The sequence below is a fragment of the Misgurnus anguillicaudatus genome, chromosome 1 (genome assembly GCF_027580225.2).
Source record: "Misgurnus anguillicaudatus chromosome 1, ASM2758022v2, whole genome shotgun sequence".
Taxonomy (NCBI): Eukaryota; Metazoa; Chordata; class Actinopteri; order Cypriniformes; family Cobitidae; genus Misgurnus; species Misgurnus anguillicaudatus.
Genome location: NC_073337.2, coordinates 967913 through 1222108, shown reverse-complemented (window position 1 = coordinate 1222108; position 254196 = coordinate 967913). Strand labels below are relative to the sequence as shown.

General features: G+C 38.3%; 6 protein-coding genes and 2 long non-coding RNA genes across 17 annotated transcripts; 4 read left to right on the top strand and 4 right to left on the bottom strand.

Moving 5' to 3' along the window:
• Positions 1-2229: 2229 nt before the first annotated feature.
• On the bottom strand, positions 2230-48040 carry LOC129435503 (uncharacterized). 2 transcript variants are annotated; one of them, XR_012372070.1, is made up of 3 exons: positions 47937-48040; positions 43324-43382; positions 2230-3341 (listed from the first exon to the last, which is right to left on the bottom strand). It is a non-coding gene; the product is annotated as an uncharacterized lncRNA (long non-coding RNA). The 2 variants fall into 2 exon arrangements; XR_012372064.1 differs by having other exon boundaries at positions 2230-3188.
• LOC141368723 (uncharacterized) lies at positions 16298-18355 on the bottom strand. Its single transcript, XR_012371955.1, has 2 exons — positions 17188-18355; positions 16298-16778 (listed from the first exon to the last, which is right to left on the bottom strand). It is a non-coding gene; the product is annotated as an uncharacterized lncRNA (long non-coding RNA).
• A 15671-nt stretch (positions 48041-63711) lies between the features above and the next one.
• On the bottom strand, positions 63712-66971 carry LOC129422518 (uncharacterized). Its single transcript, XM_073867314.1, has 2 exons — positions 66748-66971; positions 63712-66517 (listed from the first exon to the last, which is right to left on the bottom strand). Exon 2 carries the CDS (start codon positions 65818-65820, stop codon positions 63712-63714), a length of 2109 nt encoding a protein of 702 aa, XP_073723415.1. The 5' UTR covers positions 65821-66517; positions 66748-66971.
• A 67162-nt stretch (positions 66972-134133) lies between these two features.
• srgap1b (SLIT-ROBO Rho GTPase activating protein 1b) lies at positions 134134-177831 on the top strand. 4 transcript variants are annotated; one of them, XM_073872774.1, is made up of 23 exons: positions 134134-134790; positions 144476-144672; positions 150992-151153; positions 153657-153719; positions 154428-154607; positions 158025-158153; positions 160427-160648; positions 162907-163008; positions 163872-164069; positions 168127-168211; positions 168792-168819; positions 168993-169023; positions 169117-169177; positions 169324-169401; positions 169577-169711; positions 169951-170056; positions 171131-171355; positions 172266-172345; positions 173536-173592; positions 174279-174453; positions 174639-174773; positions 174869-175229; positions 175584-177831. In XM_073872774.1, exons 1-23 carry the CDS (start codon positions 134730-134732, stop codon positions 175998-176000), a joined length of 3288 nt encoding a protein of 1095 aa, XP_073728875.1. In that variant the 5' UTR covers positions 134134-134729; the 3' UTR covers positions 176001-177831. The 4 variants fall into 4 exon arrangements, with proteins under 4 accessions (XP_073728875.1, XP_073728873.1, XP_073728881.1 ...); XM_073872772.1 differs by having other exon boundaries at positions 174276-174453; XM_073872780.1 differs by lacking the exon at positions 173536-173592 and having other exon boundaries at positions 134136-134790.
• Positions 177832-182569: 4738 nt separating this feature from the next.
• kics2 (KICSTOR subunit 2) lies at positions 182570-186613 on the bottom strand. Its single transcript, XM_055191211.2, has 3 exons — positions 186106-186613; positions 185279-185567; positions 182570-183888 (listed from the first exon to the last, which is right to left on the bottom strand). Exons 1-3 carry the CDS (start codon positions 186332-186334, stop codon positions 183069-183071), a joined length of 1338 nt encoding a protein of 445 aa, XP_055047186.2. The 5' UTR covers positions 186335-186613; the 3' UTR covers positions 182570-183068.
• Positions 186614-187024: 411 nt separating this feature from the next.
• ipo8 (importin 8) lies at positions 187025-206554 on the top strand. Of its 5 annotated transcripts, none has more exons than XM_055191189.2 (25): positions 187033-187463; positions 188353-188434; positions 188523-188679; positions 188757-188915; positions 189145-189301; positions 191207-191296; positions 191381-191475; positions 192091-192175; positions 192345-192479; positions 192573-192672; positions 194038-194114; positions 194694-194810; positions 194885-194974; positions 198079-198244; positions 198442-198602; positions 198692-198817; positions 202111-202186; positions 202377-202502; positions 202708-202805; positions 202883-202978; positions 203067-203287; positions 203543-203745; positions 205233-205457; positions 205660-205789; positions 205906-206554. In XM_055191189.2, coding segments are annotated over exons 1-25 (3057 nt in total). In that variant the 5' UTR covers positions 187033-187379; the 3' UTR covers positions 205907-206554. The 5 variants fall into 5 exon arrangements, with proteins under 5 accessions (XP_073728849.1, XP_073728851.1, XP_055047164.2 ...); XM_055191190.2 differs by having other exon boundaries at positions 187037-187463; positions 202111-202177; positions 205901-206554; XM_055191188.2 differs by having other exon boundaries at positions 187038-187463; positions 205901-206554.
• A 1101-nt stretch (positions 206555-207655) lies between these two features.
• Positions 207656-249306, top strand: tmtc1 (transmembrane O-mannosyltransferase targeting cadherins 1). The gene is made up of 20 exons (XM_055191194.2): positions 207656-208116; positions 215355-215532; positions 219840-219913; positions 220308-220484; positions 226060-226141; positions 227070-227173; positions 227395-227473; positions 227559-227669; positions 231599-231720; positions 234109-234276; positions 234824-234937; positions 238577-238720; positions 240292-240400; positions 240756-240858; positions 241181-241316; positions 241421-241565; positions 242329-242466; positions 242835-242957; positions 243863-243940; positions 248144-249306. The coding sequence occupies exons 1-20, from the start codon at positions 207806-207808 to the stop codon at positions 248264-248266; spliced, it is 2619 nt and encodes an 872-aa protein (XP_055047169.2). The 5' UTR covers positions 207656-207805; the 3' UTR covers positions 248267-249306.
• Positions 249307-250106: 800 nt separating this feature from the next.
• ovch1 (ovochymase 1) lies at positions 250107-253006 on the top strand. 2 transcript variants are annotated; one of them, XM_055191200.2, is made up of 13 exons: positions 250108-250262; positions 250394-250420; positions 250565-250751; positions 250856-250931; positions 251002-251191; positions 251275-251414; positions 251491-251644; positions 251713-251751; positions 251823-252042; positions 252130-252284; positions 252380-252484; positions 252558-252694; positions 252765-252963. In XM_055191200.2, exons 1-13 carry the CDS (start codon positions 250202-250204, stop codon positions 252924-252926), a joined length of 1653 nt encoding a protein of 550 aa, XP_055047175.2. In that variant the 5' UTR covers positions 250108-250201; the 3' UTR covers positions 252927-252963. The 2 variants fall into 2 exon arrangements, with proteins under 2 accessions (XP_073728845.1, XP_055047175.2); XM_073872744.1 differs by lacking the exon at positions 252558-252694 and having other exon boundaries at positions 250107-250262; positions 252765-253006.
• Positions 253007-254196: the final 1190 nt, after the last annotated feature.

Sequence of the window (254196 nt, the reverse complement as noted above, 5' to 3'; positions counted from 1 at the left end):
TCCTACTAATATAAATTAAACAGGTAGGATGACCTGAAAGTGCAAAATGCTTTCAGAATGTCCTACTATTTTCAATTAAACAGGCAGGATGACCTGAAAGTGCAAAATGCTGTCAGATTGTCCTACTAGTATAAATTAAACGGGTAGGATGTCCTGACTGTACAAAATGCTGTCGGGTTGTCCTACTAGTATAAATTAATTAGGTAGGATGACCTGACTGAACAAAATGCTGTCAGATTGTCCTACTAGTATAAATTAAACATGGAGGATGACCTGAAAGTGCAAAATGCTTTCGCTTGCCATACTAGTATAAATTAAACAAGTAGGATGACCTAAAAGTGCAAAATGCTTTCAGATTATCCTACTTTTTTTGGCCCGCCACCACCCCCCCTCTTCGGAGGACAACTTTATTTTTTTAATACTGCAAATTATCTACACAATATGTTACAATACAGACAATAGAATTATATACGCACTGCAATATTTGTCCTACTATAACCATTCACCCAGTTTAGTAAGACCCTAGGTATATAAGGAAAGAAGGGATTATAGTACCACCCACAGAGTGGGTAGGATTACCTGACTGTACAAAATGCTTTAGATTGTCCTAGTAGTAAAAATTAAACAGGTAGGATGACCTGAAGGTGCAAAAAGCTTCCAGACTGTCCTACTAGTTTAAATTAAACAGGTAGGATGCCCTGAAGGTGCAAAATGTTTTCAGGTTTTCCTACCAGTTTATATATAACAAGTAGGATGACCTGAAAGTGCAAAATGCTTTTAGATTGTCCTAGTAGTTTAAATTAAACAGGTAGGATGACCTGAAGGTGCAAAAAGCTTCCAGACTGTCCTACTAGTTTAAATTAAACAGGTAGGATGCCCTGAAGGTGCAAAATGTTTTCAGGTTTTCCTACCAGTTTATATATAACAGGTAGGATGACCTGAAGGTGCAAAATGCTTTCAGATTGTCCTACTAGTGTGAATTAAACAGGTAGGATGACCTGAAGTTGCAAAATGATTTTAGTCTGTGCTACTAGTTTAAATTAAACAAGTAGGATGACCTGAAGGTGCAAAATTCTTTCAGGTTGTGCTACAAGTTTAAATTAAACAGGTAGGATGACCTGAAGGTCCAAAATGCTTCCAGGTTGTGCTACTAGTTTAAATTAAACAGGTAGGATGACCTGAAGGTGCAAAATGCTGTCAGATTGTCCTACTAGTATAAATTTTAAATGTAGGATGACCTGAAGGTGCAAAATGCTGTTAGATTGTCCTACTAGTATAAATTAAACAAGTAGGATGACCTGAAAGTGCAAAATGCTTTCAGATTGTCCTACTAGTTTAAATTAAACATGGAGGATAACCCGACTGTACCAAATGCTGTCGGAATGTCCTACTATTATAAATTAAACAGCTAAGATGACCTGGCTGTACAATATGCTGTCAGGTTGTCCTACTAGTGTAAATTAAAGAGGTAGGATGACCTGGCTGTACAAAATGCTGTCAGATTGTCCTACTAGTATAAGGGTTTCCGTACCGGATTTTCTATTTGGGTTTACTCCCATAGCCTTTGACCACCCTACTGAAAAATCCAGTTTAAACCAGCATAAGCTGGTAGCTGGTTTTAGCTGGTTTAAGGTGGTTTACGCTGGTCCTCCCAGCCTGACAAAGCTGGTCATGCTGGTGGTCCAGCTGGTATTCCAGCATGACCAGCTAAGACCAGCTAGACCAGCTTAAAATGTGACCAAAACACAGCTAGACCAGCTTGCTACATCAGCAAAACCAGCTTCCTACACCAGCAAAACCAGCTAAAACCAAGCTGGGGACCAGCTAAAACCAGCTCACCAGCTTATGCTGGTCTTAGCTGGATTTTTCAGTAGGGCAGACAAGGCCAACCTGCAAGGCAGCAGGAAACTCGTGGAAGGCGGGGTCGTTCATTTCCCGTGCAGATGAGAGGCATCTGCCCACTGCCCACGATTGTGCTATTAGTATAAATTAAACAGGTAGGATGACCTGAAGGTGCAAAATGCTGTCAGGTTGTCCTACTAGTTTAAATTAAACAGGTATGATGACCTGAAGGTGCAAAATGCTTTCAGATTGCCCTACTAGTATAGATTAAAATGTATGATGACCTGAATATGCAAAATGCTTTCAGATTGCCCTACTAGTATAAATTAAACAGGTAGGATGACCTGAAGGTGCAAAATGCTTCCAGGTTGTCCTAATAGTTTAAATTAAACAGGTAGGATGACCTGAAAGTGCAAAATGCTGTCAGATTGTCCTAGTATAAATTAAACAGGTGGGATGACCTGAAGGTGCAAAATGCTTTCAGATTGTCCTACTAGTATAAATTAAACAGGTAGGATGACCTGAAAGTGCAAAATGCTGTCAGATTGTCCTACTAGTATAAATTAAATGGGTAGGATGTCCTGACTGTACAAAATGCTGTCGGGTTGTCCTACTAGTATAAATTAATAAGGTAGGATGACCTGACTGAACAAAATGCTGTCAGATTGTCCTACTAGCATAAATTAAACAGGTAGGATGACCTGAAAGTGCAAAATGCTTTCAGATTGTCCTACTAGTATACATTAAACAGGTAGGATGACCTGAAAGTGCAAAATGCTGTCAGATTGTCCTACTAGTATAAATTAAATGGGTAGGATGTCCTGACTGTACAAAATGCTGTCAGATTGTCCTACTAGTATAAATTAAACAGGGAAGATAACATGACTGTACCAAATGCTGTCAGATTGTCCAACTAGTATAAATTAAACATGGAGGACGACCTGAAAGTGCAAAATGCTTTCGCTTGCCGTACTAGTATAAATTAAACAAGTAGGATGACCTGAAAGTGCAAAATGCTTTCAGATTATCCTACTTTTTTGGGCCCGCCACCACCCCCCCTCTTCGGAGGACAACTTTATTTTTTTAATACGGCAAATTATCTACACAATATGTTACAATACAGACAATAGAATTATATACACACTGCAATATTTGTCCTACTATAACCATTCACCCAGTTTAGTAAGACCCTAGGTATATAAGGAAAGAAGGGATTATAGTACCACCCACAGAGTGGGTAGGATTACCTGACTGTACAAAATGCTTTAGATTGTCCTAGTAGTAAAAATTGAAGAGGTAGGATGACCTGAATGTGTGGTTATCTGTTGTCGTCTTCATCTGTTTACCTACAAGGAAAGTAAAGTTAATCGTCTTGTTATATCTGGGACATTAAAGAAGTATATGTGCGGAGATTACCTCTGTTCATCAACCAATCATCTTCTGCAGATCTATATCATCCGCTGCTTAACTGCTAGTTTAAATTAAACAAGTAGGATGACCTGAAAGTGCAAAATGCTTTTAGATTGTCCTAGTAGTTTAAATTAAACAGGTAGGATGCCCTGAAGGTGCAAAATGCTTTCAGGTTGTCGTACCAGTTTATATATAAACAGGTAGGATGACCTGAAGTTGCAAAATGATTTTAGTCTGTGCTACTAGTTTAAATTAAACAAGTAGGATGACCTGAAGGTGCAAAATGCTTTCAGGTTGTGCTACAAGTTTAAATTAAACAGGTAGGATGACCTGAAGGTCCAAAATGCTTTCAGGTTGTCCTACTAGTATAAATTAAACAGGTAGAATGCCCTGAAAGTGCAAAATGCTGTCAGATTGTCCTACTAGTATAAATTTTAAATGTAGGATGACCTGAAGGTGCAAAATGCTGTTAGATTGTCCTACTAGTATAAATTAAACAAGTAGGATGACCTGAAAGTGCAAAATGCTTTCAGATTGTCCTACTAGTTTAAATTAAACATGGAGGATAACCCGACTGTACCAAATGCTGTCGGAATGTCCTACTATTATAAATTAAACAGCTAAGATGACCTGGCTGTACAATATGCTGTCAGGTTGTCCTACTAGTGTAAATTAAAGAGGTATGATGACCTGGCTGTACAAAATGCTGTCAGATTGTCCTACTAGTATAAGGGTTTCCGTACCGGATTTTCTATTTGGGTTTACTCCCATAGCCTTTGACCAGACAAGGCCAACCTGCAAGGCAGCAGGAAACTTGTGGAAGGCGGGGTCGTTCATTTCCCGTGCAGATGAGAGGCATCTGCCCACTGCCCACGGTTGTGCTATTAGTATAAATTAAACAGGTAGGATGACCTGAAGGTGCAAAATGCTTTCAGATTGCCCTACTAGTATAGATTAAAATGTATGGTGACCTGAATGTGCAAAATGCTTTCAGATTGCCCTACTAGTATGAATTAAACAGGTAGGATGACCTGAAGGTGCAAAATGCTTCCAGGTTGTCCAAATAGTTTAAATTAAATAGGTAGGATGACCTGAAGGTGCAAACTGCTTTCAGATTGCCCTACTAGTATGAATTAAACAGGTAGGATGACCTGAAGGTGCAAAATGCTTTCAGATTGCCCTACTAGTATGAATTAAACAGGTAGAATGTCCTGACTGTACAAAATGCTGTCAGGTTGTCCTACTAGTATAAATTAAAAAGGAAGGATGACCTGAAGGTGCAAAATGCTTTCAGATTGTCCTACTAGTTTAAATTAAACATGGAGGATAACCCGACTGTACCAAATGCTGTCGGAATGTCCTACTATTATAAATTAAACAGCTAGGATGACCTGGCTGTACAATATGCTGTCAGGTTGTTCTACTAGTGTAAATTAAAGAGGTAGGATGACCTGGCTGTACAATATGCTGTCAGATTGTCCTACTAGTATAAGGGTTTCCGTACCGGATTTTCTATTTGGGTTTACTCCCATAGCCTTTGACCAGACAAGGCCAACCTGCAAGGCAGCAGGAAACTCGTGGAAGGCGGGGTCGTTCATTTCAGATCAGAGGCATCTGCCCACTTCCCACGATTGTGCTATTAGTATAAATTAAACAGGTAGGATGACCTGAAGGTGCAAAATGCTGTCAGGTTGTCCTACTAGTTTAAATTAAACAGGTACGATTACCTGAAGGTGCAAAATGCTTTCCGGTTGTCCTACTAGCATAAATTAAACTGGTAGGATGACCTGAAGGTGCAAAATGCTTTCAGATTGTCCTACTAGCATAAATTAAACAGGTAGGATGACCTGAAGGTGCAAAATGCTTTCAGATTGCCCTTCTAGTATGAATTAAACAGGTAGAATGTCCTGACTGTACAAAATGCTGTCAGGTAGTCATACTAGTATAAATTAAAAAGGAAGGATGACCTGAAGGTGCAAAATGCTTTCAGATTGTCCTACGAGCATAAATTAAACAGGTAGGATGACCTGAAAGTGCAAAATGATTTCAGATTGTCCTACTAGTATAAGTTAAACAGGTAGGATGACCTGAAGGTGCAAAATGCTTTCAGATTGTCCTACTTGTATAAATTAAACACGTAGGATAACCCGACTGTACCAAATGCTTTCGGAATGTCCTACTATTATAAATTAAACAGCTAGGATGACCTGGCTGTACAAAATGCTGTCAGATTGTCCTACTAGTGTAAATTAAAGAGGTAGGATGACCTGGCTGTACAATATGCTGTCAGATTGTCCTACTAGTATAAGGGTTTCCGTACCGGATTTTCTATTTGGGTTTACTCCCATAGCCTTTGACAAGACAAGGCCAACCTGCAAGGCAGCAGGAAACTCGTGGAAGGAGGGTCGTTCATTTCCCGTGCAGATGAGTGGCATTTGCCCACTTCCCAGGATTGTGCTATTAGTATAAATTAAACAGGTAGGATGACCTGAAGGTGCAAAATGCTTTCAGATTGTCCTACTTGTATAAATTAAACAGGTAGGATGACCTGAAGGTGCAAAATGCTTTCAGATTGCCCTACTAGTATGAATTAAACAGGTAGAATGTCCTGACTGTACAAAATGCTGTCAGGTTGTCCTACTAGTATAAATTAAAAAGGAAGGATGACCTGAAGGTGCAAAATGCTTTCAGATTGTCCTACGAGCATAAATTAAACAGGTAGGATGACCTGAAGGTGCAAAATGCTTTCAGATTGTCCTACTTGTATAAATTAAACACGTAGGATGACATGAAGGTGCAAAATGCTTTCAGATTGTCCTACTATTTTCAATTAAACAGGTAGGATGACCTGACTGTACAAAATGCTGTCAGGTTGTCCTACTAGTTTAAATTAAACAGGGAGGATAACATGACTGTACCAAATGCTGTCAGATTGTCCCACTAGTAAAAATTAAACAGGTAGAATGACCTGAAGGTGCAAAATGCTTTCAGATTGTCCTACTAGTTTAAATTAAAAATGGAGGATAACCCGACTGTACCAACAGCTGTCGGAATGTCCTACTATTATAAATTAAACAGCTAGGATGACCTGACTGTACAATATCCTGTCAGGTTGTCCTACTAGTGTAAATTAAAGAGGTAGGATGACCTGACTGTACAAAATGCTGTCAGATTGTCCTACTAGTATAAGGGTTTCTGTACCGGATTTTTATTTGGGTTTACTCCCATAGCCTTTGACAAGACAAGGCCAACCTGCAAGGCAGCAGGAAACTCGTGGAAGGCGGGGTCGTTCATTTCCCGTGCAGATGAGAGGCATCTGCCCACTTCCCACGATTGTGCTATTAGTATAAATTAAACAGGTAGGATGACCTGAAGGTGCAAAATGCTGTCAGATTGTCCTACTAGTATGAATTAAACAGGTAGAATGTCCTGACTGTACAAAATGCTGTCAGGTTGTCCTACTAGTATAAATTAAAAAGGAAGGATGACCTGAAGGTGCAAAATGCTTTCAGATTGTCCTACTAGTTTAAATTAAACAGGTAGGATGACCTGAAAGTGCAAAATGCTTTCAGATTGTCCTACTTGTATAAATTAAACACGTAGGATGACATGAAGGTGCAAAATGCTTTCAGATTGTCCTACTATTTTCAATTAAACAGGTAGGATGACCTGACTGTACAATATGCTGTCAGGTTGTCCTACTAGTATAAATTAAAAAGGAAGGATGACCTGAAGGTGCAAAATGCTTTCAGATTGTCCTACTAGTTTAAATTAAACAGGTAGGATGACCTGAAAGTGCAAAATGCTTTCAGATTGTCCTACTTGTATAAATTAAACACGTAGGATGACATGAAGGTGCAAAATGCTTTCAGATTGTCCTACTATTTTCAATTAAACAGGTAGGATGACCTGACTGTACAATATGCTGTCAGGTTGTCCTACTAGTGTAAATTAAAGAGGTAGGATGACCTGGCTGTACAAAATGCTGTCAGATTGTCCTACAAGTTTAAATTAAACATGGAGGATAACCCGACTGTACCAAATGTTGTCGGGATGTCCTACTATTATAAATTAAACAGCTAGGATGACCTGGCTGTACAATATGCTGTCAGGTTGTCCTACTAGTGTAAATTAAAGAGGTAGGATGACCTGGCTGTACAAAATGCTGTCAGATTGTCCTACTAGTATAAGGGTTTCCGTACCGGATTTTCTATTTGGGTTTACTCCCATAGCCTTTGACCAGACAAGGCCAACCTGCAAGGCAGCAGGAAACTCGTGAAAGGCGGGGTCGTTCATTTCCCGTGCAGATGAGAGGCATCTGCCCACTGCCCACGATTGTGCTATTAGTATAAATTAAACAGGAAGGATGACCTGAAGGTGCAAAATGCTTTCAGGTTGTCCTACTAGTATAGATTAAAATGTATGATGACCTGAATGTGCAAAATGCTTCCAGGTTGTCCTAATAGTTTAAATTAAACAGGTAGGATGACCTGAAAGTGCAAAATGCTGTCAGATTGTCCTACTAGTATAAATTAAACAGGTGGGATGACCTGAAGGTGCAAAATGCTTTCAGATTGTCCTACTAATATAAATTAAACAGGTAGGATGACCTGAAAGTGCAAAATGCTTTCAGAATGTCCTACTATTTTCAATTAAACAGGCAGGATGACCTGAAAGTGCAAAATGCTGTCAGATTGTCCTACTAGTATAAATTAAACGGGTAGGATGTCCTGACTGTACAAAATGCTGTCGGGTTGTCCTACTAGTATAAATTAATTAGGTAGGATGACCTGACTGAACAAAATGCTGTCAGATTGTCCTACTAGTATAAATTAAACATGGAGGATGACCTGAAAGTGCAAAATGCTTTCGCTTGCCATACTAGTATAAATTAAACAAGTAGGATGACCTAAAAGTGCAAAATGCTTTCAGATTATCCTACTTTTTTTGGCCCGCCACCACCCCCCCTCTTCGGAGGACAACTTTATTTTTTTAATACTGCAAATTATCTACACAATATGTTACAATACAGACAATAGAATTATATACGCACTGCAATATTTGTCCTACTATAACCATTCACCCAGTTTAGTAAGACCCTAGGTATATAAGGAAAGAAGGGATTATAGTACCACCCACAGAGTGGGTAGGATTACCTGACTGTACAAAATGCTTTAGATTGTCCTAGTAGTAAAAATTAAACAGGTAGGATGACCTGAAGGTGCAAAAAGCTTCCAGACTGTCCTACTAGTTTAAATTAAACAGGTAGGATGCCCTGAAGGTGCAAAATGTTTTCAGGTTTTCCTACCAGTTTATATATAACAAGTAGGATGACCTGAAAGTGCAAAATGCTTTTAGATTGTCCTAGTAGTTTAAATTAAACAGGTAGGATGACCTGAAGGTGCAAAAAGCTTCCAGACTGTCCTACTAGTTTAAATTAAACAGGTAGGATGCCCTGAAGGTGCAAAATGTTTTCAGGTTTTCCTACCAGTTTATATATAACAGGTAGGATGACCTGAAGGTGCAAAATGCTTTCAGATTGTCCTACTAGTGTGAATTAAACAGGTAGGATGACCTGAAGTTGCAAAATGATTTTAGTCTGTGCTACTAGTTTAAATTAAACAAGTAGGATGACCTGAAGGTGCAAAATGCTTTCAGGTTGTGCTACAAGTTTAAATTAAACAGGTAGGATGACCTGAAGGTCCAAAATGCTTTCAGGTTGTGCTACTAGTTTAAATTAAACAGGTAGGATGACCTGAAGGTGCAAAATGCTGTTAGATTGTCCTACTAGTATAAATTAAACAAGTAGGATGACCTGAAAGTGCAAAATGCTGTTAGATTGTCCTACTAGTATAAATTAAACAAGTAGGATGACCTGAAAGTGCAAAATGCTTTCAGATTGTCCTACTAGTTTAAATTAAACATGGAGGATAACCCGACTGTACCAAATGCTGTCGGAATGTCCTACTATTATAAATTAAACAGCTAAGATGACCTGGCTGTACAATATGCTGTCAGGTTGTCCTACTAGTGTAAATTAAAGAGGTAGGATGACCTGGCTGTACAAAATGCTGTCAGATTGTCCTACTAGTATAAGGGTTTCCGTACCGGATTTTCTATTTGGGTTTACTCCCATAGCCTTTGACCAGACAAGGCCAACCTGCAAGGCAGCAGAAAACTCGTGGAAGGCGGGGTCGTTCATTTCCCGTGCAGATGAGAGGCATCTGCCCACTGCCCACGATTGTGCTATTAGTATAAATTAAACAGGTAGGATGACCTGAAGGTGCAAAATGCTGTCTGGTTGTCCTACTAGTTTAAATTAAACAGGTATGATGACCTGAAGGTGCAAAATGCTTTCAGATTGCCCTACTAGTATAGATTAAAATGTATGATGACCTGAATGTGCAAAATGCTTTCAGATTGCCCTACTAGTATGAGTTAAACAGGTAGGATGACCTGAAGGTGCAAAATGCTTCCAGGTTGTCCTAATAGTTTAAATTACACAGGTAGGATGACCTGAAGGTGCAAAATGCTTTCAGATTGTCCTAGTATAAATTAAACAGGTAGGATGACCTGAAAGTGCAAAATGCTGTCAGATTGTCCTACTAGTATAAATTAAATGGGTAGGATGTCCTGACTGTACAAAATGCTGTCGGGTTGTCCTACTAGCATAAATTAAACAGGTAGGATGACCTGAAAGTGCAAAATGCTTTCAGATTGTCCTACTAGTATACATTAAACAGGTAGGATGACCTGAAAGTGCAAAATGCTGTCAGATTGTCCTACTAGTATAAATTAAATGGGTAGGATGTCCTGACTGTACAAAATGCTGTCAGGTTGTCCTACTAATAGAAATTAAAAAGGAAGGATGACCTGAAGGTGCAAAATGCTTTCAGATTGTCCTACGAGCATAAATTAAACAGATAGGATGACCTGAAAGTGCAAAATGCTTTCAGATTGTCCTACTAGTATAAGTTAAACAGGTAGGATGACCTGAAGGTGCAAAATGCTTTCAGATTGTCCTACTTGTATAAATTAAACACGTAGGATGACCTGAAGGTGCAAAATGCTTTTAGATTGTCCTAGTAGTTTAAATTAAACAGGTAGGATGACCTGAAGGTGCAAAAAGCTTCCAGACTGTCCTACTAGTTTAAATTAAACAGGTAGGATGCCCTGAAGGTGCAAAATGTTTTCAGGTTTTCCTACCAGTTTATATATAACAGGTAGGATGACCTGAAGGTGCAAAATGCTTTCAGATTGTCCTACTAGTGTGAATTAAACAGGTAGGATGACCTGAAGTTGCAAAATGATTTTAGTCTGTGCTACTAGTTTAAATTAAACAAGTAGGATGACCTGAAGGTGCAAAATGCTTTCAGGTTGTGCTACAAGTTTAAATTAAACAGGTAGGATGACCTGAAGGTCCAAAATGCTTTCAGGTTGTGCTACTAGTTTAAATTAAACAGGTAGGATGACCTGAAGGTGCAAAATGCTGTCAGATTGTCCTACTAGTATAAATTTTAAATGTAGGATGACCTGAAGGTGCAAAATGCTGTTAGATTGTCCTACTAGTATAAATTAAACAAGTAGGATGACCTGAAAGTGCAAAATGCTTTCAGATTGTCCTACTAGTTTAAATTAAACATGGAGGATAACCCGACTGTACCAAATGCTGTCGGAATGTCCTACTATTATAAATTAAACAGCTAAGATGACCTGGCTGTACAATATGCTGTCAGGTTGTCCTACTAGTGTAAATTAAAGAGGTAGGATGACCTGGCTGTACAAAATGCTGTCAGATTGTCCTACTAGTATAAGGGTTTCCGTACCGGATTTTCTATTTGGGTTTACTCCCATAGCCTTTGACCAGACAAGGCCAACCTGCAAGGCAGCAGGAAACTCGTGGAAGGCGGGGTCGTTCATTTCCCGTGCAGATGAGAGGCATCTGCCCACTGCCCACGATTGTGCTATTAGTATAAATTAAACAGGTAGGATGACCTGAAGGTGCAAAATGCTGTCTGGTTGTCCTACTAGTTTAAATTAAACAGGTATGATGACCTGAAGGTGCAAAATGCTTTCAGATTGCCCTACTAGTATAGATTAAAATGTATGATGACCTGAATGTGCAAAATGCTTTCAGATTGCCCTACTAGTATGAGTTAAACAGGTAGGATGACCTGAAGGTGCAAAATGCTTCCAGGTTGTCCTAATAGTTTAAATTAAACAGGTAGGATGACCTGAAGGTGCAAAATGCTTTCAGATTTTCCTAGTATAAATTAAACAGGTAGGATGACCTGAAAGTGCAAAATGCTGTCAGATTGTCCTACTAGTATAAATTAAATGGGTAGGATGTCCTGACTGTACAAAATGCTGTCGGGTTGTCCTACTAGTATAAATTAATAAGGTAGGATGACCTGACTGAACAAAATGCTGTCAGATTGTCCTACTAGCATAAATTAAACAGGTAGGATGACCTGAAAGTGCAAAATGCTTTCAGATTGTCCTACTAGTATACATTAAACAGGTAGGATGACCTGAAAGTGCAAAATGCTGTCAGATTGTCCTACTAGTATAAATTAAATGGGTAGGATGTCCTGACTGTACAAAATGCTGTCAGGTTGTCCTACTAATAGAAATTAAAAAGGAAGGATGACCTGAAGGTGCAAAATGCTTTCAGATTGTCCTACGAGCATAAATTAAACAGATAGGATGACCTGAAAGTGCAAAATGCTTTCAGATTGTCCTACTAGTATAAGTTAAACAGGTAGGATGACCTGAAGGTGCAAAATGCTTTCAGATTGTCCTACTAGTATAAATTAAACACGTAGGATGACCTGAAGGTGCAAAATGCTGTCAGGTTGTCCTACTAGTTTAAATTAAACAGGTAGGATGTCCTGACTGTACAAAATGCTGTCAGGTTGTCCTACTAGTATAAATAAAAAGGAAGGATGACCTGAAGGTGCAAAATGCTTTCAGATTGTCCTACTAGCATAAATTAAACAGGTAGGATGACCTGAAGGTGCAAAATGCTTTCAGATTGCCCTACTAGTATGAATTAAACAGGTAGAATGTCCTGACTGTACAACATGCTGTCAGGTTGTCCTACTAGTATAAATTAAAAAGGAAGGATGACCTGAAGGTGCAAAATGCTTTCAGATTGTCCTACCAGCATAAATTAAACAGGTAGGATGACCTGAAAGTGCAAAATGATTTCAGATTGTCCCACTAGTAAAAATTAAACAGGTAGGATGACCTGAAGGTGCAAAATGCTTTCAGATTGTCCTACTAGTTTAAATTAAACATGGAGGATAACCCGACTGTACCAAGTGCTGTCGGAATGTCCTACTATTATAAATTAAACAGCTAGGATGACCTGACTGTACAATATCCTGTCAGGTTGTCCTACTAGTGTAAATTAAAGAGGTAGGATGACCTGACTGTACAAAATGCTGTCAGATTGTCCTACTAGTATAAATTAAACAAGTAGGATGACCTGAATGTGTGGTTATCTGTTGTCGTCATCATCTGTTTACCTACAAGGAAAGTAAAGTGAATCGTCTTGTTATATCTGGGACATTAAAGAAGTGTATGTGCGGAGATTACCTGTGTTCATCAACCAATCATCTTCTGCAGATCTATATCATCCGCTGCTTAACTGCTAGTTTAAATTAAACAGGTAGGATGACCTGAAGGTGCAAAATGCTGTCAGGTTGTCCTACTAGTTTAAATTAAACAGGTACGATTACCTGAAGGTGCAAAATGCTTTCCGGTTGTCCTACTAGCATAAATTAAACAGGTAGGATGACCTGAAGGTGCAAAATGCTTTCAGATTGCCCTTCTAGTATGAATTAAACAGGTAGAATGTCCTGACTGTACAAAATGCTGTCAGGTAGTCATACTAGTATAAATTAAAAAGGAAGGATGACCTGAAGGTGCAAAATGCTTTCAGATTGTCCTACGAGCATAAATTAAACAGGTAGGATGACCTGAAAGTGCAAAATGATTTCAGATTGTCCTACTAGTATAAGTTAAACAGGTAGGATGACCTGAAGGTGCAAAATGCTTTCAGATTGTCCTACTTGTATAAATTAAACACGTAGGATAACCCGACTGTACCAAATGCTTTCGGAATGTCCTACTATTATAAATTAAACAGCTAGGATGACCTGGCTGTACAAAATGCTGTCAGATTGTCCTACTAGTGTAAATTAAAGAGGTAGGATGACCTGGCTGTACAATATGCTGTCAGATTGTCCTACTAGTATAAGGGTTTCCGTACCGGATTTTCTATTTGGGTTTACTCCCATAGCCTTTGACAAGACAAGGCCAACCTGCAAGGCAGCAGGAAACTCGTGGAAGGAGGGTCGTTCATTTCCCGTGCAGATGAGTGGCATTTGCCCACTTCCCAGGATTGTGCTATTAGTATAAATTAAACAGGTAGGATGACCTGAAGGTGCAAAATGCTTTCAGATTGTCCTACTAGTTTAAATTAAACAGGGAGGATAACATGACTGTACCAAATGCTGTCAGATTGTCCCACTAGTAAAAATTAAACAGGTAGAATGACCTGAAGGTGCAAAATGCTTTCAGATTGTTCTACTAGTTTAAATTAAAAATGGAGGATAACCCGACTGTACCAACAGCTGTCGGAATGTCCTACTATTATAAATTAAACAGCTAGGATGACCTTACTGTACAATATCCTGTCAGGTTGTCCTACTAGTGTAAATTAAAGAGGTAGGATGACCTGACTGTACAAAATGCTGTCAGGTTGTCCTACTAGTGTAAATTAAAGAGGTAGGATGACCTGGCTGTACAAAATGCTGTCAGATTGTCCTACTAGTATAAGGGTTTCCGTACCGGATTTTCTATTTGGGTTTACTCCCATAGCCTTTGACCAGACAAGGCCAACCTGCAAGGCAGCAGGAAACTCGTGGAAGGCGGGGTCGTTCATTTCCTGTGCAGATGAGAGGCATCTGCCCACTGCCCACGATTGTGCTATTAGTATAAATTAAACAGGTAGGATGACCTGAAGATGCAAAATGCTTTCAGGTTGTCCTAGTAGTATAAATTAAACAGGTAGGATGACCTGAAAGTGCAAAATGCTTTCAGATTGTCCTAATATTACAAATTAAACAAGTATGATGACCTGAAAGTGCAAAATGCTTTCAGATTGTCCTACTTGTTTAAATTAAACATGGAGGATAACTCAACTGTACCAAATGCTGCCGGGATGTCCTACTATTACAAATTAAACAGCTAGGATTACCTGACTGTACAATATGCTGTCATGTTGTCCTACTAGTGTAAATTAAAGAGGTAGGATGACCTGACTGTACAAAATGCTGTCAGATTGTCCTACTAGTTTAAATTAAACAGGTATCTAAACAATCGCTATCACTTTGTTTACGTAAATGAGGAAGAGTCATATCACTCACTGGTTAAATACGGTGTACCGCAGGGATCACTTTTAGGTCCTATACTGTCCTCTTTATAAATGTTACCCCTAGGTGACATTATCAGAAAACATAACAAAAGTTTTCACTGCTATGCGGATGATACCCAGCTTTACATCTCGTCACATCCCAGTGAAACACACACATTTTCTAAGCTAACAGACTGCATTAGCGATGTTAGTGACTAGATGGCACATAACTTTCTTAAGCTGAACTCCAATAAGACAGAGATACTTATTATTGAACCGAATTGCTACAAACATAATATGTCAGATTACAAGTTGTTCATAGATGGCTACACTGTGGTGCCATCTTCCACGGTTTGGAACTTAGGTGTGATGTTCGACAGCAACTTATCCTTTGATAGTCATATAGCCAACGTCTGCCGTATACTGTCTACATCTGACGCAGAGAAGCTTATCCATGCTTTTATGACCTCTAGAATAGACTATTGTAACTCGCTACTCGGGGGATGCCATGCAAATCAGGTAAACAAGCTTCAGCTAGTTCAAAACGCTTCTGCAAGAGTGCTTACTCGATCTAAGAAGTATGACCACATAATCCCAATTCTAGCATCTTTACACTGGCTACCAGTTAAATATCGCATACAATTTAAAATATCACTAATCACCTTCAAAGCTTTAAATGGCCTAGCACCCTCATATCTTAGAGAATTACTATCAGAATACAATCCATCACGCACACTACGGTCGCAAAATTCTGGTCTCTTGATTATCCCTAGACTATCAAAAGTGTCTAAAAGTGGAAGGTAATTTTCCTACTTAGCCCCTAAGCTCTGGAATGATTTACCAACCGATGTCCGAGAATCAGACACAGTCGATAACTTTAAATCTAGACTTAAAACTTTTCTCTTCAACAAAGCATTCGCATAATTTGTCTAGTAAAGGTACTTAACTCGCAATAGTTATTTTTACCGAACAAAGCACTCACTGTCATAACACAGACCAACCTAATAAATAAATATAAACCTTATCAGCATGAACACTTCAAAATGAATTGCATTAAATAGTTTGCCACCGTTTGCCACTGAACCCGCATTAACAACGACAGTGGGGCTTCCGGCCTTAGTCAAACGGTTTGGCACGTATGGTCGGGTTGCGATTTTGGCGCTTTCTTGTATCTTGCGTATAGTATGCCATACAGACCCGTTTGCCACTGAACCTGCATTAACGACAACAGTGGGGCCTCCAGCCTTAGTCAAACGGGTTGGCACATATGGTCAGGTTGCGATGTTGCCGTTTTCTCATGGTCTTGTGAATAGTATGCAATATAGACCTGTTTGCCACTGACCCCTGCATTAACGACGACAGTAGGGCTTAATTTTTAATTTTCTCTTAAAGATCGGACAGGTTTAATTTTCTCTTAAAGATCGGAAGGTGACCCTTAGTTACCATATATACCTTCGCATTGGGCCCCCAATTTGCTAAATCCTCATCTGTTGATAACATAATTATGCCGCAATAGTTAGCCTGTCTGGAACTAAGCTGATTTAAACCACATCACTGTGTGACACTTGCATTACATGTGAACGGCCCCTACGCTAATATGATTTTGTTTTTTCTCTCCCTGTCTCGACCCCGAGGACAATGAGACAAACAGACCCAGTTCCGGTAAATGTGAAAGTCGGCACACCTCTGATCTACTGGCCGTCCTTCAAGGTAATGCCCAGCTGATGCCTGACGAACGATCACCGGCAGAACCCGCTTAATCTCCTTATCTGTTCATATGTGTGTGTGTATATATATATATATATTAGGGCTGTCAATAGATTAAAAAAATTAATCTAGATTAATCGCATGATTTCATGAGTTAACTGCGATTAATCGCAAATTAATCGCACATTTTTATCCATTCTAAATTTACCCTAATTTAACACTTTTCAGGTTTTTAATATTCTAATCATATATACATATATAGATGCTTTATGCAAATGTATGTTAACAACAGCCTGTTTACATTTTAACAGAATCACCAGCCATTGTTTTGTATATGAATTTTCCTTTCAGAAAATTTTCTTTCTCCATTTTTGTTTGCTGCTGCATCATTTGTGACCTGTGCTGGCAAGTTGAGTCGGAATTAGCAAATTTAAAAAAAATAGTTGTTCATATTTTGACATTCTCTATTAAAACATAGAACAATGCATGATTTGTTGAAATATAACAAAATATGACAGAACTACACGTGTTTGAAGTTGAAAGAGTCAAATTACCACAAACATTTCCACATCCATACATTATATTACCACATCAATACCTTAAAATCACTGGTAAAACTAAAAGATTTAGCACACACAAAGCAAAAACATCATCAATGTATGTTCAACTTTTTTTCCTTTTGTTTGATTGACATTGAGACAGACTGCTTAAAATCTAAGTGATCTAATATAATGTTACACATCAGATAGTTTTACCCAACAGTTAACCAAACATTTACTTAAAACATAACAGATTATAGAGCCTACCTGCGTGAATTCTTATCAAAACAGATATTTGTAAAACTGTAATTTTGTGTAGATGTCTATATATCCGGGTCGCGCACTCGCGCGTCTGTGTGCACGCGCTTCAGATATCAGTCAGTCAGCGTGAGGGGATCGCTTTTGAGTCTTGTCGCTCTTAATAACTCTTTAACATTAATCAGGTACCGAACTTTATCTCTCTTAATGACTCTTTTAACATCAAGCAAGTCCTGCAGTCTATTTTCTAAGTCATGCATAAAAGCGAAACCAAAATGAATTGAGACGCATCTTTGTATTAGATTAAGCATTAGCCGGAGGACGGTAACGTTACACCTCTCAGACGTATAAATAAAGATCGTATCAGATGTCCAACGAGCATTTAGAGCATTGGATTTGGTAGACAATTTGCTTAATGTTCTTATTTCTATGAAAACCTTTTACTCATTTAGAGAGAGTCACATTTGTCTGCGTCTCTGTTCATTCAACTATGGGCTGGACCAGGGTCAAACAGAAATTGCGCGTTGCGTTAATCTCCGTTAATAAAATTAGTGGCGTTAAAATGAATTTGCGTTAACGCGTTATTAACGCGTTAATTTTGACAGCCCTAATATATATATATTATTCCCCGGCTAAAAAGCCTGGGGTTTTTTTCTCCTAGGGGGTTTTTTAACCCGGGGAGGCAGCCTTCTCGGGCTTAACTTAACTTCCTCTTCTAGACGTTACATAAGTAATACGCTCGCTTATAATGTTGAGTTATAGCCGCAGCAAATTTAACTGCTTATGCTTTCGTGTATTATGCAGTCGTTTTTCTGTGCTTTTCACTGCTTCTATTAATGTAAAGCTGCTTTGAAACAATTAACTATTGTAAAAAGCGCTATATAAATAAAATTAAATAAATAAAAATCTCTATTGTTTATATTTATTCTCAAACTGTAATCCGTTTAATTTGTGTAATTTAGGATGCTTCAATATTTGATTATAATAAAAACAGATACACAATCTGATTTTTGCACGGTCGCATCCAACCTGTTTATTTTATACTACATAATACAATCTGATTTTTGCACGGTCGCATCCTACCTGCTTATTTTATACTACATAATACAATCTGATTTTTGCACGGTCGCATCCTACCTGTTTATTTTATACTACATAAGACAATCTGATTTTTGCATGGTCGCATCCTACCTGTTTATTTCATACTACATAAAACAATCTGATTTTTAACCGTCGCATCCTACCTGTTTATTTTATAATACATAAGACAATCTGATTTTTAACTGTCACATCCTACCTGTTTATTTTATCCTACATAAGACAATCTGATTTTTGCACGGTCGCATCCTACCTGTTTATTTTATACTACATAAGACAATCTGATTTTTGCACGATCACATCCTACCTGTTTATTTTATACTACATAATACAATCTGATTTTTGCACGGTCGCATCCTACCTGTTTATTTTATATTACATAATACAATCTGATTTTTGCACGGTCGCATCCTACCTGTTTATTTTATATTACATAATACAATCTGATTTTTGCACGGTCGCATCCTACCTGTTTATTTTATACTACATAAGACAATCTGATTTTTGCATGGTCGCATCCTACCTGTTTATTTTATATTACATAATACAATCTGATTTTTGCACGGTCGCATCCTACCTGTTTATTTTATATTACATAATACAATCTGATTTTTGCACGGTCGCATCCTACCTGTTTATTTTATACTACATAATACAATCTGATTTTTGCACGGTCGCATCCTACCTGTTTATTTTATATTACATAATACAATCTGATTTTTGCACGGTCGCATCCTACCTGTTTATTTTATACTACATAATACAATCTGATTTTTGCACGGTCGCATCCTACCTGTTTATTTTATATTACATAATACAATCTGATTTTTGCACGGTCGCATCCTACCTGCTTATTTTATATTACATAATCCAATCAGATTTTTGCACGGTCGCATCCTACCTGTTTATTTTATACTACATAATCCAATCAGATTTTTGCACGGTCGCATCCTACCTGTTTATTTTATACTACATAAGACAATCTGATTTTTGCACGGTCGCATCCTACCTGTTTATTTCATACTACATAAAACAATCAGATTTTTAACTGTCACATCCTACCTGTTTATTTTATCCTACATAAGACAATCTGATTTTTGCACGGTCGCATCCTACCTGTTTATTTTATACTACATAATCCAATCAGATTTTTGCACGATCACATCCTACCTGTTTATTTTATACTACATAATACAATCTGATTTTTGCACGGTCGCATCCTACCTGTTTATTTTATATTACATAATACAATCTGATTTTTGCACGGTCGCATCCTACCTGTTTATTTTATACTACATAATACAATCTGATTTTTGCACGGTCGCATCCTACCTGTTTATTTTATACTACATAATCCAATCAGATTTTTGCACGGTCGCATCCTACCTGTTTATTTTATACTACATAATACAATCTGATTTTTGCACGGTCGCATCCTACCTGTTTATTTTATATTACATAATACAGTCTGATTTTTGCACGGTCGCATCCTACCTGCTTATTTTATACTACATAATCCAATCAGATTTTTGCACGGTCGCATCCTACCTGTTTATTTTATACTACATAATACAATCTGATTTTTGCACGGTCGCATCCTACCTGTTTATTTTATACTACATAAGACAATCTGATTTTTGCACGGTCGCATCCTACCTGTTTATTTTATACTACATAATACAATCTGATTTTTGCACGGTCGCATCCTACCTGTTTATTTTATATTACATAAGACAATCTGATTTTTGCACGGTCGCATCCTACCTGTTTATTTTATACTACATAAGACAATCTGATTTTTAACCGTCGCATCCTACCTGTTTATTTTATACTACATAATCCAATCAGATTTTTGCACGGTCGCATCCTACCTGTTTATTTTATACTACATAAGACAATCTGATTTTTAACCGTCGCATCCTACCTGTTTATTTTATACTACATAATACAATCTGATTTTTGCACGGTCGCATCCTACCTGTTTATTTTATACTACATAAGACAATCTGATTTTTGCACGGTCGCATCCTACCTGTTTATTTTATATTACATAAGACAATCTGATTTTTGCACGGTCGCATCCTACCTGTTTATTTTATATTACATAAGACAATCTGATTTTTGCACGGTCGCATCCTACCTGTTTATTTTATATTACATAAGACAATCTGATTTTTGCACGGTCGCATCCTACCTGTTTATTTTATACTACATAAGACAATCTGATTTTTAACCGTCGCATCCTACCTGTTTATTTTATACTACATAATACAATCTGATTTTTGCACGGTCGCATCCTACCTGTTTATTTTATATTACATAATACAGTCTGATTTTTGCACGGTCGCATCCTACCTGCTTATTTTATACTACATAATCCAATCAGATTTTTGCACGGTCGCATCCTACCTGTTTATTTTATACTACATAATACAATCTGATTTTTGCACGGTCGCATCCTACCTGTTTATTTTATACTACATAAGACAATCTGATTTTTGCACGGTCGCATCCTACCTGTTTATTTTATATTACATAAGACAATCAGATTTTTAACTGTCACATCCTACCTGTTTATTTTATCCTACATAAGACAATCTGATTTTTGCACGGTCGCATCCTACCTGTTTATTTTATACTACATAATCCAATCAGATTTTTGCACGATCACATCCTACCTGTTTATTTTATACTACATAATACAATCTGATTTTTGCACGGTCGCATCCTACCTGTTTATTTTATATTACATAATACAATCTGATTTTTGCACGGTCGCATCCTACCTGTTTATTTTATACTACATAATACAATCTGATTTTTGCACGGTCGCATCCTACCTGTTTATTTTATACTACATAATCCAATCAGATTTTTGCACGGTCGCATCCTACCTGTTTATTTTATACTACATAATACAATCTGATTTTTGCACGGTCGCATCCTACCTGTTTATTTTATATTACATAATACGATCTGATTTTTGCACGGTCGCATCCTACCTGTTTATTTTATATTACATAATACAATCTGATTTTTGCACGGTCGCATCCTACCTGTTTATTTTATATTACATAATACAGTCTGATTTTTGCACGGTCGCATCCTACCTGCTTATTTTATACTACATAATCCAATCAGATTTTTGCACGGTCGCATCCTACCTGTTTATTTTATACTACATAATACAATCTGATTTTTGCACGGTCGCATCCTACCTGTTTATTTTATACTACATAAGACAATCTGATTTTTGCACGGTCGCATCCTACCTGTTTATTTTATATTACATAAGACAATCTGATTTTTGCACGGTCGCATCCTACCTGTTTATTTTATACTACATAAGACAATCTGATTTTTAACCGTCGCATCCTACCTGTTTATTTTATACTACATAATCCAATCAGATTTTTGCACGGTCGCATCCTACCTGTTTATTTTATACTACATAAGACAATCTGATTTTTAACCGTCGCATCCTACCTGTTTATTTTATACTACATAATACAATCTGATTTTTGCACGGTCGCATCCTACCTGTTTATTTTATACTACATAAGACAATCTGATTTTTGCACGGTCGCATCCTACCTGTTTATTTTATATTACATAAGACAATCTGATTTTTGCACGGTCGCATCCTACCTGTTTATTTTATACTACATAATACAATCTGATTTTTGCACGGTCGCATCCTACCTGTTTATTTTATATTACATAATACAGTCTGATTTTTGCACGGTCGCATCCTACCTGCTTATTTTATACTACATAATCCAATCAGATTTTTGCACGGTCGCATCCTACCTGTTTATTTTATACTACATAATACAATCTGATTTTTGCACGGTCGCATCCTACCTGTTTATTTTATACTACATAAGACAATCTGATTTTTGCACGGTCGCATCCTACCTGTTTATTTTATATTACATAAGACAATCTGATTTTTGCACGGTCGCATCCTACCTGTTTATTTTATACTACATAAAACAATCTGATTTTTAACCGTCGCATCCTACCTGTTTATTTTATACTACATAATCCAATCAGATTTTTGCACGGTCGCATCCTACCTGTTTATTTTATACTACATAATCCAATCAGATTTTTGCACGGTCGCATCCTACCTGTTTATTTTATACTACATAAGACAATCTGATTTTTGCACGGTCGCATCCTACCTGTTTATTTCATACTACATAAAACAATCTGATTTTTAACCGTCGCATCCTACCTGTTTATTTTATCCTACATAAGACAATCTGATTTTTGCACGGTCGCATCCTACCTGTTTATTTTATACTACATAATCCAATCAGATTTTTGCACGGTCGCATCCTACCTGTTTATTTTATACTACATAAGACAATCTGATTTTTGCACGGTCGCATCCTACCTGTTTATTTCATACTACATAAAACAATCAGATTTTTAACTGTCACATCCTACCTGTTTATTTTATCCTACATAAGACAATCTGATTTTTGCACGGTCGCATCCTACCTGTTTATTTTATACTACATAATCCAATCAGATTTTTGCACGATCACATCCTACCTGTTTATTTTATACTACATAATACAATCTGATTTTTGCACGGTCGCATCCTACCTGTTTATTTTATATTACATAATACAATCTGATTTTTGCACGGTCGCATCCTACCTGTTTATTTTATACTACATAATACAATCTGATTTTTGCACGGTCGCATCCTACCTGTTTATTTTATACTACATAATCCAATCAGATTTTTGCACGGTCGCATCCTACCTGTTTATTTTATACTACATAATACAATCTGATTTTTGCACGGTCGCATCCTACCTGTTTATTTTATATTACATAATACGATCTGATTTTTGCACGGTCGCATCCTACCTGTTTATTTTATATTACATAATACAATCTGATTTTTGCACGGTCGCATCCTACCTGTTTATTTTATATTACATAATACAGTCTGATTTTTGCACGGTCGCATCCTACCTGCTTATTTTATACTACATAATCCAATCAGATTTTTGCACGGTCGCATCCTACCTGTTTATTTTATACTACATAATACAATCTGATTTTTGCACGGTCGCATCCTACCTGTTTATTTTATCCTACATAAGACAATCTGATTTTTGCACGGTCGCATCCTACCTGTTTATTTTATACTACATAATCCAATCAGATTTTTGCACGATCACATCCTACCTGTTTATTTTATATTACATAATACAATCTGATTTTTGCACGGTCGCATCCTACCTGTTTATTTTATATTACATAATACAATCTGATTTTTGCACGGTCGCATCCTACCTGTTTATTTTATACTACATAATACAATCTGATTTTTGCACGGTCGCATCCTACCTGTTTATTTTATACTACATAATCCAATCAGATTTTTGCACGGTCGCATCCTACCTGTTTATTTTATACTACATAATACAATCTGATTTTTGCACGGTCGCATCCTACCTGTTTATTTTATATTACATAATACGATCTGATTTTTGCACGGTCGCATCCTACCTGTTTATTTTATATTACATAATACAATCTGATTTTTGCACGGTCGCATCCTACCTGTTTATTTTATATTACATAATACAGTCTGATTTTTGCACGGTCGCATCCTACCTGCTTATTTTATACTACATAATCCAATCAGATTTTTGCACGGTCGCATCCTACCTGTTTATTTTATACTACATAATACAATCTGATTTTTGCACGGTCGCATCCTACCTGTTTATTTTATACTACATAATACAATCTGATTTTTGCACGGTCGCATCCTACCTGTTTATTTTATATTACATAAAACAATCTGATTTTTAACCGTCGCATCCTACCTGTTTATTTTATACTACATAATACAATCTGATTTTTGCACGGTCGCATCCTACCTGTTTATTTTATACTACATAATACAATCTGATTTTTGCACGGTCGCATCCTACCTGTTTATTTTATATTACATAAAACAATCTGATTTTTAACCGTCGCATCCTACCTGTTTATTTTATACTACATAAGACAATCTGATTTTTAACTGTCACATCCTACCTGTTTATTTTATCCTACATAAGACAATCTGATTTTTGCATGGTCGCATCCTACCTGTTTATTTTATACTACATAATACAATCTGATTTTTGCACAGTCACATCCTACCTGTTTATTTTATCCTACATAAGACAATCTGATTTTTGCACGGTCGCATCCTACCTGTTTATTTTATACTACATAATACAATCTGATTTTTGCACAGTCACATCCTACCTGTTTATTTTATCCTACATAAGACAATCTGATTTTTGCACGGTCGCATCCTACCTGTTTATTTTATACTACATAATCCAATCAGATTTTTGCACGGTCGCATCCTACCTGTTTATTTTATACTACATAATCCAATCAGATTTTTGCACTGTCGCATCCTACCTGTTTATTTTATCCTACATAAGACAATCTGATTTTTGCACGGTCGCATCCTACCTGTTTATTTTATATTACATAATCCAATCAGATTTTTGCACGATCACATCCTACCTGTTTATTTTATACTACATAATACAATCTGATTTTTGCACGGTCGCATCCTACCTGTTTATTTTATATTACATAATACAATCTGATTTTTGCACGGTCGCATCCTACCTGTTTATTTTATACTACATAATACGATCTGATTTTTGCACGGTCGCATCCTACCTGTTTATTTTATATTACATAATACAATCTGATTTTTGCACGGTCGCATCCTACCTGTTTATTTTATATTACATAATACAGTCTGATTTTTGCACGGTCGCATCCTACCTGCTTATTTTATACTACATAATCCAATCAGATTTTTGCACGGTCGCATCCTACCTGTTTATTTTATACTACATAATACAATCTGATTTTTGCACGGTCGCATCCTACCTGTTTATTTTATCCTACATAAGACAATCTGATTTTTGCACGGTCGCATCCTACCTGTTTATTTTATACTACATAATCCAATCAGATTTTTGCACGATCACATCCTACCTGTTTATTTTATACTACATAATACAATCTGATTTTTGCACGGTCGCATCCTACCTGTTTATTTTATATTACATAATACAATCTGATTTTTGCACGGTCGCATCCTACCTGTTTATTTTATACTACATAATACAATCTGATTTTTGCACGGTCGCATCCTACCTGTTTATTTTATACTACATAATCCAATCAGATTTTTGCACGGTCGCATCCTACCTGTTTATTTTATACTACATAATACAATCTGATTTTTGCACGGTCGCATCCTACCTGTTTATTTTATATTACATAATACGATCTGATTTTTGCACGGTCGCATCCTACCTGTTTATTTTATATTACATAATACAATCTGATTTTTGCACGGTCGCATCCTACCTGTTTATTTTATATTACATAATACAGTCTGATTTTTGCACGGTCGCATCCTACCTGCTTATTTTATACTACATAATCCAATCAGATTTTTGCACGGTCGCATCCTACCTGTTTATTTTATACTACATAATACAATCTGATTTTTGCACGGTCGCATCCTACCTGTTTATTTTATACTACATAATACAATCTGATTTTTGCACGGTCGCATCCTACCTGTTTATTTTATATTACATAAAACAATCTGATTTTTAACCGTCGCATCCTACCTGTTTATTTTATACTACATAATACAATCTGATTTTTGCACGGTCGCATCCTACCTGTTTATTTTATACTACATAATACAATCTGATTTTTGCACGGTCGCATCCTACCTGTTTATTTTATATTACATAAAACAATCTGATTTTTAACCGTCGCATCCTACCTGTTTATTTTATCCTACATAAGACAATCTGATTTTTGCACGGTCGCATCCTACCTGTTTATTTTATACTACATAATACAATCTGATTTTTGCACGGTCGCATCCTACCTGTTTATTTTATATTACATAAAACAATCTGATTTTTAACCGTCGCATCCTACCTGTTTATTTTATCCTACATAAGACAATCTGATCTTTGCATGGTCGCATCCTACCTGTTTATTTTATACTACATAATACAATCTGATTTTTGCACGGTCACATCCTACCTGTTTATTTTATCCTACATAAGACAATCTGATTTTTGCACGGTCGCATCCTACCTGTTTATTTTATACTACATAATCCAATCAGATTTTTGCACGGTCGCATCCTACCTGTTTATTTTATATTACATAATACAATCTGATTTTTGCACGGTCACATCCTACCTGCTTATTTTATACTACATAATCCAATCAGATTTTTGCACGGTCGCATCCTACCTGTTTATTTTATACTACATAATACAATCTGATTTTTGCACGGTCGCATCCTACCTGTTTATTTTATATTACATAATACAATCTGATTTTTGCACGGTCACATCCTACCTGTTTATTTTATACTACATAATACAATCTGATTTTTGCACGGTCGCATCCTACATGCTTATTTTATACTACATAATACAATCTGATTTTTTCACGGTCGCATCCTACCTGTTTATTTTATATTACATAATACAATCTGATTTTTGCACGGTCGCATCCTACCTGCTTATTTTATACTACATAATACAGTCTGATTTTTGCACGGTCGCATCCTACCTGTTTATTTTATACTACATAATACAATCTGATTTTTGCACGGTCGCATCCTACCTGTTTATTTTATACTACATAATACAATCTGATTTTTGCACGGTCGCATCCTACCTGTTTATTTTATATTACATAATACAATCTGATTTTTGCACGGTCGCATCCTACATGCTTATTTTATACTACATAATACAATCTGATTTTTGCACGGTCGCATCCTACCTGTTTATTTTATACTACATAATACAATCTGATTTTTGCACGGTCGCATCCTACCTGTTTATTTTATATTACATAATCCAATCAGATTTTTGCACGGTCGCATCCTACCTGTTTATTTTATACTACATAAGACAATCTGATTTTTGCATGGTCGCATCCTACCTGTTTATTTCATACCACATAAAACAATCTGATTTTTGCACGGTCACATCCTACCTGCTTATTTTATATTACATAATACAGTCTGATTTTTGCACGTTCGCATCCTACCTGCTTATTTTATACTACATAATACAATCTGATTTTTGCACGGTCGCATCCTACCTGCTTATTTTATACTACATAATCCAATCAGATTTTTGCACGGTCGCATCCTACCTGTTTATTTTATACTACATAAGACAATCTGATTTTTGCATGGTCGCATCCTACCTGTTTATTTCATACTACATAAAACAATCTGATTTTTGCACGGTCGCATCCTACCTGCTTATTTTATACTACATAATCCAATCAGATTTTTGCACGGTCGCATCCTACCTGTTTATTTTATATTACATAATACAATCTGATTTTTGCACGGTCGCATCCTACCTGTTTATTTCAAACTACATAAAACAATCTTATTTTTAACCGTCGCATCCTACCTGTTTATTTTATACTACATAATCCAATCAGATTTTTGCACGGTCGCATCCTACCTGTTTATTTTATACTACATAATACAATCTGATTTTTGCACGGTCGCATCCTACATGCTTATTTTATACTACATAATACAATCTGATTTTTGCACGGTCGCATCCTACCTGTTTATTTTATACTACATAATACAATCTGATTTTTGCACGGTCGCATCCTACCTGTTTATTTTATATTACATAATACAATCTGATTTTTGCACGGTCGCATCCTACCTGTTTATTTTATACTACATAATACAATCTGATTTTTGCACGGTCGCATCCTACCTGTTTATTTTATACTACATAATACAATCTGATTTTTGCACGGTCGCATCCTACCTGCTTATTTTATACTACATAATCCAATCAGATTTTTGCACGGTCGCATCCTACCTGTTTATTTTATACTACATAAGACAATCTGATTTTTGCATGGTCGCATCCTACCTGTTTATTTCATACTACATAAAACAATCTGATTTTTGCACGGTCCCATCCTACCTGCTTATTTTATATTACATAATACAGTCTGATTTTTGCACGTTCGCATCCTACCTGCTTATTTTATATTACATAATACAATCTGATTTTTGCACGGTCGCATCCTACCTGTTTATTTCAAACTACATAAAACAATCTTATTTTTAACCGTCGCATCCTACCTGTTTATTTTATACTACATAATCCAATCAGATTTTTGCACGGTCGCATCCTACCTGTTTATTTCAAACTACATAAAACAATCTGATTTTTAACCGTCGCATCCTACCTGTTTATTTTATACTACATAAGACAATCTGATTTTTAACCGTCGCATCCTACCTGTTTATTTTATACTACATAAGACAATCTGATTTTTAACCGTCGCATCCTACCTGTTTATTTTATAATACATAAGACAATCTGATTTTTAACCGTCGCATCCTACCTGTTTATTTTATACTACATAAGACAATCTGATTTTTAACCGTCGCATCCTACCTGTTTATTTTATAATACATAAGACAATCTGATTTTTAACCGTCGCATCCTACCTGTTTATTTTATACTGCATAAGACAATCTGATTTTTGCACGGTCGCATCCTACCTGTTTATTTTATACTACATAATACAATCAGATTTTTGCACGGTCGCATCCTACCTGTTTATTTTATATTACATAATACAATCTGATTTTTGCACGATCACATCCTACCTGTTTATTTTATACTACATAATACAATCTGATTTTTGCACGGTCGCATCCTACCTGCTTATTTTATACTACATAATACAATCTGATTTTTGCACGGTCGCATCCTACCTGTTTATTTTATATTACATAATACAATCTGATTTTTACACGGTCGCATCCTACCTGTTTATTTTATATTACATAATACAATCTGATTTTTGCACGGTCGCATCCTACCTGTTTATTTTATATTACATAATACAATCTGATTTTTGCACGGTCGCATCCTACCTGTTTATTTTATACTACATAATACAATCTGATTTTTGCACGGTCGCATCCTACCTGTTTATTTTATATTACATAATACAATCTGATTTTTGCATGGTCGCATCCTACCTGTTTATTTTATATTACATAATACAATCTGATTTTTGCACGGTCGCATCCTACCTGCTTATTTTATACTACATAATCCAATCAGATTTTTGCACGGTCGCATCCTACCTGTTTATTTTATACTACATAATACAATCTGATTTTTGCACGGTCGCATCCTACCTGCTTATTTTATACTACATAATCCAATCAGATTTTTGCACGGTCGCATCCTACCTGTTTATTTCATACTACATAAAACAATCTGATTTTTAACCGTCGCATCCTACCTGTTTATTTCATACTACATAAAACAATCTGATTTTTAACCGTCGCATCCTACCTGTTTATTTTATACTACATAAGACAATCTGATTTTTAACTGTCACATCCGACCTGTTTATTTTATCCTACATAAGACAATCAGATTTTTGCACGGTCGCATCCTACCTGTTTATTTTATACTACATAATACAATCTGATTTTTGCACGGTCGCATCCTACCTGTTTATTTTATATTACATAATACAATCTGATTTTTGCACGGTCGCATCCTACCTGTTTATTTTATACTACATAATACAATCTGATTTTTGCACGGTCGCATCCTACCTATTTATTTTATATTACATAATACAATCTGATTTTTGCATGGTCGCATCCTACCTGTTTATTTTATATTACATAATACAATCTGATTTTTGCACGGTCGCATCCTACCTGCTTATTTTATACTACATAATCCAATCAGATTTTTGCACGGTCGCATCCTACCTGTTTATTTTATACTACATAATACAATCTGATTTTTGCACGGTCGCATCCTACCTGCTTATTTTATACTACATAATCCAATCAGATTTTTGCACGGTCGCATCCTACCTGTTTATTTCATACTACATAAAACAATCTGATTTTTAACCGTCGCATCCTACCTGTTTATTTCATACTACATAAAACAATCTGATTTTTAACCGTCGCATCCTACCTGTTTATTTTATACTACATAATACAGTCTGATTTTTGCACGGTCGCATCCTACCTGTTTATTTTATATTACATAATACAATCTGATTTTTGCACGATCACATCCTACCTGTTTATTTTATACTACATAAGACAATCTGATTTTTGCACGGTCGCATCCTACCTGTTTATTTTATACTACATAATCCAATCAGATTTTTGCACGATCACATCCTACCTGTTTATTTTATACTACATAAGACAATCTGATTTTTGCACGGTCGCATCCTACCTGTTTATTTTATACTACATAATCCAATCAGATTTTTGCACGATCACATCCTACCTGTTTATTTTATACTACATAAGACAATCTGATTTTTGCACGGTCGCATCCTACCTGTTTATTTTATACTACATAATCCAATCAGATTTTTGCACGATCACATCCTACCTGTTTATTTTATACTACATAAGACAATCTGATTTTTGCACGGTCGCATCCTACCTGTTTATTTTATACTACATAATACAATCAGATTTTTGCACGGTCGCATCCTACCTGTTTATTTCATACTACATAAAACAATCTGATTTTTAACCGTCGCATCCTACCTGTTTATTTTATACTACATAATCCAATCAGATTTTTGCACGATCACATCCTACCTGTTTATTTTATACTACATAAGACAATCTGATTTTTGCACGGTCGCATCCTACCTGTTTATTTTATATTACATAATACAATCTGATTTTTGCACGGTCGCATCCTACCTGTTTATTTTATATTACATAATACAATCTGATTTTTGCACGGTCGCATCCTACCTGTTTATTTTATATTACATAATACAATCTGATTTTTGCACGGTCGCATCCTACCTGTTTATTTTATCCTACATAAGACAATCTGATTTTTGCACGGTCGCATCCTACCTGTTTATTTTATATTACATAATACAATCTGATTTTTGCACGGTCGCATCCTACCTGTTTATTTCAAACTACATAAAACAATCTGATTTTTAACCGTCGCATCCTACCTGTTTATTTTATACTACATAATCCAATCAGATTTTTGCACGGTCGCATCCTACCTGTTTATTTTATACTACATAAAACAATCTGATTTTTAACCGTCGCATCCTACCTGTTTATTTTATACTACATAAGACAATCTGATTTTTAACTGTCACATCCTACCTGTTTATTTTATCCTACATAAGACAATCTGATTTTTGCACGGTCGCATCCTACCTGTTTATTTTATACTACATAATACAATCTGATTTTTGCACGGTCGCATCCTACCTGTTTATTTCAAACTACATAAAACAATCTGATTTTTAACCGTCGCATCCTACCTGTTTATTTTATACTACATAAGACAATCTGATTTTTAACTGTCACATCCTACCTGTTTATTTTATCCTACATAAGACAATCTGATTTTTGCACGGTCGCATCCTACCTGTTTATTTTATACTACATAATACAATCTGATTTTTGCACGGTCGCATCCTACCTGTTTATTTTATATTACATAATACAATCTGATTTTTGCACGGTCGCATCCTACCTGTTTATTTTATACTACATAATACAATCTGATTTTTGCACGGTCGCATCCTACCTGTTTATTTTATATTACATAATACAATCTGATTTTTGCACGGTCGCATCCTACCTGTTTATTTTATACTACATAATACAATCTGATTTTTGCACGGTCGCATCCTACCTGTTTATTTTATATTACATAATACAATCTGATTTTTGCATGGTCGCATCCTACCTGTTTATTTTATATTACATAATACAATCTGATTTTTGCACGGTCGCATCCTACCTGCTTATTTTATACTACATAATCCAATCAGATTTTTGCACGGTCGCATCCTACCTGTTTATTTTATACTACATAATACAATCTGATTTTTGCACGGTCGCATCCTACCTGCTTATTTTATACTACATAATCCAATCAGATTTTTGCACGGTCGCATCCTACCTGTTTATTTTATACTACATAATCCAATCAGATTTTTGCACGGTCGCATCCTACCTGTTTATTTTATACTACATAATACAATCTGATTTTTGCACGGTCGCATCCTACCTGTTTATTTTATACTACATAATCCAATCAGATTTTTGCACGGTCGCATCCTACCTGTTTATTTTATACTACATAATACAATCTGATTTTTGCACGGTCGCATCCTACCTGTTTATTTTATACTACATAATACAATCTGATTTTTGCACGGTCGCATCCTACCTGTTTATTTTATACTACATAATCCAATCAGATTTTTGCACGGTCGCATCCTACCTGTTTATTTTATATTACATAATACAATCTGATTTTTGCACGGTCGCATCCTACCTGCTTATTTTATACTACATAATACAATCAGATTTTTGCACGGTCGCATCCTACCTGCTTATTTTATATTACATAATACAATCAGATTTTTGCATGGTCGCATCCTACCTGTTTATTTTATACTACATAAGACAATCTGATTTTTGCACGGTCGCATCCTACCTGTTTATTTTATACTACATAATACAATCTGATTTTTGCACGGTCGCATCCTACCTGTTTATTTTATATTACATAATACAATCTGATTTTTGCATGGTCGCATCCTACCTGTTTATTTTATATTACACAATACAATCTGATTTTTGCATGGTCGCATCCTACCTGTTTATTTTATATTACATAATACAATCTGATTTTTGCACGGTCGCATCCTACCTGCTTATTTTATACTACATAATACAATCTGATTTTTGCACGGTCGCATCCTACCTGTTTATTTTATACTACATAATACAATCTGATTTTTGCACGGTCGCATCCTACCTGTTTATTTTATACTACATAATACAATCTGATTTTTGCACGGTCGCATCCTACCTGTTTATTTTATACTACATAAGACAATCTGATTTTTAACTGTCACATCCTACCTGTTTATTTTATCCTACATAAGACAATCTGATTTTTGCACGGTCGCATCCTACCTGTTTATTTTATCCTACATAAGACAATCTGATTTTTGCACGGTCGCATCCTACCTGTTTATTTTATACTACATAATACAATCTGATTTTTGCATGGTCGCATCCTACCTGTTTATTTTATATTACATAATACAATCTGATTTTTGCATGGTCGCATCCTACCTGTTTATTTTATATTACATAATACAATCTGATTTTTGCACGGTCGCATCCTACCTGCTTATTTTATACTACATAATCCAATCAGATTTTTGCACGGTCGCATCCTACCTGTTTATTTTATACTACATAAGACAATCTGATTTTTGCACGGTCGCATCCTACCTGTTTATTTCATACTACATAAAACAATCTGATTTTTAACCGTCGCATCCTACCTGTTTATTTTATACTACATAAGACAATCTGATTTTTAACTGTCACATCCTACCTGTTTATTTTATCCTACATAAGACAATCTGATTTTTGCACGGTCGCATCCTACCTGCTTATTTTATACTACATAATCCAATCAGATTTTTGCACGGTCGCATCCTACCTGTTTATTTTATACTACATAATACAATCAGATTTTTGCATGGTCGCATCCTACCTGTTTATTTTATACTACATAAGACAATCTGATTTTTGCACGGTCGCATCCTACCTGTTTATTTTATACTACATAATACAATCTGATTTTTGCATGGTCGCATCCTACCTGTTTATTTTATATTACATAATACAATCTGATTTTTGCACGGTCGCATCCTACCTGCTTATTTTATATTACATAATACAATCTGATTTTTGCACGATCGCATCCTACCTGTTTATTTTATATTACATAATACAATCTGATTTTTGCACGGTCGCATCCTACCTGCTTATTTTATACTACATAATCCAATCAGATTTTTGCACGGTCGCATCCTACCTGTTTATTTTATACTACATAAGACAATCTGATTTTTAACTGTCACATCCTACCTGTTTATTTTATCCTACATAAGACAATCTGATTTTTGCACGGTCGCATCCTACCTGTTTATTTTATACTACATAATACAATCTGATTTTTGCACGGTCGCATCCTACCTGTTTATTTTATATTACATAATACAATCTGATTTTTGCACGGTCGCATCCTACCTGTTTATTTTATACTACATAATACAATCTGATTTTTGCACGGTCGCATCCTACCTGTTTATTTTATATTACATAATACAATCTGATTTTTGCACGGTCGCATCCTACCTGTTTATTTTATACTACATAATACAATCTGATTTTTGCACGGTCGCATCCTACCTGTTTATTTTATACTACATAATACATTCTGATTTTTGCACGGTCGCATCCTACATGCTTATTTTATACTACATAATACAATCTGATTTTTGCACGGTCGCATCCTACCTGTTTATTTTATATTACATAATACAATCTGATTTTTGCACGGTCGCATCCTACCTGTTTATTTTATATTACATAATACAATCTGATTTTTGCACGGTCGCATCCTACCTGTTTATTTTATATTACATAATACAATCTGATTTTTGCACGGTCGCATCCTACCTGCTTATTTTATACTACATAATCCAATCAGATTTTTGCACGGTCGCATCCTACCTGTTTATTTCATACTACATAAAACAATCTGATTTTTGCATGGTCGCATCCTACCTGTTTATTTTATATTACATAATACAATCTGATTTTTGCACGTTCGCATCCTACCTGCTTATTTTATACTACATAATACAATCTGATTTTTGCACGGTCGCATCCTACCTGTTTATTTTATATTACATAATACAATCTGATTTTTGCACGGTCGCATCCTACCTGTTTATTTTATACTACATAATACAATCTGATTTTTGCACGGTCGCATCCTACCTGTTTATTTTATATTACATAATACAATCTGATTTTTGCACGGTCGCATCCTACCTGTTTATTTTATACTACATAATACAATCTGATTTTTGCACGGTCGCATCCTACCTGTTTATTTTATATTACATAATACAATCTGATTTTTGCACAGTCGCATCCTACCTGTTTATTTTATATTACATAATACAATCTGATTTTTGCACGGTCGCATCCTACCTGCTTATTTTATACTACATAATCCAATCAGATTTTTGCACGGTCGCATCCTACCTGTTTATTTTATACTACATAAGACAATCTGATTTTTAACTGTCACATCCTACCTGTTTATTTTATCCTACATAAGACAATCTGATTTTTGCACGGTCGCATCCTACCTGTTTATTTTATACTACATAATACAATCTGATTTTTGCACGGTCGCATCCTACCTGTTTATTTTATATTACATAATACAATCTGATTTTTGCACGGTCGCATCCTACCTGTTTATTTTATATTACATAATACAATCTGATTTTTGCACGATCGCATCCTACCTGTTTATTTTATATTACATAATACAATCTGATTTTTGCACGGTCGCATCCTACCTGCTTATTTTATACTACATAATCCAATCAGATTTTTGCACGGTCGCATCCTACCTGTTTATTTTATACTACATAAGACAATCTGATTTTTAACTGTCACATCCTACCTGTTTATTTTATCCTACATAAGACAATCTGATTTTTGCACGGTCGCATCCTACCTGTTTATTTTATACTACATAATACAATCTGATTTTTGCACGGTCGCATCCTACCTGTTTATTTTATATTACATAATACAATCTGATTTTTGCACGGTCGCATCCTACCTGTTTATTTTATACTACATAATACAATCTGATTTTTGCACGGTCGCATCCTACCTGTTTATTTTATATTACATAATACAATCTGATTTTTGCACGGTCGCATCCTACCTGTTTATTTTATACTACATAATACAATCTGATTTTTGCACGGTCGCATCCTACCTGTTTATTTTATACTACATAATACATTCTGATTTTTGCACGGTCGCATCCTACATGCTTATTTTATACTACATAATACAATCTGATTTTTGCACGGTCGCATCCTACCTGTTTATTTTATATTACATAATACAATCTGATTTTTGCACGGTCGCATCCTACCTGTTTATTTTATATTACATAATACAATCTGATTTTTGCACGGTCGCATCCTACCTGCTTATTTTATACTACATAATCCAATCAGATTTTTGCACGGTCGCATCCTACCTGTTTATTTCATACTACATAAAACAATCTGATTTTTGCACGGTCGCATCCTACCTGTTTATTTTATATTACATAATACAATCTGATTTTTGCACGTTCGCATCCTACCTGCTTATTTTATACTACATAATACAATCTGATTTTTGCACGGTCGCATCCTACCTGTTTATTTTATATTACATAATACAATCTGATTTTTGCACGGTCGCATCCTACCTGTTTATTTTATACTACATAATACAATCTGATTTTTGCACGGTCGCATCCTACCTGTTTATTTTATATTACATAATACAATCTGATTTTTGCACGGTCGCATCCTACCTGTTTATTTTATACTACATAATACAATCTGATTTTTGCACGGTCGCATCCTACCTGTTTATTTTATATTACATAATACAATCTGATTTTTGCACAGTCGCATCCTACCTGTTTATTTTATATTACATAATACAATCTGATTTTTGCACGGTCGCATCCTACCTGTTTATTTTATACTACATAATCCAATCAGATTTTTGCACGGTCGCATCCTACCTGTTTATTTTATACTACATAATACAATCTGATTTTTGCACGGTCGCATCCTACCTGCTTATTTTATACTACATAATCCAATCAGATTTTTGCACGGTCGCATCCTACCTGTTTATTTTATACTACATAAGACAATCTGATTTTTAACTGTCACATCCTACCTGTTTATTTTATCCTACATAAGACAATCTGATTTTTGCACGGTCGCATCCTACCTGTTTATTTTATACTACATAATACAATCTGATTTTTGCACGGTCGCATCCTACCTGTTTATTTTATATTACATAATACAATCTGATTTTTGCACGGTCGCATCCTACCTGTTTATTTTATACTACATAATACAATCTGATTTTTGCACGGTCGCATCCTACCTGTTTATTTTATATTACATAATACAATCTGATTTTTGCACGGTCGCATCCTACCTGTTTATTTTATACTACATAATACAATCTGATTTTTGCACGGTCGCATCCTACCTGTTTATTTTATACTACATAAGACAATCTGATTTTTGCATGGTCGCATCCTACCTGTTTATTTTATACTACATAATACATTCTGATTTTTGCACGGTCGCATCCTACCTGTTTATTTTATATTACATAATACAATCTGATTTTTGCACGGTCGCATCCTACCTGTTTATTTTATACTACATAAGACAATCTGATTTTTGCATGGTCGCATCCTACCTGTTTATTTTATACTACATAATACATTCTGATTTTTGCACGGTCGCATCCTACCTGTTTATTTTATATTACATAATACAATCTGATTTTTGCACGGTCGCATCCTACCTGTTTATTTTATATTACATAATACAATCTGATTTTTGCACGGTCGCATCCTACCTGCTTATTTTATACTACATAATCCAATCAGATTTTTGCACGGTCGCATCCTACCTGTTTATTTTATACTACATAAGACAATCTGATTTTTGCATGGTCGCATCCTACCTGTTTATTTCATACTACATAAAACAATCTGATTTTTGCATGGTCGCATCCTACCTGTTTATTTTATATTACATAATACAATCTGATTTTTGCACGGTCGCATCCTACCTGTTTATTTTATATTACATAATACAATCTGATTTTTGCACGGTCGCATCCTACCTGTTTATTTTATATTACATAATACAATCTGATTTTTGCACGGTCGCATCCTACCTGTTTATTTTATATTACATAATACAATCTGATTTTTGCACGGTCGCATCCTACCTGTTTATTTCAAACTACATAAAACAATCTGATTTTTAACCGTCGCATCCTACCTGTTTATTTTATACTACATAATCCAATCAGATTTTTGCACGGTCGCATCCTACCTGTTTATTTTATACTACATAAGACAATCTGATTTTTGCACGGTCGCATCCTACCTGTTTATTTCAAACTACATAAAACAATCTGATTTTTAACCGTCGCATCCTACCTGTTTATTTTATACTACATAAGACAATCTGATTTTTAACTGTCACATCCTACCTGTTTATTTTATCCTACATAAGACAATCTGATTTTTGCACGGTCGCATCCTACCTGTTTATTTTATACTACATAATACAATCTGATTTTTGCACGGTCGCATCCTACCTGTTTATTTTATATTACATAATACAATCTGATTTTTGCACGGTCGCATCCTACCTGTTTATTTTATACTACATAATACAATCTGATTTTTGCACGGTCGCATCCTACCTGTTTATTTTATATTACATAATACAATCTGATTTTTGCATGGTCGCATCCTACCTGTTTATTTTATATTACATAATACAATCTGATTTTTGCATGGTCGCATCCTACCTGTTTATTTTATATTACATAATACAATCTGATTTTTGCACGGTCGCATCCTACCTGTTTATTTTATATTACATAATACAATCTGATTTTTGCACGGTCGCATCCTACCTGCTTATTTTATACTACATAATCCAATCAGATTTTTGCACGGTCGCATCCTACCTGTTTATTTTATACTACATAAGACAATCTGATTTTTGCACGGTCGCATCCTACCTGTTTATTTCATACTACATAAAACAATCTGATTTTTAACCGTCGCATCCTACCTGTTTATTTTATACTACATAAGACAATCTGATTTTTAACTGTCACATCCTACCTGTTTATTTTATCCTACATAAGACAATCTGATTTTTGCACGGTCGCATCCTACCTGTTTATTTTATACTACATAATACAATCTGATTTTTGCACAGTCGCATCCTACATGCTTATTTTATACTACATAATACAATCTGATTTTTGCACGGTCGCATCCTACCTGTTTATTTTATACTACATAATACAATCTGATTTTTGCACAGTCGCATCCTACATGCTTATTTTATACTACATAATACAATCTGATTTTTGCACGGTCGCATCCTACCTGTTTATTTCATACTACATAAAACAATCTGATTTTTAACCGTCGCATCCTACCTGTTTATTTTATACTACATAAGACAATCTGATTTTTAACTGTCACATCCTACCTGTTTATTTTATACTACATAAGACAATCTGATTTTTGCACGGTCGCATCCTACCTGTTTATTTTATACTACATAATACAATCAGATTTTTGCACGGTCGCATCCTACCTGTTTATTTTATACTACATAAGACAATCTGATTTTTGCATGGTCGCATCCTACCTGTTTATTTCATACTACATAAAACAATCTGATTTTTAACCGTCGCATCCTACCTGTTTATTTTATACTACATAAGACAATCTGATTTTTAACTGTCACATCCTACCTGTTTATTTTATCCTACATAAGACAATCTGATTTTTGCACGGTCGCATCCTACCTGTTTATTTTATCCTACATAATACAATCTGATTTTTGCACGGTCGCATCCTACATGCTTATTTTATACTACATAATACAATCTGATTTTTGCACGGTCGCATCCTACCTGTTTATTTTATACTACATAATACAATCTGATTTTTGCACGGTCGCATCCTACCTGTTTATTTTATACTACATAATACAATCTGATTTTTGCACGGTCGCATCCTACCTGTTTATTTCATACTACATAAAACAATCTGATTTTTAACCATCGCATCCTACCTGTTTATTTTATACTACATAAGACAATCTGATTTTTAACTGTCACATCCTACCTGTTTATTTTATATTACATAATCCAATCAGATTTTTGCACGGTCGCATCCTACCTGTTTATTTTATACTACATAAAACAATCTGATTTTTGCACGGTCGCATCCTACCTGTTTATTTTATACTACATAAGACAATCTGATTTTTGCACGGTCGCATCCTACCTGTTTATTTTATACTACATAATACAATCTGATTTTTGCACGGTCGCATCCTACCTGTTTATTTTATACTACATAATACAATCTGATTTTTGCACGGTCGCATCCTACATGCTTATTTTATACTACATAATACAATCTGATTTTTGCACGGTCGCATCCTACCTGTTTATTTTATACTACATAATACAATCTGATTTTTGCACGGTCGCATCCTACCTGTTTATTTTATACTACATAATACAATCTGATTTTTGCACGGTCGCATCCTACATGCTTATTTTATACTACATAATACAATCTGATTTTTGCACGGTCGCATCCTACCTGTTTATTTTATACTACATAATACAATCTGATTTTTGCATGGTCGCATCCTACCTGTTTATTTTATATTACATAATACAATCTGATTTTTGCACGGTCGCATCCTACCTGTTTATTTTATATTACATAATACAATCTGATTTTTGCACGGTCGCATCCTACCTGCTTATTTTATACTACATAATACAATCAGATTTTTGCACGGTCGCATCCTACCTGTTTATTTTATACTACATAATACAATCTGATTTTTGCATGGTCGCATCCTACCTGTTTATTTTATACTACATAATCCAATCAGATTTTTGCACGGTCGCATCCTACCTGTTTATTTTATACTACATAAGACAATCTGATTTTTGCATGGTCGCATCCTACCTGTTTATTTCATACTACATAAAACAATCTGATTTTTGCACGGTCGCATCCTACCTGTTTATTTTATATTACATAATACAATCTGATTTTTGCACGGTCGCATCCTACCTGCTTATTTTATATTACATAATACAATCTGATTTTTGCACGGTCGCATCCTACCTGCTTATTTTATACTACATAATCCAATCAGATTTTTGCACGATCGCATCCTACCTGTTTATTTTATATTACATAATACAATCTGATTTTTGCATGGTCGCATCCTACCTGTTTATTTTATATTACATAATACAATCTGATTTTTGCATGGTCGCATCCTACCTGTTTATTTTATATTACATAATACAATCTGATTTTTGCACGGTCGCATCCTACCTGCTTATTTTATACTACATAATACAATCAGATTTTTGCACGGTCGCATCCTACCTGTTTATTTTATAGTACAAAAGACAATCTGATTTTTGCGCGGTCACATCATACCTGTTTATTTAATACAATTATTTTATCCACTATAAAATCATTGTACCAGTACCTAATAAGAATCTAGGGCAAGGCTGCACTGAATTAATTAACGTAGTCACAAACGCAAAGTAGAAACCCAAATTAGGATTTTTTGTGTGGTAGTTTGGATTGAAAAAAATTGGTATAATTTTGCGCAGGAAAATCTGACAGTGTAGGTGGGACAAATGGACATACACCGGAGCTTACAGAGTTTACATCGCAGCAGCTTTTGCAGATCACTAGACATGATGCAAAGCAAACTTAATTTAAATCTAGAGGTGAGCTCCATCCAAATCAATTACAGTGATTCTCTGACGTTTACATCGTAGCTATCTTTACTAGTTAAAGATAGTCTAAAAACAGAGTTGGGTATAACGCATTACTGTGTAACGCATTACTGTACTCTAATTACTTTTCCTGATAACGCAGTAACGTATCGCTTTACATTTTAAATGTATGTAATTTGATTACAGTTACCAATGACAACAAAATGACGTTACTAGCGTTACAAATTAAGTGTTCAAAAATGTATTAAAATGTATTTTAAAATGACGTTTTGCCATTGCACGGCAACGTCTGTTAACGAGCATGCGCGCAGCGCCAGTTAACGAGCATGTGCTTTACTCACTCGTCGGAGACGCAAGCAAATGAATGCTATGTGAGCGGTGGTTGATCCTTCAAGTGGAATACAGACAATACATGTCCAAAACCTTGGCATTTCAGAGTGGGCTTTGCGCGATGACATCTGGTCTGCCAGAAGCGATCGTACAGGTGTGTTTTTAAATCACTAATGTACAATGAGGTTTTATTTGTTAACATCATTTAACTATGTTATTTTATCATGAGCTCAACGCGTGCACTGCATTAAGTAATCATATGTTTATTCAAACAATTACCAAAACAACTTTAATTGTTATATTTAACGAACTAACATGAATATTAACATTCTTTAACTTGACCAAAAAGCCCTCGCGAATGTGACGACGTGTTAAAACTCTAGTTTCTGTCTCTGCGACTGCGAATGAATGTAGATAGATAGATAGATAGATAGATAGATAGATAGATAGATAGATAGATAGATAGATAGATAGATAGATAGATAGATAGATAGATAGATAGATAGATAGATAGATAGATAGATAGATAGATAGATAGATAGATAGATAGATAGATAGATAGATAGATAGAAGAAACATTTTCACATTAGCACTGTGTTTGGGTTTATCCGTCATTGTTTCTGACAGTTTCACTTTGTAGTTTTTTACATTTGATGTTGTCAAAGTAACTTTAAAGTAAAGTAATTAGTAATAAGATTACTTTTTGCATGTAGTAATCATTAATGTAATCAAAATAAAATTTTATAGTAGTAATAAGTAATTTGTAGTGGATTACTTTTTTTGAGTAACTTACCCTGGTCTAAACACATTGCACCTGTCACTCCAAAAAATACCAAACTGATTTTAACGGATAAAATCAAATGTAAATATTAGGGCCTGAATGATTGGAGGCAAGTATGGCGTAGCCCAATTTGTATCATTCACGACATTCACGGTGCAAATTTGCATCTCTTTGTTTTAGTCTTTATATTTGAGTTTCTAACACCTTCAGAAAATCATGAGATACATTTATAGGCCAAAATATATTCAAAACAATGACTTACTGTGACGCAGATTCAGCATGTAGGGTGACCTGATGGCTGACAGTCAGTTTGGTGTGTCCCTGCAGATTAGAAAAACAGATTTTATAATTTTTTTATTTACTTATGTATTTGTCTGACCAGTGGCTTCCAGCAGAGACCAGCCAACCAGCTTAAACCGACTATCCAGCAACTAAAACCATTCAATTATAAAAATTACGTTATAACTTGCACATGCTTTTACACATTTAGAGAAAATATGTGTTACAATGGTGACACTTTTGGGGTGGGGCTTGCGGGGGCAGGCTAAAAGGTTTTTTTTTTTAATAAATTATATTCCCAAACAATATATTCTCAATTCATTAACGTTACGTACATTTAAAACGTTATGAACTTTTATGTATTTAAAGTGTGATGAACTTGATTAAAGTTTTAAGACTTTAGATGATTAAAAAATAAGATTGTATATTAGCACTACATGTAAATCAAATGAGTTTGTGCATCAATGCGATTGTAGTGGATTATTTCTCATTAAATTAGTACATTTAGGGGGTGTTAGTTGAAAACGGGTCTGGCTAACAGGCGTAGAATAACCTTAGCAACACATAACAAACCACAAACAGACATTTAATGGAAAATGTTGTTTTCTCAATGCAGATTCATCCATTATTTTGTAATTAGAGAGGCTATTAAATGTGATAGCTGTACATAGTGCATATTTATTCATAAAACGTATGGGTGTTTTTGGCACTGTGGTTCTGTCGGTTAATTAAATTAAATGGAATAAATGAATTTATTAATAAAAAGCATATATTCACACGTTCTAAGATTAATAATAATTAAAAGTGATAAAGATGACATCTCCCATCAGATGTTCATATTAACAACAAAAAGAAAGCGACACTGAGTCAGAATGCACTTTATCAAAATTTTGTGGGTTAAAATGATCCACAAAACAGATATCTGTTAACACAACGTATATCTAATAATGTATTTAACACAAGTTACATAATAATATATGAGCATTGTTTTTGACATGACTTACTCTCCCATTCATTAAACTTTTAAGCCGCCTATAGTTTCTGTATTTAGTTTTACCATGCAAACTAATGAATAAACCTGTCTGAGATAGATATCAGTTAGCTAAAACGATTTGGGAAATAAATCAAAGCTTCTGTAAAACCGGAATGTTTTTTTTTTTTTATTGAAATCTTACGAATACATGCATAATAATTTGGAACACAGTGTAGATAAGAATAGATAGATGAGATTAAATTAGTTTATATGAAAGGTTTTACTGGATGGATCGTGAATAAAGATCATGGGTGCACATGAGCCACATTCACATTCAGCTCTGTTGCGTTGATTAGTCAAATGTTTTGTAGAGATTTACTTTTGTACCAGCTATTATGGCAATCCAAATTATGGCGGATTTCCTTCTGGATTTCACAATAAACATTAACTAAGTTAGCCAGTCAAAACGACACACTCGTGTCACTCACAATAATACGACTTCCATTAGCTTTATGGCTTAACGTTACTACACGAGCACAAAGATGGCGGCGCCCACATTTACGTCAAAAAATAAACTGGATAACATGTCGATTATTTATATATATATAAATAATCGACATATATATATATATATATATATGTGACCAGCCACGGAAAGTAGGGACACAAGTCGGATCTGGGGCATTTTTAGTAGATTCTGAAAGTGCAGTTTCTACCTTTCAAACGATGTGTAACACATGGAAATCTGATAAGATTTGGAGAAGTTGTGGCCATTTGAATATAGGAACTCAGAAATACTCAAACCGAGAAAATCGAGACGAAAGGGACTCTTCTTTCCAAGACGGGAGACAATAGGGCTCATTTACATCTCATTTAGCTAAGCCATACCCCCTGTAAAGCCGTTTTGAGATACATGTTCTAGCATCATATGTAGTATTTTATGACAGAAGTCCAAATGACAACATGCAAAAATAAACATGACTTTTTACCTTTGTGTTGATCACAAGTCGAATCCAGTCTGTTTCAGATTATCCAATGACCATTTTGTCCACAAATGCGTATATCCGTGAAATATAGATTGTTTACATCAGATTTCGCATGAATGTCTGGTAATACAATATAATATACAATCTGAAGACTATTTACATCGTAACATGTAAGGGAATATGAGATTACACTCCGTTAACCACATGAACCCGCCTTCAAAGTTTGTATTTAAAATAGTGAGGCAGTATAATAGATCATCCAAACAGCGCCTTCGAAAACGTGACGTCCTTTAGAGATGTTACCAATCGCTCGCTCGTTCCTCCATCAGCCAATAACTTCATGGAAAATATTGATAGACAAAGCATGTAGCCAATTATATAAAGAATACAACGATCTCTGTGTAACTTCTGTGTGTTTGGACTCATGCTGCGCTGCAAGAACTGACGTAGAGATGACGTCAAAGTACCGCGAGAGCGAGTCGAAATTAAACTACTCCGTAAGATTTCTTGAAGAGCTCTCGCGGTACTTTGACGTCATCCGACTGCGGCGCCGCATAAATTCAGTGACGCGGCTGACGTACGATGCGGCTGACTGTTATTTGTTCCGCCCCAGCTTCTTTTATTTTTCTTTTGTTTTGTGCGCCCGAGCTTTACAGTCTGGGGAGATGCACGCTATAAGTTTGGAAAAAAAAAAACTTAGCAAACATATCTGAGGAACAGGGCAGCCGCGTCACTACAGTCACGTAACTTCACGCTCGAGCCGGAAGAGAAGACAATGCTGGATAAAGTCGTAATTCTGCTATTTTTGGACCAAACTGTATTTCCGAGGCTTCAACACAATCTTACTGACCCACTGATGTCACATAGACTACTTTGATGATGTTTTTATTACCATTCTGGACATGGAAACCATACATAGATTTTCAATGAAGGAGATAGAAAGCTCTCGGACTAAATCTAACGATAAAACATCTTAAACTGTGTTCCGAAGATGAATGGAGGTCTTCCGAGTTTAGAACGACATAAGGGTAAGTCATTAATTACATTACTTTCATTTTTGGGCGAACTATCCTTGTTTAGTAGTCACGCTGTTCCCTTTGGGGGCGGAGGCGAAAACACAAGCTTAAACAGTATGTAAATATACACAGACAATGACGCCCCCCCGCTGCACGCTAGAATCTCCGGAAAAACAAGCCTATTTTAACCGCAAAATGTACGCTTTTAAATATACAAAAACTGCTATCTCAAACATGGAGAGGCTTCTTCGTGATCTCAACTAACAGATTCTGCAATAAAACGAAAATCACAAATTTTGAAAAAAAAACTTTGTTTCTCATTTTCTCGAAACTTGTGCTGCCGACTTGTGTCCCTGGTTTCCGTGACGGGTCACATATATATATATATATATATATATATATATATATATATATATATATATATATATATATATATATAAAACACAAAGTGCTACCACAATGTCAATACGCATTGATTAAACAACTTATCTGGAAAATGTTTATATTTATAAGAAAAAACTTCCGCTTTTGCGCTTCCAACGCGCCCTCAAGTGCTCGTTTTAAGAACGACGCCTGGCCTGTTTATCCGCCTAAAAGAATATTTTGTGGAGTACGTGACCTTGAACCAAAATGATAAATGATTCACTTATGTACTGTTTATTGCATATTAATGTTCCATTATGTTTTACTTGTATTTTGAATTAGTCATTAAATTGTATTGTGTTTTAGAAGTGAAGAAAATGTGAAATTAACTAATCCCATATAGTAGGTATGTGAGTAAAAATTTCAACATGGTTAAATGCTAAAACTAGTTGTTCGTATAAAAAGAGCTTAGAAATCCTTTAAAATGGCACCAATACCACGTCTATGAGTTCAAGAATAACAAAATACTGGCCTTTTGAAACTCGAAAGTCATCACTTTATTTTGTCCTATTGTTTTCCATTTTGCGATTGGTAAAACTCCGGTGCGCGTTGTTCAAAATCATTGAAATTTCGTTCACTTGTAGTTTTGTAGTTTTAAACTAAATGTCTATAACAATTTCAAGTTTTTACTTTGCACTTCGCCTGAGGAAATCCGAAGTTGTGTTGGGCGGAACCAAACTGACAGCTGCGACTGCGGAGATACGTAACTTACCTAACTTACATATAATGGGTATATTAATGCATTAAATAGGACGCTTTAATATTGGATTGCAATATTTTTATTTAATTTAAATTAGCTTTAGTTTGCTGTTAAAATCGCAACACTTGTTCGGGTATAGATACAACAATAGCAAGCCCAGATTAATTTAATTGTGAAAAATATAAAGTGCCTAAATTGTAAATTCTTTAGTACGGATAAATTACCACAGACGTTTGTTATTACGGGTAATTTAATTAACGTTACTCAAACTGGAAAACACAACAGAAATAAAGAATAACTTACCTCATGAATTTAACGAAGCCTTAACTGGTACTCATTAACGGCTTATTTAAAAATTACATTATGCCAACAGTTGAATTTGTATAGCATATTAACGTTACATTAACCACAAAAAAATTACCTCTATTTACTATTTTCACGTAAAAATATAAACTAACCATCAGATACATAAGAAAAAAATATTTTTTTGTACAGTACCTGCAATTTTCGCGTAGATGCCGTCGAAACCATTCCGAGTTTATACCAGATTCATCCGGCGCGATCCAGCTGCTTCTTCGGTTGCCTAGACGACTAAAGTAAACTAAAACAATCCTGTGCGTGACGTCACGCGTTGTAAATTCCATTACATCAAAATTCAATAAAGGTGTTATTAGCATTCACAGTGTTGTGTAAAAACCTGACAGCATTTCTCTTAGGAAATTATTATAGCAATTTCTTTTAATTGCTATAATAAATGTGCTATTATTTTTAAATTCAGAACAAATAAACCATGTTTTTTTTAATTATTTTAATTACTATAATAAATGTGCTATTATTTTTAAATTCGGAACAAATAAACCATGTTTTTTTTTTTAATTACTATAATAAATATGCTATTATTTTTAAAGTGCATTAGTCTATAATAATTATATTTACCTAAAAATTGTCTTTTATCTCTCAGCTGAGCTTTTTTCTAAAAAGATTGGCTTAATTTCATTTCTAACTTTCTGAACAATATATTTCAACAATTTTTACTAACCCCACTGAAAAATCCAGCAAAGATCAGCACAAGCTCGTTTTAGCTGGTTTAAGGTGGCAGTAGCTGGTCTAAGCTGGTCCTCTCAGCCTGGCAAAGCTGGTCAAGCTGGTCTTCTAGCTAGACCATCTTAAAAAGTGACAAAAACACAGCTAGACCAGCTTGCTACACTAGCAAAAACCAAACTAAGAGACCAGCTAAAACCAGCTCACCAGCTTATGCTGGATTTTCCAGTAGGGAAGCCTTTTCGCATTTATGGATTTTATGACATAAAGTGTGTTATAAAGCCCTCAGAATGTAAGCAAAACCTGACCCAAATACTAGTATCCAGGGCAGCGTAATCTTACTTTAACCTTACAATGTTAAAGGTGCAGTGTGTAAATTTTAGCAACGTCTAGTGGTGAGGTTGCGAACTGCAACCAACGGCTCAGTCCACTGCTCACCCCTTGCTTTTAAAACGCATAGAGAAGCTACGGTAGCCGCCACCGGAAAAACATGTAATCGTCGGAGACAACATAGTAAAAAAGTTTGTCCGTTAAGGGGTTCCGTAGAAACATGGCGGCACAAAATGGCGACTTCCACTTAAGGGGACCCTCTGTGTTTGTAGATAAAACACCTCATTCTGAGGTAATTAAAACATATAACGGTTCATTATAAAAAGGTCTTTATACACCCCTGATAATATAGTTTTGTATATTATTTTGCATTTCTGTCAAGAGATCCTTCTAAAAATTACACACTGCACCTTTAAATCCAGAAGCTTCACAAAAATGAAGAGACATAAATCTGAGTCACTCCCTATGCTATATTTTCAGTAAATGAGAAAATAATTCATGAATTAAGTGCTAGAACAGAATCACAAATGCAGTGTTTTACAAACAGTTTTTTATTTACACACACACACACACACACACACACACACACACACACACACACACACACACACACACACACACACACACACACACACACACACACAGTTTATTTTCTTTATGACTAAAACAAGACAACTCTCATTTTTTCACCATAAGACAGACAAAAATTTTATTAAGAACAATGGCCAAAAGGCTTATCATCATAAGATCGGTCACTTTTAATATCCTCTGCTTGCACATTTCTGAAGATCTCAAGTTTAGTTTAGTTCAATTTAATGATGTTAACAGGGATGGTTGTGTTGTACATCATAGAAGACAATGTCCATGGCGTCCATGGGCTGCAGGTGTTTTTGTGGTAAAACAGTACAAATACCTTTGATGGTTTTCTCTGCAATGCTGTCAGGGCCAGACTTGCCCTGCCAGTACTAAGTAGTAGTCGAAATAAGATTTATCATCTCTTTCAATGCACTCAAATGTCTATACATTATCAAAACTGTACATAATTTTAGTGCATAGTATAAGTAGGCAAATTGAGATGCAGGCTTGGTTTGTCTGTGTGCGTCTGGTTTGTCTTCATATACGATTTTGCTTGAGAAATCTTTAAAGAGCACATATCCTCCGATTCATGATTTTACATTTCCTTTGTTGTGTAAGTGTGTATTAGTACATGTTAACGATATGCAAAAGGTACAAACCCCAAAGTAAACAATGAAATGAGTAATCGTCTCCAATGTAAATCTTTTTTCTTGGACTACAACAAACACACGAATTGTAGGCAACAGTTTACTTCCTGGGATTGGTGACGTAGACAACACTGACATTATCATAATTCCTCCCGCTTCAGACTCACAGCCTGTATGTATACTTCCGTTAGCATTGCGAACAAATCTTTCAAACATGGTAAGGAGTGTCACATTTCCGGCAGACGTCAGAGGTATTCAGGCAAATCAAAATGTACAGGTTAGCTGGCCAATCAGGGACACAGAGCTTTTCAGATTAATGAGTTTTGTACAAAATCAGTGCGTTTCAGGAAGACGGAGATATCTGGATAGGGATGGCCGATAATTTGCATGTGATTGTCATTGCGTATCTCGTCAGTGAAGCCGGTTCGGTGATTAGAAGTAAATCGCCATCAGCTGCTTTCATTTACTACACAAAGCCGTAGGCTACGTTTACACGTGGGCGGCAATTTTCATGAATGGACATTTCAACCTCTCCGGTTTTAAAAATAATATCGTGCACACATGTAAGTTTTCAGAAAAGTGTTTAGTTACACGTAGCCGTGCATATATGCCGTCGAGAGAAGCTCAAGCCCACGTAAGCTAATCGCCGGCAGCGCTGGTGGTGGCGCGGGCTGGTTCTTCGTGTTGGAGGGAGGAGTTGTTGCAGAATTTGTTCGAAGTACTGTGAGAGAGCGATTTGAAATTAGACCTATACGTGTGATTTCTCAACTCGCTCTCGCGGTACATTGACATCATCCGCCTGTCGGTTCTTGCAGCGCCGAATGAAGTCGAACACGCGTAAAATTGCTGGCCTTCGAGCGCTCGTCTCTGCTCCTCGACCTAATGGAGCAGCTGTATTTGCTTTACAAACACACAAAACGAGTTTGCACAAACATAAATGTGATCTTGGAAGCATTTAGAGTATCAGTCACATGTAAACATAGGTCGCACTTTTGACATAGGTGCGAGCTCTGGCGCATACTCTGTGACGTTGCCTGCTTAAACATCCGTTTGTCTCAGTTTACATGCAACCATAGATTTTCAAGACCCTGGCGGGAGTTTTTAGAAACAATTGGTTTCAGAGGCGAGTTCTCAGTTTGCATGTAAACGAAGGGCACAAACGAAGGTAAATCTCTCAGTTTTTAAAAATAACCATGTACGTGTTAACAGGGCCATAGTTCACTGACAATCGGGGCAATTTTCGCATTTTATTATTGCGGATGTATTACCTGCGATATGGCCCAGCTTGTCAGTGAACCACGGCTTTGTGTAGTAAAGTCCGCTCTATTTGAAAGCAGCTGATGGCAATTATAAACAAACTGTGATTTAACTGTGGATAAAACTACCAATTGCACGACTTTAAATACGTCACGTCTTTTTGGGATCTTTACAGCATGTATGTGATAGTGAGGTAGACTGGAGCTGAAACGGCCGGGTTTCATGACCCTTTAAAGGTTTTATTAACAAATCTTCTCCTTACCAAGTTAGTATTGATATTAAAAACAAACAAAATACTTAAACAATACAGAACAATACTTGAAAAGCGCCTGGGCATCTACTTCACATTTTCTAAAACCTTTCTGTCTTTTGAGGTGTACAGGGCACAAGTTTCAAAGTAAAATCTCAGCAACTGCTGGTCACATAGTTGTGTACTGTGTACTCCCACCAAATAAACACTTCAACCAGAATAATCTGCAAAATAAGAAAGAAAAGAAGAAAAAATTAAACAGTTGGAGAGCCTGAATATTATAGCTGCTACACTATTCTCCCTATGTAAGCTGGTAAAGAAGTGTGTTAGTAGTACAAAGATTTGTGGGTTCAATTCAAGCACGCATACTATTAATAGAGCATTAGAGTACCACGTGTCTCTGGTTTAATGCCGTCAGGTAACTTACATTTTAACATAACAGTAGTGTTTAAATATTTGGTTGTTTCAGTTTGAGATGAAAATAACAACGAAACACAATGTAATTGTTCTGACCAACAGTTAAAAAATAAAATAAAACTATATACTAAAAAGCTGTTTAGAAATCCTACCTGTATATTTAAAATGTGAACATGTCTTTTGATCAACGCACGTGCTTGTATCTTCCCCTTTGAGTCGAGTACAGTGTAGACTAAGTTACACAAAAACGGCTCAGAAGAAAATTCGCTTAAATCATATAAGTTTTTGGGAAATATCTTTTCTGCGCCATTATGTACTGTTTACATCACGTGACGCGAGTTTTTAACGCGGCTATGCTATCTGTCATCGCGCGCCATAAAGCATTCACGTGACAACGGAAGGATTTACGCACTTAACGTAAACATTAGGCTTGTTCGAGCTCATGCAGCGCCGCACGAACCAACAGGCGGATGACATCAAAGTACCGCGAGAGCGAATCCAGAAATCATACGAAGTCTGATTTCGCATCGCTCTCGCGGTATTGTGATGTCATCCTCCTATCGGTTTCTTGCGGCGCCGCATGAATTCAAACAAGCATTTTAACGATCACCTGTGTTTGCACTCGCTTCGCTGTCGACGCAGATGTAAGTTGTAATAAAACGTTTATGCTGCTGTTTTATTAAAAAAAAACCTTATTACATGTGGTTAGTTATGTTATTTTCGGTGTTTAGTAACAAATTTATAGTTTCACGCTGCACGCACTTGTTGATATCCTGTCAGCATGGACATAGAATGTCGCAGAGGATTTCGCCCTCAGAATCAGATTTGTTAAAATTATAAAAAGCCCGCTATATTACAAAATGATTCAGAAACGTAATGTAGATATCAAAACTACAGACACTTTGCAAGTCATTTAATGTGTGTTGACACTTTGTACGGTGTGCGTTTTGAACGATTTGAATAAAATGAATGATCCAACCTAAACACACCTTCATTACAAACAAGTTTCTTTTAGGAGCACTTCTGAGAAAAGTTACAACGCCTAAACACAAAATTTATATCCAAAATAGAGTCAGATGAGAACCCAAAACTAGTTTAACAATTAATAACTCATATAGCCTACAGTAATACTGAAATTAATTGTCATCTTTTTTTTACTTTCCCACAGTCATGTGATTTTCGTCAAAATGTGGAGAAAGGAAAACCAACAACCAAGTGCAGGTAGGCATTACTTTCACCGTGTAAAGGTTATATTATCTGAAAATATAAATATTGACTGAGTAAGGTCATGTTACAGTACAGATTAAAATTAATGTAAAATCACTAAATGGTGGTCCTAATCTTATTATTTGATTGATATGTCCAATGTAACACACTGTTGCAGTTAAACTGGTATTGAAATTGCTGGAGCCTAAAATCAAAGCAGAATTTTGTCTTTCTCATTTGTAGGCTCTTTCTCCATGTTTCCGGTCAATCAAAGGAAGAGGAGCCGTCTGCCCTTGACATCTAATCCCTCTGAGAATGAAAGTTTTTCTCCCAACTACTACAGTGAGATGGAAACATCCTCATTTTATGGTCCACCCAGTATGTATTTTCTTTAGTTCAATCAAAGTCCACGTGTTTTCTTTAGCAGTGCCTTTGATTTTAAACACCTACAGTTCAATACTGTCATACAGTACATTATGTAGTTGTCATTAACATTATGACTTTAGCTGACCTGTAAAATTTGGGTACAGTGCCACATAAAGGTCAAGAAATATATAACCTTAAACTAACCATTAACTTTTCAACTATTTATCCTTTTTTTAAACATTTGGGTACCTGGAGAGTTTGGAGACAGTGCCACCTAATGCTCAAAATAAAAGTAGATTATATACATTAGGTATGATGACAAATGTTTCAAAAACCCCAAAGCTCAAAATTTATCACATGCCTAGACAGAACACACATTCCCATTTACAAAGGTACCTGGATTGTAAAAATCCGTTGAGGATTGAGAAAGTTATGAAATTTTTAATATTAGAAATCAGGGGAAAAGTTATAGATGTCAATAGAAGGTGTGTGACCGAAAATGTTGCTTATTCACATGTTTTTTCTTGTAACTTTCTCATTTCATCAGATATTTGCATGAAATTTTAACAGACAGTAGAATTTAGTCAGTTTTTTTCAAATGAAATCATGAACATTTACTGTTTTAATTGGAATGGGCCATTTAGTTGGAATTAGTTTGTGATATTCAGACTCTGACCCATGGTTTTTAGAACGATGCCACAAATGTGACTACCAAATTTACCTGATTTATTTAAATACCTTGTCCTTCATAGGTTTCAATGAAATTTTGTCTGTACCAAGATAAAAGATATAAATTGTGTCACTCACACCTACCTTTCATAAGTGCCGAGAGTTTAGTGGAAGCACAAAGACCAGTTGAAAGTGACACAAATTTTCAAACAGTTGCTGTAAAATAAAAAAACCTCAGGACTGAAAGCTCAAAATATTAAATGCTTCCGGTGGTTCTTCTTCACATATTAATTGTAGTATTTAGTAAAAAAAATAAGAAATTAAGGTTGGTAATTTATAAATAAATAATACAAACGCTGCTTTGTAAATGTTAAAAATGTTTAGCATTAGTATGACCAAGCTGGTTTCTGTGGTTCATAAGCGTATGTTGTTGCCAGTTACAGGGCAATGTAATCTAATGTTTGTTTCCACACACTTTTATGCTGAAATAAAGCTTGTGTTTCATTTACATATATAATATTTAGAGGTGGACATCTTGTCACAGATTAACTGTGACCTATGACTTATATTTTAAAGGGGACAGAGTAGGGATGCAACGATTATAGATTTTGATGGTACGGTTATAGTCTGATAAATAATCACGGTTGTACGGTTATTACGGTTATTATGGACTCATTTATTTTACAACATTAATGTAAAAAATCACATGAATACATTTTTTAACAATTGCTAAATTCTTTTGTATTTTCAGTTTGTATATTTTTTCTGTAATTCTTGGACAAATGATAATAATAATAACCTAGCAGGCTTTGACTTAAACAGTATAGGTGCCTTTTGAAACCTGTAGGCTATTCATTTTAATGATCTTTTGAATAAATTTAATTTTATATTTGGACTGAATATATATTATAATATTATAATATATTATAAATATAATATAAAACTAAATGTATATTATTTTGATTTGTTTGAAGTATTAGTAAAAATGATAAGAGCCTCTCAAAACGAATAATAACACAGGGTCATCCTGGACTGGGTTCTGTGAGTCATTTTGGACTGGCAGCATTAACGTGTTAACTCATGCTATTAATTCATAAATCGTTAACGCGTTAAAATAATTCAACGTTATTAAATGCAGTCAGACCACCAGGAGCCCCGCCCGGATTTGATCCGCGAGGAGGAGGTTTTTAATGCTGCACAGTCCGATTGGAGTGTGGCTCTTTCACTCACCCGTGCAGGCAGGCACACACACACACACACACACACACACACACACACACACACCAGATTCACGAACAACCAAGAGACGTGTCACGGGCACATATTCTTTTGAACGCGGAGCTTTGTAATACAGTGCGCTAACGAGCATGTCGCATGCCGCACGCGCCTCTTGGTGGTTCGTGGATCTGGTTTGTGTGTGCGTGCGTGAAACAAAAAAACGCGGTGTAGCGGAGGCTTTACGGTTACTTAACCGTGACATTTTAAAGCGCGGTTAATAGTGAAACCGGTTAATCGCTGCATCCCTAGGACAGAGAATGAAAAACCATTTTTACCTTGTCTTTGTTGAATAATGGTAGTCTACCCGCATTCACGAACATACAAAAAGTGCTAGACATGCTAAACATCTCAGTCTCATAGAAATTTCTCTTTTAGAAATGTCAGCCAGAAAACGGCCCAATCTGAAAAACTGATGCTTATGACATCACAGGCATCTCACTGCCCCTCCACTTTAAAATAATTGGCTGCATTTTTGAGTGGCAGCAAAGTCAGCCAATCAGTAATGAGATTGCAAGTTAAGCCAGAAGGGGGAGCCAAAAAGGTGCAAAACCACTTGTCTAAAATCCCCCACCCTAATAGAGCTATCTGAGAGAGGTTTTTAGGAAGCTTCTAATAGGGCTGGGCGGTATGACGGTATATGTGACCCGTCACGGAAACCAGGGACACAAGTCGGCAGCACAAGTTTCGAGAAAATGAGAAACAAAGCTTTTTTCCCCAAAATTTGTGATTTTCATTTTATTGCAGAATCTGTTAGTTGAGATCACGAAGAAGCCTCTCCATGTTTGAGATAGCAGTTTATGTATATTTAAAAGCGTACATTTTGCGGTTAAAATAGGCTTGTTTTCCGGAGATTCTAGCGTGCAGCGGGGGGCGTCATTGTCTGTGTGTATATTTACATACTGGATAAGCTTGTGTTTTCGCCTCCGCCCCCAAAGGGAACAGCGTGACTACTGAATAAGGATAGTTCACCCAAAACTGAAAATAATGTCATTAATGACTTACCCTTATGTCGTTCTAAACTCGGAAGACCTCCGTTCATCTTCGGAACACAGTTTAAGATGTTTTAACATTAGATAGTCCGAGAGCTTTCTGTCTCCTCCATTGAAAATCTATGTACGGTTTCCATGTCCAGAAAGGTAATAAAAACATCATCAGAGTAGTCCATGTGACATCAGTGGGTCAGTAAGAATGTGTTGAAGCATCGAAAATACAGTTTGGTCCAAAAATAGCAAGAATTATGACTTTATTCAGCATTGTCTTCTCTTCCGGCTCGAGCGTGAAGTCATGTGACTGTAGTGACGTGGCTGCTCTGTCCCTTAGACATGTTTGCTTAGTTTTATTTATTTTTTTCAAACTTATAGCGTGCGTCTCCCCAGACTGTAAATGAAGCTCGGGCGCACAAAACAAAACAAATATAAAAAAAGCCGGGGCGGAACAAATAACAGTCAACCGCATCGTCCGTCAGCCGCGTCACTGACTTTATGGGGCGCCGCAGTCGGATGACGTCAAAGTACCGCGAGAGCTCTTTAAGAAATCTTACGGAGTAGTTTAATTTCGACTTGCTCTCGCGGTACTTCGACGTCTTGCAGCACAGCATGAGTCCAAACACACAGAAGTTACACAGAGATCGTTGTATTCTTTATATAATGTGTAGCTGCCCCCTGGTTTCCCGATAACAAGCAGAGAGTCTCTAACGGGTGTAACGTTAATCATTTATTTTCAATCTTCTTCATAAGCACCGTAAAAACTAAAAGTAAACACAAATAGCAGGTCACATAAACCTGATTATAACATTGTTTTTTATACTTATAAGCTTATCACAGTATTTTTCACATCAAATTACATTCAAGACATAGAAATAAAAAGGTACAAAATATAAACATTGTTAACACGTGATGCGTTCAGACCACGCGAACAGCTTGCAAAACAGACAATGATATAAATAAAGATAAAGTTTGATAAACATAACACAAACTACACACCTCATTCCGCTCACCAAGGGGTGCAACTGCAAATCCTCAATATAATGCTGCTTGCAACAATCGCTGACTTATAATCAAAAAGGCATATCCAAGTCCCCCAGACACAGGCAAGAAAACACAAGCAGAGAAACCATCTGTCGCTATTCAGATTCCGGGGTTGCAGTCTCAACCCGGTAATATGATTGACATTCAATGGAAGCATGAACTTAGTGACCTCTAGTGGCCACTTACACTCCCACCAAATCATGTTATACTGAATGAATTCAAAAGAAATAATTAACCAACAGTTATCCAGAACATGATTTCTAGACTATGGAAAAGCAGACTATAAAGGATATGAATATAAGTAGCAAGCAGATATAAACTTGTTTCACATTCCTTAACTGAACACGTCTGATGTAAGTGTTTTCCCTTAGTTAACAAGGCGTTAACTTACTGGTTTTATCTTCAATGAGAAGTACCAATTTTTGAATTGGCCGTTCAATAATTGAATGTTTGTAGCTATGACTTTGTTTCTGTTGTAGTCCTTTATCTCCAACTTGAACCTTTACTCTACGAACCAAACCATCTGATCCTTCTGTAGTCTCGACTACACAAGCTAATTGCCACTGATTCCTTGGAAGTGTATCCTCTTTGATGATGACTATATCGTCTATTTGCAAGTTGCGTCGAGGTACGTGCCATTTTTGCCTCGTAGACACATTCAAAAGGTATTCTTTCTTCCACCGGCTCCAGAATTGTTCAGTTAAGAACTGTACTCTGCGCCATCTCTTTGCAGCATACATATCTTCTTTGACGAACTTTCCTGGAGGTGGTAAGGCGACCTTAGACTTCATCAGTACAAGGTGGTTTGGAGTTAAAGGTTCCAAAGTCATTGGGTCATTAATTCCATCAACATTTAGTGGACGGCTGTTGACGATGGCCATAGCTTCGTAGAGTAGGGTTCTCAGGGAAGCATCGTCCAATCTACCTGGACATTGAGCAATTGTGATGTTCAGCACATTACGAATAGACCGAATTTGGCGTTCCCACACCCCGCCTGCATGACTCGCAGACGGGGCGTTGAAAATGAATTCACACTGTCTGTCCGCAAGAAAAGCTTTCAAAGCCTCTGCGTCACATTGCTTGAGCGCTTCCTTTAACTCGTTCTTCGCACCCACGAAGTTTGAGCCCTGATCGCAGTAAAGGTGACTAACAGCTCCTCTAAGGCTAATAAAGCACCTCAAGGCGTTGATAAAAGCGTCCGTGGTCATGTCTTCCAGCATTTCAAGATGAACTGCTCGAGAAGCTAAGCATGTGAAGATAAGTCCATATCTCTTACACTCCTTGCGGCCTCGTTTAGTGATGAATGGGCCGAAACAATCCAGTCCACAGAATGTGAAAGGAGCAGAGACTTCACAGCGCTCTCTGGGGAGTTTAGACATTCGTTGCTCTTAAGTCGGTCTTCTGAGCCTCCGGCATCTCACACATTCATGTATTAATTTGGCGACTGACTTATTCCCACCGAGAGGCCAGAATCCGTTTGCTCGCAGCTCATTCATAGTCTGATTTCGACCTTGATGACAGGTCTTTTCGTGGTAATGGGATAAAATCAGCTTGGTAATGTAGCTGTCCTTAGGGAGAATGATGGGGTGCTTTTGTTCTTGGCTGAGAGTGGAACCTTTAAGTCTTACTCCAACACGAATAAGTCCCTCCTCCAAAATGGGGTCGAGGTGACGAAGAGGACTTGAGTTTGGAATAGTGCTCCCACTGAGATTTCTTTGCAACGTCCTTTGATCTTGGGGAAAGGCTTGCAGCTGAACGAGCTGAAACACCACCTTAGCGGCTCTCGAGCGTTCCTCAACGGTCACAACTTCACCAGCTGAATGGCTCTGCCTAGACCCAAGTCTTTTAATTCTGGCTACCGCCTTAATCAGTGTCGTCCAGGTGGAAAATCGACTCAGTCGCTCCAAGATGTCGTTTTGTTCGCTAGATTGAGTAGCATGCACTTGAATTGACTTGATTTCAGGGTCACCTACAAGCAACTCGGTAGATGGTTTAAGCAAGGGCAGTGGCTTTTGGTCCCACAGAAACTTGGGTCCTGACAACCAGCTAGTGGAGGAGATGTCACGAACAAGAAGACCTCTAGACGCATAATCCGCTGGGTTATGGGCTGTGTCTACATAGTTCCATTGGCTTGGGTCTGTAATCTCTCTTATCAATTGTACACGGTTCGCCACGAACACGTGAAATCTTCACGCCTCGTTGTTAATATAGGCGAGTACTACTTGTGAGTCTGTCCAGAAGAATTCTTGCTCGATTTTCATGTCAACTCCGCCTTTAGCATGATGCTCATTCTGGCTGCAGTGACTGCAGCAGAGAGTTCCAATCGTGGAATGCTTGTGATCTTCAGGGGAGCTACCCTGGCTTTAGCCATAACGAAGCTGCAGTGTATCTCATTCCTGTCGTTGTATCTTAGGTAGGAGCAGGCCCCATAACCTATGGTACTAGCGTCTGAGAAGTGATGCAGTTCCACTCTGACGATCTTGACGAAGTTTCGAGGATGATAACAACGAGGTATGGTGACTTCTTTAAGATTCTGCAAGTCGTTTTTCCACTCCTCCCACCGTGAACGCAAGTACTCAGGAATAGGGTCATCCCATTCAATGCCTTTGCAACATAGTTCCTGTAGGATGCGTTTGCCACTCAGAATGAAGGGGGCTATAAACCCTAGAGGGTCGTACAGGGATGCCACAACTGACAGGAGACCACGGCGAGTTGGGGAGTGGTCCTTTACATTACCGTGGAAACTAGGGTGACCACCTGCTAATAAGCCCAAGGGGGGACAAGGGGTGTGTTTCTGAGGGACAATGTGGGACACTCCCTGACCCGGCGGTGCACCTGACCCACGGGCCGACTTATTGATAGTGGTTTACCCATTTCTAGCACATACCACCTTACACTCTAAAAAAACAAACGGTGCTATATAGCACCAAAACTGTTGATTTGAATCGTAACCATAGAAGAACCGTTTTTAGTGCCATATAGCACCGGTAAAGCACCGGTGAAGTACCTGTGTAGAACCATATAGGTGCCATATAGCACCACTATAGCACCACATTTGGTTCTACATAGCACTATATGGTTCTACACAGGTGCTTCACCGGTGCTATATGGCACTAAAAATGGTTCTTCTATGATTACGAGCAAAGAACCACTTTTGGTGCTATATAGCACCGTTTGTTTTTAGAGTGTACATTGCAAAAAACGTATTTTCTAGGGAAAAAAATATTGTATTTTTGTCTTGTTTTCAGTAAAAACATAAAAAAATTCTTAAATGAAGATGCTTTTTCTTGATGAGCAAAACGACCCAAGAAGGTAAGTCTGGTTTTTAGACCAAAAATATCAAATTTAAGTGATTTTGTGCACAAAACAAAAAAATCTGCCAATGGGGTAAGCAAAAAAATCTTGAACATTTTTCTAAAACACTACATTTAAGATTTTTCCTTGTTTTATGCACAAAATCACTTAAATTTGATATTTTTGGTCTAAAAACTAAAGTTATTTTCTTGGGTCGTTTTGCTCCTTAAGAAAAAGCATCTTAATTTAAGAATTTTTAGATACTCCCACCGAAAACAAGACAAAAATACCAAGACATTTTCTTCTTGAAAATCATTTTTTGCAGTGTACATGGCATATTAATAATGCCCTATTCCCCTAAACATGTGTCATTGCTCGTGTATGCTCATGAATAGGCCAACCAATGTGTATTTTTTTAAAATAAAGATTCATAATATTTTGAACATTCAATGAATTGACACATGCACTTCCACTTACGATTTACTTTAGCTATTTAATTTATTTTTCATTATAATTTATTCACTTTAAATAAATTATAATATAAAATTATAGAATTAACAGGAATTGAAGTTGCTCAACAACACAGAAACAGTTAAAAAAGTCTTAACTCACAACTCCAGGGGTTCACGGAACGAGAAGAGGTCGGAAGGATGGTGAACTTGCATGTAAAGGCAGGCGCAGGGGAAAAAAACTGGAGACATCTTTAGGACTTTCAGCCACAAATATTTATTTTCCCAGTCTTTCTTGTACCCACACCTTCTCTTTTTAATTGATGATGCGGTGCAGAGTCAGACTCAGTCTCTTTCTCCATTTTTCGAATTGGAAAGCGCGCATCTAAAAGGAATGCACGTGCGTGGCTGCGTGCGGACTGCGCTGTCATGACAACAACGAAAAGTTGACAACAACCTAGTCAGCAGTTCAGCTGAGGGGCAACAGTAGCGTGCGAGTGGCGAGCGAGCCTGAACTGTCTAGTAATGTTCGTTTGGCTGCGTGGGGCTCAAGGATATAGAGCGACCAACTTTTTTTAAGCAAGCATTGATTATGCGTGACACGGTCTCAATTTGCGGGACGCATGAATTGGGCTTCAAACGCTGTGCGTTCCCGCGCTACGTGGGACGGGTGGTCACCCTAGTGGAAACTGAATGTGTCGTTTTCTGCTGACCACTGGATACCAAGTATGAGTCCTTCTGAGGTTGCATCAGTTTGGAAGTTAAAAGTATCAGTGCTTATGGCTCTTTCTGAGGGAGCAATGCAGGAAAGAACTTCCTTAAGGTTGGAGTTGAACTTATGCAGCCGCAGGCCGGCACCTTGACACAATTCTTGAGCGCTGATGATTAACTCTTTGGCTTCTTTGGCTGTAGGGACGCTGGTTAATCCATCGTCCACGTAGAAGTTCTTTTCCACAAATTCAGAGGCTACAGGATGTTTTTCCTTGTTGTTTTGTGCCAGATATTTTAAGACAAAAGTTGGCACATCCTGGGGAGGATGCAGCTCCGAAAAGGTGGACCGACATTCTATACTCCTGTGGTTCTGTGTTGAGCAATCCGTCCTCCCACCACAGAAATCTCAAGTAGTTGCGGGCTTTGGGCGAAACGCTAAATTGGTGGAACATCTTTTCGATGTCGCAGATCACAGCCACAGCTTCTCTTCTAAAGCGACAAAGAACTCCTACTAAAGAGTTAATCAGATCGGGCCCCGTTAGCAGAGTGTCATTCAGGGAGATCCCTCGAAACTTTGCCGAGCAGTCGAACACGACCCTTAATTTCCCTGGCTTCTTAGGGTTGTACACTCCGTGGTGGGGAATATACCACACCGTTTCTCCTTCAGCAAATGGAGGGGCTGGCTCAGCATGACCTTTCTGTATAATTTCACCCATGAAAGCAATGTATTGCTCGAGGTACTGTTTGTTAGCCCTTAGCTTTTTCTCTAGGTGTTGCAGTCGGAGAGTAGCCAGCCTTTTGTTGTTCGGTAGAGTCGGGAAACAATTGTCCTTGAAGGGTAGAGGTATCTCGAGACGGCCGTCATCTTTCTGTTTAATGTTGTCATTAAGAAACTGTATGAAGTGAACGTCGTTCTGTGATACATACTTGTCCTCGTAACCTTTCTCATTAAAATCTGACTCCAGTACTTTCAACACATCAGTGGCCAATGGTACCTCCTTCACTGCGACGCGATGCACAAAGCTTTCATCTCCTCGTCTGTCCAAATAAGGATTGGTTGACCCGATTATGCTCCATCCAAGCAGAGTTTTTTGCGCGAATGGTTCGCTGTGTTCACCAGTGATCACTTCCAGAGGACCCAGAGCTGACGGACAATTGTAGCCGATTAAAGGGATACTTCACCGATTTAGCATTCAGCTTTGTATCTGTAGAAACCCGGCAGTATTACTGAATGACCATGTTTCCCTCCATCATTTCCCCCTGAGAGGAGAGATATCTGCATTTTGGTTCTGCAAAAAAGTCCTCCGATGATGCAAAAATCGTCATATTACATCATCGGAGGACTTTTTTGCAGAACCAAAATGCAGATATCTCTCCTCTCATGGGGAAATGAGGGAGGGAAACATGGTCATTCAGTAATACTGCCGGGTTTCTACAGATACAAAGCTGAATGCTAAATCGGTGAAGTATCCCTTTAACAAACCCACCTCGCAATCTTGAAGCGGGTGCAACTCTTTTGCCAGACTTTTCAGATGAGGCCAATGGAGGGCTGTATCTCTAGTAGGGATGTGAGACTTATCGACTAGAATAAACTCTCGTGCATACGCCTGATGTAGTTGGACGTAAATTTCAGAGTTGAGTCCCCGGACCTGTAGACCGCACACAGCCTTGCTTGCTATGACTGTATCGACAGCTGTCATTGTGCTGAGTTTAAGCTGCACAGGCTGTACACTTACATTAAGTTCAGCAACCAGATCATCCAAGATGAAGGTGGAGTCGCTCTGGGTGTCGAGCAAAGGCATAGGTGAGTGTTTCCTTCTTGGGTTCTTTGATTGACGACACGAGAACTGGAACAATGCTAGATGTAGCAGAGCTATGCTGGGTCAAAGCATGTGACATAACCCTTTGAATTTCCTTGCTTGTACGGTTCCCTGGAGCCGTAAACTCTCTGTCTGCAGGTTCAGTGGGATTCCTGTCTCTGTCTATGTGCAGACAGGTTGGATGACGTCGGCCACAAGTACCACAGGTGTGACGCCTCTTACATGCCTTGGTAATATGCCCCTTCCTTAGGCATCCGAAGCACAGGTGGTTTTCAAGGATGAAGGCTTTCTTTTCATCTGGAGTCTTTGCTGCGAAGGCTGGGCACTTCACGACGCCGTGGGTTTCATCCTTACAGACTAAGCAAGGTAGCCTCAAGTTTGGGTTTTCGATGGTTCCTGAGATGGGACTTTTCGTTTGTATGCTTGTGTTGAGTGCCTTAGCTCTTCTTGGGAATCTCTCGTCGCTAGGTTTAAGGTTCATCAAGAGAGGGGATGCAATGGGGTTGCAGGCGACGCGAGCTTCTTCTTGCATAAATCCTGTGAAGTGTGCAAAGCTTGGAAATTCTCCAGACCTGTCTAGCTCTTCTACAACTATACGGCTCCATCTGCGTATCATCCATTCAGGCAGCTTTTTAAGGAGTTTATGATTTTCTTCACAATCGTTTAGAATGCTCAGGCCCTTGACGTGAGGTATGGCCTCGGCGCAGCCTTGAAGGAAATCTGCGAACTCTCTTAATGCTATTGGATCGTTTGCCGCAATTTTTGGCCACTTTGTGAGCTTGTCCCTGAATGCTCTTTGGACAATGAATGGACTTCCATATCTGTCCTGTAAGACTGCCCAGGCGCCCTTGTATGCTTGCTCTGAGTTGTGGAAGAAAAATCCTTCTACGGCCTTACGTGCCTCCCCAGCGAGGTAGTTCTTTAAGTAAAACATTTTCTCACTAGCAGGAAGGGGTTTCTGATCGATGAGAGCCAAGAAAGATATCCTCCAGTCTATGAACTTTAGGGGGTCACGAGAGAACACAGTCAGTTCGGGAACAGGTAGGCGGCTTAAGGTAAGTGAGCTTGCAATTGCCTGAGCGAGACCTGTTTCCTCCTGAGTTACTTTCACGTTGGAGGGTATAAAGTGAGGCTGGAAAGGTGCTGCTTGCGGATTTAGCGAGATCTCAGGTCCCATGTCTTGTTGATCATGCTGAGTTTCCTGATCTGTGTCTTCCTTAAAACTTTCGAGACCATCAAAGTTGTTATAGGCTCTCACGCGAGCTGCTGCTACTCTTACTTCACTATTTACTTGTAGTTGTTGCAACTTTGTCTTTTCCGCTTCTAGCTTTTGTTTTATTTCAGCCTCCCTTTGCTTTATTTCTGCTAACATTTGAGTTTCCTTGAGTTTCCATTCACTTTCCAGTTTGTCGAGTTTCGCTTGTTGGGCTTGTATTTTTTGCATGGCTTTAGCCTCTTCTACTTTGGCTGCTAATTCTGCTTCGGCGTCTGCACGTTTGCTAGAGGATTTTGAGTTGACGCTTGAGTTAAGTTCTGATCTTTGTAATGATTCAGAAGTTACTGTTTCTGTTTTAGTATTCCCAAAAACTGACCCATAATCATCCTTATTTAGCGCTATTCTCACTCTCGCTTTCTCTAGTTGGTCATTGAAAGCCTCGTCTATGTTCTTTAGTCGTTTGCTGACAAGGTCGCAGATCTCAACTGTTAGAGTGTCACATGCATCCATTCTTTTGGTGATAACTGGAGTAGCGGTTTGATTGCGTCGAATGGGTTCATAATTTTGGTGTACTATAGCTTGTTTAGATTTGACTTCTGTTTGAATCCTATCAAGATCCTCAGCAGAGCAGAAAACTTTTAATTTGGTTCTAACCTCCTTTGCTACGTGTTTCCAGGCATCATAGGCTTTGTTGAATGTCCTTTCATTTTTCATTGCTTCCTGTTCACGTAACTCTTGACCCTTTGTTGTTAAACTACGCTCACGGGAGCTTGACCTAGTCTGGTGTGCTTCTGAAGGGTTTTCCATATTGTCGGCAGGAGATGACATTGTAAAGACTCAGTAGATCTGTTTGAACTATAAAGCTTTGGGGGGGGGGGGGGGGTTACGTCTAAACTCAATTTGAAGTAAATGACGGATTTGGCTTCTCAACTATGCTGCCACTTACATCAGACGTTTACACTTGTGCTGGACCCCAAAGAGTAAACAGATACAATACAAATGTCTTAACAAGATTACTGCTGACAATTTGCAAACAGACAATTTGTTTCTCAAAGTTGTGAAGTTAAAGGGTTAAAGTCTTTCAGGAGAAGTGAAACAATTGTGCCATTAGACTTTGTACTTTGTCTTACTGGTCTAGCATTTACAGTACCTTGTAGCACAGTCAGAATCCTCTTAAAGTAATTTGGATATTGCCTTTCTTTATTTTCTTAAAATGTGCAAAGTCCCATATGAATTAACTGAGCTTGTAATTCCGTTTGTGGCACTGACTTCTATATTGATGTCTCAAGTCGAGTTTACCAGCTTAGTCGATGAAGGCCTCTCGCTGCAGCCATGGAATCCACACACTCGCACGTGTAGCGTTGGCCGATCTCATATCAGCTGAACGAAGATGGCGTGGATGGATGGCTCAGCGGCTGAGTTTTCACTGTAGCTGCCCCCTGGTTTCCCGATAACAAGCAGAGAGTCTCTAACGGGTGTAACGTTAATCATTTATTTTCAATCTTCTTCATAAGCACCGTGAAAACTAAAAGTAAACACAAATAGCAGGTCACATAAACCTGATTATAACATTGTTTTTTATACTCATAAGCTTATCACAGTATTTTTCACATCAAATTACATTCAAAACATAGAAATAAAAAGGTACAAAATATAAACATTGTTAACACGTGATGCGTTCAGACCACGCGAACAGCTTGCAAAACAGACAATGATATAAATAAAAGTTTGATAAACATAACACAAACTACACACCTCATTCCGCTCACCAAGGGGTGCAACTGCAAATCCTCAATATAATGCTGCTTGCAACAATCGCTGACTTTATAATCAAAAAGGCATATCCAAGTCCCCCAGACACAGGCAAGAAAACACAAGCAGAGAAACCATCTGTCGCTATTCAGATTCTGGGGTTGCAGTCTCAACCCGGTAATATGATTGACATTCAATGGAAGCATGAACTTAGTGACCTCCAGTGGCCACTTACAATGGGCTACATGTTTTGTCTATCAATATTTTCCATGAAGTCATTAGGCTTGTTTGAGATGAGCAAATTCTGCGCAGAATCGATCACCGGTGATCCGCGCAAGATGCATGTCGGTTAGAAAAGTGTCCGACTTACGTCCGACTTGCTTTGATGTCACGCTGACGTGTGCAAATTAATAATTCTCGCGATGGAGAGGCGGGCTCGTCGGATTCTACAGCCGAGCGCAGTTGCTCTCCACCGACTGCGTTGACGAAAAGCACGATGGGAAAAGACTTGCTGACGACACAGCTTAATGCTCATTGGCCAGGTTATGTTAGCTGATGACTTGTTAATTCTAAAAACTCTCATTCCTGTAAGTTAGTAGTTTTTATATTAAAGCAACACTATGTAGTTTCAATGTAAAAATGACTTACAGCTCCCCCATGTGGTTGAAAAGCGCAACAGTGCCTGGTATCAGACACTCTTTTGCAAGCAGAGATAGGGGCGGGGCTGTGTTTCCTACCCTCCACCGCCACTTTCAGAGTGTCCTTGTAGCAGCTAGGAGGCTGCTCAGGTTGCAGCAACAGTACAATTTGTCCAGTTAAAAGTTGTTCTATCACTGAAATAATTTTAGAGACATTATTTAAAGGTCAAAAGACTACATAGTGTTGCTTTAATTCAGTTGTTCTTTACTATGACATTTATATTTTTTATGAATTCCTCTATTGGTGTTGATTTATTTGTACTGTGAGCTGTTTATTTTTCACACAACTGAAACGAATTTGTATTACCACTAGATTTATTCATCCCAACATTTACTAAGTAACATTTTCCAGTAACGAACAGTTCACCTTCGTTGATTCTCCTTATAAACATCTTTATGTAAATTAATTTATTGGTATTTAAGTTGCATCTATTTAATCCGTGATAAAATACGCGAACGTGATCTCTGCCTATGCTGACGTTTGTAGTCGACTGGACTGCGAGATTGGTGAAATGTCTGACTTAAAAGCTCTTTTTTCACTCCTCCCCTCACTGCAGCCGTCTGCTCTCGTCTGAATTTCAGGCAAGGCAAGCTGCATCTCAAACAAGCCTATTGGCTGATGGATAAACGAGCGAGCGATTGGTAACATCTCGTAAGGACTTCACGTTTTCGACGGTGTTGTTTTTGGATTATCTATTATTTTAAATACAAACTTTGAAGGCGGGTTCATGTGTTTAACGGAACGTAAATATCGGAGTGTAATCTGATATACCCTTACATGTTACGATGTAAATAGTCCTCAGATTGTATATTATATTGTATTACCAGAAGTTCATGCGAAATACACTATATATATCTATATTTCACAGATTATACGCATTTGTGGACAAAAATCATTGGATGATTCACACATCTGAAACAGACTGGATTCGACTTGTGATCCCCGCAAAGGTAACGTTAAAAGTCCTGTTTATTTTTGCATTTTGTCATTCGGACTTCTGTAATAAAATACTACATATGCTGCTAGAACAGCTGTATCTCAAAACGGCTTTACAGGGGGTATGGCTTAGCTAAATGAGATGTAAATGAGCCCTATTGTCTCTCCAGCCAGGGAAAAGGGAAAGTGTTAACTTTTTTCTTTCTCAAATTTCTCAGCATTCTCTTTCTTGAATGTGTTACATTCAAATGGCCACAACTTCTTCAAATCTTATCATATTTCCATGTGTTACACATCGTTGGAAAGCTTAGAAACTGCACTTTCAGGATCTACTCAAAATGCCCCAGATCCGACTTGTGTCCCTACTTTCCTGGTCACATATTCCGTTACCGCGGAATAAAATGTCAGACGTAACAGATTTTTCTATTCCGCGGAATGCAAATAAGTGGGCGTGGCTAACGCTGCCCTCACGCTTGTTAGACTTACCCCGGATTTCCACCGACTGCCAATAGTATATTCCTGCACAACCGGAGGCTGCAGTTTTATGACCGCAGGTTTATGACCGCAGTTCTATGACCCTACGTTTTTGTGACAGCGCCACCTACCGAACTTCCGCAGTTCTGGGCCCCTGTTGGTTTAGTTTGTAATAACGTTTGTACATAATTATATCAATATAGTAATCTCACTACTATTTCTAATATGATATGTGAGAGGAAAAGTTTTTTGTAGGTATATAGCTCATTAACGTGTAAACTCATTTTGTCTATTCTGAATGTGCTGCTGCTCAGCTTACTCAAACACATTTATTTTTGTACATTGATTTATTTTATTAAAAGACCATTTATTTATATCCCGCCATAAATGTAAGTCATCGCGGGATGGCAGCTCCGGCTTCCCGCATACAGGATTTTGCCGTCTGACCGCGAAGAGATAAACATAATCTCCTGCCCTGACTGCAGATGGGAGAGACTCTGCTCTGCTGCACGAGGCCGCCTGTGAGTGCTTTGGTATGGGGGTGGAGCCCACGGAAGGAGCGGTAGCTGCTCGTTGAATGATAAGTGCTTTCAAATAAAGTCTCCAAAAAGTCTCCAACAATGCCAGAAAAAGTAGCTAGATTTGTTGCTAATAAGTCGCTAAAGGGGTCTGAAAAGTCGCTAAATCTAGCGACAAAGTCGCCAAGTTCGCAACACTGCCAGTTCGATAGTTGGCGCTGTCACAAAAACGTAGGGTCATAGAACTGCGGTCATAAAACTGCGGTCATAAAACTGCAGCTTCCAGTTGTGCAGGAATACCCTTCTCCCGACTGCGGAGCGGCTGCAGATCAGCTCCGTTGCGTTACGGCGCCGCACTCCGCCGTCCGTCAATACCCACCAGATCTGTATTTGTTGCAGAGCGGCTGCGTGCTGAAGTGACGAGGACCCATGAGGTCTCGCAAATTCACGTGATGAACGCGCGATACCGAGTTCTGTCTCTGCCCAATATGCCGTTGAATTATGCCGTTTTTACAAACCAGCCCAGATCACAACACGAGATCTCGCGTAGACAGAGCAGTACATCAAATCCATCCAAAATTATAAAAATAAAAAGGCTGCTAAAACATTTACTTATGCTCTATCTTGAAACTCCCCCTGGCTCTGTTCTTGTCTATTGTTTGTTGTTTCTGTATTAATGACTTTATTTGTGTGTGTGTGTTTGTAATGTTTGTATTGCAAAGATTTAATAAAAAAAACACACGAGTTCTCGCGAATTCAGGTATGATCACGCGATAAAGTCATGGCTCCGCCCTGCGGAGCTGTCCGGCATCCGTCAAAAATAGAAGCTCTGCGTAATATTTGTGCCGGAGGGCTGCGGATGGCCGGAGCTGTGACGGATTCGGAGCGCAGTCAGTGGATATACACACATTGGCCCTCATTTATCATTCTTGCGTAGAAACGGGCGTATATGTTGGTGTAAGATTATGCGTACACTCCTCTCACCGCCTGATTTATGAAACTGTGCGTACCGTTGATTTTCAGGTGTACGCAATATCTGCCCTTCATGGATGCCGCGGCTGAAGACGATCGTCATTGGAGTGGCACGCCCATATTGATTCAGGTCTCCACCTCCCCCACGCCCTCATTTTACGACATTGACACATGGAAGACGGAAAAGAAGACAAACCGGGGAAATGGAAAGAAACAAAATTGTTTTATTTGGAAGTTTAAAGAGTGGGATTAAAGACATTAATAATTGCATGACATTTTGAAGTATTTGTATTATTATTTGTATTATTAATGACGCTTAATTGATATTTAGAAGAATAATTATTTATTATTATTATTATTATTATCATTATTATTTGAGTCATTCTCTGAGATGGGTGCCTTTTGGGTCATACTTTTTTTTAAATATATACCTTAAATAGTTATATTTTTGATCATTTCATGTGATAGTGGATTAGTCAAACCTTTAAGAAAATACATTTTCCCACCTCAGGCATGAAATTCTAATCAATATTGAGTGTTTTTTCCACTTGGACTTGGACCCTGTTTAAATATGATTTAAAAAGATTTTCAAGTAAATTCTTGTAGAAGCTTTTCAATGAGATGTCCCTTGTTTGATATCATTTATTGCATGTAGAATTTTTTTTTTTTTAATACTCACCATTTGAATACCAAATCAGGTCATGAAAACTGTATCTAACATTGGTCTTCATATCTTATCACAAAATATGCATTAACATTAGAATTTAATCAGGCTTTCATATTTTTTCAGACTGTCCTGTAAATTCTGCACACAGCAAAACAAACATTGACCTAATTTGTAGTTTTGTCACCAAAATATTAATAAAAACTATCAAATAACAGGGTTGAACTCAGCATAACGGGGTTGAAAATGAGAACAGGGTTGAAGTGATGATCATGATGATACCTGTAAAATTAATGATATCACATTCAATAAAATTGTATTTTATTAAAGTTGGCAAAAACAAACAAACATTTTAAAAAGTATTTAACATTAAATCAAAAGCATTAAGGATTAATTGATCAAAAACATAAATCGATCTTTCCATTTGGTTTTATTGAACATAAAATACCATAATCGATTATTTCTAACAGGTCACATAACAATATAACAAGTCTACAATTGAGTACTCTACTAAAAAGTGTCAAATTTTCAACCCCGTCACAACGATTCAACCCTGTTATAATAAAAATGTGACGGGGTTGAATGTGACGGGGTTGAAGTTTTTGCCTAACAGTAGCTGTAACTCCGTACTTAACTAAGACAGTAGCATCACATGGCATTTAGGAAATCATCAAGGAAATTTAGGAAAAAATCAAGTTTAATGTTTTGCAAAACTATTATTTAATTTTTCTTAAACCGTTGTTTACTATCATTTAGTAATACAACAGAGTTGAAATGTTGAGCCTGACAATCTTAATCTGACAGTGAAAAACATGAAATAAATGTAAGAAAAGATTCTGAGACTTGCCTTTCTTTGCAGCATGTTCTTCAAGAGACTTGTGTGATATCACTTTCTGGGTGTGATGCCACAGGGATTGATCCGTTATTTTTATAGGGGGGTAAATAGTATGGCGTGACGGGGTTGAAAACAAACTGGAGGACGTGTATAAATATTGCAATTTCAGATATAATTAATGCATTTTTATATACATATGTATATTTTAGTCAAAGTAAACCCATGTATGATTAAATTAGCAGTAACTATTTTGCATTAATTGCAGTTTTTATGTGTTTGATATTCAATGAAAATGTAATGATGGTTAGTGAGGACATGCAAGTATGCTTGTTGTCTACTACTTAGGCAACCCATATCTATAAATTAAAATAAAATAAAAGCATTTTTTGTTGCATTATAATGCAAAGGCACCTGGTTCTATTAACTGACAGCGTTAAAATGCATTTTGTGATTTCCTTTAATTAAAAATCTTTGAAGTAAGTTTGGGGGACTTAAAAGGCACCCAATTCAGAGAATCACCCATTTACTGTTGCCTACATCTAAATTCTATGTCTGCTTAATGGTTCGGTTAAGTTTTTATAAAAAATAATATTTTAAAATGATGTAGTAACTTTTGTAGTGTGTTTTTCTGTATTTACATACAGTTGTTTGTTAGCTAAGATCCAGTTTGATACGGAGCTCCGGATATAATTCAAATTAACAATTTGTTTCCAGACATCCACATGTTTTACTAGGCTAATTCATAATTTGAAGTAATAATAATTGTAATAGTAATTACAAAATATTATAATAATTAATTCCAAGGAACAAACTGTTGAATATTGGGAACGAATTTTATATTTATGACCATACTTTAGACTAAATAAGAAAAAAAAGTGTCCATAATGTAGCATAAAAGATAATTCGTGGCCATGATTTTGTCTGCATGTCAACATGATCGGATTTATGGCTCCATTCAACGCAAGCATTTTACCTTACCTATTCATGTGTAACTATTTATTTATCATCGAATGGTATGTAACTAGCTTACCTTTTGATGCATTCTTACCATGTTTTCGTAGCACATCCTTGTGCTTTCTAGCAATGTGCCGCTTCAGATTCCAGGATTGCTAAACCTTTACAGTCTCCCTGCAGTCCCTTTCAATGTTTTCTTCCTGCTCAATCTTAACTTTGATTTTTACTTTACATTTATGTATAAGGCTTGAATTCCATAAATTATTGCTAGACGTTTCTACAGATTCTCGAACTAGCAAATTATCAAAGGGCGTTCTGGGTTCAACGAGCGGTCCTGAGCGAGCGGAATTTTCGGAAAAAGGCGCTCTGATGGTATTACCGCACCGCTCAACGCTCCGATCCTCCGCTCACGTGCTCTGCCCTGAAACGGCTCGCCACTTAAGGAATACATATGCATACAAATCAAATGCTTTGGTAAAGTCACACAAATTAGACATTGAAGTTCATGTTGCATAAAAATAAACACTGAAGTTTATAATTACTATGTTTTAGTTTTTTTACAGTGGGTAATAATATATCATATATTTCAGTTTGTCAGTGCGTTTTGTTGTGGTAGGATTTTTTTCTGTGCATTTCTGCACTAACTCAAAACGTGCGTACACCACCTCCTGAGCAGGCGCAGGATTTGAGCGTGCCGTACGCCAACGTCCATATTAATAAATCTCAAAGTCACCATGGTTTTGGGTGTACGCCAGGTGTACGCTGGAAATTTGGTGTACGCACTTTTGATAAATGAGGGCCACTGACTTGAATGGAAACCGATTGACTCCGCCGCCGTTCCGCAGCAGATCCGCAGCCGTTTCGCAGTCGGTGGAAATCCGGGGTGAGTGTGACGGAGAAACAAGTAAAAAATTCACTCATAAAAAATGAACGAGTTATTTCTGTAATTTTTTGCAGCGAGACTCTCTCTCTCTCTCTCTCTGTCTGTGCTCATGCAGCAGCCGGCCGGTCTCTCGCGGGCAGAGGTCTCTAGGCACACGCAAGGAGCTGCGACTCCTAAAAGGGTTCTTCTCGAACATAATGCTAATAGTTGTATTGTTTTAACTTTAAGCAAGCTAAGACAAAACTCGCGTTTATATCAGTGACACGTGCGCTGCTGGAGCGATGTTGACGCGCCATTTGCTTATATAAACATATTTGATCGGAAAGACGAGAAAGAGACGCAAATGTTAAGGTCTAATAGAAAGTAAAGGGCGTCAAGACCTTAAAACAGACTTCATGATCATCACATCATAGCACCTGTCATATTTATAATATCTAAAGCTTCGTCTCTCATATAAGCTAGGTATTCATCCTGTCTGGGCATATATTTATATACCTGTTCATTTTACATATTGCCTATTTGTAATGTAATGTATGCATAAATACAAAATACAATGAAGGCATACTATAGCTTCAATAGTCTACAAAATTAAAAACTCAATTATAAACAAGATTCTGTCTTATCAAGACTTAATCTGTTGTTATCTTCTGTGCATTTTCACTTTTAACATTATTAACTTTAAATTGCTCATAATTTAAAACTGCGGTGAGCATTTAGTTAAAAAATAGAGTAAGTGGCAAATTTCTGTACATTTTTATAATAAAAACTGAAAAACATTTATACCGTGAAATATACCGTTCCGTGAAATAAAATGATTCATTCCGTGGAATAGATTTTTGGTCATTCCGCCCACCCCTAGCTTCTAAGGCATTACAGACCCAAACAAAAATATTATTGTCTACATGTCACATCACAGAACAAGGATAAATACCTCGTTCAATCATTCTATGTCACCTAAGACTGCTCAAATGCATGCACTCACATGAACAATTTCCACAATTATAGTTATACACACACAATTTAGATCCCGGCAAAATAACATAAGATATTATAGATTGTTAAGTGTGTTTACATTTGTTTATGTAGAGTCATATGCTATTGTAGGTCTTTGCTTTGTTTCAACTTTTTTTATAGGATGCAAAACACAAAGAAACAACAGTTTATTTCCCTGTGTAACAACTGCACATATACATTTAGAACGCTGTTGTACTTACATTGTGTGTGACTTCTCAATGACCAATCCCGTGTGCAGCTAAAGCTGCCATTTTTAAGGGCTTACATTTGCCCAGTAGGAAGGGCACTATTTATGGTGACATCACAGGGGGAAATTGGGAAAACTGGAATTTCCCATGGTTTTCTGTTTGCAATGTTTGCAATTTTCTTTAAGGTCAATAGTTTGGCGCATTTGCTACACATTAATACTGTTAATTTTGTGTATTTGTGTAGTTATATGATGCTTTATAAAATAGCACATGGTATGTTCCAGAAGTGGGAGGAGCCTAACTTTATAAAAGGCCTCTGGTAACTAGTGATGGGAGAAAAGAAGCTTTTCAAAGCTTTGAATCAATTAAACCAATTGCTTCGTAAATTGATTCAGTTTTTCAAAGCTTTACACGTCGCTATACACGTCTGGATCCGAACTTTACTTCCGTTTTCGTTTTTTTTTAATGGTCTGACTAGTTGCTAAACTGATCTCTTGAACAAATGCCTCGTCGAAAAAAACTAATGTTTTGGTTTCCTAGGTAATCTATGTGTTGTTGTTTTTGCTTGTTATATAAATAAACTGCGTATAAAGAACTTTGTTGTTATTTATTCTTAGCGGAGTTTACCGGAAGTTACGTGCTGATGCGACAGCTGCTTGTTTATGTTGTTACTGCTGAAACCGTCTATAAACAAAAAGTTGACAAAATGGTAGTGTTATTAGTCAGAAAGATGCATGTTTCATGAACTTGCATAATAAAAATGACCCAAGTTCACCTAACCATGTTAGACACTGGTCATGTGATCAACTCCCCCTAATGGTGAACCATCGGATTTTTGACACGTTTCGTAATGACGTAATGAAGCCTCGTTTGCTAAAATCTTGACTTGGCCAGTTTGAAACATATATATATATATATATATATATATATATATATATATATATATATATATATATATATATATATATATATATATATATATATATATATATATATATATATATATATATATATATATATATATATATATATTAGGGGTGGAACGGTACACAGAAGTCCCAGTTCGGTTCGTACCTCGGTTCAGGCGCCACGGTTCGATTCACTTTCGGTACAATGGAGGGAAAAGCAAAACAAAAATGAAGGCATTTTTTTAGTACTTAAGCTAATCTTAAAAACATAGGTGTCCTTATCAGTGTTATTTTCAGATGTCATGAATATGAACTGAAATGCATTTAACATACTATCTCGTATTTCAAAAATGTATACCTCTTTAAGTAATCTTGTACTCATCTTTCATACAAATATGGGTTCAAATGTATTACAAGTGTTACCTAAATACATTTTAAAATTACACTTTGGCCTTATTTCATATTAATGTACTAAAGAACAAAAAATAGGCTTGTAGGATGAATTAATAGGTGTGTACGACTTCACGAGGGGCTGCAAGAAACGACAAGTGGATGACGTCAGAGTAACGCGAGAGCGATTTGAAATCAGCCTCCTCCACAAGATTTCTCGCGGTACTCTGACGCTGATGGCGCTGCGTAAAAGTTTAGCACGCTTAAAAAACTGAAAGCAGCTGAACTCGACAGAACTGCCCTGCGTATGCCTGTTGTATATAGCAGGACAATTTATCTCCTACTTCTCAGCGTGAGAAATACAAAGTGTGGCGTTTGAACTGACTGAAATGCGTGTTTGTCAAGGTGAATGCGTGAGACTTGATAGCCCTGATTAGATGTATTTCCACTCACATACCTAACAACTGCTGAACAACGCAGACGCAAAGTCCTCATCTTTTCCACCACTCTCTCGCCTGTACTATTGTAACTGACTGGAAAACTGAAGGTTTGCCAAACTTGCGATCTTAAAGAGGCTGGCGGAACGTAACTCTTGTGGAACACCACTTGCCATACTCGCTGTCGGCTGCTTATTCACTGACTGGACCGGCGTCGACGTGACAAAAACATGCAGAGTGCCAGAGAATAGGTGTGTTCGACATCGGCTGTGGCTGGATGTAACCGATCGGCGAGATTAGCCGTGTGCAGGCGGGGAGGAGCTGAAAACGGAGACTTGAAGTCGGACGCGCTGTGGTTCCCGTAGCTTGCTGCATTTACGTCAGGCATGGCTGATCACGTGCCGTTTGCTTGCTTAATCACATTAAACATGATTTGTAAGATGTAAACTACATAAAAAGTGAATTATACTGTTTTGAATGTCCGTGTATGAGCATGAGTGGAACTGAAGAGGCTTACAGCAGTGTTTTACAAGAATAAAGAGTTCAACATAAGCATATATTATTTAAATACCAATGTAGTGGGGTCTACGTTTTTTATCCATTTTATTTTGATGAAGATGACACAATATAACATCGCGACTACATGAAAAGAGCTTTAACTGTTATAAAAATACAGATTTGTGAGCATTTGTGGAACTGAGGGCGTGAAAATAAACACGAAATACACGTGATTGTTGTCATGTGGTGAATCCGACCAATCGTGAAACAGCTGTGTCGTCATTACAGCCCGTGCAGCTCCTCTTCGCGAACTGCGCTGGCTTACTCAGGCGGCTGATCTCGAACCGCTCTCGCGGTACTTAAAAAACATATGACACAATCACGTGCCTGCAGCGCCAGCTGAAGTCAGACAAAAATACTAACCGGAATGCACTGCTTCAAGTCAGCCACCGATCGGTCTGCGCAGCGCCACATGAAGTCGAACACACCTAATGTAGACGGGCTCTGATAGAGCGCATACATAGGCGGAGCTCGGCTGCATTGGCGCCAATCAGAGCTTCAGAGCTAAAGCGGGGCAACAGATTAGCTGTCCATAAAGAACCCGCGTATCTAACAGGTGTTTCGCATTACATTAATTATTTTGCACGCAAGTTTTTTTATTTTCATACCGTGTATTCTCCGTTTAAATTCATGCACCGAACCGTGACCCCCGTACCGATTCGGTTCGAAACGAATACATGTATTGTTTCACCCCTAATATATATATATATTAGGGCTGTCAAAATTAACGCGTTAATAACGCGTTAACGCAAATTCATTTTAACGCCACTAATTTTATTAACGGAGATTAACGCAACGCGCAATTTCTGTTTGACCCTTGGTCCAGCCCATAGTTGAATGAACAGAGACGCAGACAAATGTGACTCTCTCTAAATGAGTAAAAGGTTTTCATAGAAATAAGAACATTAAGCAAATTGTCTACCAAATCCAATGCTCTAAATGCTCGTTGGACATCTGATACGATCTTTATTTATACGTCTGAGAGGTGTAACGTTACCGTCCTCCGGCTAATGCTTAATCTAATACAAAGATGCGTCTCAATTCATTTTGGTTTCGCTTTTATGCATGACTTAGAAAATAGACTGCAGGACTTGCTTGATGTTAAAAGAGTCATTAAGAGAGATAAAGTTCGGTACCTGATTAATGTTAAAGAGTTATTAAGAGCGACAAGACTCAAAAGCGATCCCCTCACGCTGACTGACTGATATCTGAAGCGCGTGCACACAGACGCGCGAGTGCGCGACCCGGATATATAGACATCTACACAAAATTACAGTTTTACAAATATCTGTTTTGATAAGAATTCACGCAGGTAGGCTCTATAATCTGTTATGTTTTAAGTAAATGTTTGGTTAACTGTTGGGTAAAACTATCTGATGTGTAACATTATATTAGATCACTTAGATTTTAAGCAGTCTGTCTTAATGTCAATCAAACAAAAGGAAAAAAAGTTGAACATACATTGATGATGTTTTTGCTTTGTGTGTGCTAAATCTATTAGTTTTACCAGTGATTTTAAGGTATTGATGTGGTAATATAATGTATGGATGTGGAAATGTTTGTGGTAATTTGACTCTTTCAACTTCAAACACGTGTAGTTCTGTCATATTTTGTTATATTTCAACAAATCATGCATTGTTCTATGTTTTAATAGAGAATGTCAAAATATGAACAACTATTTTTTAAAAATTTGCTAATTCCGACTCAACTTGCCAGCACAGGTCACAAATGATGCAGCAGCAAACAAAAATGGAGAAAGAAAAATCTTCTGACAGGAAAATTCATATACAAAACAATGGCTGGTGATTCTGTTAAAATGTAAACAGGCTGTTGTTAACATACATTTGCATAAAGCATCTATATATGTATATATGATTAGAATATTAAAAACCTGAAAAGTGTTAAATTAGGGTAAATTTAGAATGGATAAAAATGTGCGATTAATTTGCGATTAATCGCAGTTAACTCATGAAATCATGCGATTAATCTAGATTAATTTTTTTAATCTATTGACAGCCCTAATATATATATATATATATATATATATATATATATATATATATATATATATATATATATATATATATATATATATATATAGTGCCCGGTAAGGTTTGGATGACTTTTATTTGAAATTGTCACTTTTCGTTTGTTACGTCACTTGGTGTATTCACAGGTGCATATCATCTGTGTGTTTGCGTGTGGATTCAGGGTGGAAGAGGGTGAGTAGCTGGGACGCTCACTTTCTGTTGACCGTTTCTTTTAGCTACGTTTCTTTTTATACATTTACTTTGATTTACAGTTCTTTTCATTTAGTTCATTTACTGGGGATAAACTTATCTTGCCATCATTACATGTCTGCTGATCAACATTAATAAACCACCCTGTATGCAACTGAAACGCGTCATCTTTAACTCCCTCTACTCAGCCTCTTAGCGGCTACTGGTTGCTGCTATAACATAGTCAACAGAAAAGGCTTGCTGTTGGATTTGATCATTGGAATCGCGGATCATTGGGATCGTGGATCAACGGAAAGGACTTCTCTGTTCGCACAACACGAAAACACGGACGCACACAGCGAAAGCAAACAATGTCTACAGAAGAGGTATGTTAGCGGTTTTGCTGTGTGTGTGTGTTTGGCAACAGCGTTGCTGTGTGAAGACGCCGGTGTTGTTGCGTGAAGTTTGTGCACAGTTTTATTGAATGGATTGGATCGTGGTTGTGGAACAAGGTGTATAGTTGCTACACACTTGTTATGGCGTGGTGGTGCTGCGTCCATTCATGAAGTTGTTGGATCGATTAGTGCGCTCTGTGCACGGCGCTGTTTGAAGAAAGTGGATTGCGTTGTGGTCGTAATGAACGCAGATGAGAACGAGAACGCTGCTGAGAGCAGCAAGAGAGAGCCTAAGCCTACAGCAAAGGCATTGGCACTTAAAATTGAAGGATTGCAAAAGGAACGAAAGGCTATGGTGAATAAAATGAAGAGCATGATTTTAAATATGAAAGATCTCATGAAATGTGATGACAAAGCTCCACAGGTGTGTTCAATGTTGGCATCTTTGAAATGTTTAAAGGATGATGTATCTGTGTTGCACAAAAAGATACTTGTGTTTCTACCTCCTGATGAACTAAATAAACAAATGGAGTGGTTTGAATCAATATGTAAGCACAATGATGGATTTGTGGAAGATGTTGAAAAATGGTTGGATGAAGAGGAAAATCCCAGGCAAAATGCTCAAACTAAAGAATCATGTTCTACTCAAAGCCATGCAAATGTTTGCTCATCATCACTCCCTGTTCTACATTTTACAAGGCCAATGGATAATCCTGTTATACCTCTGTTGAGTTCTATCACTACATCTTTGGTTGAACCAGTTTCATCATCTCACAATATGCATGTTTCAAGTGAATATCAGAATCTTAATGCTGGCTTTGATGATGTACAAAATCAAATACAACCAACAGACAGTGTTTCTAATGTGAGCAGGAAAACATTGTCTAGTAACACAACTCATGGATCTCAAACCAGTCGTTCGTCTATTGCATCTGCTCGTCTCAAGACAGAGGCCGAGATGGCAGCCTTGTTGGCACGTCAGAAAATGTTACAACAAAAACATGCATTGCAGAAAGAAGAGGAAGATCTGAGAAGGAGAAAAGAACAAATGGAGCTTGACACTGAAATCTCTGTATCAATGGCCAAGATGAAAGTATATAGTGACTCAAAATCGAAATCAAGTGTATCTACTAAGCCTTCTGATACTAATGTTTTAAGGAAGAAACAGACTAGAGCTGAATCTCTTATTTTTCATGTGGAATCATTCTTACCTTCGAGTTCATGTGCGGTGTCACAACATCCACCTGCATCTTATGCACAGACTCAGATTCATGCTTCTCAAGAAGATTTAATGCATTTTCCAACTCAACCAGTTCAACAACTGCAATATACTGTACAATCTAATTCAAGGCCATCACAACCAGCCATACCCAGCACCAGTCATGATAATGGACATGGACCTAGAGTGCACGGAGCACATGGATCAAGTTCACACGATGGTTTGGAAGGAGGAAATATTTTTAAGCTGATTGATAAGCAAAATGAAATTGCTGCCCTATTAATTCAGCAGCGTAATTTATCTTCACTTCCTCCAAGGGAGGTCCCATGCTTTGATGGGGATCCATTACGTTACTATTATTTTATACAGACATTTGATGAGGTGGTGGAAAGGAAAGCAGTTGGTGAGGCAGATTGTTTACATTTCCTGGAGCAGTACACAAGAGGGCAACCTAAGGAACTTGTTAGGAGTTGTCGGCATATGATTCCTTCTCAAGGGTACATAAGGGCCAAAGCTTTGCTAAAGGAGCATTTTGGCAACGAGGTAAGGATAGCCTCAGCTTACATGGAGAAGGCACTCGTATGGAAAGTGATAAAGTCTGAGGATGCTAAAGCTCTGCAGGATTATGGTTTGTTTCTCAGAAGTTGTTGTAATGTTATGCAGAATATTCATTACATGAATGAGTTGAATCTTGCTACCAATATGCAAGTCATTCTTGCAAAGCTTCCTTATAAGATGAGAGAAAAATGGAGGATAGTGGCATATGATTTACAGGAAAGACGTAATCACCCAGCTTGTTTTTCTGACATTGTGAATTTCATAGAAAGACAGGTGAAAATACTCACGGATCCAGTATTTGGAAACATTCAAGATGTTCTGCCTAGTGGAGGAAGAAATCTGAATGTAAAATCATCTCATTCCAAATCTAGAAGCAGTTTTGCCACCACAGTCACTGCAACTGATGTGAAGGAATGTAGTGGGAAGAATGTGAAAAGTTTCTGTCTTTTCTGTGAAGGGGAACATGAACTGGACTTCTGTAAAAGGCTTGCTGAGAAATCTCATGGAGAAAAGATTAATTTCCTAAAGAAGAAGGGGATTTGTTTTGGTTGCTTATGTACAGGACATGTCAGCCGTGATTGCAAGGAGAGAAGCATATGTAAGATATGTCATCTCAAGCACCCAAGTCTTCTTCATATTTCTTCATCAGAGAAAAAGAACATTCAGTACAGTAGGAAAGAAGAATCAAAGCCTACACTGGGTAGTGCTTTGGTCTCGCTTCAATCCAGTGCCCTTACTGGGGCTGGTAAAGACAATTGTGCATTGTCTATTGTTCCTGTATGTGTGAAATCTAAGAAAGGAAGTAAACTGGTGATCACCTATGCATTTCTGGATTCTGGAAGTTCTGCAACTTTCTGCACAGAGAGTTTAATGTCAAAGCTCAATCTCTCTGCCAAGAAAATCAACATACTAATGAGAACCATGAATCAAGATAAATCCATCTTTTGTCATGTTCTTAAGGAGTTGGAAGTGTCAGGATTGAATCAAGAGCATTACTGTACTTTGCCAGAAGTATACACTCAGAAGAACATGCCTGTAAGTAAAGCTAACATCGCCACACAAAATGATCTTGCTTGTTGGCCTCATTTAAGTGACATCTGTTTACCATCAATTGATGCTGGTGTAGAGCTGTTGATTGGTGCTAATGTGCCAGAGGCATTGGAGCCATGGCAGATTATTCGTAGTCAGAATAATAGTCCATATGCTATTAAGACCATGTTTGGGTGGACAGTTAATGGACCAATGAATCGACTGGAGAAGCATGCTGTTGAGGAATATCCTCATATGACTGTTAATAGGATCACAGTTATGAAGCTGGATGAGTTGTGGGAGCGGCAGTTCAAGACAGACTTTCCTGAATGTGTTCAAGAGGAACAAGAAGGATTGTCAAAGCAAGATCATCAATTTATGAATTTTGTTTCTCGATCAGCAAGACTGATGGATGAACATTACTACATTGGCCTTCCACTCAAAAATGAAACCGTAGTCATGCCAAGAAATAGAGCAATAATGGAACAACGTGCTCTGAATCTTCAAAGAAAGCTTCGAAGAAACCCCTCATTTCATTCTGATTATGTTAATTTCATGGAGAACGTCATCTCGAAAGGACATGCTGAAAAGGTTCCCACAGCGGAATTGGAACGACATGATGGACGCTTATGGTATATACCTCACCATGGGGTATATCATCCCAAAAAGCAAAAGATCCGAGTGGTGTTTGATTGTGGAGCATCATACCAAGGAACATCATTGAATGAACATCTTCTGCAAGGTCCAGACCTAACAAGTCCGCTGGTCAAGGTACATCCTAATGATTGTGATCTGTTGAGATTTCTATGGTGGCCAGGAGGAAACATTGATGGTGATCTGGAAGAATACAGAATGGTTGTGCATTTGTTTGGAGCAACATCGTCTCCAAGTTGCTCTAGCTATGCATTGAGAAGGTGTGCAGAGGATCATAAAGATCTGTATGATGCCAAGACAGTAGATGTTGTCTTTAATAACTTCTATGTAGACGATTGTCTTGTATCTGTGCCTACAAATTCTGATGCAGTACAGCTGTACCAAAGACTCACTGAAATATGTGCCAGAGGTGGATTTCGATTAACGAAATGGATCAGTAACAGCCGTACTGTGTTGAACGCCATACCTGAGAAAGACAGAGACCAGAAAATAAAGAACTTGGATTTGGAACATGACACGCTACCATTGGAAAGGGCATTAGGTGTTCAATGGTGTGCTGAATCAGATGTTTTCAAGTTTAAGGTGACCATCAGAGACAGACCTCTAACCAGAAGAGGAATTCTTTCCATCATTAGTTCAATCTATGATCCTCTTGGTTTTCTGTCTCCCGTGATCTTACGTGGCAAAATTATACTTCAAGATCTGTGTCGAGAGAAAATCGGATGGGACTGCACTATACCAACAGTGTACATTCAGCGATGGACAAGTTGGTTGGATGAACTTCATGAATTGGATACATTTGAGGTTCGCAGGTGTTTTAAACCTGACAACTTTGGAGAAGTTGCATCTGCCCAATTACATTACTTCTCAGATGCCAGCGAGAAAGGTTATGGCACTGTATCATACTTGTTGCTTCATGATGATCAACAAATTGCCCATTCTACTCTGCTAATGAGTAAAGCAAGAGTAACACCTTTGAAAGTAATCACTATCCTTCGTCTTGAACTCACTGCTGCTACGCTTGCAAGTCGTATGGACAAGTTGTGGAAAAGAGAGCTGAAGATAAACCTTCAGGATTCTGTGTTCTGGACAGACAGCACATCTGTTCTTAAATACATCCAAAATGAGACTTCTAGGTTCAAATGCTTTGTAGCCAACAGAGTTGCAGAAATTCAAAGGGTTTCTGAAACTATACAATGGAGGTATGTTAACTCTTTCAACAACCCAGCTGATTTGGTTTCCAGAGGTTTAAAGGTCACCTCTTTCTTAAAAAACAAGACTTGGATTTCTGGCCCTTCATTTCTTCTTCAACCACAAGAGTCGTGGCCCATGGATCCTACTGATGTAGGTACAACGTCTTCTAATGACCCAGAAGTAAAAGGGAGTGTTCTGGTGAATACTGTACAAATTCAGCAAGAGTTTGATTTTCTGCCATACTTCAATCACTACTCTTCATGGATGCGTTTAAAAAAAGGCATAGCTTGGATACTTAGATTCAGGAACATTTTAATTGATCTAAGCAAGGAAAGGAAAAGATTGACAACTGATTACCATGACATGTCAATCATGGACAAGTCACAACTACAGACTCTTAAAGAGGCCCTTCCACATAAAACCGTTTTTACTTGTATTTTTTGATATGTGTTAGGTCCATGTGTGTTTGTGTTGTGTCGTGAATGTGAAAATTAACTTCCGCCTCCTCTGTCAGCTCTAGCCACTGAAAAGAAATAAGCAGAGAAATCAGGTCAGTTTGAAACTCTTATCAGTGTGACGTGGAACTGATCGAGGTCATTAATATTCATGAGCTCTTCAACTTGAGCCCGCGCCCACATATTACGTGTAGTTAGGGGTCAAGCCCAGAATGGGCGAGACCCCTATTGGGATTGTTAGTTTTCTTATTATTATTATTATTATTATTAGGGGTCAAGCCCAGAATGGGCGAGACCCCTATTGGGATTGTTAGTTTTCTTATTATTAGGGGTCAAGCCCAGAATGGGCGAAGACCCCTATTGTATTTGTTAGTTTTCTTATTATTATTAGTTATTCTTCTTCTTCCGCCATTGCGGTCTATGGCAGCCCATAGAACCGTACGTAGGAAAGTTATGAAATTTGGCACACTGATAAAGGACAATCCAATGTGTCCCCATAGAAAATTTGGAGTCTCTATGTCTAACCCGCTAGCGCCACCAACAGTCCAAAGTTGCACTTACGTTTTTGCTTATAACTTCTGACCCGTACGTCCTAGAAATTAAATTCTTGTTTCCTCTGATTCCTTGGCTCAAGACAATTCGACTGGACCCTATGACGTCATTTTCCGTCATGAAAATTTTTCCGCCATTTTGAGTTATTCGTAAAACCTACTTTTGCAAACTCGTCCTAGAGCTTTTGCCCGATTTCCACGAAAATCGGTATGTAGCATCTACAGACCCTCACGGCAAAAAGTTATGGAATTCATGTCAATTCGTCAATCCGTTTCCGTAAACCGCGTCAACGAATTTTATGTTGAGCGCAAAAAAACGGATTTGAGGCTGTATCTTCGGCAAACTTAAGCCTATTGACACTATACTTGGTACTTGTGATGCCAGTCAGGAACTACGGGTGCCTGCAGAGTTTCGTCACAGCGCCACCTAGTGGTCAGACTTATGCTTCACACGCCTATAACTTTGGCTCAGATTGACGTATTTTCACGGGACTTATTTCTTTGGAGTTCTGAATAGTTGCCGAGTCCAACGATACCAAACATGCCAGAATTCGCCTTACGGTTAACCCTGCGCAGCAAAATAGCGTTTCAAAAACACGCGTGAATATCTCCGCGAGCGTTTTTCCGATCGACTCGAAAACACCATAGGAAGAAACTAACCTTACCTTCTGAACAAAAAGTTCTATTGACGTTATATTAAAATTTTCATCAGAAATGGCCGAAAATTGCAAAAAACGAAAAATTACCTTCAAATTTTGTGTTTTTTACACATAAATGGTTGTAACTTTGTAACGAAAAGAGATTTTCTCACCAGATTTGATACGCTGATGTATGAGCACATTCTGAGGCCACACAAAAAAAATTGTATGCTTGCACCACTAGATGGCCTTATAATTGAACAAAACCTTTGATAACAAGCCAGCCTTATGGTCATACAACTGTTTCTTAACTAAACTAAAGTGTATAGTCATAAAACTAGCTAGATGTAACACAATCATGACCTGATGTTGCATGCACAATTTTGTCTTTGCGCCACCTACTGGTTTTGAGATAGAATATGGTATTTTTGCCTAAAACTACTGCAACAACACATCTAAAACCATGAGTCATCATGGATTATTCATTTCATGGCTTTGACTATAATCACTGGATGTTGCCAATTAACTCCCTAGCAACCATTGAGAATACCTTATCAACCGTTTTTGCAAAAGCAATATCTCTGCATCAGAACATCGTAGAGACACGGGGATGGTCTCTTTTGACTAATTAAACTTGTTATAACATGATGTGACCCATGTTTTGCCACTGCAAACACCACTCACATGTCCTTCAGTGCTCTAATGTTCCATGATTGTCAATAACAGAAGGACGATTGCAGTAGACAAGAACTTAGATTATTTTTGTTGATAACTTTTTTGTTTTTTCATCTAAAATTATTAGATTTACTTAGGTTCTTCAATCTGCTTATCCGATCTCAATTTACATCCTTCTGTGCCCTTTTCGGCTTGACCCCGGCATTGCTGCTTGCAGCTATATTTATTATTATTATTATTATCTATTATTCTTCTTCTTCCGCCATTGCGTCTATGGCAGCCCATAGAACCGTACGTAGGAAAGTTATGAAATTTGGCACACTCATAGAGGACATTCCAAATAGTCACCACACCAAATTTGGAGTGTCTATGTCAAACCCAATAGCGCCACCAACAGTCCAAATTTTCACTTACATTTTTGGTTATAACTGCTGACCCGTACGTCATAGAAACGCAATTCTTATTTCTTCTGATTCCTTGGCTCATGCCGATTCGATTGCACCATATGACGTCATTTCCGTTATGCTAATTATTTCGATATTTTGAATTGTTTGTAAAACCTACTTTTTCGAACTCGTCCTAGAGCTTTTGTCCAATTTGCGTAAAGAATGGGTGTGTAGCATCTAGAGACACTCATGGCAAAAAGTTATGGAATTCGTGTTGATTCACCATTCCGTTACCGTATAACGCGTCAACGAATTTTACGTAGAGCGCGAAAAAACGGATTTGAGGCTGTATCTTCACCAAAGTTAAGCGTATTCATACGAAACTTGGTAGTTTTGATGGCAGTCACGACCTGATGGTCCATGCCTAGTTTCGTCACAGCGCCACCTACTGTTCACGAGATTTGAAAAATGGCTATTTTTGCTTATAACTACTGCAAACTTGAGTCTAAAATTATAAAAGTGCTATTGTTAGATTCCTTGAGGCATGCCGAGTCAAACGATACCAAAAGGTTTTCGGTCGGCCATTTTGGGGGTCGGCCATTTTGAATTTTAACTTTTTTTGTAGGAAAGTTATGAAATTTGGCACACCCAAAGAGGACATTCCAAATAGTCCCCACACCAAATTTGGAGTGTCTATGTCAAACCCGATAGCGCCACCAACAGTCCAAATTTTCACTTACATTTTTGGTTATAACTGCTGACCCGTACGTCATAGAAACGCAATTCTTGTTTCTTCTGATTCCTTGGCTCATGCCAATTCGATTGCACCATATGACATCATTTCCGTCATGCTAATTATTTCCATATTTTGAATTGTTTGTAAAACCTACTTTTTCGAACTCGTCCTAGAGCTTTTGTCCAATTTGCGTAAAGAATGGGTGTGTAGCATCTAGAGACACTCATGGCAAAAAGTTATGGAATTCGTGTCGATTCGCCAATCCGTTTCCGTACACCGCGTCAACAAATTTTACGCAGAGTGGGAACAAACGGATTTGAGGCAGTATCTTCGCCAAAGTTAAACATATTCACATGAGATTTGGTAGTTTTGATGGCAGTCATGACCTGAGGGTGCGTGCACAGTTTCGGTACAGCGCCACCTAGTTTGAGCATGTTGATGAGCATGCCGCAATGGATTCGCGGCTATATCTTCGCAAAAGTTTTTGCACATTGGCAGTGGTTCAGTGGTTCAGGGGTTAGTGGGGGTTGTCTACAAATCGGAAGGTTGGTGGTTCAAACCCCAGCTCCACCTGACCAAGTGTCAAAATGTCCATGAACATATGTCATAACAGTCATTGAAAAGTGATTTTTTTTTGCTTATAACTACTGCAAAATTGAGTCTAAATTCATGAAAGTGCTATTGTTAGATTCCTTGAGGCATGCCGAGTCAAATGATATCAAAATGTTTTCTGTAACATTTTCAATAACAAAGCATACCAACTTTTTCAAAACTCCTCCTACAGCGTTCGTTTGATTGGCTTGGATATGGTACACACAATCTAGACTCTAGAGAAAAAGTTTTTGTCAGTTGTTGTATAGCACATCAACAAATATAATGGCGAGCATGAAAATGGATTTGAGGCTATATCTTCGCAAAGGTTTTGCACATTGATGTGTGTATTGGCAGTGGTTCAGTGGTTAGTGTAGGTTGTCCACAAATCGGAAGGTTGGTGGTTCAAACCCCAGCTCCACCTGACCAAGTGATGAGGTGTCCATGAGTGAGACATCTAAGCCCAAATGCTCCCGTTGAGCTGGATGGCTCTTGTGTGGCTGACACTGTATGAATAGGTGAATGTTTCACAACTTGTAAATGTCATGAACTGAGGGTGTATGGAATGTTTTGTTACAGCACCACCTAGTTCATCAGTGACATTTTTTGAAAGCCCTTGTAAACTTTTCAGTGCCCCTACTGGTTAAGAGTTTTAAGGCTTTATCTCCAGATCACTTTATCGTATGTACACCAAATTTGGATTTGTCATAACAATCATGACCTGAGGCACCATATTGTCTCGGTGCAGTGCCCCCAGTGGTCAAGTCATTTGAGGCTATATTTCAACATTGCTTAATCATATGTATATCAAATTTTGTGGGTGTCATCACAATCATGACCCAAGGCATCATCTATTGTTTCGGTGCAGTGCCACCTAGTGGTCAAGTCATTTGAGGCCATATCTCCACATTGCTTAATCATATGTAAATCCAAATGTGGAGGGTGTCATCACAATCATGAGCTGATGCACCATCTATTGTATCGGTGCAGTGACTCCTAGTGGTCAAGTCATTTGAGGCTATATATCAACATTGCTTAATTGTACGTATATCAAATTTGGTGGGTGTCATCACAATCATGACCTGAGGCACCATCTGTTGTTTCGGGGCAGTGCCCCCTCGTGGTCAAGTCATTTGAGGCTATATCTCAACATTGCTTAATCGTATGTACACCAAATTTGGTGGGTGTCTTCACAATCGTGACCTGAGGCACCATCTATTGTTTAAGTGCAGTGCCCCCTAGTGGTCAAGTCATTTGAGGCTATATCTCAACATTGCTTAATCATATGTATATAAAATTTGGTGGGTGTCATCACAAACATGACCTGAGGCAAAACCCATTGTTTCTACACAGCACTCAAGATTTGAAAAATTGCTATATTTGCCTTAATCTACTGAAAACTTCTTAAATCTTAAATCATGATGGTCATCAACCAATACTTCATTCTGTGCCCTTTTCGGCTTGACCCCGGCATCGCTGCTTGCAGCTATATTGTTATTGTTAGTTTTCTTATTATTATTCTGCTTCTTGTTCTTCCGCCATTGAAGTCAATGGCAGCCCATAGAACCGTACGTAGGAAAGTTATGAAATTTGGCACACATGTAGAGGACAGTCTCAGAAGTTACTATAGCAACTTTGGTGTGTCTGACTCAAACCCTCTAGCGCCACCAACAGTCCAAAAATCCACTTATGTTCATGCTCATAACTTCTGACCCGTGAGTCCTAGAAACTAAATTCTTGTTTCCTCTGAATCCTTGGCTCATGATGATTTAAATGCACACATTAATGTCATTTGTGTCATGCACATCTTTCCGCCATTTTGAATTTTCCATAAAACCTACTTTTTCGAACTCCTCCTAGAGCGTTTGTCCGATTTGCATGTCCTTTGGTATCTAGCATCTAGAGACACCCCTGACAAAAAGTTATCAAAAGCTTTTTGATAGACCAATGCGTTCTCGTATACCGTGACAACATATACGGCGGCGAGCACGCCAAAACGGACGTGAGGCCGTATCTTCGCAACACTTTGGTGTATCGACACGAAACTTGGTATATGTCATTACAGTCATGACCTGAGGGTGCCTGCAACGTTTCGTCACAGCGCCACCTAGTGGTCACGAGATTAAAAAAATGCCTATTTTTGCTTATAACTACTTCAAACTTGAGTCTAAAATCATGAAGTTGGTCTTGTTAGATTCCTTGAGGCATGCCGAGTCAAACGATATCAAACGGTTTTCGGTCGGCCATTTTGGGTGTCGGCCATTTTGAATTTTCCCATTAAGTTCAGTATTTCACAAACAGAATGGCGTATCGCTACGAAATTTGGCATGGTTCATCAGAGACATGTTCTGAGCGCACATATAAATCTTTAGGACGGCGCCACCTAATGGTCAGGATATGTAAAGAAATTGTTTAAAATCTTTATTTCATTTGATTAAATTGCCACACTGACATGAGACTTCACTCTATTGATTCCTTGGCTCGTGCTGAGTCCGACTGTACCAAATATGTCTGAGTCAAACCTACTTCCTGTCGGCCATTTTGAATTATATCGAACACCTACTTTTTCGAACTCCTCCTAGAGCGCTCGTTTGATTGGCTTGATTTTTGGTAGGCATCATCTAGAGACACTCCAGACAAAAAGTTATCAAAAGCTTTTCGGTAGACCTATCCGTTGTCGTATAACACATCAAAGAATGCGAGGGCGAGCACGCCAAAATGTGTTTGAGCCTGTATCTTCGCAAAACTTGTGTGTATTAATATGAAACTTGGTATATGTCATAACAGTGATGACCTGAGGGTGCATGCACCATTTCGTCACACTGCCCCCTACTGGTCACGAGATATAAAAAATGTCTATTTTTGCTTATAACTACTGCAAACTTGAATGTAAAATTATGAGACTGGTCTTGTTAGATTTCGTGAGGCATGCTGAGTCAAACGATACCAAATGGTTTTTGGTCGGCCATTTTGTGTGTCGGCCATTTTGAATTTTTCTTTAAGTTCAAGTATTTCAGAAACGCAATTACGTATTGTTATGAAACTTGGTATGGTTCATCAGCAACATGTTCTGGGAGGACTTGTAAACTTTCCGGTGCCCCCTAGTGGTCAAGAGATTTGAAGCTATATCTCTGCATCTCTTTATCGTATTTACACCAAATTTGGTGGGTGTCATCACAATCAAGACCTGAGTCACAATTTATTTTTTGGTCAGTGCCCCCTAGTGGTCAAGTTATTTAAGGCTATATCTCTGCATCTCTTTATTGTATTTACACCAAATTTGGTGGGTGTCATCACAATCAAGACCTGAGTCACAATTTATTTTTTGGTCAGTGCCCCCTAGTGGTCAAGTAATTTAAGGCTATATCTCTGCATCTCTTTATTGTATTTACACCAAATTTGGTGGGTGTCATCACAGTCATGACCTGAGGCACCATCTATTGTTTCGGCAAAGCGCCACCTAGTGGTCTCAAGATACAAAAAATTGCTATTTTTTCCCTAAAACTAATGCAAAGTTAGATCTTAAATCATGACAGTTATCACGTATGAATCATTTTTTGCCATGTTTGGCTTGACCCCGGTATCGCTGCTTGCAGCTATATTTAGGGGTCAAGCCCCGAAGGGGCGTAGAACCCTATTGTTATTGTTAGTTTTCTTATTAGGGGTCAAGCCACGAAGTGGCGTAGACACCTATTGTTATTGTTAGTTTTCTTATTATTATTTTTCTTCCTCGTTCTTCCGCCGAAATTCAATGGCAGCCCATAGAACCGTACATAGGAAAGTTATGAAATTTGGCACACATGTAGAGGACAGTCTCAGAAGTTACTATAGCAACTTTGGTGTGTCTGACTCAAACCCTCTAGCGCCACCAACAGTCCAAAAATCCACTTATGTTCATGCTCATAACTTCTGACCCATGAGTCCTAGAAACTAAATTCTTGTTTCCTCTGAATCCTTGGCTCATGATGATTCAATTGCACACATTGATGTCATTTGTGTCATGCACATCTGTCCGCCATTTTGAATTTTTCGTAAAACCTACTTTTTCGAACTCCTCCTAGACCGTTTGTCCGATTTGCATGTCCTTTGGTATATAGCACCTATAGACACCCCTGACAAAAAGTTATCAAAAGCTTTTTGATAGACCAATGCGTTCTTGTATACCGTGACAACATATACGGCGGCGAGCACGCCAAAACGGACGTGAGGCCGTATCTTCGCAGCACTTTGGTGTATCGACACGAAACTTGGTATATGTCATTACAGTCATGACCTGAGGGTGCCTGCAACGTTTCGTCACAGCGCCACCTAGTGGTCACGAGATTCGAAAAATGCCTATTTTCGCTTATAACTACTTCAAACTTGAGTCTAAAATCATGAAGGTGGTCTTGTTAGATTCCTTGAGGCATGCCGAGTCAAACGATATCAAACGGTTTTCGGTCGGCCCTTTTGGGTGTCGGCCATTTTGAATTTTCTCATTAAGTTCAGTATTTCACAAACAGAATGGCGTATCGCTACGAAATTTGGCATGGTTCATCAGTGACATGTTCTGAGCGCACCTATAAATCTTTAGGACGGCGCCACCTAGTGGTCAGGATATGTAAATAAATTGTTTAAAATCTTTGTATCATTTGATTAAATTGCCACTATGACATAAGACTTCACTCTATTGATTCCTTGGCTCATGCTGAGTCTGACTGTACCAAATATGTCTGAGTCAAACCTACTTCCTGTCGGCCATTTTGAATTATATTGAACACCTACTTTTTCGAACTCCTCCTAGAGCGCTCGTGTGATTGGCTTGATTTTTGGTATGCATCATCTAGAGACACTCTAGACAAAAAGTTATCAAAAGCTTTTCGGTAGACCTATCCGTTGTCGTATAACGCATCAAAGAATGCGAGGGCGAGCACGCCAAAATGTGTTTGAGCCTGTATCTTCGCAAAACTTTTGCGTATTAATATGAGACTTGGTATATGTCATAACAGTGATGACCTGAGGGTGCATGCACCATTTCGTCACACTGCCCCCTACTGGTCATGAGATATAAAATATGTCTATTTTTGCTTATAACTACTGCAAACTTGAATGTAAAATTATGAGACTAGTCTTTTTAGATTTCGTGAGGCATGCCGAGTCAAACGATACCAAATGGTTTTTGGTCGGCCATTTTGTGTGTCGGCCATTTTGAATTTTTTCTTTAAATTGAAGTATTTCAGAAACGCAATTGCGTATTGTTATGAAACTTGGTATGGTTCGTCAGCAACATGTTCTGGGAGGACTTGTAAACTTTTCGGCGCCCCCTAGTGGTCAAAAGATTTGAAGCTATATCTCTTCATCTCTTTATCGTATTAACACCAAATTTGGTGGGTGTCATCACAATCAAGACCTGAGTCACAATTTATTGTTTGGTCAGTGCCCCCTAGTGGTCAAGTCATTTAAGGCTATATCTCCATATCGCTTTATTGTATTTACATTAAATTTGGTATGTGTCATCACAGTCATGACCTGAGGTACCATCTATTGTTTCGGCACAGCGCCACCTAGTGGTCTCAAGATACGAAAAAATTGCTATTTTTTCATAAAACTAATGCAAACTTAGATCTTAAATCATGACAGTCATCACGTATGAATCATTTTTTGCCATGTTTGGCTTGACCCCGGTATCGCTGCTTGCAGCTATATTTAGGGGTCAAGCCCCGAAGGGGCGTAGAACCCTATTGTTATTGTTAGTTTTCTTATTATTAGGGGTCAAGCCACGAAGTGGCGTAGACACCTATTGTTATTGTTAGTTTTCTTATTATTATTTTTCTTCCTCGTTCTTCCGCCGAAATTCAATGGCAGCCCATAGAACCGTACGTAGGAAAGTTATGAAATTTGGCACACATGTAGAGGACAGTCTCAGAAGTTACTATAGCAACATTGGTGTGTCTGACTCAAACCCTCTAGCGCCACCAACAGTCCACAAATCCACTTATGTTCATGCTCACAACTTCTGCCCCGTGAGTCCTAGAAACTAAAGTCTTGTTTCCTCTGACTCCTTGGCTCATGATGATTCCATTGCACACATTGATGTCATTTGTGTCATGCACATCTTTCCGCCATTTTGAATTTTTCGTAAAACCTACTTTTTCGAACTCCTCCTAGACCGTTTGTCCGATTTGCATGTCCTTTGGTATGTAGCATCTAGAGACACCCCAGACAAAAAGTTATCAAAAGCTTTTTGATAGACCAATGCGTTCTCATATAAACTGACAACATATATGGCGGCGAGCACGCCAAAACGGACGTGAGGCTGTATCTTCGCAAAACTTTGGTGTATCGACACGAAACTTGGTTTATGTCATAACAGTCATGACCTGAGGGTGTCTGCAACGTTTCGTCACAGCGCCACCTAGTGGTCACGAGATTCGAAAAATGCATATTTTCGCTTATAACTACTTCAAACTTGAGTCTAAAATCATGAAGGTGGTCTTGTTAGATTCCTTGAGGCATGCCGAGTCAAACGATACCAAACAGTTTTCGAGCGGCCATTTTGGGTGTCGGCCATTTTGAATTTTCTCATTAAGTTCAGTATTTCACAAACAGAATGACGTATCGCTACGAAATTTGGCATGGTTCATCAGTGACATGTTCTGAGCGCACCTATAAATCTTTAGGACGGCGCCACCTAGTGGTCAGGATATGTAAAAAGAAATTTTTAAATCTTTATATCATTTGATTAAATTGCCACACTGACATAAGACTTCACTCTATTGATTCCTTGGCTCATGCTGAGTCCGACTGTACCAAATATGTCTGAGTCAAACCTACTTCCTGTCGGCCATTTTGAATTATATTGAACACCTACTTTTTCGAACTCCTCCTAGAGCGCTCGAGTGATTGGCTTGATTTTTGGTACGCATCATCTAGAGACACTCCAGACAAAAAGTTATCAAAAGCTTTTTGGTAGACCTATCCGTTGTCGTATAACGCATCAAAGAATGCGAGGGCGAGCACGCCAAAATGTATTTAAGCCTGTATCTTCGCAAAACTTTTGCGTATTGATATGAGACTTGGTATATTTCATAACAGTGATGAGCTGAGGGTGCATGCATCATTTCGTCACACTGCCCCCTACTGGTCACGAGATATAAAAAATGTCTATTTTTGCTTATAACTACTGCAAACTTGAATGTAAAATTATGAGAGTGGTCTTGTTAGATTTCGTGAGACATGCCGAGTCAAACGATACCACATGGTTTTTGGTCGGCCATTTTGTGTGTCGGCCATTTTGAATTTTTTCTTTAAGTTCAAGTATTTCATAAACGCAATTGCTTATTGTTATGAAACTTGATATGGTTTATCAGCAACATGTTCTGGGAGGACTTGTAAACTTTTCGGCGCCCCCTAGTGGTCAAGAGATTTGAAGCTATATCTCTGCATCTTTTTATCGTATATACACCAAATTTGGTGGGTGTCATCACAATCAAGACCTGAGTCACAATTTATTGTTTGGTCAGTGCCCCCTAGTGGTCAAGTCATTTAAGGCTGTATCTCTGTATCGCTTTATCGTATTTACATTAAATTTGGTATGTGTCATCACAGTCATGACCTGAGGCACCATCTATTGTTTCGGCACAGCGCCACCTAGTGGTCTCAAGATATGAAAAAATTGCTATTTTTTTCATAAAACTAATGCAAACTTAGATCTTAAATCATGACAGTCATCACGTATGAATCATTTTTTGCCATGTTTGGCTTGACCCCGGTATCGCTGCTTGCAGCTATATTTATTATTATTCTTCTTCCTCGTTCTTCCACCCAAAAGTCAATGGCAGCCCATAGAACCGTACATAGGAAAGTTATGAAATTTGGCACACATGTAAAGGACAGTCTCAGAAGTTACTATAGCAACATTGGTGTGTCTGACTCAAACCCTCTAGCGCCACCAACAGTCCAAAAATCCACTTATGTTCATGCTCATAACTTCTGACCCGTGAGTCCTAGAAACTAAATTCTTGTTTCCTCTGAATCCTTTGCTCATGATGATTCAATTGCACACATTGATGTCATTTGTGTCATGCACATCTTTCCGCCATTTTGAATTTTCCGTAAAACCTACTTTTTCGAACTCCTCCTAGACCGTTTGTCCGATTTTCATGTCCTTTGGTATGTAGCATCTAGAGGCACCCCAGACAAAAAGTTATCAAAAGCTTTTTGATAGACCAATGCGTTCTCGTACAAATTGCCAACATATATGGCGGCGAGCACGCCAAAACGGACGTGAGGCCGTATCTTCGCAAAACTTTATTGTATCGACACGAAACTTGGTATATGTCATTACAGTCATGACCTGAGGGTGCCTGCAACGTTTCGTCACAGCGCCACCTAGTGGTCACGAGATTCGAAAAATGCCTATTTTCGCTGATAACTACTTCAAAGTTGAGTCTAAAATCATGAAGTTGGTCTTGTTAGATTCCTTGAGGCATGCCGAGTCAAACGATACCAAACGGTTTTCGGTCGGCCATTTTGGGTGTCGGCCATTTTGAATTTTCTCATTAAGTTCAGTATTTCACAAACAGAATGGCGTATCGCTACAAAATTTGGCATGGTTCATCAGTGACATGTTCTGAGCGCACCTATAAATCTTTAGGACGGCGCCACCTAGTGGTCAGGATATGTAAATAAATTGTTTAAAATCTTTATATCATTTGATTAAATTGCCACTATGACATAAGACTTCACTCTATTGATTCCTTGGCTCATGCTGAGTCCGACTGTACCAAATATGTCTGAGTCAAACCTACTTCCTGTCGGCCATTTTGAATTATATTGAACACCTACTTTTTCGAACTCCTCCTAGAGCGCTCGTGTGATTGGCTAGATTTTTGGTATGCATCATCTAGGGACATTCTAGACAAAAAGTTATCAAAAGCTTTTCGGTAGACCTATCCGTTGTCGTATAACGCATAAAAGAATGCGAGGGCGAGCACGCCAAAATGTGTTTGAGCCTGTATCTTCGCAAAACTTTTGCGTATTAATATGAGACTTGGTATATGTCATAACAGTGATGACCTGAGGGTGCATGCACCATTTCGTCACACTGCCCCCTACTGGTCACGAGATATAAAAAATGTCTATTTTTGCTTATAACTACTGCAAACTTGAATGTAAAATTATGAGAGTGGTCTTGTTAGATTTCGTGAGGCATGCCGAGTCAAACGATACCAAATGGTTTTTGGTCGGCCATTTTGTGTGTCGGCCATTTTGAATTTTTCTTTAAGTTCAAGTATTTCAGAAACGCAATTACGTATTGTTATGAAACTTGGCAACATGTTCATCAGCAACATGTTCTGGGAGGACTTGTAAACTTTCCGGTGCCCCCTAGTGGTCAAGAGATTTGAAGCTATATCTCTGCATCTCTTTGTTGTATTAACACCAAATTTGGTGGGTGTCATCACAATCAAGACCTGAGTCACAATTTATTTTTTGGTCAGTGCCCCCTAGTGGTCAAGTCATTTAAGGCTATATCTCTGCATCTCTTTATTGTATTTACACCAAATTTGGTGGGTGTCATCACAGTCATGACCTGAGGCACCATCTATTGTTTCGGCACAGCGCCACCTAGTGGTCTCAAGATACGAAAAAATTCATAAAACTAATGCAAACTTAGATCTTAAATCATGACAGTCATCACGTATGAATCATTTTTTGCCATGTTTGGCTTGACCCCGGTATCGCTGCTTGCAGCTATATTTATTATTATTAGGGGTCAAGCCCCGAAGGGGCGTAGAACCCTATTGTTATTGTTAGTTTTCTTATTATTATTTATCTTCCTCGTTCTTCCACCCAAAAGTCAATGGCAGCCCATAGAACCGTACATAGGAAAGTTATGAAATTTGGCACACATGTAGAGGACAGTCTCAGAAGTTACTATAGCAACATTGGTGTGTCTGACTCAAACCCTCTAGCGCCACCAACAGTCCAAAAATCCACTAATGTTCATGCTCATAACTTCTGACTCGTGAGTCCTAGAAACTAAATTCTTGTTTCCTCTGAATCCTTGGCTGATGATGATTCAATTGCACACATTGATGTCATTTGTGTCATGCACATCTTTCCACCATTTTGAATTTTTCGTAAAACCTACTTTTTCGAACTCCTCCTAGACCGTTTGTCCGATTTGCATGTCCTTTGGTATGTAGCATCTAGAGACACCCCAGACAAAAAGTTATCAAAAGCTTTTTGATAGACCAATGCGTTCTCATATAAATTGACAACATATATGGCGGCGAGCACGCCAAAACGGACGTGAGGCCGTATCTTCGCAAAACTTTTGTGTATCGACACGAAACTTGGTATATGTCATAACAGTCATGACCTGAGGGTGCCTGCAACGTTTCGTCACAGCGCCACCTAGTGGTCACGAGATTCGAAAAATGCCTATGTTCGCTTATAACTACTTCAAACTTGAGTCTAAAATCACGAAGGTGGTCTTGTTAGATTCCTTGAGGCATGCCGAGTCAAACGATACCAAACCGTTTTCGGTCGGCCATTTTGGGTGTCGGCCATTTTGAATTTTTTTATTAAGTTCAGTATTTCACAAACCGAATGGCGTATCGCTACGAAATTTGGCATGGTTCATCGGTGACATGTTCTGAGCGCACCTATAAATCTTTAGGACGGCGCCACCTAGTGGTCAGGATATGTAAATAAATTGTTTAAAATCTTTATATCATTTGATTAAATTGCCACTATGACATAAGACTTCACTCTATTGATTCCTTGGCTCATGCTGAGTCCGACGGTATCAAATATGTCTGAGTCAAACCTACTTCCTGTCGGCCATTTTGAATTATATTGAACATCTACTTTTTCGAACTCCTCCTAGAGCGCTCGTGTGATTGGCTTGATTTTTGGTATGCATCATCTAGAGACACTCTAGACAAAAAGTTATCAAAAGCTTTTCGGTAGACCTATCCGTTGTCGTATAACGCATCAAAGAATGCGAGGGCGAGCACGCCAAAATGTGTTTGAGCCTGTATCTTCGCAAAACTTTTGCGTATTAATATGAGACTTGGTATATGTCATAACAGTGATGACCTGAGGGTGCATGCACCATTTCGTCACACTGCCCCCTACTGGTCACGAGATATAAAAAATGTCTATTTTTGCTTATAACTACTGCAAACTTGAATGTAAAATTATGAGACTGGTCTTGTTAGATTTCGTGAGGCATGCCGAGTCAAACGATACCAAATGGTTTTTGGTCGGCCATTTTGTGTGTCGGCCATTTTGAATTTTTTCTTGAAGTTCAAGTATTTCAGAAACGCAATTGCGTATTGTTATGAAACTTGGTATGGTTCATCAGCAACATGTTCTGAGAGGACTTGTAAACTTTTCGGCGCCCCCTAGTGGTCAAGAGATTTGAAGCTATATCTCTGCATCTCTTTATCGTATTTACACCAAATTTGGTGGGTGTCATCACAATCAAGGCCTGAGTTACAATTTATTGTTTGGTCAGTGCCCCCTAGTGGTCAAGTCATTTAAGGCTATATCTCCGTATCGGTTTATCGTATTTACACTAAATTTGGTATGTGTCATCACAGTCATGACCTGAGGCACCATCTATTGTTTCGGCACAGCGCCACCTAGTGGTCTCAAGATACGAAAAAATTGCTATTTTTTCATAAAACTAATGCAAACTTAGATCTTAAATCATGACAGTCATCACGTATGAATCATTTTTTGCCATGTTTGGCTTGACCCCGGTATCGCTGCTTGCAGCTATATTTAGGGGTCAAGCCACGAAGTGGCGTAGACACCTATTGTTTCTGTTAGTTTTCTTATTATTATTTATCTTCCTCGTTCTTCCACCCAAAAGTCAATGGCAGCCCATAGAACCGTACGTAGGAAAGTTATGAAATTTGGCACACATGTAGAGGACAGTCTCAGAAGTTACTATAGCAACAAAGGTGTGTCTGACTCAAACCCTCTAGCGCCACCAACAGTCCAAAAATCCACTTATGTTCATGCTCATAACTTCTGACCCGTGAGTCCTAGAAACTAAATTCTTGTTTCCACTGAATCCTTTGCTCATGATGATTCAATTGCACACATTGATGTCATTTGTGTCATGCAAATCTTTCCGCCATTTTGAATTTTCCGTAAAACCTACTTTTTCGAACTCCTCCTAGAGCGTTCGTCCGATTTGCATGTCCTTTGGTATGTAGCATCTAGAGACACCACAGACAAAAAGTTATCAAAAGCTTTTTGATAGACCAATGCATTCTCGTATAAATTGACAACATATATGGCGGCGAGCACGCCAAAACGGACGTGAGGCCGTATCTTCGCAAAACTTTATTGTATTGACACGAAACTTGGTATATGTCATTACAGTCATGACCTGAGGGTGCCTGCAACGTTTCGTCACAGCGCCACCTAGTGGTCACGAGATTCGAAAAATGCCTATTTTTGCTTATAACTACTTCAAACTTGAGTCTAAAATCATGAAGGTGGTTTTGTTAGGTTCCTTGAGGCATGCCGAGTCAAACGATACCAAACGGTTTTCGGTCGGCCATTTTGGGTGTCGGCCATTTTGAATTTTCTCATTAAGTTCAGTATTTCACAAACAGAATGGCGTATCGCTACGAAATTTGGCATGGTTCATCAGTGACATGTTCTGAGCGCACTTATAAATCTTTAGGACAGCGCCACCTAGTGGTCAGGATATGTAAATAAATTGTTTAAAATCTTTATATCATTTGATTAAATTGCCACTATGACATAAGACTTCACTCTATTGATTCCTTGGCTCATGCTGAGTCCGACTGTACCAAATATGTCTGAGTCAAACCTACTTCCTGTCGGCCATTTTGAATTATATTGAACACCTACTTTTTCGAACTCCTCCTAGAGCGCTCGTGTGATTGGCTTGATTTTTGGTATGCATCATCTAGAGACACTCCAGACAAAAAGTTATCAAAAGCTTTTCGGTAGACCTATCCGTTGTCGTATAACGCATCAAAGAATGAGAGGGCGAGCACGCCAAAATGTGTTTGAGCCTGTATCTTCGCAAAACTTTTGCGTATTAATATGAGACTTGGTATATGTCATAACAGTGATGACCTGAGGGTGCATGCAACATTTCATCACACTGCCCCCTACTGGTCACGAGATATAAAAAAATTCTTTTTTTGCTTATATCTACTGCAAACTTGAATGTAAAATTATGAGATTGGTCTTGTTAGATTTCGTGAGGCATGCCGAGTCAAACGATACCAAATGGTTTTTGGTCGGCCATTTTGTGTGTCGGCCATTTTGAATTTTTTCTTTAAGTTCAAGTATTTCAGAAACGCAATTGCGTATTGTTATGAAACTTGGTATGGTTCATCAGCAACATGTTCTGGGAGGACTTGTAAACTTTTTGGCGCCCCCTAGTGGTCAAGAGATTTGAAGCTATATCTCTGCATCTCTTTATCGTATTTACAACAAATTTGGTGGGTGTCATCACAATCAAGGCCTGAGTTACAATTTATTGTTTGGTCAGTGCCCCCTAGTGGTCAAGTCATTTAAGGCTATATCTCCGTATCGGTTTATCGTATTTACACTAAATTTGGTATGTGTCATCACAGTCATGACCTGAGGCACCATCTATTGTTTCGCCACAGCGCCACCTAGTGGTCTCAAGATACGAAAAAATTGCTTTTTTTTCATAAAACTAATGCAAACTTAGATCTTAAATCATGACAGTCATCACGTATGAATCATTTTTTGCCATGTTTGGCTTGACCCCGGTATCGCTGCTTGCAGCTATATTTAGGGGTCAAGCCCCGAAGGGGCGTAGAACCCTATTGTTATTGTTAGTTTTCTTATTATTATTATTATTAGTTATTCTTCTTCCGCCATTGCGGTCTATGGCAGCCCATAGAACCGTACGTAGGAAAGTTATGAAATTTGGCACACATGTAGAGGACAGTCCAATGTGTCCCCACAGCAAATTTGGAGTCTCTATGTCTAACCCGCTAGCGCCACCAACAGTCCAAAGTTGCACTTATGTTTTTGCTTATAACTTCTGGTCCGTATGTCCTAGAAACACAATTTTCATTTCCTCTGATTCCTTGGCTCAAGACGATTCGAAAGGACCCTATGACGTCATTTTCCGTCATGAAAATTTTTCCACTATTTTGAATTATTCGTAAAACCTACTTTTTCGAACTTGTCCTAGAGCTTTTGTCCGATTGCCACGAAAATCGGCACGTAGCATCTAGAGACACTCATGGCAAAAAGTTATCAAAAGAATTTCAATACACCAATCCGTTGTCGTATACCGCCTTAACAAATTTTACGTAGAGCGCAAAAAAACTGATTTTAGGCTGTATCTTCGTCAAACTTAGGCCTATTGACATGACACTTGGTACTTGTGATGCCAGTCAGGAACTGAGGGTGCATGCACAGTTTCGTCGCAGCGCCACCTAGTGGTCAGATTAATGTATTACACGCCTATAACTTTGGCTCCGATTGACGTATTTTCACAGGACTTGTTTCTTTGGAGTTCTGAATAGTTGCCGAGTCCAACGATACCAAACTTGCCAGAATTCGCCTTACGGTTAACCCTGCGCAGCAAAATAGCGCTTAAAAAACACGCGCGAATATCTCCGCGAGCGTAATTCTGATCGACTCAAAAACACCATAGGAAGAAACTAACCTTACCTTCTGAACAAAAAGTTCTATTGGCGTTATATTAAAATTTTCATCAGAAATGGCCGAAAAATGCAAAAAACGAAAAATTACCTTTAAATTTTGTATTTTTTACACATAAATGGTTATAACTTCGCAACGAAAAGAGATTTTTTCACCAGATTTGATACGCTGATGTACGACCACAGTCTGAGGCTACACAAAAAAAATTGCTTGCTTGCACCACTAGTTGGCGTTATAATTGAACAAAACCTGTGATATCAAGCCAGCCCTATGGTCATACAACTGTTTCTTCACTAAACTAAAGTGTATAGACATAAAACTAGCTCAATGTAACGTAATCATGACCTGAAGTTGCATGCACAATTTTGTCACAGCGCCACCTAGTGGTTTTGAGATAGAAAATGGTAATTTTTGCCTAAAACTACTGCAACAAACACATCTAAAACCATAAATCATCATGGATTATTCATTTCATGGCTTGGATTATAATCACTGGTGGATGTCAATTTACTGTCTAGCAACCAATGAGAATACCTTATCAACTGTTTTTGCAACAGCTTTTTCTCTGCATCAGAACAGCGTAGAGACATGGGGATGGTCTCTTTTGACTCATTTAACTTGCTGTAACATGTTGTGACCCATGTTTTGCCACTGCAAACATCACATACATGTCTTTCAGTGCTCTAATGTTCCATGATTGTCAATAACAGAAGGACGATTGCAGTAGACAAGAACATAGATTATTTTTGTTGATTACTTTTGCGTTTTTTTCATCTGAAATCATAAGGTTTCCCTAGGTTCTTTAGTCTGCTTATCCAAACGCAACTTTACATCCTTCTGTGCCCTTTTCGGCTTGACCCCGGCATTGCTGCTTGCAGCTATATTGGCAATTGTTTCTGTTAGTAAATTTTTTTTCTTCCGCCATTGCGGTCTATGGCAGCCCATTGAACCGTACGTAGGAAAGTTATGAAATTTGGCACACTGATAGAGGACAGTCCAATGTGTCCCCACAGCAAATTTGGAGTCTCTATCTCTAACCCACTAGCGCCACCAACAGTCCAAATTTGCACTTATGTTTTTGCTTATAACTTCTGATCCTTAAGTCCTAGAAATGAAATTCTTGTTTCCTCTGATTCCTTGGCTCAAGCCGATTCGACTGGACCCTATGACGTCATTTTCCGTCATGAAAATTTTTCCGCCATTTTGAATTATTCGTAAAACCTACTTTTGCGAACTCATCCTAGAGTTTTTACCCGATTGCCGCGAAAATTGGTTTTTAGCATCTAGAGACCTTCACGGCAAAAAGTTATTAAAAGAATTTCGATAAACCAATCCGTTGTCGTATAGCTCGTCAACGAATTTTACGTAGAGCGCAAAAAAACGGATTTGAGGCTGTATTTTCGTCAAACTTAGGCCTATTGACACGATACTTGGCACTTGTGATGCCAGTCAGTAACTACGGGTGCTTGCAGAGTTTCGTCACAGCGCCCCCTAGTGGTCAGACTTATGCTTTACACGCCTATAACTTTGGCTCCGATTGACGTATTTTCACGGGACTTGTTTCTTTGGAGTTCTGAATAGTTGCCGAGTCCAATGGTACCAAACATGCCAGAATTCGCCTTATGGTTAACCCTGCGCAGCAAAATAGCGCTTAAAAAACACGCGTGAATATCTCCGCGAGCGTTTTTCCGATCAACTCGAAAACACCATAGGGAGAAACTAACCTTACCTTCTGAACAAAAAGTTCTATTGGCGTTATATTAAAATTTTCATCAGAAATGGCTGAAATTTGCCAAAAACGAAAAATTACCTTCAAAGTTTGTGTTTTTTACACATAAATGGTTGTAACTTCGTAACAAAAATATATTTTTTCACCAGATTTGATACGCTGATGTATGAGCACAATCTGAGGCTACACAAAAAAATGTTTATGCTTACACCACTAGATGGCCTTATAATTTAACAAAACCTTTGATAACAAGCCAGCCCTATGGTCATACAACTGTTTCTTCACTAAACTAAAGTGTATAGTCATAAAACTAGCTAGATGTAACACAATCATGACCTGATGTTGCATGCACAATTTTTTCATTGCGCCACCTACTGGTTTTTGAGATAGAATATGGTATTTTGGCCTAAAACTACTGCAACAACACATCTAAAACCCTGAGTCATCATGGATTATTCCTTTCATGGGTTTGACTATAATCACTGGTGGTTGCCAATTCACTCTCTAGCAACCAATGAAAATACCATATCAACTTTTTTGCAAGAGCTTTTTCTCTGCATCAGAACATCGTAAAGACATGGGGATGGTCTCTTTTGACTCATTTAACTTGTTGTAACATGTTGTGAACCATGTTTTGTCACTGCAAACATCACTCACGTGTCTTTCAGTGCTCTAATGTTCCATGATTGTCAATAACAGAAGGACAATTGCAGTAGACAATAACTTAGATTATTTTTGTTGCTTACTTTTGCGTTCTTCATCTGAAATCATCGGGTTTACCTTGGTTCTTAAGTCTGCTTATCCAAACTCACCTTTACATCCTTCTGTGCCCTTTTCGGCTTGACCCCGGTATTGCTGCTTGCAGCTATATTTATTGTTATTCTTGTTCCTCGTTCTTCCACCCAAAAGTCAATGGCAGCCCATAGAACCGTACGTAGGAAAGTTATGAAATTTGGCACACATGTAGAGGACAGTCTCAGAAGTTACTATAGCAACTTTGGTGTGTCTGACTCAAACCCTCTAGCGCCACCAACAGTCCAAAAATCCACTTATGTTCATGCTCATAACTTCTGACCCGTGAGTCCTAGAAACTAAATTCTTGTTTCCTCTGAATCCTTTGCTCATGATGATTCAATTGCACACATTGATGTCATTTGTGTCATGCACATCTTTCCGCCATTTTGAATTTTCCGTAAAACCTACTTTTTCGAACTCCTCCTAGAGCGTTTGTCCGATTTGCATGTCCTTTGGTATCTAGCATCTAGAGACACCCCTGACAAAAAGTTATCAAAAGCTTTTTGATAGACTAATGCGTTCTCGTATACCATGACAACATATACGGTGGCGAGCACGCCAAAACGGACGTGAGGCCGTATCTTCGCAACACTTTGGTGTATCGACACGAAACTTGGTATATGTCATTACAGTCTTGACCTGAGGGTGCCTGCAACGTTTCGTCACAGCGCCACCTAGTGGTCACGAGATTCAAAAAATGCTTATTTTCGCTTATAACTACTTCAAACTTGAGTCTAAAATCATGAAGGTGGTCTTGTTAGATTCCTTGAGGCATGCCGAGTCAAACGATACCAAACGGTTTTCGGTCGGCCATTTTGGGTGTCGGCCATTTTGAATTTTCTCATTAAGTTCAGTATTTCACAAACAGAATGGCGTATCGCTACGAAATTTGCCATGGTTCATCAGTGACATGTTCTGAGCGCACCTATAAATCTTTAGGACGGCGCCACCTAGTGGTCAGGATATGTAAATAAATTGTTTAAAATCTTTATATAATTTGATTTATTTGCCACACTGACATGAGACTTCACTCTATTGATTTCTTGGCTCGTGCCGAGTCCGACTGCACCAAATATGTTAGAGTCAAACCTACTTCCTGTCGGCCATTTTTAATTATATTGAACACTTACTTTTTCGAACTCCTCCTAGAGCGCTTGTTTGACTGGCTTGATTTTTGGTACGCATCATCTAGAGACACTCTAGACAAAAAGTTATCAAAAGCTTTTCGGTAGACCTATCCGTTGTCGTATCACGCATCAAAGAATGCGAGGGCGAGCACGCCAAAATGTGTTTGAGCCTGTATCTTCGCAAAACTTTTGCGTATTAATATGAGACTTGGTATATGTCATAACAGTGATGACCTGAGGGTGCATGCACCATTTCGTCACACTGCCCCCTACTGGTCACGAGATATAAAAAATGTCTTTTTTTGCTTATAACTACTGCAAATTTGAATGTAAAATTATGAGACTGGTCTTGTTAGATTTCGTGAGGCATGCCGAGTCAAACGATACCAAATGGTTTTTGGTCGGCCATTTTGTGTGTCGGCCATTTTGAATTTTTTCTTTAAGTTCAAGTATTTCAGAAACGCAATTGCGTATTGTTATGAAACTTGGTATGATTCATCAGCAACATGTTCTGGGAGGACTTGTAAACTTTTCGGTGCCCCCTAGTGGTCAAGAGATTTGAAGCTATATCTCTGCCTCTCTTTATCGTATTTACACCAAATTTGGTGGGTGTCATCACAATCAAGACCTGAGTCACAATTAATTTTTTGGTCAGTGCCCCCTAGTGGTCAAGTTATTTAAGGCTATATCTCTGCATCTCTTTATTGTATTTACACCAAATTTGGTGGGTGTCATCACAATCAAGACCTGAGTCACAATTTATTTTTTGGTCAGTGCCCCCTAGTGGTCAAGTCATTTAAGGATATATCTCCGTATCGCTTTATTGTATTTACACTAAATTTGGTATGTGTCATCACAGTCATGACCTGAGGCACCATCTATTCTTTTGGCACAGTGCCACCTAGTGGTCTCAAGATAGGAAAAAAATGCTTTTTTTCATAAAACTAATGCAAACTTAGATCTTAAATCATGACAGTCATCACGTATGAATCATTTTTTGCCATGTTTGGCTTGACCCCGGTATCGCTGCTTGCAGCTATATTTATTATTATTATTATTTTTCTTCCTCGTTCTTCCGCCGAAAGTCAATGGCAGCCCATAGAACCGTACATAGGAAAGTTATGAAATTTGGCACACATGTAGAGGACAGTCTCAGAAGTTACTATAGCAACATTGGTGTGTCTGACTCAAACCCTCTAGCGCCACCAACAGTCCAAAAATCCACTTATGTCCATGCTCATAACTTCTGACCCATGAGTCCTAGAAACTAAATTCTTGTTTCCTCTGAATCCTTGGCTCATGATGATTCAAATGCACACATTGATGTCATTTGTGTCATACACATCCTTCCGCCATTTTGAATTTTTCGTAAAACCTACTTTTTCGAACTCCTCCTAGACCGTTTGTCCGATTTGCATGTCCTTTGGTATGTAGCATCTAGAGACACCCAAGACAAAAAGTTATCAAAAGCTTTTTGATAGACCAATGCGTTCTCATATAAATTGACAACATATATGGCGGCGAGCACGCCAAAACGGACGTGAGGCCGTATCTTCGCAAAACTTTATTGTATCAACACGAAACTTGGTATATGTCATAACAGTCATGACCTGAGGGTGCCTGCAACGTTTCGTCACAGCGCCACCTAGTGGTCACGAGATTCGAAAAATGACTATTTTCGCTTATAACTACTTCAAACTTGAGTCTAAAATCATGAAGTTGGTCTTGTTAGATTCCTTGAGGCATGCCGAGTCAAACGATATCAAACGGTTTTCGGTCGGCCATTTTGGGTGTCGGCCATTTTGAATTTTCCCATTAAGTTCAGTATTTCACAAACAGAATGGCGTATCGCTACGAAATTTGGCATGGTTCATCAGTGACATGTTCTGAGCGCACATATAAATCTTTAAGCGGCGCCACCTAGTGGTCAGGATATGTAAAGAAATTGTTTAAAATTTCATTTGATTAAATTGCCGCACTGACATGAGACTTCACTTTATTGATTCCTTGGCTCGTGCTGAGTCCGACTGTACCAAATATGTCTCAGTCAAACCTACTTCCTGTCGGCCATTTTGAATTATATTGAACACCTACTTTTTCGAACTCCTCCTAGAGCGCTCGTTTGATTGGCTTGATTTTTGGTAGGCATCATCTAGAGACACTCCAGACAAAAAGTTATCAAAAGCTTTTCGGTAGACCTATCCGTTGTCGTATAACGCATCAAAGAATGCGAGGGCGAGCACGCCAAAATGTGTTTGAGCCTGTATCTTCGCAAAACTTTTGCGTATTAATATGAGACTTGGTATATGTCATAACAGTGATGACCTGAGGGTGCATGCACCATTTCGTCACACTGCCCCCTACTGGTCACGAGATATAAAAAATGTCTATTTTTGCTTATAACTACTGCAAATTTGAATGTAAAATTATGAGACTGGTCTTGTTAGATTTCGTGAGGCATGCCGAGTCAAACGATACCAAATGGTTTTTGGTCGGCCATTTTGTGTGTCGGCCATTTTGAATTTTTTTTAAGTTCAAGTATTTCAGAAACGCAATTGAGTATTGTTATGAAACTTGGTATGGTTCATCAGCAACATGTTCTGGGAGGACTTGTAAACTTTTCGGCGCCCCCTAGTGGTCAAGAGATTTGAAGCTATATCTCTGCATCTCTTTATCGTATTTACACCAAATTTGGTGGGTGTCATCACAATCAAGACCTGAGTCACAATTTATTGTTTGGTCAGTGCCCCCTAGTGGTCAAGTCATTTAAGGCTATATCTCCGTATCGCTTTATTGTATTTACACTAAATTTGGTATGTGTCATCACAGTCATGACCTGAGGCACCATCTATTGTTTCGGCACAGTGCCACCTAGTGGTCTCAAGTTACAAAAAAATAGCTATTTTTTTCGTAAAACTGATGCAAACTTAGATCTTAAATCATGACAGTCATCACGTATGAATCATTTTTTGCCATGTTTGGCTTGACCCCGGTATCGCTGCTTGCAGCTATATTTAGGGGTCAAGCCCCGAAGGGGCGTAGAACCCTATTGTTATTGTTAGTTTTCTTATTATTATTAGGGGTCAAGCCCCGAAGGGGCGTAGAACCCTATTGTTATTGTTAGTTTTCTTATTATTATTCTTGTTCCTCGTTCTTCCACCCAAAAGTCAATGGCAGCCCATAGAACCGTACATAGGAAAGTTATGAAATTTGGCACACATGTAGAGGACAGTCTCAGAAGTTACTATAGCAACATTGGTGTGTCTGACTCAAACCCTCTAGCGCCACCAACAGTCCAAAAATCCACTTATGTTCATGCTCATAACTTCTGACCCGTGAGTCCTAGAAACTAAATTCTTGTTTCCTCTGAATCCTTTGCTCATGATGATTCAATTGCACACATTGATGTCATTTGTGTCATGCACATCTTTCCGCCATTTTGAATTTTCCGTAAAACCTACTTTTTCGAACTCCTCCTAGACCGTTCGTCCGATTTGCATGTCCTTTGGTATGTAGCATCTAGAGACACCCCAGACAAAAAGTTATCAAAAGCTTTTTGATAGACCAATGCGTTCTCATATAAATTGACAACATATATGGCGGCGAGCACGCCAAAACGGACGTGAGGCCGTATCTTCGCAAAACTTTATTGTATCGACACGAAACTTGGTATATGTCATAACAGTCATGACCTGAGGGTGCCTGCAACGTTTCGTCACAGCGCCACCTAGTGGTCACGAGATTCGAAAAATGCCTATTTTCGCTTATAACTACTTCAAACTTGAGTCTAAAATCATGAAGGTGGTCTTGTTAGATTCCTTGAGGCATGCCGAGTCAAACGATAACAAACGGTTTTCGGTCGGCCATTTTGGGTGTCGGCCATTTTGAATTTTCTCATTAAGTTCAGTATTTCACAAACAGAATGACGTATCGCTACGAAATTTGGCATGGGTCATCAGTGACATGTTCTGAGCGCACCTATAAATCTTTAGGACGGCGCCACCTAGTGGTCAGGATATGTAAATAAATTGTTTAAAATCTTTATAGCATTTGATTAAATTGCCACTATGACATAAGACTTCACTCTATTGATTCCTTGGCTCATGCTGAGTCCGACTGTACCAAATATGTCTGAGTCAAACCTACTTCCTGTCGGCCATTTTGAATTATATTGAACACCTACTTTTTCGAACTCCTCCTAGAGCGCTCGTGTGATTGGCTTGATTTTTGGTATGCATCATCTAGAGACACTCTAGACAAAAAGTTATCAAAAGATTTTCGGTAGACCTATCCGTTGTCGTATAACGCATCAAAGAATGCGAGGGCGAGCACGCCAAAATGTGTTTGAGCCTGTATCTTCGCAAAACTTTTGCGTATTAATATGAGACTTGGTATATGTCATAACAGTGATGACCTGAGGGTGCATGCACCATTTCGTCACACTGCCCCCTACTGGTCACGAGATATAAAAAATGTCTATTTTTGCTTATAACTACTGCAAATTTGAATGTAAAATTATGAGACTGGTCTTGTTAGATTTCGTGAGGCATGCCGAGTCAAACGATACCAAATGGTTTTTGGTCGGCCATTTTGTGTGTCGGCCATTTTGAATTTTTTCTTTAAATTCAAGTATTTCAGAAACGCAATTGCGTATTGTTATGAAACTTGGTATGGTTCATCAGCAACATGTTCTGGAAGAACTTGTAAACTTTTCGGCACCCCCTAGTGGTCAAGAGATTTGAAGCTATATCTCTGCATCTCTTTATCGTATTTACACCAAATTTGGTGGGTGTCATCACAATCAAGACCTGAGTTACAAATTTATTGTTTGGTCAGTGCCCCCTAGTGGTCAAGTCATTTAAGGCTATATCTCCGTATCGCTTTATCGTATTTACACTAAATTTGGTATGTGTCATCACAGTCATGACCTGAGGCACCATCTATTGTTTCGGCACAGCGCCACCTAGTGGTCTCAAGATACGAAAAAATTGCTATTTTTTCATAAAACTAATGCAAACTTAGATCTTAAATCATGACAGTCATCACGTATGAATCATTTTTTGCCATGTTTGGCTTGACCCCGGTATCGCTGCTTGCAGCTATATTTATTATTGTTATTCTTGTTCCTCGTTCTTCCACCCAAAAGTCAATGGCAGCCCATAGAACCGTACATAGGAAAGTTATGAAATTTGGCACACATGTAGAGGACAGTCTCAGAAGTTACTATAGCAACATTGGTGTGTCTGACTCAAACCCTCTAGCGCCACCAACAGTCCAAAAATCCACTTATGTTCATGCTCATAACTTCTGACCCGTGAGTCCTAGAAACTAAATTCTTGTTTCCTCTGAATCCTTGGCTCATGATGATTCAATTGCACACATTGATGTCATTTGTGTCATGCACATCTTTCCGCCATTTTGAATTTTCCGTAAAACCTACTTTTTCGAACTCCTCCTAGAGCGTTTGTCCGATTTGCATGTCCTTTGGTATGTAGCATCTAGAGACACCCCAGACAAAAAGTTATCAAAAGCTTTTTGATAGACCAATGCGTTCTCGTATAAATTAACAACATATATGGCGGCGAGCACGCCAAAACGGACGTGAGGCCGTATCTTCGCAAAACTTTATTGTATCGACACGAAACTTGGTATATGTCATTACAGTCATGACCTGAGGGTGCCTGCAACGTTTCGTCACAGCGCCACCTAGTGGTCACGAGATTCGAAAAATGCTTATTTTCGCTTATAACTACTTCAAACTTGAGTCTAAAATCATGAAGGTGGTCTTGTTAGATTCCTTGAGGCATGCCGAGTCAAACGATACCAAACGGTTTTCGGTCGGCCATTTTGGGTGTCGGCCATTTTGAATTTTCTCATTAAGTTCAGTATTTCACAAACAGAATGGCGTATCGCTACGAAATTTGGCATGGTTCATCAGTGACATGTTCTGAGCGCACCTATAAATCTTTAGGACAGCGCCACCTAGTGGTCAGGATATGTAAATAAATTGTTTAAAATCTTTATATCATTTGATTAAATTGCCACTATGACATAAGACTTCACTCTATTGATTCCTTGGCTCATGCTGAGTCCGACTGTACCAAATATGTCTGAGTCAAACCTACTTCCTGTCGGCCATTTTGAATTATATTGAACACCTACTTTTTCGAACTCCTCCTAGAGCGCTCGTGTGATTGGCTTGATTTTTGGTATGCATCATCTAGAGACACTCCAGACAAAAAGTTATCAAAAGCTTTTCGGTAGACCTATCCGTTGTCGTATAACGCATCAAAGAATGCGAGGGCGAGCACGCCAAAATGTGTTTGAGCCTGTATCTTCGCAAAACTTTTGCGTATTAATATGAGACTTGGTATATGTCATAACAGTGATGACTTGAGGGTGCATGCACCATTTCGTTACACTGCCCCCTACTGGTCACGAGATATAAAAAATGTCTATTTTTGCTTAAAACTACTGAAAACTTGAATGTAAAATTATGAGACTGGTCTTGTTAGATTTGGTGAGGCATGCCGAGTCAAACGATACCAAATGGTTTTTGGTCGGCCATTTTGTGTGTCGGCCATTTTGAATTTTTTCTTTAAGTTCAAGTATTTCAGAAACGCAATTGCGTATTGTTATGAAACTTGGTATGGTTCATCAGCAACATGTTCTGGGAGGACTTATAAACTTTTCGGCGCCCCCTAGTGGTCAAGAGATTTGAAGCTATATCTCTGCATCTCCTTATCGTATTTAAACCAAATTTGGTGGGTGTCATCACAATCAAGACCTAAGTCACAATTTATTGTTTGGTCAGTGCCCCCTAGTGGTCAAGTCATTTAAGGCTATATCTCTGTATCGGTTTATCGTATTTACACTAAATTTGGTATGTGTCATCACAGTCATGACCTGAGGCACCATCTATTGTTTCGGCACAGCGCCACCTAGTGGTCTCAAGATACGAAAAAATTGCTATTTTTTCATAAAACTAATGCAAACTTAGATCTTAAATCATGACAGTCATCGCGTATGAATCATTTTTTGCCATGTTTGGCTTGACCCCGGTATCGCTGCTTGCAGCTATATTTAGGGGTCAAGCCCCGAAGGGGCGTAGAACCCTATTGTTATTGTTAGTTTTCTTATTATTATTATTATTCTTCCTCGTTCTTCCGCCAAAAGTCAATGGCAGCCCATAGAACCGTACATAGGAAAGTTATGAAATTTGGCACACATGTAGAGGACAGTCTCAGAAGTTACTATAGCAACATTGGTGTGTCTGACTCAAACCCTCTAGCGCCACCAACAGTCCAAAAATCCACTTATGTTCATGCTCACAACTTCTGACCCGTGAGTCCTAGAAACTAAATTCTTGTTTCCTCTGAATCCTTGGCTCATGATGATTCAATTGCACACATTGATGTCATTTGTGTCATGCACATCTTTCCGCCATTTTGAATTTTCCGTAAAACCTACTTTTTCGAACTCCTCCTAGACCGTCCGTCCGATTTGCATGTCCTTTGGTATGTAGCATCTAGAGACACCCCAGACAAAAAGTTATCAAAAGCTTTTTGATAGACCAATGCGTTCTCGTATAAATTCACAACATATATGGCGGCGAGCACGCCAAAACGGACGTGAGGCCGTATCTTCGCAAAACTTTATTGTATCGACACGAAACTTGGTATATGTCATTACAGTCATGACCTGAGGGTGCCTGCAACGTTTCGTCACAGCGCCACCTAGTGGTCACGAGATTCGAAAAATGCTTATTTTCGCTTATAACTACTTCAAACTTGAGTCTAAAATCATGAAGGTGGTCTTGTTAGATTCCTTGAGGCATGCCGAGTCAAACGATACCAAACGGTTTTCGGTCGGCCATTTTGGGTGTCGGCCATTTTGAATTTTCTCATTAAGTTCAGTATTTCACAAACAGAATGGCGTATCGCTACGAAATTTGGCATGGTTCATCAGTGACATGTTCTGAGCGCACCTATAAATCTTTAGGACAGCGCCACCTAGTGGTCAGGATATGTAAATAAATTGTTTAAAATCTTTATATCATTTGATTAAATTGCCACTATGACATAAGACTTCACTCTATTGATTCCTTGGCTCATGCTGAGTCCGACTGTACCAAATATGTCTGAGTCAAACCTACTTCCTGTCGGCCATTTTGAATTATATTGAACACCTACTTTTTCGAACTCCTCCTAGAGCGCTCGTGTGATTGGCTTGATTTTTGGTATGCATCATCTAGAGACACTCTAGACAAAAAGTTATCAAAAGCTTTTCGGTAGACCTATCCGTTGTCGTATAACGCATCAAAGAATGCGAGGGCGAGCACGCCAAAATGTGTTTGAGCCTGTATCTTCGCAAAACTTTTGCGTATTAATATGAGACTTGGTATATGTCATAACAGTGATGACCTGAGGGTGCATGCACCATTTCGTCACACTGCCCCCTACTGGTCACGAGATATAAAAAATGTCTATTTTTGCTTATAACTACTGCAAACTTGAATGTAAAATTATGAGACTGGTCTTGTTAGATTTCGTGAGGCATGCCGAGTCAAACGATACCAAATGGTTTTTGGTCGGCCATTTTGTGTGTCGGCCATTTTGAATTTTTTCTTTAAGTTCAAGTATTTCAGAAACGCAATTGCGTATTGTTATGAAACTTGGTATGGTTCATCAGCAACATGTTCTGGGAGGACTTGTAAACTTTTCGGCGCCCCCTAGTGGTCAAGAGATTTGAAGCTATATCTCTGCATCTCTTTATCGTATTTACACCAAATTTGGTGGGTGTCATCACAATCAAGACCTGAGTCACAATTTATTGTTTGGTCAGTGCCCCCTAGTGGTCAAGTCATTTAAGGCTATATCTCCGTATCGCTTTATCGTATTTACACTAAATTTGGTATGTGTCATCACAGTCATGACCTGAGGCACCATCTATTGTTTCGGCAAAGCGCCACCTAGTGGTCTCAAGATACAAAAAAATTGCTATTTTTTCATAAAACTAATGCAAACTTAGATCTTAAATCATGACAGTCATCACGTATGAATCATTTTTTGCCATGTTTGGCTTGACCCCGGTATCGCTGCTTGCAGCTATATTTATTATATTATTCTTCTTCTTGTTCTTCCGCCATTGAAGTCAATGGCAGCCCATAGAACCGTACATAGGAAAGTTATGAAATTTGGCACACATGTAGAGGACGGTCTTAGAAGTTACTATAGCAACATTGGTGTGTCTGACTCAAACCCTCTAGCGCCACCAACAGTCCAAAAATCCACTTATGTTCATGCTCATAACTTCTGACCCGTGAGTCCTAGAAACTAAATTCTTGTTTCCTCTGAATCCTTGGCTCATGATGATTCAATTGCATACGTTGATGTCATTTGTGTCATGCACATCTTTCCGCCATTTTGAATTTTCCGTAAAACCTACTTTTTCGAACTCCTCCTAGACCGTCCGTCCGATTTGCATGTCCTTTGGTATGTAGCATCTAGAGACACCCCAGACAAAAAGTTATCAAAAGCTTTTTGATAGACCAATGCGTTCTCGTATAAATTGACAACATATATGGCGGCGAGCACGCCAAAACGGACGTGAGGCCGTATCTTCGCAAAACTTTATTGTATCGACACGAAACTTGGTATATGTCATTACAGTCATGACCTGAGGGTGCCTGCAACGTTTCGTCACAGCGCCACCTAGTGGTCACGAGATTCGAAAAATGCCTATTTTCGCTTATAACTACTTCAAACTTGAGTCTAAAATCATGAAGGTGGTCTTGTTAGATTCCTTGAGGCATGCCGAGTCAAACGATACCAAACGGTTTTCGGTCGGCCATTTTGGGTGTCGGCCATTTTGAATTTTCTCATTAAGTTCAGTATTTCACAAACAGAATGGCGTATCGCTACGAAATTTGGCATGGTTCATCAGTGACATGTTCTGAGCGCACCTATAAATCTTTAGGACGGCGCCACCTAGTGGTCAGGATATGTAAATAAATTGTTTAAAATCTTTATATCATTTGATTAAATTGCCACTATGACATAAGACTTCACTCTATTGATTCCTTGGCTCATGCCGAGTCCGACTGTACCAAATATGTCTGAGTCAAACCTACTTCCTGTCGGCCATTTTGAATTATATTGAACACCTACTTTTTCGAACTCCTCCTAGAGCGCTCGTGTGATTGGCTTGATTTTTGGTATGCATCATCTAGAGACACTCTAGACAAAAAGTTATCAAAAGCTTTTCGGTAGACCTATCCGTTGTCGTATAACGCATCAAAGAATGCGAGGGCGAGCACGCCAAAATGTGTTTGAGCCTGTATCTTCGCAAAACTTTTGCGTATTAATATGAGACTTGGTATATGTCATAACAGTGATGACCTGAGGGTGCATGCACCATTTCGTCACACTGCCCCCTACTGGTCACGAGATATAAAAAATGTCTATTTTTGCTTATAACTACTGCAAACTTGAATGTAAAATTATGAGAGTGGTCTTGTTAGATTTCGTGAGGCATGCCGAGTCAAACGATACCAAATGGTTTTTGGTCGGCCATTTTGTGTGTCGGCCATTTTGAATTTTTCTTTAAGTTCAAGTATTTCAGAAACGCAATTGCGTATTGTTATGAAACTTGGTATGGTTCATCAGCAACATGTTCTGGGAGGACTTGTAAACTTTCCGGTGCCCCCTAGTGGTCAAGAGATTTGAAGCTATATCTCTGCATCTCTTTATCGTATTTACACCAAATTTGGTGGGTGTCATCACAATCAAGACCTGAGTCACAATTTATTTTTTGGTCAGTGCCCCCTAGTGGTCAAGTTATTTAAGGCTATATCTCTGCATCTCTTTATTGTATTTACACCAAATTTGGTGGGTGTCATCACAATCAAGACCTGAGTCACAATTAATTTTTTGGTCAGTGCCCCCTAGTGGTCAAGTCATTTAAGGCTATATCTCTGCATCTCTTTATTGTATTTACACCAAATTTGGTGGGTGTCATCACAATCAAGACCTGAGTCACAATTTATTATTTGGTCAGTGCCCCCTAGTGGTCAAGTCATTTAAGGCTATATCTCTGCATCTCTTTATTGTATTTACACCAAATTTGGTGGGTGTCATCACAATCAAGACCTGAGTCACAATTTATTGTTTGGTCAGTGCCCCCTAGTGGTCAAGTCATTTAAGGCTATATCTCCGTATCGCCTTTATTGTATTTACACTAAATTTGGTATGTGTCATCACAGTCATGACCTGAGGCACCATCTATTGTTTCGGCAAAGCGCCACCTAGTGGTCTCAAGATACAAAAAATTGCTATTTTTTCATAAAACTAATGCAAACTTAGATCTTAAATCATGACAGTCATCACGTATGAATCATTTTTTGCCATGTTTGGCTTGACCCCGGTATCGCTGCTTGCAGCTATATTTAGGGGTCAAGCCCCGAAGGGGCGTAGAACCCTATTGTTATTGTTAGTTTTCTTCTTATTATTATTATTATTTATCTTCCTCGTTCTTCCGCCATTGAAGTCAATGGCAGCCCATAGAACCGTACATAGGAAAGTTATGAAATTTGGCACACATGTAGAGGACAGTCTCAGAAGTTACTATAGCAACATTGGTGTGTCTGACTCAAACCCTCTAGCGCCACCAACAGTCCAAAAATCCACTTATGTTCATGCTCATAACTTCTGACCCGTGAGTCCTAGAAACTAAATTCTTGTTTCCTCTGAATCCTTGGCTCATGATGATTCAAATGCACACATTGATGTCATTTGTGTCATGCACATCTTTCCGCCATTTTGAATTTTTCGTAAAACCTACTTTTTCGAACTCCTCCTAGACCGTTTGTCCGATTTGCATGTCCTTTGGTATGTAGCATCTAGAGACACCCAAGACAAAAAGTTATCAAAAGCTTTTTGATAGACCAATGCGTTCTCATATAAATTGACAACATATATGGCGGCGAGCACGCCAAAACGGACGTGAGGCCGTATCTTCGCAAAACTTTATTGTATCGACACGAAACTTGGTATATGTCATTACAGTCATGACCTGAGGGTGCCTGCAACGTTTCGTCACAGCGCCACCTAGTGGTCACGAGATTCGAAAAATGCCTATTTTCGCTTATAACTACTTCAAACTTGAGTCTAAAATCATGAAGGTGGTCTTGTTAGATTCCTTGAGGCATGCCGAGTCAAACGATACCAAACGGTTTTCGGTCGGCCATTTTGGGTGTCGGCCATTTTGAATTTTCTCATTAAGTTCAGTATTTCACAAACAGAATGGCGTATCGCTACGAAATTTGGCATGGTTCATCAGTGACATGTTCTGAGCGCACCTATAAATCTTTAGGACGGCGCCACCTAGTGGTCAGGATATGTAAATAAATTGTTTAAAATCTTTATATCATTTGATTAAATTGCCACTATGACATAAGACTTCACTCTATTGATTCCTTGGCTCATGCTGAGTCCGACTGTACCAAATATGTCTGAGTCAAACCTACTTCCTGTCGGCCATTTTGAATTATATTGAACACCTACTTTTTCGAACTCCTCCTAGAGCGCTCGTGTGATTGGCTTGATTTTTGGTATGCATCATCTAGAGACACTCCAGACAAAAAGTTATCAAAAGCTTTTCGGTAGACCTATCCGTTGTCGTATAACACATCAAAGAATGCGAGGGCGAGCACGCCAAAATGTGTTTGAGCCTGTATCTTCGCAAAACTTTTGCGTATTAATATGAGACTTGGTATATGTCATAACAGTGATGACCTGAGGGTGCATGCACCATTTCGTCACACTGCCCCCTACTGGTCACGAGATATAAAAAATGTCTATTTTTGCTTATAACTACTGCAAACTTGAATGTAAAATTATGAGACTGGTCTTGTTAGATTTCGTGAGGCATGCCGAGTCAAACGATACCAAATGGTTTTTGGTCGGCCATTTTGTGTGTCGGCCATTTTGAATTTTTTCTTTAAGTTCAAGTATTTCAGAAACGCAATTGCGTATTGTTATGAAACTTGGTATGGTTCATCAGCAACATGTTCTGGGAGGACATGTAAACTTTTCGGCGCCCCCTAGTGGTCAAGAGATTTGAAGCTATATCTCTGCATCTCTTTATCGTATTTACACCAAATTTGGTGGGTGTCATCACAATCAAGACCTGAGTCACAATTTATTGTTTGGTCAGTGCCCCCTAGTGGTCAAGTCATTTAAGGCTATATCTCCGTATCGCTTTATTGTAGTTACACTAAATTTGGTATGTGTCATCACAGTCATGACCTGAGGCACCATCTATTGTTTCGGCAAAGCGCCACCTAGTGGTCTCAAGATACAAAAAAATGTTTTTTTTCATAAAACTAATGCAAACTTAGATCTTAAATCATGACAGTCATCACGTATGAATCATTTTTTGCCATGTTTGGCTTGACCCCGGTATCGCTGCTTGCAGCTATATTTATTGTTATTCTTGTTCCTCGTTCTTCCACCCAAAAGTCAATGGCAGCCCATAGAACCGTACATAGGAAAGTTATGAAATTTGGCACACATGTAGAGGACAGTCTCAGAAGTTACTATAGCAACATTGGTGTGTCTGACTCAAACCCTCTAGCGCCACCAACAGTCCAAAAATCCACTTATGTTCATGCTCATAACTTCTGACCCGTGAGTCCTAGAAACTAAATTCTTGTTTCCTCTGAATCCTTGGCTCATGATGATTCAGTTGCACATGTTGATGTCATTTGTGTCATGCACATCTTTCCGCCATTTTGAATTTTCCGTAAAACCTACTTTTTCGAACTCCTCCTAGACCGTCTTGTCCGATTTGCATGTCCTTTGGTATGTAGCATCTAGAGACACCCCAGACAAAAAGTTATCAAAAGCTTTTTGATAGACCAATGCGTTCTCGTATAAATTCACAACATATATGGCGGCGAGCACGCCAAAACGGACGTGTGGCCGTATCTTCGCAAAACTTTATTGTATCGACACGAAACTTGGTATATGTCATTACAGTCATGACCTGAGGGTGCCTGCAACGTTTCGTCACAGCGCCACCTAGTGGTCACGAGATTCGAAAAATGCTTATTTTCGCTTATAACTACTTCAAACTTGAGTCTAAAATCATGAAGGTGGTCTTGTTAGATTCCTTGAGGCATGCCGAGTCAAACGATACCAAACGGTTTTCGGTCGGCCATTTTGGGTGTCGGCCATTTTGAATTTTCTCATTAAGTTCAGTATTTCACAAACAGAATGGCGTATCGCTACGAAATTTGGCATGGTTCATCAGTGACATGTTCTGAGCGCACCTATAAATCTTTAGGACAGCGCCACCTAGTGGTCAGGATATGTAAATAAATTGTTTAAAATCTTTATATCATTTGATTAAATTGCCACTATGACATAAGACTTCACTCTATTGATTCCTTGGCTCATGCTGAGTCCGACTGTACCAAATATGTCTGAGTCAAACCTACTTCCTGTCGGCCATTTTGAATTATATTGAACACCTACTTTTTCGAACTCCTCCTAGAGCGCTCGTGTGATTGGCTTGATTTTTGGTATGCATCATCTAGAGACACTCTAGACAAAAAGTTATCAAAAGCTTTTCGGTAGACCTATCCGTTGTCGTATAACGCATCAAAGAATGCGAGGGCGAGCACGCCAAAATGTGTTTGAGCCTGTATCTTCGCAAAACTTTTGCGTATTAATATGAGACTTGGTATATGTCATAACAGTGATGACCTGAGGGTGCATGCACCATTTCGTCACACTGCCCCCTACTGGTCACGAGATATAAAAAATGTCTATTTTTGCTTATAACTACTGCAAATTTGAATGTAAAATTATGAGATTAGTCTTGTTAGATTTCGTGAGGCATGCCGAGTCAAACGATACCAAATGGTTTTTGGTCGGCCATTTTGTGTGTCGGCCATTTTGAATTTTTTCTTTAAGTTCAAGTATTTCAGAAACGCAATTGCGTATTGTTATGAAACTTGGTATGGTTCATCAGCAACATGTTCTGGGAGGACTTGTAAACTTTTCGGCGCCCCCTAGTGGTCAAGAGATTTGAAGCTATATCTCTGCATCTCTTTATCGTATTTACACCAAATTTGGTGGGTGTCATCACAATCAAGACCTGAGTCACAATTTATTTTTTGGTCAGTGCCCCCTAGTGGTCAAGTCATTTAAGGCTATATCTCCGTATCGCTTTATCGTATTTACACTAAATTTGGTATGTGTCATCACAGTCATGACCTGAGGCACCATCTATACTTTCGGCACAGTGCCACCTAGTGGTCTCAAGATACGAAAAAATTGCTTTTTTTCATAAAACTAATGCAAACTTAGATCTTAAATCATGACAGTCATCACGTATGAATCATTTTTTGCCATGTTTGGCTTGACCCCGGTATCGCTGCTTGCAGCTATATTCTATTATTCTTCTTCTTCCGCCATTGCGTCTATGGCAGCCCATAGAACCGTACGTAGGAAAGTTATGAAATTTGGCACACTCATAGAGGACATTCGAAAAAGTCACCACACCAAATTTGGAGTGTCTATGTCAAACCCAATAGCGCCACCAACAGTCCAAATTTTCACTTACATTTTTGGTTATAACTGCTGACCCGTACGTCATAGAAACGCAATTCTTGTTTCTTCTGATTCCTTGGCTCATGCCGATTCGATTGCACCATATGACGTCATTTCCGTTATGCTAATTATTTCGATATTTTGAATTGTTTGTAAAACCTACTTTTTCGAACTCGTCCTAGAGCTTTTGTCCAATTTGCTTAAAGAATGTGTGTGTAGGATCTATAGACACTCATGGCAAAAAGTTATGGAATTCGTGTTGATTCACCAATCCGTTACCGTATAACGCGTCAATGAATTTTACGTAGAGCGCGAAAAAACGGATTTGAGGCTGTATCTTCACCAAAGTTAAGCGTATTCATACGAAACTTGGTAGTTTTGATGGTAGTCACGACCTGAGGGTCCATGCCCAGTTTCGTCACAGCGCCACCTAGTGTTCACGAGATTTGAAAAATGGCTATTTTTGCTTATAACTACTGCAAACTTGAGTCTAAAATTATAAAAGTGCTATTGTTAGATTCCTTGAGGCATGCCGAGTCAAACGATACCAAAAGGTTTTCGGTCGGCCATTTTGGGGGTCGGCCATTTTGAATTTTAACTTTTTTTGTAGGAAAGTTATGAAATTTGGCACACTCAAAGAGGACATTCCAAATAGTCCCCACACCAAATTTGGAGTGTCTATGTCAAACCCGATAGCGCCACCAACAGTCCAAATTTTCACTTACATTTTTGGTTATAACTGCTGACCCGTACGTCATAGAAACGCAATTCTTGTTTCTTCTGATTCCTTGGCTCATGCCAATTCGATTGCACCATATGACATCATTTCCGTCATGCTAATTATTTCGATATTTTGAATTGTTTGTAAAACCTACTTTTTCGAACTCGTCCTAGAGCTTTTGTCCAATTTGCGTAAAGAATGGGTGTGTAGCATCTAGAGACACTCATGGCAAAAAGTTATGGAATTCGTGTCGATCCGCCAATCCGTTTCCGTACACCGCGTCAACAAATTTTACGCAGAGTGGGAACAAACGGATTTGAGGCAGTATCTTCGCCAAAGTTAAACATATTCACATGAGATTTGGTAGTTTTGATGGCAGTCATGACCTGAGGGTGCGTGCACAGTTTCGGTACAGCGCCACCTAGTTTGAGCATGTTGATGAGCATGCCACAATGGATTTGCGGCTATATCTTCGCAAAAGTTTTGCACATTGGCAGTGGTTCAGTGGTTCAGGGGTTAGTGGTGGTTGTCTACAAATCGGAAGGTTGGTGGTTCAAACCCCAGCTCCACCTGACCAAGTGTCAAGATGTCCATGAGTTATATGTCATAACAGTCATTGAAAAGTGATTTTTTTTTTGCTTATAACTACTGCGAAATTTAGTCTAAATTCATGAAAGTGCTATTGTTAGATTCCTTGAGGCATGCCGAGTCAAATGATATCAAAACGTTTTCTGTCTGCCATTTTCAATAACAAAGCATACCAACTTTTTCAAAACTCCTCCTACAGCGTTCGTTTGATTGGCTTGGATTTGGTACACACAATCTAGACTCTAGAGAAAAAGTTTTTGTCAGTTGTTGTATAGCACATCAACAAATATAATGGCGAGCACGAAAATGGATTTGAGGCTATATCTTCGCAAAGGTTTTGCACATTGATGTGAGTATTGGCAGTGGTTCAGTGGTTAGTGTAGGTTGTCCACAAATCGGAAGGTTGGTGGTTCAAACCCCAGCTCCACCTGACCAAGTGTTGAGGTGTCCATGAGTGAGACATCTAAGCCCAAATGCTCCCGATGAGCTGGATGGCTCTTGTGTGGCTGACACTGTATGAATAGGTGAATGTTTCACAACTTGGAAATGTCATGAACTGAGGGTGTATGGAATGTTTTGTTACTGCACCACCTAGTTCATCAGTGACATTTTTTGAAAGCCCTTGTAAACTTTTCAGTGCTCCTACTGGTTAAGAGTTTTGAGGCTTTATCTCCAGATCACTTTATCGTATGTACACCAAATTTGGATTTGTCATCACAATCATGACCTGAGGCACCATATTGTTTCGGTGCAGTGCCCCCAGTGGTCAAGTCATTTGAGGCTATATTTCAACATTGCTTAATCATATGTATATCAAATTTTGTGGGTGTCATCACAATCATGACCCAAGGCATCATCTATTGTTTCGGTGCAGTGCCACCTAGTGGTCAAGTCATTTGAGGCCATATCTCCACATTGCTTAATCATATGTACACCAAATTTGGTGGGTGTCATCACAATCATGACCTGATGCACCATCTATTGTATCGGTGCAGTGCCTCCTAGTGGTCAAGTCATTTGTGTCTTTATATCAACATTGCTTAATTTTATGTATATCAAATTTGGTGGGTGTCATCACAATCATGACCTGAGGCACCATCTGTTGTTTCGGGGCAGTGCCCCCTTGTGGTCAAGTCATTTGAGGCTATATCTCAACATTGCTTAATCGTATGTATATCAAATTTGGTGGATGTCATCACAATCATGACCTGAGGAACCATCTATTGTTTCGATGCAGTGCCCCCTAGTGGTCAAGTCATTTGAGGCTATATCTCCACATTGCTTAATCGTATGTACACCAAATTTGGTGGGTGTCTTCACAATCGTGACCTGAGGCACCATCTATTGTTTTAGTGCAGTGCCCCCTAGTGGTCAAGTCATTTGAGGCTATATCTCAACATTGCTTAATCATATGTATATTAAATTTGGTGGGTGTCATCACAAACGTGACCTGAGGCAAAACCCATTGTTTCTACACAGCACTCAAGATTTGAAAAATGGCTATATTTGCCTTAATCTACTGAAAACTTCTTAAATCTTAAATCATGACGGTCATCAACCAATACTTCATTCGGTGCCCTTTTCGGCTTGACCCCGGCATCGCTGCTTGCAGCTATATTTGAGTTAGTTTTCATAACAAGTTACAGCAAGGATGGCTAAACGTCAACCGTACCGTATTCAGGACATTGTTTTTCATCGAGAGACATCATTCCTATTAAACGAGGGAATCATAACAGTTGCTACATATTTGGATGTTTAGAAGAACGCTGGATTTGAAGAGAGACTGCGATTAAAAAGCGGATCCGGACAGAATGGCGCAGCTTATGTGAGTAAAGCACTTTAGTACTTTGTGTCACTGTAGTGGCCGGTGTTTTCTCTTCGGAGGGACGCGAATTCATGCTGCACACACGTTGAAAGGGTTTATGATAAAAGACACGCACGCGTGTGTGCGAGTAAAACACTTTAGTACTTTGTGTCACTATGAGTTCTCTTTAGAGGGACGCGATTCACGCGAATTCATGATGCACACGCTTTGAACGTGATAAAAGACATGTGTTTGTTTATGCGTTCGTTACACGTGTGTAGGAAGGGTTTGTGTAAAAGACGCGCGTGTGTGCGTGTGTGTGTGTGTGTGTGTGTGTGTGTGTGTGTGTGTGTGTGTGTGTGTGTGCACAGCTACACGCGCATCGAAAGGGTTTACTATAATAGACAAGTGTGAGAGAGTGTGTGTGTGTGTGTGTGTGTTTGTGTGTGTGTTTTTGTGCGTGGGTTTACGATAAGGGTTTGTCAAAAGGGTTTATGATAAAATATGCGTGTGTAAGAAAGACACTGTGTCTTAAGACACTCACTTAACATTAAACTGATTACACATGAGATTAAATTGAAAGTTAGTTTGAACGAAAAACTGTTATCCAATAATAGCAGTGGGTGTTTACTTCCAAGTCGTCGTGCAGCCCGCCCATTAAAACGGATCACTTCTCTAACCAGCCTCAAAACCAGAGTACAAAATAGCCTATTACTTATTGCTTTTGATGTGTTTGGATGTAAAAATCATGCAAACATCATGAGTAGACCTCAGACAACAGTCTAAAACAATAAAAACGCCAGAGGAAGGGCACCTTTAACAAAGAGATGCAAAAGTTCAAATCCAATATGACTTTTAAGTTGTTGTCTCCAGAAGAACTGGAGAAAGCTGAACTGGAGATTATTCGTATATGTCAAAAAAAGAGATATTCTGAAGAACTGTCAAGTCTACGGAAGGATGGACTGGTAAAACGAAGTAGTGAACTCTATAAACTGAACCCTGTGCTTCACTTGGATATCATCAGAGTTGGTGGACGTCTGGACAAGGCTATGATGCCTGAAGAAGTTAAACACCCGGTAATACTGGCTAAGGACCTGCATGTTACAGATTTGATTCTGCAGCAGATACATAAGGATATTGGACACTGCGGACGGAATTATATGATGGCTACTTTGCGACAGAGATATTGGGTCCCTGGTGCTAGCACTGCGATAAGGAGGATTTTATCAAAGTGTGTAGTATGCAAACGTCTTCATGGAACCACAGGTCATCAGCAGATGGCAGATTTGCCACAAGAGAGAGTTACACCTGACAAACCACCTTTCACCCATGTTGGAGTGGACTGCTTTGGTCCCTTTGAAGTCAAGCGAGGAAGGAGTGTTGTAAAACGTTATGGAGTAATCTTCACATGTTTGACCACAAGAGCTGTTCATCTTGAAATATTATCTTCACTTGAAACTGACTCTTTTATTCATGGATTAAGACGATTTATTGCACGTCGAGGACAAGTAGTCGAGATCCTTTCAGACAATGGTACAAACTTTGTTGGTGCCCAACGTGAGTTGCAGGAAGCCAAAAACAACTGGAATCATAATCAAATCAATTCATTTTTGCTTCAAAAAGGAATCAAGTGGAACTTCAATCCTCCGTCTGGTTCACACTTTGGAGGAATTTGGGAGCGGCTTATAAGGTTCGTAAGAAAGATTCTAAATTCTATCCTTGGAAGACAAAGTTTGGATGAGGAGGGTTTACACACACTACTTTGTGAAATTGAATCAATCCTTAACAATCGTCCTATATCTAGAGCATCAATGGATGTTAATGATTTGGAAGCCCTTACACCCAACCATCTCCTTTTGCTGAAGACTCAGCCATCTTTACCACATGGACTGTTTGAGAAGAATGATTTGTATTCACGTCGAAGGTGGCGACAGGTCCAGTACATGGCAGATCTATTTTGGAAAAGGTGGATCGGGGAGTATCTTCTTGAACTACAAGGACGCCAGAAGTGGCTGGTGAAGAAACGCAATTTCCAAGTGGGTGATATTGTGCTTGTAGTTGATAATACTGCTCCAAGAAACTCATGTATTATGGGCAAAATTATTCAGATCATACAAGATAAAAAGGGATTGATACGTCAAGTGAAAATCAAGACCAAGAGTACGTACCTGACCAGACCTATTACTAAAATTTGCCTTCTTTTGGAAACTGAGAACTTTTAGTTGCTTAATGACTGGTTACCTAAATTTTGAGAGCTCTCAAATGACATTCTGAAGGCTTAATTAGTTTGGGTCTCATGTTTATTACAGATATTGTTCATACATCTAAGAACTGGACATTTACACCCACACTTGCACACATTTGTGTATATGTTGTTTATCTGTAAAAAAGATCTAATGATTTTCATGTGTAATCTGTTTGTGAGTGTATTGTATTATGATTATTACATTTTTGGGGTGTAATAATCAGGGGCTGGAGTATAAGTGCCCGGTAAGGTTTTGATGACTTTTATTTTGAAATTGTCACTTTTCGTTTGTTACGTCACTTGGTGTATTCACAGGTGCATATCATCTGTGTGTTTGCGTGTGGATTCAGGGTGGAAGAGGGTGAGTAGCTGGGACGCTCACTTTCTGTTGACCGTTTCTTTTAGCTACGTTTCTTTTTATACATTTACTTTGATTTACAGTTCTTTTCATTTAGTTCATTTACTGGGGATAAACTTATCTTGCCATCATTACATGTCTGCTGATCAACATTAATAAACCACCCTGTATGCAACTGAAACGCGTCATCTTTAACTCCCTCTACTCAGCCTCTTAGCGGCTACTGGTTGCTGCTATAACAATATATATATATATATATATATATATATAGGGGTGGAACTGTACACAGAAGTCCCGGTTCGGTTCGTACCTCGGTTCAGGCACCACGGTTCGATTCACTTTCGGTACAATGGAGGGAAAAGCAAAACAAAAATGAAGGCGGCATTTTTTTAGTACTTAAGATAATCTTAAAAACATAGGTGTCCTTATCAGTGTTATTTTGAGATGTAATGAATATGAACTGAAATGCATTTAACATACTATCTCGTATTTCAAAAATGTATACCACTTTAATAATCTTGTACTCATCTTTCATATATGGGTTCAAATGTATTACAAGTGTTACCTAAATACATTTTAAAATTACATTTCGGCCTTATTTCATGTTAATGTACTAAAGAACAAAAAATAGGCTTGTAGGATGAATTAATAGAGTGGTTGCAAGTTTACAAACATTGCAGGGTGCGCACGCATCCAGGAGGCAGAAAGCCCGATTCTAAAAATTCTTTAATATACGAGGGCGCTAGGCCATTAAGGCTTTGTAGGTGATTAGTAATATTTTAAATTGTATGCGATATTTAACTGGTAGTCAATGTAAAGATGCCAGAATTGGACTAATGTGGTCATACTTTTTAGATCGAGTAAGCACTCTTGCGGCGTTTTGAACCAGCTGTAGCTTGTTTACCTGATTTGAATGGCATCCCCCAAGTAACGAGTTACAATAGTCTATTCTAGAGGTCATAAAAGCATGGATAAGCTTTTCTGCGTCTGATGCAGACAGTATATGGCATATTTTTGAGATATTTCTAAGATGGAAGAATGCTGTGCGGCAGACATTGGAGATATGACGATCGAAAGATAGATTGCTGTCGAACATTACGCCTAAATTCTGCAGCCATCTATGGCCAACTTATAATCTGACATATTATGTTTGTAGCGATTTGGTTCAATAATAAGAATCTCAGTCTTATTGAAGTTTAGCATAAGAAAGTTATGTGCCATCCAGTCCCTAATATCACTAATGCAGTCTGTTAGCTTAGAAAACTGGTGGGTTTCGGATGTGACGAGATGTAAAGCTGGATATCATCCGCATAGCAGTGAAAACTCATGTTATGTTTCCTGATAATGTCTCCTAGAGGTAACATATATAACGAGAATAGGATAGGGCCTAAAACTGATCCCTGTGGTACAATGTATTTAACCGGGGAGTGATATGACTCTTCCTCATTTACATAAACAAAGTCATAGCGATTCTAGTCAAACTAGTTATATTTTCTAATTAAACTAAGGCCTAGTCCTGGCTTAAACTAATCCCTGTTCGGGAAACCACTCCAAAGTGTGTTAATATCAAAGAATGTCAATTTAATCAGATTTATCTTTTGACCTTTTTTTAATTACAGGACCTTTTCTCCTAAAACTATAAATTAAATTAATTAATGCAGGAGTAATTATTTTACTTTACTATAATTTATGTAGACTACCTAAATGAGTTCTTAAAAAAAAAGTATTAAAATGAATCAATATCAATTTAACTGTGCTTGCTCCCAGCCATTTACAACTCATACAATTGACTACTAATCAAATTTCCTATGCCGTCACTTTATATTAACCAGCCTATGGTATTAACACGTCAGCTAGAATGTGTCATTTAGCCTTTTGTTTGGGTTCCTTGTATGGACTCCTTGTATGGGTTCCTTGTTTGGGTTCCTTGATGTGGGGTGGTCTTAAAATTTGAATTTGACTCTCTCTCTCTCTTTTTTAAAGATGGATATAACAATTCAAATGCTGCAGTGATTTTCACTACCAAAAACATAAACAACACTCGCACTCTTTTTGCTACTGTAGAGAGACTAACAAACCCCTCAAATCAAGTTCCTAGTGAAATGCTCTCTCACAACAAATGCAATGAGTTTGCAACCTTTTTCTCTGAGAAGATCAGTAATATCAGAATGACGATCAATACGGCCTCATATTGTACTGTGGTCAGTCAGATATCATTGCAACAACCTCAGAAATTAGTAATTCTCTCATAATTTGACATAATTGATATAAAAACCTTGGAAGAAACAGTACAACATCTTAAAGAATCAACTAGCAGCCTTGACACACTCCCCACATCTTTTCTCAAAAAGGTACTTAACTGCTTAGAAACTGACCTCTTAAAAATAGTAAATACCTCTCTGATCACAGGCACCTTTCCAGAGTCATTAAAAACAGCAGTTGTTAAGCCTCTCCTAAAAAAGAGTAACCTAGACAAAACCATTCTTAGCAACTACAGACCAATCTCAAATCTTCCGTTTATAGGCAAGATCATTGAAAAGGTTGTTTTCAATCAGCTGAACAAATTCTTAAACTCAAATGGCCATCTGGACAATTTTCAATCTGGTTTCCGTCAGCATCACAGCACAGAGACAGTGCTCATAAAGATAATAAATGATATTCGCTTAAACTCTGATTCAGTGCTGGTGCTACTAGATATTAGTGCTGCCTTTGACACAGTAGATCACACCATACTCTTACATAGACTGGAAAACTGGGTAGGGCTCTCTGGGATGGTCCTCAAATGGTTTAAAACATACCTACAAGGAAGAGGTTACTATGTGAACATAGGTAACCATAAATCTAAGTGGACATCCATGACATGTGGAGTCCCACAGGGTTCAATTCTTGCACCGCTTCTGTTTAATTTGTATATGCTCCCACTTGGTCAAATAATGAAAAAGAACCAAATTGCTTACCACAGCTATGCAGATGACACCCAGATATACTTAGCCGTGTCACCCAATGACTACAGGCCCATTGACTCTCTATGTAAATGCATTGATGAAATTAACTGTTGGATGCGTCAAAACTTCCTCCAGTTAAACAAAGACAAAACTGAAGTCATTGTATTTGGAAATAAAGATGAAACCCTCAAGGTTAACACATACCTTGACTCTAGGGGTCTAAAGACACAAAATAAAGTCAGAAATCTTGGTGTAATTTTAGAGTCTGACCTTAATTTCAGTAGTCACGTGAAAGCGATAAGCAAATCAGCTTACTACCATCTCAGAAATATTGCCAGAATTAGCTGTTTTGTCTCAAGACAGAAACTTGTTCATGCTTTCATCACCAGCAGGGTGGATTACTGCAATGGACTTCTTACGGGGATCCCCAAAAAGACCATTAGACAGCTGCAGCTCATTATTGTGATTTTATTGTGTATCTATTATTTTAACATTTTCTTTTTTCTCTTTTATATATTGTTTTCTCATTTCTATGTAAAGCCCTTTGAATGATCTCTGTGTATGAAATGTGCTATACAAATAAACTTGCCTTGCCTTGCCTTACCATCAAAGTGGTTCCCCCTAAAGCCATGTGTGCCTGTCTACATGGACATTGAGCAGCAGTAAAATTGCTATTCTTTTTCAATACCTCAAACTCTGCTTTATAAATCTAAAACTTAACTGTACTTAAAGAGTGAAGTGGAGTTTATTTGTAGTTTTCTTTTTCCTGAGGTAGGCCCAAACATGTTTGTCAATTGGATTGTTTCTATTATTGTCATGTGTGCAATTTTTTATATTAATTAATTAATTGATGTATTTATTTATATGGACAGGCCATCATTCATGTATGGCATATGTGAAATGCAGGCATTATCCTGGCAGGAAGCTCCTCCATGGCCCTTCTTATCACTCTAGGTATGCTTGTAATTTTTATTTGCCAAAAAATAGTATTTGTTATTACACAATATCTTTTATTTTAGTGAAGTTGAGGAATTTGACAGAGCAGTTTCCAAAAGACTGAAAAAAGAAGGAAATATCACCTGCAGGAAGTAATTATTTTACCTTATGCATTTACATTATTTTACATTTATTCATTTAGCAGACACTTTTATCCAAAGTGACTTATGAGGAATTCTTTTTAATGCATTTGAAGATGAAAAGTAAAGTCACTAACACAATTCTTTCTTCTTTTTTCTTTGCTTTCTCCTGTTTACAGCAAGATGATGTTCAGGTGATTGTTCAATAAAGTACAAATTTGTTTATTATTGGTGTTTTGTCTATTATTATTTAAGTTTTGCTTCACATTCAAAATATCAAAAAACAGGTTTTGTAATGTTAGCATGATATAATGTTAATAAGACCATTATGGGTTCATCTGAAAGAAAAATTGGAATTTGCATTAAAAAAAAACATTGCAGCAATATAATATCACATAATAATTTACATAAGATAGTTTAATCTGTAATTGTATCCCTTCCATCAGTAATTTTCTTTCAATTACACCCACGCTCAAAGAAATACTGCAGAATACTGGATAATTTGTTAGTCACACAATAATTTTTGTTTGGCACATGCATTAAGCTGGGAACGCAAATATTTATTTGGATAACTTTAAATAAAACGAGACCATAATATTGCATCCTATTGTTTTCAATGCCATTTGGATAGGGGGGTGTTATACGATCTTCCAAACAGCAGGGGGCGCTGTCTCGAAAAACGAGGGGTCTGAGAATGCGGGTCTCTGGGTGGTCTGTAGCGCACGCAGTGGAGGACAACGGCTCCGCTCAGTGGACTTATGCTGCGTTCCAGGCAACCGGTAACCCGTAACTCACGACTTACGACTCTGAACTGGGATCGATCTAGTACGAGTTCACGGGTAGGAAGTCACGGGTTTGACTGCCGTTCCAGTGCACTTTCACCGGTAACTAGAAGGTTGTAAAAACACGAGTTACAGGCTGCCTGGAACGCATAGGGTCGTGGTTTTAAAGTCGTAACTCACGGGTTTAAAAACCGGCCTGGAACGCAGCATAAGTTGAAGTTTTATGTCTTGTTACATAAAGCTCTATAATCTTGTATAATTATTTTGGCTTTGTCCATTGCATATTGCTACATTTTACTTCATCTGTGGTTAAAGCAGTTCAGGGTCAGAATGTCTACCTTACATTGTTTGCCAAGAGTTTTGTGTAAATGCAGATGGATACAAGTTTCTTTTAAAAGATTATGTAAGCGGGTCACCAAAAAAAGGGTGGGGGGGGCATTAAGATTCGCAGTGTAAATCCAGCCTAACTCAGCTACTTTATTTCTTTAGAGAAAGACAGGGGGAGGCAGCCACTGGAAAAAAACTCCTTATTTTAGTAAATTATTGCATTTGTGTAGTTACACAATGGTCCCAGCAGAGGGCAGAGCGGTACTTCTCACAGCTGTTGGGTGTTTCCGTCCACCTTAAAGGTTACATTTAATCTTGCTTGATCCTGCTATTTTTGCAGGGAATTATGAATGTGGTAGTGGGGCTGGGTATCATACTCATGGTTTTAAAACCATTTCAGTTGACAATTGCTGCCATGAATCGCATAGGCTACTTATCCATATTTAAGTCAGTTTAAATGTATTTTTATCGGTAGTATTTAACATAGCAGCTTTACATAGCCTACATTTTAATAGGTACATACATATAATGATAAAATAACATATAAATTATAAAACAACATGTTATTATAGCTACCTTGTTACATTGCAAATATCAAATGATGTGTCTTAATATATAGCAATAATGCTTTATTTTTTTCCGGTATTTTAAAAGCATTACCTTAAAGTAACTGACAGAAATACTTCTTTTAGCAGTTTTATATCATTATATCAACACGTGCGTCACGTCTCACGGGTAACGCTCTTTTGGCACCGTATTTTCTGTTTTCACTCAACGCCACCAATTAACCAATAACAGTTAATTAGTAACAATTTAACCAAGTGGTTTCTTAAAATAGCGTGAGAGCATGACGTAAGGGCCGGAGGGTTTGTCAATTTTGCGTGTAATACACACGCGCACGCCCCAAACCGCCCACCTATTGACAGTATAGCGTGGAGAGCGAGCAGTGGAGAAACACGCGCGCGCACACACACACACACGTTGAAAGAAAGATATTTTTGAATATCACATGTTGCCAATCACACTTTAGATTAAAGACCGCATGAGTTACAATCTTCATCAAACGTGTCTATCTTGTGTACTGCACGCGCACTCAACCCGTGCGTAATATTGATGTATTTCAATATTGACTTGAATCACCCAAAGCGCGTTTGGTGATGCGGCGTTAACGACGCGCCCCTGTGCTTCACGTGCCACTTGGATGTTTCCTTGAATCTCTTTCACGGATCGTTATGGGTGCTGGTCCAAAAAACGCATTCATCTGAATGGTTGATTGCCATTGCATTTCTTTACGGACTGCTGTTGTGGCGGATCACGCACGGAACCGGATCACGCAAGGAACCTGTGGTTGGATATGACGCATCGGTCACAGTAGGGACGCGTCTAGGAAAAGCGGAGAGGTTTCAGTGAGAAGCGGCCAAAAATCTGGACTACACCTGCTCACCTGCTCGTCATGTCGGCGAAGAGCAAGAAGGAAAAGGAAATCATTACCGAGTATGAGAGCCAAGTGAAAGGTAAGAAAAGTCTCACACCTGACCGGTACCTGGAGACTGTCTCTCATCTGATGCATCTGATGCTTTCCTGCAAAAAGAAAAAACATCACAGGAATGGATTTAAGGGTTATAATGGGAATTGTATTGGTTTTAATGGAAACTATAGTGGTCTCTGTGGGTCTCTATTGGTAATGTGTTGGATTCTATTGGTGTGATTTTATGTGGCAGATGGGAACCCAAAGAACACCATTAAAACCTACAGAATTTTGGGAGGAATTTTGTTGGTTTTAATTGTAAACAGCTGATTATTCATCATATTTCACATTTGTGTAAACAGATTTGTGTTGTTTTTTTATTCAGCAGTGTATGCATTTACACTATGACTTGAAGTGTAATTATAATATTTATGAATGCATTTTAAATCGCATTATTGCTGTCTATTTAATGTGCACCGCTTCCCATAAAGCATTTCAAACATTTTTATTTATTTTGATGAGGAGGGTGAAACTAAATGCATTTCCAATTTAATTAAATATTTACTCTTATAAGTTAATAAACACTGATTTATGTAAAACGCCCTGCTATCGTTGTTTGCCCTTCCAGCAGGGCGTCTGTTTGTGCGCGCGCGCTCGTTTTACGCCGTTTAATCGATGAAATGCAAAGGGGCGCGCGCAGCCGCGTGCGGGCTCCATGGCAACCTGCATGGCAACTCCTGTCTCCCGCGCTCTGGCTGTAGTCAGGTGAATGTGTACGGCTCACCTAGACTGTGTTAAAAGATGGGCAAGTGAAAAGATTAAATCTAGAGATTAAGTGACCAGAAAGCGGCACCAAAAAGTGTAGGGAGGCTGAAGTTGCTGTCTCTGCTACTATTGGCCAATGGTGGTCGAGGTAAGGGTGGTCTCTAGGCAACTCAAGGCATGAAGCATTATGTTGATAGATTGGTGTCGTATGTGGGCCACTGCATAAGTGCACGCATGGCCGAGACGGCCGTTTCTTACTTGCCCAAGCTTACTCTGCACCTAGATCCCCTCTTATTTCCAACAATACTGGCAACAGGCTCTTGGTGCATTGTACACGTTTCCATGGATACTCAACCACCAGCCTGTGTGTGAATGTCCAATGGGAAAGCAATGGGTATCTGCGTGTGTGTCAGGGAGCAAGAGCGGGGAATCCTCCTGCCGCAGCAGTGCTGTTTAGTATGAACCGCACGTACAGTCATGTGTGACATACAGTAGTGTGACCAAGGGTGGATTGAGACAGATTGAGTGATTCATGGTCATAAGGGATAGGGTTGCTATTCTCAGTGGTAACAAACACACACACACAGTACACACAGCCATTCTGACAAGCATCACACCGATTGTGCGTTCTATTGATGTATTTGGGATTGTAGTAGTGTTGTTGTGATTGGAAAGGTGCCCTTGTTCAAAATACCTACTGTGTGTGACCAAAATGTATTCGTTGCCAAAATGTGTTCGTTGATTTGTAAATGATGCAAATGGTTCTCAGGAATTTGTCGGAGTTCGGTTGGTGTCCGAACAGGAAAGGGTTTTCTCTCCGGGAGGAAGTTGAGAGGAAAGAGAGGCACATGACCTTGACTCTACCTGCAAACTCACACAAGCACACAGACAGAATTACGTGATGCAGAGCAGATTTAATGTGGAAAAACATAGCTCACGTATGCACGCATGCTAGAGCACATTTCTCAAAATCGCATTTTTGCTTGATCAGCAGAAAACCCACACTCAAATGGGAAGGTTGTTTCAGCTCTGCACGGAAAGCTTGCATTATAAAAAGCTCAGAAACACGGCAGGAAAAAGGTTTGTGCACATTAAGAGATTGAGCCAAAAAGCAGAAAAGGCAAGAATTTAGGTAGATGTTTTTCATTGGGACATTGCCTTAATGCTGTATTTGTAGCTTGCTATTCTCTTGAGATGTGATGTTGGATTGCATTCCTGGCTGCCATCCAGTCCTGAATGTTCTGACCATACACACACAAATGCACACACACACATGTAAGCAGAAGACAAATACACATCATGTCACACACAGACTTGCTCTACCTGGAGTGAAACTATAAATCAGAATTATTGCTTGGGGATCCGCATGGCTACAAGACATTTCATTTTTGGTTCAGGATCTTACCGTTCAGAGCCATTACAGAATGACATAAAATAGGTTGCGTAAGGGACTTAGGCTCCTATATCAGGTTATGAGATGTGTTGGTACAAAAGTATGCCATTCTTGTTCAGAACTTGCACAGATCATAAAATTATTATTATTTAAAACATTTGATTTGTTATCTGTATACTAGAAACACTGGTGCATTTGGTTGCATTTTAATTAGCGATTTTGCTGAAGCGAAGAGAAAACCACAGATGGGATAAGCGTTAGCGGGTGGAGCAACACAGAGAGCTGCATGTACGGGGCGGAGCTTGCTTGTGCACATAAAGAACAAATAGTTCTACTGTAGGGAGGAAAATGCTTAAAGGGATATTTCACCATCAAAAAATGAATGAAAATTCTGTCATCATTTAGTTTCTTTATTCTCCAAAATCATATATTTACATAAATGATGGTAAGCACAGTTGACGTTACCTATTGACTTTCATAGTATTTGTTTTTCTTACTATGGAAGTCAATGGGTACCATCAACTGTGTGCTTAACATTATTTATCTAAATATTTTCTTTTGTACAGAAACTCAAACAGGTTCAGAACAACTTGAGGGTGCATAAATGATGTCATCATTTTCATTTTTGGGTGAACTATCCTAGACTTTTTATGGTTAAAAGATTTTGACAAAAATAAAATGTCATGAACTATAGCTGTTGTTGACTTTGAATTAAAAATAAGCACTGATTTTTGGGGGCTGAGATGAGACAGAGAGGCTAAAGCACACCTACAGTAAATAGGGTTTATCAATTGTCATGTTGCACACGTTCAATGAGCAATAAGTAAACTCTTTGACATGCTACAATTTGTCATGCAAAATAAGCACAGATGGTCTCCCACATGTCCTGGATGTCATCTATCTTAAATTTTTGTTGATGGGTAGGCCTACCTTTTGTTTTTTCCTAATTTGAAAAAATATGATTTATTATGTCCTGTTCCTTTAAGAGTTGGAGATCATCTTTGGAAATGTGACATTTCATTATCTGTGTACCAGGTTTAGACACTTGTGAGACATGCAGTGTGGGAGTACACAGATAACATGGACATGAACTGCTTTGTGTGCACAAATATGCGTTTTCTTTTATGCTGCACCATTGAGTTTTACTGTCTGCCTATTTTAAAATGTACTTTATGTAACGTTTTAACAATTGAAGACATCCCACATGATTTCTTCTTTGGGAGAAATTTGTCCAAAAGTAATTGTACTTATTCATACATACACTCACCTAAAGGATTATTAGGAACACCTGTTCAATTTCTCATTAATGCACTTATCTAATCAACCAATCACATGGCATTTGCTTCAATGCATTTAGGGGTGTGGTCCTGGTCAAGAATCTCCTGAACTTCAAAGTTCAAACTGAATGTCAGAATGGGAAAGAAAGGTCATTTAAGCAATTTTGAGCTTGGCATGGTTGGTGGTGCCAGACGGTCTGAGTATTTCACAATCTGCTCAGTTTACTCGGATTTTCACGCACAACCATTTCTAGGGTTTACAATGAATGGTGTGAAAAGGGAAAAATATCCAGTATGTGGCAGTCCTGTGGGCGAAAATGCCTTGTTGATGCTAGAGGTCAGAGGAGAATGACCAACAGATTCAAGCTGATAGAAGAGCAACTTCTTAACTGAAATAACCACTCGTTACAACCGAGGTATGCAGCAAAGCATTTGTGAAGCCACAACACGCACAACCTTGAGGCGGATGGGCTACAACAGCAAAAGACCCCACCGGGTACCACTCATCTCCACTACAAATAAAAAAAGGAGGCTACAATTTGCACGAGCTCACCCAAATTGGACAGTTCAGAAATGGAAAAATGTTGCCTGGTCTGATTTCTGTTAAGACATTCAGATGATAGAGTCAGAATTTGGCATAAACAGAATAAGAACATGGATCCATCATGCCTTGTTACCACTGTGCAGGCTGGTGATGTAATGGTGTGGAGGATGTTTTCTTGGCACACTTTAGGCCCCTTAGTGCCAATTGGGCATTGTTTAAATGCCACAGCCTACCTGAGCATTGTTTCTGACCATGTCCATCCCTTTATGACCACCACGTATGTACTCATCCTCTGATGTCTACTTCCAGCAGGATAATGCACCATGTCACAAAGCTCGAATCATTTCAAATTGGTTTCTTGAACATGACAATGAGTTCACTGCACTAAAATGGCCCCCACAGTCACCAGATCTCAACCCAATAGAGCATCTTTTGGATGTGGTGGAACGGCAGCTTCGTGCCCTGGATGTGCATCCCACAAATCTCCATCAGCTGCAAGATGCTATCCTATCAATATGGGCCAACATTTCTAAAGAATGCTTTCAGCACCTTGTTGAATCAATGCCACGTAGAATTAAGGCATTTCTGATGGCGAAAGGGGGTCAAACACAGTATTAGTATGGTGTTCCTAATCATCCTTTAGGTGAGTGTATACAGACATATTCGAACAGACAGTTCTTTTAAATGGGAATTAGATGCTGGGAAACCTATACAATACTTTGAAACTCTTGGTTTATGGTGTCTGTTTGGGTTAAACCCCAGAATGATGATTGGAAACAACATATGGCCCGAGTTCTTAGTTTAGAGAATAGACAATAAACAAATAAGTACTGAATTCTTGTACAGATTTTGCTGCCAGCCACTGCATGTATTCATAATGGAAGTCTTGTAAGTGTCATTAATCAAGTAAAGATATCGATCCTATTATCTTTTTAAGGGTGTGTGGACCTCAGACAGAGATGACCACATATGCTGCGGTACTTACAGTAAGATTCATGGGTCTTACACTAAAGCATGTCTTTGACTTTTCTCTCTCTGGTTTAAAGCCAACAGGAAATAAAAATCGATTCAAAAATACATTTTATTTGGACTCGTTTTCCTCATTTTTTAGCTTCGCACATAGCCACCTGTTGTATAGAGATTGAATACTGTTATATATTATACCAATAAAATATTCTCCTCATATTTTCTCACTGAATCTCCTGTTTTAACCAAAACGCATTACATTTTTAAAACTGATTTATTATTATTGTTTTCAATTATCTGTACTAATAAAATTTGTATCTAAAGAAAGAAATGTAGTTATTTAGTCTTAGTGTCTGTTTAGTCGCTACACATTAGACTTCATTTCTGCTGTCCTTGGAGAGCACGATCATATTTTGTCTTTTACAGTAACATTGACGTCTCCTTGATACTCCTTTTATATGAAAGACATGCGTTTTATCTCCTTTACCAGCTTCAGACTGTCTTTTTTATTTTTCCTGATTTTAGGGGATATTTTTTAACAATTGAAAAATACAATATGTCAAAAAAACATTCTTTTAGGTATCTGAATGTATTTGTGGTGAGAGAGTATGTGTGTTGAAAGAAAACAATGCAATTAAATTTTCCTTCGATGAATAATATGGAAATTAAATGGGAAGTAGCAGAATATTGTGTAGGACAATGACGTATGTGGTTGTAGGGCATTATGATGCTAGTTTCCCTTCTTCTGTAAAAATAGACAGGGTATTTCTGTTTTTCTGTGTTTTTGGGGAAGGTCGCATGTGTATTTTGGTGCACTTGTGGTTTGGATTTCCTTTTTCTTGGATCATGTGAACGTGTGTGCGGCTGCAAGAGCTAACGCGTGTGCACGGTGCTGCTATACGGCATGCCGGCACACTGCTAACACACTCAGGTTGCTGAGCAGAAGCCTTGTTGCCATGGAAACAGTCTGGGTCGGGCGCATGCCGCAGGGTATCAGACGTGCTCACCGCGGTCACAAGTTCAAAGGTCATGTGGGAGATGGACAGCAACTTCAGAAGACTACAAAAAGTGGGACAGTTGATTTTGGAATTGGAGGACAAGAACAGAATTTTTTTCAGTTGTGAGCATCTTACAACTTTTTCTGGAGAATTAGAATCAGAGTTCAATGTAAAAGTGGCTATACATTTTCACAGACCTAAGCCTTGACATTTAAATAAATGCTTGCTCAGCGTTATTTAATGTTTATCTTTTAGGTCATTTATGGAAGTCTGTTTCCCGTCTCTTGTTTTAATTAACATTGCTTGAGTTACACATACATTTTTTTTCATTTTGAAGGCAGTTTCAGTCCAGTTCTCCAGTCATTTTAAGCAGGCTCTTGTTGTGCATTATATGCATGCATGTTGTCGAGTTGACAGGCATGTATGTTATAGCGTGAGCTAGTTGAGTCTGTGGGCAGCCCACTGTATGATACGGTTTGTTGCGTTCAGATGTCATCTTCCTAGAGATGTTTTTCAGAAGCGCTCCTTCAGCCACAACTCTTCTGGTGATAGACATAAATATATTAGCCAGACCAATTAATTGTCCGGTATTGGCCATTTTGAGATTTCAGTTAAGCGATTGGTCAGTTAACCAAAGCGGCTGTACCAAAAGCTACCAACAGCCTTTGTCAATATATTGTGCATTTTCTGTTTTTCATATAGACAGTGTTTAATGTGCAGGAATCAAATTGCACAGTTGCAAAGGTGGTATTGCTTTTATAAACATTTCTTTTAAAGGTCATGGGTTCAAATCCAGGGAACACACATGCTGAAAAGAAAATTTATCTTGCACTTTAAGTTGCTTTGTATGGCCAAATGCATAAATGTGACCCAGTCATAAGTAGCATGGATATATTTGTAGCAATAGACAACAATACAATATATGGGACAAAATAATACATTTTTATGCCAAAAATCATTAGAATGTAAGGAAAGATCATGTTCCATGAAGATATTTTGTACATTTACCTACCGTAAATGTGTAAAAATGTATTTATAATTTTCAATGTGTGTTGCTAAGGACATTATTTGGACAACTTTGATTTTTTTGCACTATAGTTGTACCACTATAAAATCTCGGCCAAATGTTGTCCTATCCTAACAAACTACATTTAAATATTTATGCATTTGACAGAAGCTTTAAGCATTACAAGCTATACATAAATTTTTATCAGTATGTTTCTCCTGGGTTCAACCCTTTTGTGCTGCAAACCAAACGCAATGCTTTACCACTGAGCTATACAGGAACACCAACCTAACATCAATGGAAAGCTTATTTAATAAATCTCAATTTCAAAAAATTGCCAGTCCAGGGTCACAATTGGAAATGTAATATACATCTATGTTGTTTTTGCTCACTTAATGATACAAAATATCAACACTTCTGGTACTGTATGCTGCTTGTCCAGACAGATACAAAATATCACAACCACATTCAGTGGTAGTCGAAAACACTTTTGATTGGATTGCTTTTGTAGTGTAAACGCACATGTGGTTGAATGTGTTCGAACAGTCACACGGACCACCTTCTCTCCGCCCATTTATCTAATCTGAGGTACTGAACACAATGTTTTACGTCTTTTCTGACTTCTGGCGCAAGCACACGGTGAACAGCACTATTTTTAGCCTTTCATTGATAAAACTAAAGCGGCTGATCTCCGCAGTTTCATTTTGCAAGCGTGTGAAAGTTCCTATCCTATTTCATCAACTGCGCTGAAAATTCAGAGAAAGCTCTAACATATACATGTACAAAACACTGTGCAGCATGTTTACTTACAACACAAGCGGCAGACTCCGACAAAATATTAGTTCACGTCCATATAAACTCATCATTACTCCCGCTCGCATTTAAATGACAGCAGAGAGACTCGCCCACCATCTCGACAGACCGCCCCCTCACAGTATTCAGGACAGAAGCGGTCGAAAGCGGACAAAAGAGACGGATTTAAATACCAGGTGTAAACGTAATGTGTCTCTCTAGTCCACTTGTGATCCGATCGATGAAAACACATCTTAATATGAAGTGTATACAACGTCACATTTACATTCATGCATTTGCAAGACGCTTTAATTCAAAGCGACTACAGTGCATTCAATCTATACATTTTTTACCAGTGTGTGTTACCTCGGCTCAAACCCATGATCCTAGAAATGAAAATGCAGTGCTCTACCAAGTGGACTACAGTTTTATAATCTGTGATTTTGTAACTTTTATTCATTTGATCTTCTATTGCTTAGTTCAGGGGTTTTCATACCGGAGTCTGGGGACCCTCAGGGGGCCTTCAGGAGGTTTATTGGGTCCCCAGATATTTTAGAGGGAAATTACAAAATGTAGGAGTTTGTCTCGTGTCTTGCCACATATATTCCAGTATTGTTTTATTTGCTTTGTATCTTTCTAGTGTGTTTTCCTTATAACAGTGTCCTTTATCACATTCACTGGGCTTTGTAAGGCAGGATCCTTGTAAAGCTGCTGTGAAACAAGGTTTATTGTGAAGTAAAGCTGCATTTACAAATGCATTTGAATTGAAAATGTTTCTCTTCAGTTTTTCCAACAAAGCGTAGGCAAAATACTTGTTATACACAATATGAAAATTAATGATATATTAATTTAGGTAGGGGGTCTTTAACAAAAGGTTCATCATATTTGGGGGGTCCCTGGGATCTTGAAGTTTCAAAACCCCTGGCTTAGTTGGATTTCGAGTGTATCTTATTGTATCAAAAGAGTCACCTTGCTCATTGTGCCAGCGATCAGCAATGCAAAACACGCACACAAACACAGTTCCAGGTCCCCAGTTCTCCCAGATCCACACAGCCTCCTACACACACTCACACCTACACCGAGCTCATGCCAACCCTGCTGTCTCATCTGTTATTTCGAGCTGGTGTAAGAGAGACAGTGTGACATTAAACAGTTGGGCTGTGGAGGGAGAGGGGGAAACGTGTGAGGGAGAAAGAAAAAGAAGAGAATTGCTGAAGGGGAACAAGGGAGGGAAAGCAGTTTTAAAGGGACAGTTCATACAAAAATGAAAATTCTGTCTGTGTTATACCCTTATTTTTAAGTTCGTGTGACTGAATTATGGAATTTTGCGGAATATAAAAAGCTATATATTGATTTTTGAATGGTATTCCCATCCACAAAAGCACAAACATGTACTGCCCCTTCCATAGGCTTATAATACAACACTTGGATGGCTGCTTTTGCATTCTTTATGGAAGCTTAAAAGCTTCTATCCTGGTTTGTTATCATTTCACTGAGTTTCAGTGATGTATCCTTTGATTGAATGGAGGTGTGTCAGTCATAATTTTGCAATCCATAAGGGAGTAATAAATAATCACACAATGTTTACATGTGAACTATTTCTTTAACAAATAGGAGTTAGTAGAGATGAGAGCTAATATAGAGAATCTATACTACTGTACCTTCTCCCATTAAACAGACACACACAGTATTCCCAATGGGATACTCCTCTACCTGTTGTCTTGGCAACAGCAGTGAGTGTGATAACCAGTGTGTTGTTAAGGAAGAATTCGCATGGGCTTGTTAGGAGAAAACCTTTGCTTCAGAGAGCACAACTTCACCCATCACTGTCCACATTGTGTTCAGGTCTCTCAAAAACGCACCATGCGGTCATTCAGTTGCATTAATGCCATTTACTTGAGTTATCAACTATGCAGATCTGTAATAGCAGTAGGTATTTAGCTAATATACGTTTGTGTATATATATGTGTGTGTGTGTGTGTTTGAGCAGAGATACGATCTCAGTTAGTGGAGCAGCAGAAATGTTTGGAGCAGCAGACGGACATGCGAGTTCAGCTGCTGCAGGACCTGCAGGATTTCTTCAGGAAGAAGGCCGAGATCGAAAGCGAATATTCACGCAACCTGGAGAAGCTCGCCGAACGATTCATGGCCAAGACGCGCAGCACCAAGGATCACCAGCAGTACAAGTAAGTGCAAGTTCTGTGCATGGTGGCCAAACCTTTGATAAAACACTTTTTATCAACTTAGGGATTTACTAAACAGATTTACTAAACAGGGCAAATTAGTGTGAGAGCACAATTTAATAAAGCGCAGATGGGAGTGGAAATTTCTGCAGGTGATTTACTGACAAGGCGCAGGTTAAAGAACACAGTTGCAAAAATCTTGTTTCCTTAACGACCAATGCAATCTACCAAGAGCATCGCAAATTAGTGTAGGGTTTATGACAGGCTATTTTTAGGCGTGAAATAGTGGCACAAATACAACAATAACGAGTACAAAAATGTTGTTGTGTGATTTATTTAAATACTTTACACCATTAATATTTTGGTCTAAAGAGAAATTCATACAAATGCATATCCAATACCACGCCTTTTCAGCCCAGATTTTTAAATAAAAAACATTTTTTTTGAATGGCAAAAGAAGCATTTGTGCTGGCACAAGCTGTAAGTAAATGCGCAAGGGTGCAAGAGGATGCAAACCTGGTGTATAGGGAAACCTAGAAAAAATACCACACACATTTTAAAATTGTGAATCCCAGACCAAAAAATAACAACTAAAATTAAAAAAAAATTGAAGCTACAGAAGTTATTGTACTTTCTATTATATATTTTTTAAGTTTCACTAGTTCTCTAAAATTTGTAATCGGCCAAGAATTATTAGAGAGTACAATCTCTAATAGGTGGTTTCATCGGACACACACGCGTTACCGCGGTTACCCAGCTGGCCCGAAGTAAAGTGTTTATCGGTCTGGCTAGGGGCTAAACTGACCTCTGTAACAAATACCTTGAAAATAAAATGTTTTGGGTTCCTAAAGACGAGGGGAGATGGCAGTCTTAAGCGATGTTTCCATCACCATGATTGAATGCGCATTTTCAAGTATCGCATCAAAAACGAGTGATGGAAACGCCAAATTTCAAATAAAATTCCCTTAATTCACAAAAAAGTTTACACTCGCTTGAGGTGGTTTTTGATTTATTTGAAAAAGAATAAAGGCGAAAAATGGAAGATGGAAACGTATTTGCCAAATAAATTCTGACGTAGTGAACGTTAAACCCACATGACTGATCGTCTAGCTGTTTCCGCTGAAGTTGTCTTTACCATATATGGGGCTGGACTTCATCTTAATGCCCTTGCTGTTAGTGCCTGCATAAAAAATGCTGCATTCCTTCTTTTGTGCACAGCATTTAGTTTGGCAACTACAAGATGCAGTGCTAATAAATTAAAAACTTGTCCTATCGTGACTACATGCAGTCCTGTCTCCATTGTTGTTCTGTCTTTTCAAGCGTGCCTTGTTTTGTTTGCTGTTGGTTACTAGGTTATCAGCATCATTCACTTGAACAACTTGATGGAAACGCACCTAATTCACATTTATTTGTTTTTCTATTTTTGTGAATTAAAAACTTCATGTCTTCACTTCACGTTTGGATGGAGACCCAGCTATAGATTCTCACTGTGAAGAAATGTTTGGCAGCCAGGCAAGAATTCAAGGACTTGTAGCTATCATGTAGCACATTCATTGTACACAGCAACTTTAGCTCAGTGTAGTAGTTGATACGCATTAAATATGATTAAAGGTAATTTACGCTCTCCTGATTTTGCCAAGTGGTTGATGTCCTCAGGGCAACATATTGTGTTGACCCAAGGACAACATTTTTCTAAATAAAACCTAAACCTACCCCAAATCCAAACCATAACCAAACCCTAAAATCAGAGGGACATGTTAGTGAAAATTAATGGTCTAGAAACAGCTAATCCTTGTTGTAAGCTTAAACTTAAAACAAACTGTAAACTTATTTCTGAAATCTGATTGGTTGATTGAAATGTTGTCCCAGGGTCAACACAATGTTGCCCTGAGGACATCAACCACCTGGCAAAATCAGGAGAGCCGTAATTTACTTGTAATTTATTTGTGTATTATCAGAATAATACTACACTACTGTTAAAGGACTCTGACAAGTTTCCATCACCATGATTTTATGCGCATTTTGAAGTCGCATCAAAACGAGTTATGGAAACGCCAAATTTCGATTAAAAATCCCTTAATTTGCAAAAAAGTTGTTACGCTCGCTTGAGGTGGTTTTTGATTCATGCGAAAAATACCACCGTCTTTCGCTCGAACAACTTCATGAAAACGCACCTAATTCGCATTTCTTTGTTTTTCTTTTAATAAAGCTCCCGTTCTGTCTGTGATTTTGAAGCTTTGATTGTGTTTATAGTGGGCAATATAACATGTTTTCATGTTTCTCGTGTAAAAAAACGTGGTATTTTTCACACAATTTACTTATCTGTATAGCGCTGTTTTCACTGTCCTCAAAACAGGCTGATGTCTTCCTTGTTATGTGAAGTCCCTCCTTCAGAAATGCGTATCGAGTTCTGATTGTGTAGTTTGTTGAGTGTGCTGTGATTCGAGAGCAGCTTAGTTTAGCAGAGCTGTTTGAGCCAAAGCTGGTGACTGACGTATTCCTGTGGGCGGAGTTTAGTCAACCAACTGTTTTACTGACGTCATTAAAGCAGGAAATAGAGGGCTGTAGTCTAAACCGGCCGTTCATTGTAGGCTTTTAAAGAGGAATTCTATTGAAGAAAATATATCGCCTGGCAGTGAACTTTGAGCTTTATCATTTTACAGGTATTATTTATGCTATTATAGCAACATTACACACTAACTAGGGTTTAAAAAATGGTATCAGGAAGAACGTGACCTCTAAGAATTTTGAAAAGATTACGTTTGGATGGAAAACCAGCTATTGATTCTATGTGGAAATCTACCAGAAGTTGCGTTTGGTCCACAAAAGCCATTTGTTTATGTTGTTGTTGCTGCTTAAACCATCTGTTAAAAAGCATTATTTGAATCTTGGACAACTGGAAAGTTGAATGGTTGAAAGGTGCTTTAAATGTATACTTTTTATAATAAAACAAATATGCAACTTGCCAAGGATGCACAATGCATTTCTGTTGTCTGAAAGCGATCAGGTTTGGTTTTTCCACCTGCTGAAAAATCACGAGAGGTCACATTTAATCTATCTTTTCGTCCACATGGCATGAAACATTTCAAATGCACATGAATGATTGAAAAGTAATTTCCTTGGGACGGATGAGTGCAGATACAAATACTTTTCACTCAGGTGCATGTTTCCTTTCCTCACGTTCACCTCAGAATAAATTGTCCTTCACACATTTTTGTTCGATTTCATTTTGCAGTGGATTTGAGGTCAAAGGCATCGTCTGGAATATTTAACACGATGCTCTGTCCCTTTACTTTATGTCTTAAAAATCAGAGATGGCAGAGGAGAGGCGATGGCTGTGTGCATCTGTATTTGTTTTTTATTGCGATTTGTGTGTGTGTTCAGGTATGGCTCTCCAGATTTTGCCAAGTGGTTGATGTCCTCAGGGCAACATTATGTTGACCCTGAGACAACATTTCAATCAACCAATCATATTTCAGAAATAAGTTTACAGTTTGTTTTAAGTTTAAGCTTACAACAAGGATTAGCTGTTTCTAGACCATTAGTTTTCACTTATCATGTCCCTCTGATTTTAGGGTTTGGTTATAGTTAGGGTTTGGATTTGGGGTAGGTTTAGGTTTTATTTAGAAAAATGTTGTCCTTGGGTCAACACAATATGTTGCCCTGAGGACATCAACCACTTGGCAAAATCAGTTTGAGCGTTCAGGTATGTACAGGCATCTGTGTATTTGCCATCTCATTAATGCAGATAACATTCTGCTGAGAAAATGAAGAGGTGAGGGATGAACGGGAGAGAGAAAGAGAGAGAGAGTAAGAGAGTTTCACAGTTTCTCTTCTGTTGCATTTTTTGCCCATGCTGGGCACCGTCAGTGTTTTGGTCCTCATGGGGCTGTCCCATCGGATGCCTGCTGAGCTTTGTGATTAGTCACTGGCTCCTGAAAAATTTGTCTCTTTGGTCTAAAATGGCTTCCTATTGTCTTCGGTACAATCATTACTTATATTGAAGATTAAGCCTTAGAAACAAAATGGCGTCTTTTACCTCACCTCTCCAGGTGGTTAAATGTGCAAAACACCTTTACGCTCTAAAATATATTAATCCTGTGCACCAATAATCCAAAACGTCTGTGTACACATTGCAAAATATTTGTCAAATATGGGAAATAAACAAAGCAGCAATACTATATGAACTTAATTGGATATGTTTAATATAGTGCAAATTTTGACATCAGTGTTAAAACCTTTGTACAAAATATCAGACTTTCATGCATCCACAGAAGCACTCAAGATCTTTAAAAATAAAATTTTCTAACTGGGATAACATGGATTAATTATGTTATGCACAAACTTGTGGAGTCCATGCCAGACAGGACAAATTACATTTACATTTTGCATTTAGTAAATGCTTTAATCCAAAGCAATAATGGAAAAATTTGGTTTCTCTACACAGATTACAGATTTATATATATTTTATGCTACCATTATCCTATGTTATGCTACTACAATGTCATTTATCCTTTCACGATAATGAAAATCTAATCTAATAAAATATAGGCCTAAATTTGAACTTGAAGTAAATGATAATTAAGAAAGGTTGCCTTAGCAAAAAGTGAAATAAGTTTACGTTCAGACACTAAAATTATCAAATTAAACAAAATAAAAAGTAAACTAAAGTGGAAAGCTAATAAAATGACAAAATTTCAGGTTACTTAAAATTAAAGGTGCCAAAGAATGCGTTAATACAATGTTAAATTGTTTTTTGTTTTACATGTCCATTTACAACCCTAGGATTTGCCTTTAGAATTAAATGGTCTATTATTACCTTATTTGAAAGGGTCATGAATAATAATGTTGAGCTTTGCTCTGATTGGATGTTTCTCAGAGCAGCTCCTTCAGTAGCTCTGTGTGTGTGTGTGTAAACAGATCTTATGTGTGAGTCTGTATCAGACGAAGATACAGATTTGAGGAATAATCAATTGTTTGGAGATTGTTAATATACGTTTCTGAGTGGTTTGTGTTTTTTTCAGTATGGACCTGCAAAATGTAACTATAACGTCAATAGTAGAACTTCAGCCTAAATGTTAGCATATAGCATTCACTAGCATATAGTGCTAACTCAGCAGTCACAACCTTGTTTTTAGTATTGTAACAACATTGTACATGGTGTTATGTTAAGATCAGTCTGTTTTCCAGCTTTCTTTTGCATGCACGATGTTTACATAAGAAGGACGAAACAGTTGTGTTTGAGGCTCACGATATTACCATGTCAATACCATGGACAGAACTCTTATTATTCATCTATAACTAGCTAAATACAGTTTTCCATTCTACACTAAAATTACTTTTTAATTAAGGCATCTTTAAAGAGCGTTCATCTTTGCTTTTACGCACGTCAGGTGACCTGTAAATGGCAAAAAGCCTGTTTCCATTGCAGTGAAATATTTATTTTCCAGTTGCCTAAAAAACAACTCATGTTAGTGTAAAAATTTGGTGTATTCGCTATTTCAATTTGCAAAATTTTAAGGGTAATGGAAACACAACTGTGTACAAGATCCTCGCTGTATTGAAACTGTCCCATATGTAAATATAAAACATTAAATGTATTGTGAATAAATGAACTAATGTAGATGAACTTTTATGTGGAGTGTGTTTTAGAAATCACAAACTTGTGTTGCTGTATAAAGTAATGAGTCATTTATTATGATGATTTCTAGATGAGCCTCTGGAGTGTTTTTAGTTCTTGTTGGATCTACTGTATAGATCTTAAGGTTAGGATACATTTTTTGCATAGCATTATTTAGAAGAAAATTATTTCATTGTACCAAAAGCAAGTTATTTGACTTCAGTCCATAAAGTAGAACCTGCCACCAAAGTCTTGCAGTACATTTGGACCTCTGAGCAACACAACAGCATGGACAGCCAATCCTGGGGCTACACAGCAAGTTCAATGACAAAATGTGGCTATTCATTTGAAATGGATCCAGTAGTTTGCTCAAAAATAAATGATTTGTCCGCATGCTATTTCAATCTCTTTTTTATTGAGGAAATGTTGGGCAGAATGTGAGGTACTACAACCTCAGTCCCCGTATGGGAAATAAATCTCAGGTTTTCCAGAGAAAGTTAATCCATACAGGTTAGAAACAACATGTTTTATGAGCAAATTTACTTTTTTGTCACCAAACACAAATTAAAACACGTTTTACTTCTTAATACTCTTTGTTATGAAATGTTTACCTGTAAACGTTTCAATATTTATATTTTTTTATTTAAATGTTCATATTGTATTTTTAAAGATATTTAGGATATGTTTTGTATTATGGTACAAGAAAGATCAGAACCTGCTGTCTCCAGTGAACTGCTGGTACCTGCTGCTGAATCAGGTGAGGAGAGAGAGTAAAGATCACGCCACTCTCAGCGATCTTTACCTCAACAACGTCATCACACGCTTCACGCATGTCAGCGAGGATAACATGCGTCTGCTTAAGAAGGTGAGCTCGGATAGGAGGCTGCTTTATGTGAAAATTTTAATGTTAACATATATAACATGAAAAAAGTGTGTTATCATTTATATTAGTACTTTTATATTAACAATTTCATGTTGCTACAAAAGTGTACATTTCTGTGCGCAATTTGTGTGTATTCATCATTTATTATTCACAATCAAAGGCTGTGTTTGGTTTTGCACAGTCCAACACAGTGATGGTTTATTTATAGAAAGTGAATTTTCCTGTTTCGCACAGCAACACTTTAAGTTAATCTTGTGGAAGGCACTGAAGTTAATGTGAAACACATTAGAGGTCTGCTAAAGCTCAACTTATTAGAGAGACTTAATTTGTCCTTTGGTCATTTTATCAAAGTGAAATGTTGTTACCGTCTTTCGTTGTGCTGTACCACTTCAATACTGCCTTTGAAATCCAGGCTAAAGTCTCATAATCTTATGCAGGGGCACCCAAACTTGGTCATGGAGGGCTCGCGTCCTGCAGAGTTTAGCTCCAATCCTAATCAATCACACCTGAAGCAGCTAATTAAGGTCTTACTAAGCTAAGCATACACAAAATTTCCAGACAGGTGTGCTGAGACAAGTTGGAGCTAAAACTCTGCTGGACACCGGCTCTCTAGGACCGATTTTGGGCACCCCTGATCTATGTATGAGATTAGGAGCATCAAAGTTTGATTGTACTCATTCATTTAACTTAAAATCTATGACATGACATTACTCAGTAAATATTAAAGGTTATGTTTTCACAGAATGTAGGATATATATATATATATATATATATATATATTATACACTCACCTAAAGGATTATTAGGAACACCATACTAATACTGTGTTTGCCCCCTTTCATCTGGAGAACTGCCTTAATTCTATGTGGCATTGATTCAACAAAGTGCTGAAAGCATTCTTTTGAAATGTTGGCCCATATTGATAGGATACCATCTTGCAGTTGATGGAGATTTGTGGGATGCACATCCAGGGCACGAAGCTCCCATTCCACCACATCCCAAAGATGCTATATTGGGTTGAGATCTGGTGACTGTGGGGGGCCATTTTAGTACAGTGAACTCATTGTCATGTTCAAGAAACCAATTTGAAATGATTCGAGCTTTGTGACATGATGCATTATCCTGCTGGACGTAGCCATCAGAGGATGAGTACATGGTGGTCATAAAGAGATGGACATGGTCAGAAACAATGCTCAGGTAGGCCGTGGCATTTAAACAATGGCAAATTGGCACTAAGGGGCCTAAAGTGTGCCGAGAAAACAACCCCCACACCATTACACAACCACCAACAGCCTGCACAGTGGTAACAAGGCATGATGGATTAGTGTTTTCATTCTGTTTATGCCAAATTCTGACTCTACCATCTAAATGTCTCAACAGAAATCGAGACTCACCAGATCAGGCAACATTTTTCCAGTCTTCAAATGTCCAATTTTGGTGAGCTTGTGCAAATTATAGCCTCTTTTTCCTATTTGTAGTGGAGATGAGTGGTACCCGGTGGGGTCTTCTGATGTTGTAGCTCATCCGCCTCAAGGTTGTGCGTGTTGTGGCTTCACAAATGCTTTGCTGCATACCTCGGTTGTAATGAGTGGTTATTTCAGTTAAAGTTGCTCTTCTATCAGCTTGAATCAGTCGGCTCATTCTCCTCTGACCTCTAGCATCAACAAGGCATTTTTGCTCACAGGACTGCCACATACTGGATGTTTTTCCCTTTTCACACCATTCTTTGTAAACCCTAGAAATGGTTGTGTGTGAAAATCCCAGTAACTGAGCAGATTGTGAAATACTCAGACCGGCCCGGCACCAACAACCATGCCGCGCTCAAAATTGCTTAAATCACCTTTCTTTCCCATTCTGACATTCAGTTTGGAGTTCAGGAAATTGTCTTGACCAGGACCACACCCCTTAATGCATTGAAGCAACTGCCATGTGATTGGTTGATTAGATAATTGCATTAATGAGAAATTCAACCGGTGTTCCTAATAATCCTTTAGGTGACTGTATATTATGTAGGATGATTTCATGTTTTCATGTTTAAAACAGTAAATCACAAAAAATTCTTGAGCTGGGTTTTCACAAGCAATGTAACATTTGACTTTCTCAAAACATTTGACTTTCTTCTAACAAGAGCTTAACAAGAGCAGACTGGTAAAATAAATATTTTAGTTGACCTAATCGTTTTTTTTTTCTGTCTCTGCTTGAAATATTTTAAATACTCAAACTTGAGCAAAGCCCTTATTTAAATATTTCATTTTCAAAAACATGCATATTAATATTTCTTAAACTTAGAGTTCATATGTCGTTGCTTATCAGAATTGACCCAAGTGCTGTAAAGCCTAATGCAAGTATGAGATCTGTTTTGGTCCAGGTTTGTTCAGATTTGAAAAAGTGGGTATAGCACTTTTTTCACAGCGTGTGCTTATCCCAGACCTGCTCTCCTCCGTTCTAACACTTCTGATATCTTGTGTGTTTTTTGGCTTCACAGAGTAAAGAGATTATTTTCCAACTGCAGGAAGACCTGATGAAGATTCTTAATGAACTTTACACGGTGAGCTCGCTCTCATCATCCGCTTAATCTCTTTTTGGATTACATTTTTATCCCGTCAGTTTCAGTTGTGGTTTTCTCTTTCTGGTTTTATCATTCCATCAATACGGATTTCACCAGGTCCATTATCAACACTCTCCAGATCTTACTCCCCTCGCTCACTCTGTAACTCGACTGTATCACTTTCATCAGTCTTTCATTTACCTGTTCTAGCATTTCAGTATTTCTTTTGTCTTTTTTTCGCTTGCCCAGCAGGCAAGACCAGCTTGTAATTTTCGTTTGTTGGTCCCAGTTGTAAAAAAAAATGCTGATTTTGCTTTTTTAAAAGGTGTAGAGCAAAATCAATTACCCCATACTGGAAAACCACAAATCCAACAGATAACATGTGCTGGAGATCAGCAGTGGTGGTCTTGTCGAAAAGGATGTTATCTGTGTATATCTGTCTGTAACTGAAGTGCTTTTGTGTGCTAATCATCTGACCTGAATGTGAGGAAATGTCAAAATATCTTCATGAAACATGATCTTTACTTATTATCCTAATGATTTTTGGCATAAAAGAAAAAAAACGTAATTTTGACCCATACAATGTACTGTTGGCTATTGCTACAAATATACCCGTGCCAGTTCAAAGGTTTTGTGGTCCAGGGTCACATACAATGAGCTTTGGGGATTGTGGGTAATGTAGTTTTGTGGCTGCTCTGCCCCCTACAGGTGATGAAGACATATCACATGTATCACAGTGAGACTCTCAGTGCAGAGAATAAGCTAAAGGAAGCAGAGAAGCAGGGTGAACGACAGGGTCGAGGGGGTGAGGCTGTCTTTAGCCTGCGCACAGAAGATCGACACCAACGACGAAACGCTGCCCGTAAGATCCAGAAGATGAAAGAGAAGGTGAGTTCAACATCTTACGTTTATGCATTTGCCAGATGGTTTTATCAAAGCGCCCCTTTGCATTCAATGTAGGGGGGTTTCAGGTAGATTTTCGACAGTCATCTTAAGTTCAAAAGTGTCTCATTTCAGAGTGGCCTTTTATTGTGGCCAGCCTAAGGCACGCCTGTGCAATAGTCATGCTGTCTATTCAGTCAAACCTGTGAGGTGGAAAGGTTGAAGTGCTCACAAACACAGATTTAGACAAAGTTGTGAACAATATTTGAGAGAAATAGGCCTTTTGCGTACATAGGAAAAGTCTTAGAACTTTGAGTTCAGTTCATGAAAAACGTGGGCAAAAACAAAAGTGTTGAATTTATAATTTTGCTCAAGTGTAAGGTGCATTTACTTTTAGTTATGCTTAAACTGTTCCATATTATAAATTTTAAATAATTTTGTAGGAACTGTTGTGTAGTTAAGTTAATGCGTGTTCCTATGTAGCTCATTGGTAGAGCATTGCGTTTGCATCACAAAAGGTCATGGGTTCGAACCCAGAGAACACATACTGATAAAATGTATACCTTGTAAGTAGCTTTGAATAAAAGTGTTTGCCAAATGCATAAAAATGTAATGTGTTATTATTGAATGTGAGTTAAATAAAAATCCTTAAACATTTTAACCTTATTGTCTGTGCTTTCCACATGTCTAATTTTGAACCCGTTCCAGTAAATCACAGATACAGCATGTGTGATTAAAACAAGGTGTATTTATAGTATCTCAGTGTATCAGTGGGGATCTGGGAAAGAAGCTTCATTTTAGAGCTGTAAATGCCAACCATTGATAGGCTTTTTATTCTGGTGCAAACACCAGCAAAACCAGCAGCACTGAGTCACTGAATGTGACTGAAGCTGTGTGTCTATATATAGTCTCTCTTCAGGACATTTTCAGTAAAATACCCCCATGACAGACAGCGTGTTCACTTTGGTTTTGTAGTACATCCATTTCTCTTTTATAACATATGGAGGAGATAAGGTTAGTGTGAGCAATTGTTACTATATATGACAGCGAGGGCAGCCGAAATATCCCAATAGACTAAGTCCACAGTGTTATGCGACCCTCTTTCTCTTTTTTTCTGTATTGCAAGTTGTTTGCAGAAACATTGGACATTATTTTTTCTTAATGCACAAATATCACATCAGTTAGGCTTAATTTAAAAATTTTATTCATTTTGTTAATTCCTCAACAAATCACAAAATTAATGTACTGATCATACAGATCATACTTTCCACTCCTGCACTGTCAGAAATAAATGGCCGTTACTGTGGCAGTACCCTTTTAAAAGTCCTAATATATAACATTTAGGTACATACATACAGTGAGGAAAATAAGTATTTGAACACCCTGCTGTTTTGCAAGTTCTCCCACTTAGAAATCATGGAGGGGTCTTAAATTATCATCGAAGGTGCATGTCCACTGTGAGAGACATAATCTAAAAAAAATCCAGAAATGACAATGTTTTTTTTTTATTTGTATGATACAGCTGCAAATAAGTATTTGAACCCCTGAAAAAGTCAATGTTAATATTTGGTACAGTAGGCTTTGTTTGCAATTACAGAGGTCAAACGTTTCCTGTAGTTTTTCACCAGGTTTTTGGTCCACACCTCCACACAGATCTTCTCTAGATCAGTCAGGTTTTTGGCCTGTCGCTGAGAAACATGGAGTTTGAGCTCCCTCCACAGATTCTTTATTGGGTTTAGGTCTGGAGACTGTCTAGGCCATGCCACAACCTTGATATGCTTCTTACAGAGCTCCTTGGTTATCCTGGCTTGGTTATCCTGGCTGTGTGCTTCGGGTCATTGTCATGTAAGAAAACCCAGCCTCGACCCATCTTCAATGCTCTAACTGAGGGAAGCAGGTTGTTCCCCAAAATCTCGGAATACATGGCCCCGGTCGTCCTCTCCTTAATACAGTGCAGTCCCATGTGCAGAAAAACACCCCCAAAGCATGATTCTACCGCCCTCATGCTTCACAGTAGAGATGGTGTTCTTGGGATGGTACTCATCATTCTTCTTCCTCCAAACACGTTTAGTGGAATTATGACCAAAAAGTTTATTAAAGGCTATTTTGGTCTCATCTGACCACATGACTTTCTCCCATGACTCCTCTGGATCATCCAAATGGTCATTGGCAAACTTAAGACGGGCCTGGACATGTGCTGGTTTAAGCAGGGGAACTCTCCGTGCCATGCATGATTGCAAAGCATGACGTCTTAGTGTATTACCAACAGTAACCTTGGAAACGCTCATCCCAGCTCTTTTCAGGTCATTGACCAGCTCCTTCTGTGTAGTTCTGGGCTGATTACTCACCTTTCTTAGGATCATTGAGACCCCACGAGGTGAGATCTTGCATGGAGCCCCAGTCCGAGGAAGATTGACAGTCATGTTTGGCTTCTTCCATTTTCTAATGATTGCTCCAACAGTGGACTTTTTTTCACCAAGCTGCTTGGCAATTTTCCCGTAGCCCTTTCCAGCCTTGTGGAGGTGTACAATTTTGTCTCTAGTGTCTTTGGACAGCTCTTTGGTGTTGGCCATGTTAGTAGTTGAATTATTAATGATTGTATGGGGTGGACAGGTGTCTTTATGCAGCTAATGACCTCAAACAGGTGCATCTAATTTAAGATAATAAATGGAGTGGAGGTGGACATTTTAAAGGCAGACTAACAGGTCTTTGAGGGTCAAAATTCTAGCTGATAGACAGGTGTTCAAATACTTACGTGCAGCTGTATCATACAAATAAATAGTAAAAAAAAAAACGTACATTGTGATTTCTGAATTTTTTTTTAGATTATGTCTCTCACAGTGGACATGCACCTACGATGACAATTTCAGACCCTTCCATGATTTCTAAGTGGGAGAACTTGCAAAATAGCAGGGTGTTCAAATACTTATTTTCCTCACTGTATATGTACTCTCTTGTACTGTACCAGTTTGTACCTCCTGAAGCACTAATATGAACTCTTTAGGTGCAAATGTGTACTTTTTGAAAGAGTCCTGCCCTAGTGACAGCTTGCGACCATTATTTGACAATTTATCTGACAGTGTGAATGCTCACTGGTAAGTACGGCAATAAAGGGAATTTCTGGGTCCATAAAGGTCGAAAACCCTGCATTATAGGATTCTTGCTTGATTTAATGATACTGTTGCTGTGAAATATCTGTGGGTTTTTACCAACAGCCAAGGAGCTTTAATTAAAGAAGCAATTATAAATCACGGAGACGCAGCAGCCGAGCCAAGCTGAGTGTCATTGTGCTAACACACCGACATTAGAAACAAAGCCCATCAATATTCACTCAATAAAACCATTTTATCTTCTGCCCTGATGTGGATACAGCATTTTCTCAACACTTTGTCCTTCAACCATCCTCTTTTTCGTTTTCTCCAGCGCCAAGCCAAGTACTCGGAGAACAAACTGAAGGTTATGAAGGCTCGGAACGAGTATCTGTTGACCCTGGAGGCCACAAACGCCTCCCTGTTTAAATATTACATCCACGACCTGTCGCATTTGACTGACGTGAGTATCCGATTGGGGTCGCTGTGAATGGACAGCAGGAAATTGCTCCTGTTACTGTTGCATTTATTTGCTTTTCAGCAAGCAGAGTAATGAAGTATTGTCCTGATTTATAATCATTCATTAAGAAAGCCTCCACTGCTTTTAATTAAAGACAAACTCACACTGTAACTGGAAGATTAAGTCGATAATTACTAACACACATTAGCACATTGTGAAACAATAGCACGAACAGAGACTGTAATGTTACTGTAGGAATGAAATGCTTGCACTGTTTATACTGCTGCATGATGGAGGTATATTATTTATATAATACTGTATATCAAACAATATTTTAAATAACAATATTACATTGTCACACGGCCATCACATTGCATGTTGCTTTTGCAAGCTTGATTAAGCATTTCTGCTGAGCTTTTGTGTTTGGTACAGGGCATATTTCAAGAAATACATAACACGTATGAATTATTTTAAATGTTACAACTGCAATTTTTATTTATTTATTCAGTTATTGAGGAGTTACATACAAAAATCATTGTTCAAAACACAATTCACAACAACTTGTAATAATGATTTAGGTGAGCTTCAGGTATAATTATGTTGGAAATGTCACTTTGAAATCATTTAACTTTAACCCATACATACAGTAATCTGCAAGATTCAAACAGAGATGGTGATATAGACAGCAATTTGAGTAGTAAAATATAATGTGAAATAAAATGAGAATTGTTTATTAGAGCGAACAGCATCCAGTTATCATCTCAATAATAAATGTTTCTTTTTCTTTTTTCTGATTCTTTGTAATATATTATTTTCACTATATATATATATATATATATATATATATATATATATATATATATATATATATATATATATATATATATATATATACAGTACATATACAAGTATACACACTCCTGTTAAAATGGCAGGTTTTTGTGATGTAAAAATGAAACCAAGAGGAATCATGTTTGAATCTGTTCCACCTTTATTCCACAGGTTGGAATTTACCTGTATATTAAAGTAATAAGAATCATTTTGGGGTGAAAAATGGCAAGTAAAAAATACAATAACCAGGTTGCATAAGTGTACACACCCCTAAACTAGTTGAAGCACCTTTAGATTTTATCGCAGCATGCAATCTTAATGAATAATGAATTATTGACATTTTTCCTTAGAAAAGCATTCTGTCCAATTGGCATTCTGTCGCTTTTCAGATCACCCAATAACTTTTCAAAGGGATTTAGATCTGGAATCTGGCTCGGCCATTCCAAAACCTTGATATTGTTTTGGTGAAGCCATTTCTTTGTTGATTTGGAGGTGTGCTTAGGGCCGTTATCATGCAAAAAGGTGAAATTCCTCTTCATCTTAAACGTTTTGTCTGAATGTGATTGGTTGATTCTGCACACTGCCACAATCCTTATTGCAACAAGGTTATTGTATTCTATGCAATCGAATATCATTATTGGACCAGATATTTTGTATTGGTGCATCCCTGAACATGGGGTGGTTGAAGTGTAAACTGAACATGTTTTCATTGATCATTGTATAGATATAGGGAGGGTTTGATTGCTAACTTTAATTATTGGGAAGTTACCTCTCCCATCCCTAGAAGCGACACCCCATTATTTCATCAGACCGACTAGAGTTTTTTTAACAAAAAATTGATGTGTATAGATGGTTTGATGAAATAATGAATCAATGAGGGGGTATTTAGAAATTACAGTTAAAATTTCATCCGATTTTCTTGTCTAACTCAAAATGGAGAAGTGCATTGCATTGTGGGATGGAGATTGAGATAGTATAGATCATTCAGCTGTACGCATACAAAAAAATGCTGTACACACAGTACATTCTTTAAAAACACATTGTGTAAGATTGTATTGGGTGTGAAGCGGGTCAAATTGAGACAATATTCCTCACACACATCACTCCAGCTCCACGGTTTGCTGTGTCTTCCGTTTTGCTCATTAAACTCTGCAACAGGCTGAACACGGTCAGCAATATCTGTCTGTGTCTTTTTGACCTTCACGGAGGTCGAATCTGCTCACGCTGAGATAAAGGGGGCAGGAGAATTACTGTCATGTGGGTGGGCAGAAAAAAGAGAAGGGGTGAGAAGTGAGATACAGTAAAGCCTGGATAAATTCCCTTTAAATTAACCCTGATACCAAAAGCTGTAGAGGTAACACTTTTATCTGTCAATCATTTTTGATTGACACCCCTACACATATCCCTACTATATGGTAAACATGCATATGTGTTTATTTTAACAGTGTTGTGACTTAGGCTACCATGCGGGCCTCAGTCGAGCGTTACGGACCTACCTGTCAGCAGAATACAGTCTGGAAACCTCTCGGCATGAGGGCCTGGATATTTTGGAGGGGGCTGTGGAGGGGCTGGACCCCAGTAATGACCGCCAGCGGTTTATGGAAACTCACCCGACGTCGTTCACTCCTCCTGCACGCTTTACCTTTCAGCCACACATGGGAGACCAGGTGATGTGCCACCTAGTGTCCAAACTATGTATTTAAAAGAGGCATTATTGCCTGTGTTCATTTGTTGATTCAATTTAAACCCTTTGATTTGAAGGTTAATACTTCAAATTGGTTTTGCCAACAAATATCATTTGTGCTCGGGCTTCAATGTTATTGGTAACACTTTACAGTAAGGTCGTATTTGTTAATTGACGGTTAATTGTCTTATAAATTGTGACAACTATGACGATTAATTGTCTGTTTTATTGCTTTGACATTTTATTCTCATACATTTTTTGTTTGTTCATGAAATAATTTTCACACATTGTTGTGATGATTTAAATTAAATCTTTTGCAAGGTTTAAAAGGCAGTAAATATTAATTCAAAACACATATTTAATAGTAATTATTAATGAATATATCTTTCAAAAACTGAAAATTCTTTGAGAAAATAACACAATAAAGTGTAACTGGAAAATAATTGAAAATAAAAATGTAATCAAAATGAACGGACTATACCAGAACAGTCCTGAAATAGTAGCCAATCTTACTAAGGTCATATTAGTACTGGGCCACATGTCTGTAGTGGCTGCAAAAAAAATAAATTCCTTACAGACCCTTAAGAATAGCATCATTCACTTCCCTAAATTTTGATTGCTGTTTTTTCCACTGTATTGAATGGCTTTGCAATGTATCGCGTCAGTTAAGGAGTGCCATTAGATACTGTCTCGTTTATACAGGCGTTGCAGCTCCCCCTTGTGTTTTTAAAGAGAAGTGCAATCATTGTGGTGATCTGAAATCATCACGATGAGGTCAAACAATTGCAATGAGACGATTATTTAATCATTGTGACAGTCCTAGCATTACCTAACTAGTCCTAGCATTTTATTCTTACTTTATGTAAATTTCAGCATTTACCAGTACCTTTTTTAAAATCAAAAGTTGTCAACATTAGTTAATGCACAAGGAACTAACATGAACAATTGTATTTGCATTAACTAACATTAAAGATGAATAAATGCTGAAAAACATGTTCCGTTCAACAAATACAATCTTATTGTAAAGTGTTACCATTTTATTAACAACTGAGGCTTAAATTTGTGTGTTTATATTTTTGATGAAAATAAAACAACATTTTGTTTGTTTATCTAAACCAGGGGTTTCAAACGTTTTGATGGCAGGGACCTCCACATATGATAAACCTTTAGCAAGGGATGCCTTTCCTAAATTATATATTCATATTTTAAATAAAGAAACATTTAAACTGTTCTGTAAATAGTAATTGTTATATTATAATAATAGCAACAGATATTTCACACTTTTTGCTTTGTTTTTTTCTGTTGAAATTTTATGGGGGACCCCTTGTTTGAAAACTCCTGATCTAAACCATATACTGTATTATGTGTTGGTTAGTTTATTAAAAATTATACAAAATTTGCATTTGTATTAATGGAGCTCACATAGGCAGTGCCCCTCCAAGTAACCCCCCCCCCCATTTATCTCCCCATCATTATCTGTTTTTATCCACTGTCCCTGTCAATACAGCTTAAAAAAGTCAAAGTTCAATTCAGTTTTATTTATATAGTGCTTTTCACAATTGTTAATTGTTGCAAAGCAGCTTTACATGAGCTTTACATGAGTAGATGTAAAGGAGAACACAGAAAATCAATAGATAATATAAGAAGTAGAATATACAAGCAAGTGTATTAATAATGTAACGTATACAGTAAAGTAAATGTATACGTTACAAAGTAAATGTCATAGGGATGTAACGATTCAATCGTGTGTCCCATTAAAAGTGGCTGTCTGAAATCGAGTCTGAATCGCAAGGCTGCGATTCTTTGTTTCATGCACAGGTTGTGTGTGTACTACGGCATTTGGTCAGTAGGAAGTCCTTATCAATCTAAAATCATAACGAGTAGGAGGCGTTTATAACGGGCATTTAAAAAAGCAACACTCGTTAAACAAAATCATTTAAAATATTCTTTATTATCATGAAAATACCTGAAACAATTTGAAGAACAGTGATATAAATATTCCTGTAGACATTTCCTGGAATATCATTCGTAATGTTACTTCTTCTGTGGCACAAAGGGAGTTTCTGCACGGGAGCGCCCCCTGGCTTTCGGATGTGCCTGGATTTCACCGTAATTCATTCAAATTCATTCATTAAGAAAACGCGCTTTGGCATGGTTAATCGTTACACCCCTAAAATGTCGTAATCATAGGTGACTGTTTGATTTGATGGTTCTTGTAATAATCGTGTTTTAATATTTCAGGTGAGTCAAATCACTGCACTGCCGCAGGTGCAAGCCGAGCTGCTTCTCCGATTTCAACAGCTGCAGTCTCGCCTCTCCACACTGAAGATTGAAAATGAGGAGGTACACACACAAACACACAACAAACACACACAATCCCTTCCTCTCGAATGAGCACAGAGGCAGCTGTGGTTCCCCTACTGAGGATAAAGAATGAGATGACACGCATACACACCTCCATTTCTCCATTCCCCTTTTCTCTCTCTCTCTCTCTCTCTCTCTCTCTCTCTCTCTCTCTCTCTCTCTCTCTCTCTCTCTCTCATCAGGTACTATCTATGCATACCAGAACAGTTTTTCACAGCTATAGAGTCACAAACTCATTCAGACACATTGTTTCCATCTCTGCCGTCTCTGTTGGAGTGTGCGGTTGTTGATCACCGGTTGTTGGCAGGGCAGCTGTTTCCTGCAGCTCTCAGCATGTGAAGGGCAGGACAGAATTGCTGATGAATGCCGTATTACTGCAGAGACTGTAGACCGTACAGGCAGAAAGGTGTACAGATTTCACCCATTTTCATTTCTTTTCACATAAAGGCAAAATTATGTGTAGAGTGCATGAGTGTCGATAAATAAATCTTACCACGTGTTTACCGTAAGTTACCGTGATATTGCCCCCTATTAAGATGCATCCAGAATGACCTCATCACAGGGAGTGTCTCTAATTTCGCCACTGCATGTGTTTACATTTTTTATTGCAATTGCATTTGCAAGATGCTTTTATCCAAAGCGATGTACATTTTCATCAAGATTTGTTTTTTCCTGGAAATCAGACCCAAAACCTTTTTCGCTGCTAACACTAGCTCTACAAGTTCACCCTTTACGTGTCACTTCCTGCACTTTAAGAAGCCGACAAGTTCTGGATTTCAACCATACTTGCACTTATTTCTTCCACTGAACTTGGCATATGTGTATGTTTTTCACTCATCAAGGTGAAGAAGACATCAGAAGCCACCCTCAGCACCATCCAGGACATGGTGAACATGGAGGACTATGATGTGTCCGAGAGCTTCCAGCACAGTCGCTCCACTGAGTCTGTCAAATCCAGCGTATCAGACACTTACCTCAGCAAACCCAGCCTGGCCAAGAGACGCGCCAACCAGCAGGAAACCGAGCTCTTCTATTTCACAGTAAATCTTACACCGCTCACAATAACAAACAGAAAGCCACCCTATTTGAAGGAATAGTTCACTGAAATAAGGAAGTTCGCTCATGCCAAAGCTTCAGAAAACGCATACATCCATCATAAAATAATCAAGATGAGTCCAATGGATTGGTTCATCTCTTCTTAAGAAAAAAAATATGTTTTGAGTGTATTAAGTGATCGATATATCACATTTCGATGGGTACATACAAATCATTGGCAGGTTAAAGGGGACATATTAAGTATGACTTTTTTATGTTTAAGTGCTATAATTGGGTCCCCAGTGCTTCTATCAACATAGAAAATGTGAAAAAGATCAACCCAGTAACTTAGTTTTGGTAAACCATTCTCTGCAAGCATGTGAAAAAATAGCATTGAAATTCGGCTCCCCTTGTGAAGTCAGAAGGGGATCTTATTATAATAATATCGCCCCTTAATCTGCACTATCCAACCACGGCACTGCCTTTAAGGGAAGAAATCAGCTCATTTGCATTTAAAAGGACACACACAAAAACAGCACATTTTAACATGCTATAATAAATTATCTATATGGTATTTTGAGCTAAAACTTTACATATGTACTCTCTGGGAACACCGAATATTTATTTGACAACTTACAAAGTCAGCATGTCAGTAACGTTAAATCTCATTGGTTCTCGCTTGTCTCGTAAAAAGTCCTATTAATCTGGGATGGCATGAGTAAATTGAAAATGTTCATTACTGGGCAAACTATTCGTTTGATAGGAACAGATAGTACACAGATGAAACATTTTTGTCTTAATTGCATTTTCCAATAGATTCGAATAAATAAACAAATAGTTTAAAGATATAGCGAAAGATTTTCCCGAATTATTTAAAAGAACCGCCCCTCCATGTTTTTTTAAAAATGCACACGCGCAACCCTCTACCTCCTCCCGAGAGGGAACGCCTGTTAAACGCGTGCACGAGACAGAGAGAGAGCATGCAGAAGGTCAGTTCTTCTCTTCGCTCCGTTTACAAGTTGCTGTCGGCATGTTTACCGTGTCTGTGCGGTTCGTGACAGGGCTAGCATCTCTAATCATAGCTTATATCAACTTTTACCAGCAGTGATTTTAAATGGATTTCTCCAAATAGCATGACAAAATGTACCTTTCCAGTAGAAACTTCGCGTGGGAAGCCCAACCTGTCCTTTAAATAGTCTCCCATAAACACTCTGGTCTTGTTTCTTTCTTCATAGTCCTTTCTCTTCTTGTCATACAATACACTTTTTCTCTTGCGACCCTCTGAGACATTTTGAAAAAAACACAGTGAGAATGCGAGCGTCAATGAATGGTTAAAATTGTAGCAATTTCATTTCAATTTATTTATTTATATAGCGCTTTTCACAATTGTTAATTGTTACAAAGCAGCTTTACATGAGTAGATGTAGAGGAGAACACAGAAAATCAATAGATAATATAAGAAGTAGAATATAGCGGCTGAGGTTAAACCGTACAAGCGAGCGTATTAATAATGTAACGTATACAGTAAAGTGATAAGTTAAGCCAAAGTTGGCTGACTCTCCCTGGGACGAAAAAAACCCCTAGGAGAAAACCCTGTGGGAAAAACTCCTAGAAGGACAAAAACCCTTGGGAGAAATTAATATATATTTATATATATATAGACATGGTAGGGATAGGAAGTGGGTAAGCGGATTAAACCGGTTCAGCCGGTGGTCGTTGGTCGTGCATCGGCTGGGCATCACGTTGAAGGACAGCCAGTAGATCAGTGGTGCGATGACCTTCACAGCAACAGGAACTGGGTCTGTTTGTGTCATTGTCCTCGGGGTCGAGGACGAGGCAGGGAGACAAAAACAGAGTTTGATTAGGGTAGGGGCCGTTCGCATGTAATGCAAGTGTCATACATTATAGTTGTTTAAGTCAGCTCGGTTCCAGACAGGCTAACTATTGCGGCAATATATTTTACCCATATGAGGTGTGTGAGTGCTTTGTTCTAGACAAAATAACTACTGCGGGAAAAGTACATTTACTGGACATTTTATGTGAATGCTTTGTTAAAGAAGAATGTCCTAAGTTTAGATTTAAATTGATCGACTGTGTCTGATACTTGAACATTATTTGGTAAATCATTCCAGAGCTTAGGGGCTAAGTAGGAAAAGGATCTACCACCTTTCGACACTTTTGATATTCTAGGGATAATTAAGTGACCAGAATTTTGTGAGCGCAGTTTACGTGATGGATTGTATTCTGATAGTAGTTCTTTAATATACGAGGGCGCTAGGCCATTTAAGGCTTTGTAGGTGATTAGTAATATTTTAAATTGTATGCGATATTTAACTGGTAGCCAGTGTAAAGATTCCAGAATTGGACTGATGTGGTCATACTTGTTAGATCGAGTAAGCACTCTTGCGGCGGCGTTTTGAACCAGCTGTAGCTTGTTTACCTGATTTGCATGGCATCCACCGAGTAACTATTTACAATAGTCTATTCTAGAGGTCATAAAAGCATGGATAAGCTTTTCTGCGTCTGATGCAGACAGCATATGGCGTATTTTTGAGATATTTCTAAGATGGAAGAATGCTGTGCGGCAGACGTTGGCGATATGACTATCGAAAGATAGATTGCTGTCGAAAATCACGCCTAAGTTCTTAACTGTGGAAGATGGCACCACCGTGCAGCCATCTATGGGCAACTTGTAATCTGACATATTATGGATAATAATATAAATCTTATTGGAGTTTAGCATAAGAAAGTTATGTGCCATCCAATCCCTTATATCACTAATGCAGTCTGATAGCTTAGCAAACTGGTGGGTTTCGCTAGGATGTGAGGAGATGTAAAGCTGGGTATCATCCGCATAGCAGTGAAAACTTATGTTATGTTTCCTGATAATGTCTCCTAGAGGTAACATATATAACGAGAATAGGATAGGGCCTAGAACTGATCCCTGTGGTACGCCGTATTTAACGGGGGAGTGATATGACTCTTCCTCATTTACATAAACAAAGTCATATCGATGGGTTAGATACGATCTAAACCAGGCTAACGCCTGACCACTGATGCCAACATAGTTTTCTAGTCTATTGAGTAAGATTCTGTGATCTATTGTGTCAAAGGCTGCACTAAGTTCTAGTAATATAAGGATTGAGATTTCACCACGATCGGATGTTAATAGGAGGTCATTTGTAACTCTAAGCAGTGCTGTCTCTGTGCTATGGTGGGGCCTGAATCCTGATTGGAACTTTTCATATGTATTATTATTCGCTATGAATGTGCATAGCTGGCTTGCCACTACTTTTTTCTAATATTTAAGAAAGAAAAGGTAGATTTGAGATTGGTCTAAAGTTATTAAGATCTCCCTGGTCAAGGTTTGTTTTTTTAATGAGCTGTCTAATAACTGCTAGTTTGAAAGCTGTTGGAACGTATCCTAATTCTAGAGATGAGTTAAAGATATTTAGTACCGTATCTTACACTACATGAAATACCTCATACACACATATACACGTGAAAGTGCGCATGTGCAGAAATTGAACCTAGGGACGAGCACGTACGACGGTTATACGTCAACATATCATCAGAATGATTGACATCTGGGATGACCAATAATATAGATGATCCACCCGGAAAAAGAAAATCTTCCGCTATACCTTTAATTTAATGTAATAGTTTAAATCAATATTTTTTCTCTACAGTCAACATACACAATGTGAAAATTTGTGTCTGCAAATTTTTCTGTTGGATAAATCATGCATGAGTACACATTTACTTAGCTGTTTAATAGGGGACACGCTATTAATCTTCATCGTTTTATGTAAATCTAATTATGACGACTACAGTCTACCTTTACACCCAAGCATTTTTTCTTTTATTTACTAGACTTGTAAATTCATGCCGGATCCAGATGGCTGATGTGTCTTCTGTGACCGCTGGATCAATGGTCTTAAGCAACATCAGTATTTTAAAACTTGGTTTATGGCCTCTGAAGGATGACCGGGACTAATCCCATCATTAATTAGCAGTGTAATTAGATTTTTATTGACTTCGTTTATATTTGTGTGGCCACAGAAGCTGAAGGAGTATCTGGAAGGCAGTAATCTCATCGCTAAACTTCAGGCCAAGCATGACATGCTGAAGAGGAGCATTGCCGAAGGTGAATTTTACACAGTTTTTTAGTCAAAACATTTGATTGCCGTTTCCTGAAGCTTATTTGATCAATTATTTGGACATCTTTTCCTTATCTGTAATTAATTTAACATTTAATATTGTAACATTTTATATAGCATTGGGGGTTTAACCAGTTAATTCCTCTATTAAACTGTTGAATATTTTCAGGGCAACTTTTGAGACAAGATGTGTGCACAAAACATTCTTGGGCACATAGGGGTTTTGTGATATTCCCTCTACAAAACACTACAGATTTATTTCAATAAAGGTTTGTGTCTGTAGTGTTTTGTATGCTTCAGATTATTTATTCAAACTCAATATTAAATGAGGATATTGGTGTTTTTATATAAATATATTATAAATATATATTTTTATTGGCTAAACTTGGTACTTTCCATAATCCCAGAAAGATTGACAGCCCTAACATTAGTGATGGACACAAAGCAGACACTCATGTTGTTGACGTGTCGGCTGTATTCTGCTGCGGTGTGAATGTGTGACTATGCATTGTGACTCCAGACCATTAAAATGTAAATGTAAAACTAATATAATCTCTTTCTCCACAGGTTACAGGGCAGACATCATGACAACCAGGTATATCTTATTGTGTCAGAGCCTGTGCCAGACCTTCATTTAAAGCCGTTTTACATGCAATATACTGTTTTGAATCACAAGGTCCTCTTGATATTTGTAAAGGTCCTCGTGACCTTTTTGAATGATAAATCTGTTGTTTTACTGTCTGTTTGTTATTTATTTTTCCCACTTAGCCGTCGTCGAAACTCCCACAGCAGGAACCAGGTAACCAGTGTGTGCTCTGTTTTAACTCCTGTGTTAACACCTGTATTGGCATATTAGCGTTTTGATTTTTGGGATATTATTACCTGTGTGCAGGACTCTGGGAAGGCCATTCCTCTGATTGTGGAAAGCTGCATTCGCTTTATTAATCTTTACGGTGGGAATTATGTGATTATACATTATGTGTGCGTGTTTGTGTGTGTATCAATTAAAAGTGAACCCATCTAGCAGACGTGCATCCTTCTGCATGCCTTAAAGTTTGGTGTTTAACTGAATTTTAATGAATGATTTGTCTTATTTCAGGTTTGCAACATCAGGGTATTTTCAGGGTTTCAGGGTCACAGGTGGAAGTCAATGACATAAAGAACAGTTTTGAACGAGGTTTGTTGAAGCTGTTACAAGATCAATATGTATTTTGATTAAAACTAATCATTTATTAATAAATAGCAGTGGCTTTTTGAAAGCTTGGCTCTCGATACATGATGAAAATCACAGATTTTAATTTTGAAAGATCCATCACCATAGATACGCTCTCATCTTAGTGACTGTTTCCCAGGCAACGACCCCTTAACTGACGAGGAGAATAACCATGACATTAACTCGGTGGCGGGCGTGCTGAAAATGTACTTCCGTAACCTGGACAATCCGCTTTTCCCCAAGGAAAAGTTCAACGATCTCATCGCCTGCATTCGTGAGTGCATGTTTTTCTCGTGCTTGTGTGCGTCCATGTGAGCATGTGTGTATGTGAGGGTGTACCGAGGAAGGAAAGGTGTATGAGAGGAAGCGGGTGAGAGAAATGGTGTTTGGGAAATGACAGCGTTAAGTACTCCGGCTTCCCGGGGAATTTAGACAGCTGGTGTCTTTTCATGTGTATATACAAGAGTCCCTGGCTTTTTGAGCACATGAGACATGTTTATAAACCTTCAACAGGAACTGAGAATCTGTATGAGAGAGCCCTCTCCATCCGAAAGATCCTGACAACGACGCCCCGTCCAACGCTGGTGGTCATGAGATACCTGTTTGCATTCCTCAACCAGTGAGTGTGTTTACATGAACACACACACACACACCCACACATGTATTACTATAACTAATGATGAAGCTTTACATAGCGGCTTGGTAAATGTTAGAACATGATACCTGCAACCTAAAGGTCAGGGTTCGACTTCGAGAGAAGGCACATACTGATCAAATGTAAAGCCTTAATGCTTTATAAGATGCTTTGGGTAAAAACATATAACCAATAACGAATGTTTCCTAGTTGTTTAAATTTTGGGATTTCTGATGTCTAGTTATTTTACAGATAGAAAACTGAATTGTGTCTGTACATAACAATTACCACATTTATGCATTTGGCAGATGGGTTTATCCACAGGTGCATTCAAGCCATACATTTCTATCAGTATGTGTGTTCCTTGGGAACTTTTGGGCCGCTAACACAATTCTCTACCAACTCTGCTACAGGAACCATTTATTGATTGTTATAATTATCCTTGCCCCTCACTCCCTTTATGAATTATTTCTAAGCGTGAATACCTTTCCAAATGGAGGCTTTGACAGATTTATCAGACTTTTGGGGACAGATTTGTCCCCAAAGTACAGCTAAGTAAACCTCCGACCCACGTACTTTTTATGAAATATTCATAAACGTTTGTACTCAAACCCACAAACAATATACAGACAAACTCGCTCTCTCAATAGCAAAGCTCAAGTGTCTCATTGAGTATAAATGCAGCTAAACTAAGCATCCATTTTCACACCGGAAATTAAATCCGCTCCCACCTCTGTGCCGGGAGAGATGGTAAAAGATGGCATGAGAGACAGACACACAGAGCGAGAGAGAGAGAGAGTGTTGGGTAAAGGTGCGAAGAGAAAAGGTGCGATGTGGATTTTGTGAGTCATACACTGAAAAAGATCTGACTGATCCACTGTGATTGGGAAAGTATAATTGTAGTTGTGTTCCTGTAGCTTTGCATTAGCAGTGCTGTTTTAAATATGAACACTATTTAAACATTCCTTTTACATGTAATTATGATACACACACAAAAAAAACATTTAAAAATGTGTCATCTATTTTAAGCTAATATTTATTCTTGATTTCCGTTCCAAGCTTATCCCAGTACAGTGACGAGAACATGATGGACCCTGGAAACCTGGCGATTTGTTTCGGTCCCACTCTAATGCCCACCCCAGACCTCCTGGACCAGGTTTCGTGTCAGGCACACGTCAACGAGATCATCAAAACCATCATCATCCACCATGAGACCATCTTCCCTGACACCAAAGAGCTGGAGGGTCCGGTTTATGAGAAATGCATGAGCAATACTGAGTACTGGTGAGTGTTTATGCTTCTTAAAAAATGTTGTGTTGCTATATGATTCTATTTAAAGGGGACATTTCACAAGACTTTATTAAAGTGAAACTCCACTTTTTCTGAAAAAGGCTCATTTTCCTGCTCCCCTAAAGTAAAAAATGTGATTTTTACCATTTTGGAATCCATTCAGCTGATCTCCGGGTCTGGCGGGACCACTTTTAGCATAGCTTAGCACAATTCATTGAATCTGATTAGACAATTTAGCATCACGCTCTAAAAGATTATTTAAATTTTTTTTAATTGTTTAGATTTTTTCCTATTTAAAACTTGACTCTTCTGTAGTTACATCGTGTACTAAGACCAATGGGGGAGCTAGAAATGAACCTATTTTCAAAAAAAGTTGAGTGTCCCTTTAAGATGTAAAATACGAGTATGTATGTGAAGTTTTAGCTCAAAATACCATATAGATAATTTATTATAGCATGTTAAAATTGCCACTTTGTATGTGTGAGCAAAAATGTGCCGTTTTTGGGTGTGTCTTTTTAAATGCAAATGAGCTGATCTCTACATTAAATGGCAGTGCCGTGGTTGGATAGTGCAGATTAAGGGGTGGTATTATCCAAATTTCAATAAGCTATTTTATCACATGCTTGCAGAGAATGGTTTACCAAAACTAAGTTACTGCATTGATAGTAGCACTGGGGACCCAATTATAGCACTTAAACATGGAAAAAGTCAGATTTTCATGATATGTCCCCTTTAATGTACTGTATACGGTGGGGTTCAAAAGTCTGAGACCACTAGTGATAACACTTTAATTTAGCACTTTTCAAATGTTTATATTATCTACAAAATTATTTGAGTGAAAAGTGTAAAAAATGTATTTATGATTGGTTGGTATCTCACCTAATGGCATGTATTTCTATTGCAGTGAAAGTCCCTACAGTGAACCGGGAGCATTCGAAGAAGGAGAGCAGGATGGAGGGACGGAAACACAGACAAGCGAGGAGGGTAATAATAACATGCACGTATACACTCACCTAAAGGATGATTAGGAACACCATACTAATACTGTTTGACCCCCTTTTGCCTTCAGAACTGCCTTAATTCTACGTGGCATTGATTCAACAAGGTGCTAAAAGCATTCTTTAGAAATGTTGGCCCATATTGATAGGATAACATCTTGCAGTTGATGGAGATTTTTGGGATGCACATCCAGGGCACGAAGCTCCCGTTCCACCACATCCCAAAGATGCTCTATTGGGTTGAGATCTGGTGACTGTGGGGGCCATTTTAGTACAGTGAACTCATTGTCATGTTCAAGAAAACAAATTTGAAATGATTCGAGCTTTGTGACATGGTGCATTATCCTGCTGGAAGTAGCTATCAGAGGATGGGTACATGTTGGTCATGGAGACAGAGCGCAGTTATGCAAATTTGAAAACCACGCCCACCGGGGGGAACGCAATCCAACCGTCTTCATTGACTTTGTATTGCGAGAAGCCGCCACATTGTCATTTCTGGCTTATAACAAAAAACTGAATAATGCCTAAAAGCTGCTGTGTGACAATATGTACAGCTAACAAGCCAAATAAACCAGAAATAAGTTTTTATAAGCTGTCGACTTCAAAAAAAACGAGCGTTTAAAGACACAAAAATGAAAACAGGCAACTTTTCATAGTACTCCTATTAGTAAAACTGCGTCCAATAGGGGGAAACGTAGTCGGCGATCCACTTTATTCTCCTTAAAGACTGGGTTTTACGGCTCGACAGCTTATAAAAACTTATTTCTGGTTTATTTGGCTTGTTAGCTGTACATATTGTCACACAGCAGCTTTTAGGCATTATTCAGTTTTTTGTTATGAGCCAGAAATGACAAGGAGGCGGCTTCTCGCAATACAAAGTCAATGGAGACGGTTGGATTGCTTTCCCCCCCGGTGGGCGTGGTTTTCAGGTTATGACGCGCTGCGCTCTGTCTCTATAAAGGGATGGACATGGTCAGAAACAATGCTCAGGTAGGCCGTGGCATTTAAACGATGCCCAATTGGCACTAAGGGGCCTAAAGTGTGCAGAGAAAACATCCCCCACACCATTACACCACCACCACCATCAGCCTGCACAGTGGTAACAAGGCATGATGGATCCATGTTTTCATTTTGTTTACGTCAAATTCTGACTCTACCATCTGAATGTCTCAACAGAAATCAAGACTCATCATATCAGGCAACATTTTTCCAGTCTTCAACTGTCCAATTTTGGTGAGCTCGTGCAAATTGTAGCCTCTTTTTCCTATTTGTAGTGGAGATGAGTGGTACCCGGTGGGGTCTTCTGCTGTTGTATCCCATCGTTCTCAAGGTTGTTCGTGTTGTGGCTTCACAAATGCTTTGCTGCATACCTCGGTTGTAACGAGTGGTTATTTCAGTCAAAGTTGCTCTTCTATCAGCTTGAATCAGTCGGCTCTTTTTCCTCTGACCTCTAGCATCAACAAGGCATTTTCGCCCACAGGACTGCCACATACTGGATGTTTTTCCCTTTTCACACCATTCTTTGTAAACCCTAGAAATGGTTGTGCCTGAAAATCCCAGTAATCCCGGCCCGTCTGGCACCAACAACAATGCCACACTCAAAATTTCTTAAATCACCTTTCTTTCCCATTCTGACATTCAGTTTGGAGTTCAGGAGATTGTCTTGACCAGGGCCACACCACTAAATGCATTGAAGCAACTGCCATGTGATTTGGTTGATTAGATAATTGCATTAATGAGAAATTGAACAGGTGTTCATAATAATCATTTAGGTGAGTGTACATCTACACCAGAAACACAAGATCTAACAACCAAATCCTTTGCATTTCTAATGAAAACATTATTCTGTAACAGCATGCCACTTTGTATTCATGATCTAAACCTAGTAAGGCTGAATTTCTTTGGTTTTCTTTCAGAAGGTGAACCCGTGGAGGCCTTAGCCAAGTTTGACTACGTTGGGCGCTCTGGACGGGAGCTCACCTTTAAGAAAGGCGCCACACTGCTACTGTTTCAGAGAGCGTCTGAAGATTGGTGGGAGGGACGTCACAATGGCATTGATGGACTGATACCACATCAATATGTCACACTGCAAGAGTGAGTTTATCTGTCCTGAGGTCATATCAAAATGACCAAATTCATTTGAGCAGCACACACACTGGTAATAAATATGCAAAGCGATTTACAGTGCATTCAAACTATAAGTGTTTGCCAAATGCATAATTATAATTAAAATTAAAGCTTGTTTTTTGATGGATTGATACGTTTATGACACATTTCAGAGATGAGGCCATGTCAGATACACTGAGCCAGAAAACAGACAGTGAGACCAGCACCACACCTTCAGATGAAGTGAGCTCCAGACGATCTCTGACGTCCCCGACCGAACCAAGAATACCAGAGACCTTCATCAGCCGGTGAGCTCTGTCACACACAAACATGTAGATGTTCATCAGCCTCCTGAATGCTTTTGTCCAAGACTTTCAATTTATTCCTTCTATTCAAAACTCAGACACAGAAAGAGGACGGAGGCCCTTCTGCGCCGGGTCCCTGGTCGCCTAAGTGACGGTCACTGCCATGGCAATGGGATGGAACGTAGCTCCCCCCCAGTGACTGTGACCGTAACGGGGCACTTTAGCCCGCGCGAGCTGCTGCGTGGGAACAGCTGTGCCCTGGACAGTCCCGAGCACCACAGGCGCACGGGACACAATGGCACATCGAACGGCACAGTGAATGCCAATATCAGCCGGCACGAATCCCTGCGCAGAGAACGGGAACGAGAGAGTCCTCCGATACGCCAGTCTCCATCTACACTGCATTGTGGGTTACCTGTGCAACGCACGCAGACGTTAAACCCTCACACTATGGCCAAGGTTTGTTACATGTGGATGAATCACATAACTTCCTAGTTGTGATTCTTAGGATTATGCTGATGATTGTATTTTTCCATATGTGACCCATTTAGTATGTGTACCTTGATATCAAGTCAAAGAATGAAAATCAATCAAACTTTGATGCTCCTAATCTCATTAATAGATTGAGATTGAGTCACTAATCACAAGATTTTAGGGTCACGAAAATGTCAAAATAACGATGTAACAAAATACACATTATTCATTTTTTTTAAACCATACAACTTATTTTGGTGATGCAATGTCTATGAGATGTTCTAGTGTGATCACAAACCTGCTTGGATGCAAACAGTTTACTCTCTTTCACTTCTACAGGACCTAGAGGAAACCATGAATATAGCCTTAAATGAGTTGCGTGAGATGGAAAGGCAGAATGGAAAGACCGCAGCTCCTGACCTGGTGCTGGACACGCTCGAGCAGATGAAGACCAGCCCGTCGTGCCCGTCCGGCTCCACCCCCTCCAGCTTATCCAGCCCCTCTGATTCCCCGAGTCCTCTCAGTCCCATAAGCCCCCTGCCGTCTCTCCCCCCACTGCCTGGTCCTTCATCCCGACGCTCCAACGACCCGGTGGCCACCTTCAAGCCCATTGCCTCGCCCCGAATGGGAGTGACGCTCCGCCCACCCGCCCTACGCCCCAAACCGCCCGTTTTGCCAAAAGTCAACCCACCTCCTTCCCAGCAAGCCCAAAATCCCCCTTCGAGCTTCGGCAGTGACAAATCTGGCACTATGTGAGCCAAGATCCAAAGGGTCCAACTGAAGCAAACAGGGTTTTAAGACTGACCTTGACTATGGGTCAAGACTGTAGAAAGAAAACAGGGTTAATCTCTTAATAATGACATGATTGTACGGCCGATAGCTAGTTTACATGCGGAATGGTCAGTTAGAGTTAGTCTATGATATTATATCCATTAACGTGTCGTCAGGGTGGTGTGTGTGTGTGTATTCTCTAAGTGAATAGGACTTTACTGTGTCTGTGTGTAGATACATTAATGAGGAACACATTCAGAGACAGCGGAGAGACACTGTTTGGGATTGTCTGTACAGGAAGTACAGTTTTTTGGGGGGAGATGTAGATCAGATGACTTTCCATTGAGTGCAATGTATTTCGAGTGCTTTGATTTCTTAGGCCTTACTACCACAGAGGATTGCGCGTGGAGTCGTTCTTATGAGTTGCTGCTGCTTTCTTTAATAATTTACAGAAATACCGGTGCCTATTGGGAAAATGGTTATTCACTTAATGGGATTTGATAAGGAATGTAATTTTTTTCAAGACACCCACCCAGCTAGCCTTCCGACGGGAAACAAGGTGACCGAGGAACACAGAATGTATTTAATGAATGTTCCACATTTTTTTTTCACTTTTTGTACCACGCCAAGCCTTGATCACCTGATTAACCTCCCTCTTTACCATGGAAACACTGAAGCCTGATTGGACGACGTGGGAGGGAACTTTTAACATCACGTGGACAAACATGAACCAAGCGAAATATTACAGAGTTGAACGTATCCATTTTACAATAAGAAATGGAGAAGAAATTGACGACATTATAGAGGTTTGCAGGAAGCGTGTAGCATGTATTGACTTCTGCCGCTAGGCCACGCCCTCCCTCAGGTCGTTCATGTAAAATTTCTGCTGCTGCTTCACTAACGGACGATTATAATAATTTTTAATCCTTAAATTTCAATGTCCCCTGTGCTTCCAATGTACGTGTGTGTGTGTGTAAGATATCAATGGCAGACCCTCTTTCCAACACGCAAACCATTCATGTTAAACAGGCTTGTGTGTGTGTGTGTGATGTGGTGGAGCTTTGTATGATAGAGGGCAGTTAAAATTGTGCAAGATGATGGATAATTCATGCTTGGAGTACTGCATATAAGTGTTTATAAGTGTTTGCGTGTGTGTAAAAGAGGGCGTTTAGTCTGTGTGTAAATATGCATGGAGGAGAAACTTCGGAGGACATTGTTTTATGATGATAACACAATGCTCTGCGTCTACCAAACAGCCTTTGTTCACTTTTTTATACACTCAACAGAATGATTGTTTTTCACTTTTTCAACTGCTTCTCGCTTACGTTTTCTATGCGTTACATTTTTTACCTGTTTATCGATTCCGGGTGTATTCGTTCAACGTGTAGGCCTTCTACTGGCACTCTTTCATGCGACCACATACGCACCCACCTGCTGGTTTACCCGTATCAACCTTTTGTCCGTTTACCAAGCGACCTGCAAGACCGCCACTCCGTCCACAAACACACACACAATCTGTGTTGACATGAAAGTGCCTTTCAGGAAACACGTTGAATGCAGGAGCCTGGTCTGCCAAGGGTGTGTGCTGCTGTCGCTTTCTGAAAAGTCGTTCCACAAGTTAAATAATTAAGCTAGAGCTCTTTCCAAATGTTTAATAATCTGAAGGAATAATAAATATGTACATTTAATCCATTGTGATGTCGCACTTTCATGTATAGGACTGTATTGGCATGTAGCATTAAATCATGTTTCAGTGCATTTTAAAAACGTGTCGAAACTGAATGTCTTTGAAATAAAGGAAGTTGATATGTCTTAATTGTGTCATGTTTTTTGTAATGCTATACAGCACAGTTGGTCTGGAGTTTGCTGTGGATAATATTTTGACTGTACACTATCAGTGTGCCAAATTTCATAACTTTCCTACGTACGGTTCTATGGGCTGCCATAGACCGCAAGGGGATAGGAAGAAGAATAAATAATAAGAAAACTAACAGATACAATAGGGCTTGACCCCTAATTAAAATGTAAATTCAGTTTTAATTTTATGTTCTCTTTTATTTATTGGTTTTCATTTTCAACTTGTATGCTAATCAGTGGGTGGGGTTTACTTGCTCAAAAAAAGGGGATTGGCTGAAGCAATGTTGCCAACTCAGCGACTGTGTTGCCAACTTAGCGACCTTATTGCTACATCTAGCGACTTTTAGACCCATTTAGACAAACCTAGCTACTGTTTGGATGAATCTTAGCTTCATGTCTGTACAGATAGGCTACTGTGTCGCTTGTATTAACCCACGAGTGCCGGGTCTTGCTGTCAGGGTGAAATGAGCGTCTCTGTGCATGGAGCTGGGCAGTGAACAACATTTAGACTGTACAAGCTGACGTGTGGATCAGATTCGCATACATTGTTTACATTTCAAAGGGGGAACAAACACTAAAAAGTGGCTGGTCACTGAATAATTTAATATGTTTTGCTTAATTCAAAATTTAAGTGTGTTTTTTGTCATTAATGTTCTTTGGGTGGGCCATAAAGGGATGCACTGCCATACATTACCATTTTAAAGAATTTTGTGTTTTCATCTTTGTTTCAACAATTTTGGAAAAGATTTTTCTCCTCCGAAAAAAAGGAATGTGCCTCTATATAAGTCATCTATGGGTTTGGGAGATGAGTGTTTGGCTCAATTTCTTTTAAAACCTTGATTTGTGCATAGGGAGTCGGACAATGTCGTGTTTGAATAGAAAAGGGTCCTGTCCAAACTATTGCTATAAAATTAGGAGTAGCCTACACAATTCTGTAGAATATGATGCTGTAGTGTAAGGATTTGTGCTCATGAAATGACTAAAGTAGTCAACCCTCTTTATTAGAAGAGGGCATCCCAATACTTTTGTCTATATTGGGGCGGTTTCCCGGACCTGGTTTAGATTCATCCAGGACTAGGTCTTAGTAATATTAGCCCCCGGTTTCACAGACAAAGCTGAGACTATCTTCGACTAAAACACATGTTTGAGCTGTCTCAGCTAAAAATAATTTGCACTGACAGATGTTAAAATATGTCAGTGCCATTGATTTGTCTCAAGATACACAACAGTAGCGTCTTTATTTAAGCCATGTTTATACACTGTAAAAACAATTCGTATAAATTACAATGTTATTGTAGCTGGGTTGCCAGTAATTTACCGCAAATTTAAATTATTTCTTATTTCCTGGCAAGAGTTTGTTCAAAGTTAAATCAATTTTAAATATTAACAAGTCTTTACAGAATAAAACTATACAATAACAGCCTCATGAAAAGCATTCTGGAAACCAGAAATCATCATCAACCTTTTTCTGTTTTTTGCTTCAGATTTTGTTTACCAGAATGTTTTGCTTGATGCTGTTTTTTTAGTTTTACTCTGTAAAGACAAAGACTTATAAATGCTTAATGTTCATTTAACTTTGAACAAAATGTTGCCAGTAAATAACATGAATTTAAATCTACGGTAAATTACCGGCAACCCAGCTGCAATAACACTGTAATTTCTATGGAATTTTTTTACAGTGTAGAAAATGCTTACCGTACTTTCCAGACTATAAGCCGCACCGGAGTATAAGCCGCATCATTAAAAAATGCGTCATTAAGACGAAATAACATATTTTAGAAAATTATTTCCAAAAATCCAAGCCGAAGAACAGACATTTAATCTGGAAAGGCGAGTTATTCAACTAAACAATAGCAGACAGAACAGCAGGCTGAATAGATGTCTGTACATTAAAGTAATATTATCAGTTATTTAAATGATAAACCATAACATACAGAACTTACCTGGAAGGTTAAATAGGCTAAATTAACCGAACAAACAAGCGTGAAGTTCGCATACTCGTCATTCCACATCACTGAATCCATTAAATTACATAAATACAGAAGCAGTATATAGCAGACTCTCACGGCTGTAGACGGTAATGTTGTCTCTTGCCTCATAAATGTCAGTTAATTCGTACTGACTTACAAGGCGCACCTGACTATAAGACGCAGCACCAGCCAAGTTATGAAAAAAAACCACTTATAGCTTATAGACCAAAAAAATATGGTAAACATCTTAATTAAACTAAGTCCTAGCTTTAACTAAGCCTTGTCTGTGAAACCAGGCCGAGGACATTAAGTGGTTTTTACAAACAAACCTTACAAAAACAATACTGGGGTGCATCTTGAGACATTTGAGATATGTCAGTGCTAGGTGATTTTAAAGTAAGGCAAATCAAATATGCATTTTAGTCTTAGACTAGGATAGCCCTGTCCGGGAAACCCTCCCATAGTGTATCATTTCCCATCATGTACCTAATAAACTGGTGAACGTTTTCTTATACGAGTAGTTTTTACATTTATGATTTTTTCATATTTTTCCAGATATTTGTCACTATAGGCCCAGACTCTTAGACTTTTAGGTTATTATGGCTAAATGGATAAGTACACTCTAAAAATGGCTGGGTTATTTTTTACCGATACTGGGTAAATTTTGGACAGAACACATGCTGGGTTAAAAATATCTTTTGGGTTGTTTTTGCAACCATGGTTTATAACCCAGAATTAAAGAGACATTTCACTTTTTTAAAAATATACTCATTTTCCAGCTCCCCTAGAGTTAAATATTTGATTCTTACCGTTTTGGAATCCATTCAGTTGATCTCCGGGTCTGGCGCTAGCACCTTTAGCATAGCTAAGCACAATCCATTGAATCTGATTAGACCATTAGCATTGCGCTTAAAAAAATAACCAAAGAGTTTTGATATTTTTCCTGTTTAAAACTTGACTCTTCTGTAGTTACATCGTGTACTAAGACCGACGGAAAATTAAAAGTTGTCATTTTCTAGGCAGATATGGAGAGTATAGTTCCTAGTCATATCTGCTTGACAGCTTTTAATTTTCCGTCGGTCTTAGTACATGATGTAACTAGAAGAGTCAAGTTTAAAATAGGAAAAATATTGAAACTCTTTGGTTATTTTTTAGCGCGATGCTAATAGTCTAATCAGATTGAATGGATTATGCTAAAAGTGCTAGCGCCAGCCGCCAGACCCGGAGATCAGGGGCCTGTTTCAGAAAGGTGGTTAAGTAAAAACTCTGGGTATGTTAACCCTGAAATGAGGAAAACTCAGAGTCAGAATAAGTAGTAGGTTAAACCTGAGACAGCGGGGTAAGTCAAGCCTGTTTCAGAAGGAGAGGTAACTTATACTTATGATTCTGTTTACGGGGTAACTTTCTCTCTGAACCTAACCTGGTCGGGAGCAGGTTTTATCCTGTAAACTCAGAGTTTCTTGTGGTCTCCTCCCCTTTTTTAAAGCAGTAGCGGTGTTTAATCTTGTTAGTTGATTTAGTTCATTCATTCATTGTGCACATTTTTATTATGTACACTGTAAAACTATTTTAGCTGTTTTTAAGTCATAATAAAATTGCCAGTGCAAGTCATCTAAACTTACTACTTTATATTTTTATATATTACACTAAACTTTCAACTAAATAATTAAAACAGTAAATTGATATGACTTGTAAAGCTAATATTATATACTTAGGTGCAGAGACCGTTTAAGTGACTAAAATGTCATGTCCTTTTATAGAGGATCCTGTAGATGATGATGCTGCATTCATTCGTAGAAAGTTAAATTTATGTCCCGAGAGGATTTTGAGACCCTGAGTGTTTTTTTTTGTCATATCCACTTGCATTTATGTGAGCGAAATTATAATTTTTTGCAGTCATTTTAGATTTATAAATATTCTTATGACTAATATCAGTCTTTGTGGCCATACTCACATCTAAACAGTTGACTTTACATTTCTTATAAATCAAGTCATCATTATCGCTGGTCTACTGGGTAGTGCTGTGCACAGTGGATTGGGCAGACGCATGATCTGAGTTCAAATCCTGTCATATTTCTGTTTTATTCATGACAAGTTCGTAGCCTTTTATGCCCAAGTATTATGTCTAATTTTATTTTTTAGCTGAGCTGCTGTCATCTTTTTGTCCATATGGGTTTACATCTGCATGAAAATGAATATAATAACGTACAGTCCTCAGTTTATTTACTTCTGATATTTTTACCGTTGTAAGGTGATGCGAAACCTTGACAAAAGGTATTTCTAAAACCAGCAGCAAATGGCTGAATCCACAGGGAACCGCTTTTAAATTCCTGTTGAATTATCATCGTATTTGAAAAAATAACCCAGCCATTTTTAGAGTGTACTAAACCCTCTCTGGGGAAATTAAGTGAACTAATATATGTACTGTATGACCAATGTCCATTTTTTTTTAAATATTAACACCCTTGCTTGTACAAATAAAGTATTGTTGTACAATAAATGAGTGCACTATGCTCATAATATTCCAGATCATGTATAAAGATAAAAAACGAATTTAATATACAAGATGTTTATGAAATCAATCAAATTAAATAATTATATTGAATTAAAATAATATATAAATAAAAAATATAAAACTATAAATTATCAGCACCATTTGTGACATTTTCCATCATGCGTAAAAAAACAATTTTTGTCTACAACAATCATTTTAACACAATGCGGTAATAGTATAATACTTAATTGAAAACTTTATTTCAGCAAGCGATTTATCTTCACAGTGGTTGGAGAAAACTGTCAAATTGATAAAATCAAAGTTATTAAAATATGTTGTAAACTACCAATAAAAGAAAAATCACATTTCTTGTTAATGGGTCCCTTTTACATTAAGCAAAGCACAACTGCTTTACAGAAAGAAAGAAAAAACTATGCAAATGATCAGCATCAGCATAGAGCAAATTAAAATTAAGGTAAACATTATTGCCTATTAACAGATGTATTGTCTTTGGTCTGAAAACTTTTGGACCTCTTATATACGCTCTAGGGAGATAAAAAGAGAGCATGAATCACATGAACAGTTCCAGCAGCATATTGAGTAAAATAGCAACCGTAATATATCATAAATGTTCAACAACATTTAACGTCAACAAAGGGTGAGGAAATGATATTCAATGAAACAGGTGAGTTTTGTGTTTTAAAACGGTAAGCTGTAGGTACTGTATAAACGTTAGCCTTTGGAGCCTGGTTTAAGTGTTGTAAAGGGTTTGGTGTTCCTCAGTGACCCTGTTAGTTCTTGCAGGAATGCCACAATGTGCGTGTCTCTCTCCGATTTCTTTCCATCAAAGATCACCACTATCGTAAAGTGAGGTTCGGGTCTGGTTAGGAAGTACGTGCTCTGGACTTTGTCATCATAGAAGTGGACCACCTTATCCAGAGCGTTGAGATCCGTAGAGCGGTCCGTCATGATCATGATAACGTTAGGCCAATGCGTGACCGGCCTTTCTCCACCAGGAAGTGACACCACGGCTGGAAACTGATCCACACCTTTAGGTGCTTCACGATATGAATGTGGATGATGGTAGCCATGTCCCTGAAAGCTCTCTGATCCACGGTTATCGAAGATCAAGGAGACGTTAAAAGCGTCATGTTTGCGAATAAAGGCCGAGATCTTGCCAAAGTGATCGGGGCAGGTGCGTGCCGTCATGGTTTTCATTTCGGACTGCGACGTCTGCCGGCTGAGCGCCTCGTGGAAGTAGAAGCTGAACTTGGCCAGGAGTGTCGCTTGCAGACGCTGCAGCCACACATAGAGATGTGGGGGCTGCACGGCCTTCTGGGATTGCCCTCCAAACAGGTGTTTCCTGGTCTCGCGTTGCCGGTCGAACACCTGACCCCAGGTCTGAAGTTTGGATTGGGCACCGTGCAGGTTCAGCAGGGATGGGAGGAAATGCCACTCGGAGATCTGCGCCTGGCACTGCAACAGCTGCGTCAGAACATCCACTTCCACCTGGAAGCTGCTCTCCAGACGACTCAGGATGGGATGGTGAAACCTGCAGCATTTAATGAAAGACAAAATTGGCTGTCAGGGATCACACATTTGTGTTTTTCGCATTTCCAAAAGCAACTTACACTGCATGGTATGCATTTGATCAGTATTTGTGCCACGGGAATGAAACCCATGACCTTAACGCAATGCTCTATCAACATTAATAGATACAGGAACCCCCGCTACACACTGGATGATAATATAACAGCTTTATACACCACCAGAAGATTAAAAACAGAACTCTGATATCAATATTAGGTGGTGATGGTCGACATCTCTGTGTTTTGGGAGCGAGAGAAGCCGTAGCAGCTTGTTTTTTTGCTCATTAACACTGGAGAAAGTCATGAATACTGCAGGGGCGCATTGAGCTCATTACATCTCCAGCATTCAGCAGCAGTGAGGGAAATTCTTCACCCCTGACTGATCATTAATTACATGTCTTAGCAGGCAGCCAGACAGAGAACATGATAAGAGCGATAGAAATACCACCTGAAATAAATGATAAAGACAATAAGAAGTGGAGCTGACCCAGCTTCATGTGCAGATATAACATTTAGCTAGGTTTTCACAGACTGGGTCGTATTTACATGTACAATAGAAGCAAATAACATCTGCTGATGGTCCAAGGTCAAGGCTCAATCTCTGAATCCAAGCACTTGATTAGATAACACTTCTCCACTACTCCAGAAATGACTTGACGCTTGGTTTTAGTCTTTCCAACTCTCTCTCGCTCTCTCTGAAGGGAATCATTTATCTTTTCTATTGCTCTCTCTCTCTCTCTTTTAGCAAAGTGCAGAATTCACCTTGAGCATCCAGTAAGAGAGCTCTGAGCTTCATACGGCATATGCATACCGCTTAATCATAAATTTCATTTGCTAACAGGTCTTCTCCTTGAACCTGAGAGCTTGTGAAATGTTTAGCGCAAGTCAGACTGCTCTTATGTATTTCAGGTCATCGTAGACCACCTAAAGAATATACCACATTTGATCAGCATGTTTAAAACGACACTCACAGGGTTCCCACACCTTAGTTAACTTCAAATTCAAGGACATTTCAAGGACTTTCCAGGTGCAATACCCTCAAATTCAAGGACTAAATGTGGGGACACCTTTCAAGTGAGAGCAAGGTTACATCGAGATACCTTTTAAGATACATTGTTACAGTTCTCTTTAGAGGGAACTCGCACTGCGTCACAGCGGTGACACTTTGGGGACGCCTCCAGGGGTAAGGGCGTCTGAATGTGTATATCAAATTAAAAAAAAAAACACAAACAACACACAACGTCTCTCTAAGAAATATAAAGAATAGTCATTGACATCTCTGATGAAATTCTTTACATATTTACCCTCCAAGACCAAAAACATTGTAACTCTGAACAGTTAATGACAGTCTACCTGGAACTGTACTTCTGCAAAATTGTTTCCAAGGTGCTCACAAGCTCCTCAGAGTTAACCGTCTTCTGGCTGCTCAGCGAATGCAACTTCTCGTAGAAGTCAGCGATTTCCATCCTGGCCTGTGTGAAATGACAGAGCTGCTCAGACAAATGCGACAGCAGATCCTCCAGGTTAAGAGTGGAGCCCCCGGGTGTGTGGCGACCCATGGAGACCACCTTCTTCAGTTCATTGTGTAAAGATGTGTAAATAGACCTGAAGGAATCCTTTCGGCTGAAGAATGACTGGCCACCTGCAAGTTGCACCAAAGACGGATACGCATTAGTAATGGCAAATCAGTTAACCAAAACAGCAACCAATAATTACTTTGCAAAGGGCCTTTACTACTGTCAAACATGTAAGCCAGTAGAATAAACGGACAGAGATGCATTATGTTTTGGCCACGTGGCGCCATCTGCTGTGCAAAATACAACTCTAAGCAGCAGCAGCTGAGTTTATGTCAAGTTTGTGACAGTTCAATTCAGTGAATTGCTGAAAATGTTTCATTATATCTGTTCCTAGCTCAATTGGATTGCGCTAGCAACATAAAGGTCAGGGATTCGATTCCCAGGGAAACATGCTGAAAACAAAATAGCTTGAATGCACTGTTGGTCACTTTAAATTGGAGCATCTGACAAATGTGCAAAAGTTCACACAAGGGAAACACAATGTTAGGACAACAATAACAAAGAATACTATGATATCACTATAGTACACCTGTGAAGTACTATTATTGTACCGCCACAGTACTTTCTTCTATACGTACAACGTTAACAATGCATTTATCATACCTAGTTTCTGGCCGAGGAAAGTCATGTTGTGGTAAGCTTTCTCCGCAGCTGCCAGGTGGGCGAGAGCAGACAGTAAAGACGCCCAGATGGCCCCTGCGCTCTTACTGGCGTCCTTCTCTTTCTCCACATAATCTTTCGCCCTGTCGAACCAGAACGTTCCGAGCTGGGTGAAGAAACTCTCCAGGACGGCTCGTTCTTTCGGAACCGGCCGCAGTTCTTCATCAGACATGATTATAGAGAAAGATCACGGGGTCCGATCCGGACAGACTTGAGATTCGCTGACAGCTGCTGCACATTCATGCGATATCTGTATTTAGTTTACTTTAAATACTGTTTGTGGGTGTTTGGGTCGGTTTATAGTTTACTGGGCGGTTGCAGAAAAAAGTTAAACAAACAAATTTAAAAGATTCGGATAGGTTTTTTTGTATGTAAAATGTACATGTTTAGCACACAGTGCCACCATGATTAGCTTCCATGTAAATACTACGGCAAGTCAAAAGGGACATATTCTAGCTAGTAAAAACGCGAATTCAAAAGTAATGCTGAAATACGCATTTATTATGTTTTATTTGCATATGCAGTTTTCACAGAATATTTTATTTTAAACCTTAATAATATGGAGACATTTTCATATTTTTTTTACTATGGTTGATCAAACTTCAAATTATTAAATTTGTAAGCAAATTACACAGTGTTATTGAAATTCTATTACATTATACAAATATCTAAAAATAAATTATTGTTTTATTTAAATTTATTTTAAAATTATAAAACTATATAAAATGCATATAAACCATATTTAGGGCTAGTTTTAAAACATCTCCACAAATGATGTCATTATTTTTTAATAAGTAAAAAATTATTGTAATTTGTTTGTAAAAACCAGGCTTAAGTCTCATAATCTAACTAAATATATCAAGGTTACATTTTCACTTTGATGTTTCACTGGTGTTCTTTACATTATTTATGATAGTTTTATGTAGAAAAATGTTAAGCACAAAAAACTGAATTTAGATTGTTAGGTTTCCACACACTTGTGTATATGTAATGCAGATATATGATAAATATGTATATTTTTTATTTCATTACGTCTACTACCGCCATGTACTACCGCAAACGTTTCTCTTCGGAGTTGCTCTTTGCGACGATGACTGTCGATTGTTGGCAGACTGGGGCGGGGCTGAGGGCTGCCTGTAAGATCCGACACATCTGATCGTCCGTTCATCTGTCCGATAGTCCAAAATTGTTCAGATTTGTCAGTCGCATCAGGCCTCATGGATCCTAATCGCATCATACAGGCTTTAAAAGGCACCATAGATCCGAATCTCAGGGTTGCGGCTGAGAATGAACTCAACCAGGTCAGTCATCTATCTAAAGAAGTTTGTTGTGTCTTTGAAGAACCGAAGCACCATACGACCTGATGTGTTTTTAATGCCTTTGCTGTAGGGTGGCCTGATCTTAATGCACAAGACAGGATAATAAAATGTAAATGTATAGTCAATGTTGTCTGTTTAAATTAATGCTCACGTGTGGTTAAGGCTGCAAACTAGTTGTAAATCATCAATGGCATTACTATGCAACAATAGATTGTGGGATGCAACCACACACAATAGTCTACCTCCACAAAAATACACTAAATCATAATAATGTTTGTTATATTATAACATATACATAAATAATACATTATATATGATTTAACATAATAAAAAATAGTTTAGTGCAAGTGAGAAATAATCCAACAGTATAGATGGTATAAACCAGCTTTAGGTGTGATGTTGTAATGTGATTTGTGATTTTGTTTTTCTGGTTGTGCTCCATGTAAATCAGCATGGGTACAGACCAATGATGCAACTTTGTGCAATCTGCCTTTCCAACAGCCTACTATGTAAAGTCAAATCTCTGTTGCAGCTGAACTCAGATCAGTATTTTGCAAAAACAAATGCTTTTGACAAATACTAAATCTATATTGTTTAATGTTATTTTAGATTTTCTTTTTATTAATCGTTTCGGTTCAATATATTGCATTAAAATTGTATGACACTGTCAAAATTTTTAAGGAAAAATTGTACGATGAATAATTTTGGTGCTAAACCAGTTTGAGAACCCGCTACAGTAAGTAGTAAATGGTAAGAACAACCTGAATCTGTATAAATGGGGGCAGGTTTGCTGATTGATAATGCAGTAATTGTTTCCAAAAATCTTGATGTCTGTCACCCAGCGTTTCAGTTTCACAAATGTCTCTTTCAGTCCTACAAGATCATCAACTTCGCACCCACCTTGCTGCAGATCATTTTGTCGGACCAGGTGGAGTTTCCTGTGCGACAGGCAGGTGAGAAAAACTCTACACATGGAGAGAACAAATTTTGTGTAATGGAACTGTGGATGACACAGTTGGTGACATCACTTCCTCTCTGCAGCTGCCATCTACCTGAAGAACATGGTGAGTCAGTACTGGCAGGACCGAGAGCCCCAGCTGGGCGAGGTGGTTTTTCCCTTCAACATCCATGAAAATGACCGTGGCCAGATTCGAGAAAACATGGTGGAGGCCATTATTCGCTGTCCAGAGTCTATAAGGTGAGTCAGTTTGACTGCGTCTGTTCGGTAATCATGAGTGGTATGATGTCAAACTTTCTTTCTATTTTGGTTGGCAGGGCTCAGTTGACAGTATGTTTACGGGTCATAATAAAGCATGATTTTCCTGGGAGGTGGACGGGTGTGGTGGATAAGATTAACCTCTACCTTCAGTCACAGAATACTGGAAGCTGGTATGGGAGTCTGCTCGCTCTCTATCAACTCGTCAAAACTTACGAGTAAGTGATCACAAATTTTGTAGGGATCCCTGGCATTAAGGATCCCATTTTTGAATGCAACTTAGGGTGCAAAGGTGATTGACTGTAAATCATTTGAAGGTTGATTTCTTCTAAAAAGGTAAATACTGTGGCTCTTTCAAAACATTTTTAAGCTTCTCAGTCAGCCCAACGCAATGGCAGATGAGATCTGTGTGAAAAATTTAAGCCAAGGGGGTCTGTTTGGGGTCAGGTTTAAGAAGGCAGAGGAGCGGGATCCCCTGTTGGCTGCGATGCAGATCTTCCTGCCACGGATCCAGCAGATCATCATTCAGCTCCTGTCTGATGCTACCTTCATATCAGTGCTCATCCAGAAACAGATCCTGAAAATCTTCCATGCGCTTGTGCAGGTTTGTGTGTGCACGCTACTGTGTTTGTTACAATTAGAATAAATATTGCATACTAAAGCTATTAAGTAATAGACATTTTCGTTGATACATTGTATCAGTTGTATGTTTCCTGAGAATCAAAGTTAGTTTCAAATCATGTACCAAAATAAATTTAATCCATCCATCACAAAAATGATAAAAAAGTTTGTAAAATAACAAATAAACTTTAAAGGGGACATATCATGCAATTTTTCCATGTTTAAGTGCTATAATTGGGTCCCCAGTGCTTCTATCAACCTCAAAAATGTGTAAAAGATTAACCCAGTAACCTAGTTTTGGTAAACCATTCTCTGCAAGCATGTGATAAATAGCTAATTGTTATCTGGCTCCCCTTGTGATGTCAGAAAGGGATAATATCGGCCCTTAATTTGCCCTATCCAACCACGGCACTGCCATTTATGGTGCTTTTCCATTGCATAATACCCCACGGTTTGGTTTGGGTCAGGTCGGGTCAGCTCACCTCACTTTGGCTTGGTTAGCTTTTCCATCGAGTTTAGTAACACTTCAGAGTTGGAGTGATTATAGGCGTGTCGTTATATTTGCGCTGCCTACTGCTATGACATCATATAAGTGAGAGTGTTGTTGTACATTTCCATACATTCATTTATTTCTTAGTCCGCCACAAAATTAAAATTGACCACCACAAATAGATGTTTGCAAATGGCATTTATCACTACCTCTGTCTCACATGACAGTTTCTGTATAAACACGTGAGGCGTCAGTCGACGCGCTCCGCTGAGCCTCATTTAAGTTACATTTAAGCATATTTGCGGATGTTTGTGTCGTAAATGTGCCGCCACAAACTGCAAGTATGGATGTTTTTCATCGCTAAAAGGAAGTTTGGGAACTTACAGCAAAGCACAGATGACAACAGGTTTACTCGAGACAGCAATAGCTAGCATAAAGGTAAAGCTAATCTTTACATTATAGCGGTGACGATTGTAATGACAATTCTCTTAGACCAGGGGTGCCCAACCCTGCTCCTGGAGGGCTACCGTCCTGCAGACTTCAGTTCCAACCCAGCTCCAACACACCTGTCTGTAATTATCAAGCAACCCTGAACACCTTGATTAGCTACTTCATTCTGTGTTTGATTGGGGTTGGAGCTAAAATCTGCAGGACGGTAACCCTCCAGGAACAGTGTTGGGCACCCCTGTCTTAGACCAATCAGTGATCAACAGTGTTTTCGCATCACATTTTGTTATCAGCTTGGGTCGCTTGGAACCCCGACCGAGGTGGTACTAAAAAAAGTATCGGGTACTACGTACTGCACCCAGTGGAAAAGCCGACCCGACCTAAACCAAACCGTGGTGTACTATGCAATGGAAAAGCGCCATTAGTGCATCTATATGGTATTTTGAGCTAAAACTTCACATACGTACTCTGGGGACACCAAAGATTTATTTTACATCTTTAAAAAGTATTGTGACATGCCCCCTTTAATTGTTAAAATATTAATTCTAAACTAACCCTAAATAAAAAACACATGAGAAAAAAATAATGTTTTTATTTTTCATAAATTGGCTGACATCAAAGCTTGATCACTCTGTCTAATGCTGTGTACACACCAAACACGAAGCATCGCGTTCCTCGCTCTAAATTACTCGCCGAATTTAACTTGCTGTCATGCAAATTTTTCACTTGGGTTGAATATTTTCAACTTGCGCAAAGACATGTTTGAGGCGAATAGCATGTCTTTTTGTGTCTATTCGCATCTTTGCATTGACTTTGTAGTAATCTACTTGTGCAAAACGTTGAATTCGCATTTGGTGTATATGACCCATTACTCTTTAGCATGATAAAAGTGGATGCAATAGTATATTGCTAACTGTGTGTGTGTGTGTGTGTGTGTGTGTGTGTGTGCAGTATTCCCTTCCCCTACAGTTGATCAATAACACAGTCATGACACACTGGATGGAGATCCTGAGGACGGTTGTGGACCGTGACGTCCCCGCAGTAAGTTTTGTCTCTGAATACAGACAAGCATCATTCTCTCAGTGAAGATATAACTCATCTCTCTTTCTGCCGAATTATCTCCAGGAGACTCTTGAAGTCGATGAAGATGATCGACCTGAACTCATCTGGTGGAAGTGCAAGAAATGGGCTCTGCACATCCTCACAAGAATTTTCGAGAGGTCTGTGAACACAATGAACCGTGAGCCTTATTTGTGCTTTCAATAGAAACTTTAAAAGATGAAATTTTCAATAAATCATACTAGGGCTTTAACGACATATTGCGTGTCCCATTAAAAAGACCTGCCTAAAATCGATTCTGCATTGCGATTCTGTGTTTCATGCGCAGCTTGTGTGTGTACTATGGCGTTTTGGTCAGTAAGAAGTCCTTATCAATCTAAAATCATTATGAGTCGGAGTCGTTTATAACGTGCATTTAAAAAAGCAACACTCGTCAAACACAATCATTCAAAATATTCTTTATTATCATGAAAATACCTGAAACAATCTGAAGAATTGCAATATACATATTACTGTCGACATTTCCTGGAATAGCGTTTGCAATGCTACTTCTTCTGTGGCACAAATGGAGTTTCTGCACGAGAGCGACCCCTGGCTTTTGGATTCACCGTAATTCATTCAAATTCATTTGTTGAGAAAACACGCATTTGCACGATAAATTGTTACAGCCCTAAATCATACTGTGATTATTATACTGTTTATACACAGTACAGAAATGTCACAAACTCTTAACATGTCAACAATTTTTCCAACATGTTTATTTGATGTATCCTCAGATATGGAAGTCCAGGGAATGTCACAAAGGAGTATTTTGAGTTTGCTGACTTTTTCCTAAAGACTTATGCTGTAGGGATCCAGCAGGTGTTAACTGCTTACAAAAACATACTGTAGTGGTACCATGGTACAGCGATGGCATCAAATAATCATATCATTGTATTTACAGGGTAACTTACCATGAATTAACCATGGTGCATGTCCAAAAAACGTCACTGTATTGTGAACTAAATGGCATTTTCTTGGATTGCTTCAGGTGTTGTTAAAAGTGATCGACCAGCACAGACAGAAGCAGTATGTGAGTCCTCGGGTTCTCCAGCAGACATTGACCTATGTGACACAGGGTGTCTCTCATTCAATTACATGGAAACACATGAAACCACACATGCAGGTGTGAACAAACTGTAAAACAACTGTTTGACTATATAAATTATCTTTGTATAAGGCGTTATTATGACTTATTTTTTCCTCTCTCTCTCTGTAGACCATAACTCAGGAGGTGGTGTTTCCTCTTATGTGCTATAAAGATGAAGATGAAAGACTTTGGCAAGAAGATCCTTATGAGTATATCCGCATGAAATTCAGTAAGTGCACTTTCCTATAGTTTTGATTTTCTGCACCCAAAATATCTTGCTCAAGAAATGACTGTGTCTACATAAAGGTTTGTCAATATGTCATTAGTCTAGCTTTACGATCTTTTTTTTTTATGAAAACTTTCAAGTATGCGAGCATTATATTAGAAATTTTAATTGCATCTTTTATCAACACTGTTTTTGTCAAACTCGCAGTCACCCAACATACGTTTAGAAAGGATGCAATATGAGAAATATACAGAAAGGCTTTGTGACAGTTGTCTTCCCAATACAGTTAGCGCAAGTATGGCCGTGTTGTCTCCGTGAAAGGCACGTCAACCAAAACGGCGCTTCTCTTAAACTGACGAGGGGTTTCAATTTAAAGCACGCACGCAGCCTGTCTCTCTGCTTGTTTTACTCGCGCTTTGTTCCGCATGGCAAACTTTCTCGCGCAAAGGTGTTTAAGGTGTTTAAACTTGACCCACGCGCGCAGCTTGTGTCTCTCAATGCTTATGAAATACTCGCGCCTGTCTCTCCGCATCGCAAAGACTTCATGTCCTTGTCTCCCAAAATGGACGATGCGTTTAAACCTATTTTTTACCGTCTATGGTTCAAACTTAACCCAGCACGTCTTACAAACCTGGCTTGTTATTTAAAACGAACTAAAATTCCATTTAACTGGTTTGCTAATTTCACTTGAATTAAATGACATTGAATGCATTTTATACTCATTTTAAAAATCCCAAATGTATTTAATATTTTGATAATTATGAAGTTGAGTATTGTTTACAAAAACACACATGCATACAAATCTTCCCAGTAAAACTCAGTCACTCATTTAAATATTTTAACTTTTTGTCAAAGTTGCAGCTATAATGAACCCACTTATTTAAATCCTGTTAGTCCAAGCTAAATACCATTTTACATTTCATAAAATAAAGCAGTGTTAATTATATTCTTAATTTCTTTATCTTTGTTTCCTTATTTTCATAAAAAAACTGATAAGTGTGTCTGCTGGCGCACCCCTATCCAAAAAGCACAACCAGTTTTATTAATAATGTTACCCTGAGTGAGAAGTGTTACCAGAATCTGTTTTAATTAAGGTGAAAAATAAAAGTTGTGTGTTTAATGTATTTTTGTTAATGTTTAAATGGATTTTAAAACATATGGTATCGAAAAAGTATCGTTAGGAACCGGTATCGAAACAGATGTATCGAAATTGGCACCGGAACGAAAGATTTTAAACAATACCCAGCCCTAGAATCGGACGATAGTTGCTCTTTAATTACCTGGATACAATTCAGGACAGAAATGATCTGATTGGCTGATGGTTGATTGTTATATAAGCTGATTTTTCCTGTGTCTGTGCTCATGTAGATATGTTCGATGATCATGTGTTCCCCGCCACAGCGGCTCAAACTCTATTGTGTAAAGCAGCCAGGAAAAGGAAAGAGGTACGTCCACCCTCCGACCGGAGCTATTGTTTACATCTATTGTTTGCTCCTAGTTTTTTTTTTTTCATGTGACCGCAGAGAACAACCACCTTTGGTTGGCCTCTAATTTTTTTATAATGACTTAATCACATGTGAAAATATATTATTTGTATTATTATAAACTTTGTTACTGAAGGTGTCTTGAAATGCTGTGTTGCATGCAAAAAGTATTTGATTAATTGTTTTATCATCTACATACATCCTACATAATGTAAAGAACATATGTAGGCTGTGAAAATATAACCTTGATATCTTTTATATTGACTTCGTAAAGTCATTTTAGAGATTGACATGAAAGTATCACCAATGAGTGAAATCAAACTTTGATGCTTTGATAATTAGATTATTTTTACAATACACCTAATACAAAGTGAACCAAAACCTTTGCACACCAATCATGGCAATCACAGAGCAGATAGTCTGTGAATGGATTGTTGCTGAGGCTGAGATGGTTTGTTTCACAACAGCTTACACGATTTAATGCTACATATCTGCATGATCAGTAGAGCAGACCTTTTGACCTGTATTTGTGCTTTTCAGGTCTTGCCACAAATGATGGAGTTTTGTCACCAGAGCCTCATGGACCCTAACGCTGACCCCCGCAGGAAGGATGGGGCACTGCACGTCATTGGCGCCTTGGCTCAACCTTTGCTCAAGGTTAGATTTAATTAGATGATGTGCGATCAGTTCAGGTGACAACATTTCTTCATTTGTTTTGTGTCTTTTTGCAGAAGCGGGTGTACAGGGACCAGATGGAGCTTATGTTACAAAACTATGCTTTTCCTCTGTTAAACTCTAAGCTAGGATATTTAAGAGCAAGGGTAAGTGTGTGCTTCAATAATACGAATGGATTTCATCAAAAGTTGTCTTCCGCCATTTTCAGTACCTGAAGTGGTCCCAAAAGAACTAGAAGCTATGCCTTCAATATGTTGTGAGCATCAAAATCGCTATTTTTACAACACTAAGAAGGCTCGACATAACATAATACTTTGCTCAACATGATAATGAGCATTGAGAACATTGTTTGTGTACACAGAGTTCACTAAAAAGAAGGTTTTGAACAACTGACTTTGGTTGTTTTTGTGTACGCTCGCCGCCATCTTGCCAGTCAAGATGTATCGATCTCCGAATGCAACGTAAGGAGGGAGGAGAGTAAAGATGGATAGCTCCTAAAGCATAGTTTCATATAAATGCACTAATGATTCGTTGTTTTGTCGGAAGTGAAAAACATTATTGACCTAGTTGAAAAGGAGCCTCATATGAGATTCATTCATTCTCATTCGGAGATCGATTCTTTATGTCTGGCAAAGATGGCGAGCAAACACCATAACAGCTAAAGTCAGTTGTTCAAAAGCTTCATTTTAGTAAACTCTTTGTACACAAACAATGTTTTCAATGCTCGCGTTCATGAGACACAGGTGATACTTCGAGCAAAGTTTCATGTTGTGTCTCACCCTCTTGGTGTTGTAAAATAGTGGTAGTTCGGTAGCAGTGGACAGCGGCTGGAAGAACGCATCAGGGATCGAGTAGGAATCACACCCTAACCAACATATTTTTTTTAAAGTAGCGTTTCTTTTCATGACAGTCGAGGTGCGAAATGTTTTCTTTTGTAGCCATTTTCCATATCCGTAAAAATCATAGATAGTAAAAGATAAGAAATTCGTAAATAATAGCAAGCAAGCCAATGCTTGTCAGTAGCCTACTGTTACTCTGTAGGTACTCAAGATGGCGGCAGGCAACTGCAATGACGTAAAAGGTCACATGACTGATATTCATCAATAGGAAGTGCTAACCCATTATTCATCATTCACTCACATTTAACTGGATATGTATTGTAATGTATTTAAAAAAAATTCCATTAAACAGGGCTCGCAAGATCGCTAGCCCGACGTCCCGGGGCTATTGTGCTTTGCAGTCAGGCTATCAAAATGCATCCTCTCCCTGCCCGTCGAGTTATCTTGACTTATAGGAAGGAAAAAAAATATTTAAATGCTTATGCATTCTCTGACAGATGTGGATGGGTAATAATGGTGTATGAAATTCAGGCATTGGGTATTTAAATTGCGTTTGAGCGCGCGCTCGAGTTTTACTTTCACTTTCGCACGAAGCCAAAGTACAGGAAGCAGTCTGTACTGATTTGTCATGGATTTGTTGGGCAAATCCTCCAACTTTGTCCTGTCAGTCATTACTATCCTCACGTAAGAAAATTAAATCTCTCACAGCAAGCTTTAAAGTGATATAGATTGTACGGGCAGTGAAGAGAATTACGAAAAAGGCTACATTATATTTGACTGTTCAGAATCGCTCTTAAAGCGACAGTAGCCCCTGTTTTTCTGATCGAAAAAATGATCCGATCTGTAACTGGATGATCCAAATTGTGAGTTTTGTGACCCACTGAACCACTTTAAATAGTGAGTATATCTGGTGTGGGGATGGGCAGGAACATTTGGTTTTCAAGAAAATCCCGTTTTTTTTATTTGTTAAAAAAACAACAGCATCAAAACAACAACAAGAATAGCAGATTAAACATTGTGGTTAGAGGCTCTATTGGCTTTGTATTGGCAAAATTTGGCCCGTGGTAAAACTAATTGAGGAACCCTGTGCTATGCCCACAAAGTCAAGTGGCATTTTCTTATCTGTGACTTCGGTTAATATTTCAGATTCAGAATCTGAAGTTTATAGATATTTCACTTCGGTTAGAAGAAAATATTTGCACTGATGATTGTAATTGTATGTGTTATTTCATTCATTTCGGGCTACCAAAAACTGAAGAGTGCCTGCCCCGAAGGGCTAATAGGGATTTTGAAATTTTGCCCTGGGTAAAACACAAAAGAAGATGTTTTGAGTAAGGAATGCTCCAAATGTTCGAGCAAGCAAATCTATTCGGCCAGAATAGTAAAAAAAAATGTTTGGTGTTCGAATAAGTGTAAAGACTGAAAAAGGTTACTGAACAATAACGTTTCTGATGGCGCGATGTTAACTCTTTCCCCGCCATTGACGAGTTAACTCCTCAATTAAGAAAAAAACGTATTACAAGCCATATTTTCACTATTATCCATGAGGTGCCGCTCTTACCAAACGTATAAAATACAGAAGCATCCACTGAGGCTAAAACAGTAAAAAAAACTCTTGTTTGTTTTAATCAGCGCTCTGAATCTGACCTCTAACAAAAGACCTTCACAAAAATGCAATTATCTTAGCTTTTTGCTAAAAATTTGCTCTTTTTGAAGATTTTTTAGAGGTAATGAAAAGAGAACAAATGAAGTTTGAAAGCAGGGGGTCTGTTCTTTCATTGGATATATTAATATATTTAAAGAAGAATATTTTTCTTTGAAGGCATTAATCTTTTGTGAAAATCATAAAAAGGCTGGTGCTGGCTGGCAACTTTTTAAAAAAAATGCTGTTGGGGAAAAAGTTAAAATGTTTTGATACCTTAAAATGCTTCCACATTTTCAAAGCATGCTTGCTTCTTGCTCACGTTGGTTGTTATTTGATCGCATCAACAGAAACTTTATTCTTCGTTAAACTTTTTTCTGTCTTTTAACTTATTTGTCCGAACACCGAAAATTATAATTTTATTGGCTGAATAGTTTTAATGGCCAAACATTCAAAGCATTCCTATTTTTAGGTTTTAATGTGATCGTAAAAGTTGGTCTAATATTATCAAGTTGTTATAGACAGTTTCATTGGACGCACACAAAAGCCATTTGTTTGTTTATGCTGCTGAAACCATCTGTAGGCTATAAATTCTCATACTCCAATTTGTTAGATTGTGATCACTTGCAAGATGTTGTTCACTGACGTCATACCTGGGTTAACTCTTGGTCTTTAGCAATTCTTTTAAATAAATCAAAATGGGTTTTCACAATGCCGAATTGGTTACCATGTCAATGTAATTCTGGGCCTTTTGGTGGTCTCTCTATAGTCGTGCTGGGTCCTGCACTCGTTCAGCCCTCTCAAGTTTCACAATGAGCTGGTCCTGAGGAACGCTGTGGAGTTGGTCAAGCAGAACCTGGTGGATGATAAGGAGATGCCTGTCAAAGTAGAGGCAGCTATTGCATTGCAGGCGCTTGTCAGCAACCAGGAACAAGGTCAGAACATACAAAGACAAAGCTGGAAAGTTTCTTGATTCATATAAATCATTTAAGATCAAATGCAAAGAGTTAAATTGGAGAAAATAAAGTTATTTTTGCATTTAATGAAAATATATGAATCATAATCCGTTTATTTTAAACACTAATAGGCATCAATTTTAAACAAATCCCTTCTGTCTCTCTTGTGGGTGCAGCTAAGGTCTATATCAGACCCTTCATAAGGCCTGTCATGCAGGAATTGCTGCATGTTATCAAAGAAACAGAAAACGATGACCTCACCAGCGTCATCCAGAAAATGATCTGCGAATATAACCAGGAAATGGCTGTGATAGCGGTGGACATGACACAGAACCTGGTACTGAGTTACTGAGCTGTTGTTTCTTGATTTGTCGCCTGTTAAATCATAACGTATAGATTTAAAGGAATGTGTGTTGTGTGATGCAGGCAGAGATCTTTAGCAAGGTTCTCCAGAGCGAAGAATACGAGGAAAGTGAAGATAAGACCGTGATGGCTCTTGGTATTCTCAGCACTATAGACACCATCCTTACTGTCATGGAAGACCACAAAGAGGTTAGGACACATGCTTGAGAACTACTCTTGTCAAGTGGAAACTTTTTTACAAGGTTTTAACAAACAAAGCATATTTAAATTCCTTTACAAAGGGTCAAGGGTGGGTTGCACCAACAAGGATTAGGCCTAAATCTGGTTTAAATCGAGGCTTATCTCGATTTTATTATTATTCATTTTGATCCAGGTTTAAATTAGACAGTAAACCTAGATCATCTTTAATCCTTGTTGGTGCAACCCACCCTAAGAGTCTGTTTACACGGCAGTGATTTTACCTTAAACAGTTTTTATGCCGTTTGGCTGTTCATTTGTACGACAACAACGGTGTTTGGGGGACACAAACTTTTAAAAAATAGGTAATTATCAAAAAGAATGTACAGTTGTGTTCAAAATTATTCAACCCCCAATGCTGTTAAGGGTTTTAGGGAATTTAGTGTACATTTGTAATTGTATTCAGAATGAAATCCTACAATGACTTCTTAAAGAACCATATGCAACTAAAATGACATCAATTGGTTTTGTAATATAGTAGTAAATGTTTCTTTTGTGAATTCTTCATTGACACAATTATTCAACCCCTTAAAGAACTACCACTCTGAAGAACAGAGGTTCATTGAAGTGTTTTCAATCAGGTATTGAAAACACCTATGGATGTCAGGGAACAGCAATAAAGCCTAATAAGCACCAATTAGGCAGCTTTAAAATGACTGTGATACTCAACTCCTTCTAAACATTTACTGGTGTGGTTACAAACATGGTGAAGTCAAAAGAATGGTCCAGGAAGACAAGAGAAGAGGTGATTAATCTTCACAGGAAGGGCAATGGCTATAAGAAGATTGCAAAGATGTTAAACATACCAAGAGACACCATAGGAATCATCATTCGCAAATTCAAGGCAAAGGGCACTGTTGAAACGCTTCCTGGTCGTGGCAGAAAAAAGATGCTAACTGCGACTGCTGTGCGCTATCTGAAGCGTAGAGTGGAAAAAAGTCCCCGTGTGACTGCTGAGGAACTGAGAAAAGATTTGTCAGATGTGGGTACTGAAGTTTCTGCTCAGACAATACGGCGCACCCTGCGTACTGAAGGCCTCCATGCCAGAACTCCCAGGCGCACCCCCTTGCTGTCTCCAAAGAATAAGAAGAGTCGACTGCAGTATGCCAAAAGTCATGTGGACAAAGAAGTTTTGGGATAGTGTTCTGTGGAAAATTAGAACAGTTTGGGCCCATGGATCAACGCTATGTTTGGAGGAGGAAAAACAAGGCCTATGAAGAAAAGAACACCTTGCCTACTGTGAAGCATGGTGGGGGGTTCAATCATGCTTTGGGGCTGTTTTGCTTCTGCAGGTACAGGGAAACTTCAGCGTGTGCAAGGTACCATGAATTCTCTTCAGTACCAGGAGATATTGGATGACAATGTGTTGCAGTCCGTCACAAACCTGAGGCTTGGGAGACGTTGGACCTTTCAACAGGACAATGATCCCAAGCATACCTCCAAATCCACTAGAGCATGGTTGCAGAAAAAAGGCTGGAACATTTTGAAGTGGCCATCGCAGTCACCAGACTTAAATCCGATTGAGAACCTCTGGTGGGACTTAAAGAAAGCAGTTGCAGTGCGCAAGCCTAAGAATGTGACTGAACTGGAGGCTTTTGCCCATGATGAATGGGCCAAGATACCCGTAGATCGCTGCAAGACACTTGTGTCAAGCTATGCTTCACGTTTAAAAGCTGTTTTAACTGTAAAAGGATGTTGTACTAAGTACTAAGATTGAATGTCACTTGGGGGTTGAATAAAACTGAAAATGATGTGAGCACAAAAAAGACATTTGTGGTTATTTCATTATAAATGTTATGTTATATTTGTCTGACCTACACATGCCTCTTTGATGTAATTGTAAGCAGGATGACTGAATGATCAAAATCAATGTCAAACTGGCCAAAACAATCAATTTCAGTTGGGGTTGAATAATTTTGAACACAACTGTATTATTTGTGCAATGGACAAAACTTTAATTACATAATTAACAAAAACAGCTGGCATGTGTAATGCTTCCCATTGTGAAGAGTGGTTCCATATTTAAAGTTTTAATCTGACAAAGGAATTAACATAAAATCATTGTCAGCAACTGCACATTTTACCGAAGCAGATATATCATGAAGTCCATATGTCACCAGGAGTCATGGGGATTACTTTGTATTAAATACAGTACTGTGCAAAAGTCTTAGGCCACCACCAGCAGCTTTGTTGGTTTAGCAAAGTTTTAATGGCCATCCATATTTAATTTTCACTCTTTTTTTAAGATACAACAGAAAATACTGGAAAATGTGTACACAAGATTAAAAACAAAACATTTTTCAGAACTAAATGTCTTCTTTAGGTATTGTTTAGTCAGTCAGTATTTAGTGTGAACTCTCTACACACAATTTGAGCTTTTTGAGGAGACTGAAGTCATTCGATTAGAATTAGAAATTAGGATTTAATTTCATTTAGTTTTAAGAGATCTTGCAGTTTCCTGCTATTGCTCAAGTGGAAGTTGAGTTTATAGAGGTCGGTTATAGAATGCGGTTGCCAAACCCATAAATAACCGAACAGCATGTGAATGCAACCGTCTTAAGGACTCAAATACGAGTTTGACAACCTTATTATGGTACCTTGTGAATGCAGCCTAAAACAACAATGGCAGCCTACGTAAACACAGCCTTGCTGCTCAAGAAAGATGATGAGTTCATTAACGTTTCTCCAACAAAGTTTCGTAATATACCTGCCTCATTGCCGTCTTAATTGTTTGTATCTATTGCTCTGTAGAAAAATGCATATGTGTGAAGGCATGTAGTGTTTCTTTACAAAGTAACATCGCCATCTACTGGCCAGGCATCAGAAAATACAGCGGATTTAGTCGTCTTTACGGATCCTTGTAAACATGGATCTTTTTGACATTGGTGTCTTGTGTACGTGAAATTTTTTACATACAAAAAATACAAAGGAAAACCGTTTTTTTCCCCCACTACACTGTTGTAAAAAAAGCTTAAAGATTCACTGCAATGTTTGCACTGACCTCTTCGCCGCTCTTAGATATACATTCAGAACATGTTTTGCTTTAATTTTGTTTTGCCTTGACATTGTGTTTTGTTTCATTTATTCAGGGAATCCTGGTAACAATTTTGTGCAAAAATCATTTGCAAATATACTCACTTGTTTAGTTACATTAGTTACATCATGCTTGCCTTGGAGTGAACAGATCTTTACTTTGAAAACAGAAAGGTTTACATCAGTTAACATGCTGTCTTGGTTCATGATAGATCACTCAGCAGCTGGAGGGGATATGCCTGCAGGTCATCGGTCTCGTTCTGCAAAAACCCATCATAGGTATGGCAGGTGTGTTAATGGGCCACTGTTTTTACTATTCTGATTTAACATACATACATTTGGCAAATGTTTTGATGAGTTTTTTAATAAGATGCGCCTTTCAACCACAGTGTGGCGCTGTGGTATAAATGTATTAAAAACAAATGATCCAACACATTTTCGGTAAGGTATGTAATCACTTTGCCTCCGTCTCTGTCAGAGTTTTATGAGGAGATCTTGTCACTGGCCTTCGGTCTCACGTGTCAGTCCATCTCACCTCAGATGTGGCAGCTGTTGGGTGTCCTGTACGACGTCTTCCAGCACGACTGCTTCGACTACTTCACAGGTCTTTAGCGCGCATTTGAAAACGAGCTGAAAGCCAGGTCTAGACTTGATCTTTGGGCTCCGCCTTGAACTATAATTCATTTTGTGAACTAGTTTGACACCGTCATTAGATTGATGTATGTGTATACTTGCTTTAATCATTTCAAATGCCTCTGGCTGCATTGACATTACTGTTAATGATGCAAGATATTGCCCTGTTTATGCAGATATGATGCCCCTCTTGCACAATTACGTTACCGTGGACACAAATATGCTGCTGTCGAATCCTAAATACCTTGAGGTCATTTACACTATGTGCAAAAAGGTTTGTGTTCAAACGAGTGTTCTTTTTAGACCTTTTGCAGACCTAGACCAGTATAAACTTTACCTACATGTCCCCAGGTCTTAACTAGTGATTCTGGAGAGGACCCAGAATGCCATGCTGCCAAACTTCTAGAGGTCATTATATTGCAATGTCGTGGACGTGGCATTGATCAGGTCGGTTGTGTGTGTTAGGAGGCAATCATGTTGTTTTTGTGTTTTGAGATTGATCAAGCATCATGTAACGGTTGTGTGTGTATTTCAGTGTATTCCTTTGTTCGTGGAAGCAGTGTTGGAGCGGTTAACACGCGGCGTGAAGTCCAGCGAATTACGCACCATGTGTCTTCAGGTTGTCATCGCTGCTCTTTACTATAACCCCACCCTGCTGATGCACACACTAGAGAACATCCGCTTCCCCCACAGCCCTGAGCCAATCACAGCACAGTTCATCAACCAATGGATGAACGACACTGAATGTTTCTTAGGGTAAGTCAGTTTGATTAAGGAAATGCCTTTGTGTCTGAAGTGCAGCTGATACAGATGAACAGCGATTGCACTTATCAGTGTGAACGGCTCTAATCTGGATCAGCTGTTTAAAGTCAAGATATATGGCAAAAATATGTTTTTAAGTCATCTACAACAAGTAATACATAATTACAGTGATTGATTCATTAATTAATTATTAAGCAACAAAATTAATGGTTTGAAGTTATTATAAATCGTTTTCTGTTCTTTGTGCAGACTGCACGACCGTAAGATGTGCATCATTGGTCTCAGCGTTCTTATGGAGCTGCCCAGCCGCCCTGCAGCACTGGAGGAAGTTGCGGGTCAGGTCATCCCCTCAATCCTTCTTCTCTTTCTGGGCTTAAAACACATCTACACCTCCCGAGTCCTTAAGCCAGAGCCGCTCTCCAGAGCTCAAGGCTTGGAGGAAGATGAAAATGGTGAGATTTTGAAGAAGATGGCAGTTTTTCCATAGATTTAATGTTTTATATGTGGTAAAGAAACATAATTATACTAGCTGGTGCTAATTTAATATTTTTTGCTTTTAAACAGGAACCACAGCAGACACAAGATATTATATAACATACGGTATTACATTTATATGAATCAAAGAAAATGTGGGCATGTGGAAAAACACAAAGTGTATCTATCCACACAGATAGTAATGCTCAACAGGAAATACTATTTATGTTACACATGCTTCACGTTGGTCATTAGTCATTGTATTTTACAGACAACTGAGAACTGATCGTATCGCTATAACAACATCCCAGACTGAGAAATGACTGGCATGTGTTTGGTTAACATCATTCTGAACTTTTAATAGAACTTCAGATCCCAAATGTACAAAAATACTTTTGACAAATTGTATGTTTACATGCAACCAAATAATCCGTTTGTATTGTATTGATGGCTTAATCGTATTGAAAAGTCTTCATGTAAATGCCTTAATCAATATGACTTAGGTCGATCGGATGCAAATTTGGATCGTATTGAAGGGGGTGGTGTACTCCGATCCGATCAGCAGGAGAAAAGTTACTGGGGTCATGCGATGTACAGTCTGCCGCGCTTATGTGTACTTTTAAAACATTAGGCTACTTAAAGCAATAAAATAGCGTTTTAAAAAGTGTGTTTTCATCACCTATATCTGAAAACTTCTTAAAGGTATTGCGGAGGATTTTCTTTTTCCGGGTGGATCAGCAAGAATATTGGTCCTCCTAGTTGTCAATCAGGAGTGTTGCCCAATTGCATTTTTTTAAAATAGTGGAGAAGGCGGTTATTTTCTAAAATTCGAGAAAATCCTCCGCTACACCTTTAAGAACAACTTTCTCCAACTCCGCTTTGACTTTAATCCAGAGATAAAGTCGAGAGATGCTGACCGGAGCGAGGCGTTGCCAAGTCCTCTGCTTTTTTCGCGTTTAGATTTGAGCTACTGTTTTAACTGTTTCCACCAGTTGTTGTTTTCTGCGAGTTAAAGGTAAAAGTATTTTGTTCATTAGTTATTGGTATTAGGGCTGTGAATAATCATTGGGATGCTTTTGGGCTAGTTTTGAATGTCCATTTGGGATGGTTTTGATATGCAAATCTGGCAACTCTGGCTGTGCGCTTGCGTTGACGTTCGCTTCGGATTCTATAGAATGTACATGTAAACCAATATTTTAATCAGATTGCAATGTTTAGGGTGTATGTAAACTGTATCATCGTAACCTTCAATCGTATTAAATTCAATCAGATTGACAAAATTTTGTGCATGTAAACATAGCCAGTGTGGCTTTAAAAAGTTTAGCACTGGTGTGAGATGCACAGGAAAATTATTTAAATATCTAAATATATCTATATTTAGAATTTACACAGTCCCAGACATCAAACCCCTGTTGGTCTATGCTACCGTATACTGTAGTTCCATGAATTTGAATCTGTTTTCCAGAGGAGATTCCCAGCGATGAGGATGAGGTTGGAGAAAAATCAATGGCCCTTCCGTCCTCCTGTGCTTCTACAGGAAATGACAATGAGGATGAGGAAGATGATGACGATGATGAGGATTACTGGGATGATGAAGGTCTCGAAGGAACCCCATTAGAGGAATACAGTACACCACTGGACTATGACAACGGAGAGGACGAATTTCAGTTCTTTACTGCGTCTCTACTCCGTATGCACACTTGTTGATTTTATAATATAACACGCATGTATGTTTGCTTATGCTGTGTGTGATGAGTTTATTACAATTTTTACTTGAAGTGAGGTAAAGATTGTTCACGATAACTACTCCAAGTGAAGGTGTCTGGTATTCTTTACTAAATTAGTTGGGTGTAAGTGTCATTTTCAGTGATGGGTAAATTTCCCTATTGCAGGTGTTCAGAGTTCGGATGCAGCCTGGTATCAGTCGCTCACAACCTCGCTGAGCGAAGACCAGAAGAAACAACTGCAGGAAATCTACAACATTTCCCAGCAGAGGAGAAGTGCCGGGATCAAAGGGCTGTGGTGAGTTTGCAAGGTGCAACTATATATAAATATCTCAATAGTTGAGACATTTCAGACTCAGATGTTACTTAATTCTTGAAGTAATTCAAAAACTGCATCATCGCCTCCCAGAATAGATGATCCGGTTGATCTGAGGCAGGACGAGCCGACACTTTGAGTTTGGATCTGTATAGAACTGGTTCAGACGTGGAAATGGTCCACCGTGAACTCTAGATAGCAGAGCCATCTCAGAGCCAACACCCAGGACCCACAGCAAGCTCTTCAGAACCGAGACTATCCAAGGAATACCGAGACATCTTTGAGACTGGACAGAGAGGGGTTGTCCCTTTGAGGTCGTAGAGGTCACTCTGGGTCACCCATTTCCCTGGGCTGTGTGTGTCTGTCTGCACATTTGTACAGATTGTGTGTTTCCGCATGTGTGCTGAAAGTTTTGTGTGTATGTCTAAGTAAGTGAATGTTATTTTGTTATTCACAGTCTCTCTTCCGTTTGCAATGAATGAGTGAGGAACTCAGTGATGTGAGACACGTCGAGCGATAGATAGAACAGACAGACACTCACTTTTAACCAGAGAGTGAGACAGACACAGATGGGGGTTTACAGTGTTGGTCAGAGAAATGTGAGCATTGTTCTTCCCAAACGGATGAAATGTGCACTGGCCAGATGTAAGAAGGAGGATGATGTTTATATTTGTCATATGTTTGTATGTTTTTGTAACAGTCAGTTTTCAGAATTAACTTAAGTCATAAAAATATTATAACATTAAACATCTGTGCTGTTATTTTTTTGTGGTTATGTGATGGTGACCACGTGTATGCGATGCATACAGTGTGTGCATTTCCTTGACACATGATTTCGTATTTTTCCCAAAAATAAGTTTTTTTAACATTGTGATATTATTTCAGGACAGTTTAAGCAGATTTAAAAAAAAGATCATTACTGTTATATAAATTCGGTAGTCTACCCTGAATTCAAAACAAATATGATGTATACTTAAAATTATAAATTAATATTTGCTTGAATTGTTCAGTAAAATAGGAAAATAATACAAAAATCATCACCATTTGTAGGGAAATTTCATCTGGTTGCACCAATAATTTGATCATAGAGAGCCAGCAGACCCTACTGAAAAATCCAGCTATAAGACCAGCATAAGCTGGTCTACCAGCTTGGTTTTGCTTGTGAAGCAAGCTGGTCTATCTGTGTTTTGGTCACTTTTTAAGCTGGTCTAGCTGGTGATGCTGGAAAACCAGGTGACCCACCAGCTTTGCCAGGCTGGGAGGACCAGCTTAAACCAGCTACTGACACCTTAAACCAGCTACCAGCTTATGCTGGTCTTAGCTGGATTTTTCAGTAGAGGATGTATTTAAACAACACCGAACCCTATTTTAACTTTTTTTTGCATGGACTATCATGTTTACCCAGATTTTCTCCCGTGAATCTTTTAAAGTACATTTTTCACACTGATTCATTGTCCCTGTCATCCTGTTCCATTAGTGCGTCCAAACCCAGAGCAATTGGCTTATTACTGGTTCAGCTTGGAAGCGTAGGTCACAGTCGAGGCATTGAAATCATTGTGTTAAATATCCCACAATTCTGTATTGATTTCCTGTCATGATGCTGCAAGATCACTGTGCTTGCTCTCTCATCTGCATTTTATTTTCTTCCTCTGTTCTCTTTCTTGTTCATTTTTGTCTTGTTCATTCAATTTTTTTGCCATCGGTCTGTCTATCTATATCTATATTTCTCTCTCTCTCTCTCTCTCTCTCTCTCTCTCTCTCTCTCTCTATCTCTCTCTCTATCTCTCTCTCTCTATCTCTCTCTCTCCTTCCTCTTCATCTGCGCATGCACAAGTAGGCGGGTACATAGATTTCAACAGCTTATACACATTCACACTCGGTGATATTACGCATTTCGAGCCGATACGCTGCTCGAGCTTCAGCGTACCTGACTATGGCACGGCGGGTTTCGCCTCCTCTCTTTCAACCCCCTGAACAGCATGCGAGTCGCGGACCGACATGACAGCGAACAACCGAGCGACCAAAGCCGCCTCTCCTCCTCCACACCGGCGGCCGTGCGCGCTACCGAGGCAGGGAGCGGGAGTCGGGCTGCTCCGGTACGCGGTTCTGGTGGCGGTGTGCGCGCTCTGCTACAGTAACTCTCTCTGGGGAGAGTTTGTGCATGATGATATATGGGCCATCACCAATAATCCGGATGTCAGACCGGGCTCGAGCCTGCGGAGCATCTTTACTAATGACTTTTGGGGCAAACGGATGGCTGATAACACGAGCCACAAATCCTATCGTCCCCTCTGCATCCTCACTTTCAAGTAAGGGCATCCTCACTTTTAAATGGATCATGTCAGATGGGGCTTTAAACTGTTTGCAGTTTAGAGAAACAGGTTGGAAAGATGGTGACTTCCTATATGAGATTAATGGTTTTATTATAGTAAAAGCATTGTTACAGTTGTGTTTTTAATTGTGATTTAGGGCAGGTTTGTTGTGTTGTAGAGCTTTTATAATGTGCAACGTTGCAAAGCAGCTTTACAGAAGATATTAACACGAAAACTTCATAAAGGTAAATAGAAATAGGAAATAATAATAGGAAAATAGAAATAGTATATAATACAGTAGAAACATAGAAGACACATGTTGTGCCATAAATAAATAGGAAAAAGACATAACAGGGATGATGCTGAAATGTCTTGTAACTTCGGATAAGGATATTATCTATATATCTATCTTGTGTTAACTATGAGGCTGTTAAAAAGGGCGTGGTAAATTCTGTCAAATTGTTTGGTAACACAGTTTAAAGATAGGGGCGTTCACGCAGTAGCATACGCGTTTTTGGTTCCAAAAGCTGCACGAATGTGCGCAACGTAACTGAATGTAACAACATCTTAAAAAGTTAAAATCGCCGGACACACCCCCTAGAAACCGCAACGCTCACATCCAGACGCGACGCATGTGGACTTGCAAAAAATAAAAAATATGCGTCTTGTGAACGCAACTTGATTTTAAAAGCGCCAAGTAACACAGTCTACCTGATTGGTACAAAACATTACGCATGTCCGGTTTATAATTGGTTCAGTTTTAGTTTCCATTTGCAAAAAGTACTTGTAGCGTTGCAGTGATGCACACCAGAATAGGTGTGAGTTTAGGAATAAGTTTTGAGTCCAGATTTAGAGCGTGGGGCGTTCCTCGATCTCGCGTTTCTGACGTCATGGTCCATATGGCACGGGGATCTGACAGCTCACGAGTGATCTGCGATAACGCGAAGAGTGAGAGACTGTAGAAGGCATTGTGTAGGACATTTATAGCAATTAACAGCCTCATATTTTACCTTTATTTTTAGATCAGCTTCTCATGTGCTCTGCGGCCTATTGTTAGAGCAAATACATCGTTTTTTTCTGTAAGTTAATAGGGAATAATTGATTTCGGGAGAAACTTCGGAATGTCGCGACTGACCAATCAGAGTTCCAGATAGCCGTGTAATAAGTAACTTTAACCCTGTAAGAAAAAAATGTTTTACCTTTTATATGTTGTTGTAAGAATCCTCTAATGCAGACATAAATGGGGTTTTACATTTTTGACATTTTAGTAAGTTTTAATTTTGTAATATTACACCATTGTGCCTATGAGGTAGCAGAATTTCAGTGATTTCACTCGCTGTCTAAACAAATGTTAATAACATCTAGTTCATTAGCAGGGTGTACTGCTTATGTACCCAATAATAGTATCCTATATATCCATATACATAATCACACAATACATAATTACCAGACAAACCATATTTTTATGAAAAATAATTTATTATAAAAACATGCTCAGATTGTATTTACAAAACCAGATAAACTGAAAGAAAACTGGTGTTTACTGTTTTTATCTATGTTTACAGACATGTCCAATGATAGTAGTCCCATTTTCTCATTTGGGAAATCTCCTCTCTTTTGGAAACCGTACTCATTTGTGTTATCTGTCAGAACCGTGATCATGTCTTCTGACGCAAACCTTCGGAGGTACTCCAGTGGTATATGGAAGGAGATGGTATCATTAGTGATGCCAATAACAGAAATATCAGTATTGAGACTGATAAAATCGTTTTTCAGACAGTAATACACGTCATGGGCAAGGTCTGTGTTCATGAATGGCTTGGTTTTGTTGGCGTGAAGTCCACATAATCATCACATGGGCAGACATAGTGTTTAATTTATCTTTTATACTGTAGCTAAGAGGCATCACCACATACCTCCTCATCAATTATATCAGAGTCCCATCTCAAAGTCACTTTTTCCAAATTTGGATGATATAAATGACATCATACACATTGTAGATAAGACAGTCCAGGCTAGTAGCATTGCAAAATAAAAAACACACTGATTATTTCCATGCTTATTAATCTTGAGGCCAACCTTTTCCAATCACACTTATACATGTTAAATAATTCACCCATTCTGCAGAATTCACAGAATACTGTCTGGCAAGCTTATTTTCCTCTATGTATAATGCTAATAGCACCTATACCCCCACTCTATATTCCAGAAAAATATCACCTGACCCTGATGCAGCAAACAGATATTTGAGCAAACAAAGCCCAGAAAAGAAAACAGGACCAGCTAAGAATATTTTATAAATAATACGATACACATAGTTTTAAATATTGCTACATAAAGACTTTCAGATCCTCAAATAATTAATTTCCTAAAAATGTATTTAATAATCTTAAAACTTTGATTAAAACTCAATATAGTATCAAAGATATTTAAAATCAGTCATATATTTTGTGGCTACCAAAACAATGATTAAAAAAGTAGATTCTTAACAGTTTAGAAGAACAGCAAATTCATGTAATGTGCAAGGTGCACAAGTAAATTTTGCTACCCGTCAGACACAACATTGTAAAACATTGACATAACAAGCTTAAAATCTAATATAATCAAAACATTTAGCTGTATCTTAAAGTCTGCATGATCTAGACACATAACTAATCACAGAAAAAAATATTTTAGCCATTTTACTTACATGATTGTTGATTTATTTAGTCCAGTAAAAAAGTTCATGTTCTTTAAGGCCGGTTTTGCAGGTTTTGTGAGTTCTTGGCCAGGAAAACAAACCTATTTGCAAAGTCTACCATTTAAAAGCATTGCAGGGTTAAACAACAGGACTTTTTAGTTCTGTAGATGTGGTTTTAAAGAGAAAAAAAAAACATGTAAAGGTATTTTTTTTAGACTTTTAACTGATGTTGTTATATTACAACTGAGGGCTTTACGGGGCTAAGGGATAATAATAGGTAGCCGACTGTTATCGCAGAAATAAGCCCCAAAAGTGTGATCAAGTGGTTTTATTTCATGATTACAACCTGCTGCCTGTACATTATCCCACCAATTACCTGAGGAAGATTAAATATTGAAATATCATATATGCTATTTAAAGACATATTTATATTTCAAATGTCGCCACTGGCCAATCAGAATCGAGCATTCCAACAAGCTGTATAATAATTATGTTGAATATTATAATGATAAATATGTATATAGCATGAGTTATATAAAATACATATTTTTCTAGAATGTGTGCAAATTCACTGTGAAAAATCATTGCTGCAATATTAGAGCATGTGATGTGGTTGTAAAGGTGTTCTATCAGGTTGCTAAGCATGTTTCTGTATGGTTGCTAGGGTGTTCTAGGGGATTACAATTCCAGGTGCAAAATCTTACATATGAATTCTCGCCTCAGCAATCACCACTTTAAAAAACCCACCCAGTATTGAAGCATAGGTGCTGCTTCTGCTCCACTGTGTTAGTGTGTATAAATAAAAACACCCTTGAGTTGAGCCCATAGAAATATATGTGCAAGAGACATACCGACAGGGCTGCTCTTGTATTTCAGCGTGATCCTTGTGTCTTTTATCTGCTCTTTGATGCAGGCTCTTGAAAAACTTCAGCTGTCTTTTTGAGACATGCACAAAGAGTCGGAGCATAGGGAGAGCCTTTCTCCTGTAATACGGCATAGAAAGTGCCACATCCAACAATACAGGAATAGATAGCCTAAAAATAAACATTTTGTCAATATTTCTCACTTTTATTTTATTCCAGTGTCATATGCTGTTATCTGTTTTGTGGAACAGAAAATGAGGATGTTTTTATGAAAATTATTATGCGGCTTATGCTATACAACATCTTAAAAAATTGTTCGTATTGTTTTTTTGTGTGCTGTGTAGTCCCATAGATCAGTTGGTAGAGCATTGCGTTACCACTGCGAAGGTCATGGGTTTGAATCTCAGTGAAAAGGCATACTGAAAAAAGTATATAATGAATTTACTGAAAGTTGCCTTAGATAAAAATATCTGGCAAATTCATACATGTAAATAAATGTAGTCACAGCTGCCTGCCTTTTTGCTATAGGGCCTCAATAAGAACAATGAGAGCTCAAGGGGGACAACACAGAACCTCTAAATATGGTGGTTTCGCTGTTAGACTGTAATAGTTAGGAAAATGTACACTTTATATTTTGTACTAAATTTAGTTTAGTTTAGCTGCACACTTGGTCACCATTAATTTTCATAGCATGGCAACAGCTGTGTAAAAATTCATTTTTATACATTTTATCACAAGTGTTTTCCCTTTTAGCATCCCAAACAAATGGGGAAGATGCTGTCATTTTTTAATGAAGATCTGAAATTAGCTGAAGTTAGATGTGGCCGAGAGTTACGCTCTGTGATTGCGAAATGCCCTAATGACACAGTTTGGCGCCAAATACAGACTGTGAACTCAGCATGAATGGATAGATGCTTTTCAGATTTGATGAGGCTTTGAGACATTTTCTGGCTCTGTATTGACTGTAGTGCACTTATGAATCTCCATGTTACGTTAAACATTGCTAAATAAACAAACATAGGCTTATTATTACCTGCAGATGTACAAAGTGTTTCACAAACATTGTTGTCTTCCTTCCATCATGGCAATAGCTGGGACATTTTTTTTCTTGCTTTTCTCGCTAAAGATGAACGTTAAAGGAATAGTCCATTTTCTTTAAAGAAAAATCCAGATAATTTACTCATGACCATGTCATCCAAAATGTTGATGTCTTTCTTTGTTCAGTCAAGAAGAAATTATGTTTTTTGAGGAAAACATTGCAGGATTTTTCTCATTTTAATGGACTTTAATAGAGCTCAACACTTAATACTTAACTCAACACTTAACAGTTTTTTTCAACTGAGTTTCAAAGGACTATAAACAATCCCAAACGAGGCATAAGGGTCTTATCTAGCGAAACGATTGTCATTTTTAACAAGAAAAATAAAAAAAGATGCACTTTTAAACCACAACTTCTCGTCTATCTCCGGTCTTGTGATACGCCAGCGCGACCTCACGTAATACGTCATCACGTCAAGAGGTCACGGATGCTATATACGAAACTACGCCCCAGTGTTTACAAGCGGGAGAAAGAGGAGCATTTCAACGTTGTTGTATGTGGAATGATACTAATTTATGTCTTTGTGTCAGTTTATTGTTTAAAATGGTCCGCAAATATGCGTTTCATATATGTAACACGTGACCTCTCTATGTCACTACGCAATTACGTGAGGTCACGCTGGCGTATCACAGGACCGGAGATAGACGAGAAGTTGTGGTTTAAAAGTGTATATTTTTTATTTTTCTTGTCAAAAATCACATTTGTTTCGCTAGATAAGACCCTTACTTGTTTGGGATCGTTTATAGTCCTTTGAAACTCTTTTGAAAAAAACTGTTAAGTGTTGAGCTCTATTAAAGTCCACCAAAATGAGAAAAATCCTGCAATGTTTTCCTTAAAAAAACATAATTTCTTCTTGACTGAACAAAGAAAGACATCAACATTTTGGATGACAAGGTGGTGAGTAAATTATCTGGATTTGTTTTTTTAAGAAAATTGACTAATCCTTTAACTGAAATGAAATATCTTGCTCTGTCTCTGAAACAAATTTTCTGCTCATGTCATCTGAGCCACATGAGTGGAGACAACAGTGATAACCAATAACTATTTTGGCCATGTTTGTAGGCCAATGATGTTGTTCATGCTTTCTAAAATCATACCAAAGTGTAATGCAGGAATATAATAAGTGGAAGAATCCACTATAAAGTAGTTTTATTGTAGTTAATTGTCATTTGTGTTGCAGGTACAGGTATTAGGTATTCTTGTTTTGGCCTGTACTGGTCAAACATTCTTGGATTATCTGAAGAAATGCATCTGTGTACTTGAGTACTTGAAAAGTGAGCTGCTGTGATATGGTGCATGATGTTATATATAATAATAAAGTGAGGTAATGTCTCATCAAAGAATGTTAAGTGAATCATTAGATGCGTTCATGATCGTTCTTCAACATCCTCCGTGACCATTTCAGCCCGTGGTGCTTTTAATTTAATTCAGTCTCTCATTCAAGTCAAGGTGACCATGGAAACTCATTAATGTTGCATCACTCAGACTAATCGTTCCAGGCTCACATGTCTAACCCACTGTCTTTTCTTGAAGTGCTCCCTGTGCTGCTAAATCTTTAGGTCAATTAATTTCTCCTGTAATGTACTTACTGTACAGAGCGTTTTCACATGCATTGTCTCTTTACCATTCTGATCGAGTAGACATCATTAAATAGTTCATTTAGAAAAGTTTTCGGTTTCCAATGTCTCCAATTTCAAATAATTTGTCTGTTCATTATAAAAGCAAAAAGGATGCATGACAGAATGTTTCAGGATATTTTTATAAATGTCTGGATTTTGGACCAATGAGATATCACAATCATACTGTTTCAAAATATAAAACATATTTCACTGATATGTTCACTTTCATTTCGAAGCCTGTATAGATGCAAGGCCAAAAATTGCATTTGACACTTTTTTAGTTTAGCCTTTAGTGTGTAGTAATTCAATTCAGTTTATTTGACGCGCTTTTCCCAATGTATATTCTTTAAAAGCTGCTTTACAGAAAATGCACGTTTGTTTCAGAAAAGAAAGTTGTTATGAATTATAGTGTTTACAAATTAGCACATTAATAGTTAGCAAATATTAGCAAATTAAAGGAACAGTATGTAGGATTGTGGACAAAACTGGTACTGCGATCACAAAACTTGTGGCTAAAACTGGTACCGCAATCACACAACTGGTGGCCAATACACAACATGACAACATAAACATCAGTTGAGGGCTGCAACTCCACTTTTTAAATGACAATATCCTGGACAGACAACTGTTGTCAGATATAAGTATTTGAAATGAAAATTATTTCTTAATGTCTAGTGACATATCAGGGCCATTTTATGATTCATTGATATACATTTCTTACATACTGTTCCTTTAATAAATGGTATCATATTTGACAGTTTTCTATGATAATCCAGAGCTGATGTCATTTGAAGTTTATTTGAACCACAGGAGTGGACATCGTCTTCTCATAGATGTTGGGTCATAGTCTTTATAATAAACACAATTTATAACACCATTCAGGTTTAAAGTTAACCATAACAGATTATTTTTTAATTTTGTTTTGCACTCTTGTTTGAAATCTCACTGTTTTTGTTTGGTCACTTTCACTACAGGTTAAACATACTTCTGGCCGGCATGACCCCGTTCTACTTTCACCTGGTGAATGTGTGTCTGCACTGCATGGTCACGGCACTGCTCATGCACACCTGTGAACAGTGTGTGTTCGATGACGGCAACCTGTCCTTCCTCACCGCCCTCCTCTTCTCAGTGCACCCCATTCACACAGAAGCAGTGAGTGTACACGCCTGTTTCCGACCGAATCTATGACTCTATTTTCATCACCTTTTCATTGTCTTTATTCCTCATCTGTAGAAAGCGATCAGTGTATTTCGAATTTTTTTCTGGACGTCTGCTGTTTGCCTAAAGTTTTGTGAGTCAGTAAATTGTCATTTGAGGGGGTTTTACGGGAGATCGTGTGGACTTTGTGTTTGCGTGTGTGTTTTAGACGAGGGCTTGTTTATAATAGAGCGTTTGCTGAGAAGTTTGGAGTGAATCCATCCACAGCGAGCCAAACTCTGATCATCAGCCCTGAGTAAACAGCACCATACATCAACAGCTGCACGGCAGCCCTCCAGCATTAATGATAATGAGACACACACACACACACACACACACACACATCTCCTGCTGAAGGTACCTTCCTACAAAATTTTATTGATAAAGGAGAAATATATTGTTATTACTGTTTGGATGTATGTTATCTGTGCTGTAGCTCTGTTGTATATTCCTTATTTAATTATTTAGTAGCACATAATGAAAATATAAAAATGTTTAACATAATTGCACTGCAAGTTGCTTTGGATAAAAGTGTCTGCCAAATACATAAATGTAAAAAACGGTGCAAGAAAATTAAGCAGTAAACCAGATTTTGAACAGATTTGAACTTACGTTGCCCACATGGTCATGTGCTGAAGAAACAATGCCATCCTTAATGCACTAAATGTTCAAATAATATACATTTTAAGGGATAGTTTACCCGAAACTTAAACTTCGGTCTTCATTAACTCATCTTAAAGTTTTTCCAAACTTGTACTTGTTCCAAAAATCTGTAATGTTTACAATTTTGACCACAATGGGTACAGTTATGTAAAGATATTTTACTGTGTCAGTATTGTTAATAGTAATTATTGCTAATATCCAATATACCAAAATCATCTGTGCGTTTACCGGACCGACCATCCAAACTCAAGACCATCTGGTGATTCTCCTTGTAACCAAAGGTTTGTACCCATATCAGGGCCTTGCTTGCAGGCAGTAGGCTAGTTGTTACCAGCGTGGAGCATCGCTTTACAAGCGTCAGCAGGAACCTGATGGAAAATGAAAGAGCTTCATTCACTGCTATTCTTTTCCTCCCTGGAGACTGTCCTGAAGTTTGCCTGCAACCATCTGCTTGACTTCCTCTATCACAGCCACCAATCATTGTTGATCATGGCATCTTTCAAGTAAAACACACCTGCCTGACTTAAAGGACAAGTTCGGTATTTTACACTTAAAGCCCTGTTTTCAGATTGATTAAAATTTGGACATAGGATGCTGGCCCGAGAATTTTCAGGTGTTTGTTGTATTACCTCCACCTCTACAATGGCTGTATAGGTGCACAGGAACAATCCTTCCTAAAATGCATTAAACGTTCGTTTACAAAGACGTGAAACTCACCGAGAGGTCAGGGGTGTTCACTGATATGCTCACACAAAAATTGCTGCAAAAGATGCTTTCCAACAGGTGTTATCTTAGTTTTTGTCCAACTCCATTGACATGTATTAGTTGTGCTGTGAGGTACGGTATTACTCCACGCCGGGAACTTTGTTTGTATTCTTGCAATTGGCAAAGGCGGATTATCGCCACCAACTGGGCTGGAGTGTCTATTATTCAAACTCTCAGCGGAAGAATATACGAGTGTGAGGCGTTTGGAAAAATAGGTCCACAAGTTTACAACGAATGCTAAAACACCTGTTGAAAAGTCTTTTGCAATCATTTTTGTGTGAGCATATCAGTGAACACCCTGTCTTTGTAAACGAAAGTTTAATGCATTTTGGGATGGCTTGTTCCTGTGCACCTATACAGCCATTGTAGAGGTGGGGGCTGATACAACAAACACCCGAAAATTCTTGGGCCAGCATCATATGTCCAAATTTCAGTCAAAACCGTTCTATTTCATCATAAACAATCTGAAAACAGGGCTTTAAGTGTAAAATACCAAACTTGTCCTTTAAGGATTCATGACACTTGACAGGAAAGTGAGTTTGCTTAAAGTTTGAGAGTAAATCTTTTTCTCTCTTTCTCATATACACTCTCAGCATTTAGAGTAATTAGTAAATGCACATTTATGTTTGTGCATTTGGCAAATGCGTTTATCCAAAGCAACTTCAAGTGCATTCAAGCTATGCAGTTTTTATCAGTATGTGTGGGAATCAAACCCACAGCCTTTTGTGCTGCTGACACGATGCTGTACCAAGTGAGCCACAGAAAACTGTATGAGTCCTAGTTTCCTAATCTTTATATTATCTGCAGGGTTTTCACGGGTCCTTGAAATTCTTGAAAGTTTGTTAAACTGGGCGGAAAAATTCAAGGCCCTGGGACGTTTTTGAAAATATACATACATAGATACAGGTCATTGAAAGTGCTTGAATCTATGCAAGAAATTTTCTGGGAAAAAAATCCATATTATTCTGTGTAGTGTAGGATAATATCATAAAAATTCTAGACGTTTTAAGCACACGTGATAAACTGTTTGCTTTAAATGCTTATATCCTCTGAATGTGAATGTTGATTTATACCCAAATGCTTTTTTGCATAGTTGTGTTTGACACATGAAAACGTCTCGGGTTACGTATGTAACTGTTGTTCCCTGAGAAGGGAACGAGACACTGCGCGCATCTCCCTTGCCATACTTCATGTGTCCCCGTAACGTCGTCTTTGGCAATATTTCAGATAGTGATCCTGCGTCACCCTGTCTTTGTCGTTAAGCCTCACCATTGGTTAAATTTGATATACACATTCACACGCACTTACCATTGGAGGCGTTCCCAAAGAGAGAGAGAGAGAGATAAAAGTATTTTGTTTCTCTTTATACAGCAATCACAATCTCTTGTGAGGGTTTAGTTTAACAGGGACTAAATGGTTTATTTGTATGGAAAACTCTTTGCCGTGTATTCCTTATATAGTTTTGTATATGCAGAGGTTGGCGTGTATGTTGGCAGGGCTGGTCTGGGCTCTGCAGCTGTTCTCGTGAAATTCCTGCAGAATTAGGTAATTGGCTGAAATGAGGTTTAGCTGTTGGTCTTTCTAAAGAACTGCAGCCGATTTCAGATCTGAAGTTGGATATACAATTACCTTTTAGCTGCGTGTGTGCATATTTAATCACAGATCTTAACAGGAGAGTATTGGCTACTTATGAATCCCTTGAAGGGCCACCAAAGATTCATGGGTCCTCGGTCTCTACCAAACACAATAGATCAAGAAACACGATTATAATGTGACTTCTTTCTTGTCACTTTATGCATGCGTGTGCTCTCTCTCTCTCTCCAGCGGTCTCGATTCTAAATGTTCTGGCTTCATATGAGAAGACAAGATTTATTAGTACTATTGTGTGTGTGTGTGTGTATATAGTGTACCTTGCTTGAAAAGAGAGGAAGATATAGATTTATTAGTGGCATGCTATTCCCTATATCAACCTTTGTTCAATCAGATGTTTTTACCTAGTTAGTTGATGAAAGCTGATCACTTTCACATAGATTTACTGACAAGTCCACTAGCCCAACATTTACATTTGTGGTCAGTCCATAAACCGAGCAGCCAGACAGCCATATACCATACTGACAGTGAGTTGAGTTAAGGGCCAGTGAGCTTTCTCAATGTTTACATTAAAGCCGACGTTTTTGGAATAGTGCCGAAAAACACACGCTCACCCCATGTCCGTTACCAGCGGTGCGTGAATGCTCCGGGGTGTGTCTTCTATATGTGTGTGTGTTTAATTCCGTGGAATTCTGCCTTGGGGGGGATGGGCTTCTGAAATCCTCCAGATGTGGAGTGTGTCAACCATGGGATCATTTTAACATTTGCGCCTCTGGCAAAACCAAGCAGAGAAAATAAAGTAGAGAAGTAAAAAGACAAGACTAGAGGAAGTGAGATAGTAGGGGGGAGGAAAGGAGGAGAAGACTAAGTGCAGTGGAAAGTAGATGAGAAAAAAGGAGATAAGTAGTGGAGAGGAATGGAGACAAGAGTTGGGAAGAGGAAAAGAAAGGAGAGTAGTGGAGAAGGAGGAGAGGTGGAAAAGATTAAAAAATGATGCACGTTTTTAACGGGGATGGGAAGATGAAAGTATAGAGCAGCAGAGACATAAATCTCGTTTCCTCTTTGCCTCTCAGTTCCATCTTTCAGTTTTACTCCTCGTTTGATTTGCAAAGAAATGATCATAGATCAAGCAGTAAGGGTTCACACTGTATACTAACTGTGACAACACAAGAGTGTTAAAATAAAGAAGATCAAATCATGCAAGAGATTTGTTGTATTAATTGCATAAACTGCATGTGTTGCAGGTGTCTGGGATCGTTGGGAGAGCCGATGTGTTAGCCAGCATGTTGTTCCTTCTGACCTTTCTCTCCTATATTAGGTAACTGCAATCTTGTTGGCATAAGCATGCATTGACCTGACAGTAAAATGGCATAATTGCATTGATTGCTAAATTTAATTTATTGTATAGTTTATGTTCATTACATTTATAATTTACATTCAAATAAAAGTAAAAAGTAAAACATGGTTTATTTCCCAGTATTTTACTATAATGTAATTTGTCTTTATAGCTAAACATTTCAAATAATCTTAATTTATCTTTTCAAACTAAATAATGGCTAAAAAACAATGCATTTAATACATTTGATATAGTTGCACTGCCACTTGCCATCTTTCTACCAGCCCATTTTTTTATTCATTTATTCAATCTGTTTTCAAATGCTTTCTTCTCTTAAAAGAAGCAGTTTTCTGACTTTACAATGTTTTTTTTTCAGGAGTGTGTCTGTAAACAGAATGGCTGATGCTTTCCCCCCGACAGTCTCGGTCCTGTCATTGTCTCTCAGTCTGTTTCTGGGCACCTGCGCCATGCTGGTGAAAGAGACGGGCATCACTGTGTTTGGTGTCTGCATCCTATACGATTTCCTGGTGATCTGCCGTAAGCCCTTTATCTTGTAAGTTACTGCACATTTGTGTGTTTGAGTTATTAAGTGAAAAGGTTCTTCACAGTGATGTCATAGAAGAACCATTTTGATTCCTTCAAGAATCATTTCTGTTTTAGCTTTTAATCATTTAAAGACCCTTTTTTAACCACAAAGAAACAGAAAGGATGATAATGGTTCTTAATTAAACCATTTAGCAAAACAAATGTTACTTTTATGGGATCGTAAAGCACCTTTATTTTTAAGTGTGTATGACCTGCCAGGGAATTACTTAATGACAGCTACAGTAGTATCACTTTGGCTTTGAGACACTAATATTTTACAAAGCAGCATGTGTGACGACATGAAACATTTAATTTGGTATTACTCTGGGTTCCCACAGGTTTTTGAAATCATTGAAATTTGTGAATCTGGGGGGGAATTCAAGGCCATGGGAAGTTTTTGAAAATATACATGCATAGAATACAGGTCATTGAAAGTGCTTGAATCAATTTTATGCTTCTATTTTCTGGAAAAAAATCCATATTATTCCCTGACTTTTTAAGCACACGTGCTACACTGTTGGCTTTAAATGCTTATATCTTCTGTAAGTGAATGTTGATTCATACCAAAATGCTTTTTTGCATAGTTGTGTTTGACACATGAAAACGTCTCTGGTTATGTATGTAACTGTTGTTCCCTGAGAAGGGAACGAGGTGCTGCGTCTCCCTTGTCATACTTCCTGCGTTCCTGTAACGCCGCCTTTGGCAATATTTCAGATAGTGATATACTTCCTGGCTCCTGCGTCACCCTTTTAATGACTCTTTGTTGTTAAACCTCATCATTGGTTGACTTTGATGTACACATTCAGACGCACTTACTTCTGGAGGCGTCCCCAAAGTGTAACAGCAGTGACACAGCGCAAGTTCCCTCGAAAGAGAACTGTAACAATGTATCTTAAATGGTAACACGATGTAACCTTGCTCTCACTTGAAATGTGTCCTAACATTTAGTCCTTAAATTTGAGGGTATTGGACCTGGAAAGTCCTTGAATTTGAAGTTAACTAAGGGTGGGAAACCATTACTTGAAGACCTTTTTATTGCTTTCTAAAAATGTGACTCTTTTAAAGTCTTTCATTAGCACAGATATTGTATTACTCCATGAAATCTTTAAACCAAGACTGTAAAAATTCCTTTACTGATCTACAGTATCCACACATGTGACAAAAATCCAGCTTTTATGATCACTTATAAGCTTTGTTTATTTAGATTGAAACAATGAACATGTCTGTCTCAGGCTGGTTATTGTTATCTAGAAATGACATGTAGAGGGTTGAGAGAAGCCAGTCTGTCTCTGTAAAAAATGTTTTCTTAAGTGAAATGTTTATAGAGAATTTAATTATGGGTGGAGTCATTGGACCCATTCGCTTTTAATATTTAGCCTGAGACTAAGACGAGGCAAAAGTGACCAATACGCATTCGTGTAATCGGATCACGTACTGTAGCATGCATGCCCGCTAAATTCATTGGGGGTGCGGGTTACGATCAGAAGCCTCTCTAGGGAGACATTATATGTACTGAAAATTTGCAAAACATGCAAATGTATGCAGACCACCATCTGACCTTATTCGCTTGCCATATCTGGATTAAAAATGTTTACCTCTTTGCACACCATCTCGAGAAAGTATGCTTATTGTTGCATGCAGGTACATTAATGAAATTGCCCTGCCTGGTCATTACAGCTGATTTATTTTTCTCTGCTTTGATCATGGGAGCTCTGTTCAATAGATGCACAACAATACTGGAGCCACAGATGCAAAGTGACCTTCTTGTTATATATAACTCGAATCTAGAAAGAAAAGTTATTTGCAGTCTTTGTATGGTGGAATTTAATAAGCATGGTCTTCAAGAAGGAACTACAGAAATCACAGGATTTTATTAGTTGTATCTTTCGACAGGCTTAACAGCAAGATATAAGGGTTCATGGCATTGGAAGTTGACTTAAAGGACGACTTTTGTTTTACTGGTACCAAACTAATTGTGTGCACAGATATTCAAGGGAAAGATCATCACACAGTACTCTTTATTTTTTTTTTAATGGGCAACACACAAAACAAACTTCCAATTATAAGTTGTCTGTTTTGTTCAACAGTGGCAGTAATTGGCATTCAAAGAGAGTCAATCAGGCGAAACAAACAGCAATCTCTCTCTCTCTCTCTCTCTCTCTCTCTCTCTCTCTCTCTCTCTCTCTCTCTCTCTCTCTCTCTCTCTCTCTCTCTCTCTCTCTCTCTCTCTCTCTCTCTCAGTGTGAACCTCATTTGCTTCAATTACACTTCCAGCTATTTAAACTCTGCTTTGTGTCCAGTGGGTCTTGACTCTGTCAGGGTGTGAAAAGCTGAACAAAGCGCCTCATCAGTAAGTGGGAACTGTAGAGGGACCCCTCGAACGGCCCTTGGGTTCTCATTACTGAAAGAAACGCACATCTACTACCAGTCTTGATTCTTCAGCTGTGTGTGCAAACATTAGACCCCTCACGCACACACAAAATCCCCCACTCCTTCCACTCACCCCAGGCTAATATGTTGCTGTACCAGCACAGCGGTTTGGATGGTGCAGTCAAACTCCTATTTCAATCATCAGGGCTCACAGAGCAACTTAAGGATATTTACTAGGATGGGATTGAATTTAATCAGTCAGTGGTTTCTAACCGAGATTATTTGATGCTATCTTGGGTGATTTCACTCTTTGAAGCAGCATAAAATTCCCATTATATTCGAGTGAGGAACTGTGATGTCATAATGATATTGATATTAAAATGTGTGATGCCATCACATGTAAGTGGGGCCAACTGATCTATATAAAATGAGTGGAATAGGACATTATCAGATTTTAATTATAAAACAGTACTTTACCAGTCTTCGTGTTTATATCTGAAGTTTCCCTGTACATTCTTCCAATGCAAACTAAGCATGTACATAGTTATTTATTTAAAGTTGTTAATTTTCCTTGCTTATTAAACAGTGAGTTATTGTACATTTATCTCCATTACAGTAGCATTACAGTAATATCTTTCTTTGTTCTTTAGAACCCAAATGCAGATTTAAAAATAAAGTGGGTTTTTTGTTTACTATGGGATTGGATGATGACCACCTCTTTAAACTTTAAAGGGCCCAAGAGTTTTAAAGAAGCACTGTAACTCTACTCGACTAGTGCCATATACTTTCGTATACGTGTCCTGAAGGCATACAAAAGGGTTTGGTGAGGATGTTTACTTTAAAATAAAGTATAAAAACTGAAACAACAGCGATATCCACATACAGAAGGACTATTAAAATATATGAACCAAGTTGAAAGGAGTTTTTTTTTTTACATTTTTGGGTCCTTTTGAAGATTGAAGGGTTTAAAAAAAACAGAAAAAAAAAAAAAACTTTTGAGAGAAATCTGCATTAGGGTTCTGAAGAACAAAAAAACACATTAGGGGCTCCAACGACATCATGAGGGTAAATAATGACAAAGTTTTCGTTCTTGGGTGAAATATCTCTTTTAGAGAATATGGAAGTGACATCAAAACGTATATCGTGACTGTTATACGAATAGAGTGACATTGAATGCGGATTTCTGGTATGAATTATAACACTGCACAACCTTGAAGAAAAGCAAAGGGAAGATTTTCTCTCCCTTTGCGTCCTCAGGGGAACGAGAGGCTGTACAGCTTTATTTGATTTTCAAGAGTACCTATAATAAACCTTTGCTGCTCCCTGTGACCCTGTGGATGACATAAACTCTCTCTCACACACACACACACACACACACACACACACACACACACACACACACACAGAGTGCAATGTGTGAGTGTGTGATTATGACTGATGGTTGTCGTAATGTCTGCAGACACGCTGCCCTTTTGTGTGCCGTGTGTGTGTGTGTGTGTGTGTGTGTGTGTGTGTAGTCAGGGGGTGAAGGGTCTCTTGTGGGTTCTGTTATTGTTAAATGCAATAACTTGACTCTTGTTTTTGTTCTTATATTTCTTCATTAGTGTAATATTCATGGGCATCCAAATATTTGGTAGTGCCTGACTTAATAACAAAATGTTTATCTGCATCATTCAAATATCAAGTCAAAGTGGCTGTATTTTTTTGTAATAAAATAGGAGTTGCTAGGAGAAATCAAACAATACCAGACGTTTCGAAACTTCTTGTAACCCTTCATTTTTTGTCCTTCAGTTGTTTTTAGTTTACTATGGCTTCGTTAGTTGGGATTTCACACCCCAAATTTTCAGCTGAGATGTCTGTGGTGCTGAACTCAAGTGCATCAGGTGTTAGTAGATCACCTGCACCTCATCAGCTCTGCTTATTTATGACCCTGAACTAATTTGCGTTGCTGTTTGTAGATTGTGTTGGTCTTATGAAAATCAGGTGTTGCTCCTGTGTTATTTAATTTGTGCTTTTTTAGTAAATAACCTGCAGATATTTCCACTCCCATCCGCACTATGTGGGAATTGTGCTCTCGCGCTAATTAGCCGCATTTAGTAATTGTTAGTAGGTTGAACTTTGACCTAGGAAATATTTGCCTGCTCAAAGTCTAGTGTGACCCCCCCTTTAGGGGTCTAATGGTGTGCTTAGTCAGAGATGTAAATGTTTAAAGACATATTTTGTAATTGTCAGAATAAAAAGATGTTTGCATCCCATTATGCACCATTATGTGGTTTTTTTTTACCTATTAAATGCAAGTGAAAATTCCATGCACAAATAAAGCTAGAAAATTCTATTGTGGAAAGTCGCTCCCCTCCTAAAATACCTCTGACACCCATTGGTTGAAACATAAGTGGCCCTGGTAATGTCATCTGAAATTGAAAGTCATTTCATTTTCATTTTAAAGACAGTTTTCTGGGGAATAATGTACACTGGTGTATCATGCAGAATAAGACCTGCGTTGTGAATTAAGAAAGTTAAACAGTGTACAATTTGAGTTCTTATTGACTTTAATCAATTATTCATCAAGTTCATAAAACACTTTACCATCAATCGTGTTGCGATCTCCTCTTCTTTCAGTGAGAAAGAGACAAAAACATCATTAAACAGGAAAGCAGATACAGCAATAAAGGAAAGAGAAGGCGAGGCGGGAGGCTGGCTTTTTTATACGATATTGCATTTGAGCACGTTTACAGATCCCTGGAGTACAATTCACGGTGAAAGGGAGCGACGCACGCACACACAGTCATTAAGTAGAAGGCTCCTCCGCTCTTTACCAAATCAATCAGCCTGAGCTCCACCCCCTTTATATTCATTTCACCCCTGTTTCTGCTTTTTCTTCCATTTATCTCACTCCATTTCATTTTCAGTCACAGCTTTCATGGTGCATAAATTAAAATTCACTGTATGCGGTTTAAATAGAAATACAGCCATTTTTAATTATTATGCCTTTTTGCATTCCACAAGTTCTGTATTAGGGGAAGCTATAAACAGATTGATATGCCCACAAACTACAGTAGTTTGCTAATAGTTGTTATACTTGTAATTAAGTCTTTAATGAATCAAATTGTATTTTACTGATTGAGTTATGGAGTCGATTAATGCTTGTCACATCCGGTTATGCTTTGTTTTAGGCACTTGTCACACTCCAGGTTAAAGGAGCTCGTAAGAAATTCCTCCCCATTCATCAAGCGTGCCTGTGTCGTCTCATTACATGTAAGTAGCCATGTTTTCCCCTTCAAAAGTCATGTTAGCTGCGCTATTTAGAAATCACTGTCTGCATTAAAGGTGCAGTGTGTAAATTTTAGCTGCATCTAGTGGTGAGGTTGCGAAATGCAACCAATGGCTCAGTCCACTGCTCACGTCTTGTTTAAAAAATAACACATAGAGAAGCTATGGTAGCCGCCACTGGACAAACATGTCATCGTCAGAAACAACTTAGTAAAAAAGTTTGCCTGTTAAGGGCTTCTGTAGAAACATGGCTGCACAAAATGGCGACTTGCATGTAAGGGGACCCTCGCTGTATGTAGATAAAAAACGTCTCATTCTAAGGTAATAAACACAATAAAAGGTCTTTATACACCCCTGATAATATAGTTTTTTTTATTATTTTGCTTTTCTGTCAAGAGATCCTTCTAAAAATTACACCCTGCACCTTTAATCTTAAAGTTGACAGAATAAACTTTTAGCATACATACTTGTTTAAAATGTACAGGGTTTTTTTTCTGGAACATTGCCAGAAAACACAGATGTGCTAAGGGGAGAATACAACTTTTTGGAAATATGTAAACCCAAAAAAGAAAAACATTTAAAGTGTCAAGGGTAAATGATTACTTTTCAAATCCAAGTGCGCGTTCTACGATTTTGGCCCAAAAGTTCCTCTGACCAAAATCTGTAGGATTTGATCACATATTGAACTTTTTAAATGTGCGTCTGGGTTAAAGCAAGACAAAACACATCTTTAAAAGAACAGTCCCACGAGCCCTTTATCTCATGTGCAGTGTGGCTTTGAGAGATAATGAAATGGCTTTTACTTCTGATTGAACCCAGAACCTTTTGGTTAGCAGCCTAGTCCCATTTCTATTAGGCTGCAATGACCTCATCTGCTATAAATTCACAAGGTATTTGACTGTATGTCCTGTAGGTCATAGTCATCATGTCTGTTCGCTTATGGTTGATGGGCGGCTCTATGCCACTGTTTTCAGAGCAAGACAATCCAGCATCTTTCTCTCCGCACCTGCTCACAAGGTCAGTCTAGCTATTATTTATATTTTAATTATTTCTCATCTTTATAATAATACAGATGAATATGTTTTCACCTATTGAAGATTATATATAGACTATAACAGCTTTGATAACGTTGAGGAATTTCATATGCACACAAAAGCAGTAAAGCCTCAATCCCAAGCATACAAATATCTAATATTCGTATTAATATTACATAGCATGGCCTTTCTGTGTCTTTTCAGGTTTCTCACGTATTGCTATCTTCTCACCTTCAACGCCTGGCTCTTACTGGCACCCATAGTGCTTTGCTATGACTGGCAGGTAAATTGCATCACATTAAAGTGCACACATAGCCACACAAATCCATGCAGCGATCACAGCGTTTGATGTGTGTTGCGAATTACAGGTGGGAAGTATACCTTTAGTAGAATCTCTGTGGGATGGACGTAATATTGCATCATTGCTTCTGGCTCTGGTCATGCTGGCGTTGAGCGTGACCTGTGTTACACATCTGCAGGTAAGCACACACTCATTCTGTCATAACAGGCACACACATACCTTTCATTGTTTTATTGAGATAAAAGCACACGTCACACCCCGCTGCTCTATCCGCTTTCCTACTGTGCGCTCCAAAGCCAGATCTTGGCTAAACATCGCCATAGCACCCTGTGAAAACTGGAAGCGCTTGTGTGAATAAGTGTGCAGTTGGCATGATGCAGATGTTTGCCGTGAGCTAACGCACACATTCCTCACGCAGGTTACACATTGAGCCCGACAACATTTTTCAGTTCATCAGGGTGTTATTTCTGCTCCGTTTGTCTCGATCTTGCAATTTTGTGAAGCAGATGTGCCTGCTGCAGTGTTAGACCGAGAATGGCTTTGAATTTGACTTTCAAAAGCAGGATGCAAAAATACTGTACTCCCATACACAAATATGAGACATTTCCTTATATAAATATGTGTTGTATTTCAGTGTTTCAGATTTCTGTGTGGGTTGTGAATTTGAAGTAGAATTTCATATAACTGATGTACCCATAATCATGTTATAATTTTTTACAAATTTAGATGATAATGCTTGTTTGAAAAGAGCAATTGCAGCATTATGGATGTGACATTTGCAGTCAAAAATTAAACTGTAATTAATTAAATAATGTTTTCATTACCTATATATTGAACCATCTGCTTGTTTTCGTAAATCTCTAATGATAGAGTTTAGACATCAGAAAAATATCAGTCTATGCATCTGTTTTCTGTTTTAGATAAGTGAAACAACATGTGTTTTGAATGTGGCCAACAAATATTGATATCTGAGATATCAGTATGGTAAAAAAATATTTAGTTAAAACTTATTTTATGGTAAGAATAACATAGAATTGCTCAAATGCAATATCCAAATGTCATTTTAACATGCTGTGGGTTTTAATTGATTTTAATTCAGATTCAACTCATGGATAGAAAGGCAAGTGTTACCTGACTCTATTGCTCATATTCAATGAAAAATTTTACATTTAATTTTATTTATAAATCGCTTTTCACAATTGTTATTTGTTTTAAAGCAGCTTTACATGAATAGATGTGGGAAAAACACAGAAAAATCAATAGATAACATAAGAAGCAGAATACAGCGGCTAAGAATAAACCGTACATGTGAGCGTAGTAATAATGTAACGTATACAGTAAAGTGCTAAGTTAAGCCAATGTTGGCTGACTCTCAGGGGATGAAAAAAACCTAGGAGAAAACCCTGTGGGAAAACTCCTAGGAGGAGAAAAACCCTTGAGAGAGATACATATATACAGTATTTATATAAATAAACATGATAGGGATATGAAACAGGTAAACGGATTAAACTGGTTCAGCCGGTGGTTGTTGGTCAGGTCTCGGCTTCAAAGCAGCAGGAACTGGGTCTGTTTGTCTCATTCTCCTCGGGGTCGGGGACGAGACAGGGAGAGAGACACAAAATCCTATTAGCGTAGGGCCGTTCGCATGTAATGCAAGTGTCATACAGTATTGTGGTTTAAAGACAGGCTAGCTATTGCGGCATAAGTATATTACCCAGATGAGTTATGTGAATGCTTTGTTCTGGACAAACTAACTATTGCGGGATAGGTACATTTACTTGACATTTTATGTGAATGCTTTGTTAAAGTAGAATGTCTTAAGTTTAGACTTAAAGTGATCTTCTCGAACATTATTTGGTAAATCATTCCAGAGCTTAGGGGCTAGAAATGAAACGGATCGAGCACCTTTAGACTCTTTTGATATTCTAGGGATAATTAATTGGCCAGAATGGATTGTATTCTGATAGTAATTCTTTAAGATACGACTTAATTTTTTAAGATCATAGACCATTTACAAATGGTGATAACAATTCTTACCATTAAATACCCTGTTAACAATATAACATTCCTGCACATTGTCCAACGTTCCCATAAAACATCTGAGGCGCTACAATGGCATATCAGTCAGTGTTTGACGGTTCCCAGAATCCTCTTTTAGTGGTTTGCTGGTGTGGGGGTGAAATCCTCCAGGGATCTTTTAAAAACTTGTGTGTGTTTCTTCATTCACGTCCTTGAAGCACAAAGCAGTGTGTCTGTGGCTGATTTAACTCACCCCAGAGAATGCAAGAAAGAAGAAAAATGAGAGAAAGAGAGAATATCTTTGTATCTGATCATCTGAATAATTCGTATGTCTGCCACAATCTGACAAGCCAGTGTCAGTAAAGTGCCTGCATCTTTAACTGATTGAGTCGGTACGTGTGCAAATACTCTGTTGGATGACTGTTTATAGCGATAACAGATTACAGATTTCATATCCATCAATAGTGCACAATTGAACTGACCTTCCTGTCATCTGTGTAAAGCGGGGTGCAAACAAATTCCCTCTCTAGGTCCATTTTGAGTGTTGCATTGTCCCTTTATTCATAATAATAGGAGTGCTCAAATCCGCAAGGTCCAAATTTCTGAGGCCCCAGAGGGAAAATCCAAGACTTGGAAATAAACAGTTTAAGGACTGGAGAATAGAAAATATTTAGGAATTTGTAATATTTCTAAGACATTCAGTGCATGTTGTCAAGGGGGACACACAGTGTACTAAACACTTTTCACAGAAATGGTCAGAATTTGTCTTAAAAATCACAGCCACGGTTGATTTTTTTTATCGAGGACTGTGTCTACAGCATTGCAGTATCTTTTGTTCAATCAGATGAGTAGTGTGGAAGAAATGAAAGGGGTGAGTGCCACTGAATGGTGTTTGTCCTGGCGATATTTTGGATCACGCAGCCGATGACCTCTGGTTGTGCTGCCATGCGACAGATGGCGAATAGCATAAAACATAATGCCAAAGCCATTATTATACACATTTCCCAGAATAACTCAAGCTCTGGGTTAGTGAATATTGTTTGACAGCTTCTCTTAACACTTTGTGTTTACATTACTTTCCATTCTTGTTTGTATAAAATAAAAAAAGGGTCCAAACAAATGACCACCCAGGTTTAGAGATTAATATCTCTGCCAGTGTAGGCCAACCATAACATAACCCTTATAACATATTATTGTCTTAGGGAGCAGCAAAATAAACGTGCCTGTTTAATGTTCACACAGTAGTAATGCTTATATAAATAATACTTATGCGCTGAAGCCTTTGTTAAGAGTGTCAGCGATTCACCTTAATGAATTTTCAAGATGTTTACTAGACTTAATATCTCACGAGACGCACATCTATACAAAATGTTATCTCGCTTTTATTAATCTATTTTTATGTGTGTGTTTCTCATTGAATGCATCAGGAGTCATAATATCTGCCCATGTGTTTTAAATTCAAAGTTAATTAATGTTTCTAATGCACTGCTGGGAAGAAATCAATATTAAAACATTTATATCCCGTCTGCGTGTATGGGATTTTCAAGACGAGACCACTTTCGATATTATTGTCTGTTTATTTTTTTATCAGCACATCAGACTATTCACGATACAGTTGCGGTTTCATTTATCCCTCGTCTCGCATATCTGTTTCATATCTGTATTGACTCTCCATTCTTCAGCTGTCATATTTAATGATCTTACGCATTAATAAAATCACAACAACGCCTCATTTTGTAACCATACAGACTTTTACAATGCTAGAGTAGATAAGGAAGAACTGTAGGCTTGTAGAAATGTTGGGGAAATTTGTTACCCAGTTTGTGAATATCCAGCTAAAGTATTTATTGTGATTTATTGTTTTCTACATAAAAACCTTGATATCTGTAATATTTACAGAGTAAGGTCGTGTCAAAGATTAAATCAATGATTGAAATCAAACATTTTAAAATTAGATTACGGGAGTCGGGTCACATTTTGATTTCGACAATAAACGATAGATTCAATTTAAAGACTTTAAATTCAGCTCTACTGTCTCTGTCTGTCTGCATCTCTCTCATCATCATTCTGCTTTGTCTCTTTGTATAGAAGATGGAAGGGAAGGAGGTATTAGTGGGCGTCCTGTTCCTGGTCTTTCCCTTCATCCCAGCCAGTAATCTGTTCTTCCGTGTGGGATTTGTGGTGGCGGAAAGAGTTCTCTACATGCCCAGGTTTGTGCGTATCAGTATGCGCCTACTCCCTCCTTATTTATTATCCCTGTGTGAGGATAACAGACAGTTGATAATGGTTTTCCTTTATGGTGGGGCAGTCGTAGCCTAGTGGTTAGAGGGTCGGGCTTGTAACCTGAGAGTTGCCGGTTCGAGTCTCAATTGAGGTGATCTGCAAGACACATTACCTCCAGTTTCTCATGTGTGCGTGTGTGTGTGTGTGTGTGTGTGTGTGTGTGTGTGTGTGTGTGTGTGCCCGCGTGCATGTTTTCATGTTGAGTGTGTTCAAATTTGGAGATTAAACCATAATTTGAACAATGAGGCATGCTATTTAATAGAGGTTGTTTAAAAAAATTATCTCATTAGCTTGAGTGTAGCGGTGACCCGACAAACACGCTCACAGACTTGAATGTAAACACGCATGGCATTCCCGAGTACTCTGGGTTAAGAGTAATGAGCGGTTTCTGCTTAATGAATTTTAATGGCCTGTGTTTGGATATGCCTAAACATTAGGCATCCTCTCTCGATGCATGCTGGGTGTATGAACGGCACTGTTTCAGCACTAACAGCAACAGTTATGAAATTATGACTGCACTGCGACCGAGAGGCCAAAACACACACATGCACACACACACACACACACACACACACACACACACACACACATTTAACACAGCTATGAGAGGAATGTGAGACAAACTCTTGGTCTCTGGTTCATATTCTTGGTGTTTATAGAGCAGATAAAGAAAACATAATGTTAAAGAGGCCATGGCACAAGACTTTTTGGGTGTGTCCTTTAAAATGCAAATGAGCTGATGAAATGCAAACACTGATGATGGTGGTTTGTTGTTATTAAAACTCAATTGTGCTTTTTTCTGCACTAAATGTCAGTGCTGTGATTGGATAGTGCAGATTAAAGGGGTGGTATTATTATAATAAGAGCTCCTTATGACATCATAAGGAGGGCCAAATTTCAACTACCTATTTTTTCATGTGCTTGTAGAATGGTTTACCAAAACTAAGTTACTGTGTTGATTTTTTTTCACATTTTCTAGGTTGATAGAAGTACTGGGGACCCAATCATAGCACTTAAACATGGAAAAATTTCAGATTTTCATGCCATGGCCCCTTTAACTATTAGACCCAAGTCATATTTTATTCTGCGGTCAAATAAGTATACAGCATAATGCATAATGCAGATATTTTCATGATAGTTTTAAGAGAGTACAACAAATACTAGCTAGCTAGTATGATGTTTTACAGTTCATATAGCATTATTTTTACATTACATATTTGCATAACAGTAATGATAATGATTCAATACATTCTGCCTATTAACAGACTTCATTTTTTTATATTTAAAATTATTTTAGAGTAAAATATGACAGATTTTGCTAGATTTACTATTTTAGTAGAAATTATAAAATCTTTTTAACAGAGGTTTGTAACGTTCCCTGTATGATATGTGCTACAGACCTGATGTCGCAAGAAAGAGGTGATGGTTGTTTTCGCCTAGGGGTTTAATCAAATCCCATAACTTACATTTGAAGGACAGATTCAAGCAATATCCAAGGATTATTATACAGACTTGAGCCCCTATCATATTGCAACAGGCTGAAACCACTTAAAATCCCTCGCAACCGCATTGCAACACCAAGGCAACATGATTTGCACTGGCTACTTATCCAACCAAATCCAAAATGCGAATGCACTGCAAGATTCAGAAGTATGGGAAGCAGTAAAAGTGTGCGTGAAACCACCACATGAGTCTTCATATATTCTGTTTGTGAAGAATGAGTGTTAAATGAGAAAGTGAGATACACTATGTGTTTCCTGAAGCAGAGGGAATAGACTGGAAATGTAAAGGAGATAAGAGCAGAATCCAAATTAAAGCCCAAAGGCTTTCTGGCATGGCATGTAACGCACTACCAGGGAATACGTTTTGTTTTTCCACACCTTCTGTGTGGGAGATGTGATTGTGTTTGACTTGAGCCAGCGTCTACTGATAAACAGTGTGTGGTAAAGTATAGATGAGCCTGTTTCCTGTGGCTAAATAAATGAAGGACGTTTTGTCCTCCTCGCGATTATCAAATATGTGTCTATTTTAAGATTCGTCAGCCTGCCATTGAGAAACAGTTCATATCTGTGTGTAAAGCCTAATGAGCGTTTAATATAAGCTCTTACGTCTGGTTATGACCCTCTTTCCATGTTTAAATGAGTCCTTTAGATGTTTGAAAACAGGAGTGCATTAGCAGTCTTAAAATGTACTGTTTGTGCTTTGATAATGATGTCTGTGTTATATGATCTGCACAGAGGACTGTTCAGAAAGTGTCTTATTAGTGTTCCTCATATTAGATTTCTGATAATAAAACCTTGTTTCTGTGTCTGCAGTATGGGCTACTGTGTTCTGGTGGTCCATGGGTTGAACAGATTGTATTCAGTGGTCAGTCGATGGGGTGCAGCCGCGCTTACTGTGTCCATGCTGGTTGTTCTTCTTCTCTTCTCCTGGAAGACCGTCCAACAGAATGAGATCTGGCTCTCCAGAGAAGCCTTGTTCAGGTCTGTGTGTGTGTGTGTGTTTATGTTTCATTGCCAAGATACTTTGGCTTAAATAAAGAGTTCATTCAGGAAGTGTTTGTTCCAGGATGTCTTTTATGAAACCTACATAGCCTACTATAAAAGTGGATCGTGATTTATAGTGTCAAGCTCCAAAAAGCATTTTAAAAGTGCAATTTATACAACGAAATGTGTGCTTTTTTCTACTGAAAAGAAAAGACATAAAAGTAAGTCATTGTTATGCATTGAAAGTCTTTCCATCCACCCAATCCGCTCAAATGATGACCGAATGTCATTTTTAGGTGAACTCTTTCTTTAATGCAGTATGTCATTATGTATATTGTGTAATGCTACAGTGTTGGTTTTAATTTCAATGTTAAGTTTTTGTCTCCGTGAGTTTTTGGAATGAATTTTGCATTAGTTGCAGATTGTGTTTTTAGACTTTCTTCTTTGGGAACACATGATTATGATTTAGGAGTTGTTTGTGTGGTTCAGGGTTCCTCTCTGTGGCCTCACTGTTTTGAACAATATCCTTTCCACCTACCCTCAGGTCTGGCATTCAGACGTTACCTCACAATGCTAAAGTTCATTACAACTATGCCAACTTCCTAAAGGACAGAGGGAGAAACCAAGAAGCCATTTACCACTATAAAACCGCCCTCAGGTATGTGTGTGTGTGTGTGTGTATTTGAGGGTGAGAGTGCTTAACCCTTAAAGGGCACCTATTATGCAAAATCCAGTTTTACAAGGTGTTTCGACATAAATGTGTGAACACAACCACACTACAATGAAAAAAATCCACCCGCTCCTTATTGTTTCATATTTATTAAACCAAAACAGTCTCATTAGAGATGCTGTTTTGATTCTTTTATCAATGTGAGGTCACATTGATAAAGCCCCGCCCACTTACAATCCTGCATTACCATAGTTTCCCCCTCAGCGAGTGGTACTCTGTCCACTAGATACTATTGTCTCAGACTGTATTAATCAGATCTATTTTAACCGAAAGCACTTACTGTCTGTTCTTAAGGAAGTAAGGAGCTGCAGCTCATTTGCATTTAAAGGTACAGACACAAAACAGCACGGTTTTGCTCCCACCCAAATTTGGACATGCTATAATAAATGATCTGTGGGGTATTTTGAGCTGAAACTACACAGACACGCTTGAGACTTATATTACAAGGGCCATGTTACACTCTTAAGGCCTGTTTACACGAGAACGCTCAATAGTGAAAACATAAAAATATGTGCCTTTCGTTTACATGGTGATGCCGTTTTTGGGGCTTAAAACGCAAAAAAGTGAAACCACCCTCCAGAGCGGAAATATTAAAAACACATGGATTAAGTTTTCCGTCGCTAGACGGATTTTCGTCAATTGCAAAATTATTAAAGTCACTTTTCATAAAACCGACATGTATTCACCTTTTTTAAGTTGGATGTGATCAAAGCCTGGGGGGGAGCCAAATCACGTTCCTCTCTACACTTTAAGTGTAATCACTACGCACCGACCGGATCCCCTCCGGGTTTTGTGGCCGTATCACGTTAAGCTGAGGTAAAACTTTATTTCAGCTAGCATGGACAAACTTATAATGCAGAAAGGCTCCGATGTTTTGGCGATTGATAAAGGTGTAAAGCCCGGAATACACTGCACGATTATTGGCTGTCCATGACGAAAGATTGCCATCGTGAAACTATCGTCAGGATTTCTGTGATCGTGGCTTTCCATTGGTGGTCCTATGTCGTACAATGAGAGAGGTTCAAAGACGGACGTTTTCCCGGTCTTGGGTCCAAAGATAGCCTACGATAGTTTTCTGACAGTGTCAGAAATTCGGCATGATCACCGCACAGTGTGTTTGCTGCTACGACCTGTGCGCTGGAATTTGTTTACCACGAGCGCATGCTGGTGACGTTGCGCAACGTGTGACGCTGACGCCGAAGCTTCCATGTCATCATCGTACAGTCTACATGCCTGTTCTACCCGAGTTTAAACAATCCATGTCAGTGTGATAAGGTAATGATCTTATAAGAGGACAAAAATCGTGCAGTGTATCCCGGGCTTAAAAGACCAATGGAGATTGACTTGGCTTAGCGAAATGATGAAGACTGGCAAGCCTTTCAGTTCGTGGGATAAGAAAACCAAACAGCCTGTATTTTGGGGGTAAATGATTTCTCACGTACGTGATCACCCGTGTCCCGTTTTTGACTGCTATGCTCATCAGGCCTGTTGCTGATACAACGGGTTTGTTAAACTCGTGGGTAAACTTAATGTGGTGCCACAAGAACCAAGAGGCAGATGACATCCAAATCCCGTCAGAGCGATTGACGAGGAATCATAATAGGAGACTGCTTCCGAAATGCTCTCCCGGCACTTTGATGTCATCCACCTGTCGGTTCTTGCAGTTTTAGTTTCAGTAAACAAGTGATTTTAAGCCATTCAAACACAAACAACAGTGCTAAATGCACCCGCTGTTTCTGTGTCAGAGCTGAACACGCAAGCCGCGGTTAGGTGGATGTCGGTTAGTAGACACGCCCCTTACTGCTGATTGGCTACAATTGTGTTTTGGTAGTCGGCCCGTCTCCTTTTCCAAAGCGTTTTTCAAACATTGCGCACTTCGCCTTTAACAACTGTCACTATGGTTACAGACATCCCGTGCGAATTGTACACGAGTTTAACTCGACTTACTCGTTCAGGGTTTATATTCATACATTATTTGTTTATGTGTACTGAATAATATAATATTAAAAAGTTGTATTTGTTCACATTAGTAAATGCATTATATAACATGAACAAACAATGAGAAATATAGAGTATATAAGCATTAATTAATTCTTGTTTATGTCATTACAGTAATTGACAGTTGTTCATGGTGCATTCACTAATGTTAACAGTTTCAACTTTGATTATTAGGAAATGCTAAAATAAATACATTTACCATTAATAAAAGATTCATTAAAGGTGGTGATATGCATGTTTTCTTTTTATATAGTGAGTTATTTAGCTGTTTCGCCTTCATCTTAAATGCCATGCAAACTACAGCTATATATGCAAAAAAATCTCCCCTTAAAAATGCTATTGGTCTCGCCTACATTAAGTTTTAGTTAAAGGAATATGACTTGGCCTGAAAAAAATTTCAGTCAGAAGAATTTTTTCACTTTAATCCATGAAAACAATCTACCATCACGTTCTCGTCTGAAGAGTAAAAACACAAAAGTCTGCTCACGGTGACTCTCGTTGCGTACGCGTTTACGTCACAGGCATACGCCAGTTCATGAAAATAACAACAAATATATCGGATTTTTCCATACGTCGGACCTTCAAGTTGCCATAACAGTTCTGATAAATATACAAGAGTCTTTCCAGGAGTTGTACGAAATATTCACAGCTAGTCTTACTGATCAGAGAAGGTGCATTAATTACCTTCATCAAATTGTTGATGCACCAATTTGTCGGAGGCAAACCAGACGGCTTTGGACAAGACCTGGAAGAACAAGGAAGAAAGGTTGTACGCAGGCGCGCACTTGGTGGTGTTGTGTGTCAGTGCTTCACATTGCCACCTAGCTGCCACATTGCCACATTGCCACCTACATCGAATATCACACACTTTTGGGTCACCATATGCATGCAGATTTCCCTCTCAAAACCCTCGTATAAACATGGAATTAAAAGTAATAACGCAACGCCACTTTTGCTCTTTCTTTTCAGATCGTTTCCATGTAAACGTAGCCTTATTTTTGACCCATAATGGGTAAATATTGGACAGAACACACTGCTGGGTTAAAAATAACCCAATGTTGGGTTGTTGTTATGGAACTATGGAGTATCATAACCCAACAGTTGGGTTAAAACAACCCAGCATTGGGTCAATTTAAACCCAGCGGTGTGTTCTGTCCAATATTTACCCATTATGGGTCAAAAATAACCCAGACATTTTTAGAGTATAGGTGCCCTTTAATCTGTTTTCCCAGCTGACTGGCAATTTATCCCATTGTAGGTCCAATATAAATATTTTCTGGATTAATTTAACCCAACAGCTGGGTTTGTTATTTTTTGACGCAACACTGGGTTGAAAAAAACAGCATTTTTTAGAGTCCAGTAAATCATCATGATTGTTTGGGTCTTTTATTCCTATAGAGAAGCTAACAGCACAGTATTACATATTCAACACACAATCCTAGGTCAATCCTTTTCTCTTAAAGGTCAAAAGGAAAATGTTAATTGACCATCGTAAAGGTTCAAAACAACTGAACACTGATTGATTGAAATGATCTCTATCTTTGTCTTTCTTTCTCTCTCTTTGTGTAGTCTGTACCCACGACATGCCAGCGCTCTGAATAATCTCGGCACTCTGACTCAACAGGCTGAGGAGGCTGAAATTTATTACAGGAAAGCGCTGGACATTAACCCTCAACACAACAGAGCTCTGTTCAACCTTGGAAACCTCCTTAAGTAATATATAGGCACAGTATTGCCATTTTGCTGTCACACTACCAAACAAAATCATTTTTCTAGTCTGTATTTCCCTCTTGTTAACCCATGAAAATATTCAAATGTCCTCAAGACAAGTTGCATTTAACTATTTACATTTTTTCTTTGTATTTGTCTTCCCCGACTGCATTTGAAAGCTTGGTATTAAGCATAAATGTTAAAACATTCAGGGGTGTTTTCCTGGACAGGGCTTATCCTAGTCCCAAACTAAAATGCATTTTTGAAGTCCTTGAAATCCTTGAAAGGAAAAAATTCAAGGCCCTGGGAAGTTTTTGAAAATATACATACATAGATACAGGTCATTGAAAGTGCTTGAATCTATTTTATGCAAGAAGTTTTCTGGAAAAAAAATCCATATTATTCCCTGTGTAGTGTAGGAGAATATCATCAAAATTCTAGACTTTTTAAGCACACGTGCTAAACTGTTCACTTTAAATGCTTATATCTTCTGAATGTGAATGTTGATTCATACCAAAATGCTTTTTGCATAGTTGTGTTTGACACATAAAAACGTCTCGGGTTACGTATGTAACTGTTGTTCCCTGAGAAGGGAACGAGATGTTGCGCCATACTTCTTGCGTCCCTGTAACGTCGTCTTTGGTAATATTTCAGATAGTGATATACTTCCTGGCTCCCGCGTCACCCTGTCTTTGTCATTAAGCCTCACCATTGGTTGAATTTGATATACACATTCAGACACACTTACCCCTGGAGGCGTCCCCAAACTGTCACCGCAGTGACGCAGCGCAAGTTCCCTCGAAAGAGAACAGTAACAATGTAACTTAAATGGTAACACGATGTAACCTTGCTCTTACTTGAAATGTGTCCCCACATTTAGTCCTTGAATTTGAGGGTATTGAACCCGGAAAGTCCTTGAAAGAAGGTCCTTGAATTTAAAGTTAACTAAGGTGTGGGAACCCTGTTTAATTTAAAAACCTTGTCCTGTTTCATTTTAACATATTTCGTTGACATTGTTCTGTCTTAAGATGCACACCTGTAGTGTTTTTTGTAAGGTATGTTTGTAAAAACGTCTTAAATGACCTAATACTAATAAGGCGTAGTACTGGATTTAAAGCGGAGTGCACAATGTTTGAAAAACGCTTTGGAAAAGGAGACGGGCCGACTACCAAAACACACTTATAGCCAATCAGCATTAAGGAGCGTGTCTACTAACCGACATCCTTGCCGGGTTGCGTATGTGTGGGGCGGGTCTTTTAAAAGAAGGTCCATATTCTATTGGTGTAGGGGTGATTTCAAATATCAACATTGGCTTTCAAACATTGTGCACTCCGCCTTTAACCTAAACCCTGTCCAGGAAACCGCCCCTCAGAGATACGTATGCTTAAAAACACAATTTGCCAGTAGGGTAGGACAATTAAATTCATTCACAATAAATTTTTTGAGAATAATCGTATATTTTAATTTATGTTTAAATATTACAGTAGTGAAAGAAAATGAGAGAATACTGTGGAGCACTGTGTGTTTGTAACCAGTATGTGAGGATGATGATGGTAAATTGTGTTGTTTTCTAGATCACAGGGGAAGGAGGAAGAGGCCGAGAGGATGTTACAGGAGTCCATTCGGTTTGGTCCACATTTCGCTGATGCGTACTCCAGCCTCGCCTCTTTGTATGCTGACCAGGTCTCTTTCAGGTTTTGTTATTCCTGTTACAGTGAATGACACACATTAACATCTTTTAATGCCTTTTATACCACGGGTCTGTTGAATGCTTTATTCTGATTGGTTGAGAACTGTTCAATGGGTGTTGATTATTTTTCTGTAAAACGCACACATAACCTGTCAAATGTCTTAAAAATAGGCACCAGAGCGATGTTTGTTGTATAAGAGGAATTATTGACTCCGGTCCTTTGAATTATTTGCATTGTGCCCCATTATGGGTGTGCATTATTTTTGAATAATTTAACGGTTCGTCGTCAATTATTCCTTACTTAAAAATTATGTATGCACTTATTTTTCCTTCATTTTTTTTGTGTAGGGACGTTCAAAAGAAGCAAATGAGATTTACACAAAGGGTATTGAGAACTGTCCAGAGAGTTCTGACCTCCATAATAACTATGGTGTGTTCCTGGTAGACACAGGTGAGAGGCATCTTTCACTTCTTTTTAATCTTTTAGCCAGGATGGTTGCTTATCTAGGGTGTTCAGGCTGGTTGCTAGGTCATTGGTGGGTGCAGTTGCTAAGATGTAAGATATCCTTGGTGGTAAGGAGCCCACAAGACTTAGCATTCTGATCCATTATAGATGTGTTACATGCTCTTTTTTCATTGTGAGATTTTTGCCCAAAAGTAATAGCACACCTTAGTATAAGATTAAAAAATGATACATTTTCTTTTACAGTACGTACAACCTAACCACAACCACTTTTATACACCTGCATACTACACGCTTCGCTTACTTTTAGGTCACGGGGAGCGTGCAGCGTTTCATTACCAGGAAGCTGTCCGTCTTAAGCCGGCTCACTATGTTGCCATGGTGAACCTGGGCCGCCTTCTTCGCTCCTCCAATGACAATAAAGAGGCGGAACTGTGGTACAAAAGGTAAGATGAGATCTAATGAAACAGTATATCGTTTGAAAAGTGTTGCCAGCTTACAATGAATAGAACAGCAACCTAAATTTTGGATGGGTGTGTATCCCACACAGGGCTCTGCAGGTGGTTCGTAAAGTGGATATCTTGACCCCTCTTGGGGCTTTATACTATAACACGGGTAGATATGACGAAGCCCTGGAGGTGTACAAAGAAGCAGCCACGTTGCAGCCGGACAGTACTGATATCTGGCTCGCTTTGGTAAGAAGTGCCTTTTATATTAGAGATGCACCAATATATCAGCCTATAATCTGTATTGACAGATAAAAGCTATTTTTTACCCTATTATTGGGGCAGATTATATCCTGGCAATCAAAAGGGGCAGAGAACGCATCAGGGACTTAAAATGGATGACAATGGCAACAGAAATACAGTTTGTATGCTCTGCGCTTCTAGGATTTTGTGACGTAATCATTTGAAACCAGCAGTAAAAAGCTAAACTATCAGAATCTGTCAATAGATGTCATTCAAAGTAATCGAATATCACTAATATACATTTTGTATCGGGGCATCCCTAGGAAAATTAATACATAACGTTGGGTGTCTAAACCGTGTAGGGGTAGCTATAGATGGCAAAATAAATACAAAAAAGGAGGGCCAATCAGAATTCAGCATGCACAGAGAAATAAGACAAATTGAATTTCTTCAAATGGAGTCTGTAGGTTCAGCGGTTCAAAAAAAGTAAATTGCACTTCACTTCACTTTAAGTTTCACTCGGTTCTGTGTCTTTTTTGTCTAAAACAGGGATACAAACACAAATAAAAAATGCTTTAAAAATCTGGTTTGTGATGTGATTAGATTTGACATCACTGGCTCAGCATCTTTAAGGAAGCTTTGCCTGCAGTGTATCTAGAGAGCAACATCAGCTTAATTGTGTCTCCACAGACCCTTCACAGTGATCCACATCACACAAGCGGGTCGTTTTTAACTCATTTTATCCCCATTTGTTTCGTCATCTATGCAGGCGCAGGTTTTAGCCATGGCGGGTCGGTCTACAGAGGCAGAGAAAATGACAATGGGCATTATTTCAAAGACGAGCAACTGCATTGAATGTTACCGCTTGCTGTCCGCCATCTACAGCAAACAAGGCAACCACACAGAGGTGTGTGTACACGTTTGCACAATCCTTTTAATTTTTTTCTTACAGAATAGGAAAACGCACGCTTTTTATTCATTTAGAGCTCTGTAAGTCAATGCATGTAAGAAATTCATTTTGCCATCTTGCAGTTTTGCTGTAGTCGGCAGTTCAAAGGAAACATTACTGAATCCCAGTGAGGCGCCTGCTTTTACGAAGCTTGGAATGAATTGTAGATAATTTCTCTTTATTACACATGGACTCTTTTTTTAACTTAATAGTTTTTTCCCTTAAAGAGAAATGTAAATGCTCCCAGGATCACATTTCCGAATGCACATTCCCAGAAAAAGTTCAGTACTATTAAACTGTGTTTTAAATGTGTGTGTGTGTTTCAGGCTTTAGATGCTTTGAAAAAAGCCCTGCGGCATAAACCGTTAGACGCTGCGGTGCGGGCAGAGCTGCATTTCTCCATGGGTAACCAGCTCAGAGAGATGAATGATCTTGACCAAGCCTTCCAGGTGAATTTACCTTTTACAGTTATCAGATAAAGGAGTCTTGAAACATTTTTTACATTCTTGTTTAGTGCGTTTAGCCTTAACCTCAGATGGCTGTGTTCCACCCACAGGCCACAAATTTTGCACATATTTTAAAACTTTTTATTATTTAAAAGCTGCTACATCTTTAACTTTTCCAAGGAAATACAAATCACTGGATTTGACAGTTTGTGAGGATTATGCACTGAGTGTTTGAAAGAGAAGTCAAAGAGAAGTCAAGAGTATGTTCGAGATCAGAACTAGTTACAGATAATCGAGAACCTAAATTTGACCTGTCAATCATCGTGCCATGTGGACCAGACCTACAGTAATGCTGACTGTCAAAAGTCTGGGTTGATGATAAATAAAATGTTACATAATTAAGTTCTCTCTGCACTGTTCCCCTCTATTGACCTGATACTTTCATCTTCACATACAGTATAAACAGTCTAGACTTCAGCTTGTGTAGGAAGAAACGTTTGTTTTCTGTTCTTAACCTCTGTGATCCCTACATCATTTAAAAAGAAATTTCAAAAGGTTTTCTGGTTAATAGGAGGGCTGTTGTGGTTGGATTTGTTCCAGGTCTCTCGCTGTAGTCCTACTTTTGTTTTGACCACCAAAGGAGAAATGAGAACAGCCTGGTCTCGGGTTTGCAGATCAACAATGCAAAAGTACTGAATTCTGCGGTGTGATTCAAAGCACGATTATAAAGCCCTGTGCAAAAACCTCTTTGCGGTAGTTTGACACCTTATCCGCTGGTAGAGTTTGTTAAATACCACTCCAGAGGTTATGAATTACCAAATGGATCACCAGAGGTTAAGTGCTGTTGAATGTATCACCTGCTACATATTTTGTACACAGTGTGTCATGTATTGATCTTATGTTTCCAGAGCTACAAGCTTGCTGTTGAGCTGAAACCCGACCAATCGCAAGCTTGGATGAACATGGGCGGCATTCAACATATCAAGGTATGATGAATGAGAGGTCTTCACAAAAAATATAAGGCATGTTATTTCATAATACTGTATATATATATATCCAGCCTTTTAGGACAATACGGTTTTAAATCACATTGAGACATTTTCCAAATAACAGTATGCTGTAAAATTATCTGGTGTAGTATAATACAATATAGTATAGTAGTGTAGTGCAGGATAGTATATTACCCTGTGGTATAGTACAGCATAAAGTACAGCATAGTATAGTTTAGTATTATACAGCATAGCATACTATAGAATAGTATAGTACAGCATAGAATAGTATATTGGTGCATAGTATAGTGTAGTATAGTACAGAATAGTATAGTATAGTAAAGGATAGCATACTTTAGTGTAGCACAGCATAATATACTATATCATAGTACAGTACAGCATAGCATAGTATATTGTTGCATAGTAGTATAGTACAGAATAGTTAAGTATAGTATAGTACAGCATAGAATAGTATATTGGTGCATATCATTGTGTAGTGTAGTACAGAATAGTTTTGTATAGTATAGTACAGGATAGCATACTTTAGTGTAGTACAGCATAGCATACTATAGAATAGTACAGTACAGCATAGCATAGTATATTGTTGCATAGTAGTATAGTACAGAATAGTTTAGCATAGTATAGTACAGCATAGAATAGTATATTGGTGCATAGTATAGTGTAGGATAGTACAGAATAGTTTAGTATAGTATAATACAGGATACCATACTTTAGTGTAGTACAGCATAGCATAATATAGAATAGTACAGTACAACATAGCATAGTAAAGTACAGGATAGCATAATTTAGTGTAGTACAGCATAGCATACTATAGAATAGTACAGTACAGCATAGCATAGTATATTGTTGCATAGTAGTATAGTACAGAATAGTTAAGTATAGTATAGCACAGCATAGAATAGTTTATTGGTGCATATTATAGTGTAGTATAGTACAGAATAGTTTTGTATAGTATAATACAGGATAGCATACTTTAGTGTAGTACAGCATAGCATAATATAGAATAGTACAGTACAGTACAGCATAGCATAGCATACTATAGTACAGGATAGCATAATTTAGTGTAGTACAGCATAGCATACTATAGAATAGTACAGTACAGCATAGCATAGTATATTGTTGCATAGTAGTATAGTACAGAATAGTTTAGTATAGTATAGCACAGCATAGAATAGTATATTGGTGCATATTATAGTGTAGTATAGTACAGAATAGTTTTGTATAGTATAGTATAGTACAGTACAGCATAGCATACTTTACCGTAGTACAGCATAGCATACTATATAGAATAGTACAGTACAGCATAGCATAGTATATTATTGCATAGTATAGTGTAGTGTAGTACAGAATAGTTTAGTATAGTATAGTACAGCATAGAATAGTATATTGGTGCATAGAATAGTGTAGTATAGTACAGAATAGTTTTGTATAGTAAAGGATAGCATACTTTGGTGTAGCACAGCATATTATACTATATAATAGTACAGTACAGCATAGCATAGTATATTGTTGCATAGTAGTATAGTACAGAATAGTTTATAGGGGTGGGAATCACTTGGACCCTCGTGAATCGATCCAGAATCGATTCTTAGGGTCCCGATTCGATTCAGAATCGATTCTTGACATACTAATTTGCATATCTGTGACGTCATTACCTCATGTTTGCTCTCAAAGCCAGATTAATGTTTGCGCTTTTGCTACTTGTCTCTGAACTGTCATACACTGTACTTTAATGCAGCTAAGGGATAAATAATGTCATCCTTATATACATATATGTCCTGTTTCTGTTGTAAGACATTAAAACCAGTAAAAATAGTAATTAAACGTGACATATTAGTTCTATGTGTTAACCGTCATTAACTTCCACGAACTGATGTGCGTCTAGCATCATCATTATACACAGTGATCGGCAGTATTACTGTATTTATATAATGCAGCGCATCCAGCGACTGAATAACAAACTAACTTATGTGCATATTTTTACAGAAGTATATTTATGTTATATCTAAACAGTTAGCGGATGGTTTAGGGAAACGCTATAAGCACAGTCAGAAGAGTCATGCGCTGTTTCTCCCTGCCGCTCACTGAACAGAGAAAAGGCAGAGAAAGACTATCCCAAAGTGTTTCTTGTTTTCTTGCAGTTTAGAATGAGTCAAACAGGGCTGTTCTAGATTTTATTTCTTTCTCTTCTGCTCTTGTAAGCTCCGCTATGCGCTCGTGCAGTGCGCGCTCTCTCAAGTTGTCTGTGTGTAGCACCGCTCCCCCACTTGAGTTCCGCCTTTTGCCTCTGATAACGTATTTTGTAAACTAACGTTTAAGAATCGATTCTTGACATTTGTGAATCGATTCAGAATCGGCCCACGTCCAAATCGCGATTCATCTAAGGATCGATTTTTTTGTCCCACCCCTAATAGTTTAGTATAGTATAGCACAGCATAGAATAGTATATTGGTGCATATTATAGTGTAGTATAGTACAGAATAGTTTTGTATAGTATAGTATAGTACAGCATAGCATACTTTACCGTAGTACAGCATAGCATACTATATAGAATAGTACAGTACAGCATAGCATAGTATATTATTGCATAGTATAGTGTAGTATAGTACAGAATAGTTTAGTATAGTATAGTACAGCATAGAATAGTATATTGGTGCATATTATAGTGTAGTATAGTACAGAATAGTTTAGTATAGTAAAGGATAGCATACTTTGGTGTAGCACAGCATATTATACTATATAATAGTACAGTACAGCATAGCATAGTATAGTACAGGATAGCATACTTTAGTGTAGTACAGCATAGCATAATATAGAATAGTACAGTACAGCATAGCATACTATATTGGTGCATAGTATAGTGTAGTATAGTACAGAATAGTTTAGTTTAGTATAGTATAGTTCAGCATAAAATAGTATATTGGTGCATAGTATAGTGTAGTATAGTACAGAATAGTTTAGTATAGTATTGTACAGCTTAGAATAGTATATTGGTGCATATTATAGTGTAGTATAGTACAGAAAAGTTTAGTATAGTATAATACAGGATAGCATACTTTAGTGTAGTACAGCATAGCATAATATAGAATAGTACAGTACAACATAGCATAGTAAAGTACAGGATAGCATAATTTAGTGTAGTACAGCATAGCATACTATAGAATAGTACAGTACAGTACAGCATAGCATAGTATATTGTCGCATAGTAGTATAGTACAGAATAGTTTAGTATAGTATAGTACAGCATAGAATAGTATATTGGTGCATAGTATAGTGCTGTATAGTACAGAATAGTTTGGTATAGTATAGTTCAGAATAGCATACTTTACTGTAGTACAGCATAGCATACTATATCGAATGGTACAGTACAGCATAGCATAGCATATTATTGCATAGTATAGTGTAGTATAGTACAGAATAGTTTAGTATAGTAAAGGATAGCAGCCTTTAGTGTAGCACAGCATATTATACTATATAATAGTACAGTACAGCAAAGCATAGTATAGTACAGGATAGCATACTTTAGTGTAGTACAGCATAGCATAGTATATTATTGCATAGTATAGTGTAGTATAGTACAGAATAGTTTAGTATAGTATAATACAGGATAGCATACTTTAGTGTAGTACAGCATAGCATAATATAGAATAGTATAGTACAGCATAGCATAGTATATTGTTGCATAGCATAATATAGTGTAGTATAGTACACGATAGTTTAGGATAGTATAGTATAGGATAGCATACTTAAGTGTAGTACATCATAGCATACTATAGAATAGTACAGTACAACATAGTATAGTATAGTACAGCTCATTATAGTGTAGTACAGTGTAGTAAGTGTAGTGTGGCGTGGCATAGCATAGCATAATACAGCATAGCGTTGTGTAGTATAGCACAGCACAGTGGTTTTTAAAGTAATTTTAATTGAGAGAAATTATCAACAGAAGGAATATTTAATATTGCAGTATTGAGAATTTATTTTTCCTATATTGCAGCAGTAATGAGGTGAAATTATCATGACAATGCAACAAAATGTTATTAAATGTTATTCGTAAAATGTTATTCTTTGCTTTTTTGGGCAAAATATGACCCAGATATTTCTTGTGTGTGAGATTCACCCGAGCACTCTGACGCAGGGTTGTGTATAACTTTTATTTTCGCATGCCTGTTTTTTCAGGGAGACTATGCTGCAGCAAGAATGTACTACCAAAGAGCCCTTTTACTCTCACCCGACTCAAAACTGCTGAAGGAAAATCTGGCCAAGCTGGATAGACTGGAGAAAAAAATACACGGGACCTAAAGGAATGACGTGACTTGAGCTATTGGCCAAATCACAGAAGAAAAGTGACCAAGAGAGATGGGTGGGCGTGGGGCAAACTAAGACATGCAAACTACAGCTTTCAGGACTCAGGAGATGATAAATGGCTGCTCCCAGCCCTCCAGACTCTATAAGAATTTAACCAATCCAAATGGCTGATGTTTTTAAGCCTCTCCATCCAGGGCTGGACCGCACAGATACCTCTGACCTCAGCGCATCACCGCAGTTATCTCACGGACCCACATGTCCTCCGCACCAGTGTCCACGTGTGTTGTACCCAAAGCCTTTTTACTCTTTATGAAGTGTTTGGATGATGAGAGCCTCTCTATGACTTGACTAGATTGAAGGGTCCACTTTAGATAATGGGGCTTTTTTAAATCTGCACCTTTCAAGTGTTAAAACAGAAGAGGGTTTTTTTGGGATCCGCTGGCTCTCGACAAAGCAGCCGTTCCGCTCGACCGCCGAGGCTCGATCGGCTTCACTGATTGCAAAGCCTCGGAAAGCATTTCAGACCAAATACTCTAAAAGCTGTTAGAGATGACTGATGCTTCTGTGGGTGGTCTGCTTATATTTTGCATCCACTTGTTTCAGTTCTTACAAGCATTTTGTGAGTGATTTAAATGAAGGAAAACGTGTTTTATCATGTTAATATTTGATCTTTTTTGTTATACATGCTATTATTGTTGAATGTATTGTGACCTAAAGGCATATTGACCTGTGCAGTGAATTACATATCAAGAATCCTCATATAAGCTGTAATACTGAAGACTCTTAATATTCAAATCACAACATATCCTTGAACTGGGTCACCACGTCATTAAATGGATTTTAATCTGTTTTTATTGGTGGCCAAAATTTGTCATGCGGTACTTTCGATTGTGCCGTAATCTTTGCACTTACATTTGGTTGCCATAGAAACAGTCATCAAGAACATTTCTTGAATTCAGCAGCCGTGCTAAACATGTCATACCAAGAAACCAATGAGAAGTAATGTATCATTATTTAATAAATATCATCCAGTATCTGTGGTTTTCTCTGTGTGTGTGTGTGTCTGCCTTATTGAATATGAATTGGCTTTTTTACTTAGTGCAACTGTGCTTCTGTGAATCCATATAGGTACATTTGCATCAATACCTACACAAATACACAGATTTAGCTTTAAAAAAAAATTAAATACCCTCTGAAGTGGCTTAAAATGTGCAGTTTTGTTTGATGCATGATGTAATTTCCAATAAAACAGAAAGTTAGGGTAAGACCTATTAAATTACTCCTACCTCTTTTAAAATAGAGCCTTGAATCTGATGACAAGTGCATGATAAAAATCATTGATCAGTATTGGTAAAAATAAAGACATCTGAATTTTGTCAATGTTTTGGCACACACTAGTTTATAGATATCCTTAAGGGTAACGTATACTAAAAGCCAAAAATGTAATTCATATGGACTTTAAAGCACTTTCTCGTTTTAAGCTATGTTTATAAGCTATGTCACTGTTAAATGATTGCAATTAATAATACAGAATCATTGAATATTAAAGGTGGTTGAGGCCACAACATGCATTCAGCCCAATGAGCAATGCAAAACCAGTTTGACAACCAATTTGAATGCATTCAGATTTTGAGAGATACTTTGTAAATAAAAAAACATAATAGCAATAGCTTTAATTGAGGATGTATAAATGGCATTTCTGAAAGTACTGCTATTTCAGGAAAGAATGTTACAAGAATGCACTGGGCTGTGGTTTCTCATTTTAAGCACAGTCTTGGCTGACCTCTTGTGGCTGAAACCTAAATTGCTACCCTCAGGTTAATTACTCTCTGATTGGTTTACAGGTGTCATGGGATTTATATCTGCTTTGTGAAACCCTCTGCAGTGCATCATTTCTCCTTCCATTTTTAACTACAATCATTTGTGAACATGTGTATGAAATATTTATTCTTTTTAATCTTCTGTCTGATTTTGTGTAATGCTGATCATGGTGAGATCTAACAATTTATCATTTTAAAACATAATAATCTAGTGCTGATCTTGATCATATGTTGACCTAAATCATGATTTACCTTTCCATGTCCGAAACAAATGCTAACGTGAGCTTATCATCTGACACAGATTGCATTTTTGACAAGGGCTGCTCCGGTGAGACAATATGGCATTTATCATAATCCTTCAGTTCTCATTTTATTTTAACCCTAATCCATTGAAAAAAGATGTCATGTAATTTGAGGATCAGAAGATTACACTCTTAAATCTGGCTTGTATGGTTTATGCTGTGTTTTACAGACATGGCTGGTATACGTGAATTCAGGATTGCGGAAGATGATGAGGAGAATCGAATTATAGGTGGTCAGGAAGCGTGGGCACATTCCTGGCCATGGCAGGTGTCTCTGGACTACTCTGATATGCAGGCATGTGGAGGGGCCATTCTTGATCTGCAGTGGGTCATCACGGCTGGCCACTGCTTCAGACGGTAAGTCAAAAAATATGTCTATCAATAACAGGAGCACCATTGAAATTGAAGAGGACATAACTGGTTTATTTTGTAACATTTAACTGCATCCTGGACATCACCAGTTATAAAAAGCCATCGCTGTGGACCGCAGTGGTAGGAAGACACAATTTGGAGAATGCTAATGAATCCTGCCATCAAGTAAGAGTTTGCTTTCTGAGGCTGGATTTAACATATTAGCTTAACTGTCACGTGTATGTTTTGTTTAAAGTCTGTAGGGGTGGAAAAAATCATCGCTCATGAGAACTTCAAACAGAAGACAAATGAGAATGATGTTGCCCTGCTGAAACTTCAGAGTCCACTGCAGTTTAATGAATGTGTGAGACCTGTTGCTATCTGGAACAGTGACGTGCTGTCTCAGGAGACGTGTACCGTCACTGGCTGGGGTGCCATTAGAGAAAGTAAACAGCTTTTTTTACATTATACTGTATGACTTTATGTTCCTGTAGTTTTTGATGGTGATTATTTCGCATTCACTGTGTAGATGGTCCTCGTGCCTCCAGACTTCAAGAGGTCAATGTAACTGTTTTTAAGCCAGAGACATGTAACCAGTTTTACAAAGGCAAAATGCACGAGTTTATGATGTGCGCAGGAGCGGACGCTGGTGGAACGGATGCTTGTCAGGTAAACATTTGCTGGTGGTATTAAAAAATAATGTTGGTCTGTGTGATTGAGTCGTGTGCTCTAAATCTTTGTTCAGGGGGACTCCGGTGGTCCCCTTTCTTGTTTCACAGGCGATAGGTATAAGCTCCTCGGGGGGGTCAGCTGGGGGGTCGGATGCGGTCGGGCAAAAAAGCCAGGCGTCTACACTAAACTTTTTCATTACAAACAATGGATTGATTCTGCAATACATGGTACGAATTTGAATTGACTTTAAATTTAAGAGTCAGTGACTTCTATAACGCTAATGTCATCCTTAAAGGGGAATTCATGGCAGAAGAATCACGAATAGATTCAGCCGGTAAGACTCTCTTGCTTTCCATTGTCTTAAGTCTTTGTCCATGTCTGTGTGTGTTAACGCTGTGCTTTTAGCTCAGTGTGGGCAGGCCAAGGTGGACCCCTGTCCACTGCCCAGTGGCTTGGCACAGTTAGTGCCCTCTGTGGATGGCACATTTCAGGTGGACAATGTAAGCGAGGCATGTCCTCACTCCTGGCCTTGGCAGGTCAGCCTGCAAAGTCATGATGCGCATTACTGTAGCGGCATCCTCGTTCACCCATATTGGGTACTGGCACCTCGCCACTGCTTTGCCAAGTAATTTTCAATACTATTCCTTGGTCATTTTTAATTTGTATATCATCTTCAGTGTCTAAACTGATATTCTGTGTGTTTGTCTCTCAGGGTTGGAGATGTTGTGTTCTTGGGAGCTCATGATCTCAACTTCATGTCTGGCCAGACATCAGCTGTGAAAAGCGTGCAGAGTCTGGCTTACGATGGCAGCTTCCCACCTGTCTCTGACCTCTCCATGATCCGTCTAACTGTCCCGGCTCGAATAGGTGGAAAATCTGCCAAACATCCAAATCTGTGTTTTTCTCAGTGTCTCCACAACAATTTAAATTCTAGCATGATCCGATATGTGTGCTACATCTAGGAACGACGATATTCCCGGTGTGCCTACTGGAAAAAGATGACGAAATAGTTCACGAAGACGGGTCTTCTTGTGTGACAACAGGCTGGGGGCCGAGTAAAACTACATGTGAGTTGACTTTGACTTTGATCAAGTTTGTAAAAATACAGAAGCAGTAATAGTTATTCCTCTCTCATGTTAGCGGACCTGAACCCTGATATTTTGCATATGGCCAAAGTAAAATTACTTTCTGAGAAAGACTGCAAAGCTGGCTGGGGGGAAATTGTCAGCAAGACGTTTCTTCTGTGCGCAGACGCAGCAGCATCCACATCGTGCTTGGTACAGTGTGTTAGTCATTTCAATACCTTAGTGTTTGATATAAAACGCATTCAAATTCTTAATTTTTCAGGGGGACTCTGGTGCACCCCTTGTGTGTCAGATAGATGGTCTCTACTACCTTGTTGGACTGGAAGCAGGGGGAGGCAAGAGATGCGCACCACTGAAACCAGCTGTATTCACCCGAGTGTCGGCATTCTACTCATGGATACAAACTTGGGTCAAAACTTCCTAAAATCTGTAATAAAGCATATTAAATATTGTATACAGTCTCCTTGTGTCGCTCAATTACTGATCTAAATGTGTGCCCCTGTTCTGCAGAGCCTTGGGTAGTGGACAAGTCCACCTGAAAGAGAAATGTATAGCCTATATTGTACAGTATGACTGTGAGCCAAAGGAAGGCATTGGAGTCTCACCGCTCTTAGCAGAATACGTGATGTAGGGATATACAGTGGTCAAATGTTGATTTTAAGGAACAGGGTCAGTACAATATTGTGTTCAAAAGTAGCTATTTGTTCATAACATCGCTGCAGGAGAAATAAAAAATCAATCTATCTGAACGGCGCCCTCTAGTGGGGATTTATGTGAATTAGATTTCTGTAAGATGGGGAGCAGGAAAAATGCAACTATTTAAAAAATAATACATTAACAATGAGTACAGTTTCATTACCGGAGCCTTCTAACACACTTATTGGGGAGATATGTTTTACTGAAAAGAAAGGAAGAAACCATAAAATAAGAGCTTTATTCATTGAGAATATTGTGTGTGCTCCCTCTGCAGTTTCATATTGGAATAGCCCTTTTCATCATTTAAATTGAAATAAGATATGATCATGGCAACAAAGATTTTTACCAGCAAAGTAAAAGAAGTTTCTTTTAAATTACTTCACAATATAAACCTTACCAAAGAAAAAAAATCAGTTCTGATTTTAACACCAAATGAAGTTTGTCAGAATGACACTGAAACTCTTCCTATATGTTTTGGTCGTGCAATTATATTCAGCAGTTTTGGAAATACTGGTCTGTTCATCTCAAACAAGATTGTTAAACGTTTTTTATGATCCCTAAAATTTTTATTTTTGAAATCTTTGAAGGATATTCAAATGCTTGTTTTATAATAAATCTGGGCTTACTATCTTTTTCTTTTTTCTTGATCTAAATCTTTACATTCTTACAAAAAAAAAAAACTAACTCATGGCTATGTATACTGTGTTAGACTTGATGAGAATATTTACAATGCACTTATGTATTACTTACTGTTCTTGTGTTGCTATAATTGCCTCTATTGTTTACCTCATTTGTGAGTCGCTTTGAACAAAAGCTAAATGCCTAAATGCTAAATGACTAAATGTACATGTAAATTTGATTCTGTATTTGTGTAAATTTTATATAAATAAATGCATATACATAAATTGTAAACCATTTTTTTATTTTTACAACAGATAAAACAGCATTTAAAGACAATTTTATTTTTTCTTAACAAGAAAGCACTCAGAACATGCACA

What these genes read in the sequence shown, in the direction of transcription:
- LOC129422518 (XM_073867314.1), bottom strand. Translation starts at nt 65,820, where the DNA reads ATGTCATCTCCTGCCGACAATATGGAAAACCCTTCAGAAGCACACCAG.
- kics2 (XM_055191211.2), bottom strand. Translation starts at nt 186,334, where the DNA reads ATGTCTGATGAAGAACTGCGGCCGGTTCCGAAAGAACGAGCCGTCCTG. An exon ending in TTTCCTCGGCCAGAAACTAG is followed by an intron (nt 185,568 to 186,105) that starts GTATGATAAATG and finishes TGCAACTTGCAG; the next exon opens with GTGGCCAGTCATTCTTCAGC. An exon ending in TTGCAGAAGTACAGTTCCAG is followed by an intron (nt 183,889 to 185,278) that starts GTAGACTGTCAT and finishes TAAATGCTGCAG; the next exon opens with GTTTCACCATCCCATCCTGA.
- tmtc1 (XM_055191194.2), top strand. Translation starts at nt 207,806, where the DNA reads ATGACAGCGAACAACCGAGCGACCAAAGCCGCCTCTCCTCCTCCACAC. An exon ending in TCTCCGCACCTGCTCACAAG is followed by an intron (nt 227,174 to 227,394) that starts GTCAGTCTAGCT and finishes GTGTCTTTTCAG; the next exon opens with GTTTCTCACGTATTGCTATC. An exon ending in GCGGAACTGTGGTACAAAAG is followed by an intron (nt 241,317 to 241,420) that starts GTAAGATGAGAT and finishes TATCCCACACAG; the next exon opens with GGCTCTGCAGGTGGTTCGTA.
- ovch1 (XM_055191200.2), top strand. Translation starts at nt 250,202, where the DNA reads ATGTGTATGAAATATTTATTCTTTTTAATCTTCTGTCTGATTTTGTGT. An exon ending in GCTGGCCACTGCTTCAGACG is followed by an intron (nt 250,752 to 250,855) that starts GTAAGTCAAAAA and finishes GGACATCACCAG; the next exon opens with TTATAAAAAGCCATCGCTGT. An exon ending in CAGCATCCACATCGTGCTTG is followed by an intron (nt 252,695 to 252,764) that starts GTACAGTGTGTT and finishes TTAATTTTTCAG; the next exon opens with GGGGACTCTGGTGCACCCCT.
- ipo8 (XM_055191189.2), top strand. Translation starts at nt 187,380, where the DNA reads ATGGATCCTAATCGCATCATACAGGCTTTAAAAGGCACCATAGATCCG. An exon ending in CTGAGAATGAACTCAACCAG is followed by an intron (nt 187,464 to 188,352) that starts GTCAGTCATCTA and finishes TGTCTCTTTCAG; the next exon opens with TCCTACAAGATCATCAACTT. An exon ending in TGGACATGACACAGAACCTG is followed by an intron (nt 198,603 to 198,691) that starts GTACTGAGTTAC and finishes TGTGTGATGCAG; the next exon opens with GCAGAGATCTTTAGCAAGGT.
- srgap1b (XM_073872772.1), top strand. Translation starts at nt 134,730, where the DNA reads ATGTCGGCGAAGAGCAAGAAGGAAAAGGAAATCATTACCGAGTATGAG. An exon ending in TTCTTAATGAACTTTACACG is followed by an intron (nt 153,720 to 154,427) that starts GTGAGCTCGCTC and finishes TGCCCCCTACAG; the next exon opens with GTGATGAAGACATATCACAT. An exon ending in ACCTGTCGCATTTGACTGAC is followed by an intron (nt 158,154 to 160,426) that starts GTGAGTATCCGA and finishes TTATTTTAACAG; the next exon opens with TGTTGTGACTTAGGCTACCA.